Source organism: Columba livia, chromosome 9 (assembly GCF_036013475.1).
Source record: "Columba livia isolate bColLiv1 breed racing homer chromosome 9, bColLiv1.pat.W.v2, whole genome shotgun sequence".
NCBI classification, from domain to species: Eukaryota; Metazoa; Chordata; class Aves; order Columbiformes; family Columbidae; genus Columba; species Columba livia.
Genome location: NC_088610.1, coordinates 420,334 through 698,429, shown reverse-complemented (window position 1 = coordinate 698,429; position 278,096 = coordinate 420,334). Strand labels below are relative to the sequence as shown.

The 278,096-nt window shown below is 53.4% G+C and overlaps 18 protein-coding genes and 5 long non-coding RNA genes across 57 annotated transcripts in view; 13 read left to right on the top strand and 10 right to left on the bottom strand.

The window, feature by feature from the left end:
* Positions 1 to 73,176, bottom strand: part of MBNL1 (muscleblind like splicing regulator 1) — a 77,221-nt gene extending 4,045 nt beyond the window's left edge. Inside the window, exons 1-10 of one of the 21 annotated variants that reach the window (XM_065073318.1) lie at positions 72,800 to 73,156; positions 48,823 to 49,761; positions 21,502 to 21,672; positions 17,970 to 18,170; positions 11,408 to 11,665; positions 10,548 to 10,601; positions 9,545 to 9,698; positions 4,232 to 4,267; positions 3,446 to 3,540; positions 303 to 377 (exon numbers count right to left, since the gene is read on the bottom strand). In XM_065073318.1, coding sequence (XP_064929390.1) covers positions 321 to 377; positions 3,446 to 3,540; positions 4,232 to 4,267; positions 9,545 to 9,698; positions 10,548 to 10,601; positions 11,408 to 11,665; positions 17,970 to 18,170; positions 21,502 to 21,672; positions 48,823 to 48,996 — 1,200 coding nt within the window. In that variant the 5' untranslated portion in view covers positions 48,997 to 49,761; positions 72,800 to 73,156 and the 3' untranslated portion in view covers positions 303 to 320. Of the gene's footprint in view, positions 1 to 302; positions 378 to 3,445; positions 3,541 to 4,231; positions 4,268 to 9,544; positions 9,699 to 10,547; positions 10,602 to 11,407; positions 11,666 to 17,969; positions 18,171 to 21,501; positions 21,673 to 48,822; positions 50,120 to 65,155; positions 65,291 to 65,682; positions 65,847 to 65,942; positions 66,114 to 72,799 lie in introns of those variants that run through there. The other 20 variants (XM_065073316.1, XM_065073315.1, XM_065073319.1 and 17 more) reach the window with 20 other exon arrangements.
* LOC135580215 (uncharacterized) lies at positions 36,386 to 38,229 on the top strand. The gene is made up of 2 exons (XR_010474545.1): positions 36,386 to 36,555; positions 37,055 to 38,229. It is a non-coding gene; the product is annotated as an uncharacterized LOC135580215 (long non-coding RNA).
* On the top strand, positions 67,241 to 68,268 carry LOC135580214 (uncharacterized). The gene is made up of 2 exons (XR_010474544.1): positions 67,241 to 67,479; positions 67,836 to 68,268. It is a non-coding gene; the product is annotated as an uncharacterized LOC135580214 (long non-coding RNA).
* A 19,526-nt stretch (positions 73,177 to 92,702) lies between the features above and the next one.
* On the bottom strand, positions 92,703 to 97,113 carry SUCNR1 (succinate receptor 1). 3 transcript variants are annotated; one of them, XM_065073337.1, is made up of 2 exons: positions 94,845 to 97,113; positions 92,703 to 94,740 (listed from the first exon to the last, which is right to left on the bottom strand). In XM_065073337.1, the coding sequence occupies exon 2, from the start codon at positions 94,708 to 94,710 to the stop codon at positions 93,790 to 93,792; it is 921 nt and encodes a 306-aa protein (XP_064929409.1). In that variant the 5' UTR covers positions 94,711 to 94,740; positions 94,845 to 97,113; the 3' UTR covers positions 92,703 to 93,789. The 3 variants fall into 3 exon arrangements, with proteins under 3 accessions (XP_064929409.1, XP_005507225.1, XP_005507224.2); XM_005507168.3 differs by having other exon boundaries at positions 95,138 to 97,113; XM_005507167.3 differs by having other exon boundaries at positions 96,618 to 97,113.
* Positions 97,114 to 97,278: 165 nt separating this feature from the next.
* Positions 97,279 to 132,726, bottom strand: AADAC (arylacetamide deacetylase). 3 transcript variants are annotated; one of them, XM_065073312.1, is made up of 7 exons: positions 132,587 to 132,726; positions 130,917 to 131,083; positions 129,404 to 129,806; positions 100,606 to 100,828; positions 100,328 to 100,397; positions 99,807 to 99,978; positions 97,279 to 98,689 (listed from the first exon to the last, which is right to left on the bottom strand). In XM_065073312.1, the coding sequence occupies exons 4-7, from the start codon at positions 100,799 to 100,801 to the stop codon at positions 98,081 to 98,083; spliced, it is 1,047 nt and encodes a 348-aa protein (XP_064929384.1). In that variant the 5' UTR covers positions 100,802 to 100,828; positions 129,404 to 129,806; positions 130,917 to 131,083; positions 132,587 to 132,726; the 3' UTR covers positions 97,279 to 98,080. The 3 variants fall into 3 exon arrangements, with proteins under 3 accessions (XP_064929384.1, XP_064929385.1, XP_005507223.3); XM_065073313.1 differs by lacking the exons at positions 129,404 to 129,806; positions 130,917 to 131,083; positions 132,587 to 132,726 and adding an exon at positions 120,736 to 120,972; XM_005507166.4 differs by lacking the exons at positions 129,404 to 129,806; positions 130,917 to 131,083; positions 132,587 to 132,726 and adding an exon at positions 104,427 to 104,796.
* Positions 127,562 to 144,917, top strand: IGSF10 (immunoglobulin superfamily member 10). Of its 3 annotated transcripts, none has more exons than XM_065073297.1 (7): positions 127,562 to 127,932; positions 128,624 to 128,866; positions 129,982 to 130,111; positions 130,596 to 130,986; positions 131,623 to 136,689; positions 137,294 to 138,191; positions 139,060 to 144,917. In XM_065073297.1, exons 2-7 carry the CDS (start codon positions 128,673 to 128,675, stop codon positions 140,963 to 140,965), a joined length of 8,586 nt encoding a protein of 2,861 aa, XP_064929369.1. In that variant the 5' UTR covers positions 127,562 to 127,932; positions 128,624 to 128,672; the 3' UTR covers positions 140,966 to 144,917. The 3 variants fall into 3 exon arrangements, with proteins under 3 accessions (XP_064929369.1, XP_064929370.1, XP_064929371.1); XM_065073298.1 differs by having other exon boundaries at positions 127,562 to 127,941; XM_065073299.1 differs by lacking the exon at positions 127,562 to 127,932 and adding an exon at positions 128,167 to 128,499.
* Positions 144,918 to 145,892: 975 nt separating this feature from the next.
* Positions 145,893 to 209,093, bottom strand: LOC135580217 (uncharacterized). Of its 2 annotated transcripts, none has more exons than XR_010474549.1 (3): positions 208,671 to 209,093; positions 146,390 to 146,465; positions 145,893 to 146,028 (listed from the first exon to the last, which is right to left on the bottom strand). It is a non-coding gene; the product is annotated as an uncharacterized LOC135580217 (long non-coding RNA). The 2 variants fall into 2 exon arrangements; XR_010474548.1 differs by lacking the exon at positions 208,671 to 209,093 and adding an exon at positions 153,767 to 153,978.
* P2RY12 (purinergic receptor P2Y12) lies at positions 158,330 to 160,037 on the top strand. Of its 2 annotated transcripts, XM_065073339.1 has the most exons (2): positions 158,330 to 158,462; positions 158,600 to 160,037. In XM_065073339.1, exons 1-2 carry the CDS (start codon positions 158,389 to 158,391, stop codon positions 159,372 to 159,374), a joined length of 849 nt encoding a protein of 282 aa, XP_064929411.1. In that variant the 5' UTR covers positions 158,330 to 158,388; the 3' UTR covers positions 159,375 to 160,037. The 2 variants fall into 2 exon arrangements, with proteins under 2 accessions (XP_064929411.1, XP_021139091.1); XM_021283416.2 differs by having other exon boundaries at positions 158,355 to 160,037.
* Positions 161,119 to 163,693, top strand: P2RY13 (purinergic receptor P2Y13). The gene is made up of 2 exons (XM_065073340.1): positions 161,119 to 162,172; positions 162,552 to 163,693. Exon 2 carries the CDS (start codon positions 162,565 to 162,567, stop codon positions 163,579 to 163,581), a length of 1,017 nt encoding a protein of 338 aa, XP_064929412.1. The 5' UTR covers positions 161,119 to 162,172; positions 162,552 to 162,564; the 3' UTR covers positions 163,582 to 163,693.
* Positions 165,343 to 167,015, bottom strand: LOC135580216 (uncharacterized). The gene is made up of 2 exons (XR_010474546.1): positions 166,490 to 167,015; positions 165,343 to 165,771 (listed from the first exon to the last, which is right to left on the bottom strand). It is a non-coding gene; the product is annotated as an uncharacterized LOC135580216 (long non-coding RNA).
* Positions 167,307 to 178,713, top strand: GPR87 (G protein-coupled receptor 87). The gene is made up of 3 exons (XM_065073338.1): positions 167,307 to 167,542; positions 176,583 to 176,712; positions 177,597 to 178,713. The coding sequence occupies exons 2-3, from the start codon at positions 176,679 to 176,681 to the stop codon at positions 178,631 to 178,633; spliced, it is 1,071 nt and encodes a 356-aa protein (XP_064929410.1). The 5' UTR covers positions 167,307 to 167,542; positions 176,583 to 176,678; the 3' UTR covers positions 178,634 to 178,713.
* P2RY14 (purinergic receptor P2Y14) lies at positions 185,821 to 192,512 on the top strand. The gene is made up of 2 exons (XM_013371595.3): positions 185,821 to 185,958; positions 190,242 to 192,512. Exon 2 carries the CDS (start codon positions 190,260 to 190,262, stop codon positions 191,271 to 191,273), a length of 1,014 nt encoding a protein of 337 aa, XP_013227049.1. The 5' UTR covers positions 185,821 to 185,958; positions 190,242 to 190,259; the 3' UTR covers positions 191,274 to 192,512.
* Positions 185,821 to 199,213, top strand: GPR171 (G protein-coupled receptor 171). The gene is made up of 3 exons (XM_005515509.4): positions 185,821 to 185,958; positions 196,176 to 196,374; positions 197,606 to 199,213. The coding sequence occupies exon 3, from the start codon at positions 197,652 to 197,654 to the stop codon at positions 198,624 to 198,626; it is 975 nt and encodes a 324-aa protein (XP_005515566.1). The 5' UTR covers positions 185,821 to 185,958; positions 196,176 to 196,374; positions 197,606 to 197,651; the 3' UTR covers positions 198,627 to 199,213.
* Positions 209,094 to 210,296: 1,203 nt separating the features above from the next.
* CLRN1 (clarin 1) lies at positions 210,297 to 217,953 on the top strand. 2 transcript variants are annotated; one of them, XR_010474543.1, is made up of 4 exons: positions 210,297 to 210,799; positions 214,307 to 214,486; positions 215,480 to 217,161; positions 217,631 to 217,918. XR_010474543.1 is itself a non-coding variant. In XM_005515510.3 (3 exons), exons 1-3 carry the CDS (start codon positions 210,547 to 210,549, stop codon positions 215,743 to 215,745), a joined length of 699 nt encoding a protein of 232 aa, XP_005515567.2. In that variant the 5' UTR covers positions 210,301 to 210,546; the 3' UTR covers positions 215,746 to 217,953. The 2 variants fall into 2 exon arrangements, 1 of the variants encoding a protein (XP_005515567.2); XM_005515510.3 differs by having other exon boundaries at positions 210,301 to 210,799; positions 215,480 to 217,953.
* A 143-nt stretch (positions 217,954 to 218,096) lies between these two features.
* Positions 218,097 to 228,249, top strand: MINDY4B (MINDY family member 4B). Its single transcript, XM_065073224.1, has 10 exons — positions 218,097 to 219,289; positions 221,319 to 221,438; positions 221,672 to 221,763; positions 222,398 to 222,563; positions 222,988 to 223,053; positions 223,572 to 223,642; positions 224,825 to 224,897; positions 225,361 to 225,525; positions 225,623 to 225,870; positions 227,033 to 228,249. Exons 1-10 carry the CDS (start codon positions 219,107 to 219,109, stop codon positions 227,712 to 227,714), a joined length of 1,866 nt encoding a protein of 621 aa, XP_064929296.1. The 5' UTR covers positions 218,097 to 219,106; the 3' UTR covers positions 227,715 to 228,249.
* A 2,134-nt stretch (positions 228,250 to 230,383) lies between these two features.
* On the top strand, positions 230,384 to 241,800 carry SIAH2 (siah E3 ubiquitin protein ligase 2). The gene is made up of 2 exons (XM_005515516.3): positions 230,384 to 230,806; positions 240,352 to 241,800. The coding sequence occupies exons 1-2, from the start codon at positions 230,450 to 230,452 to the stop codon at positions 240,907 to 240,909; spliced, it is 915 nt and encodes a 304-aa protein (XP_005515573.2). The 5' UTR covers positions 230,384 to 230,449; the 3' UTR covers positions 240,910 to 241,800.
* LOC135580211 (protein NYNRIN-like) lies at positions 233,607 to 244,104 on the bottom strand. 2 transcript variants are annotated; one of them, XM_065073300.1, is made up of 4 exons: positions 243,920 to 244,104; positions 243,000 to 243,167; positions 239,528 to 239,590; positions 233,607 to 238,005 (listed from the first exon to the last, which is right to left on the bottom strand). In XM_065073300.1, exon 4 carries the CDS (start codon positions 237,841 to 237,843, stop codon positions 234,154 to 234,156), a length of 3,690 nt encoding a protein of 1,229 aa, XP_064929372.1. In that variant the 5' UTR covers positions 237,844 to 238,005; positions 239,528 to 239,590; positions 243,000 to 243,167; positions 243,920 to 244,104; the 3' UTR covers positions 233,607 to 234,153. The 2 variants fall into 2 exon arrangements, with proteins under 2 accessions (XP_064929372.1, XP_064929373.1); XM_065073301.1 differs by having other exon boundaries at positions 233,607 to 239,590.
* Positions 244,105 to 244,439: 335 nt separating this feature from the next.
* ERICH6 (glutamate rich 6) lies at positions 244,440 to 256,024 on the top strand. 5 transcript variants are annotated; one of them, XM_065073308.1, is made up of 12 exons: positions 244,554 to 245,053; positions 245,172 to 245,287; positions 245,913 to 245,959; positions 246,062 to 246,178; positions 247,194 to 247,295; positions 247,365 to 247,555; positions 248,493 to 248,563; positions 249,329 to 249,486; positions 249,732 to 249,817; positions 250,913 to 251,065; positions 251,343 to 251,574; positions 252,011 to 256,024. In XM_065073308.1, the coding sequence occupies exons 1-12, from the start codon at positions 244,989 to 244,991 to the stop codon at positions 252,272 to 252,274; spliced, it is 1,602 nt and encodes a 533-aa protein (XP_064929380.1). In that variant the 5' UTR covers positions 244,554 to 244,988; the 3' UTR covers positions 252,275 to 256,024. The 5 variants fall into 5 exon arrangements, with proteins under 5 accessions (XP_064929379.1, XP_064929378.1, XP_064929380.1 ...); XM_065073307.1 differs by lacking the exon at positions 244,554 to 245,053 and adding an exon at positions 244,440 to 244,516 and having other exon boundaries at positions 247,194 to 247,555; XM_065073306.1 differs by having other exon boundaries at positions 244,553 to 245,053; positions 247,194 to 247,555.
* Positions 250,395 to 250,891, bottom strand: LOC135580218 (uncharacterized). The gene is made up of 3 exons (XR_010474550.1): positions 250,700 to 250,891; positions 250,564 to 250,660; positions 250,395 to 250,487 (listed from the first exon to the last, which is right to left on the bottom strand). It is a non-coding gene; the product is annotated as an uncharacterized LOC135580218 (long non-coding RNA).
* On the bottom strand, positions 253,088 to 254,049 carry LOC102093719 (glucose-dependent insulinotropic receptor). Its single transcript, XM_005515517.3, has one exon. It carries the CDS (start codon positions 254,047 to 254,049, stop codon positions 253,099 to 253,101), a length of 951 nt encoding a protein of 316 aa, XP_005515574.1. The 3' UTR covers positions 253,088 to 253,098.
* Positions 255,766 to 263,320, bottom strand: SELENOT (selenoprotein T). The gene is made up of 6 exons (XM_065073354.1): positions 263,105 to 263,320; positions 261,377 to 261,487; positions 260,187 to 260,313; positions 258,773 to 258,860; positions 257,207 to 257,358; positions 255,766 to 256,486 (listed from the first exon to the last, which is right to left on the bottom strand). Exons 1-5 carry the CDS (start codon positions 263,236 to 263,238, stop codon positions 257,234 to 257,236), a joined length of 585 nt encoding a protein of 194 aa, XP_064929426.1. The 5' UTR covers positions 263,239 to 263,320; the 3' UTR covers positions 255,766 to 256,486; positions 257,207 to 257,233.
* A 587-nt stretch (positions 263,321 to 263,907) lies between these two features.
* EIF2A (eukaryotic translation initiation factor 2A) lies at positions 263,908 to 275,546 on the bottom strand. Its single transcript, XM_065073304.1, has 14 exons — positions 275,410 to 275,546; positions 274,700 to 274,769; positions 274,318 to 274,392; positions 272,874 to 272,992; positions 271,311 to 271,410; positions 270,883 to 270,965; positions 269,950 to 270,023; positions 269,669 to 269,813; positions 268,683 to 268,799; positions 266,752 to 267,323; positions 265,441 to 265,554; positions 264,495 to 264,620; positions 264,156 to 264,221; positions 263,908 to 264,070 (listed from the first exon to the last, which is right to left on the bottom strand). Exons 1-14 carry the CDS (start codon positions 275,435 to 275,437, stop codon positions 264,005 to 264,007), a joined length of 1,755 nt encoding a protein of 584 aa, XP_064929376.1. The 5' UTR covers positions 275,438 to 275,546; the 3' UTR covers positions 263,908 to 264,004.
* A 33-nt stretch (positions 275,547 to 275,579) lies between these two features.
* On the top strand, positions 275,580 to 277,540 carry SERP1 (stress associated endoplasmic reticulum protein 1). Its single transcript, XM_065073357.1, has 3 exons — positions 275,580 to 275,817; positions 275,892 to 275,967; positions 276,106 to 277,540. The coding sequence occupies exons 1-3, from the start codon at positions 275,734 to 275,736 to the stop codon at positions 276,144 to 276,146; spliced, it is 201 nt and encodes a 66-aa protein (XP_064929429.1). The 5' UTR covers positions 275,580 to 275,733; the 3' UTR covers positions 276,147 to 277,540.
* The last annotated feature ends 556 nt before the right edge of the window (positions 277,541 to 278,096 follow it).

Genomic DNA, 278,096 nt, shown 5'->3' with positions numbered 1-278,096 from the left:
GTGAAGCGGGCTCACATCAGTGCTGGGGCCATCATCCTTCACAAACAAAACCTAAACCCCTAATGTTAGCCTCTCTGACTTTGCTCTCCAGCAGTTTATCCATACGTGTAATACGTTCCTTCTGTCTGTACAAACTAACAGGGACCCTGGTCCAACACGCGGGCTGCGGGATCCCTGGTCAGGGGGTCGGAGCCCCCCCAGCTCATCAGTTTGCTTAGAAAATAACATTCAGTCCCCGCAAAAGACAAATCTGCACACATACAGGTAAGAAAGCCGCAAGCAACAACACGTTGGGAACTTACTGTTTGATGACAAAATGTCTACATCTGTGTAACATACTTGTGGCTAGTCAGATGTTCGGCAGATATTATGGGTATCTATAGGTAAGAAATGTAAACAATGAATAACACGTGCAATGAGCCGACCCAGAGACACAGCATTTTGCTACAGAACACCAGTTTGGAATAGTGAGGATGAGCTGTGAGTTGGTGGATTTTATATTGTAACTATAAGTTAAAGTCAACTGAAGTGCTACAACAGCAATTTAAAACTGGGAAACATTGTATTAAGTACTACCCAACAAATATAAATAAGTATTACTGGTTGTTTAGGAAGTAAGAGAAGTTAAAATCTACAAAAGTCATGCAGTGCAGTAATTGAAAATAGCCCTTTTTGTTGGCCTACACAAAATTCTGTGCTTTCAGCGTATCATTTAAAATGCTACAACTCTACGGCGGCCTCGTTTCAGTCTGCTGCGGTGAAGCGTTCACTGCTCTCGCTGCCCTGGTTTTAAAATGCCAAACCTAAGGTGCCCTGAGCTCGGCTTTCAGGGCTGGTGAAACCTGCGGTGGAGCTGCGCTGAGCTGAGCCGAGTCGAGCCGAGCCAGGCTTAGCTGAGCCGAGCCGAGCCAGGTTTAGCCAAGCTGAGCAGAGCCTCCTGCTTTCTCCCCGGCCCCTGCGGGGATCGCGGTTGTCATTTCACCACTCAGACTCCCCAGGGCAGTAGAACAGTGGAACAGTCCTCAAATGTTCACCTGCCCAAACAGAATTTCCTCCGGGGTTCTCTCAGTGTGCCCCATCAACTCCATTTCCCATTGGAAAAAGACTAAAAGCAGAGTATCTGAGCAGCGGCACAAGTGACAAAGTGCTGTCCTTCCCCTAGCGTGGGTGCGTCTGCCCTCGAGGGACAGCGCTGGGGACAGCAGGTGTTGGGGGAACCACGAGGGACCTTGTGCTACAGACAGGACCACAAGTCCAGCTGGAGGGAGCAAAGAGATGCGCCCACGTACAGGGACACCCGACACAAAGCCACTTTGTACCACCACGAACGGGTGTTGCACTTGCAAAGCCTGGGGTTCCTGACAGGTCCTGAGGCTGGGCTGCCCTGGCGGTGTGCAGAGAGGGGACGGGGAGGGCTCTTCTGAACTAAGTCCCTTACAGGTGCTGGTGTCGGTTCTTCCACCCTCGTGCCCTCTCCTCCCCCGGCAGCTCCACACAGCTACAGCATCGCCAGCTGGCACAGAAAGGGGCTCCAAGCAGAACGAAGCTCTCGTACCATGTTCTGCAGGACAGGCTGCTGCACCCGCCGCGGGGACGCGTCAGGGACCTTCAGCACCAGTGAGGATGAGGGGCCAGGTCTCCAGACTTCGGCCATGCACACACATTGCATCATGTGGCACTGAATAATTCCAGCATTGCTCACATAGTATATACATATATTTGCAATATATGTATATATTAAGGTTTGGCTGCAGTACTTTACTGCGTTATGAGGCTCCAGGGAGGATATGCATGAAATGATCAGATTCTACAACAGAAAGTTTCCCTGTAAACTATTTGGGAAAGTGCAAGGTCATTTAGACAGAGACGACTTTAAAGAATAATGATGCTTCCTGTGGCTTGTTCTCACAACTCTCTGGACTTATAGAGGATACAGAGACAGTATAATTAACTATATGGTGCAATAAATGACAATATTAAGACAGTTTGGGCACAGGGCTGGTTGCTGGCTTAGGTGACACATATGCAGAGGCAGTCCTAGCTTTCCAAAAGATAAAGTAGTTCTCACACTAGTTTAAATCTGCGAGTGACATGGTCATTAGGCAAACACTTACCAAGAGCAGAAAGTGCTACTTGCTAAGTAGACTAACTTGCCTATTTTTTGGAATGGTAAAATATCCAGGTCACTTTTGAGACCCAGGATGCGCACGCCTGTCTATCACTGCAACAGTGTCATTTTTGGGATACTTTTGAGAGAAGGGTGAGCAGACAGGTTAACTACGAAGGCACGGCTGGGCGCAGCACAACAGGCAGAGGTGCGCGGGCTGGGAGCCGGAGCCCCGGGAGCAGCGGCACGGCGGCACCACGGCACCGCGGGCGCCGGCTCCACCGCCGCCTGCCTGCACCCCCGGCAGCGGAGCAGGGCCTCGGAAACGGCTTCGGGAGCCGACTGTGTCCGGCCAGCCTCAAAACTGACGTTCATCCCCAGAACACGTCTGGTTCTCTGCTCTAAAAGGCACGTGTGCTTCCCACTGAGCTGAGAATAACACCTGTGGTCTTGCACCACAACCGGCAGTTTCACGACTCAGGCAATTTTAACTTCCTAGGAAATCTAATTTTTAAATTTTCTCTTTTTAATAAGAACAAGAAGGTATTTAGGAAGTTTTTGTTTGTTGCATTTTCAACCAGACACACTATGGAAATCAGCGTTTTTGAGAACCCAGCAGGATCAAAAGGCCGCGTCCTGGGCGCGCTCCAGCTGTGCGTGCGGCTCTGCGGCGCTCGGCTGCACAGCACCGCCTCGCCTTTTCTGGGGGGGCTTTTTAATCATTTACTAGCAAAGCATTACCCTTTCCTTCTTGTGATACATCCAAAGGTGGCAACAATGAGGGCAGCTATTTAGAAACAGGGTCTAATGGACATTTTCTTAAGTCTGTCAACCGCGGCAAGTAATGAGCCCCTTCCTAGCGAACCACAACCTGAAACAAAGCTTTAAAAGAATTTCAGAGTGGCTGGTTTTTGTTCTGCTCTTGGAAGAGGCGTCGGAACATGTTCAGACTGTTAAATTCTGCTCCTGCAGCCCCTCCGCACAAGGTTTTTCTGCCTTTCACCGCAGTTCTGCACTAAAAGAACCGTCGGCTTCACAGGAATAGAAATAAAAAATGGGCTCTGTGTATTATCCCTTTCTCTGTACATCTCTGAGAGCAGAAATAAGCAGCACGGCCCATAAATGCTAAGACTGAATCAGAAACGCTATTACTAACTATTTTTAGCACCAGAAATGGAACTGCAGCACCTTTTGAGCACGGATAAAGGCTTGTTAAGCTGTGCTGCCGGTCCTGGAGAGAATGTGTAGGCCAACAAGAGGTAAAATCAAAACCCCCATGCTCATTAAAAGCACCAATTTCAAGTTGTCTGTAAGGAACAAAGCTGTAAATTAGCAAACCTGGTTGGCTGTGGCTGTTGCAGCGAAGGGAACACTTGTGGCAGATGTTGTTGCTGCAGACACAGTGGCTGGCGTAGCACCGTGCACCATGGGAACTTTTGGAAGGAAAATCATATAAGCGAACATACGGAAGAGTGGAGCAGTATGGGAACCAGAGCGAGACGTGGCAGGATCACCGAGCATGGTATTGACCGCAGCAAGAAGCCCGAGACACCATTGCCAGCGCGTGACATGCAACCACAGTGCAAAGCGGGACAACATTCCGGGAGAAAGGGGGAGCGGAGGAGAAAAAAACAGGAAAATGCTTGTTACCATCAATCAAGAAAATCGACACAAACAAGCTTAACCATTTCAATACAAAAACCAACAGAAGAATCTTTAAATGCCCTTATATTTACAAAGTTTTGCCTTTAAAAAATTCAACCCAAATATTTACTGCAAACAGAAATTAACGTTGTTGAAGGACACTATACGTCTACGTGGCTATAGTAAGATACAGTCTTTATTTAACAACAAGATAGTTTCTACACACTGGAACTCATAGTCCAATCAAAATCCACCAAGGAGCAATGTGCAATTCAAACGACTGCTATACAAAATTAACAACGTCTATGTGTCCTTGTCAATTAAATCAAACGGCTGCATTTAATTGACAGGTGTTAGTGCAGGAGGCTGAGGGAGATGGATTGGCACGAGAGCTATACGTTAAAATCTAGCAGTGGATTTTGAGGGTCCGTGAGCTGCACCACAGGTTTAAGATAATCAAGAAACAAAGCTGGCACCTACCAACACTTGTAGCGGGTGTCATGCACAATATTGAGCCTGCCCATCATGCATTGCAACAGGAAGGTGGATTTGGAGAGGGAAAAGAATTAAAACAACCCATCACACGTGTCATTAGAAATTTCATTTGAACAAAGAAGAAAAATAGTTATTACGGGAACAGTGGCATGTAACTGTCAGCACAATCAAACCACACAATAGCACAGTGATCCATGAGAACCAGTGGGAGTGCAGGGGAAGAGCTGAGAACGGTGTGCTGCGCTACAGCGTGTGCTGTGTGCACCAGGAAAAGCCTCCTGAGCTCTGCTTTCCCACTCCCGACGCTCACACCTTCCTGCCTTTTGACACGAGCTTTGTCACGGTCCTTACCCTGGTTTAGAGCTGCACCTGCCTACAGGTACCTGAGGTCCAGCCCTGCTCCGACACGGGGACACAGGGCACGGCAGAGGGACCAGCACATGGGGACAGGGGATGACAAGGGACCAGCTGGGCTCCCTCTCCAGCCAGAGCTGCCTCCTCACCCGGGGCCTTCCCCGACGGCTCGATGGACACTGGTTCACTAGCCGCATCTGGCTGCTCCAAGGTGTAGGTAATACACAGGCAACCCCCCGGGGAATTTGGCATGTGGTTCTTTTGTCATATCTGCAACCCCTGTGAGCTACTGGTGAAGTGACGGTGACCTGCCTGTGCCTGGTAAGGTGACGGTGACCTGCCTGTCCCTGGTAAGGTGGTGGTGACCTGCCTGTGCCTGGTGAGGTGACGGTGACCTGCCTGTCCCTGGTGAAGTGACGGTGACCTGCCTGTCCCTGGTAAGGTGGTGGTGACCTGCCTGTCCCTGCTGAGGTGACGGTGACCTGCCTGTGCCTGGTGAGGTGACGGTGACCTGCCTGTCCCTGGTAAGGTGGTGGTGACCTGCCTGTCCCTGCTGAGGTGACGGTGACCTGCCTGTCCCTGGTGAAGTGACGGTGACCTGCCTGTCCCTGGTAAGGTGGTGGTGACCTGCCTGTCCCTGGTGAGGTGACGGTGACCTGCCTGTGCCTGGTGAGGTGGTGGTGACCTGCCTGTCCCTGCTGAGGTGACGGTGACCTGCCTGTCCCTGGTGAAGTGACGGTGACCTGCCGGTGCCTGCTGAGGTGACGGTGACCTGCCTGTCCCTGGTGAGGTGGTGGTGACCTGCCTGTCCCCGGTGAGGTGACGGTGACCTGCCCGTCCTCTGGGCTGTTTGCTGAACGCGCACGTCAGGGGAGTGACTGAGCAGCTCAGGGCAGCACCCAGCACCATTGTTCAGCATCTTTCTCCATTATGGGATGTACTGTAAGCCGCTGGTGTCTGGCCTCACAACCTGCAACTCTCTTTAGGCTGCACAAGAACAACTGAAGCGACAGCAGCTGGTGAATCCTGCCCTGCAGCTGGCGAGCACGCAGCAGCCGCGTGTTCTCAGCAACGTTTCAGTGTCATTTTCTGAATATCACTAAGCTGGTAACTATATTTACTTTACATAGCAAAATGCCTTCCACCAGACTGAACTCAGGATCTTCCGCTTTTGCTTCCCATATGATGAAGACACACTGATATTTCAGAATATCCACTTTAAATAAACAATTTACTTTTTAATTTAACCAGTGACATTTATCAATGTCACTAATTATGCCTGACACAGCAGAAACAACACTGAACTCAAGTGTGGGGACAGAGACTGCGGCGGGAATGGAAAGGGTTCGGCGGCCGGGCACTGTGGCCGCGGCAATGCCGGTGCCACGACCGCACCGGGGGACGGGAACGGCTCCCGCTGCCCCGCACCCAGCGCCCTGCGCCCTCCCACAGCGCTTAATTAAGCAGGGAAAAAGTCAGCCGGTATAATTACTGCTGGGGACAAGGTTATTCTCTGTCATCTCTGTATCTGTAAGGCTACAAAGGAAAGGGCATAATCATGTTTCCTAATTACTCTTCTATTTCTGTGCCATGGAAGAGACTGAAAACATTCACCAAGAAAGGTTAACAGAAGGGTGGCTCTTCCGACTTCCCCACGCACAAATCGATGGGACCACTTGCAAGACTAAAAAATGGAGCAAAATTTGGCTATAAAGTGCAAACATCGGTAAAACTGCTTTCTCGGTTCCTCTCAGGACATCTCTGTGGTGCTAATGAGGTTACAGAGAAGGACCTTTGAGTTCTGTCTGTGCAGAAGGGCCCTATTTGTAAGGCTACAGACACTTCATTAGATCTGGAATATTACGTCATTCCATGCATAAATAGGCCTACATGCTAAAGACCAGTTACATCTTCATAATGACTCTGAAATGTCACTGTAAAGCTTTTCAGCTCAAAATCTGAGTCTGAGTTATCATCGTCAACATTAGACCCAGCACACACAGTTTTGAAAGGGAATCGAAGCAAATGAACATAAGGCAGAAATGAAAACACTAGCTAGGGTGCAATAACTTGCAAACACGAAGATGTAATGCTGTATGACCCTCTTACCAGCCATAAAAATCATTTTTGCTATGACCTTAATATGCATCTTGACTTAGAAGCTCTGGCTGGCTAATGGGAATGCATGAATAATAAACGTGCCGTTCCAAATGTCCTCTAGCTTTCGGCACGAGGCAGAATTGCAATTCAAGGATGTGCTCGGTTAACTGATCATAACTTCACAACCAGATTATCTCTGGTTGTGGAATAAAGTGGAATAAAGCTATTTTTATTAATGTTCTAAGTTTACTGGTGTTCTAAGCATTTGTTTCTCTTCTCTCCCTTGTATTATTCCCCTCAGTCTATTTAACCTCTCCAATCCACTAATCCTAATCAGAAACACGACGCAGCCAGCACAAGCGCTCTGTGGAGGTGAGCGGGTGTGCCTGATGTCTCCTCCCTCCCGTCTGGGGGGCAGTGATGCGCGGAGCCAGCCGCCGCAGGGAGGAAGGTGCTCACGCAGGGGGTGCGGTGGGAGCGGATCTGCACCACCGCGTCCCAGCACCAGCAGGGAGCTCCCTGGCGTCCCTGCGCCTCGCGGCTGCCGCAGCACAGCAGCTCCTGGCAGTGTCCTGTACCCCTGAGCCTGTGTTCCGCAGGACTGTGCTTCTCCAAGAGCGCCCGGTGCCCCGGCTGACACACAGAACAGCTGTTCCGGCACAGCCCAGGGCCGGCGAGCTGAGGCACGGTTCGGGAATGAGCACCAGGGCAGGAAGCGCACCTGGCTGGACGGAGGAGCTCTTCATCTGCCCGGACAAACCCCACCGGGCAGCTCACGGCTCCTGGGGACAGGAGGCTGAGAGAAGGGGGGAGCGGCAGGAGCTGCTGCTCTGCCAGCCCACAGCCCCACGCTCGCCCCCGTGTCTGCCCAGCCAGGACCAGAGCCCCGCCTCGCTGGAACAGCTGCTAGGACCTGCAGAGCCCCCTCGGTCGGCAGACTAACTCCACCTGTTCCAAGCAGCCAACACCACAGGTGTTCCCAGCTCTTCCCTGTGGCGCCCCTCGGACTCCCCGTGGGTGTGGGGACAGCTGCCAGCACCAAGGGGTGCGGGAGGGCTCGCGAGAGGAGCTGTGCACAGAGGGAGCTCTGCTTGAGAGTGCTGAGCTGAGTCTCTAACTGCAATTCATCACTCCATGTGCGCTGGAGTGCCAGTGTCCATCCCCTGCTGTGGACCATCACTTTATTTGTTTCCATGTGCCCTGGCAGACAGGCAACCACAATAAAGCCTTATGGTTTAGAAGAGGTATCTGGGTTTGTCTGGAACAGCAGTGGAAAACTCTCCAGGGCGAAGTTCCCTGCAGAGAGGAGGGTCCTGCCGAGATCCTCCACCTGGACCTGTAGGTTCTGCGGGTGCCCTGCCCTCCTGACCTGCTGCATCGTCACCAATGCAAGTGTCTGGACCTGACAAGTGTCACTTTAATTCAGACCCCCTGAACGAGCGTGCCTCTGCTCGCAGCGGTGGCGCTGAGGGCACCCGGGCTCTGCGCTCTCCCATCAGTTCTTGGGACTGACAGATAAACTCTATTTACAGATGACTGTGCACACAGGACTGGTGCTGGTTCATTTTAAGTGGGGAACTAAGAAAGGCACGGTGGCAAATAACATTTTAAAACTTTTGGAAACGTACTGGACTACTGGAAAGCCCAAACTGCTGCTATCTGAAAAATACAAAAAGATAACTTATAGTAGCTCATGCTAAAAAATCCTTTACTCTTCTTGTTTAAAATACACTAAACCTCACTGCTCAAGATCAAAGGAAGCATCAAGAACCTCCACACAGGCTCCTGTGGGTCTCGGTATGGATGTGCCAGAGGAGGAGCAGCGGGGGGTTGTGTGGAGGTGCCGATGCGAAGGATGCGCTCAGGGATGCAGAACACCCTTGCTGATTAATGGGTTTAACTGTGTGCTTTACTAACTACATTAGTTATACTTTGCCAAAACAAATCTGTGAAGCTGTTTAATACCTACAGGAAGGACTGAGATTGCACAAGCATTTTTATATGAATTTTAGCATGTAGACTAAGCTTACTCAATCAGAGTCTTTCTGTTGACTCCAACAAGCTTTTCAACAAGATTTTACTAATATATTTTTAGTGGTTGCAGTGCATTTTTTGGAACCTAAATCAGTTATTACAACGTACTCCATCAAGCAACTGATTTTTGTGCCACTTAAATGACGTATGTTGGTTGCATGCCAGATTGTATTATGTAAATAGTACAGGCATCAACTCTTCTGCAATTCCGCTTGGGTAAGTGTAGCTTTGGTCACTTGTGAATAAAAGCAAGTGCACCTTGGTTCTGCTTAGACCAAAATCAGCTCTGAGGCTTTAGTGGTGGAGGCCGAATGCTGCTTTCTTATTCATGATTAGCCTGCCTGTGCCTTTATGATCACTGCACCCTAATTAAAATCAAAACCTTCAGGTGTGTGACTCGGAACAACCGTCACTAAGCACACAAAGGCAAAGGGTCTTACAGCACAGAGAAACAAATACAAGAGCTGAAGAGATGTGTAACGAAGAGAAGCTAATCGAGGGAAAGAGGAACAAGACAGAGGATTTAGATTTCTGATTTGGGATGACAGGGCATGACGCTGATTTTTATGTTAGGCTGGAAAACACCCACCCAGCTTCCAGGAGCAGCAGAGGGAAGGCAGCGCTCCCGCAGCAGCACGGCTGTGCCGCGGCCGGGCACCGCGGCGTCCCCGGCACACACCGCGGGCACCGCGGCGTCCCCGGCACACACCGCGGGCACTGGGCAGCAGGAACCAACGGCTGAACACAGGGCAGCTCTGCCGTGGTTCCCCCTGCTCCCTCCCACGACAAAGGCGAATGAGCAGCACTTACCTGGTGGGAGAAAGGCTGTATGCTGCTGTAACTGCATGTTGGCAAGAGCCTGCTGGTACTGGAAAATACCAGTGTTAAAGACTGCGGTGGCACCATTGGTTTTTTCAAGCGCAGGCCTCTTTGGTAAAGGGGGAAGTACAGCTTGAGGAATTCCCTGAATGGTGGGTGGGCATAAAAATAAAGTCCAGTAAAAAAAAGAAAAAACAAAACAAAACAAACCAAACAAAAAAAAGGGGGTGGGGGTGGAGGGGGATGGGAGGTGGGGGGAGGGAGAAGAAAAAGAGAGAGAAAGGAAAAAAAGAAAAATCAGTAGAAGGCAAACCAACCAGGCAGCACCATGTTTATCCATGAGCAAGCAAGCAGCGTAGCAGACTTAACTACCAAATAAAAGGCGAGGTAAAAGCTTTACAGGGGAGCACTACTTTAGCCTACCATTACAGCGCACAGGGCACGCGTGGAGCCGTACGTTATAGGGACCGGCGTCAACATTACGCTACGGTAAAGCTGGAGGGTTTGGATCAGGAGCGAGGCCCTCGGGGAGGGGGAAGCAGCACTGCTGGCTCCACGAGGACCAACACGTAGCAGCGGTGTTAATAGTCACCGTCCGGAGCGGATGGCGGGGCCGCTGGCGCCAACCCTCTCCCCGGCCCCAGCGCTGCCCGGCATGCAGAGCGCGCCCATGCCGGCACCCCGGCCGCTCCGCGCCACAAAGCCATGCCAACGCACCCTGCGCCGCGGCCGCCCTGCGCCGCGCTCCCGGGGAGGGACGGGGATGGGACGGGGTCAGGGGGAGGGATGGGACGGGACAGGACAGGACGGGACAGGACGGGACGGGACGGGGCCAGCGGGGTCCTGCTCTGAGCCCTGCTCTGAGCCTGGCCCAGCCGCCCCGCGCCGGGGGATGAGCTGCGGGAACCGGGATATTCCATCGCTCCACATTAACCCCAAACTCGACTCTACCATACAGCTACATGCCAAGCTAAAAGGTGAAAGGTCATAGTACCAGGTCAAAGGTTGCCTCGAGGGGTCGCTTCAGTGATTTGACAGCCGACTGAGTCTTAATTAGCAGGCAGCGAGCACATGATGGCAATGGCCAGTGGGGTCAAGCGCATTAACATAAACAGCAAGCAGAGGTGCATCATGGGGGCAGCAGTGCATTGGGTAGGTGAGAAAAAACAAATAAAAACAAATCACCGGATGCCGTGTACAACGGTAACAAGACTGTGCATGCACGGGGGCCGGCGGGCAGGGCAGACGCGGGGTGCGGGAGTGGGAACGGGGCTCCCGCCACCTGCCGCTGGCCACCAGCTCCCCGCCCGCGCCGGCCCCGTGCCGCCGGCCGCCCCGCTGGCCTGGCCCCGCTGTCCTGGCCCCGCGGCTCCTCCGCCCACAGCCCCCGGGTCAGGACAACGTGGCGGCGCACCCTCGGCGGGGCTGCCCTCCCCTGGCCGTACAGCCGCCGGGTTTGCTCAGCGCCCGGCCAGGGCTGCGCCGGCCTCACTGGGCACGGGCAGGTGGCTGCGAGTAGCGTCACCACAGCCAGATCGACTTCAACTGAGTGTCTACAAACATGGACTTACGGGAACTGAAATACAGGTTTATCTATCTGTGAAACTAGATAGATACACATCTACCCACACACAAACATACAATAAACTATTTATACATATATGCACACACACACACACATATGCACACGTATATGTACATATAGATACTCTGTACCTATACTCTGGCACCACATGCTGAGAGAGCTCATGTAGCAACCGGGATCCCTGAGCACACCCTCCCCCAGCAAGAACAGTTAACACACCCGTTATTTCCTCAACACACTTGTGTTCCAGAGGTGGCTTCCCAACTCACCATGGCAGCTGCAGTCGCTGCTGCCTGGGCAGCTGCAGCTTGGTTAACCTGGTACTGGGCAGCCTTGATCTTGGCTTGCAGGTGTGCAGGAGGGTGAAAATATTTGCACTTTTCCCGTGAGCATCTCCCTTTGATGTAATCCATGCAGACGGTGACCGTGTTGTCGTTGGTGTCGATCATGGCGCTGTCGGCGGGGTGAGCGAACCGGCAGTCGTTCTCTCCCCTGTTGCAGTTGCCACGCTGGTACTCTCGACATACCTGTGACACCAGGAAAAGAGAATCGCTCAGTTTGGGGGACGGGTGTTGCAGACACGGCTCAGAACAGTCGGGATTTCTGTGGCACTGCAGGACGGGCGCCCGGCCCCAGGAGGAGCAGAGCGGCGGTGGGACGGTGGCTCCACCCCCTGGCAGCGGGGACCTGGCTCCTCTAAAGCCACAGCTGATGTCAAAGAACATCAAACCCCAGCAGCATCAGGAGCCAAGAGCACAGCAGGTTTCATTTTGGCTCCTGCTCAGCCACCCACAAGGCTTTTTCTGCTTTCTGAACAAAGTTGCTGTGGCTGGCTCTCCGAGACCACACCGAGCGCCGCGGGGCCTGGACACACTCGTGCTGCGCTGTGACCCGGCTGCCCCAGCCAGCCCCGGCGGCTGCGCTGAGCGGCACGATGGCCTGAGCAGCCACGCTGGCCGGCGCCCTGCGCCCGTGCCAGGGAGCGCGCCGCACCCGTGGGCTGTGCCGTGCTGCACTGGGTGCCACAATCCAGGCTCTGCCACGAGAGGGCAATCCATGACCCGCAGCGGCGGCACCTCCTTCCCGGGACTGCCCGGATCGCCCTGCGCGTCTGCGGAACGTGGGCTGCCTCGGGTGAGGGGGAACTGCAGCCAGAGCTGGCACCAGTCCCACTGTCATGCCACCACACAACATCACCGGTCCCACTGCGACACCACCGGTCCCATGGCCATGCCACCGCCACGCAATGTCACCGGTCCCACTGCCACACCACTGCCACACAACGGCAGCCAAAGGAAGCTGGAGGAATGAGAAGCCGCCGGCACGGTCCCCGCAGCACCCCCGCAGCACCCCCGCAGCCGGTGCGCGGCTCCCGCCCGGCACAGCCCACGGACCGGCACCGACACCAGCAGCAGCGCCACAAGCATCGGCTCCCTCCCCACACACCTGCAAACCCCACATGTAAAACTGACATGCGTTCTTTTCATGGGCAGCTCTTCAGAAGCTCCAAACGAAAATGCATTCTGTCATTTTAGTTTTCCAAAGGCTACAGGAACCAGAAAGGGACAAAAGCAATCAAGTTTGTACAAAAATAAAACCACTTTAGTAGCCAGAATTTCCTTTTAAAGGTGGGTGCCGGTGAGCTTGGATCATCAGTACTTCCTCAAGGACCTTGGCTCTGATCCCTGCAACAAACCAAATTAGGCTGTTGCTTGGTTCCACCCATGCTAGTGCTCTGGCTGCCTTTTAACCCCTGTGCTGCTCCAAGTTCCAACTGCTCATCATCTAAGACCTAAGAAGTGTCATCTCCAAGGACGAGAGCAAGGCAGGAAATGTCCATTTGTCCACCATGATCTGATTTAGAGTCTTTTCCAGGGGGGGACAAAGACTCTGGAGGCACGTTTGCAGCAGAGCCGAGCGAGCCGCTGCTCTGCTCGCGCCTGTGCCGCCCTGCCCACGGTGCGGAGCCTGCAGAACTGTTCCTGCAGCACACCTGAACAGACTGGGCAAGCCCCTCAGCTGGCCATGCGGGTAATCCCCTCCGCTGGGCCATCCCCACACAGTGACAGGGCTCCCAAACAGGCAGAAATGGGTCATTTCCTTTGATTACTTGTCTGCAGTCTAGAAGTGAACCGCATTCTTCTGCTCTGAATATAAAGAAAAGGATGCAACTACTGTCAGCTGTCTGTGCTCTCTGTCTTGTGTTGATGCTCCACAAAACCGTTCCACATGTAAGCGAGAACTATTCTATTAGTAACATAAAGATGAGATACACAAATCCCTGGATAAGTGTGTATATACATTAAAGTATTTGTAAAGACAGAGAAAGAAAAAGCATCCACAGATAAGCTAATTTTGTCACAGTTAAAATCCAGAAGAGAATGACTGGGAAACGGACATAGCTGGGCAGAGAGAGAGAACGTTTGGCGTGGCCGGAGCAAGTTCCCAGGGCTGTGGTGCGGCGGCTGCGATGAGGCACGGCCGGCTCCCGGTCCTTCCCAGGCCTCCAAACGATGGTCACCGCAGGCAAACCTTCACAGCGCCAGTCCGTCCAAAAACGCCACCAGCAACGGCTTCCCAACCACCGCCACGGCAGCCAAGAACGCTTCCAATCCTCCTTTATGTAAAAACAAGCATTGAAAACGGCAGTAATACATCACTCACCTGCCTGAGTAAAGAGAGACACAGAAGCATGATACATTGCCTGGTCTTTCCAATCTGGAGACCTTTTATTTAGTTATTTATTACTAGCCCTGTGATTAGTATCATAATTTTCAGCTCAGTGTGTAAGAACCATAAATGCAAGAGGCACCTATCCACCTGTCCATTTCTGCCTGGGTGCAGAAACGCCGAGTTAGTGCTGCGATACTACTGACTGGCTGTCATCCACTTAACTTGTCCTGACTCTGGGCCGGGTTCGCTCCGACTGCCCGGCTGGGGTCCCGGCTGCCCAGCCCGGCCGGGGACACGGGCAGCACAGCCAGGTCCCCGTTCACCCCGCGTCCTCGACGCAGAGACCTGATCCAAGCGGGCACTGTGTTACCAGGACACTCTGAGCATTCAAACAGCACTGCCAGCTCACATTTCCTCATAACCCAACATCTCAAAATCTCCAAAACCTTGTAAGCTGCTTCTTTCTGGCAAAAAGGGTCTATATGAAGCAAGCAGGAAACAGCCGCTTGGTTGCGGTCATTCTTGATTCTTGAATACTTCGAATAGAAAATGATGGCATTCAAACGGAAACACACGCGTTTTAAATAAAACAGTTGGGCAATTCCTTTCTCTCTCACTTCCCTGCCCATCTCTCTTGTAGTTCACTCAACAGCCACACTTTTGTTCGAGATATTTCTGGCAGGAGAGGAGCCTGAAAGAAGCTGCAGGAAAAGCCTCAACCTGTGAAATTTCCAGCCCGAGATCCAGATTCCCTGTGGGAGCGGCCGAAGCAGACACCCAAACGCCTGCACGCTATCCGTACGGGTGACACGGCCCAGATGTGGACAGAATCAATCCCACTGCTGGTTACAGTCACCAACTTGACGTTCTGAGGATTCATCTGAATTCGGGAGCCCGGGCACACAGCCTGACGGGTCTGCGATCCCTGCCCGCTCCCCTGGACACCCCAGGCAGATGTGCTGAGAGCTTTCAGTTGTGGAACCGTCTGATGCAGGAGCCAAGAACACGAGTCCTAACTTAATCAACGCCAGAGCACATCATTCCTGAAATAAGTATTTAAAATTCTAAGTAGAACAAATCATATCCCAAGATTAGATGCTAACATCATAGCAGTTATTTTTCCCAAGGACAGTTCATTCCAAGGGAGAGTGAGCTCAGCCATATAAAGCTCTCGAATCATGTCCTAACAAATGACAATACCGACAGCAATTAGCTTGCTTAAAGAGCAGGCAGATGCATGTCAGCTTCTCTGAGAGGTAACAACCAGACCGTGCGAAATCCTTCCAATCAGTTCTGCACTGCTGTAGTCTATAAAGTACATTAAAATGTTTTGCTGTTCATATGCTTATTTGGAATTTGCATACTAAATTTGGATACTGCAGATTAAATGACCAATACACTGGGAAACACTGGCAAATTTTCTTCTCACCTACTTATTTCACTATTTAAACTGTATTTGCTGAAGGGAAAAAGGAGGAGGAAAAGACACCCCCCACCAGACTAATTTTGTAAGACAGCAGAGTGGGCAGGTCAACCTGGATGTGCTCCTGATCCCAGAGAGCTCAGAGAGCGCAAAGGGCGGCAGCAGCTGGATGTGTTCCAGCGGTGCCCGCGGTGCCACAGCCGCAGCGGAGCCAGGAAGGCCTGGGGGACACGGACACGTCGGAGCGCGGGGCCCGGGGGCAGCGCAGTGACCGCTCACGGACACGTTGGAGCGCGGGGCCCGGGGGCAGCGCAGGGACCGCTCACGGACACGTTGGAGCACGGGGCCCGGGGGCAGCACAGGGACCGCTCACGGACACGTTGGAGCACGGGGCCCGGGGGCAGCGCAGGGACCGCTCATGGACACGTTGGAGCACGGGGCCCGGGGGCAGCGCAGGGACCGCTCACGGACACGTTGGAGCGCGGGGCCCGGGGGCAGCGCAGTGACCGCTCATGGACACGTTGGAGCGCGGGGCCCGGGGGCAGCGCAGGGACCGCTGCTGGGACACCGGCTGCTGGGACACCAGCCGCTGGGGACTTGGCTCCTGCTCCGGGAGGATCCCGCGCGGAGCCCCCGCCCCAGGAACAGGGCCAGCAGAGCCGCTCCTCTGAGCCTCCGCACTCATTTTCAGGAGTTCCCAACTTGGCCACCATCTTCCTTTCCACTCCAGTATGACACTAAACCACTTGGCCTTTTAAAAACATTTTACTGATTTCGGATATTCTTTTCTGGCTTTTCCTGATTGACAAAAACGTTTTTTACTGCAGAGTGTGCCCCTGGGTGTTTTGTGAGATTAACATTCTTGCAACTCCCCTCTTGTGCGGAGGAGTTTGGCTCAGCAGCGTAGCACTTCTCTAAATAGCTATGTAAAGAGAACACAAGCATCCAGAGGACCAAATCCTGCACACTGCCATCCCATATTCCACCTGCTGCCGTGCGCTTTGCTCCCAGCCCTCTGGCCAGCACCAGCTCAGCGCTGGAGGCTCCGCAGCCCCCTCGGGCTCCCCCAGCCACAGGCAGAGCTGGAACTTGGGGACCCCAGGTACATCCTCCTCCTGCTCTGAGCAGCAGCCTCTGAGCCCTCATGTCCCCACCGCCACTGAGCAGCGCCGGCGGAAGCACCATCAACACAGCAACCGACCTGGCGCTGTGACCCAAAGGGCTCCCCGCCATCCGCATCCTCCTCTCAGTACTCATTTCTGAATCTAACATGATTTATTTATGAATTTATCTAACAGCATTTTGCCTTTACTCCACATCTGGCAGATTTCCACCATGAAACAGAGTCCTCAAAGCAAAAACACCCCTTGATGATTCCAAACAGCCGCCCATGTGCCAGCTCTCAGCTCGGCTGCCTCTCCTGTAACCTGACCGTGCCGGGGGAACGCTCTCCTCAGAGAAAACATCTCTAAAAAGGGAAACGATGTGATCCTGCAGAAGGGGAACCTGTGGTGACGCCAGCTCTGAGAATAGTGACAGCGGCAGCGGGAAACACTCGCGCCAGCTGACCCTGCGTACCCCTCCGGCTCGCAGTGTGCTGAGCGGCAGCTCCTCGGGCAGAGATGCAACCAAGAGCAAGGAATTAATACTCCTTGTCAGGAGAGTTAATCCCTGCTAATGCAGATGCACGGAAAGAAAAACGTTACAATTACGACTGGCTGCATTTTAAGAGAGAGATCCTTCTTGCTCCTCCCATCGTGCCCCGAGTTCAGGGACTGTATTTGCAGCCCTGAGCCCCTGACACCAAGGGGATGCTGCAGGACCACGATCCCCGCAACCTGCGGCTGCGCTGAGCCTGCACACACCGGGCTGGGGCTGCAGGGACAGTGACGGCACAGCTCGGCTGTCCCCAGGCTGGTCCCAGCTGCCGCGGGCTGCTGCGCGGTGCCGGGGGAGCACAACAGCCGTGCCGCAGGGAGAGCCGGTTGTGCCCTAACACTGCCACACACAAAAGGGGTGACAGCGGGTCACTCATCCTCTCCCATCGCCGCCTTTTGATCAGCAGGCGTGAGCGGGGCTGCTGAGCGCCGGCATGCAGGCTGTGCTCCCTGCCTGTGCTCCCCGGCTGTGCTCCCCGGCTCAGCGCCGCCGGCGGCACGTCGCTGGCTCACCGCCTGCGCTGCTGCCGCGCCGATAAGGTGCCAAAAACACTGTCAGGCCTTTCAGATAAGAAAGATTCAGGGCAAGGCAGAGGCGCAGCTAGACAGCAGCAACACTTGTCAGGGTTGTAGCGGGGATGATAAGGGTGCGGGAGGCCGGCGGGGGAGTGCCGGCAGCAGCTGGGACAGGGAAAGGACGAGAGCAGCGGAGCCAGAGACAGCCAGGGAGCTGGAGCTGCCCCAACACCCGTCCCTGGTGCCTGGTACCCGTGCCTGTGCCACCCTCATGCCAGCACCTTCTGGGCACACACGGTCCAGCTCTGGGGTGCTCTGGTGCTGCCACGGTCATTCCTAAAGGGCTCAATATTTCCATCACCTTCTGCAACGGAGGGTCAGAAGCAGAACCACAAGCATGAACTCACTGTGTGATCGCTCAGCCACTCCCCATCCTTACCTGTCACCATCACACAACACGATCAGCTGAAGTGAAACCTGCATTATTTTCTTTCACAAAAAGATTATTTTCTATCTAGGAGAGATAACAAATGAGAGCGAGTTGCACATATCGGCTCCTACCTCCAGCCTGTCCGTCCTCATGAGCTTCTGGGCAGCAGCGGCGGCGGCGGCAGGAACGGGGACGCCGGGGTTCCCCGTCACCAGCATGGGGGCGGTGGGCAGGATCTCCGCCGGGACCAGGCCGGGGGACACGGGCCCCAGGTAGGGGTTGAAGGCAGCCGAGGCGTTGGTGGCTAAGCTCGGTGCGACGGAAAACATCGGCTGCAACCACACAAGAGAACAGGAACAACACTTCAAATATTTATACTTGCCACGCCGCCAGCGTCATGACTTTTTGGCTATCATCTGGAGCACGATGTCAGGGAATTTCTGTTACTAACGGGAAAAGGCATTTGGCATATTGGTTTTTCATTTGTTTGCTTGCTTGTTCCAAAGCAAGAGGCAGATGCCCTTGTAGGCTCCACATGTGGTGGAGATAATTTGATCTGGAAGACCAAACAACACTGTGAGACCAAATGCGAAGCTGCTACACTGCAGTAAGGATTCAATAACTCTCCTGCCCCCTGAAAGCCAAGGCACTGTGTTACCCATGTCATTGCCAAATAAAATCAGTCTGGAGTGCTTCTCTTTAGTATCTAAATAAAGTAGCTACTCAAGGCCTTTCGATTTTTCTTGCAAACTAAATTTTAGAGTGAAAACCAAGCAGAGTTAACGCAACACTTTTGCTCTGTTCCGTGTCTGGTGAAGCCAGACAGCGTATAACAGCACATGTTTTTGTATTTCTGAGGAAATGACGGCAGAGTCTGGCAGCAGGAGCGATCCATCTGAAACGCTGGGCAAAGCACGCCGAGGATGCTGGAAAAAAGACTTAAAGTGGTGTAAATGGGAATAATTTCTTCAGCGTCTCTGGTTGTTCACGCATGTGAATGAAAAACAAACAGGCAAATTTTACAGGAAATAAAGTATTACTTCTAACTACACTATTAATTAACTGCACTTTTTGTTACTGGGTGATTAGCTATGTACTAATGAACACCGAAAATAAAACTATGACCCAGTCTGTTAATGTGTAACTGAAGAGATACCAATGTTTGATTTCTGCCCAGTATACTCACTATACAGTAAATAAAAGACTGTCCCATTTATTTTCTACTGAGATTGCTTAATACTAACTACGGAACCCCAGAGTGTCAGGGGTTGGAGGGCCCTGGAAAGCTCATCCAGTGCAATCCCCCCATGGAGCAGGAACTCCCAGATGAGGTTACACAGGAATATCGATATTTAAAATATAAATATCCTGTGGACTTCAGACCACTGCAAAATACCAGCATATCTGAGCAGAGCTACTGCATGTTACCCCGAAAGCGGCAGTGTTGTGCGATGTACAGTGCCAGGGAGTGCCCCAGGCTGGGGCAGCACTGCGCTGGCCCTGCTCCGCTGCAGCGTGCAAACAGCTCAACAACCAAAAAGAGCAAAGAGCAGCTCGTGTAGGTCTGCAGAGAGAACGGAGCTGAAGGAGGACACAGGCTGGGCTCGTTCAATGCAACTTTAACAGCCACACAGCGAGCACCGGCCACGCCAAGGACAGTGCAGGCAGGTACCACGTGCGCCAAGAGAAACACCCGCACGTGCGGCTCCTGCGAACAACAGACACCCAGGAAGGGCCGGGACCCACAGACGAGACCCCAGCCTGGGCTGCCAGGCACAGCTCCGCTCCTCTGCTCCCACACCCGCGCCGTCCTGCTGCTGGGCTGCGGTTTCACACCAAACACAGCCCCCTGCACCGGGAAAGGCAAATGCAGAGCCTGACAGTGCTGCTGCAGAGCCTGACAGTGCTGCTGCAGAGCGGCACCGCTCCGCCCGCTGCTGCTCTGGTACCCAGTGATGCGCCAGCACCCAGCAATGTGCTGGTACCAACCGACGCTGTGTACCAATCCATACTGTGCTACCAATCCATACTGTGTACCAATCCATACTGTGCTACCAATCCATACTGTGTACCAATCCATTCTGTGCTACCAATCCATACTGTGCTATCAATCCATACTGTGTACCAATCCATACTGTGGTACCAATCCATACTGTGTACCAATCCATACTGTGTACCAATCCATACTGTGTGCCAATCCATACTGTGCTACCAATCCACACTGTGCTACCAATCCATACTGTGGTACCAATCCATACTGTGGTAGCAAAGCCCAGCTCTAGCTGAGCCCAGCTCCCCCAAGCCAGTCCCAGCAGCAGAGCTCCTCCCCGCTGGCGGAGCGCGCAGCCAGCAGCACGCACGACCCGCGCTCACCGGCCGAAATCCCCTCCACAACACTGATAAAGGAGTGAACTGAAAAAGAAAGATGAGGGGAATCCACAGACACTACGTGCAACTAAGATAATTAAACCCTTTATCAAACAGAAATATGCGTGGAAGGACTCTACTGCTTTGCTTACCAAATTAGAGTTTCTCATTAAGTGAGTTCACTTACTTTTATTAAAGCATATGGTATTGATTTCTGTAAACCAAAACAAACCGTCTGAAGCATGGTTAGATGGGATGATATAAATCACTTCCCACAACACTCTAGCTAATACCTGCTTCAACTGTGCTGAAAAAAATAAAGTAATTTTAAGGCCAAGTTACCAGGACGGCATCCGTTTGCAAGCTCTGTTACTGGGACAGCCACTGGGACAGCTGCGAATCCTCATATTGAATGAGACTAAATTCTGAACATTCCAGCTCCATAACGTCTGAACTCGGGCGACGTACAGAGAAATCACCAGGAACGGGTGGAGCACGAGCTCTGCGGGGCAATAACAGCTCTATGAACTGAGGCCAATGAGCTACAATCCACTGACTGGTGTTCCGTAGACCCAGAAAACCTGGCGCCAAATAACCATCTGGCACAAGTCTGAGAGCCCTCTCTGCCGAGACGCTCTTTCCTGAGGATCTAGCTATATTTTCAGGAGCATTAGTTGTCACTATGGTTTTGGAAATGGAAGTTGAAGAACTCATCTAAGAGTGAACACAGGTTTCCTAAGGGCAGGTATCTAGAGGTAAGTTAAATTCCCTGAATTCTACCTTTGCCAGCACAAAAAGAATAAAGGAACTGTCAGAGAAGTGCTAATGTGGATATATTTATTTTATATATATTTTTCAATTTATGTTTTCCTTCGCTGCCATTTCACGCGTTTTAAGAGAGAGCTTCAGCCAGGGGAGCACTGGTTGCTTTCTGTGTTGAATATACCAGTGAATGGAAAACACCCAGTGGGAAGCAGCTCAAACCCAGGAATCCCCTAGAGCACACAGAACTGCAACAGAACCGCCTGTTTACAAAAACCCCATGCAGATCACTCTCTTCATTTTAAGAAATAAGTTGCAAAAAAATGATGAAATTAACAATGTTAGTTAAATTCATAACACTACTTCGAGCAAGGGAGAATACCCAGTACAAAGACATCCAGGGCAGCTTTTTGCCCTGTTTGAGTTCTCCACGGGTTACTGGCGTTTGCGGGGTTTTCCAGCCTGCAGGACAGCCGGTACCCAGTGCGGCTGCACCTCGCGCTACTCGGGATGGGAGGCGACACATGCACGTACCACAGGCTGCAAGGGGGCTCCAGGCATCATGGCATTGGCGAGCTGCATCTGCTGGGCCAGCATGGCCATGTTCTTCTGCTGGATCAGGTTATTGCGCCCATTGATCTCCAGCTGCGTTTTTAAGTGCGGTGGCGGATGAAGATATTTGCAGTTTTCCCTCGAGCATCGACCCTGAAGAAGAGAATTGACACGACTGGGTTAGAAGCTATGGGTGTATCTTTGTTCCTTATGGCATCAGCTAAAGCAAACCCCAAAGCCGCTGCAGACAGGAGGGAAGCCCTGGTACTTCCCTGGGCTACCCCGCACTGACCAGAGCAACCCGACAACTCCACTACCCCCTGCTTGCTGTGTCTGCCCAAACCGCGCATCTCTGCAGAGCAGCTCCAACAAACGCTCCAAAGGTGCTGGAGGCCCAGGCAGCAGGTTTGCAGGCACAGCGTGTCCCTCCTCTCTGGGCACAGGTTTTGGCCCCAGGGAGCACCGAGCACGTAGCAAGAGGGGTGGGAAAACCGCCTTATTACCAGGAGAACAGCACCCAGCCCGTGTCCGCGCTGCCCCCGGCCCTGGCAGGACGCGCAGGGTCCCCAGGCCCCGGCGTGGGGCCGTCACTGCACTCACACCCCCGTGTCGGGTCCCACGGGGTTCACCCCACGGACCGAGGGGTGACACGCGGAAGGGACGCTGAGGTCACTTGTGAGAAAACCTCCCCAAAAACACAGATCCAAGTGCTGGAAAGGGACAAAGACGGGCGCCAGACAATGCACAAAAGCTGAAAGCACAACATCGATACCACAGATAAGACGGGCAAAAAAACATGTGCAGGCTGAGAAAAATATTATTACAGGGGGAATGGAGTTTCCTACTGCAAACAAGGACTGGGGTACTACAGTAACAAACACGAACGATTCCTAAGCAGAAAGGACAAACCGACGGCGGCAACAGGAATCGGCGTTTGCGGAGTGTGAGTTTCACGGGTGTGCATGAACACAGATGTACGTGCCATACGCGCACCTGCCGCTGCTGTTCCCCGTGGGGCCTCCTGGGACACACACTGACTGACAACACGCTCAGCACAATAAACCAGCCCCACTTCAGCGCCCCAAAGCCTTTCCCAGCTGGATGAAACGGCAGGCAAAGGGCAAGCACGGCGCAACAGCTTTGCTCATGGCCATTATTCTCCCGACCCTAAAACCCATGTTAATTGTTGCTACCACTAAGTAACATGGGGCAAAATTCCACATTCACTAGCTGCCTGGAAGACGACACTTTACATTAGCAGAGTGTAAAAATCAGACTTAATTACTGCTAAATGAGTAACATGAAACTCTAACATGTTGCTGGAACTGGAGGTGAGCAGTTAACAAACCTGATTGCGACCTGCGAATGCAGCTCGGTGTCTGCTCCAGTGCTGGGGCCGAGCCTGGACGGGCCATACATCACAACCACAATGCGCTTCACACCCTCAGAGCTCTAAAGCCCGAGGAACCCATTCCAGTGACCTAACGCTGTGCCCTCCGGCTCCTGGGAAACAGGGACCCCCGGTGTTACCCTGGCAATGCCGTTGTTTCTCTTCGTTCAGCAGCTGATCTTTCAGGGAGGCAGTTTACTCCAAGCTAGAGACTACAAGAACACAGCACTTCCCGGTGCCCTGTGCTCACGCTCAGCTACCACCTGTGGCTCTCGCCTGCACGATGCCTTGGAGCCCCGTGCAGCACTTCTCTTTAACCTGGCTGAATTTTCAGATCGCAGCAAATCTTCCAAAAGAAGTGCAGACTTCTCTGTCTGAGAAACAGCCCTCTTGTCCTACTTATATTCCATGGACCTTCAGAAATGGTCCAGAGAGTGCCCGGGAATCAGAAAACACAGGCTGACAACCACTGTCAGAAATCTCCACCAAGAGCACTGGCTGCACTGATCTCCTTCATGCTGTGAGCAAGTAGTTTCCTAATTACTTTTCCACTAGATTCTGGTAACCTCAGTCAACAGAGCTTAAGGCAAGTTTTTTGTCTCTCTGAACCTTTTCTGAACCCTTTGCTGTTTTTTCCAACCATTACAAAATGAATACTATAAGCAAATAAATGCAGAGAAGCAGAAGCTGAGCGACTGGCGGTGACCCGGCACGCTGTCCCAGCACACTGCGGGGTTCCAGCAGAAAAACGCTGGGCTAACACTTCTTAAACGCGCTGCCGAGGCTCCCGAGCCGCCGCCAGCCGGGCGGAATGGCGGGTGGGCGGCCGGGCCGCGCTCACATGATGTTTTTCTCCAGCCCTCGCATCCCCGGTGGCAGGGAGCCCGCGGCACCGGCGCAGAGCCCTGCCTGCTGGATTTTAAGCTGCCTGGCCTTGGCAAGGGCGGGTGACGGGGACAGGGTCAGGGCAGAGCTGGTGGCACTCACCAGGTGTGGGTCTGGCATTAGCCACTGGCAGGGCAGGGACAGCCAGTGTCACTGCGCTGGGACTCCTGCTAGCACTCCACATGGCCACCAAGCGGGTCCTGGCTGCAGGGACGCACTGCACCGAGCCCCAAAAACACCCACGGGTCCCCATCTGCCACTGCTCCCCGTGCCCACCATGCTGGCAGAGCCGCCACAGGATCCGTGGCACCGGCACCGCCCCGGGGACACCACGTTTGCATCCGGGCCAGAACAGCCACCTAAGGGAGAAAAGCCCAAGCAGGAGCCACTGCGGAGGGGACGTGCGGAGGGGACGCGAGGAGGGGACGGCGCTTGAGGGAATATTTAGTTCCTTGAGGGAATATTTAATGGCAATATCAGCAGTCAGTACCTATTAATAGGGATGATCTGAGCTGAGTGCGCTGCCCGCGGGGTCCCCGGCACGCTGCGGTGCGTGGGAACCCCCACTCACGTTCGCACAATATCTGCACTGAGATATGAAAAGCAGGTCCCTGACGTTGAGTAGTTTCTACGAGGCCTTCAGAGCTGTTTTGAGAACATGCAAACATCCAGGGCTTTCAGTAACCACGTTATTCAAAAGAACTGCTCTCCAGCACCTCTGCCTAGAAGCACCATCCCGTCACCAGAGGAAGAACAACCGACTCATGCCCGTCGTGGAGTTGGCTCCAGCCTAAAACTTCCTTGGGAAGCACAGCCCGGTGACGCAATAAATAAGGTCTAATTAGCAAACTGCTCTCTGAAGGTCATTAATCCTCCAGGCACAACCCGTCCAGACACGCCAGCGGGAGGACCTGCAGGACCCCGAGCGGTCCCCACGCAGAGGCACTGCCAAGCCCAGACGCCCTGTCCTCAGAAACTCTGACCCGATGGGTTCTGGGCTGTGACAGACACGCAGCCATGGGGACAGCGCTTGGCACTGCGGCTGCCACCAAACCCGCGTGACCGGGGACAGCGCAGAGAGGTGACAGTGCCCCTGCGTTCATACTGGCAGCGCTCCTGGCGATCAGAGCGCTGGGCACGGCAGCTCTGGAGAGGGGCCGTCCTGTCCTGTGCACAACTGGCTGGTCGGAGGGATCAGCAAACACCAGACTGGGCACGGCCAAAGCAGAAGAACTGTGCATGGCCAGGGACTAAATAAAGCTCCCACTTGGTAAACACCGGCGCGAGCATGCTGAGCACAGCCAGCCGGCCGTGGCTGTGTACGGCTGCCCCTCTGCAACTCTCTAAACCAGAGAAGGCAAGCAGAGCCACAGCCGGTGTGTGCCACGGGCTCTGCAGCTGCCCAGCCCTGCACCGAGCTCTGCTCCAGCTTCGAACACCCACCGCCTTCCGTGTACCTCAGCTAAATACATCTGTACGGACAAGTTTCATAAATGCAGCTGGTCTGGGAAACTCTTAACACCGAGCTGCACCAGCCTGCTGGGTCTGTTTATTTGTGCTATTTTTATACCACTGCGGTAGCACAACCCGAGTTACCGAGCACTCGCTACACTGCTCTGCATGTGTTTATACAAGAACTACTGCTCACAAAAGCAAGCGGTAAAGCTTCTTGTTTTTCATCAGTCCATCAACACTTTGCCACTAAAATATCACCATAGAAGTCCAGGGGCAGAGGAGAACTGAGAGCACCAATGTGCTACTCGCTGCGTGTTCAGATGTCCCTGGAATAAAACCCTGGCTCTCCCCAGAGGTCCCTGGAATAAACCCTGGCTCTACCCTGAGGTCCCTGGAGTAAACCCTGCACCTCCCAGCGGTCCCAGTGCCAGCGCCGGCGCTGCAGACCGTGCCATGACACCCCCCGTTGCGGTGCAAGGAGGAGTGCTGAGCCCTGCGTGTCACGGCGTGACGGGGACACCGCCAGCTGCAGCTGCTGGGCCAGCCTGCTGGTCCCAATGGTGGGCCAGATGCTCGCTTCAGAGCCAAGATGTTCACCTGCATCCCCGCAGCACGGCCCCACCAGGACCACGGCCCCCTCACGCCCCCCTCAGCTCACAAAATAATAAGAATAAAAACGGGACTGTTGCCTATAGGCACAGCATAAGTACAAGACTGATGAAACAATCTTTCAGTTGAAATTTTTAGCATGAATTGCTGCTTGGGATGTCCTGGAGCCAAATTAATTCTCCCACTAAAAAGTGTTGCTTAGCAACGGGGTTTGACATGCAGGAGAGAAAAGCGGGGTGCTGGTGACGGGCACGGGCGGGCGCGAGGGCCAGACCCACCTCGATGCAGGTGTCTGGGGGCAAACAGCCCTCCCGAGCGCAGCAGAAAGGGGCTGCGGCCAAACTGCGCTCCTGCTCTTGCAGAACAACACGCGAGTGAAGGGAACGCCAGCCAGGGGGCTGTTTTGGGCAAACATTGTTTCCTCAGGTGGTTTTTGAAGTTACAGTTGAATGGATCACCCTGCCTGCAGCGCTCCTGCCGTTGTTGCCACCACTAAATCAGTGAGACAACCTCCCTGCCACAGGATGTGCAGAACTCGGCTTTTAAACATAAAAGTGCCTGCCAGAAACAGGCTTTAATCTCTGCCGACGGCCTTCGGCAGCTGCCGTGGCATTGAACCACCTGCAATGTTACGATGGACTCCCCAAAGCATTCCTGTGCCATTAAAGTTACCAAGTCCTGCTTTGCAAGATCAGACATAAAACCCTCTGATACTTAACAGGCTATCTCCCAAAACAAACCAAAAAGCTTCCTGTGGCCAGCAGACACTCCTGTGACCACTGCACACCCCATCTGCACTGTGTGAGCATCTACCACCCCATCACTATTTAACCATTATTAGTGACTGAGGATCAAACCAATCAATCACTTCCGCTGGGGATACCTGATCTATTTGCATCTGGGCGACCCTGAGCTGGCAAACCAGCGGCCACGCCGGACGGCTCAGCTGTGACAGGTTAAGAGTTTTTGATCCCATACAAACACACAAACAGCCCCCTCCTTCAGGGAGTATGAATTCCTTCCGACAGCAGCACGCTCAGAGCGTTAAAACCCAAGCAGGAAGACGGCTGTTACGTAAAATCTGAATATTGCCTGTAAATGGTAAAACTATTTATACCAATGCCCACGTGTTTTACTGGAAAACATTCAACGACACATAAGCTATGGTTTGCTTTTTAAAGATAAACTGTTTCCACCTGCTTTGTTGTAGTAGCTGGCCCATCAAGCATATACTCAGATAAACTCCTTAAATATTAAAGGAGCTATTTTCCTGACTGGAAGTGCAACCAGCAGCCACACTCCCGCTGCCAGGACGGGCGGTGATGGGGCAGGACCGCGATGGGGCAGGACCACGATGGGGGCAGGAAAACGATGGGGTAGGACCGCGATGGGGGCAGGACCGCGATGGGGGCAGGACCCCGATGGGACAGGACCGAGATGGGGGCAGGACCGCGATGGGGGCAGGACAACGATGGGGGCAGAACCGCGATGGGGGCAGGACAACGATGAGGCAGGACAACGATGGGGCAGGACCGCCATGGGGGCAGGACAACGATGGGGCAGGACCGCACAGCACCGAGGTATGGCCCGTTCCCACCATCGCCTGCCTCCGACAAACACGGGGAGCATCGGGGAGACAAGCGTCCCCCCTTTCCCTGCAGGCGGCCGGCGCAGTGCCCGGGCCGGCAGCGGGACGCGGCAGCTCAGGTCTGCCCCTCGCCAGCCGCTCCAGCGGCCCTTCCGACCACATCTGCTTCCCCAGTCACCCCGCCAGGCCCTGATCCGCCCCAGCACACGTCTCTGCTCGAGAAACCCATCCCGAACTGCCCCGCTGAGGGACAGACGAGTTCCACCTCCCCCCAGTCCCTCCTCCTGCTTCCAGCGGCTGCGGAGGCGAGCGGCGGCAGCGGCCCCGGTTCGCAATACCAGCCTCGACATAACCACAGAAACTTCTGAGTACGGCACAATCCTCCCTAAGGAGCAAAGCGCAGGCTGGGGGTCAGTAAAGCCCCCCCACGGTGGCGGGACAGCGCAGGCTGGGGGCCAGTAAAGCCCCCCTGGCTGGCGGGACGGCAGCGCGGCCATGGCGGGCCGGGCACAAGGACAGCGCGGCACAGCGCCTGCTCGCCGGGGAGCGCCGCGGCCAGCGCGATAAGCGTTGGTTAATCAGCAGCGCGGGAGAATAAATATTGACATCAACCGCTGAATGTCTATTAAACAAAGGATTTAACATAAACTCGCACCGGGCAGCCCCAGCTGAACGTTCGCGTCCCAGCACAGCGAGGGCTCCCTGCACGGCCACGGCAGCGGGTGACAGCAGGAGCGGCGCCGTGTCCCCCACACGCCTGCTGGGTGAGTGGGGCGCACAGCCAGCACCCCCCACGGTACAGCCGGAACGCCGGGGTCCAACCACATCTCACCAGCCAAAATCACTGACATCGGTCACTGAAGAATTTAGATTGCTTAAGTTAATCACAGGCACCCTGGAAGGTGCCACTCACAGCCCTGCTCTCCTTCCCAATTAACTGCAGCATTTTTGCTTCATTAATATTCCTACAAACTTCAATTTCTTTTTACACCTGCATTATGTATCCAATTAGTTTACATGTCACCACTGAATAATAAACAGGATAATGAGTTCCTTAGCATTTGGATAAATCACCTCTTCAAAATAGCACCACATTAGGGACCACGCTGCTCCTTCCAGCTCCACAGCTTATCACGGCCCAGGGACCGCTCCACTCCGGCTCCGAGAAGCCCAGCTGCAATGTGTGTGCTGTGCTGCAGCTATCGCAGAGCATTGTTTTCATTTATTCAGCTAAATTAAGTCATCAGTGCCTAAGCAGAATTATTTGCAAATACCTTGCACTGATTTGTGTCTTTATCATGTATTTCTTTCTATGGTTTGGTGGCTATTACTGCAGAAAGGAGGAAAAAAAAAAACAAGAGGAGGCCTTTTTCAGTGATTCCTGGTCACTTTGGGAGTTCTTTGCCAAAACCTGCACTACCAGAGTAGGTACAAACCAAGTGTTTCCCAGCTCAGCCCCACAGACAGAGACAGGAGCTGCCGGGAGATGGTGGCCGGGATGCGTCCAATGTCCCGTGTCCCGCTCAGAGCTGGTGGCCGGGCTGCAGCAGTGCCCCTGGAGCTGGGGACATGTCCCATGTCCCGTGTCCTGCTCAGAGCCGGTGGCCGGGCTGCAGCAGTGCCCCTGGAGCTGGGGACATGTCCCATGTCCCGTGTCCTGCTCAGAGCTGGTGGCCAGGCTGCAGCAGTGCCCCTGGAGCTGGGGACATGTCCCATGTCCCGTGTCCTGCTCAGAGCTGGTGGCCAGGCTGCAGCAGTGCCCCTGGAGCTGGGGACATGTCCCATGTCCCGTGTCCTGCTCAGAGCTGGTGGCCGGGCTGCAGCAGTGCCCCTGGAGCTGGGGACATGTCCCATGTCCCGTGTCCTGCTCAGAGCCGGTGGCCGGGCTGCAGCAGTGCCCCTGGAGCTGGGGACATGTCCCATGTCTTGCCCAGCTGCCCCGTGCTGTCCCCTCCCCGCTGTCCCTGGCCTCCTGCAGGCACCTGCTCTGCCCTTACAAAAGGAGAAATCACACTCACTTGAACTTGCTAAGATGCTCTGTCTCACTTTTTTGGCAAGACGTGATCTTGGTTATAATAATTAAATTGATTTGGCTACAGGTTTTATCCTTTTTAATTATCTTTGTGCATCTTTTCATGTCCAGTGCAGCCATAAAACACACTGAAGTGACCACTTAATGACGTCTTTACGTGTCTACCTTGTAGATAAAAGTCTCAAAGCCTTTCATTTATCACTTTTGCTTATACTGCTAATGGCACTTGTACAGGAGGAAACACAGAGGAGCCATCTAATTGCCATGAAATTCAACAGGTTTAGAAAAAACAAAGAAAGAAGAGAACAGAGTAAGTGGACTCCTGGCATGACCACAGGAGTAAAGAACACAGTGCAGGGGTGAACCCAGCCCCGCGGCCTCTGCTCTCAGCGCTCCAGCAGCCCGCACGAGGGACCGGGGCAGGGACCGGCACCAGGGCTCGCCGGGCCTCTCGCCACCCAGCAGCGTGGGACAGACGCACCGCTGCTCTGGTCCGGCCCTTGTCCTGTCAGCACCAGCGATTCAAACTGCACAGCCCCGAGCAGGGACGGGAGAAACGAGGGGAAGCGCAGAATGATCCCCAGCTCCAGGAACCCGGGACAGGGATGCTCACGCCTGCCCCACTTTGTTTGTACCCTCCTCCTGCTGTGCAGCACCCAAACGGGGTCACCAAAGCCTGTGTCCAGCTCAAGTCAGCCTGTCCCCCACGGGAGACTCCACCAACCCCCAGATCCCTGCTTCCCAACAGCCCTCGGCAAATGCATCAGTAACTTACGGAAATACAAATATGTTTCTCATCCTTTAACACGATTTGGTATTGTTATTCATGTTATTACAAATATTTGCATATCCACGTGTCTGTATATACACATTACATGTCAATTTATCAGTATTTATGTTTCCAGCAGTCCCAAGCTCTGCAGACTGGCACAGATGACCCCGGATTTCTGCCCCGGTCACCCCGCCAGCCAGGGCCCAGTGCGGGGACAGCGGGAGTCACGTCTTTCCAGCCCTGCGCAGGAAAACCAAACAGCCCCAAGAGGCGGTTATTCCCAGGGCCACACGTGGATAACAACAGCATTAGAATCCACAAGACACTTCTAGCACGGACTTCAGACACTGCGCTCTCCAAACTCCTAAAGCCATAAAATCCTGTTAGAGCAATCTCCAGTAATCCGCATGATCCTTACTCGAGCACATAATAGCTAACATTTTAAGAGCAAAATGAATTACTTTATGTCAAGATCAAGTGTAACACACGCGAGATTTAGTCTATTTATCACTCCGGCTTCCCGCGGTGCCCAGCAGCAGGCGCGGGAGCAGCGGCACGGCACAGAGCCCCGGCAGCCGCGGGTACCGGCGTCGCTGCCACCGGCGTCGCTGCCACGGCTCCTGCCCCTGCCGTCACCTCCTGTGTGAGAACAGCCCCTTCGCCGGCGGCCGCTGCTCCTCACATCCCAGCGCTGCCAAGGGAACGGAGAACGTGAGCGGTGAGCTCAACATCCAGCAGGTGCCACTGCAACTATTAATGGATTTACTGCAGCATATTTAATATTTAATAATATTTTCAGGCTTCCGATTTGTTTTGGTGTGGTACGACAGAAAACAGGCAGGCTGTCAAACCTGCCTCCAAACTGGGGAGCAAAGAAAAAGGACACAGCCTTGGCTCAGCAGAGCCGCTGAAACAGGCTGATGCTCTTTACTGCACGTTTAAAAGGGAATGCCGCAAGAGGGATGACACTGTGTGTGTCATATACTCTTCACATAGGTGATGTATTTCAAGATAGTTTAGAAGGCGGCCCCGGCCGTCTGCGGGGGTGTTCCCAGCACCTCAGCCCCGCTCCAGCACCGCTTGCCCCGCTGATTCAAGCAGAGTTTTCGTATCAGAAATCAAATGTAACTCTAATGTAGCTATACGCATGTGTAAAAAATATGTAATAAGAAAACAAACAAAAAAGCCCCAGAACCACAGATGTAACTATTTTCATTTGCTTTTGCAGAGCACTGGCATTTTCAGTCTCTTCTACCTGGTGGGAAAGGGGAGGTGGTTGGCATGGTGATCTAAATGGGATAATTAGTGTCCTCATCCAAGTGTAAACAGGCAGGAGAATTCTCCATTACAGTTGCTATATTTAAAACTGAATTGCTGGAGTTTAAAAATAAAATCTGGCTTTTGTGATTTCAAGCAAGAGAAATTGCCGTCACCTGTTGCTGGTGTCTGCAGAGGGAGCGAGGTCAACCGCGGGAGCCGGGGCCACGACCTGCGGCTGGAGCTCCGCTCTGGGGATGTGTGCACAGCCCCGTCCCAAACAGCGCTCCTGTACCGCCCCGTCCCAAACACCGCTCCTGTACCGCCCTGTCCCAAACAGCGCTCCTGTACCGCCCTGTCCCAAACACCGCTCCTGTACCGCCCCGTCCCAAACAGTGTTCCTGTACTGCCCTGTCCCAAACAGCGCTCCTGTACAGCCCTGTCCCAAACAGCGCTCCTGTACCGCCCTGACCTAAACACCGCTCCTGTACCGCCCCGTCCCAAACACCGCTCCTGTACCGCCCTGTCCTAAACACCGCTCCTGTACAGCCCTGTCCTAAACACCGCTCCTGTACAGCCCTGTCCCAAACACCGCTCCTGTACCACCCTGTCCTAAACACCGCTCCTGTACAGCCCTGTCCTAAACACCGCTCCTGTACAGCCCTGTCCCAAACACCGCTCCGGGGCTGTGTGTGTACAGCCCTGTCCCAGACACCACACAGGGTGTACACAGCCTGTGTCGCAAACACAGACACAGCCCCGTCCCGACCTGCACAGAGCAACACGGAGCACGACTGTGGCACCTTTGTCACAAACCAACCCGGACACACAAGCAACAAGCGGCACGAGAGGGGCCGAGGACATCGCTGAGCGGAGCCTGGGACGAGCCTGGCGGGGCACCCGCGGCCGGAGGGACCCCAGCTCAGCGCCCTCTGCTTCTGAATCACTTTCTTTGGAAAGGGGAGATGCACTTTTCCCTGCTCCAAGCTCCGCCGAGGCTCTATGGCAGCACCACACCATCACATTGCAGTTATGGTGTCAGAGACGTGAGCGATGGTAACAGACTACAGCTGCAAACTGCTGTGCTGCTTTCTAAACAGGAGTGATTTGATAACCAATTCACAATATACCCACTGCGAAACCAAAAATATCCTTTAAAAAAGATATAAAATATTTTCAGACAATTCAACGTTAATTATACATCTGATTAATTTCCCTCTTGAAGCTCTGCATGTCATTTCCAGCACGTTGCTCCGCCAGCTTTGCACGGCGCTGGAGCTGCAGCCACAGCTGCGCCCGCCGGCTCCTCCACCGCCCCGGCGCAGCGCCCGCCTGGGTTCAGTAGCCATGCCCGGGATTCCAAGGCAGCCCCCACACCTGCGGGAAACAGCAGCAGCCGCCGTGACCCCACGGCAGCGCAGAGCCGGGAGCTGCCCGCACCCCAGCCCAGCACCGCTCCCCGGCCGAGCCCCGGCTGCCACGGCACAAAACTGGCAGAGCGCTGTACAACCGTGGGACTAATCCAAAACCAAAGCTAAATCTGAGAGCTGGTAACGGCAGCTACAACACGCAAACACACTGTGGAGATGCGCGAGGAAAGGGACCATGAAGACAATGCCAAGGAGAGCTGGGCTGAGCCAGTCAGTGATGTTCCCCAGCCTCACTGTCCCGAGTTGAAGCAATCTCACCAGTTTTGTTTGCACATCCTAAATCTTCATTGCTATAAAGCTCTTCTGCAACATCCTACAGCCACCAGGCTTATTCTGAAAGCTCAGTCTGTATTTACTCCACCAAGAGCAGTGACTCCTACAAACTTGCCAGCAGCATTACCCGCTACGACACACACTACTTTTGCTAGGGTACTTTTGCAGCGCTGCTGTTTAATCTACTCGCGCTGCACCCCTTATGTTAAGCAAGCTGGCCCAGCGTATGCGCAGGCAGTGAAAGCGGGAGCTGTCTGCTCTGCCCCCAGCCCAGGCGAACCGAGGACGCGGCCGTGACGCTCTGCGCCGCCCACGGTCAGAGGTGCGGCCACTGCTGAACAACACAAAAATCAACGTCAGATCAATAACTGGTTCCCTGCTCCCCAGCAGTGCGCCAGCCGCCCTCCTCAGCCAGCTGAAGGTCAACCGCTGCCGTTATTTTTGGTCTGGATTTTCATCGAAGAGACGATGATTTAAAAGCACAGGTGAAAACTGCAGCCCCACACCATCGACACTGGAAATCACTGCCGGGATCCTAACCTGAAAATGCCAACGTGTGGACATATTTGGGGCTTTTATTGACATGGTTTACATAACCATTATATATTTTTCTATTTTTTTGCCTTGCAGATGGAGTTTCAGGCCTTGCTATCCCTTTCACAGTGTTTTTCCTTGTTCTTAGCAAATATGGTATTTCAAGACAAGGAATGGGATCTCTGATTTGCAGAACTCACGCTGCACTTGACACCAACACACAGACTCGCACAACCAGGCGCAGCACTAAGCACTTTTCCTCCCAAGGTTACAAAGGATAATAATTGAGAATTACCGGCATGAGAAACAATCCAGAATCTCTTTCAGTAAAGCTGCACTGGAATCTGGGCCGAGCAGCAAGCTCTGCTGCTCCGGGCAGCTCTGTACGAGCTGGCCGGCACCTCTAGTCAGACAGACAAGTTAAATCCAGCGCATTTCGCCTGCGGGGACACCCCACGACCTGCGCGGCCCTCGGCGGTGCTGCGCGCCGGCACGGGCTGTGCCCCGATCCTCAGCAACGCAAACAGCGCCGCTCCCTGTCCCCCCACGCCGAGACACTTCACGATACAGCAAACTTTCTTAGATGGAAACATATTGCTCCAATAACATCCAAACCTTTCTACTTAATTACTGCACATACCCATTCTGCCAAAATAAACGGAGAGCAGCAGCCATGGGGAGGAAGTGGGGGAGATGTCATTGCAACAGGTTTTCCTGGGCTTTTCAGCACGCAACAGCACTTCTGTGGCTGTGGGGACACCTGCACAGCGGCTCCGTGGGCAGAGGGGGGATGGCACAGACGGGGGGTGGCACAGACGGGGTGACAGCTGCCAAAGGTCCAGCCAATGCCAGCGCCAGGCCCGAGACAGCGTCCAGCAAGTCAGTGCAGGACAATGAAACAGCACCAGGGAGACTTCACTTACACAGATGTTTAAAGGGAGGCACAAAGAGAAAAGAAAAACTTCCCAATACACAGAAAAGGAAGGAAAGATGCTTAGAGCTTCCAGTAACGAGACACGTCAGGCCAGCGCACATCCCTCTCCCCGCCCGCAGCTGCTGCGAGCGAGAGGACAGAGCCACAAGCGTACCTGAGTGAAGAACAAATACTTGCGCTGTTCAACAATCACCTCGGGAGCTACGGAAAGCTGAAGCATCTGTGCCCTGGCACCCCGTGCAGCCGGCAGCCCCAGGGGCCGCGCGGCGGTGGCAGGTACGCCTCCCCGCGAGAAAACACGGCTTTCGTTTACTGCATTCCTGAGACGGGAGCACGAAAAATGAACAGTTGGTCTGCATACCCAACCAAGCCAAGAAGTGTCAGCATCTGATTCTTATTTATTGCACCGATGGAGCCGGAGCTGTCAGAAGCTGCTGTAAGCACAAGTACACCAAAGCAAGCGGTAATTAACGGGCAATCAGGCACCAGTGCGGTCCAAGGCCAGCTGTCCGAGGGTCAGTGTGAAACACAGCTCCTCATCGCATCCCTGCGCACTGCCCGGGCTGCAATTACACAACGACAAAGCCTCCTGGAGCTCCACACTGTTACACTGATCAAGTTATCAATGGCAATGAGATTTTGCAGGACTTCATCAGTGGCTGAGCAGGAATTAAGGCCCGCGGCAGCACGCACCCGTGAGCAGGGGCACAGCGGGGACCTCGAGCCTGAGAGCGGCCAGAGCCCAGCAGCTCCTGGTGAGGAGCAGTCCCTGCAACGCAGGGGAGCAGGGGAGGGGGCGCAGCCAGGCCCCCGCTTCGCAAACAGCGTCTCGTCCTTCCCTTCAGCTGCACCAGCAGCACGCCAAATATTACTGGTTAAAGAACTTAGGCATAAATTTCAAAGTTTTTATAAACTGGCTGATTTTCAGGCAGGCTGAGTGTTTTGTGTCCCTTGTAGTTTGCTGAAACACCAGTGTAATTAATAGTACCCGGGCAGTGTAATTAATGGTACCCAGGACACAAATGCCCCCAGAAGCAGCGGCAGCTCCGGCAGGACGAGCCCATGTTGCTGCAGCTCCTCCAGACCTGCCCCCGGGGCACCAACACCCCCGGGGCACCAACACCCCGTGCCCCACAGGCCCCCGGCCCCTTCCCAAAACCAGGGGAAACGCCTCGAGTTGTTTCTAAGTGCTCGGGATGCCCGAGTAAGCCCTGGGTGGCACAGCAAGGCGAGGCCCTGAGTCACTTACGCATGGCCACCCCTACTGCACTAAAATAACTTGTTTGTTCCTCCTGCTGTGTTATTTTTACACGCGCACCCCGGGTAGCCGTGCCGGTTCGCTGCCACTGGTCCCAGCAAAAGCAGGTGGTGGGGGCCGGGCGCGGGGTTCACATGGGACACGGGATCGGGAATGTCCCTGTCTGTCTCGCCCCAGCGCAGACTGGGCTACAGGGCGGGGAGAGGCACCTGCACCTGGGGGGTGCGAGAAACACCTTCCCACACCTTCGTCCAGCGCCCGCCCTGTGAGCCGTGCTGTCCTCCTCCTTCCTGGCACCTCTGCCGAGGCGCAAGCAGCTCCCCATACACACGAGCGGCACTCACAGCTCGGCACAGCGTTGGAGAACCGGCGGTGCCCACCCTGTCCGCACCCCCACATCGCTCAAAGGGACAACCAAAGCACATCTCTCCCTTCCGCAGACGGGACGCTGCTGTCTCCCGGACGCTGCCTCGCACTTCACAGCGCCCTCCTGGAGCAACCTGATAAAGCTCTTTTGGGGTTGACTTCTCTTTTTAAATACTGGTTTTGGTGCATGCAAGTCCAGCTGAGTGAACACAAAAATCCATCAGGCTGCTATAAGGAAGCGTGGCTGTGACAGGTACGTGGGAGGACAACGGCGCCGGAGCGGGACAGAGGCAGAGGAAGCTGCTGGCAAACAAATATTGCTCAACATGACACCAGTATTGGGGAAAAACTGACAGTGTGGAATAACAGGAAGCTTAGTCACTTCTGGACAAAAAAAGCAAAGCGTGTGAGAGCAAGGCCGGGCTGTGCCGTGGGGCCGTGCCGTGGGGCCGGGCTGTGCCGCGGGGCCGGGCTGTGCCATGGGGCCATGCCATGGGGCCGGGCTGTGCCATGGGGCCGTGCCGTGGGGCCGGGCTGTGCCGTGGGGCCGGGCTGTGCCATGGGGCCGTGCCGTGGGGCCGGGCTGTGCCATGGGGCCGTGCTGTGCTGCGGGGCTGGGCTGTGCCATGGGGCCGTGCCGTGGGGCTGGGCTGTGCCACGGGGCCGGGCCTGCTGGACAGCAGGTCCACGGGGACCCGTGGGGGTCACGCAGGGTGCCGGGCAGCCCGCCACAGCAAACCCTCCCCACACAGCACAACCTGCTGCACAGGCTCCTCTCATCCCTCACGACCCCGGCTTGTGACTTGTGCTAATGAGTGAAGTTACACTCCGACCTGACCACACCACATGGCAGCTGCTCCTCCGCCGGCCTGCGCACGCAGCACCGCAGCCGAGCAGAGCACGCGAGGGAGGCCTGGAACACAGCGGTCACAACCAGAGGCTGTACTTCATTTCGAACAATCACCACTGTCACTCCAACCTACAGCAGAACAGCTCGAGGAGGTGAGTCCGGTGTGACGGGAGCAGCCCCTGCACAGACAGGGATCTCCTGCTCCCATGGGTGGCTGCAGGGAGCGTGTGAACGGCCGAGGAACACGGACATCGCACCCACGTTTTAAAAAACCCAAGCAGACCCAGCCCTGAGGTACAACAGCTCCCAGGGCCAACGCGAGGCCCTGCGGGGTGCAGGTGAGGACGCAGGGATGCAGCGGGACGGCCGAGCGCTGCATGTGCCAGCCCCGCTGCCTCTGCCCAGCTCCCGAGGGCCGGCACACGCCACGAGGTGAGCTTGGCTTCATTTCTCCTTTATGGCAGCCAGCTGTGGCTTGCCTTCACCACAGCGTAACGAAACAACCCCCGGGGCACGCGCTCAGCCCCGTGTCCCGTCACCACAGACAGGTCAGCGTCCGGCTCCACCGGCACACCGAGACACTAGCCATCGCCAGCACCGGGACACCGAAACACTGGCAAAAATAGCAAGTTTCAAGCCACATCGATGAAGAATTTCTAGCTCAGAGCTCTGTACCGTGCTGCCTGAAGCAGAGGGAACGGCAGGACGCTGCCGACCCAGCAGCTAAGCTGGACCCAGCAGCTAAGCTGGACCCAGCAGCTAAGCTGGATCGGTCACAGAGCTTTTTTTCACAGAGCTTGAGAATGACTTCCTGCACTAAGTGCTTTCAAGGCCTCATAACACTGATATTGTAGATCAATATTTTACAAAGACAAAGCTGCATGACGGATGTATGTGCTAATTAAGCCGTATCTAACACGCAGTGCTGCTGTAATCACACTCTGTAACCCTTTTAGCTTTTACAGCGGAGGGCTGACCTTGCTCACTTTCTCCATAAACTAAAATGACAATAAAACAACAGAACAAAAGATCCACTGTAAGTCACCATGTGCAAATAAAGATAGGATCTACCTTGTTCAGACCAGTGCAGTGCAAATATAATTAAGGCTACGAGAAAACATCACTTGCTCACCGGAGCTCTCTGCCTTCTCTCCCTTAAAAGCCCTGTATAGGCTTTACTTTACAAACTGTAACTCTTTGTTAGAGCGAATACATACATCGTTTTTATTCCATGCACAGATGTGTGCATGTGCTCAGAAATGTGGCTGCAGGATGAACACTCAGTATCAAAGCCCTGGAAAGCTGAACTCTGTTCAGGTCACGTACTGGGGAAAAAAAAGGCAATGATAGCTCAGAAAAGCTTACGAAATATGTGACAAGGACATTAGAGGAGCAGAAAGCACAAAGGAACAGCAGAAACTGTTTTTCAGCATCTGTAAGGTCTCACAGAGCATCTGGGCTCTGAAGGAATGAGGAGGTGAAGGTTGCTCTGCCCTGCCTGTTTCACTCCAGTTGTTGAACAGAGAAGGTCAATGGACATGAATGAGTGGGAAACACAAGGTTTGTTTTTGTAAAGCTAAATAATCACGGAATGTGCCAAAACACCGCGTTGTGGTCAGGATTCCCTTTAATTGTTTATTTTACCACGGGCACTGACAATTGGAATGGCCTGTCACACCCCCAGGCTGTGCGGCCGGAGCAGCAGCTCGGCTCCCAGCGCTGGCTGCCGTCTGTCCCCGCGTCCCCAGCGCCGGACGGACGGACAAAACCCCCACGCAACGGGGAGGGCCGGACAAAACCTCCCTGCAATAAAACAAGCCCTGTCACAGACACAGGGGGAGCCTGGGGAGGCAGAGGGAGGAGAGGGGGGACAGAAGCCCAGATGAGGAGGAGGGAGGAAGGAGTCAGGAGGCAGAGCCGGCACTGCTGCGCGTGGTCGCTCCATCCTCCTCGGGCTCTGCGACAACCAGCGGAGCAGAGAGCACGGAGCAGCTCTGACACGCTGCTTAAACACAGTTAAGGGGCAGAGCTGAGCTATTTGTCGGGTGATCAAAACAGAGCTCAAGCAGTCAGTAACTACTGGTCATCTAAACAGAATGGAGAGGAAAGGATAACGCAGCTCTGGAGGGTGCTGGACAAGTGACCTTTTGCTGCACTCCAGACAGCAACAAAACCCAGCAGTGCTTTCCAAATTTTAAAAATTAAATATGGGTGTATTTTTAGCAACTGCTATTTTCAATTTGTTTAAGCACAAAGCAGTTCCTTAAGGCCTTTTCAGCTGCTCAAGGTTCCTTTCTACATACAAAACCAAAGTCGATGCACAAAACACAACAGTGTGAAAGGAACATGGAGGAGCCACCTGGCACCAGTCGCTGCCATTGCTGGAATAATCCAGAGCAAGGCCAATGACTCCAGAGAAACGGGACGAAACTGCCGGTGTCCAAGGATGCCGCCCAGGGATCCACGGCCACTTTATCTCCCTGCGACAGGCAGGGTCGCAGGGTGTATCGCGGTGATAACAACTCTCTGCCTCCCAAAGTGCTGAGTCCAGCCCCAGGGGAGTCCCCATGGGCGTCCCCAGGAGAGCAGCAGCCTGTCCCCGCCTGCCCAAGGCCACGCGGAGCAGCGACACGTCCCCCAATGGAGCAGTGACAGGTCCCCCCATGGAGAGGTGACATGTCCCCCCAGGCAGTGTTTCGGAGGCCACAGGCAGCCCTCCCCACCTCACCCCTCTGCTTCAGGTTCCTGTGCACTAGTCAACCAACACCAAAGAGAAAGCAAGTGCAACAGAACATTGAAAACCAGCCTGCCTTAAAAACCTATACATGAGATGGATAGATAGATATAGATAGATATAAAGCCAGAAGAAAGCAATGCATGAGCATATGTGTATACACAAATAGTATACAGTGTGTATATATACATATATGGATAGCACAGAGTAAAACACTCAGTTGAAAGCTTTGTAACAAGTAACTTCAAACTTCCACTGCAGCCACTTTTTTAGTGTCTAACCACCTGGGTACTTACACATCTAAAATCACCAGATACATCAAAACGATAAAGGTGTGACAAACACCATGTGAAAACATATACATTGTTACAGACATGGCAAATCTCCTCAGCTCATGGTCTGAGCATTACGAGCTGGCCTCTGCTTCCCTTCCTATTTTCAGTGCCTTACTTGATTAACCCAAACGATTCCAAGAAGGCAAAATTAGGTGCACTTTCTTCCATGTTAAAAAAAATCCACCAACATGCGTTAGTTTTCTCTTCAGATATGTTTAAAATCACTCCAGACATCACACTTGGAACTGGGTACAAAAACTGCCTTTCAAAGAGGTGGCAGAAGCGGAGAATAAATGCATTTTCTCAAGGCATTGAGGAGCCCCCCGGACGCTGCATCCAGCTCACGCATTGCCTGAAGAGCCGGGTTCTCCACATCCCGTGCCTTCCTCCCTCTCCCCCTTCCACTTGCTCACACTTCTAAAACCGGTCATTTCTCCTTCAGAATCTCACATCCCATCCATCACCTGCATGTCCTGTGCAAGGGGAACATCTTACTCAGCTCCATAAAACACCAGGTGCAGCCTCGGTGTTCAATGAACAACATAATAAATACAAAAACCTGACTGCTCTGTTTCCTCCAAGGAGCATTAGTTTGGGTGTGAAATCTTTAATCACTCAGTTTACCCAGCCCCGGCTTTCCCGAACCTTCCTGCATTTCTATTCAGCTGCAATCACCGCACAAACCCGAGCCATCCCTCAACGCAGCTCATTGCAGGTTCCACCAGGGCACTGGACAAGCAAGATATGCTAATGCCAGTGACCTTTTGAACATGCCCGATGAGCAAAAAGCTGAATTCCAGACACCATGTCCATGGGAAGCTGGCTCCGGGCTCCGGCTGCGCTGCAGAAGGTGGGTGAGGGAGCAGTGGCACAGCTCGTGCTGCCCCAGCGCTGCCTGCTGCTCTCTGCCCCAGCGCTGCCTGCTGCTCTCTGCCCCAGCGCTGCCTGCTGCTCTCTGCACCAGTGCTGCCCCAGTGCTGCCTGCTGCCCCAGCGCTGCCTGCTGCTCTCTGCCCCAGTGCTGCCTGCTGCTCTCTGCACCAGTGCTGCCCCAGTGCTGCCTGCTGCTCTCTGCCCCAGTGCTGCCTGCTGCCCTCTGCCCCAGCGCTGCCTGCTGCCTTAGCGCTGCCTGCTGCCCCAGTGCTGCCTGCTGCCTTAGCGCTGCCTGCTGCCCCAGCGCTGCCTGCTGCCTTAGCGCTGCCTGCTGCCCTCTGCCCCAGCGCTGCCTGCTGCCCTCTGCCCCAGCGCTGCCTGCTGCCCCAGCGCTGCCTGCTGCCCCAGTGCTGCCTGCTGCCTTAGCGCTGCCTGCTGCCCCAGCGCTGCCTGCTGCTCTCTGCCCCAGCGCTGCCTGCTGCTCTCTGCCCCAGCGCTGCCTGCTGCCCTCTGCCCCAGTGCTGCCTGCTGCTCTCTGCCCCAGCGCTGCCTGCTGCCTTAGCGCTGCCTGCTGCCCTCTGCCCCAGTGCTGCCTGCTGCCCCAGTGCTGCCTGCTGCCCTCTGCCCCAGCGCTGCCTGCTGCCCCAGTGCTGCCTGCTGCCCTCTGCCCCAGTGCTGCCTGCTGCCTCAGTGCTGCCTTCTGCCCTCTGCCCCAGCGCTGCCTGCTGCCCTCTGCCCCAGCGCTGCCTGCTGCCCCAGCGCTGCCTGCTGCCCTCTGCCCCAGCGCTGCCTGCTGCTCTCTGCCCCAGCGCTGCCTGCTGCCCCAGCGCTGCCTGCTGCCCTCTGCCCCAGCGCTGCCTGCTGCCCTCTGCCCCAGCGCTGCCTGCTGCCCCGAACGCACGACCACACGTACACTGGGGTTCTGTCCAACTATTCGCTTCACTGATGCCAATTTATAGCGAGACCCAAGGTCCCAGAAAACATTTCATTCTGTCTGCTTTTTTTCAAAAGACTTTGGTTAAACGTGCAAACTCTTTTTTACCCTTTATTAACAAAGCAAAAACGTGCTAGCTACTACCCACAGCTAGAACCTGCCAGGCTGGGTGCAGGGGAAACCTCCCCATGGACCAGGCAAGGCTGGGAAGAGCTCTCTCCCAAAAAACCACGCAGCCTCCCACTGGCCCAGTATGAAAGAGCAGCACCAAAGTCACACAGGATTTTCGACTGAATCCCATCAGGATGAAGAAGCATACCAGGGTACCAAATGCTGCTGAGTTCGGCACTTTTATCAACTGCGAAGTTTATGCAGTGGCTGGGATATAAAGAAACACAATGTGAGGAAACGGATCCCGTCTGTCACACCAGTATCTCTGCCACACCCAGGGATGCCTCTCCCGCTCCAAAGCAGGGACTGCACCTCTCGGGCAGCGCCAGGAACGCAGCTCTGCTCTCTGTAACAGCTGTCAACGTGGTCCTCTATTTGATCCAAACGCTGCGGTTGCTTCAGGTTACCTCAGCGGGTATTCCATATGAGTTAAATAATTAGATGTTCCCTAATGAAGGGGATAAGCCACAAGTACTGAAAGAAATTCAAACATGAACCCAAAAAAGGTTTTCTTATTTGCATAATCCCGTGTTTCAGTACCTGACAATTCAGTGCTTACTTAAATCCTGTCTCAATAGCAGTAATCCTTCCAGCGGCACCCTACAGATGAAGGAGAAAGACAGGACTCTGGATCAGAACAAAAGCATCTCTTTTGGTGTTCTGTACGGGAATGACTTTCAGCGGTGCTGCGCAGCCCTGGATGAAGGAATGAAAAGCCGGGATCCCCGGCACGGCGCGGGGCGAGCAGGGACCAGCTGCCACCGCGCTGCTCGCCTGCAGCCTCACCGGTGCAAGCCCAGTCCCTCGCAATTAAGGCTGCCAGCAAGCACTCCAATTAGCACAGTGACACAGAGGCTCGCTGAGTTGGCTTCACAGCCTTTAAAGACTAGAAAGATCACCCTCTTATTTCCCCCAGGCATCGTAACACACGGCCAGTGGGAGGAAACAGATGGCCAGGCAACTGGTGGACAAAAATCAGTGGCAAAGGCGCCCCAGCCGCGCCGGCTGCGCGTCCCCCCTCGGCTCCCTTCACGAGGAGCAGAGACAGGGATGCACAGCGGCACTCGCACCTGCCCTCGCCAAAGCCTCCCGGGCCCGCGGGCTGTGCTGCAGCGCGGGCACCGCCGCCCCGGCCCCCGAGCGCGGAGCCGCTGCTCCCGCGGACACCCGACCCCGCCAAGAAACACCCATGCTGCTATACAGCAAAAACCAGATGCGCTCATTCCGTCCTGAACACAACTCCTTGCCTCCAACGAATTCTAGAGTGAGCCTTGGCAACAAGGCACCTTGCTGGGAAAAACAGAGCAAGGGAGCCCTGGGGTCAGCGGGGACACGGAGCCGCAGCGGCTGCTCCGAGGAGTCGGGACAAATCACTGAGGATTCTTGATGTGAGGTTTTCACATTTTATGCCTCTTTAGATTTTCCCCCCAGATTAGTTCAGAACTACACTGATTTTGGCTGCACGCAGCAGAGCTCCTGACCCGTGTTGGTTTCTATTATGCGCAGCCTCTGAAAGAACAAGAGTGCAAACGCTGCAGTTCAATGTTTTAATTTGTTTTCAATTTCTTCCTGCAGCTGTAGAGCTGAAACTGTAACACGAACTCTGAGCACTGTAGTGAGCCACAACTCTTTCGTCTGAATGTGCGATAAGATTTAAAAATGCCATTTACGTTCCCACAGAGGAACACCCATGGTTTGGATTGATTGGGGTTTTTTAATGGACTATTTGCCGCTCAGCCCAACAACGGCACCACTCTCACAACACCTGCCACTCTCCTTTGCGTCCCCTCGGGAGCTCAGCCCGCTGGCAGGAAAAGGGCACATCAGATCTTAGGAACTGGAGCACTGTGTGTGTTTTCCTCTTTTCCATGGGTCACTGCTCCGTGGAGTCAGGGGGTGTCCGCGTGCCCCCCCGCGGGACCTCAGCTCTGCACCGCGATGCCGTTACTGCCTCGCGCCCCCGTCACGCCAACACCCCAGAACCAGAATGAGCCACCTGCTCAAGTGTTCCATAACTATGCTTCCGCATTATTTTCTTCTGCCTTAATCTAAGCAAATGATCTGCCATTCTCATGCTATTAGTGAAACACACTTACCATGGTTTTCTTTTCTTAGTATTAAAATAAAGAAGGTCCTTATCAAGCGCCCTTAGGTAAGTGTAACACGATGGGGAATGACAAGTCAAAACCAAATTGTTTTGAAGCAGCAACAAAGGGCAGAGATTTGAACACTTAACTATTCCACTTCTGAAGGGGCTCACCAAGATCATTAGAAGTAATAATAGTAATAACGCATTTATCTATTTTAAGACCCCTCACTAAAAAGTGACACGTTGCTATTACAGAGTGCAAGAGTTTCATTTTCAAAAAGTAAGTACTTGTACAACAGCGAATCAAACACCGACCCCCCGCGTACTGGTGGATACCAGACACGGCACCAGAGCTGCCGACCCAGCCGCCAGCAGTGCCAGCACCGGGACCTCTAGTCTCTGGCTTTTTCCTACAATTTCAAAAAAGCAGAGAAAAATGAACATTCGAGACTTTTCAGCTGCGGCAGGAAGGGCAGGAAAAGCTCTCACACTTCCCCTGGACACTCAACCGCAGCGTGAAGCAGCTGCCTCGGCAGGAGCAGCAAAGGTGTTCTCAAGTTGCAGTGCTCAGTGAGCACCAGCTCCAAGGGTAACGGCGATTTCTACCTAAATCCCGCCCTGTTCTCCGAGCCCAGTGAGCCCAGGGGAGGATGGAGACCAGGTGGAACGGGCGCTTTGGGAACCACAACCCCTCACGCCCACAGAAAACCACCGACGGCAGCGCTGCAGAACGGCGGCCTGAGCCCACACGGCCCTTTCCCCGCGGGTTTGTCTGCTGCCCAAGGTACAGGGCAGCCCAGGCCGTGGGGCACACAGGCTGGGGGTGTCCCCAGAGCCCCCCAGACCCAACCCCACACCGGCTCCCCACTGGTGAAACTGCCTATCTCCGCCTCATGGAACGGCCCGTGACTCACCCATCAGAACACCTGAAGTTAACCTGCCTTCAAAACCGATCCTACTCCCCATGGGAACACCTGAAGTTAACCTGCCTTCAAAACTGATCCTACTCCCCATGGGAACACCTGAAGTTAACCTGCCTTCAAAACTGATCCTACTCCCCATGGGAACACCTGAAGTTAACCTGCCTTCAAAACTGATCCTACTCAGGCATAGTTTTCCAAGAAAAAAAAAAGAGGAAGAATGTTTCAAAATTATGCTAAAAATCCAATTTCTGTTGCAAACTGGTTTTCTGATTTAGGAACTCAAGATCTTATTTTTGCTGTAGACAGTTTAACAGGCTTTTAGGCACCCAAATTTAGGAAAAACAAATCCTACGGCACTTAAATAACACAGAGCCAGCGCTGGAGCTGATTCAGCCACTCAAGCACACAATTTGAATACACGACATAATTGTTCTTGTTTTAAAGTTATCCTCCTGATATCTAAGGGGCAGACTGGGGCACACGCGTTTACCTGGATCGACGCTCTGCCCTGCGGTGGCACCGGGGCTGGGGACCAGCCGGGTGCTGGGGGTGACAGAACTGCGTCCCCTCACCTTGGTCCCTCGTACCCCGCGTGTTTTCCAACACGCTCACACTCATTCGTGGGAGCACGGGCAGCGAGAGATGCATTCACAGTCCATAAAGAAGAATTCAGTGACTAAACACCCGTCTTGGCAGCTGGTTAGGCAGTACTAATTTTACACACGTTTATAAGAAATCAAGTATTTTAATAAAAAGGTCAATTTTTAGGTGTACTGCTGGTTTACTGTAGAGCAAGGACACCGCATCCACACTGAGTTATGGCAATATTAAACATAATACATTAATGTCCTGATCAAAAATCTAGTTTTTTTCTTTAGTAGACTATTAACTGACCTTACAGGGTCAAGGCAAAAATGGTGTAACATCCCTAAATCGCTTTTGCATAACATCTGAAGTTTATTATATTGCAGAAAAAGTAACAAAGTAACTAGTGCTTGTTTAGCTTAGTACACCCCAAATTTACAAACAGCTGAAACAAAACCAAAACTGAGCAACTGCACTTCTGCTGGGTGGCGTGGCCAGGGAATTCGGGGAAGGGGCACATTCCATCTTCTGTTTATCAATGGTATTTTCATGCATTCTAGAAGCCATTTAACTAGGAAAAAATAAAGAAGTGCCCAGGAGCGAGCAGCTGTCCTTGTTCTGCTCCCGGCCCGTGGGACGGGGATCCCCTGGGTCCCGGGGAGCCCCCAGCACTGGGGAGGGACCTGAGCCCCCGGGACTCCCCAGCACCTCACCTGAGCACCTCAGCCCCTGGGACACCCCAGCACCTCACCTGAGCCCCCGGGACTCCCCAGCACCTCACCTGAGTACCTGAGCACCTCATCTGAGCCCCAGGGACACCCCAGCACCTCACCTGAGCACCTCAGCCCCTGGGACACCCCAGCACCGCACCTGAACACCTCAGCCCTTGGGACACCCCAGCACCTCACCTTAGCACCTGAGCCCCAGGAACACCCCAGCACCTCACCTGAACACCTGAGCCCCACAGACATCCCAGCACCCCACCTGAGCACCCGAGCCACCAGATCCCTGCCCAGCGCAGCACTGGGCTCCGGCGCTGGCTCCACATGGACACCAGCAGACTCTGCACAGAGCATCTGGAGCAATGTCAGAATGCTGTAACGCTACCTACGGTTATTGGCCAAGGACCTTGCAGCTCTTTACAAAGGTGGTAATTATCTCCTTCACCAAAAAAAGCAAACAGCAGAGCCAGCCGCATGCCGGGGACACCTGGCCAGTGCCCGGCGTGTCCCGCAGCAGACACAGCCCTCGCTGCTGCCCCAGCGCCCGTTTTACAGCCCTTCCAGTGACCACGGACAACAGAGGATGCTGATCCCCAGCAAACTCAGGTGGTGCCTCCTGCAGCACAGGAGATTCACACCCAGTTCCCTCTGGCCTCTTGTTCCAACCTTTTGGTTGATCCTCGCTCAGAAGCGCAAGGCCAGCGGGTACAACCGCGGCACCGCAGTGTGCCTGAGCACCACGTCAGTGCAGATCAACCGGGGACCCCGCGGGTGCTGGTTTACCAGGCAGTACCTCTTTGCTCTCGCACCTTCTCACACAGAGGCAGGCCTCAGTCTCCAAGGCCAGGCCCGTGTTTCCGTCAGGCGTGACAACAACACACTGGCAGGATGGCCACAGGGACACCCGTGGTGCAGCGTCCTTGCAGTGGCGGCTGGCCTGTGCCGTGCCACAACGCGCCGTGCCACAATGCGCCGTGCCACACGGCATTGCACCATGCCAGGGAAGCACCAGGCGGGCTCGCCGCTGCCCAGGGCAGTGGCCACTCGGGTCTGGGACTCCCCATTGGTGTTGGTGGCTCTGGCACTGCTCCCAACTCCAATGCTTTTTTAATGCATACAAACATTTTATTTCCACATTCTACGATGAACTCCCCATCCATGCATTATAATTACTACAAGTTCAAAATAAACACAATGACAAAAATATTTCAATATCCATAAGTTGAAGCACGGCTGGGGGTGATGGGGTTGGGTATTTCAGGCCTGAAGGTTCAGCCTCTACCCTGATCTAAGAGAAGACACATTTTAAACTCAGGGTTTATGTGAAACCGCCGCAGCCCACGTCCCGTGCGGCTGCACAGGCGACCTGCTGCAGCTCCAGCTCCCTCCCGCAGCTCGGCCGTGCCACCGGCCCGCCCCACGCTCCGCTCCCTGCCCAGGACTCGGCCCCAAGGAGAGAAAATCACACTGTAGAAAACCTGACAGATTTCCATTTCCCAGCTTTTGATTTCTTTTTAACTCTACTGAGTTAATTCTGTACTATTTGTGGGATGAGTATTTTAAATGTTAAGACTATTTAATTCATAAAAAGTGAAGGGAAGGTGCTGAGATCTACACGTTTAACACCTATTACTGCAAGTACTGCTACAGTAAGAGAGCAGCTACACACTTACAGTGCCTTACTTGGATATAGCTCCTAAAAGCCCCAGTGAGGCCATGTGCGAGAGCCCTGCCTCGTGGCCAGAGCACCGGGCCGCTGCTCGCGCTGCCCATTTGTCAAAGCGACAGGATCACCCCCGCAGTCCCAACACAGAAACCCAAGCAGGCTGCTCACAGACACCCAAATAACCCAGGGAGGAAAACACTCTTCTAGGATTCACCATCAGCTGTCCAGAGACACCAACAGCCCGCTGCTCGTTATGAGATGGAAACTAATCATCATATTGCTTACGTGGTCGGTGCTATTAAAAACAAAGAATCCTTACAGTGACTTTGCTGTTTCTACGAGAAGTGCCCTTCATGCCAGCTACAGGCAGAGAATAATTTAGAGGCAAAGAACGAGTCACTGTAGCCATACCGGAGGATCTGAGCCCTGCCAAGCTTATTTTCCCTTCATTTCCCCTGTCCTTCCCCTTCCCCTGAGGAAAACAGCAACACAAATCAACAAGCATCAATAAAACACAAGCAGCAAAACATCCCACCGCAGGCAGCCAGCACTCGCTCCCTTTCGGATCCCAGGGTCTCTGGCTACAGCTGCGTCTTTCATTAACTGTATATCCTTGAAAATAATATAACATTTACTCACTTTCAATGAATCAAAGCAGGCGATTACGCGTCCATTCTCAACTTGGCAGCTTTTCGATGGGTGTGCAAATTTACATTCCGTGTCTGGTCGTGAGCAAGTCCCCCTTTGGAATTCCCTACACACTTCCAGCGTTAGCCATTTTGTGTCCCGAATCGGCGTGACACTAACAGCCATCTTTAGATTTTACAGGTAGTTAAAATTTCCAATAAAACGGACAAATAAGTAGCTGAACTGATAAACTGGAAATGATGGAAGTGCCACCTCCAGAATACTTCTTTTCCCCCACTCCCTATTTTAAAAGTACGTGTAAAACTGGGTGGCTGCAACCCCAAGGAAAAGATGTGCCAGCCTGAGTTCAGAGTGTGACACTGTTAATCGACAGAGGTCTCGTACTTAGAGCACGGCCAGGGTTACCAGTAAGGTGAACGTTACCGGTGTGGCCCGGACTAGCCTCGTGGGCTCAGCAACCCATCCTGAGCGCCCGCCAGAGCCCACAACGCAACCATGAAAACGTGGCAGACCCTCTGACACGGGATTTCCGAGCTGCTTTCTGTAAAGTTGTTTGAAAGGTAATCTCCAGGCAGCTGAATTTGCAACGGGGTTTTGTGGTGCAATCGGTATCGATTAGTTTGGCATAGACAGATGCAGCAGTTTAGAGCAACAATCGAGACTGGATTTTTTTTTCCTCCTCTCCTTGATTTTCGGGCAGCAGATATCTGACCTTCTCAGCACACTTTTATTTGTACAGTAAAGCAGGCTACGCGAGGCCGGCAGCGCCCTTCTCCCGGTGTGGGTGCAGCGGGGGTGTCTGGCTAGAGGTGGCGGCGGATGCGCTGTCGTCGCAGTCTAGCTGGCAGCAAGCAAGGCAAAAAGCAGCGGCTGCTCTAGAAGCGGTCCCAAGCAGCAGAGACGTCAGGAAAGGCACTTCTGAGTACCAACCTGCAGAGAGAAGAGACACGTTACAATGGAGCGGGCGGCCCGGGGAGCCCCGCGGAGCCGCCGCCGCGCCGGGCACTCACGCCAGCCGCCGCCGGGCTGCGGGGAGAGGGGCCGCGGCCCCGTGCCGAGCCAGCATGATCGGGAGCGAGCCAATCGCAGGGAGCCTTGCAGCGATACTCCGGGCAGCAAGCCAATGGCGGGGGCCGTCTTATGAAAGGTCGCGCCTGTCAGCCGCTGGCTGCGCTGCCCCGAGCGCCCGGCGGGGCTGGCACGGCCGCCGCAGGACCGGCGTGTGGGCCCGGCCGCTGCCCGGCATGCGGCGGGGGGGACGGGCCATGGCGGCGCCGGAGCGCCCACGCGGGGAATGGTACCGTCCGCTGACCCGCCCGCTCGCCTGCGCGCCGCCGCCGCCCCGCCCCGCCAACCCCCCCGGTCCGGGCTCCCCGCACGGAAGCGGAACGCAGGGGTCCCCGGTCCGGGCTCCCCGCACGGAAGCGGAACGCGGGGGTCCCCGGTCCGGGCTCCCCGCACGGAAGCGGAACGCGGGGGTCCCCGGTCCGGGCTCCCCGCACGGAAGCGGAACGCGGGGGTCCCCGGTCCGGGCTCCCCGCACGGAAGCGGAACGCCGCCCCGCCGGGAGCGCGTTCCAGCGCTGCGGCTGTTCCCGGCCGGGTCAGGCAGCGGCACGGCCGGGACCGGCCCCGCTCCCCGGGACCTGCCCACGGACAGACCACAACAGCGGTTACTCGCCGGACCGGCCAGCGGCCGTGCACAGCCCGTCACTCACGCACACACACGCACACACAACCGGTCACCCGCACACACACACACACACAGCCGGTCACCCACACACACACAGAGCCGGTCACCCGCACACACACAGAGCCGTCGCGGGCACTGCGAACCTGCCCTGCTCTGCTCCCAGCCAGGACCGCAGGAGATCACACCCCTGCACACGGGTGACAGCCCTGCCAGGCGACCACGATCCCCCAGAACTGTGTGTTCCCTCCCTGTGACACACTGCAGGTGAGCCACAAGCTCCGTGATAAACACCATTCACTTTAAAAAACCCACACAGACATTCAACATCTAGAACCGAGCGGGTAAACCTTGCCCCTCAGATGCCGAGGTGAACGAGCGCTTCTTGGAGACAAGTTCCAGATGGCCGACTTTGCCATGTGTAAATATAACTGTACTACACAGTAATTCGTGTCCCAGGCTGGAGATGTGGGAAGAGCAGCCTGGAGCAGAGGGCACCCACCACCGCGCCACATGCTGCAGGACAACACCGGAGCCTGGGCTAACACCAGCCGTGTGAACTGCCAGCACCGCAACCCCGGCACCGCCCTGCCCACCTGCCTTTAGGGAGAAGGTTGTTCCCAGCACATCTTTCTCAAGACACTGCTCCATAATCTTTGTATGTCCCACCACCACCCCCCAGAGCAGCATCACTGCCGCTGTCAGCAGAAACACATCTTGCAAAGTGGTGCTGGTCAGCACGGATGTAGAGCAACAGACAAGGAAAATCTACAAGGCGTCTTTTTCCAGGGACTAAGTGATCAGAACAGCAAACTACAGAAGTAAAGTACACCTAATACAGCTAATAAGATTATAACAGGTATCAGGGGTTGTTTGCCAGGACGCTTCTAATCTCTTCCAGCAGGAGATAAACAACTGGGCATAATCACTTGCAAGCACAAGTTCACACCTAGGTAGGTGTCTTCTCAGAAAACACAGGTGTTCACAGGCTTCAACTACCGCACACTCAGAAGTCGGGGTCGTCCCGTGCCAGCAGTCACTACTGGTCAGCACCTGAGCACACAGCAGATACCTGCATCTGGAAAACCTGTTCTGTAAGGGAAGAAGCCAGCCCGGCTCTCCCTGCCACGCCACCAGCCGTGCGGGTGAGCGCCCAGAGAGTGCAGAACAGGACACAGGAGCCCAAGGTGCCACCTGCCACCCCTTCACCTCAGAGAGCCTGGGGCAGCCTAAGCCATCACCCGGCCTCCAGCCAAGGTGTGCCGGGACTCACCCTGTCCCCCAGACACCTCACGCGGTCCCGCTGCCGCCCGCCATCGCTCCTGCACAAAACAACGCCTGCCGAGTGTTATTCTGTTGTGAACGTCCATTCCCGGTGTGCCCCCGGACAGGGGGATGCCCATGCAGGCAGTGAGAGCTCTCGACAACGAAGCTGTGGAACAGGGATTTTCTCCTGTTCATCAGCTGGGTATACAATCCATACCAAACATTGATTTTTCCAAACACCAAGAAGAGTTAGAGCAGTGATACATTTTATGTGCTGAAGCCAAAGCAAGTTAAAGGCCACATTTTCAAAACAAGATATTTAATTTCACCTTCATTACAAGAGTAGTCACCCCTAACGAGGAAAGAAAGATAGCGTGAAGGCAACATGCAAGCTGAAAAGAGATGACAGCTGTCTTCTGTGCTCACATGTAGTGAAAGGAGTCATCCTGCTGGTAGAACTCACAAAACTACGTTTTATTCCCAGTGTTGTAATAGGTTTTCTGTTTAGAGTCGGACCAGCCACCTCCCTGCAGTGAAATCCCGCTCGTGCCGAGGCCAGTGCCGTGTCTGCTGCCGCACTAACCGGGCTGCGTTTCACCCGCCGTTCCAAGGGCTGCTGGCTGCGGAAAGCAGCAGTGAGCAGCTATGATGTCTGAACGTGAAGACGTGCTGGATGTAGAGATGTACGTTTTGTCTGCACAGCCACTTGAAGAAAAATTGTTTTGTCAGAACGTGTTATCTACCTGAAAACAGAGCCAGAAATGTCAGCTTTAAAAATAGCCTTCTAGCAAAAATAAAGCCTGACTTCAGAGCAGAGGTCTATCTTCAATATCTCCACTAAATAAAGGAAGATGTTGGCACAGAATTACATTTTAGCTGCATAAACTATTCTCCTCTCACTTTCAAATTCTCTTGTGATTCCCTAAGTCACCGAGGAGTCCCCAGTAAGTCTCAAACACTGAAGGGCCTCCCTGGCTGCAAAAATCCCCAGCAGGTGCAGTGATGTCTGATAAGCCAGGAAAGACTGCAACAAATGCAGACAGAGGAACCACAGGGAGAGGACAGAAAGGATGGGGGTGATTTTCTTTTCAAGTTCAATTACAATGTATTGGGGGCTGGCAGTTTTCAGGCTCTACCCAGTAGGCCGCTCAGTACTAAGGGCTGTTCTTAATCCACAGCTGGTTTTTGAAGTTAACCTTTTGAAATTTGCAAGTATTTGCTGCTTGTTTTGGAACGTTGCAACATAGGTTTCGCAAATTCATAACCTTGACTTCACTGATTAGTGGGAATAGGAGGGAAATGAAGCTAAAATATTGAAAACAAATTAAAAAATCATTATCAAAAAAGACAAAAGAGAGAAATAACACTGAGAAGTCATTCCTTAAGAGGGTAAGATGACTCAGGTGTCTGCTGAGCTGGGCCAATGAAAGCAATGAAGAAGCGGCTTCCCAGAGGAGTGGGACGGCTGCAGCACCTGGAGGAGCCCGAGGGCTGTGGCCGGAGCGCGGCCGTCCCTGCCCCGGCCGGCGCGCCGCTCACGCGCGTCTCCTCGAACCAGAGATGCGCGAAGCCGGACAGGCATAAAGCACAACGCCAAAGAAGAACGTGGCAGCGCAGAACGCTATTTGTATGCTCAGAGAAAGGAGAAGCTGAAAAAAATAGTCTCGGTGACATGAGAACTGTCAGCGAGACCAGATAATTACACAACGCGAATTCATCCTCATGACAATGACTCTAATGAGACAGGAAATGGAATAAAATCAATATTCTATTTACACTGACAGTACAGTCTCAAAGTTCGAAATTGCCAAACGCCTGTCTTGTAAATAAAGAAATATAGAAATGACTGACTGCCTTACAGGATTGTCAAACACCTCTGCCAAATTCTAAGTTTACCAATAACATAGCTCAACACAAAATTTGGAAAAGACACGGCAATTACTTCATGGCACAATTGAGGGATATAATTAGAGCGCTGTCACAAAATTAAGCAGAAACAATGAGCTAATTAACATCTTGGCCACATAACAGTGAAGGATTGATTAAAGAAAAACATTCTTTAGTAAACTACTGCCAAACAAACCAAATTGCTCTTCTACTCTAGCTCTGCAGGAATTGTACCCACTGCACCCGTACGACAGCACGGCAAGCAGAGCCCCCTCCCAATCTGTACATCTGCTGGGGAAAGCAGCACAAAGGCAGCGGCACGGAGCGGCCCCCTCTAAACGGGAACACCGGACCCTGCGCCACGGAGGGGTGTCACAGCCCCGGCTGGGTACCAGGGACACCCACACGGGAACACCGGACCCCGCACCATGGAGGGGGTGTCACAGCCCCACCTGGGTACCAGGGACACCCACACGGGAACACCGGACCCTGCGCCACGGAGGGGTGTCACAGCCCCACCTGGGTACCAGGGACACCCACACAGGAACACCGGACCCCGCACCATGGAGGGGGTGTCACAGCCCCACCTGGGTACCAGGGACACCCACACGGGAACACCGGACCCCGCACCATGGAGGGGTGTCACAGCCCCAGCCCCGCAGCTGGGACACCCGCACGGCACGGCAGCACTTCCAGCACCGAACCGAGCACGTCCCACACCACGTTTATAAAAACCTGCCAACGCTACTTCTGTGACCCAAATATTTTGCATAATACACATAGTTCTAGTAGCAGTAGTACCACTGGCTGTGCTTTAAAGGGCACTCCCACTGACGCAGTGGGCTTCCCAGGCAGGTCCGCATCAGACACAGCTTTATCTACAGTGTATTTCACAGTTTCTGAAACCGTTTAGCAGAAACACCGAACTGTGACATTACAGCTGAATTTAACACAGCCAAGTGCACTCGCTTCACAAAAACTGGAGAAATAATGAAAAAAGAGGCAACAAGTCATAAAGTGCGTGCCCCCAACCGCGCACATGTTCCCACACTGTGCAGAAACGAGATCTCCTTGGGATCAGCTCTGCAAATGTATGTCCCTGAGCAAACCGCGTCCCAACAGCAGTGTCACAGCGCTGCCGCCCAGACCCCACGGCCCGATCCTGTCCTCCTGTACCTTAGAGTAACGCTGTTCGCAACTCAGAAACTTATACTGCAAAATCCACAACCCTCTCTCCTTTAAAGGGCAGTTACAAAGTAACCACCATTACCGTAATTAAAAAAAAACCTTGAAAAATCAAGAAAAATGTCTGTTGACATTTTTGGGTTTTATAGCGTATGGTATGTATCAGTCTCCTTTACAAAATCTGGGACTGCACAGCCGTGCAGGATCCGCATGATCTGACGGCATCAGCTGGCTGTGTATTTATAACCAAGGCAGGGAAAGGTCAGTGTGTGCCTGCCGAGGAAATGCGTGGCCTGGCCACTGCTCTGCCCCTGCAAGCAGCGCGGCACGGGGACAGCGCGGCACGGGGACAGCGCGGCACGGGGACCGCTCTGCGTCCCACCGCTCTGCGTCCCACCGTCCTGCCCTTCATTTACACACCACAAAGCATTCACACATCCATCCTCACCACTGAAGTGGCAAGTATTGTTTCTGGCACCAAAAACATATCCATCCCATAATACATTTACCATAACGCTTACATAATATATTTTAGAACTAGAAGTTCTATATTATCCTGGCATAAGGGAATTTCAACCGTAAAAGAAGTGACATTTCCCATGCATCTAAAAAGAAGTTGCTTATCTCTAAAAATAACAATAATCTAGTGATCTAACTTAAACCTCCAAGAACTGGGTTTGTTTTTTTAAAAAAAAAAAACAAACAACTGAATCAAAACAACTAAAAGCTCTGTAAGTATAATCAGTCTTATATGTCTGTTACAATTAATATTAACTTTAAACATTGGATTTCTATACAAAGACATTAAAGAGCCCATAACAAAATAACTACGCGCTCTTCCAAAGAGTAAAAAGCTATTTATTATTCAGACTCTTGCGCATTAAGGACACGCTGTGTGATGAACTGCAAACACAGGCAGCCCAAGCAATGCAGGAGCGGTGCGAGGTGACCCCCGCAGTGGCACCGCACCAGGGCCACCCACCGGCCCCTCGAACCGCCCGCCCCCCGCTGGCCCTGTCACCAGAGAAGCACATTTCACATGGAAAACGCTTCCTCCTGTCCCCTGCACCATGCACGCCTGTGACTTTCTAGGATGGGCTACTGCTTGTGTCGGTGGGAGCAGGCTGGGTGCTGCTTGTGTGCAGCAGCTTCTGGGTGGCCTCCTCAAGGACACGGCCACACGCCAAACCTCAGGGCACGTCCCACAGCTGAGACTCCAAACCGGGAGGTACGTGTACCAGTGGCAAAAAGGAGAGTACACATCACTGAAAAACACTCCTGTGCTGGCAGGGGGTTTCTAACTGTGCGTGTGTATATACATAACATGTTAGATATATATATATATATCAACATATAAGACGTGACAACAAGAACAGCAACTACTACAGGAAGAAGCGCTGTCCGTGACTCAGCAGGGAAGCACCAGCTCCCCTCTGACATGGAGCGCAGCTGACGCCACGGGCTCGGGGAGGAGCGGTGACCGGGGAGGAGCGGTGACCGGGAGGAGCGGTGACCGGGAGGAGCGGTGACCGGGAGCGCTGGGCTCGGGGAGGAGCGGTGACCGGGGAGGAGCGGTGACCGGGAGCTCCCTTTCACTCCCTGCAGCAGCCGCAGCCTCACTCCTGCAGCTCGGCTGCCCCAGCATCTGCTGCACAGCCAGGGAAAACACACCCGCACCTCAGTCCTGCATGTTACCTCTAGAAAGGCTCCCGCTTTTTACAGTCAGCTCTATCGCCTTTCACTTCCCCTCCCAAAGCACTGGCCCCGTGGCCGTGGTTGCACAGGGTGGCTTTTTCCTTCCTCCAACTGGGTCCCAGCCGTGGGTAACACGAGGCTTGTGAGAGCACTCTGGTGAGCACCCGATGGATGCCGGCACATACACAGTCAGTACTAACATTATCCATTTATTACTAATAGCACTTGCTCCTGCTAACAAGCTCCTCCACTCAGCTTTGCTGACCTGCCCCAGGCTGGGCTGCCCCATCACCAAAATACCTTTCCAAGTTCTTGCCCGTTCGCATGATGGTCACTTTATTATGTGAATAATGATGAATTAGGAGCCTGCATATCCTTGCACACTTAAAATTAATCACCGAGATTAAATCTGAACTTAACTACAAGAACCACAACAGGCTGTTGATGCCGGGTGCTCCGGAGCGGTGCGCTGTCCCACCCGCAGAGCACCGGTCACCACCGGAGACCGGCCGGGGGACGCGGCGGCTGCAGCAACGTTCAGCGAGGGACACCTCACCACGAGCCGCCTGCGCACACACGGGCCTGCTCATCCCGCATCTGAGTCGAGGGCAAACAAAAAGGGACACAAACACACATCATGAGGAGCACGTTACACAGAGTTCTGCTTTCAGCAGCAACTCAGAACTTGGGTTTCAATGGCCTGGTCACTTCAGCTCAGTCATAGCGAGCTGTGGCAATGCTGTGACAATCACATGCTGCTCTCCAAGGATGAGAAAATTATGTGGGAATGGGTGAAAAGGGGGTGGCCGATGTGGTAGGGACTGAAGGAGGGCAGCACACTCTGGACAGGCCCACAGCAGCGCCGAGATGGCACCGGCACCGCGGAGCAGCGCCCAGGACAGCACCTCCACAATGCCCCCGGTCCCATGAACCACGGCAGCACCGCGCTGGGACACCCCGAGCAGAGCAGCCGGGCACCACTCGCACCGCCAGCTCTGCGGAGCAGCGCCCAGGACAGCACCTCCACAATCCCCCCAGCAGCACCGCGCTGGGACACCCCGAGCAGAGCAGTGAGGCACCGCCAGCATCGCCGGCTCCGCACAGGGACGACAGCCCCACTCCTGCTGGCCTGAAGGGCAAGGCAGCCACAGGGCTGCAAAACTGCTCCAGCATCTGCTGCAAGAGAGGAGACAAAGTCACCTGTGCTCCAGTTCAAAGCTTTCTGTTTCTCAAAGAATCCAAAACCCAAAGTACAGTATTTTCTGTGTTTTAATACATTCTGGCCTTATATTTAGTTCATACTTATAAGTTGTATCCTTCTAGGACAGTAAAAACTTTTATGACTTTTAAAAAAATACAATGAATTTAAAATAATTTATTTTTATTACTTATGTAAGAATCTAACTCCTGAAGAACGGGGTTTTTCACTCGCTCTGCTCCGTCACCTCCTGAGGTACCAGAGGTAACTGTTACGCACTAACGCAAGAGAGAAATAATTCTTCTGATGACAGCAAAACCAACTGAGTCCGGGAGCCCATCGCCGGCTTTACCGCTTCCCAAAGGGTCTCCCACGGGGAGGGTCCTCTCCATCCTCGAGTTCTCCTCCACGCGCCCCCTCTTCCACTAACGTCCCTGTGCAACCCACCCGAGTGGAACAAGACAGCGAAGGAATCTGGGAAAGGCTCAAGAGATTACAGTTTTACTTGTAGTCGCACTCTTACCTCTAAAAGCCATTTAAAAATACCTAATAGGGAAGTTTAACTGTCTAGTCTTATACAAAAACATGGACCATTTGGAAAAGAATTTCTGAAAAGATTTAAGCAAAAGCAGTTTTTATAAAAATGGTGAGTAAAGACAGGATGCTTAGAGGTTGTAGAAAACAAACCAACCAAACGCAAAGCAATCCTTTTGTCAGTCATGCAGAAGAATGAGTGAAACAAGTTCAAATTTGTGTATTTTAGTTCCCACCATCAGCTGTGTTTAATTAGAAGAATTGACCAGAGCTGTGTCTACTTTCACCAAAAAAAAATCACATCATTAAACATTTACTTATGGAGTATATTTCCACATAAATCCAGGAGCTCCATAGAACGCTGATAAGCAGCAAGATATTTTCCCGGGACTCTCTTCTAAGCAGCTTTCAAAGCTCAGTCATAGCAGTAAGTGCCTGCACTCCCCCAACACTTTTAACTATTATACATCAAAAAGCTGGAAAGCACATAATTACATTAGCGCTTCCACGGACTCGCTACCTTTGATTTTGCACTGCTTCTCAAAGAAGTATCAAAGGCAGTCCAAGTTTTGCCTACGTATCGAGCACCGCAGGATTCCCGTATAACATCACACATGGAAAGGATGCCACTGACAACCAAAGGTGACCACATGAAGTCGGAACTGCTGCCCAAGCTCTAACAAAGTCTTCCCAACACTGGAAGAAACATTTTCTGTTCGGCACTTTTTTATTCCCCAGCCGCAGAGCGTCAGAGAACAAACAGTAGGGTTTATTTCTCACAAGTAAATCATGCTGTGTTTATCAGTCTGTGCAGCCGGCACGACCTTTCTGCCATGGAAACCAAATGGCACAAGCAACACCAAAATAGCCGGTGTCAGCTGGGACAGTGAGCACTGACCCCGGGGACGGGCGAGGAGGAGGAGGAAGGGCCGGCGGTTCCGCACAGCTCGTCCCAGCCGCCGTCCCGCCTGCGCCTCCCCCAGCAGAACGGGGCAGATGTCGGCGCGGCGGCCCCGGGCGCCTGCGCACACGGACACACGTGCTGGCCACGGCGAACCCAGGCCCGGCCACCGCTGCCGCCAGCCTGGCAACCTGCTCGGAAAACCTGACACGCGCGTGGCTGAGCGAGCTCCCGAGCCGCACGCTCTGCCCCGGGAGCGCTGCGCTCAAAGCCTCCAGGCTTCGGGTTTAGCCAGACCAAATCAACACAGCAAACTCCACCTTCTTCTACAGCAATTTACTTACATGTGAAAGAAAAGCTTATCTCCGAGAACACCGGGTAGGTGTCACCGCAACGCAACGGCAGAGGCGCAGTTAAAGGACTCCCGAGAGGAGCACCGAGGGCCTGGCAGAACCCAGCTGACCAGCTCTGCCCGCTCTCCCTTTTTTAGAAGGAAAAATTCCCATTAAGTTCTCTGGAAGCAGGATTGGGCCCAGCGCCCAAGCATGCTCCGGGTTCCCGAGCCCTTACTCACCGCTGGCGGTCGGTCCAGCGGCGCAGCAGGAACGTGCGGAGCTGCTCCCCGCTCCTGCCCCGCTGCCGTCGGCACCCCGGCCACCCCAGCCCCACACCACAACCCTACAGATCCTGTCTCTACCAGCGGGCACGTACAAAGGGCGAACGCGGATGCTGTCAAGCAAGCCTCCCATGCAGGCTTCTTCAAGTAAACTTGAACTTCCAGCCACCCAAGTCAGGACACGTTATTTATAATACTTTTGACATTTTACTTTTCTCTCCAAATAATAGCTGCTCCAAGTTCGAGCCCAAGGCATATTTTGCCTTGCCAGATGATCTGCGACTGTCTCATGACTTATTACATTGTTATCATCACTAAGCTTAGCAAACAGGGCTGCTAAGTCTATTAATCTTCTGAAACACGAAGTCTGAAACCGTAGAAACAAAACAACTCACTACAAGATACATAAAATGTGGTATACGGAGATAAGGGGAAAATTCGGTGCATGCTCTGTTAACTTTTTTCTGTGCCACTGCAAGCAAGACTGACGCACGTTTGTAAGGACCAGCCTTGAATGTGACATTAATGACAAGAATGTTAAGCAAAAGCCTCCTTTTCCGCCAGCAGCCCCCCCGGGGCAGGCAGCAAGGTTCGCTTCCAGTAGCAGAGCCCAGACTATACGCAGGAGTTTAAACTGTCACCTGTAAACTCCAACAAAGAACTGATAAAATGAGTCAAACACAGCCGGGCGGGCGCTGCATGATCACAGTGATTACTCCAAGTGTCAAATGACTGGAGATACTTTAACCCACCCAGCACTTCCTTCTTCTCATTGTGCTGAAATTCACTCCAACTGAGCCACCGACATACAGCTTGCATGTTTACGTCCCAAAATAATTTTCTGTGAAAACGAGTATTTGGCGTATTTGCCAGAAGCACAAGTTGCAAAGAGCAAGGCAGGCAGTTGCACAGCTCTACTAGTGCTCAAACAGGGCTGGAAGTTGTTTCTGTCCCAGAATTCTCACCAGCAGTGAGCGGCAGGCAGCTCCCGGGGCTGCAGAAGGACAGACGGATGTGGGGCTGCAGAAGGACGGACGGACGCGGGGCTGCAGAAGGACAGACGGACGCGGGGCTGAGCAGCAGCGGGGCCAGCACTGCCCATGCCCCTGCCCTGGGCTAACGCTGGTTATGCACTTGGCTCATGGAAACGATCACCTGGCTACACAAAGTCACAGCCAGTCGTGGTTCACGCAGTCCTGGCTTCCTGCCTTTTCCTTTGCAAGCTGTAGATTCAATCGAAACCGAACTCCAGGCACAATATTTAACATCCTCGTGACAGTTTACCTTATAAGCTGCTGCTGATATTTCTAATTACTACCAAATAGCAATTATCCCATTAAAAATTCAAGCTGCACTTAGTGAGAATTTAAGTTAGACTTTAGGGAGGGCTAACGGATTATATCTACTGCACACTTGGACCTTTTTTGTTATGATACATTCAAAACCAAGTTCTCTCAGCTACCTCAAATAAAAATATTTTGGATAAAAATATTCTTTTATAACAGTGCAGCATATGTACATAATTTGAAACAGGGGCTATTTCACCTGCCAGTTGCAGACATTTTAAAAAAGCACTGATTGCAGAGGAAAAGCTCTTCTCTGACACTGGGTGCCATCCTGAGCCCAGCACAACCAACCCCCACCCCACCATCAGCAGCTCAGCACCGTGGCCACCGCACCCCTGCTGCACCCACGGGCGCCGGGAGGAACTCCACATCAGCCTCCGAGCAGAGCACACAACGTGTCACCAGCTGTATTCTCCAAATGGACACTCCCCCGCACAGGCTGCTGAAGGCACAACGGGAAGGGTGACACAGGCTGCTCGCTGGGACAGCCCCGCCAGGAACCGCGCTCCGTTACACAGCGCCGCGCGCAAAGCCTTCACCTCCCAGCTTTTCATATTAACGTGTGCTTTGTATCTTGTGATGTATTCAAGTTTCATCACAACTGTGATACCGTTTTAATGGTCCCTTCTCTTTCCTGGTTAATTGCTGCGAACTCTCATTGACACTAATGGGAATTACAATTGCACATGCTCATGGCAGAACAGACTCCAAATGTCACCGAGGACAGCAATAAAAAACCACTCGTTCATCCTTTCGGTAAATAATTAGGGGGTAGTAGGAAGGAAATGTTGTTTACTTTGCTGCATCACTTGGGAAACTAAGTTCACAATCTATAATTGTTAATAAAATAAAAAAGTAATAATCATAGGCAACCCTCTGGCTCCGCACAGCACCCAGCCCTGTCCCCTGTCCCCGCACAGCACCCAGCCCTGTCCCCGCACAGCACCCAGCCCTGTCCCTGCTCCAACACATCCTCATTTTGTATATAAAAATATACCAAATAAAACCACACTAGAATTCCTTCTGGACAGAAGCAGCTGCAGGAATTCAGGTTACAGAAGTCATCCTCAGCACGGACAAAAATCATAAAACTATTACAACAGAAGGGAATAGAACTTTTTTCACAGTTTTATCTTAATGAGCTGATCTTTGTTAACAGCAAAATCACCCCTTCACAGCATTTGCATTTAAAATGTGTATAAAGCAAAGGAAAACACATACTAAGCCTTTAAGGATACTGAATAGTTACTGCAAAGAGCCTTTTATAATCCAACACGTGTTAGACAAATGATGTCCAATCACTTCTGGACATGAGAGTTGCTAAGGCTCGTCCTCCTAATTACAGCCATTGCTGGGTCGTTACCACCTCTGCATTAAACCTGAAGCAGCAGAATAAAACACACACTTAAAGGAAACAAAAACAGAGAGGAAAGTGCCGTCTTCAGTAGCATCTTCCCTGCCCATGACACTGTGGACAGCAGCGCTTGCAGTGCTCCTGAGACACGCAAACTGGACGAGCACCAGAAACCTCCACGCAAACAGGTTTTAGAGGAAAGCAGCAGCACCTTCTACTTTCAAATGCTCGTCAGTGTGTGGTATTTGTCATGGAGGTGTCTATAAACGTCAGCTTCTTCAATCCTCGGCATTGCTATGGGAAGCAGAATACAGATAAACTGTGTAATTCTTACCTATTAGCACTAAAAAATTATGAACAGCACTTGAGTCTTAGTGAAGCACCAAAGTAGTAGAATTCAAGAGGTGGAGTAATGCAAAAGAAAATTAACCTTTCTCCAAAACTGAAAATGAATGGCTACACTTAAGGCTTGAAGCAGCTTGATTCACACTTACTTATTCCTGATTATATTTTTGAACTTCCCAAAGCAGAATGAACTGACAGCATTTCAAGTCTAAAGTAAAATCAGCAAAAGCCTCTGACACTTTCAAGTGCCCCCACACCCCACACCCCTCGCCGAGCGCAGCCGGCGCGGACTGCACCCGCAGCGCAGCCTTCCCAAGGGCTCGCACTGCGCTGCTGTACGCCAGGCTCTCCGGACCCCTTCCGCACCCACCGAACCCCCGCGCCCGGGTCTCGCTCAGGATTACGCTTCTGCCATCCCCACAGTCCCACCAGGATGAACTGGGCTGGGAACCCCAACACCACCCAACAGCGACTGCAGCGAGTCAGCGAGAGCAACTGCTCAGCCCTCACTGCCTACAGACAAACCTGCGAGCAAAGCCTATGAATTATGCTAACTTCCGCAATTACATAATAACATAGCAGAGAAATTTTAAATGAAAATTATCTGCTTCCAGTAATTAAACTGTTTTGTTGATACTCCTCAATACACAAACTATCTATTACCTTGTTAATCTACCAGATCTCAAACTCTAAGATCATCTGCCTGGAGGGTGAGGGACACAGGTGAGACACCTGCCCAGGGGGGTCGGAGCTGCACGTGGAGCTGGTGACTTCCCGAGCTGGCGGTACAGCTTTGAGCCCAGAGCCAGCGAAGCTCGTGTGGATCTGGCACGTGGCACAGCTGCGCTTCACACCGCTTCTGACCCAGGATTTTGTGGGGAAATGAAAAGAAATCACAAAGCCGGGCTGTTCCCAGCGCAGGGAACGCGGGCGCTGTGCCGTGGATGTATGGAAACCATACACGCCGCTGCAGCCGAGGGGAGTTCCCACACGACAGCTCTGACGCTGCTTCCTAACTCAAGTGAATTACAAATTGCTCACACAATGCCCCAGTTTTGCCCACTGATTCAACAGCTTCATACACAACGAAGCATCCCTGGACTCGGATCCTGGCCTGCCTTTAAAAATAAACTGAATCCCCTGATGGCTTTAAGGAAAGGAGACAATAAATACGCTGTCACTTTCAGAGGCCAGACTAAGAAATCTGTTGCCGTGCATCTTTCCGCAGTAGCCCCAGCAAATAACAGCTGCACAATCCTGTACCTTCAGGTGTTACTCCACAATTACTGTTAATTCATATATACAACACAGAGGGTAATACATTTTCAAACTTTTCTCGAGTCTGGAGACTAACTGGTCGTAAAACCCAGAATGTCCAGTCATCACCATCGCTCTTCTATTTCAACATCTAGTTTCAAATCAGCCTGAAGAACTTGTGTAGCTCAGAAGCCTGGACTTTAAATCCAGAGCAGTCCAACTCGATTTTACACTGTTCTCGTCCACCCCTGACCCAACGCCAGCTGAGGAAAGCAGAGTGACACGGGCCTCACAAAATGCACATGGCAAAAGCGGGTGCTGGAAGCACAGAGCCCAGCTCAGCGTCACCCAGCGCCCTGGCCGGTCCCGCACCCCCAGCCACCTTCCCTCCTCCGCTCTCTGGTTAGCTCACCGCGGTGCCGGTGCTGGTGCGTGTCAGCACCGGGAGGCTCGGCCCGGCAGGAGCCTGCGCTCCACCGCAGCTCCCAACCGCCAACAGCCCGCGCTCACCCTCAAACCTCCCCTGCAGTAAAGCATCACCAGTTAATTATACATTATGCAAACTACTTCCTGTGTCACTTTAGAACGCGTTGTCATTTCATGAGAACCTTTTTCCCGTGGTGCTAAAGACATGGTCCAGTTATGTATTCAATGCTGTTATTCGCTATTTACCCCTCTCCCTCCTGTGCTCACACCTCTCTGGAGAACCTGCTCTCGTGCAGTTTCACTGTCTCTACTCTGTCACCCGTGTCCTTCTGCTACTGCCATGTTTTGCAGTGTATATTCTGTTCCTCAAAAAAAAAATCATCAAAAGAAAGAATTCTAAAAAAAATAATGATATATTTTTCTAAACCAAGCATTTAATACAGATGACATCCCTGCATTTTTCTCTCCCATTATGCTAACATCTTAACAAACTGATTTGTTTACAGTAAAGAGATGCAAAACAAAGTTCTGAATTCAATAACTTTCACCAAAAGAAGCAAAAAAACCAACCAAACAAACAAAAACCAACCAAAACCCCATAACCAAACGCAAGCCCCGTTCGCACCCAGTCCGTGCAGCAGCTCCCGACGGGCCAGGCGGTCAGCGCGTCCGCAGACGGGATTCCGCCCCGCCGCGCCGCGCACACGCCGCACCGCTGACGTCCCTCCCGAGCCACCGTCTGCTTTACAAACCTGCCCCACAACCGGGCTCTCGGAGCAGCCGCAGTGCCCGGCCCAGCACAGGCCCGGCCCGGCCCTCCCGCCCGCGGGGCTGCCCCGCCCGCGGCCCCGGGCCGCGCCGCTCGCCCCCGCACCTGCCCCGCACGGCTCCCGGGGCTCCCGCCTGGCGAGTTCCCGCCGCCGGGCTGGGCCCCCCCGGCCCCGCCGCCTGCACCGGGACACGGGCAGGCGGGGCCGCGCCCGCCCCGCCGCGCACGGCGGCTCCCGCGGCCCGCGTCCCCGCCGAGCGCAGCCCCCCGCTCCCCGGCCCCGCCAGGCCGCCGCCCGCGGGCCCCGCCGCGCCGGGGAGGCCGCTGGGCCGAGCGGGCGGTCGCGGCGGCCCGGGCACCTGCAGCGCCCCGCCGGCACTCACCTCGGGCATGCTGGCGGGCGCGGCCCTGCCCGGGCGCGGCGGTGCGGGCGCGGCGGCCCGGCCCAGTCAGGGGCACATGCTGACAGCGCCGCCGGCGCGGCGGGCGGGAGCGGCGGCAGCGGCCCGGGCTCCCCGCGCCGGCCCCGGCCCCGGCTTCCGCCGCCGCCCCCGCCCCACCCGGAAGCGCCCCGGCCTCGGCCCCGCGGGCCGCCCCGGGCCCGCCACGGCCCCGCGGGGAGCCCCGGCCCAGCCCCGCTCACCTAAGCCCGGCGCAGGCTCCGGGATCCGGGCGACACGAGCCCGAGGACAAGGTGACGAGCGGAGGCGTCGCGGGCTGCCCTCCCCCGGGGACTCGCCGCCTTCATCCTCCCCGCGGCGGCGCGGCCCGGCGCCTCATGAGTCACGGTGCCCGGGCCCCAGCACACGTGCCCGGCCCCGCCGCCGCCTCCGGCTTCGGAGGAAAGGCGAAAAAAAAGAGGCGGGGGGAGGGAAGCGAGTGGAAAATGTCTCCGCACCGGCGCCCGGCCTGCGGGCCTCCAGCCGCGCCACCCGGCAGAGCGCCCTTCCTTCCACAGCCCCGAAGTGCTTGTCCTCTAGCGCGGCCATGGGACCCGTCTTCTTCCTAGAGCAGGCAAAACACCCGTGCGTTTGTGCCGTTTCCCGCTCTTCCTTCATCTTCAGCAGATCAAGCCCATTGCAGACTGGTGATTTTTGCACATGTGGCCCCAGCGAGAGGAGCCTGGAGGTGACGCTGATGTGGGGTCTGCAGGGCTGCACCGGCCAGCAGGGTGATCCCCAGGGGCTCCCCGTGGGCACCCCATGGTGCCCAGGGTGATCCCACCCTTGTGGGCCCTGGGGTGACGCCCATGGCACCCAGGGTGATCCCCATGGGCTCCGTGTGGGCCCCAGGGTGATCCCTATGGCCCCCAGGACAACCTGGGCACACTGGTTGGAGCAGATGGCCGGTGCCACCACGACAGCCAAGCACTGCCCTGAGCTCCCGTGCTCCAGAGAGACCTCCGAGAGCAGCACCCCCTCACCGAGGCACCGGTTGTGCTCCGGCCAGTGTCACAGGGCAGGGGTCAGGCCTGCCACGCCAGTGACGCTGATGGGACCAGCGCAGAAAAAGGAGCTACAATAATACAGATCAGTCACAACGTAAATGTGTCCCATGCCAGATCGCCCACGTCGAGGGCCACGCGTGAAGGAGTCTCAACAAAACAACGAGGCACTGACCTAAGGGACAGAAAAAGAGAAGAGTGTACACCTGAACAGGCGGAGAGGCAGGCAGGCTGCTGGGGGTGTGTGCCAGGGCATCGGGGGCTGTTCCCACCCATGTCAGCCCACGGGGATGTGGGACAGGACCTCTGGAGAGGGTGCTGGGGACAAAACGATGGAAAGAAGTGGAAACAGCCTGGCAGTGGCAAGACCCGGGGAAGCACTGCAATGATCTTCCAAGATTTAAGGACACTGTAAAGAGCAGGGAACAATCTTGTCTCTGTATTTATGGTGGTGAGGACAAGAAGATGGGCTTGAACTGCAGGGAGAGAGATTCAGGCTGGACTTAGAGGGAAAAAAAGGCCTGACAAGGGTACAGAATCAGGGTTAGACACTCATCTGGAGGAGCGATTTAGGTCCACTCCACCCTGCCTGGGGCGAGGGAATGGATTTAGTGACCTTTTGTGGCCCCTCTTCCAGCTCCGTCCTCTGCCCCTGCCGAGGTTTACTCCTTTTGATCTACACTTCCCGTGCACAGTCTGTTCCACCCCCGGGGCTCACAATATACCTCTTTTATGGGTAATTAATTTTCTTTTTTTCTGTTGGCCATAGAAGAGTCCCATGCCTTTGAAAACTAGAGTTTTCAGTTTTCTATATTTTGCCATTTTAGTAAAATCAGTGGCAGCATTCTCTGACTTTGACTTTTGATATCAAGGCAGCAGTCATGTGTCTGAGCCAAACCCACACCCTACAAATATTTGCACTGATTCCAGGAGACATCTTGCTCAGTATTTTTTTCCAATTATTATATCATATGAAGCAACTGTTTACTGCTAAGGCTGACTGCATTTCAATGCATATACACATAGGGTTTTTTTAAAAAGCCCAATTATTCCCTTTTCCATTAAACTTTTAATTTCTGTTTCCTCCCATAGGGAACGTTCCAGAGAACCGTTACCTCATGGCGAGCGCTCCAGCAGTTTCTGTTCCTCCGGGTGCCTGTTGCTCAATGTAACGGTAGCCAATTAGTCAAGACAAGGAAATCCCCTGTCCCCCGGGCAGGCTCTGCCCCAGCAGCTCTGGCGCCGCAGCCCAGGCCATGCCCGGCCCCAGCCACAGCCCGTGGGCACCTCGGCGTGGCTCACGGTGACCAGCGCGGCCGCCCACGGTACCGGTACCGCGCTCCCGCCTCTCAGCATGGATGAGAGTTACTGCAGGGAGCTTCTGCAGAGGCTTTAACCACCCTTAGGTTTGGAAAGCGTTATAAAACGGATGTGTCAAACTACTGCAGCTCCACCTCCATAGAGCTTTCTCTTTGCTTTGGTTGTGAAAATTAAGAGCTATCGAATAAACGTGTGTTCACGGAGACTAAGAGTGTGAATCCTGTAAACAAGTTCTGCTGCCAGCATAATCTACGCTGTGCCAAAAAGACATCGTAATGTCTATAAGGAGTCAATTTTTTTCTGAAGTCTCACAGTTGTGATGCGTCAGTGCTTCAGTGGCGGGGTCCGCAGCACAGGGACATGCACGGTGACAGCATGGCACAGCCAGGCCACTGCAAGGAGCTGGGTACCGCACACTTCAGAAGTTAAAACTCAAAGAACTATAGGAGGCTTTTCCATGGTTAAGTTTTCACATTTGGTCTGACCTCCCTTCTGTCTCTCTGAGGGCTCAGGCCAGTGCCCCAGCCCAGCACAGGCACCTCAGCAAGGGGCTGGTTTGGTGCTCCCGTGCACGTGCTGCCCAGGCTGTCCTGCACCCCACAGCTCTCCTGCTCACCCCCCGGGTGTGCAAACAGCAGATACTCCTGCTCACCCCCTTGGTGTGCAAACAGCAGATACTCCTGCTCACCCCCCCGGGTGTGCAAACAGCAGATACTCCTGCTCACCCCCTTGGTGTGCAAACAGCAGATACTCCTGCTCACCCCCCTGGTGTGCAAACAGCGGATACCCCTGCTCACCCCCCTGGTGTGCAAACAGCAGATACTCCTGCTCACCCCCTTGGTGTGCAAACAGCAGATACTCCTGCTCACCCCCTTGGTGTGCAAACAGCGGATACTCCTGCTCACCCCCCTGGTGTGCAAACAGCAGATACTCCTGCTCACCCCCTTGGTGTGCAAACAGCGGATACTCCTGCTCACCCCCCTGGTGTGCAAACAGCAGATAGTCCTGCTCACCCCCTTGGTGTGCAAACAGCAGATACCCCTGCTCACCCCCCTGGTGTGCAAACAGCGGATACTCCTGCTCACCCCCCTGGTGTGCAAACAGCGGATACTCCTGCTCACCCCCTTGGTGTGCAAACAGCAGATACTCCTGCTCACCCCCCTGGTGTGCAAACAGCAGATACTCCTGCTCACCCCCCTGGTGTGCAAACAGCAGATACTCCAAACACCTCTGTCCTTTACACCTGATGCTTCTTGCTGACTCTATTCTGAATCCCAACACCTCGGCTCTTTGCTGTGTTCGGCATCACTCCCGCAGCAGTGCTCCCGCCTGGCAGTACTCTGGGGACGCTGTGACAAGCTGTGGCTGCGCCTGGTGCCCTGTGGCTGGAAAACAAACACAGGGACACAGGACCCCCACATACAGGGTCCCCTTGTTGGACGTGCTCTAATTTCAGCCGCTCTGTGTTTCCACAGCCTGGGACTCCCATGCCGTGTATTTTTTCAGACCGTGAGGCTGGTGTTCATCCCACCAACACCAATAACAGGCTACAAGGAAACGACCAGGCACACAGACATCACAGAAGATGAGGAAAAAACCAGAGAGTTTATCTCCAGTATCAGAAGCGTAGCTCGCTGGTGTTAAACATCTCTGTCAACACAGACACCTTGTTCCAACTTCAGTTTTCCACCAAACACACTGGGTTTGTATTTCTGCTAGATTTCTGCTAGTCTTGCCATCTTCTCCCTCTCTTGCTTGTCTTTTACCCCCAAACCCTGTAACTTGTGTTTGTAATTCTCAGCATCACTTGCTACCTGTGCCCAGTTGTTCCAGAATGCATTTATTTTTACCGTACAAATGAAGAAGATCAGCACTAAAGTGGCATCTCCACTGCAATTGAATGCTACCTTTATTCATTTATAGATAATGAGCTTCTGTTGGCTTCTGATATTTCAAGTGATTGCTCAGAATTACATCCTCCACGTCCTTCAATCCATAACAGAATAAGACAAAACACTTTGCTGTTTGCTTTGAAATGCATTAGGCTTGCAGAATAGAAGAAATTTGCCTTAAAAATTGCCTTTTTTCTTGATCTGTACTCAGGGCTGAACTAAGCAAAGAGTTTATGTTTTGTGAAATTAGGTGATAATGTGCTTTTCAGCTTTAATAATTTTCTGTTTGGTTTTTTTGGCTTTATTATAGAAACTGAAGACTGAAAAGGTATAAAGAAACATTCATTTTTCTTTCAATAGAACATGCCGTGGATTTCCATTTTTGTTTCAAAGAAGTTTAATCCAGATCAGTAAAAAGTTCACGACAATGGGTATCCCGTGGTATTTTATATTTGCCTGAGTCGCAGGACTTTGCCTGTGGTTACACAAAGCAGCAGCGGCACAGATGCACTGCTCAGATAACGGCGGCGCTGGGCGCACATGCCTCGGGAGTCCCCGGGAACAAATACTGTAATGGATCATTTGCTGCTCTTCCTGTTCCTGTTCTCTCACAAAGAACGACGCGAGGCCGTTTCCTCTCTGCACGCTGACATCAGTACGCTGGGCATTTCTGTGCCGCTCACAAAGTTTTCCCTACAAGCTCCTCACCGCCCAGGTTGCTCTTCAATAGCCTCAGTAGGCCGGTGTCTGCACAAGCGATCTTTTCTGCACTTAGAGCTCTCTTTACAAAATAAGCGCAGGCTAAACCGGGCCTCCCGCTGCCCCGGGATGCAGGCACCGAGGTGCCCACAGCTGCACAGCCGGGATGTTCATGCCCTGTTCGTCTGGGATGCCCTTTCTCCCTATAGCCTATACAGTGAACACATTCCATTTCATGTGGTCCTGTCGGTCTCGGGGCTTTAGGCACAGATGCCGAGTGCAAGCTCTGCACTAACAAGGTGTCCAGGCAGGGCACGGTAAAGAGAGAACCGCGAGGAAGCTGCGGATCCAGCGATCTTCCAGACTGTCATCTGATAATGATCAACTGGGATCCCAAACAAAACAATGGACTAATCATCTTCCGGCAGAGAAAGATAAAGAAATATATCATTGTACACTTAGCTTCGTATGTCGTTTAAACATAAAAGGCATCAATTGGGAGACAAGGGAAAAGAGAAACACGTATACAGAGAAAGTATTTTGAGAGACATTTTATGGTTTAGAGTCGCTCCGCACCATTACAGCTGGAGCACGGAAAGAGGAACCCTCTAACGCAGCTCCGGCCCAAGTGAAGCAAGAGTCCGGCCCCAGAAAATTGAGCAAGGTTTCCTGCCCTTCCTCCAGCCCGGCGAGCCCGGGCAAACCCAGCGAGCTTGACATAGGTCCTGTGGCCTCGTCGCATCATTCTGAATAGCCGGAATACAACAGGCACAAACCAAACCTCATACTCTAACTTCTCCTTCTGTTTGTTTCCCTGGCCTTTATTTAAAGGCAAGTACACAAGCTACTGTAAACACCGACTAAACACAATTACGATCCTGAAGAAGCCGTTTGCTTCTTTAGGCTGTTATTTGTTCGACACTCATGAAACTCGAGTTCCGTGGAAAGGCCCGACATTAGAGTTCAGTGTCTCCGATAAAGAAAGCAATCGTTACATCTCTCCTAGCGCAGCGCAACCGGTGCAGTAACGAACTTCCGCTGGCAGCGACACGCAGCCACCGCTGTCACGCCGCCGTGCTGAAAGCCCCTTTTTCTGCTGGAATGATATTATCTACGTGTGCGCTTTAGTGAAGATAATGTACAAATTTCAGACTCTGCCCTCTGAGTGGACTGTTCTTTCATTTTAAAGTCTCCTGCAACTATTAAGTGACAATATTTTTGTTAAAAGTAATAAAGTATTTTAAATCTCTACTAGTCTACAAGCAAATAAATGAGCAAAATCCACACTGACAGTTTCACAGCGAATTATTACAACATGTGCTACATTCTTGTGTTCTCTGTAACGATGGTTGCGGCTGGAGCCCGGCCGGCAGTGCCGGCTCCACTTCAGCTCTGTGGGAGCACCACGGGTGCTGGGGACGGGTGGACCCTGCTCGTGATCCCACATCGCATGGAACCACGGAAACTGGTGGGACGTTCACCAGTGTGTCACGGTGGGAAGCCAAGCGTTCACTCATAGGGGATTCATGTCATTTTAATTTCTCATGGGCTTTACCGATAAGCACAAGTATGGTGGTGTGGCCTCAGCACAGGAGCCCTGTCCCATCCTGTCCCCCTCACCAGCAGCGCGGAACAAACTGCTGAACCACCTCCTGGGGCTCTGAAAGCGCGCGAAAAGATCTTTCTCCCAACTTTTCCTGCAGAGCAAACACCCCAGGAGACCAACAGACAGAACGACAGCAAAACCAGAAGAAACGAGCAGGATGTACCCACAGTTTGTCCCCGTGGCCCTGGGATCGGGTCGGTGCTTCCAGACCGTGGGGGTCCCCCCGCACCCCCAGCTTTGGGATCTGGCTGCTGCCTTTGATACTCTTCTGAACTGCAGGGGTTTGTTACTTAAACTTCGCATGACAAAGTTGTATGTTTAGTGCTAATTTCTTTAACATATCACTTAAATCTTCCCTAACTTCTCTCAGGACAGCCAGAACTACATGCCGAAGTAGGTGCAATGAAATGCAGATGCAATAAAATGATCTAGCTTGCTGAACAACTTACCGTAACCCACTAAACAACCGTACGCTACTCTGCTGCAGATTTGCACAGCCGGCAAGGGCCACAAAGTGGGGTAAAAAGCAGAATTCTTACCTGGGGACGTCCTGCAGGGGAGCGTGGAGCGCGCTGCAGCCCTGCCAGCGGCCACCGCCTCCTCCGCCCGCGCGCGGAGAATTACAACGTGTGCTCTTTGCAACCGCGGGACGGTGGCCCCGGGTGGGGGAAACAGTGAAAGGCCACAAGAACCACGCTTTCCAAACTCTACAGGTCTAAGGATGTGAAATCAGCTACTTGCAGCAGCACACAGCAGTAACCATGGCGATGCGCTGGGGTTTGCATATATATTTTCTTAAAGAAGCAAAAATTACTTTAAGCTAATAAAAAAAAAAAAAAAAATGCAAGGGGAAGTGCTTTTGCATCGCAGCTGCACCCCGAGCGGCGGCGGGGCGGGCTGCTGGCGAAGCTCACGTCTTGGGCGCAGACGCGCGGTTTGAAATGCACTGGTTGGAGACGCCGCCATTGTGACCCGTTAATCTGCCCATCGGCATCTGGCAGGGCCGGGCTCAGGCGGCCCGACCAGGCCGTGCCCGCGGTGCCCGGCAGTGGGGTGATGGTGGGGTGGCGCCCCTGGGGCTCCCTGCCTGCTGCGAGCCGCAGATAACGGTTGCGGGGCCAGTCTCAGCGGCCAGAGACACTTAGACCCGCTTTTGTTATTTCTGCTGCAACCGCCGCCATCTCGGGCTTCCTGCGCAAGCAGCGGCCCTTCCGCCCCGAGCCCTGCAGCGCGAGAGCTTGCTGCGTGGGGCACGGCTTGCTACAAATGTCCCTTGCTCAACCTGGGAGAGAAATGCTGTCCCGTGGCTCCACTGGGCACTGCCAGCCCTGTTGAACCACAGCTGAGTGGCCCTGGCCGGGCAGCACCGGGACAGGAGCCGCTGCTGGGGCAGGGTGCGTGGGCGGCAGCCGGGAGCAGCAGCACGGGCACCGCGGCAGAGGAAACGCCATCGGCTTCCTCTGCCTGTTGAAGCTGCTTTCTGCACAGCACACGGGAGCTAAGCATGCACAAGAGCTGAGCGTGCACAAGAGCTGAGCGTGCACGGGAGCTGAGCGTGCACGGGAGCTGAGCGTGCACGGGAGCTGAGCGTGCACGGGAGCCGCAGCCCCCAGCTGCACTGCCGGCAGGGGCTGGGGTGCAACTGCACTGCAAACCAGTGCAGGGAGACGCTGCAGGCAACGCCAGCAGGAATTACAGACAGGATTTCTTGTTGTTTCTTTCCCTCCCGTAACAGTGCCTCCCTCTGCTGCTGTGGTGCTGTCAGAAAGCTGGTGTCAAGCACAGAGGTTCAGTTCACCATCTCTTCACACTGGGTGTTGCACAAGTTACCAGAACAGTTTCACTGGAGACGCTCAGCCCATCTCATGGCACGGCCTGTTTGACCCCGAGCGGTGCTGGCAGAGCCCCGGCCAGCCCACGGCTCGGCCGCAGCACCTGCAGCAAAGGCGGCTGCACCGGGGCTGGGGCAGGAGTGTCCATCAGTACAGTGCCCTCGCCGCGGCTGCTGCCAGAGCTGCCCGTTGGTGACACGGAGTCTCTGCAGACCTGGGTGCGTATCGGCACCACCGAAGCGCGAGGTGGGGTGGGAAGGCAAATGCCAGCAGTGCTGGCGCTGGGGCACGGCCTGTCCGGCACACGGGGGAAGGAGAGGTCACGCCGGCAGCAGGGCTCCCTGCTGTCGCCGCGGGCACACCTCGCTCTGAAGGCCGTGGGAAGGGGTCTCACCGGGAGCCGCGCGGACCCTCCCGCCTGGCCCCGGCAGCAGCGCCAAGCCGAGGGGTGTCCAGCTCTGACTGCTGGCTGGACTGTCCCCAAGGACAGAGCATCGCACCCAGCACCTGCTGCTGGGAAATAACAGGAACAGGTACAGCGCTTAGCACAATAGAAATACTGTACTATCCTTACATTCAGTTTGCAGGCAGAAGGACTTAACAACTAATTCCTACAGGATGAAGCACCAAAAGCTGTTTTTTAAGGAGCAGGATACTCCAAGTTTGATACTTTGGCACCTTATATAACATCTAGTTCCACCTTTATGCGTGGCAATTAGGACCTGATTAACAAAGCAGGCTTTTTCCATGTTAAAAGCCCAAACTGGTAATGAAATATGCCTTCAAGAGAACAACCCTGGGAAAAGGTTTTTAACGACTTACAGAGAGGTGCTTTGCAAGCAGCTGTGGCTCAGCAGCGTGTCCAGGAGCGACGTCCTGGACGCTCATCATCCTCCTCCTGGGCAGGGCATAAACGTCCGCCCGTGAAGACAAGCTCTCCTGCTCTTGAAAAGTGATGTAACTAAGTAGGCAAAGCCCTGTGTGGACACCACTACACTGTGTCAGGGTTGTTTAAGCAGAGGCAGACAACTGGACCAGATCAGATGCCGCTGTCATCATGTGCGAGTCCTTAATCCACAGCAGCGGGGATGGGGAACACATTTAATCTTAGTCAATTGTTCTTTTCTATATAGCACATTAAAATGCACTACCCATGTAGCATAAGAGTATATTCTGTGTTACTATGTGTCTTGCAATTAACGCAGTAGACAGAGCAGGAAAAATGTATTTACCTTCTCCAGCAAAAAGTACTTCTCTTCTTTTGGTAACCAGCAACCTGTCCCAAACAGCCTTCAAATGTAAAGCAAGTTCCAGGACACCGCAAAGACTCCAAATCTTGAGTCTTCATTTCGGTTCCTGATAAATAACAAAATACACATAAGTTGCAGGATGTAAATGACGAGCTGATTTGCTTTTACTAAGATTTTGGAGCAGTCATCGAAGAATATCTATTCCTGGTATAGAACTTGGTGCATTTGTGCAAGGGAGCTCCACTTTTCCCACCCAGAAGCCTTTTTGCAGGCAGAACACAGGCAGCTGGTCACTTGCCAGGGCTTCCAGAGGTTCAGCAGCCTGGCCAGACTAAAACCTGCGGTGGCAGTGGCAGGTGCTCCGAAAGTGCAGCCGCAGCGGTTTGGCACAGCCAGTCCCCGGGTGCCGGCCCGCGCGCAGGAGCCCAGCGTGCCCCCGGGCTGGGCAGGAGGGGCAGCCCCCGGGATGGGTCCTGTTCTCGTCTGAACATCATGGCTAAAGTGACACAGAGATGTTTCTCATTTGTCACGCAATTCTTGCACCGCTGGGCACAGCCTGTCAGCGAACATCAGCCGTTCTTAACTCTTCGGGTAATTCGCTTTAATGTGATATTCATACATGAGCTGGTAAATGTTCAGAAGAGGGCGGCTGTGCTGTCCCTGCAGTGCCAGATATGCAGAAGTCTTCACGCTCTGATGAATGAGAAAAACTGTTCATTAATTACTGATTAAAGACAAACTTGTTGGCACATTTTTGCTCAGTGTCGTTCGCTGTGCTGTGTTTCTTTTGCGTGGAGCTGAAGTGTCGTCAGCACCAGGCTGCTGGGAGATTAATGGTGGCGGGTCAGATGACGACACTCCGTCTAGCTTTTTCCTTTTCTGTTGTTATTGCTTCTACAAAGTTGTCCAAAGCCTGAGATCTTTCACAGGCCTTATTCCTTTGGAAGGGCTTTCTCCTCTCCTGAGCCGGATTTGCTTCCCGCAGGAGCTGGGCGGCAGGGCGGCCGTGGTCCCAGCCGGTGTCACCGTCTGCCCCGCGCTGAGCAGCATCTCGGCTGCTCCTCGGCACGTTCCACGCGCTCCCCGCTGAACCCGCAGCCCTACATGGGACCGGTCGCTGTGGCGATGCGGCATCACCAACACGGGAACACAATGCCGGAGAGCAAACCATGAGGCACCGGCAGAAGAGCTCAGCCAAACACTTTCTTCCCCTGCAAATGTGATTAGCAGCAGCGAAGCCTGGAGAGGAGGGATCTCCAGAGCAGACCGTGTGTGTGTCTGAGGGATCTCCAGAGCAGACCAGCGGGGCTGTAAAAGACCCCCTTGTAACCCAAACAACATCGATACAACATTGATAGCTACTAAAGGCCTTTCTGCTGCTTTTTTTTTCATTAAATGTAAGCAGGTGTAAAATAAGAGTTGGAAGGCAGGTGCATTGGAGAGCAGGCTGACCGGCCCTCCAAGCAGCTCCTTCCGATCTGTTCCTGCTCAAACCACTTTGCAGCTTGGGCGGCCGCCCGTGGTGTTTCCAGCGGGATCCAGCGCGCTCCGTGCGTCCTGCCGAACCCCGCCAGAGAAACGCTCCGGTTTGCCTTCAAACTCATGAATCTGGAACCACAAAAACTCTCATTTCATAGCAGGAGCAATATACAGTGCTCCGTTAATGCTGAGTTATGGGCTGGTAATGACACCTGTTCATCCCCTACCCAACCTTCTGTTTGCTGAAATACCTTTTCTTTTCTCCAGTGTCACATTCTGCCATAGGAGCTCTGACACGGTTAATTGTCACTAACAGCTTCTGCTTTCTGATGTTACTTCCAAAATCTCATTCCACGCCATGGGAATAATGAAGATCTTCAGTCTGAGCACGTTACAGCCCTTCCAAACGCATTCACAACTCATTCCATTTCTCCTAAATCCCGAGGACCCCAAGGCATGGATCACCAGGCTGAAGTGTTTATTATTTCCTGAGGAATGTGGGTTTGTTGCTGCAACCATTCCGCCAAAGCCAACCTCTCAGAGGACAGACTTCTTGACAATAACGTGGTTGAAGCCTCATTCACACGAGGCAGATGCAAATGCCTCATACAGCAGAGGCCTAGCTTTTTAGGAATTAAAAAGGTTTCTCTTCATTTGCTAGAAGGAGGCACGTGCTGTCCCGTTGGTGTTTTCAGAGCCCCGAGCAGCCTCACCAGCAGGTCCCAGCGCGCCGTGTCCCTCCCTCTCCTTTCCCGGCTGCCCTCCCGCCGTGCGGCACACACCACGGGTCCTCTCTGCACGTTCCCAGCATAGTGCTTTATTTCATTTGCTTTTGCAGCTCTACCTGTTCCCGCCCCTGTGCCCGGCAAACAGCAAGCACAACTCCTTCCCTGCTCTTCGCATTCCTGCCCGTACCAACTCAGCCAAATCAAATAGTAACTCCTGGAAACATTCCTCATTTCTCTCGCTTATCTTCTGGGTGAGGCCCCCTGGGCTCTGGGGTTTGCTGGTACCGTGGTGCCGGCGACGCTGACGGCACATCCCCGGCACTGCGCAGCATCTGGCCAGAGGAAGGTTCTCCCCTCCCAGCACAGGGGTGCAGACAGGGACACCAGAGCATCCTCAGCTGTGTCACACACAGATACCCAACGGCGGAGCATCCTCGGCTGTGTCACACATGGATACCCAACCCCGGAGCATCCTCGGCTGTGTCACACACAGATACCCGACCCCAGAGCATCCTCAGCTGTGTCATACATCCATACCCAACCCCAGAGCATCCTCGGCTGTGTCACACATGGATACCCAACCCCAGAGCATCCTCGGCTGTGTCATATGTCCATACCCAACCCCAAAGCATCCTTGGCTGTGTCACACATGGATACCTGACCCCGGATCATCCTCGGCTGTGTCACACATCCGTAGCCCACTCCGGAGCATCCTTGGCTGTGTCACACATCCGTACCCAATCCCAGAGCATCTTCAGCTGTGTCACACATCCATACCCAACCCCGGAGCATCCTCGGCTGTGTCACACATGGATACCCAACCCCAGAGCATCCTCGGCTGTGTCACACATCCATACCCAACCCCAGAGCATCCTCGGCTGTGTCACACATGGATACCCAACCCCAGAGCATCCTCGGCTGTGTCACACATCCATACCCAACCCCAGAGCATCCTCGGCTGTGTCACACATCCATACCCAACCCCAGAGCATCCTCAGCTAACTCTTCAATACCATTTTATAAGGCACGTTATCAAAAGTTCTGTCAGTGCATAAAGGTAACTTCACCAGAAATCCTCGCTGGATACAAGTTCCACCAAGAGGCTCATTGTCTCTTGCTTCACTTGTTTCTTGCCTTACTTTAGCAGGGAGGCTAGAGCTGAATTTACTCCAGAAGGACATGATTCTTCTCCTCCGAGGCGGTAAATCCAGCCCTGCATTAAGGCTTTGGGGAGCGACCAAAACCACCACTAAAGTTTTCGCAAGTCACTCTTCCTTACACTGAGCTCCACATCATTTGGCCAGAGGTTTCACATAGATTCTCTATTGCGCTTCTTCAGCATCAGAAGCTTGTTTGGGGAGGTGTTACGTGCACACGAGACTGGTTTTCCAATTAAACCCAAGCGTAAAGCAGAGAGTCATTAGTGTGCTATACGTATGAGAGCTTTTTAATCCTCCTAATCCCATACGGCTGTACTGATCCAGCCCAGGTCCCACCAGCACCGCGCTCAAGGGTTTCCACTGATCCACCCCGGGTCCCGCCAGCACCGCGCTCAAGGGTTTCCACTGATCCACCCCGGGTCCCGCCAGCACCGCGCTCAAGGGTTTCCACTGATCCAGCCCAGGTCCCGCCAGCACCGCGCTCAAGGGTTTCCACTGATCCACCCCGGGTCCCGCCAGCACCGCGCTCAAGGGTTTCCACTGATCCAGCCCAGGTCCCACCAGCACCGCGCTCAAGGGTTTCCACTGATCCAGCCCAGGTCCAACCAGCACCGTGCTCAAGGGTTTCCACTGATCCACCCCGGGTCCCACCAGCACCGTGCTCAAGGGTTTCCACTGATCCAGCCCAGGTCCAACCAGCACCGCGCTCAAGGGTTTCCACTGATCCACCCCGGGTCCCGCCAGCACCGCGCTCAAGGGTTTCCACTGATCCAGCCCAGGTCCCACCAGCACCGCGCTCAAGGGTTTCCACTGATCCAGCCCAGGTCCAACCAGCACCGTGCTCAAGGGTTTCCACTGATCCACCCCGGGTCCCACCAGCACCGTGCTCAAGGGTTTCCACTGATCCAGCCCAGGTCCCGCCAGCACCGCGCTCAAGGGTTTCCACTGATCCAGCCCAGGTCCCGCCAGCACCGCGCTCAAGGGTTTCCACTGATCCAGCCCAGGTCCCGCCAGCACCGCGCTCAAGGGTTTCCACTGATCCAGCCCAGGGCCCGCCAGCACCGCGCTCAAGGGTTTCCACCAGCTCCTGCAGCTTTGGGCAAACTTCAAACATCTTATCCACCCTCCTCAAGAACACTTTAATACTCTTGAATTTTAAATCTTAATTCCTAACAGAACTGGCTATGACAGTCCCTAAAAAGCACCTTACAGCAGCATAAATAACACAGTTTCTAAACTGCTCTCAAATCTGTAACTGGTTTACGCGTTTACAGGCATTAGTAATACTTGGTGTTAGAAGACAACCAGAAGCAACTCCGATACCTCTGTCTAAGAGAGAAATATCCTCAAAAAGAAAGAAACTGACTAATTGTTGATCTTTTTAAATACTGGTGCCCATTAATCTAACTTTACATGTCATGATCCCATACTGTCAGACGAAACATAGATTCCCAGGGCCTAGTGTAAATGATGCTTTTGACAGCACTGAACATCTCCTGTATGTCTCATTGAAAAGGGAAAAGCCCAGCAAATATCACAAACATTTCTGTACTTACCTGTGACCAGCTGTCATTTCTCTGTGCTGAACTCATCCCCCCAGTACTCTGAATTGGCTCTCACGGCCCAAACCCCAGCACCCTTCCTTTTTGACTAAATACGAAGTATTACATTTGAATGCCATTTCTCAGTTGGAGGCCCACAGGACCTGCACAAGCGGCCAACAGTAGAAACCTGGTATTTTATCGCAGAAGCATTCCCTTCACCCTTATTTCCCCCGTCACAAACAGCCCAAGTGCCCAGTTCATATATTAGGAGCACACAACAGTATTTGTTGTAACAGCAGGAAATGTCCCGTACCTTATTTAACAAAGAAAAAATAGGCTTTGGGAACCAGTAGCTGTAAGAAATCCGCTCTGTGGCAGCCTTGGGAAGCCGTGCTGGAGGAGGTCTGCCCCGCGCCCCCGCAGCGCTCGGCACCATCGCCCTGAGCCCACACATCCCAGGTCAGTCTGGGGACAGCCCCCCACGTCCCGGGTCAATTCGGGGATCCCCCACACACATCCCGGGTCAATTCAGGGATGGCCCCCCACGTCCCGGGTCAATTCGGGGATCCCCCACACACGTCCCGGGTCAATTCAGGGATCCCCAACACACATCCCAGGTCAATTCAGGGGTCGCCCCGCACATCCTGGGGTCAATTCGGGGGTCACCCCGCATGTCCCGGGTCAATTCGGGGACGGCCCCGTTGCTCTGGCTGCCCCACCTGGGCACAGCCACTCCTCTGGCCACTCCCAGAGGTCTTTCCCTTTTTTTTTCTCCCCAGGAAAACCACTATTTATGCCAAAATATTATAACAATGCATCAGCTTCCGTTTCTTATTTGTCTGAAGTATTCAATGACCCAGCTTGCTTGTTTGAAATGAAGACCGAGCTCAGCAGAGACCTCGCAGGAATCTGGAGGCAGCCGGGCAGGGTTGGTCTGCGTTTCACCCCTGCCCAAACGCGGTCCAGCAGAGCAGCCCCAGCTGGACCAGCGCACCTGCGCGACGGCCCTGCCGCCCTCCGCCATTAGTTGTGAAACAAGCAAGATGCCGCTGTATGCTGCGCGATTAAACGACATTTTGAACTGCAGCCCAAGTAGAGGCCTCAAACAGCTTACCAGCCACACTGAGAAACGAGGAAATTCTTGACGGAAGGACACTGTGGCCAACTCCTTATTAGTTGCTCTTACCATTTAACTAGAAGTATGTGCGCTGCTGTGCTGACAGAGGCAGTGAACTCTGATCTGTTTGAGAGCTCTGGCATTTTGGCTTTTTATCAAAGTATTTCCTTTGCTTTGCCAGAGAGTTTTCTGTATCTATGATCCCAAGCCGTTTAATTTTCAAAGCATTTTGTTGCAAAATTGTCAATTGCACAAGTGGAATTACACAGCAACTCTACAGAAAACGCAGCGATTTCAGAAACAGACAGGTTTCTGAAGGATCGCAGCAAGCAATCGGAAGGACAACTATATTTCTTTCTCTGATGTTGGTTACAGCAACACCAGCTGATGAACGTGGGCTGGTCAGAGTGCTCCCGGCTGGATCCACCACGGCACTGCTGGGATCTGGTAATACTGTCGGCTCACTTCACTGGCATGGGGACCAGATGGCTCCCACATAACACCCGGCCTGGCCCCAGCGGTCCCGGTGCTCACACGGTCCTGCGTGACGGGGACAGCGAGCACAGACCCTCCTGCCAGCGAGGGACACCGAAGTGACACTGCAAAGTCAGATTTCATTTGGGCGTGAACACAAAGAGTTATTGAAGGTTACCCTGCACGGACACCTAAATGACTGCATGAGAATGAGCACAGCACACGTGGCTTTCTGTGCCCCGCGTATTTGGAGCCAAATAAAGAGAATGCTATTTTTTTAGCACGGGAGCTCAGAGCTTTGGTGACAGCGGTGCCCAGCCCCAGCCCCGGACCTCGTGAGCGTGACTTAGACATTCTTGTACACTGCGGTTTACTCTCACACCTCCTGTGCCAGCTCTGGCCGGGCTGAGGGCTGTTTCACTCCCGCTTTCGGGTGCCAGCACCGCACGCCAAGAAGGGATGCTGCTCCGGGCCTTTTAAGGCTGCAGCACGCTGCTGTGCAAAGCTGAGCCCTGCCTGCAGCCCTGCCTGCAGCCCACAGCCCTGCCTGCACCCCACAGCCCTGCCTGCAGCCCTGCCTGCAGCCCCACAGCCCTGCCTGCACCCCACAGCCCTGCCTGCAGGCCCACAGCCCTGCCTGCAACCCACAGCCCTGCCTGCAGCCCCACAGCCCTGCCTGCAACCCTGCCTGCAGCCCCACAGCCCTGCCTGCACCCCACAGCCCTGCCTGCAGCCCCACAGCCCTGCCTGCAGCCCCACAGCCCTGCCTGCAGCCCTGCCTGCAGCCCCACAGCCCTGCCTGCACCCCACAGCCCTGCCTGCAGCCCTGCCTGCAACCCCACAGCCCTGCCTGCAGCCCTGCCTGCAGCCCACAGCCCTCCTGCAGCCCTGCCTGCACCCCACAGTCCTGCCTGCAGCCCTGTCTGCAACCCCACAGCCCTGCCTGCAGCCCCAAAGCCCTGCATGCAGCCCCACAGCCCTCCTGCAACCCTGCCTGCACCCCACAGCCCTGCCTGCAGCCCACAGCCCTGCCTGCAGCCCTGCCTGCAGCCCCACAGCCCTGCCTGCAGCCCCACAGCCCTGCCTGCACCCCACAGCCCTGCCTGCACCCCACAGCCCTGCCTGCACCCCACAGCCCTGCCTGCAGCCCCACAGCCCTGCCTGCACCCCACAGCCCTGCCTGCAGCCCTGCCTGCACCCCACAGCCCTGCCTGCAGCCCTGTCTGCAACCCCACAGCCCTGCCTGCAGCCCACAGCCCTGCCTGCAGCCCTGCCTGCACCCCACAGCCCTGCCTGCACCCCACAGCCCTGCCTGCAGCCCCACAGCCCTGCCTGCAGCCCTGCCTGCAGCCCCACAGCCCTGCCTGCAGCCCACAGCCCTGCCTGCAGCCCTGCCTGCACCCCACAGCCCTGCCTGCACCCCACAGCCCTGCCTGCAGCCCTGTCTGCAACCCCACAGCCCTGCCTGCAACCCTGTCTGCAGCCCCACAGCCCTCCTACAGCCCTGCCTGCAGCCCCACAGCCCTCCTGCAACCCTGCCTGCACCCCACAGCCCTACCTGCACCCCACAGCCCTGCCTGCAGCCCTGCCTGCAGCCCCACAGCCCTGCCTGAACCCCACAGCCCTGCCTGCAGCCCTGCCTGCACCCCACAGCCCTGCCTGTACCCCACAGCCCTGCCTGCAACCCTGCCTGCAGCCCCACAGCCCTGCCTGCACCCCACAGCCCTGCCTGCACCCCACAGCCCTGCCTGCAGCCCCACAGCCCTGCCTGCAACCCTGCCTGCAGCCCCACAGCCCTGCCTGCACCCCACAGCCCTCCTGCAACCCTGCCTGCAGCCCCACAGCCCTGCCTGCAGCCCCATAGCCCTGCCTGCAGCCCTGCATGCAGCCCCACAGCCCTGCCTGTACTTACTTCTGGCTTCCTCTCACCTGGGATCTGAGTCCACCAACATAAAAGCAAAGACCAAAAGGACCAAGAGAGACCCCAGCCCCGCTGGACTCACTGGGGAGCACTCGCTGGGGAGCACTCACGCACTGGAGCTGCTGACTGCAGATGTTGGCAATGGAAGGTGCAGCAAAAGAATGTCCAATTCAAGAGCTGCTTTTGAAGATCACTTTCACTGAGAAGTCTTGCTTGGAAAATGCCACACCTGGGGTCAGCTGAATCGCAGTAATGCTGGGGAGCCCGCTGCTGAGGGCGGGGGCACAGAGCGCCGGGGGCAGGGTGGAGAGCGGGGCTGCAGCCCTTGTCCCCGGGACACGGCAGCCCTGCTCCCTCTGGTGACACTGCTGTCACCCTGGGCTCGCTGGGCACAGAGCTCCTTGTACCTAATCCACCAGCTGTCAGGTGCTTCTTCCTACCACAGTGGCCACGGTGGGTTTGAAGTGGATTTTCCAATCTGTTTCCAAGGTTAGAAATGACACAGAGGTAGAAACTCTGACTTAAAGAAGGGAAACAAACCAACAAGAAATCCATACAGACTTCTCACAGTCACCTCATGTTTTCAAGTAGCAGAAGCAGCGGTATTTCTTCCAGTTGTGAATTCCCATTTCAAAAGTGCTGCTAAGCTGCCGTGCCAGCCGTTGCCAGATGGGCAGTTGGTGTCTGCACGCCAGCTCTGCTTGCACAGGGAATTATTCCCTGCTCACTTTACATTCCCGTTCAAAAGCCCCATGGAACTGGAGACACCTTTAAGCTTTCTTCATGCAAATTTCAGTAAAGTCACCCAAAACATCTTTGGGACTAACACGCCTGCCATAGTCAGCAGAGAACGTGGCCACTGCATGGTAATTAAACATCATACATAAGCTTTTTTAAATTCAGGTCCTCGTAGAAATGCCCTATAACAGGACAGTGTTTGTTTTTGCTGGCTGCTGCTCACCCGGCAGAAATCAGGACCATTGTGCTCCTTCAGAGGAGGATTTCCGCTAGTGAACCTGCCGGTGGAGAACAATCAGGCATCCCGATAACTCTGTTTGGTTAGAAGAATGGTAAACTCATAAAGTGCCATGAGCTATTCCATAGAAAAAGATTAGATGTCAGCAGCCCCAGGTTCAGCGATCAAAGAAATGTCAGTTTGAAACCCTCCATTAGCTGATCAGAGGGAATCAGACGCAGGGGCCGATTGGTTTTTAGCTTAAGGAAAAGAGAGAAAGCCCACTTCCTTTTTTAAGCCAGCTCGCATCAGGAGCTGCGAGCTTCTGCGGCTGTTTGAGAGCTCTGGCATTCTGGCTTTTTATCAAAGTATTTCTGAAGGATCGCAGCAAGCAATCGGAAGGACAACTATATTTCTTTCTCTGACGTTAGTTACAGCAACATCAGCTGATGAACGTGGGCTGGTCAAAGCGCTCCCGGCTGGATCCACCACGGCACTGCTGGGATCTGGTAACACTGTCGGCTCACTTCACTGGCATGGGGACCAGATGGCTCCCACATAACACCCGGCCTGGCCCCCGTGGTCCCGGTGCTCACACGGTCCTGCGTGACGGGGACAGCGAGCACAGACCCTACTCTTCCTACCTCCATTTACACCAGGTGCCCCGAGGACTTTGCCTTGGAAAGCAGCTCCATGAACAGCATTTTCGCATGTTACCTCCGCTTTGCTGCAGCTGCAGACGCGTGCGCTCTGAGGAAAGTGGGACCTCGCCAAGTTATCGATCTGCACACACCCTGCGGCCACACCAGGGACCGGCTGCTGGAGAGGCAGAAGGAAGGCATGTACCATATCCAAGCACTCTTATTTCCAATTTCACACTAAATTTAATACCAGCATGCTTATTAAGCAGTATTTTCTGCTGCAAGACTTATAACACATAATTTTGTACCAAAAAATCCTAAGCTTCTCTAAAAAGCCCCTAAGAGCTTCCCGCACTGTGGAGTGATGCTCTGACTGTCCTGTAATGCTCCGAAACAAAGCTCTGAGCCCCCAGCTGCATTCCAGTGCATGACATGCATATTTTCCTTGTCCCACGCCATTCCCTTGCCATCTGCTCAGGGGTCTGCTCTGTCGCTGTCATGTTTTCTAAGTCACAAGGTGGTGTTGATGAAAGGTGCAAAGAGCATACAGTGACCATCAGAGCCCACCAACAGCCTGTGACAGCCTCAGCTGCTCACACCAGCAGGAATATTGCTCACACTCCTATGGTCACCAGTGCACGTTCGGTCAGGGGGTTCTAGCCCGAGAACACAGTAAGATTCCCCTTATTCTGCACACGCTGTGTAACGGACGGGCTCTCAGGACGCCTCTGGCCTCGGGAGATGTGCCGCGGTCAGCAAAGCCAGCGGTTTAATGACACACCACGAAAAAGGAAAGAACATCAGTAGCCAAGGATGTTCTTAATCAACGTCAGATAATAAATCATGGAAGAGCCAATACACTAATAGATCAATGCTTAATTCACTGATTTTGGCATGTAAGTTCCATTTTAAGCATTTGAGCTCAGTTTTCCAGCAGAGACTTGCACCCTGTACACAAACCCCGCGTCCGTGCCGGCTGCACCTGGGCACCCTTTTGCCAAGGACTCCTCTGACAGCGGCCGCTGTGACACCCGGACAGCCAGCCAGCCAGCCTGCCAGAGGAGCGGCGTTAGCTTTCCTCTGCCATTTGCCTCTTGGAAGGAATAAAGCTCAAAACTCTTAGTTTATATTAAACACTACAGTAAAATGCTATAGAAAGAAATTTCAAATTTCAGCATCTTATTTTGTATGAGGGAAAAAAGCCCCAACTCTTAAATGAGTACTCAACTCTAACATTCTTTTCTTCCTAAACTGAGGGTGGAGAAATCCATACCGAACAAAAACTTACAATTTTAAGTCATCCTTACCCCTATTATAAAGGGTTATTATTTTCAAAGAAAAATTGTACTTCAGGTCCCCTTTCAGCATGACTCAATACTGCGTCTTTTACACCCCAAAAGCTGCCCTGTGCAGCCACTTCAGCTCCTCTGCACCCCAGAAGCAGCCAAGGAATCAGCACATAATCGATCTCTCTGCTGAACCTCAGTAGTGTTTTATTGGCAGCCCCTAGAACTCCAGCGCGGTTCCCAAGAACTGTGTCACAGTCTCAGCAGGGACCAGGTGTCCCTCACGTTGGTGCAAGAACGCGGAATATATTGCACACTTCCATTGCTGGACACACCAAACTAGGTCACCTCGCTTCTCTGCAGTAACTGCTGGTTCACCCCACAGCCCAGCTCTGCACAGAACGCCCTGGAGCTCCGTCCCTCCGGCAGATCGCCCAGCAAGCCTGTCCCACGAAATGCCACGGTCAGCAGCATTTCCTGCTGCGGTTCATCATTCAGTAGGAAAAAGACAACTGAGAAGTGTGATCTCCTCCTTACCTTGGCAGCTGGCTTTTTCTCCCTTGCACATGCCAGGTGCTGCCCCCCACAGCTGGTGGGCGGCGTGGGGCCAGGGTCCCCATGCCACCCATTTAACCCCCCAGCCACCGCCCAGGCGGGTGGGAGCCCCCGGTGCCGGGGCAGTGGGATCCGTCCCCTTGTCACTCCCGCTGGTGGGTGTCCCTGGTCCCCGGGCCCCCTCATCCCCTGGGCAAGAGCTGCTTGGCAAGCTGGGCTGTGCAGGTACCACCCTCGTCATCCCATCCCAGAGCTGTGGGTGGGACGTGCCGGCAGCTGCTCCACAGCACCCACCAAAACCACGCAGGTCTCTAGGAAAGAAAAGGATTCGTCAGACCAACCTCGCAGTAGCTGAGGGTGCAGAATTTATTTCCAAAGCCAGCTTCAAGCTGATTAATTGCTTTTGTTTATCCAGTGACTTAATTATTTCAACTGGGAGGTTACTCACGAGAGTTTCCAACCTGTGGTTCTTAGGTGGCTATGTCAGGAAGTGAAGTAAGAAATGGAATGGACAACATGGATCAAAAGGAGTGGTTAAATGTTTGGCTTCATTTCTGTGGATCTGGATCAAGATAAGACATGGAAAAATAAAGATAATTAAGAGAAGTCCAACAGCCACCTTACCTGTGACATCGAACACCTGAGCTGTCCTGTCCTCGGGGTGTTCATGTGTTCGGGCAGAGCCCTGTCCTGCTGATCACTCGCTATAAAGCTGCTTTGAACAAATATGTAAAAATGTAGGCATTTCAGTACGTTTCACCGCACCCTCCCGATGGTGTCCAGAGGCACCGGGGTACTGCCGAGGCGATAGCATTTAAACAAACAAACGGCTGTGTTGGGCTGGCTCACAGACTCCTACAGAATTAAGGTTCTCCTGGGTTTTAGGAAGATTATTTAGCTTAAATAATTTTAGAAAGTGGAAACCAAACTGCAAACAAGCAAAAGTCAGTGGAATTAATGTCTCTGTCACTACCACTGTCAGTATTTAAACAGCTGGAGCTGGCCAGCTGTACCAGTCCGCTGCTGGGAGCCACGGGTGGGACCGTCCCCGCAGGAGGTGCCGTGTGCCGCGGAGGAACCACAGCCGAGGCCGGCAGAGCTCGCTGCAGGGGCCGGCAGCGGCTTCCATGGCACAGCACCAGCCCACAGCCCCTGCGCGACCCTCCTCCTCTGGAAAGGTGTTCTCATGGATCATTGCTGAAACGCTGCAGGGCAGAAGCTGCTGTGGAGGGGGCAATGATGGGGAGTGCAGCGGGTCCGGTCCCAACGCAGGTCCGGCCCCGGTGCAGGTCCCGTCCCAAGGCAGGTCCTGTCCCAGTGCAGGTCCCGTCCCAGGGCAGGTCCTGTCCCAAGGCAGGTCCTGTCCCAGGGCAGGTCCTGTCCCAGGGCAGGTCCCATCCCAGTGCAGGTCCCGTCCCAGGGCAGGTCCCGTCCCAGGGCAGGTCCCGTCCCGGGGCAGGCTGCCGGGAGCGGCACTGCTGGGCACTGGCAGGGCCAGAGGCAACAGGCACAAAAGGAAAAGCTGGAAATTCCTGTGGGATGTAAGAAAACAAAAAACTGTAGGACATTTGCCACTTTCCGAGCTGCAGAGCAGCTGAGGTTTGCTTGGCTTTTGAACGAAAGACACCGTACATCTTTCAGCCTGCTGCTCTGGGTGAGTTCGGAGCCGAGCTCTGATTTCCCTCAAAAGGCGGCTCCTGCTCCGGCAGCTCCGGCTGCTACAACCAGGCGGCTCCTGGAAAGCAGCTCACCCTTTGACAGACACCCCGGGCACCTCCGGACAGGGACGGAACGTCCCGGCACCCGCCACGGTGCTGCACCCGGGCAGCGCTGCTCCGCCGCCTCCGCACCGGGCCGGCCGCGGTGCCGGTGCCGGGACACGCCCCTCGCCGTGCCCGGCAGCGCTCAGCGCAAGGAACAGTTATTTTTAGATCACTTACCGCCACTGAAACATTCTTGGCCTGTTTTCGGGCTGACTCACAACTGAATTCCTGTTCTTCTGGAGGCCGAGTTTGCTGTCCCCACCCAAAGCCAGGGAACACAAACCAAAATGAAACTAACGATCCCCGGCTGGACCCCAACTGCAGCCCAGGCCTCGTTCCCAGCTGGTGCTGGTGCTTAATATTTAGAATTCATTGTTTTCTTCCCTTCTGAACAGATTGGTTCTAAAACTTAACGACATAAGTAATATGGATTTGTATTTTGTGTGTATATCTTTATATCAGTTTTCTATCTAATTCTTCTCGCAGAGTGAAACCCGACTTGCCGTTGGGTTCCTGTGGATGTTCTGGTCTGGGCTCGCAGCTGCCGGCTGTGAGCAGGAGGTGGGGTGGGATGTCTCCTGCGGTCCCTTCCACCCTGACTTATCCTGTGATCCTACATATTTTCATATTACTGAATAGAAAGCATTTCCTGGGATTAAACAACAGGTGGCCTTAGAAAAAATGGTCAATAAAATCTAAGTTTGTCTTCCTGCATCTTATGTGGCCCAGAAGCCCAACCGCTGGAGTACAGCACCTGCAGTGAAGACATTGAAAAGAAAGAAATATCAAAAATGAAAATACAAGACATATATCATGTGCCACGATATGATCAGTGCACATAGCAGAAAACTAATAGCATCACTACTATAAAAAATAGTTGCAATAATAGATGGGAGTTCTATTAAGCAGTGCTGGGCTCTCCAATGCACAGGCACCAGTTTAACTTTGCACCTTTTTAATGATGGGTATTTGGCATGTATTACCAGAAGGAGCACGTATTAGGAGATGATGACCACTTACCGGGCACCCAGCTGATAGGGAACAGCCGCGTGGGTAACTGTGGCACCTGTGTGTACACAGAGAGGTTTCCGTGGTGACTCCGTGCACTTAAGGAGCAGATGCCCCTGCTCACCTCAATGGACACAGCAAAACAAATAAATGAACGCTTTCATCCAGAAGAACTGTCACTACATGTTGTTTATGAAGAAAAATCACCTCCTGGCCATCGATCACCCGGACATGGGATGCCACGTGCTGTGCAGATGTGTCTCTGGGGGGAGATGGCAGTGACATCCAGCGTGGCCGTGGCTCCAGCCCTGTCACGGGGCTTGGACTGGCCTGTCCCAGCCTGGGCAGCATGGGGAGCTGGACCCTGGCCAGACCTGGGCAGTGACAGCTGGATGGTGTTGGGCTGGCAGTACCTCTTCTTCCAGCAAACCCAGCTTGAGGAAAACATCTTAACCCTGACCTGCCATGTGTCAGCACAATCTGAGCTTCTGCACACCTGTTTTCTGTGCTAAAAAAACCCAAAGCAAAACCATAAGTTTCTTCCTGATTTGTATGAAGAGCCCAGAGTCACCTCCTTGTCAGTAATAGAATTGGTGCTGATGTGGGCTGACGGGAAAACCAGCCCTTGCCTTGGCAACGCTGGGATGGAACCTTGTCCTTGTGCCTTGGCTGTGGTGGCTGTGCCTGCCTTGGAGCATCCCGTGTGTGTGCTTTGGACCATCCCATAGCTGTGCCTGCCTTGGAGCATCCCGTGTGTGTGCTTTGGACCATCCCATAGCTGTGCCTGCCTTGGAGCATCCCGTGTGTGTGCTTTGGACCATCCCATAGCTGTGCCTGCCTTGGAGCATCCCTAGCCCACCCTCGGGGAGGAACGAGCCGGGGTGAGCATCAGGCAGGGCCAGCTGCACTCCCCCAACAAGCCTTGCCATCCCACGTGCTCTCTGAAGGGGCAGAGATGTGTTATCATAAGAAGCAGGCTGCAGTTTACCATTTCAGGTTCACACAGGCCTAATTAGATCCACTCACACTGCCAGTGCGGATACCCCAGCGCTCCCCGTGTTCCTCTGCCCCCTGCACAGCCGGCTGTGGGGGAGCCGAGCTGCCAGCACCACATGAGCCGAGTGTTGCACAAGCCGTTTGCTGGAAGCGGCTGGCAGGCAGAGGTTCATTTCTCTTCTCCCTTCTCCTTCTTTCCTTCCTGCCCTCAGCCCAGGGCCGAGCGAGCACCCAGCAGCCCTTTCGCTCCCCGTTTGCAGCGAGATGCGGATGCTAAATGAGCTGCGGATGCTGAACCGGCGCTTGCACAACCGGGGGTTGCTGCATCTCACCTCCCACATGTACAGCCGTCATGTGGGGGAAACAGGGCTGGCTGGGGTCAGGAAACTGCCCCGTGACACCAAAAGGTGGAGGAAGCTGCTTGCCTACCCTGTGACGATGATGGCAATCACCGGATGAGAAACGCTGCTACCGAGGAGGGTGGGCACGTGGCGAACTGCCCGTGACGGCATCGCCTCGAGGGCTGGGGCAGTGGGGCCACCGAGCCCCTTACCCGGGAGCCACCCCCGGGAGCCCGGCACGCTGCAGGGATTGCAGACTGACCCCGCGGCACGGCGGCATTAACGGCAATCAGCGCCTCGCTGCACTGACCCGAGCACAGCCCCGCTCTCCGCGGCGAGCGGCGACCAGGACGCGCCATCAGCTGCATTGGGTTCGGCAGATTCCTACCTGGGACATACGCAAGAAATCAGGCTGAACAGAAAGCAGGGGTGTTCTGAAAAATGCAAGATTTCTCTCTTCTTATTCTCCCTCAAGTGCAAGATAGATGGCAGCAGTGAAAGCAAATACGGAAACTCAGATGTAGGAGCTGGCCACCACAAATCTCTAATGCAGGAGAACAATTACATACAAACAGCACATCCAGATAGATTGTACATGGCCTTGCCAGTCCTGCTATTAGATTATGTACATATTAATAAAAGCAAAACACAAACACACATACACACACACAAAAAAAAACCCAAACCCAGCTCCTCTTGTGCCCCACATAAACCCATTCACAAGAAGCCACTGAACTGATACAGGAAAGACCCAAATCGCTACAGTTTTAGAAAACAAACATTTCTTTGAAAATTCCTGTTCTGTCCACTGCAAAGAGCAGAGCTGAGTCTACTGAAGGTGTTTCAGCCTAATACTTATTGCTGAACGGTGCTTTACCCAGAAGAAAATTTCTCTTTAATGTGCTAAGACTCCAACTTTAAAAAGGGAATATTCACCTGGCACGTCACAGCCAGCTGAACTACTGCCTCTTGGTGCCACGTGCAATGGTCCTTACCAAACCAGGAGGGACTGAGAATGGAGACTCAAGTGCAGCCTTATCTGCCCCAGGCCACACTGCCACAACCCGTGATGGATCTGTTTTCCACCACCACCAGAGTGCTTTAGCGATTTATGGGTAAAGATTAGTTACAAAGCAAACAGAAGGAAGAAAATAAGGGTTTACGCACATTTTGCTGGGGGTGCAGGACCAGCCCCCCGGGAGCCGTAGGGGACACTCACGGAGGTGACAGCAGAGTGCCCTGCAGCCCGGCTTCACCCTCAAACTGAGTCCAGTGCCAACTTCTGCTCACGGACTCCTAGGGCCCGACTGGTAACAGGGAAAATATTCAATAGCATCTAAAACCAAACATTCAACAAAAAAGGAGGTTTAAAAAAAACCCAAAACCCACACAAACAAGGATGCACAGTTTATTATAAGGCACGTATCAGCAAAACAGCAAACTTATTGCAGCTGAACAGCAGAACAGAGCAGAACTGAAGCCCTCCCCTCACCCTGCCTGCAAGGATGTTAGGCAGAGAACCGGCTCCTCGTTAGCTCCTCTTTCATTACCAGAACTCTTAATGAAGGTCTAACCGTGAGGCCCAAATCCTGCTTCAAGCTACACATTCTGCTTACGCTTACAGATTAAATCCATCCTCTGCAAAGTGACTGTGGAAACACCAGTACAAGCTTGTGCAGCTGTCCCGGGGATGTACAAAGGCAAATCTCAGCGAAGAACTAAACCGATAGTTTTTCTTGTTTTTACTTCTGCAAGCTGAATCCAGCTTTGCTATCAAAGTGTGAGACCTCGTGTGCTCGCACCCACACACCTTGCCCGGCTCAGGGCTTCCACGAAACACCTGTAGAGCAGCCAAACATCGCAGCTCTCCGCACCGCTCGCACTCCGGCACACAGCCCCGGCCCCAGCAATGCCGACAGCCCCGCCGGCCGCACGCCCTCCTGTGCCGCAGCCCGGGCGCCAGCCTCGCCAAAGCAGCTGGGAACGTCACTTGTCCCAGTCATTCACTGTGAAAACCAAACCTCCCGGGAGACACAGGCTGCAAACGCTCCTACAAAGACAACTCAGCCTCCATCCCCAGACTGCGCTGACCACGCGAATTAGCGCCCCTGGCACACTGATGCCAGCCCAGGCCCAGTCCAGGGTCAAGTTCAGGCTCACGAAGAAGAGCAGCACATTTTCCCTTTAAGAACTACCATGACGACCCTGTATTTACAAGGTGAAGAGGCTGCAGCATATCCTGCCACGAGAGCAGCGTTTCCTGCTGCACGGCGTGAGCAGCGCTGCTGGGGTGCTGGAGCCAGATTAGCAGGAGGCTTCCTGTGCAATAAGGGAAGCGCATTTAGAGGAACACAATCGGCTCACACACATGCTATAGCATAAGTAAGGTTATTTAAAAAATGGCACTGCACATGGGTGAGCGCTCTCCCCGAGGGAGTTTCCTCCCCCCATCTCCACTACGAGAGGTCTCCTCGCTCCTTCACTCGCTGGTGGTCGTCACCCTGCTCCAGAGCTGCCTTACTTTTGCCATCAGCATCTCCCTGAAGTGGTCGCCCATTAAGAAATAAAAAACAGGGTTAATGGCACTATTGAGGAAGGCGATGGGTCTCGTGACGATGTAGACGGCGCTGATGACGTCCTGCGTGCACCCAGACACGTTCAGGGCTGGCACTCGGGAAGCGAGCCGCACGTTGCGCATGACGTGGTAGGGGGTGAAGAGCAAGGAGAAGATCACCACGGTGAGGACGACTAAAGTCAGAGGCTTTTCGAGCGTCAGGAGGGAACTGAGCTGCTCACTCCTGTTTTTAAGAAAAAGAACCATCTTCACGTAGAAGCAGCACATGATCACAAGAGGGATGAGGAACCCAAAGACCGTCAGAAACATGCTATAGATGAGGCTTTTTGTGGGGTCTCCAGAGCTTGCGTAATCAAGGCACTTGTAGTTATTGGCAGGTGTTTTAGGCTCCAGGAAAAACACCAAGGGCAGGAGCTCCAGAATCACCCCAACCCATATGGCAGCAGACGCGATAAGGGCCGATTTCCTCTTCTGTAGGACGTGTTCTCTGAAAGGGTATTTGATGAGCATGTATCGGTCAATGCTGATGGCGGTGAGAAAAAGGATGCTGCTGTACAGGTTCGCATGCAGCAGGAACCTGTTGCTGTAACACCAGGTGCTCTCTTTCGCCCATTGTTCTCTGGAGTAGCTGTTCACGAGTATTGGAAGAGTACACAGAAATAATAAATCTGATAATGATAAATTGAACAGGTAGATATTGCCACTTTTCCAGTTTTTCAGGCAGAAGATATAGCCAAACACAACAATGGTGTTCCCAATGAAGCCTAAAATGAACTCAAGGCTGTACATGGTGGAAAGATAATACTTCTCTAGGGCTCTGATCATGAGCGAACAGCCGCCTGTCTCATTCGCAGCCTGGAAAGTAAACAACACGAACACCAGAAATTAGTAAAAGATCATTGCACGGCTGCTTCTATATCATTGCTGTAATAGGTCAATATAGCATCCTGTTTCCTTACAGCTTCTATGGTAAGTGGAGACCTGAACTTGCAGAACGTCCCTTACGCACACGAGATTTCTACTTTCAGCTGCTGACCAGAGCTACGGAGCAGGATGAAAACTCGCACGAGCAAAAGCCCGTGTGAGGAGCTGGAAGTGAGAACGTCACCTGCAGGCACCTGCCCCAGCGTGCCCGCTGTGCCCCCGGCAGCGCCGGCTGGGACAGCGAAACCGCCTGTCACCGCCTCGCCACAGCCCTGGCTGGAGCCACCACCGCCCCGTCACCCAAGCCACCCCGTGCTCCCCCACTCACCGCGAACGCAGAAGTCCCTGTCTGGACTGATAACGGATGAACTCATGAGCAGCAATACGGTCACGCTGTGACAGCGTTACTCAGAATTCATCGTGAGGCCGGGAGATAAGGCATTTATTAACTTAACCGAAGCTCATCATGCGCTTTGTGTGGTTTTTCTGGTAAGCCGTTACCAGAACTGCAGGGGAAGCACCACGAGGATGAAGCACACATGGGGCATTCCTGCTCCTGGGCTCCTGCAACGTCAGCTTCCTACAAAAAGCCCTTTAAGAAAGGAAGGTTCAGCTACGACTGACTAGTCCTCCTTGATATGAAAGTGGCTGTAGTTAAGGGGACACACAGTCAAGTTCAAGATAAAACACCTTTGAAGCCAAATGCTCAAACTTTAAGTCACTTTTCAGTTGCTGTGAAGTGGGACCCCTGTGTGATTTACTCACAGAGCGGGGACAACTCGGGGCTGTTTGCAGCCGGGAGAGCTGCCGGCACCACCGCCACCCTCCTGCTCCGCTCTTGCCTTTGCTTTTGGCTCCAAAGACCTGCTTTTGGCTTGGAAGTAAGTAGCACAACCACTATTCCTAAAGGAGCAAAGCTTTCTAGCAAGCTGCACCGAGTGTGAGCTTGCCCGAGGACAAATTCTTGCTTGCTTTCTAAAGGCGGGATAACAAAAAATTGCTTTCATGTTACAGGGGAAGAAACAGGGAAGGATGTCAAGTGTTCCCTCCTGTCCCTCCTCAGGCAAACACACACAGACCCACCTGCGGGGGAACCCAACGGAGAGCAGCTCTCAGCAAGAGCCGTTGGGTAAAACAGCAGCAGAACAATCAAAAAGCAGGGAAAAAGAAAACGTTAGAAAAATGGGACATGGATTAAAGCTGAAATCAAGCTAAATCTAAGCTCTGAAAGAGCAGCAACACGACGGCCACAAAATCTACAGAAAACAGTCTTTGCAAATCATGTAATTGTTGTCAGTATTTTCAGAGTTGTTCTGGTGACTAGAATTCGTCAAAAGGTCTCTGCTCTCTAAGAACTGCATTTTGTTTTAAAGGTAGATCACGAGGCAGAATAAAGTACCGCATATACCAAACTCTCTCCAGCTACATCCAGCAAATATCTGCACTGACACCGCGTCCTGCAGGAAACATTACACAGCAGGGAATGGTCACCTGGCCAGAATAACCTCCCATGCAGCACCCAACCCTGGCTGTCCAGGAGAACTCAACGCTCCTCCACTGAGACTTTAATTCTAGAAAACATTGCACTAACATTAGACCTTTAAATACGAATAATAATTGAAAAATTACTGTCCTGGCAGATACATTGATTTAGGCAGCTGTTAGAAGAAGACTGAGTAATGAATTTTAAAGCAAGCAGCAAGGGTAAAACAACATTCAGCAATGGTCTCACTAGAGGAAGAGTGGAGTGTCCTCGAGCAGTGGGGTCTGACAGCGGCTCTCGGGGGACAGGGACGGGGACACCTTACCATGGCCAGGGCCACATGCTGCTGCTCCATCACACCACTGGACCTCGCCGTGGGGACAGTGCAGGGACCCCGGTGAGCAGCACCACGTCCCCGTGTCGCCTCGTTTGCATATGATTCAATCATTAACGAGTTGTTTGGCTGAGCAGGACTCGGGGGCAGTTTCCAAGGAGGAAGGTGCTGCAGAACGTGTGCTCAGCCGGGGGGAGAAGCAAACAACCACTTCCCCTTTGCAGGAACCCGCCCCGCAGGATGGACGGACAGACAGGCTGCAGCTCTGCAGGACCCACAGCCGCCTCTGATGAGGGATTTTCCCCAAAATGCTCCTCTCTGGAGTTGTGTCTGTCCCGGCGAGCCCCAGGACGGTCCCCGCTCCCTGGCCTGGGCAGCGCCGTGCAAGGCGCTCACAGAGGTCAGAGCTCTCCAGAGCACCGAGCACAACTCCTACAAGAGCGTCAGTAGGACGAAGGCGCTTTTGGAACAGATGGATCTCCCGTGCACGTCCCAAAGGAGCCCGGGGTGAGCGGCCGGGCGCTCGGCCACACAGGGCTGCGGGACAGCCGCGTCCTGGGGAACCGCAGAGCCCCAACGGACCTCACCGGTGGTTCTAGTTTTAAAAATTCACATGTAAAACTGCTACACAACTTTAGGGATAATTAGAACATATGATACATAACTTATTTAATGAGTAGAGCATAAAACGTACAGCAGTACCATTGTAAGGCTAGGACCTTCACAGCTGTGTGTTATCTGATCAATATCCAGTGCTGTTTTGTTACACTATTTCCTTCTAATACAGAGATTAAAGAAAGTGATTACCAAGTAAAACAGAAACCAAACCACACAGACACAAACAAAGCCAAACAAACCAACCACCAAAAAACCCACAACAACAAAACAACGTTTGCACTGTGTTGCAGCATCCCATTTGGTTTTCAAGCGCTTCCCTCCAACCGTGCTCGAGAAACAACAGCCCAAGCCCAGCAGCCGATCAAAGTGTCGCACAAGTCGCCTTTTGCTTCACGAGCGTGGGTCCCTGTGCCCCCGCGCCCCCACGGCAGCGGTGGGGCCGTGCCAGTGTGTTCTGTGGGACAGGGAGCGCACCAAGGGGCACCGGGAGCGAGTGCCACCGAGCATGTGACAGCGACAGTGCTGCCCGTTTGCACAAGACAGTGAGAGGACATTGCAACAGGGAGAAACATGAAGTGACACCGGACGTGGGGTCCCACGGGCTGTGCCAGCGGGGGCTCGGGGGGCCAGGGCAGCCCTGGTGGGGTTCCCAGCTCAGAGGACAGCACTGGAGGATTAGTTAGAGTCAGCCTGATTTTCCTGCCAGAGAAGAGGAGAAACGCTGCGATCCAGACACTGCAGAGCAGCACAATGAAGACAGCAATCACATACAGCTCACGCAGCTCCTGCGCCCCCAACCCGGGGAGCACGAGCCCGGCTGGAGCAACATCCTCAGCTCACAGGTTCTCATCTAACCACTGGATGTAGCTGTTCATCAGCCGGTGCCCTACAGCTAACTCGGCAAAACCCGAGACAAACATCATGGACCCGTGGAAGGCGTCCCGGGCGTGATAGTGCGTGACGGGCACGCCGGCAGCCCGCAGGCGCCCCACGTACATGAGCCCGTCGTCCCGCAGGACGTCGTGCTGGCAGGTGAGGACGTAGGTGTGGGGCAGGCGGCGCAGCCGCGCGTCAGGGACCAGCAGCGGGGCCGCCCGCGCGTCCAGGAACCCCGGGAAGCGCCGCGCCAGCTCCGGGCTGCCCGCGCGGGGCCCCGTGTACATGTGGCCGCGCCGCATCTCCTCGGGCAGCAGGCTGCTCCAGTTCACCAGCTGGAACAAGTGGCCGGACTCGGGCGGGACGTGCCTGTTGGAGGCCATCGCCTCCCGCAGCGCCGGGTCTGACGTGAAGTACTCGCTCCAGAACCTGACCATCAGCGACTTGGGCAGGATGGGCTTCTCGGCGTTGTCTCGGTAAGACGGCAAATCCAGGTCGAGGGTTTGAAGAGCCGGGTAAATCAGTGCCTGAGCTTTGAGTTTAGTTTCGACTTCAGGGTCCTCTAACAGCTGCAACAGAAAATATAAATAATTACAAGAAGTAACTTAAAACGTGTTGGTTCTCTCGCACTGACAGAAGATCTTAAACGTAAGGAATTAACACACACAGTTTTACAACATAAGCAAAATAAGATTATCAGTAAACCAGGACAGGTTAATTTAAAGAAATTCTAAAATTCATACGCAGGTCACCTAAAACAGTACGTTGTGTTAAAAATTCTCAAACATCAAATATAAGCTAATGTTATTTCTTATACTGAAGAATAAAAATGTTTGGGAAATATTCTTTTTGAAGCATCAGCGCTTTCCAAAGTAGTGAAAATGCTTTTCTGTAACTATAGAAAACTTCTGTCCTTATAGCTTCAAAATTGCAGGTTTCTGAGGCTGCTTTAGTATTTCCCACAATTTAAAGCTTACCAGTCTGTTTAGTTTTTCTAACCTTGAAGTGTTAGAACTCAAACAACTACAATTCTGTGCATTTTAGACACGTGAAAAACAAAACATGATGAGCTGAACAGCAGTGTCTCCTGTAAGTCGTCCTTTTTCCCTCTTCACTACTGAATTTCCACCTTCTCCCTCGTGTTCTGCCCTCAGCGTCCACAGCAAGTTCACACCCTGTCCAAGTGACCTTCATTGCCACCCCAATAGCTCCTCGAGAGAGCAACGTCGCACTGACTTCATTTAATAAAGCTGGGAAGTGCCAAAGGCACCGAAACCGTGTGTGAGCAAATGACACTGGAGCACTTAACCTTGTTGGTTTTTTTCTCTCTTCTAGTTACATTATATGAGTCAAATTGCTAAAATTCCATTTTCAAACAACACAACCTTAACCAGTCAAAATGTGCTTAAGGACAGAGTGATAAATGCCCTAATTACAGGGCAGAGAGCCTCTTTTTAGGGTGTAAAGGTTTGGAGGACATCGCAGCAAAGCAGCTCTGATGCCACCAAATGGCTCAAGTGAACGATTTCCCTGGGAACCCTGTGGACGTCCCTCCTGCACCAGCAGAACTGGAAGATGTATTGCTTTGAGCAGAGGTTTTTGTTCGTCTTTTGTAACTGCCCAAGAAACGACAACTTTTTTCTTGAGCTAGAAAACCAGCTTTTTTCTTGTTTTCCATTTCCTTACCTGTTGCGCCACGGCTGCAGCCAGGTTGCCACCCGCGCTGTCTCCCGCAACGCAGACCCGCGCGGGGTCCACCCCGTACTGGGACAGGACGCGGCTCTGCAGGAAGAACTTGGTCACTGAATACACATCTTCAAACTGAACAGGAAAACGGTATTTGGGTGCCAACCTGTAACTGTTAGAGCAGGCAGAAGCGTGTTACTTCTTGCTGTCAATAAAGAGAAAGGTTTGCTAACATCTGCCCTGGTTGGTGAATGTTTGTAATTTTCTGTGCCCAGAGAAATGGGAATTATCTATCCTGGAGGATCAAATATTTTACTATAATATCCACCCAACTTCATAAAGCAATTTCCGAAATAACCACCAACCACAATTCCCCACTGCAACCTTGACAGCTGTTGTTTACTAATACCGAGAGCCAGCAGGAAAGCACATAATAAAAAAATGATGTTTCAAAATCAGGTTAATTGAAATAGATTAATCTATTCCAAACCCTCGTCCCGTCTAGAAGGAGAATCTCTTACTTGACTGACACCACGACAGCATTTAACACGGTGGAAGTCCACCTTGCCAGATGGTCATAGGGTTTCATGCCTGAAACGAGATGAGTCGCTCAGAACACGCTCAGGTGCATTTGAGAACAGAGATGTGTGCAGCAGCACGTTCCTCTTTGAAGAAGCTTCCAGGTGACATCCCAAAAGCCTCCCCCAGTTTGAACCGGTGAAACACCAGTTCCCGGACCCTCCCCGCCGCAGCTCCCAGGAACACGAGGCAGCGCCGACCCGGGGCGGTGAGACCTCACCTGCCTGGCCCAGGCACCATCCTCCCCCGTGGAAGAAAACCACCGCCCTCCGCAGCCCCTCCGGCGCCCTCCTGGGCAGGTACAGACGGACGGACACGTTGCTGAACTCTGTGTCCATCACAGTGACGTTCTCATCGGACGTGGGTTCGACGTAGTTGGAAACTGTCATCAGCATCATGGCATCCATGAAGTGCATCAGCCCCAGCCAGTCGGCGACCTCCACCTACAGCCAGCGACATGGAGAGCAGCCTTTACACACAGCCCGACCCACCGACAGAGACCACACTGCCAACTAACGGAGCCGTTACACGTAAACCTGGAGAAATTAAACAGAGCCGGACTGTGGTAAAGTAGCAAAAAGATACTTCTGCCTTTTTAATGTCTCAAAGTAAAGAAAATGGTTCCTTTTGATAATGTAAGCGTGCTCATCTCTAAACGATGCTCTGGCTACTAGGGTGCAACTGATGATCAAACACTATTGTGCAGCTGGAAGTCAAACTGCTATGTTCTTGTCTTTGTGTCACTGGTGTCCTTGGCATCCTGAAAGTACTCACTGTGTTTGCTTCTGGAGCTCCAACCCTGCTCCCTTTGCTTTTTGTATCTTTTTTTTTTTTTAAGTCGGCTATCCAATCATCTTCTACATATAGTGTATTTTTCCAGCAGTTAGAAGAGAATACAGCTGAGGCCTTTCTGACAACACTGGGTAGTGGTTGCCACCGTGTGTCAGAGGCAGCTCTGCCAGGCTCGGCCCCAGCGGTGCCGGGAGCCCTGCCCGGCGCTGTGGTTTGCAATGGAGACAAACAGGCAGTAACTGGCAACACTGCGCAGAAGGAACACTCAGGTCCTTGTCATATTCCATAAAGACAAATACGTACACAAGCCAAAACTGCGTATTTTTATCCCCAGTGATTATGCAGTTTACATAAATGTTTCTCAGCTGTTGTGTTTTCCCTGAGGATTAGCGTCTTGAAAAAATAAATATATAGGTCAAAGTGAGTCCTGCTGTAATTCCACTGAGCTTGTGCAAGTCCCCCGTGCTGGGAGGAGTTCCCTCAGCTCCAGCACTGAGGCTTTTCAATGCTCCCAGAGCTGGTTTGTCCACTCTGCAGTGGAAAACCACTGCTGCTGCCTGCGGTTTCAAGGCCATTATCATATGAAACCAAAAGAAAACCAAACTCTCATCTGAAAAGTCTCATTGTCCCCCAACTGAGATAATTGCGTGTTACAGGATAAGACGCACACGCCGCTTGTGAGCAGGGACATAAGGGCTCAAATCCTTGGGGCAGGGACGGGGGACGCTTTGGGAGGATTTCACAGAACTGCAGCCAGGGATACACCCAGCTAGGAAGAAATGTTGTATTGCATTTTATACTTTCTTCCTGCATTTTACCTTGGACTTTGCATATGGTACTTCCTGAAAACACACGCGGAATTTTGTGCTTAAGCACTGCAGAAACTGGCCTGTTTATTTTTCTAGCTGGGGCTGTTCTCCAGCTACACAGCATATAGACTGGAGATGCCGTAACACAAACAGTGAATGGAGACATTCCCGCCCCGCCTCTGCACGGCGCTGGGTACGCCGGGCTCCAGCACGGCCCAGCCGGACCGGGACCACCGCACCCCTGGCTAATCGGGGCCAGACCCGACCTCCGCGGGCCTCCAGAGCCCCTCAGCACAGACCTGAGAACAGCCTGGGACCAGCACAGGCTTTGTTCAAACCATTTACTCATCCGGGCCAGGAAACCCCAAACGAGAGGAAATCTGGCACCACGCAGCTCAGAACCTGGAGAGCTCCCCAGGAGCTACTGAAGCGAAGGTGCTGGAGGAGGATGGAGATCTGCCATTTCATGGCTTGCTTTCATGTTGCTCTGGGAGCTTGAAGAGAAGACCCTCCTGGCCAGGAGTGTCTGGCGGGGACTGTATTATTGCCTCTTTTTCAAACCAACCTCAGGGAGTCAGAAAGACTAAAATAAGGTCCCCTCTGCACATTCAGACCTACTATTAAGCAATTAGAGTTGTTGCCCAACAACCAGATGGCTGTCCAAAATGTATTGAGGACACTTTAGAACCAGGTCAAGTGTCATTTGCAGCCATGCAGGTCCCGGGAGGCTGTCTGCACCAGAGTCCCCGAGGATCTCTGTTCTGCAGGAGTCACAAACACACTCACCCGGCGCTTGGGCCGAGTCAGCCAGAGCCACCGCTCCACGCAGAACGAGAACACGCCACCCTCCAGCTCGGAAACAAAACGCTCCTGCTTGCTGGAGGCTGTGGGTCTGACCGAGTGAGCAGACACGAGGTGCTCGTGGGCCACGGGCGGTGGACACGTCCCTCCCGGCAGGCTGCCCCGAAGGAGGCTGACGGGAGCAGCGAGGCAGCGGGTCAGCAGCACAACTACACTCGCTATCTCACCACTTCCTCAGCTCCCACCATTCAGACCTCAAGCCACAAGATCAAAACAAACAAGGAAGTGGCAAAAGGTCTGTGAGTAAGTGCACACGCTCCCCAAAACATCACCCCCTCCTGACTGCTGCACAGACCGCACAGGAGCTCTGCACCACAGACAGGCTGGCTGACCCGGCTGACCCACAGCAGCTTCTAGATACCATTCAGAAAGGGGATGCTTAGGAGACATCCCAAGAGAGCATGCACCCTTGCCTCTGCCAGAAAAATTATAAAAAGGTGGCTCTTGCAGACTTCTGAAAATCATACTCATCACACTAACTGAAACGATAGAAAGGGCAAAATCCCAAGTTCATGCACTCGGGAGCAAACAGCCCGAGTGTTCGCGCCTGCAGCAGACAAAGCCTTTCAGCAGCATCCCTCGATCAAAGCCAGAAACCTCTCTCCTGGCTTAGACCCTCCTTTATGCTGGGAAAAGAAAAGGCAGTCCCAAAATGTTTGTAGCACCCAGAAAGACGCCCGCACCACCCAGTCCCTTCCTCCCCCAGACCTTCCTCTCCGACCTTGTTTCTGGATTGTGGTTACGCAGCTGCAGCCACCACTGCAAAGCACAGGCTGGATTTAAATGAGCTCCCAGTTTAATGTACGTAAGAGGTAGGAACTACAGCACCGTCGCTTACGCATGGTGTGCAGCCCCGCAGATTCTTTACATATGTTTGAAATGGCTGTATAACATGACTGAAGTGGAGCAGAAGCTGGGAATGTAGTATATACAAAAATAGCATGGAAAGACATAAGGACGTGTTGTCAGTAAATATTGCCACAGAACTGCAGACAGGCTATAATAGCCCTGCCTCTCCAGACTGCAACATACGGCTCTGTGCTGCTTCGCAAGATTACAGTGGTATTAAGAAGCCAAGTTATACATATATATAGCTTAATTTCTACATGTCCTAGCATTATCACCCTCTAATTAGTTCTCTGTAGTTTTTAGGCTCATTCTGTCAGTAGATTTCTATGAAACCACAAAAATCAACAATATTTAAACAGTGCTCCAGACTTCTCTGAGAGCCAATACAACACTTCTAAGGAAGAGACTGAGACCCATGTTCCGAGAAACAGAAAGAACTGAAGGAGCGGAGCTTCAGCTGCAAAGGATCACAAAGCAAAACCAACTTGTTTGCACTTATCTATCCACATTCACACTGCACAGCCCATTTCCAGTCATTCTGCATGTGTTTTTTCTAAGGTTGCACAATTAAATATTTTCCAAGTATTTTTATAGCCGTAGTTACATAGTTATGTAGTTACAAGTTTAATGCTTCGTTTCAGATGCTGGCTCTTCCTGAGTCTATCACCCCATACATAAAGCAGGTACGTGTGGCGGCGCCCGCGCTCGGCAGCCCCGCGGCCCCACTCACCACGCGCAGGCCGGCTCTGGAGGCGGCCGAGAGCAGCATCACCCTCCAGGGCTGGTCGAAGTCGGGGGGCATGGGGGTGTAGGCGCTGTAGGCCAGCAGGGCCGCGGCCAGGCACAGGCACAGCAGCCGCGTCCCCATCGCGCCGCTCCGCGCCAGGCGCTCGCCGATCTGAGCGGCCACACTCCAGCACGCACGGGGCAAAGTTAATCCCCGGTTGCGTTTGGGTCCCGTCCAGGAGATAATTTCTCATCGGATCAGCCGGGGCAGAGGTTACTCTGGCGTGGAGCTCCCCAGAAAACATGCTGCTTCAGCAGGAGCTGAGCGAGCTGACACCTCGACCGCAGAGCAAACACCCAGGCTGCCGCACCCCCGCACCCGGAGGGCTCGGGAGGAAAGAGGCGGCTGAGAAATAAAGAACAGAACGTGAGCCGTGACCCGAGGGCTGCCACAAGGTGCCACTCAAATGCAAGAAGATGATTCTGAGTATCCAGGAGCTGTTAGATGCTCCGTCATAACGCAGCCGTTCAAACGCAGCCCAGCTCAGAGACACCCAAGGGGATCAGGAAACAGCGGCGCAACACCCACTGTCATTCTCGGGCACCTCCTGCTACGTGAAAAGTGAACCCTTTGTCTTTTACCAACCGGCCAAACCTGTTGTGCAATAACGGCTTTGACAGAAAGGTTAATAATCCTTTAGCGGGCTTCTGGTTAATATTTGAAAGATCAGGTTTAATTCCACTGTTCTCAGGATTAAGAGGTTTCTATGCAACTCCCAGAGACGACTGCTTCTGCACAGGGTGGACTCAGAAATGGGCGATAACAAGTCCACATAGGAAACACCACAAGCACACACACACACGGAGAGGGAGGGGTGAAAAGAACCCCAGCACCAAGAGCCCTGCTCTAGACAAAAACTGAAAAGGTAAAAAGCTCTATTAAAGTTTTAATTCTTTCTTTTGCTGAAGTCTTATGAAGTGCAAAGCAGCACCACACTGGTCCTCTGACACTGAGCAGCCCCTGGGGACAGAGCACCCTTTGGGGACAGAGCACCCTTTGGGGACCAGAGAGCACCCAGCATCACAGAAGACGAAATGCTGAACTGTGTCACCAGCCCCAGCGCAGAGGAACAGGCGCTTTTAGTCAGCCTATCAAAAATTCTCTTCACTTAAGTTCTGGGCATCTCCAAACTGTTCAGGTGTTTTAAAAATCCAGCTGTGCTAGTCCTCCTCAGCCTGGGATGGGACACCCTGTTCTCCCACAGCAGCACAACAGCAGCACAACAGCAGCACAACAGCAGCACAACAGCAGCACAACAGCAGCACAACAGCAGCACAACAGCAGCACAACAGCAGCACAACAGCAGCACAACAGCAGCAAGCATTTGCAAAGCTGTCCAGCAAGAAAAGTATTGTCTAGCCTAAATGGGAAATAATTGACTATAAACTGGTTGAGACTCAGCCCTAAGTCCAAAAATATAAGACCTAAACAAATGATGGATCAAAGACCGTAGAGCTGGGCACTGGCTGTGCTGGGGGTTCTCCCGGTGCGGACGGCACCCCAGGTGGCCCCGCTGTTAAAGATCGATGTTAATTTGATCCTGTGATGACCACAGTGTTTTTATACATTTGAGAAGGGTCACGTCTTCCCCAGGGTACGGAGCAACAGTTCACCAAAATAGCAGCCGAGGGCTGGAAATGGCACCTGGGCTCCACGTCTGAGCAGGTCCCTCACGTCCCCGCCACCCACCTGGGTGGCAAGGGGGGGGTCAGGGGACACCGTCACCCCGCACCCGCTGGGAACAGACATGCTGGGTTAGAGATAGACACGTCGGGTTGGGGACAGACACATCGGGTTGGGGACAGCCAGCTGCCAGTGTCCAACACACCCGGGCAGGGCTCTGGGGCCAGAAGGATGGAAACACGGGTGTTGAAAAGGGACACAGGGACACAGGCCTGGGGACAGGTGGTGGCTGGGCAGAAACGTGTCCCCAGCCCCAGCGGGAGGAGGACAGCTGTCCCGGCACCGCCGCCAGCCCCTGCTCGGGGCTATGGCACCGGGAGCGAGGAGCCGCAGAAACACTCCTGTGAGCCGCGCTGGACGCCAAAGGGACGCTGGCACTCTAGTGGCACTTTGGGAAAGAGACAGAAAAGCCAGCGGGAGGCAGCACCACCCTGCCAGAGCTCCCACCAAACAGGGACCAGGGCGCTCAAACCCAGCCAGAAACAATGTCTGCAAGTGACCGGCAGCCGGACGCTCCCATGACACAGGAAGGGACACAAAGCAGCACTGCAGCCGCTAAACACCCATGGCAGTCCCCGGTGAAACAAGCACAGCCTTGTGGAAAGCAGCAAAACTCCTTGAACAGCTCTGGTGGACACACACTGAGCTGTGGGACGCTCAGCAGCACCCCACAGAACACGAAAGCACTAGGGACAAAGCTGGAGGCCAAAGCATTCACTGAGGAAAGTGGAATGGCTGCCTGAGAGACCACAAACATGGAAAGGAACCATTTGGAAATGCTTTCAGCAAATGACCATTCAGTTCTGTTTACTCAAACATACCTTTGTATTCGTGAACATACACATTACACATGTATGCATGCAGAAACACATTCAAGGCTGAACTCTGAAATCAGTAACGCTTTGGGATTGCAGAGTCAATAGCCGTGCTGAGCACGATGAACGGGAGGGATCATTCAAACCAGAGCTCTGTACGCTTTTCCTGTTGAGTTGCAATGGCATTTTAGGGGATTAAACTGCTGTTAAAGTCACAGAGTGGCTCTGAAATGTCATTTCTACAGCAGATAAGAAAAAACCAACATTATGAAAAGCAGGATGTAGTTACTTCTGCTGTTTATCTTTCAAAATGAGCACTTTGAGATGTTTTTGAAGAGTATATACAAGACAATATAGAGTTCCCATTTGCTCTGGGTGCAGGGCACCGACTCTCCCCTGCTGCTCCCGATGCCCAGCAAGACCCTGGATGTGGGGCAGCCCCGTTACCCTGAGCTGTGCACGGGCTCAGATCAAGGAGTGCGGGGTCTTTCCTGGTGTTATAACCTACAGATTCAGAGATTCATGGTAATCCCAGCCCACACTGATCCAAGGGGTCAGAAGAGCTCTCAAGCCAAACAAAACGGATCACCGGAGTGGGACTGCAGAACGCCGTGGCCACAGCATCCCTCCCGTGCTGCCGGGACCCTCCAGCGCTGCCGGGACCCTCCCGCTCCTCTCCAAAGCCACTGCTCTCACTGCCCACACTCCCTTTCTACAAAATTAGGAGAAGAGTTTGGAAAACAAGGATGGGGATCTCCATGTGCTGGAGAGACTCTCCGATGCTGCTATTAAGCAGCTAAAGCCGCAGTGAACAGGACTATTGGAAAGTAGCCATCTACATTGGATCTAATATTTACTAAAACAAATGTGCAGCAGTATCAGGAATGTCACTGACAAGGAAATAAGAAATGGTATGAAACTCTTCATGGCTCGCTTGTGCAGATACAGCCCAGGCAATCTTTGGTCAGCAGAAAGAGCTCCCAGTTGTTTCTCTAGCAGATCTGGTTGTGTCGACCCCTCCTAGAACGTGGCCAGCCTTTACAAGGCAGACTGCAGCACTCAGAAATGAATGGCCTGAAATAAAGCAACCGCTGAAGTGTGTTCACAAACACCCCTACAAATCCATGTGCTTTTGACTCTGCAAATGAAACGAGGCAGGAAGGCGTCCGCAGGAACAGCGCCGGCTCCGTTTGCGCGGAGCTCTGAGCTCCGTCACTGGCTCCGCCGGGCATCTCAGTGCGATGGAGACGGTGGCTTCTGTGCCAGCTCTCCTGTCAGTGCAACTGCTCATGACCTGCTCTGAAAATCTATACTACAGACAGACTACAGAAACACAAACCTGCTGCGTTGTGCTGCTCTCTGCAAGCCCTGGGAGCAGGGAGAGCGGCGGGAGCCTGCCTGGGGGTACCTGAGCCCCATGGACGTGCTGGGGATGTTCATCATGGCACAAACACCCTGCATGGCATTGGTACCCGAGCAAATCATCACCTGTGTGAGTGCAGACGCTGCTGCCAGCGCGCGCAGACACGGCTGGTAACCGCTGCCGGGACGCGGCTCCGCGTCAGTGCTCGTCTTTGAAATTAACAGTTCTCAAAGGAAGGGAGCTGCTCTTGGCCAAAACCAGAAAGGGAGCGGAACATGAGAACTTCCCAACAAAACAGCCTTGCTGTGGTGGAGCCAAGACTGTCACCACGGATTAAACTGATCAAGGCATCACTACCTTCCTTCCTGGGGTCTGTAAAATAAAGACAGTACGCAGCCACAGTGCCAAAGGAAAAAACCTTCAACTCAACTCGTTTCTCTGTATCACATGAAGCATCTACAGAAGGATACACGAAATACAGCGCAAGCTGTCTGTGTAACAGCGCAGCATTCTTACAGTGTGCAGCGACAGTCCATGAAGCCTGCTCAGCGCGAACAGCAGCCTGTGCAGTGGTAGCAGAGCCGTGCGGAGCTCCACGTCCCCCGGGTCCCCTCAGGACTTCTGATGGTGAAAGGTGTCACCAGGTGAGCAGCCACCAGCCCGGTCCCCCTGCTTGGCGGCGCTCGGAGAACGCGTTGTGCATTGCACACTTACACCACCCGGCTAGCAGCTGGCAAAGGAGAAACACATCCTGCCACTCGCTCCCGAGATTTACACTTCACACAATTAACTTTTGACAGGTACAAAATCAATGTACAGCCCATTTTAAACAAACGGCATTGTTGTATTCAGCCCGGTGTGCGCTGCCAGCCGTCCCAGCGGGGCCAGACCCCCCAGCAGGGCCCACAAGCAGCAGCGTCCCCCCGTCACCTCCTGCTGCCCAGCTTCTGGTTCTTACAGCCAATTGTGTTAAACCCGCGGGGCTGCCAGCTGGGGTTGGGGCACGCGAAGCCAAAATCCCTCCTCCTCTTCTTTTTCTTTTCCAGAAAGGAAAGAAATACATTGATTTTCCTGTCCTGCAATGCATCTTTAACCTCTTTTTAAAAAGTAGGTTTCTCACAAGTCTCCGAGATGACCGTTACTGAGCCATAACCACACTAGTAAACCCTACCTATGTGCCTCTGAACAGTCATTTTAGCACTAGAGCTCCACATATGCCATGGCTAAAAGACAGAACAGCGCAGGATATTTTGCATTATAAAATTCAGCATCAAACTGCATCTACACGTGCAAGTGCAAGGCAACAGTGCAGCCACTGCAGCTCCGGGTACCTTCTTGCTTTCTGCCAGCCTATTCACAACCACCGAGCGCTTCAGGGATGTGTGAGCTAAAACCTGCCCTGAAAGGCAGCCTGGACAGGCCCAGGGCCACAGGTAACAGCAGGAAAACGCTGGCTTTTCATGTAGTGGTTGTTTTGCCATTGCTGTCATTTCAATGGCAGCTTGTGACCCACAGCAGTTTCCCACAGACGAAGCACGAGGCTTCCTTCAAGCCCCTCCTTCACATTCGAGTACTGTCAGCGCTGCAAAGATGGTAACTGGATGTAATGACAAGAATGGTCACTACAAAACCAATACACTCAGTAGGAACTTTAGCTCTGCTGTAGAGTTTGAAAAAATAAAGGAAGATAGACATTCCCTCTGTAAATCCTTGTAAATGGGAATTTTGTTCTTAGCCTTTATTCCTATTTAAGTGCTGACTGAACAGAAGGAATTTGAAGAGTCACAGCATGCATTAATTTGATGGCCCGTTTGTGGCCAACCTGCCTTTTCCAAGGACAACCAGGAGTATCTGTGGTACTTTTGGAGTCCATCTGCTCGCCAGACAAGAGCCAGAGTAATGCAGCTACTTTCAGTGGGAAGCATTATTCATTCTCAGTAAGTTATTGCTTAGAATGAATACACACAGGGTTCAGCCTCAGAATAATTCTGAGAAATGTCACAATATCAAATAACTTTAATAAGCATTAAGGACGTGGATTTGCGATCATATTGTTTATTAACTGAAGGTTAATGACAGAGACATTTATTATGCTTTATCATGCCGACAGCACCCAGCTGGCTGCAGAATTCCTGAAGAGTCTCCAGCAAGACACTCAGGATTCTCAAGCCAAAGATGAAGCAACTTCATTGTATTTGCAACCGCAATAACACAATGGAGGCCACGAGGCTCATTGTCCCTGCGGCTCAGGTTTCCCTGCTACGACCGAGCCGGTCCCCACACTTCTCACTGGTGCTTTGAAATTAAAACCATCTACAACTATTATTCGCCAAAACCTTTAAAAATCATTTCTGACTCTAATAATAGTAGTGCAAACTAAGCAAATAGCTCTCAAACCGCATGTCTACATGTTAAATAGGTTCCAAGGCTCTACGCTCTGCCTGTGGGAAACCGGAGCAGGAATGCGAAGGGACTCGTTTCTCTGCACGGACCGAGCGCAAACGGCAGACCCCAGTGCCGGTGCCTGCTGACCTCCGGGAGTTTCCGGTGCCACGGCTCGGCTTCGTGCCCCCATCAGCCACAAAAGCACGTCAGAGAATTCTCGTGTGCAAAAACATCAAACAAGCTGCAGGAGAATCCAGAGCCACTGACGATAATTAACCCAGCTGAGTAAAACACTCGGAATGTTGACACGACGGAAAACGCTGCTGGGATCTGACCAGGGACTGGCCAAGAACTACAAAGAAATAGTCTCAGAATGTGAATGGTATCAAAGATTAATGAACCACAACCCTTACTTTTTAAATAATCCCAGTGGTTAGAAACCAGCTCATGGCAGGCTGGCATCCTTGGGCAAGCTCCTCGTGACACCGGCATTAAGCCGTGACATGTCGTGATCACCAAACGCTGCATCCTGGCGCTGCCGGGGTGCGCGGGAGCGGGGGCTGCACCCGCACAGCCGGGGCTGCTCCAGAGGGGCACGGGCACGAGAGCCCCCCCGAGAGGCGCTGGGTGGCCTGGGGATCCATCCAGCTTCCACGGGACGTGTCCCTGGGGTGACCCACCGGCCTGTGACACCGCTCACACATTGCAAGAGGGTTTGTCACCCTCGCTAAGCAACACACAACTCCCGGGGATTTCATACAGAGTGATTCTGAGCGACACAGATAATACACCTAATTTAGAAATAAAAATATTTGTCTGCAGTTCTGCTGACTCCAATAAAATGCAATTTTACAAGAAAAAGGTATTTTTTAGAATTCTAAACTGCATTATGGAAGACTTGGCTGCTACAAAAGCAAACAGAAAGATCAGCTCCAGAAGGAGCCTTCCTCCAAGCCACAAAGAGGCAAACATGAAATTACCAGTCTGTGTTTCAGTGGAAACTCTGAGGTCCTGCGAAACTCCATCCCTTCTGTAACCCCGGCACGAACAGGAACCCTCACTGCCATCCCTGCTGCAACCCTGCCATGAACAGGAACCCTCACTGTCATCATTCTGCAACCCCGGCACGAACAGGAACCCTCACTGCCATCCCTTCTGTAACCCCAGCACGAACAGGAACCCTCACTGCCATCCCTTCTGTAACCCCAGCACGAACAGGAACCCTCACTGCCATCCCTTCTGTAACCCTGCCATGAACAGGAACCCTCACTGTCATCATTCTGCAACCCCGGCACGAACAGGAACCCTCACTGCCATCCCTGCTGCAACCCCGGCACGAACAGGAACCCTCACTGCCATCCCTGCTGCAACCCTGCCATGAACAGGAACCCTCACTGCCATCCCTGCTGCAACCCCGGCACAACCAGAACCTTCTGCTGGTTCTCCATAGACTGGATTCTTTCTGGCTAGAAACAAATCCTGGCTTCAGCTCCTTGAGCAAGCTCATCCTAGAGACGATCGCGAGCCCAGCGAGCAGCACCGAGCTGGCTGGTGACAGAACACGGCTCCGTGGCCACCAGGCTGGGGACCAACCTGCCACAGCCCTTCGCGGGCCTGCGGGACCCAGCGCTTCAGCAAGATCAGCACTCGCTTTTGCTGCATTTTCAGAAAAAATGAGAACTAGACCCCAGTCAACCATCAAAGCCAATAAAACAACTGTTCTGGGAACAAGCTGGTATGTTAGGCGTGATACTCAGACTGCCTGCCTTGTCTTGCTCTTCTAATAGAAGTTATTTAAAAAACTATATGCTGTTATTGTAAGGAAATATTAACAGTATTCTGAGTTTTAACCCCTGTTTTTAGCTACTGGGAAGCTGATGATGATCAAAGGACCAGTAATACTTTTCACATGAAATCACTCCCAGGCTTATCTGTCAATGACTTCAAACACTTGTGGCAATTCTCCGTCACTGGGACGCCCGTGCTGGCCCCTGGTTCCCAGCCCTGAGGCTTGTGCGGACCCATTGCCGGTGGATTCGTCCCCTGGAGCTCCTGCTCGGGCAGCGCTGCCCGGGGTGGTCCCTTCGAGGGCAGCAGCTGCTGCAGATGTTTGCTCTTTAGCCCTTATAAACTTTCTGTCCTTTAGGGATCCCCAGCAGCTCCTTCAGGGGCTCCATAGGAAGAGCACTAAGCCAGAGCTTGGTAAAATGCCAACGCTCCCCCCACCCTTGATTAATGTTAAGAGAAAACGCCAGCCATGTTTACAGCCAAAGTAAACATTTCTGTGTGCTGTTGCTACATCTAGCATCTGAAGAGCCCATACACGGACACAAACATACAATGCTGAAAAACAGGAGGCCAGATAGATGCTTCGTAAGCCATGCTACTAACTAACTTTTTAAATGTTGATAGAACTCCATGACCCAACTTTAAAGGATTACTTCTACCCCTCTCAATAATCCAAAGCACCCCCCCAGAAGAGAGCAGTGCGGACTGGGAAGGGCTCACAGACAAACACAAGCTAAAGGGCCCTCCCAGCCCACCCACCTTGTGCTGCTGCACACCACGGTGTTGCACCAAGAGGCACACCATCTTCTGAGGAACAAAAATATAGAGATATATACACATCCTACCCGCTAAAATTGAGCCAAAGTGCCAGGAACTCTGAACTCTGGTTCAGCGAGACACAATTCCCATGAACACTCATGTTTCTCACCATCTTCAAGTTATTAGTTCCTCAAAATCATCCATGGCAATTATTTCAGAAATGGCAGATGTCCTTAAATACCAAGGCGATGGGATTCTCTGTGTGGGCAACGGCAGATACTGCAAAACACCTGGAACGGTTTTTTAAACAGCCATTAAAAAGGCTTGAAAAGGCTTTCAAGTGCTACGAAGGTCTGTGCTGGCTGTGGGGCAATCATAGGGAAAGCCTGGGAGAGGGGGGCACGGACCCGAGGAGCTGTGGGGAACCGGGGCAAGTCCTCCCACTGCCTCAGCGCCCCCGCTCTGCCCTCGTGTCAGCACCATCCGGCACACGTAGAGAGAAACGGCTTTTCAAGCATGTAACATTTGTCACATTAAACCATTTTCCAATGAAAACAAGTACTTTCTAGCAATGCTACAACTCAGAGGTCCGAGTGCTGCATTGCCAACAGTAACCTCGAGCAAAAGAAACACAACGCAGCCGTTTCCAACTGAGTGCCAACCAAACAGGCAAAGGTTTCCTTAAGCCTAGACACACAGAGCAAGAAGCACGATAAGAAATACAGTTGACAGTTATCTATTTTGCTTTGCCTGAGCCCAACGGCCACAGCTGCTGCATCCGAGGCAGTGACCACAGAACTACAGTGAAAACACATGAAACTACAGGAAAACCAGCACAGAATTGTGTTCGGTGCCCAGGAAAGCAGAGGGAGGAAGAGAGGAGTCTTAAGCTTCTCAGCGCAACAGCTTAACAAGTAAGTTACACTCAGCATTCCTGAATTCCCTGCTGACTTGCTTCTGTGCAGTATTTCGGTTTTAACACAGAACTACAGCTCGTGGCACTGGTGAATACTGAGGAACAGTGTGTACATCCAGAGACAGTGGAAATTTCCACGTCCCCTTGTCAAGCCAGTTCGGAAGGGAAATGAAGCTAAAATGTTGCCTCCGCACAGGCATCCCACAGGCCTCCCAGTGCTACCGAACACACACGATCTGAAGGAACGCATGTACCAAACTTTCAGTTCAAAATCTTCGTCTTTGCACATCCCATTCAGGACACTGTTCTCGCGGTTGCACACGAAATCGGACATTTGCACATTCAAACAGTTCCTTGCCAACTGTTCTCAGACTCCTCAGCTCCACATATCACCCGTGTGGCTCCTACTCGAGCAACACAAAGTGTAAGGGAACGAGGTTTTGAAAGAAAGCTGAATGCGATTCTACCCGATGAACTGATTTGTTGAGCAGGGCTGGAGGAACCCAGCAGCTCTGCTGAGCGGGTTGAACGTGTCACCACCTCTCTGCACCGCACAGAACACTAAGAACTCAAGCTGCGGGAAGGCTGAGCTTAACTGGAACTCAGCCCATGACATTTGCATGGCAAATCTGGATCCATCCTGCAGAGCAGGGATTCTTAAGCAGAAAAAACACGTAATCCTCAAAGGAAGCTCAAAACAGTCCTGAAGCCAGATCTTTTTAAAATGCTGAATTCCTAACTCTAATAAAACTTATTTCACCTATTTATAACTCTGTTGCTAATAACAGTGATGTGATTTTAAATCGTGACCCGGTGGGTTGTTCACAACCCCACGTGTGCTCCAACGGCGGTTCCTCGCGTGTCGCCCCACGCACACCCGGTGCCGGGTTCTTCCCAGCGCCGCTCGCTCTGGACTCCCCTGCCACAGACCCACACACCCAGTGCTGGGTCCTTCCCAGCACCGCTCGCTCTGGACTCAGCCACAGACCCCGCACACCTGGTGCCAGGTCCTTCCCAGCACCACTTGCTCTGGACTCAGCCACAGAGCCCGCACACCTGGTGCCAGGTCCTTCCCAGCACCACTTGCTCTGGACTCAGCCACAGACCCCGCACACCCGGTGCCGGGTCCTTCCCAGCGCCGCTCGCTCTGGACTCCCCAGCCAGAGACCTGGCCCATGTGGGCTTGTTCAGCCGAGCCGATACATCCCCCCGCGCCAGCCCCCGCTGCGCTCCTGTCTGCACTGATTTATTACAGTGAAGCCGCTTTACGTGTGTTTTTCAGGAAGGTCTCTCTCTTTTTTGATTAGTCTGAAGTTTCTGAAGCAAATACTTGAAGGAGCCATTGTCTTGCTCACATTTTCCTTTGTCTAATTTCTAGGGCCACTAAATTGACAGGTTTTGCGACATGCCCTGCGAAATCAACGCCAGGATTCTGCAAGCACACAATTTATATCTGGCATGGCAAGTGACACACACTGAGCCGCAGCACCTCCCCGGGACCAGACACCACAGGCTCCTTGGCACCTAATAAGCAAAAACATCATGTGTTTATGTTTTTCCACCTCGTGTCACCCCGTACTCCAGCTGCCGAGAGCAAGTCCTCCTGAGGCTGCTGTTCCTCTTAGAACCGTAAGGATGTGTTTTACCGGCTTTTGAATACATGGACTAGAACTGTAAAGGTTGTTGCACACACACTGCTTATGTCAATATGCAGACAAATAACACTAGAAATGGGGGTATGGGAGCTTTATGAGGCTCCTCCAGCCAACTGGAGTCGATGGTGTTTGCTAGATACATTTAATTTCACTTAGACCCTCAAATACATCCAGATACTTCCAGTGTGTCAAGGCAGAGAACACCCACATAAATATCTAAACCAGAAAAAGAAACGGAGTGCTGGCTGAAAATAAGCCAAATGTGTTCATCAGAGACACTTGGATTTGCAAAATCAAGTCCTCTACGGCCAATTCTGAATCCTCGGAAACCAGTGGGAGTTCACCTATGTCATCACTGGATCAGAATTTGGTCCTTCATCCTTACTATGACCTAGAAATTAAATCCAGCTCATACACAGCCAAGCAGCTATTTTCAATGCACACCCACAGGAGAAAAGTCTCCGGGAAGAGCAGGGGAAGCAGCATGGCACACCGGTTTAGAACACTTCACCCACAACTATGAGGGGAAAGGGAAAATCCAGCAACAGACCATCCATAAAAGTGTCCGGTGGCGCAGTCTCAGTGCAAGGGGAAGTGTCCTGTGTGTCAGCAAAGAAAACATAAGCTCCATGTTTTTACACCACTTTCCAAAGCATCTGCATTTAAAAGATTTGATCTGCTTGGCCTCTCTGCCAGGTGGTTCTTATTGTCCTCACAGCAGAGATGGGCGAGAACGAGCAGAGCGCGTCCCTCGGGTCAGACGGCCTGCGGAGCAGCGACCGGGTTCCCCCTGTTCCCCTCGGGGGAGTGACCGGGTCCTTCCCTACCCCCCAGGGGAGCGACCGGGTCCCCCCACGCCCCTCGGAGGAGCAACTGGGTCCCCCCGCGCCCCTCGGAGGCCACTGCAGCCCCACAGGGCTCGGCACAAACGCTGTCAGCTGTGGATTATTGCACTTCTCCTTGAGTGTCAATACGTGAGAGTACAAGAAGTTTTGGGTTGGGCTGAGCAAACAATTGCGTTCAACTCCAAGTGCTTTGTTTTAAACCAAGCAAATTTCTAACTGTTTTCCAGTGAAGCCATTAAAGTTTATATGAATTTGAGAATGGTTTCTGTGAAATAATCCAACTAATCCACAAAAGTTTTGATAAAAATGGTGCCATGCTGATGCGTTGGCAGCAGAGTCTTCCTGCCAAAACCGGGTGAGCACCCCACCTGCTGCGGAGTCAGATCCCATGAGAGGTGTCACCAAAGCAGCCCGCGGTGACCAGGACGCGCACCTGGGCAGGCGGGTCCCCGTGCCGGGAACCACAGCAGCCCTGCTCTCAGCATTTTGGGAACACACTCCCGCCCGTGAAAGCCTTGCTCCCTCCAGAAGCGCTCATTAACTTGGGGTTCACACATCTGGAAGGTAACTATCAACATTTTGCTTGTGAGCGAGATGTTGTGGTGCGGCAATGAAACCCTTTAGAAGTCAACGCAGCTTCAGGAACATCAAAGCAAGCCGAGCTCAGAGCTGTGACAGACGGGAAGCGCTGATGTGCGCAGAGACAGTAAGACTTTCCGCCTCCTCCTCCACAAGCATTTAACCCCCTCTCCCAGCTGACACTTCCACACGTTGAACTTGCTTTTCAAGCTGTCTGAATGTTCTCTTCAGTTTTTGTTTAAAAAGAAAGGCGGCTGCTGCCCTTCCAGGCTTAGAACTTCCCTCTCCTCGCCCCACCTAAACAAAAACCCACTGGAAAAAGGAAAAAAGGGGAGAAGAAGAGGGGAGGAAGAGAAGGAGGAGGGGGAGGAAGAGAGGGAGGAGGGGGAGGAAGGGAGGGAGGAGGGGGAGGAAGGGAGGGAGGAGGGGGAGGAAGGGAGGGAGGAGGGGGAGGAAGAGAGGGAGGAGGGGGAGGAAGAGAGGGAGGAGGGGGAGGAAGAGAGGAAAAACCCCACCAACTGTCCTCCCAGACCGGGCCCACGGAACCGCTGAGCGGTGGCGCAGGGACAGCCCACGGCTCCTTCCTCCTGGGACCCAGCGTGACACCCGATAGCGCAGCCCCAGCAGATCACCTCACACAGGCTCAGCTCCACTCTGGGATCGGCACAACAACCAGATCACAATGAAATGTTCTTTTAACTACGCTCCATGCCGTCACAGGATGAATGGGCACGGAAGGCTCCGGTGCTGCCCAACGTGCACCATTTGGCTCTCACAACTGCCTAATATCCCTCTAGTGAAGTCACCTCGGACTTCACGCTCTAAACAAAACCACAAGAAAGCCAGAGGTTATCTGCTGAACACCGGCACACGAAACCAGCTGGAAGCCAAGAGCATGCGAATTCACAGCTAAGTACTTCCAGACAGTGACTCTGCTCTTGGCTAATCTCAAGGCACAAAACGCTTTTCCAGGATGGGGTATATATATATTTTTCTTTTGGAAGGATTCAGAAATGAACTGAGTCTTTTTTTTTTTTCTCCTCTTTTTCATTCTTTCATTTCAACAAAAAGAAGATTTCTGAAAGCACTTTCAACAAGACGACAGACGGCTTTGGTCCAAACAGTGCAAATGGATGGATGTCAATGGCCAGGGGCAGCCCCGGGCTGTTCCACCAACACCGAGCTCAGCGCTGCGGGGGTAACTCACCTCCCCGGCTGCTCCTCTCTCACAAAACAAAGGAAAAACACGTGCAAAACATTCACAAATTAAGAGGAAAATCCCCCATGACTAAGTGTAATATTTACTCTTAGTAAGTCTGATATTGACAGATGTGTATTTTCAAGTCCTTTGATCCCAAACAAGGCTTTACAAACATGCAGAGAGACATTTAAGCTCCGGCCAGAGACGGGTGCTGTGTGTCTGGCCAGAGATGGGTGCTGTGTGTCCGGCCAGAGACGGGTGCTGTGTGTCCGGCCAGAGACGGGTGCTGTGTGTGTCGGGAGCCAGCGCTGGCTTTGGGCGGGCACAGGAGAGCTCGGTGTGACATCTGGGCCTTCGGATGAGCAGCAGCCCATTGCAACAGGTTTCCAGCTCATAACTGCGATACAAGCCCATGTGATATCACGTTACAGAGAGCTAAGCTTGCTTTGGAAATCATTTGTTCATGTATATTACATTATCCGAGTACCAACGGCTCTAAGACAGCACTGAGAAAAAAAAACATCTTCTTCAAACCAAGAAAAATACTGGAAAGCAGGAAAATGAGAGAAACGAGAGGCGAATGTTGTTGCAGAAGTAAGGAAAACAGTGCTCGGGTTTCCAGACAGAGCTGTTGAGCATGTGGCTTTGGAACTGCTGAAAGAATTAAGGGCACATTCCTTTCAGCTTGATTCAACAATTTTCTCCGTGCAAAAGTGACAGTGTTAAGCTCGCTGTTGTGGAAACAGAACACACCGGGACCCCGGTGCCTCCAGGGGCTTTCGGAGCAGACCCTGCACGTACAACCCACACCGCGTGTGCACGTTAACTGATCTTACCGCCTCTGCTGCTCAGGGCTGAGGATCGTGCACCACTACCCAGGGCAGAGGGGAACAGAATCCTTAGAAAGTGAGTAGATTTTTAAACCTGGATCCTCGCAAACAGCATTTTAAAGCCTTCGCAAGCGGCTGCAATGTGAACGCGGATGTCTGCTGGAGCTAAACCCGCATTACAAAGGCACAACAGGGTGCATTTGCTGGTGGCAGAACCAAACCCGGTGAACGTGCCCCGGTCCTGTCCACCCTCCCCACCTGTCACCGGCCCCGGGAACCAGACCTGGGACACCCGCTCCTCCACTCCTGGGACACACAGAATAGACATGGAACAGGGAAACAAACTACCCAGTATCTGCGCAGCAACCCTATAGGCTGCACTCAAATTAACACAAGCCTTTTAAAACCGCCAAACACATCATCTGGAATTTGTCTGTGTCAGGTTAGTAAATACAATTTAGCTACTGGCTGAATGACAGGCTTTTTAATTTTTTTCAGTAAAAAAAAAGTAAATGCACATATACTTAGACTGCTCTGATCCATATACAGTGTTAAATATACCCAGCCTCTCTAATCATTCTTTTTTCTAGTGCAACAAAGAAAAGGAAGTCGTCTTTTTGCTTTTGAACTCTATTCAATTAAAGACTTAGTAAGACAGACAAAGTTTTGGATTCTTAATGCATTACAATTTAATTTCTGAACGCCAGCCAAGGAATAAACAGAAAAGAACGTTTCTTTAGTGGCTGTCCAGTTGCTTCCAAACACTCTCTCTGTTCCACAGCCCTAACAGACAACGAGTAAATAAAGCCAGATCATGCTGGGCCCAACACGAGGGATCCCAGAGCCGGACTCCTCACCGCAGGATCCCGCGGCACCCCCTGCCCCTGGAAAGGCCACACGCTGCGGTGTCCCCAGGCTGGGCAGGGGGCCAGCACAGCTGTGCTGCCACCGCTGCCCCCGCAGCCACGGGGATGGGCACTCGAAACCAGGAGACAAGAAATGGGGGTGAGCGTAGGGTGAATAAATTCAGGTTTAGTGCATTTTCCTCTCTATGAAAGCATCAGATTTCTTGTCTTTTAGCACAGCAGTCTGATGTTCTATACGGTTTTTGTGGAAGAAATCTGCGCTTTGGGATAGTTTGCAACATCTGTCCTTGGAGAGCGTCACATTCAGCCAAGGAAAGGTCACTCAACCCACTGGCGGTTCTGACACCAGCACTCCCGGCACTCGGCCCAGAGCCCTCGCCGTCACTTTGCTGTTAGAGCTGTAGCCGAAAACCCTTCTAACGCAGGTTAGACCGACACAGGAAAGCACACTTTGTGCCGCCCACCCTGGCGAGCTCAGCAAGTGGAAGAACGTGTATTAGCTAAAAGCGTGACTGCTGCCCATACCGTGAACAAGCACGTTCCAGCTGAGCGCTGGGGCTTTCTTACCTGTAGGCATCTTCTCTTCCCTCCTCCCCATAGCGCAACTCAGAAAACCTCTAATTCTCCAGGATCAACCCTGACTTTGGAGGAACCCCCAGCCCTGAAAGAGCTCTCCTGCCCCGCTGCGCTTCAACCACGAGCCCCAAAACTGCTCTCCTGCCCAGCACAGCACCAGGACCTGCCAAACAGGAGCTCAGCACCTGCACCTGCCTTACACAGTCCCTGCAGGATCGGGTGCACAGCAGCACAGCACCTCGCCCTTCTAACAGCTGAAGCTCATGCAGTTCTCTGGGTAATTAACCACGCTGAGGAACTGACAGCAAAGCCTGGGCTGTGCGGGGGATGGGCCGCAGCTGTGACCTGGAAGCCGGCGTACATGGCTTTGAAGCATTCCGCTTTTAAAATGTTCATTGAATTCTAACTGGGAAATAAATCATAATCTAATTCAGAAGCAGACTCTCATCTGCAGCTTGGAAATAAACAACCAGGTCTTGTTTCCTTTACCCACACTGCCCTTTGGACTCATTTGGGTTTACGTAAGACGCTGGCTAATTTGAACTAGCCATTGTCGAATGGTTGAAGACGGTATCAGCTGTTAAACAAACACGCTACCCCAATTCCCACTGATACGTTACCTCATTAAAGATAATCTATGTAGCCATATATATTTTTTCACGCTATTTTTGCATCAGCGGAACTGTGACCACCTGATCTTACAAGGTGATGAGGTGCAGCTTTACCCAGAGCTTTATGATAGATAAAACAAAGAAAGGATGGTGTTTTCAGAGCCGGTTTGAAGGCTCCCGGCTGCGCTGGCTGGGCCCGCGCTGAGCCTGGGACTAACGGCGCCAGCCCAAGTACGCAAGCGCACCCCAAAGTGCGCAGAGGATGATACAGACACCCCAGCAAACTGTTTGCAAAGACGTGTTTTAAACCAGAGGTCACACTCGGCAGGAAACAAACCAAAAGGAAGCTGCTGGCCAGTCCGTGTGTTCGGGGAAAACAGGCGGAGCTTCCCAAATTAAACTCAAACCTCAGCCGTGCTTTCTGCACCTCGCACGCTAATCAAAGCTATTGGCTCGTGCAAAGGTGCACGTTGGGTATGGGGAGATACATGGGGTTGTTGTTTAATATATGAACTGCTCATATCAAAGCAAGGGCAGTTAACTCCCTTATTTACAGGCACCTGGTTGTAATTTCATGGAGATGCACAAACAGAAAAGTTTTGCATATTCTTAGCATAACTTTTAAAAAACGAAACAAAAACCAAACCAAACCAACCAACCAACACTCCAAAGCCCGCACATGCAGGGCTCTTCTGATACATTTCTCTGCCACAGATCAAATAATACCATGGGAGAAATCACGAGTCACTTAGATCAATCAAAGCTGGTTCTAAGAGTTTCTGACCCATGTGGTTATTTTATAAGCACAGTAGTAAGACTGGCATTTGGGATTAATCAGGTTGGCTCAGATCCCGACAACTTAGCACATCTTCAGTTTCAAGGTCAGTTTTTACAGCTAAGGGGGGAGGAAATGGAACATTTACAAGGCCTCAGGACTTACAAAACGCCAGAGAATCAGAGCTGGTAGTTCAGCCTGCGGTACATTCCCTGAATCTGGGTAAAACCTTCCCATGTCGCCACTGCATCCTCCCCGTCCACAGCGAGGGCCCGGGCTTCAATCTTGCGTTCATCCTGGTAGCTCGTTACACTGCCAGCTGCTAAAATATCCTTTTGAGAGCACGTAAACAAGATATTACAGCTGCCTCTTCAAGTTTAAATTAAATTAAAACAGTTCAGTCATCCTCATGCCTTTAATAACACAAGTAACCAGAAAACTTGCTGCTACGTGTGTAAATTCATAATGCACAATGGCCATCAAGAACAACATGCTGGATGAAGTATCCTCACAACGTACCTAGAGAGCCACACAGAGACCCTCCAAATGTGATTTCAGGACTGTTTCTGAAAGGAAGACGTGAAACGCAGCTCTGGCCGGTGTGCGGGGTGAGCGCTGGGCACGGGGCTGTGGGGCTGCACCGCGGGGCGGCCGAGCGGAGACCACAGCTCCCAGCGCGTCGCAGAGCTACCGCGGGACCTGTCACATCAAACCTGCTGTCACCGCCCTGGGGAGATGCTCCGGTAATGAGGAGAGCAGACTGTCCCCTGGCACACCGGGGTTTAAACGAGCTTTTCCTCTAAACCCCCGAGCCAGATGATCCCCCTCACATGCCCACCTCTAATCAGAGAAAGGTGCTGCAGCTTCCCGCCAGGCGAGACGAGAGACCTTCCGCAGCTCCGCGGGTCATCAGCTGCCCGCCTGCGCCAGACGCGCCCAGCGGGAGCTTTTGATGTGGCTGCCAATGCTGCGGGTGATTGATCGGCCCCGTGTCACGGCGATCCGGGGCGGTGGAGCCCCCGGCTGCCCCCAGCCCCGCCGCCCCGCACCGCCTCCGAGCGCACCGCGGGGGCTCACCGCACGGGGACCAACGGCCCCGCCGAGCATCGGACGGAGAAAGCAACCGCCAGGGCAACGCTTTACAGTAATTGTAGTTTCATGTTAATTTTCTAGCCATGATCTTTGGAGCAGCACTGTGAGTTAAAGCACCTGAGTCCGGTAGCATCATCTACACAATTTTAATTTCACTACTATATTAAAAGCACAATCCCGCTGCCCTTCCCCAGGGCACAAAGCTCTTCTCCCGCAGCCGGGGGAGCGGTTCTTTGGGACCCAGGAGCCGGTGTCGGCGCACGGGGGCTGGACAGGCTTTTGGGGAACACTGTACTTCATTCCCACCTGGGCGGCTCACGTGTCTGTCTGCTCCCCGCGCCCGTCTGTCCTGCTGCCAACCAGAACAGCAGCCGTGCCCTATGGACGGGGGGCGCCGCTGGAGCTGCAGACGTGCTGCTTGAAAAAGAAGACTATTCCCGTTTTCCATGAAAAAGAGGTGAGGAATCGTTCCTTCCACACCTCGTTTGCTCTCCACGACTTCGTTCCCTAAAGTTTGAGTCACTGTGCACTGACTTACTCATGTTGAGGAAGAGGAAAACAAAAATGCTCATTAAAAAAGTAGATAAAAAACTTGAAAAGCAAAATGAGAGCACCAAACGCTGAGCTGTAATACAGGGAGGATTAGAGCGTGTACTTGAAAAGCCTGTGCGTATTTGACTTCACGGGCCTGGCTTTCTTCAAGGATGCAGAGCTGTAAGTGATGTTGAAATACGTTATAAACTAAGCGGAGTTCAGTTCCAGAGCTCAGACCTCTGCTTGATTTGAGAGGCGTTTTTCCCCAAATGAAGATCCTGATAGCAAAGGCTGGAATGATGAGTTTTACACCAACACGCTAAACTAAGGCTCAGGTTGGCGGCTTTGATCCCTCGCGCTACCGCAGATATTTCTGTACTTTGTGCCGTCACCCACTGCTCACCCAGCACGTGTCCTTGTCCCCCTTGACCCTCTGCTCCCCGGTGTGACAACCATCCCCGCGCTGTGAGACACGGCCCTGGGGCACACCCTGCTCCGGTACCCCATTCCCATACCCTGCTCCCATCCCCACTGCAGTACCCCATTCCTGTACCCCATTCCCACACCCTGCTCCCATCCCCACTCCAGTACCCCATTCCCATACCCTGCTCCCATCCCCACTCCAGTACCCCATTCCTGTACCCCATTCCCACACCCTGCTCCCATCCCCACTCCAGTACCCCATTCCCATACCCCATTCCCATACCTGCTCCCATCCCCGCACCAGTACCCCATTCCTGTACCCCATTCCCATCCCTGCTCCCGTACCCCATTCCCATACTCCACTCCTGTCCGTGCTCCAGTACCCCTCTCCAGTACCCCATTCCCGTACCCACTCTGGTACCTCACTCCCATACCCCACTCCTGTCCCTGCTCCGGCACCCCACTCCAGTACCCCACTCTGGTACCCCATTCCCATACCCCATTCCCATACCCCACTCCGGTACCCCATTCCCATACCCCACTCCCATACCCCACTCCCGTACCTGGTGCCAGCAAACACAAGCACGGCGCTGAGGAGCACGACCTGCCTGCTGGAGCTGCGCTTCACAAGGCGCAGAGGATGGAGCGGGTTGCAGAGCAACGCCACCGCTCCTCGCTGCCTGTCCAGGTCACAGCACACAAACGTACACTGGCAACTGAACTGCTAAAGGAAACCAAAACCCTGTTCCATTCCTGGTGTGTATAAATCGCTGTGAAGACCCAGTTTGAAAGTGCTTTCTTCATTCAGCTTTCCTCGGAAAAACCACTGAGTTTACCCTCGACCGCACATTCTTTCCCAAATACAGTTTCACTCAGCAGAAAGCTCCCTCGATTGCCCCCATGGTGACTTCCATCCAAAGCAACGTCTTTTCATATCAGACATGGACCAGAATCTGCCAGCGCCCCAGAGAGACCAGCACGGATTGGTGCAGCCATTGTATTTTCCATGAGCCGGCCCCATTAAGCCACAACCGCATTATAATGTAAAATATTCCACATGTTCTTCAGGAACCTTCTGGACGGGGAACTTTGTATTTTCTGTAATTTAATACTCTGTTTCCCAGAAGCACAGTAAGAGCTGGGTATTAATGACAACACACAGTGCGTCCCTGGATGAATATCCTTTTCTTAAATCTTTGACAAGGCACATTGTACATTTAAACTGTTTCTTTATTTTCATGCAGATTTTCAAGTATGTGTTTTTGGGAAACGCTGCCAGCAGAAACTTCAGCCCCTTTTCCACCACAAGCTGTGGACACTGGTACAAATCACTAAAAATGTCTTTTACCTATGTTTACAGCCACCAAGAACCCAACGACACACCGGAATGTGTCGCTTCACAAGCCCCGACCTCAGTAATCTGTGGAAAAACATCGTTACTTATGAAAGCAATTAATCCTTTGCCCTTCAGACTGCAATTAAGCTTTGGAAAACAGCTCGGCTGGGTTGAGATCACCTCCCTGTTTGATTTCAAATGCGTCTGAACAATTTTAGAGCCATTACGGCTCCAATTCTATGTTCGCTGTTTACAAAAACACTGCATTATTTGTGTCATCAAATCAGTCCAAGAAATAATACACAGGTTTACTCATCAGTCACCTATTGCAGTAATATACCCATGTCTGAAAAGAAAAACATAAAGTAATTTTGAGTTCATCTAAGAGAATTCACTAAATTTGTCACGTTTTGCTTCTTATCATGTCTTTCCTTTTTAATCCTAAGAAAAGCTGCCAGTGACCCCAACCAGCCCAAACAACCCCCCGCTGCCCGCCCCGTCTGCCATACCCGGCTCCCACAGTCACCTCTGCTCCACTGTTCCGAGGTTCAGTCAATGCTGAAAAATATTGGAAAGTGCAAAATCTCAGGAGAAAAACCCATTAGTCGTGGTCACTTCCTCCTGGACGACCTTACGCACCCAAAGCAGGAGCCCGCGTCCCTTACGGAAGGTGGCCCAGCGGCGTCCCCTGCTTCGCTCGGTGCCTCCACGCCGAGCTGCTGCTCATCTCCAACACGGACAGCAGACAATACACAAAACAGCACCAAGAAACTATCAGCAACTCCTTAGGGAGATTTATTTATGACTGGCACAATGGCTTGAACATTTACCCATAAATAAGCAGCAACAGGTTATCATCTGTCCAAACCCACCAGCTTCGCTCTGTATTTGGCACAGCTGGTTTTTATATAGTTTTTGGTGGAAAACGTTTAGCAACTATATCGGATCTGATCATCAATGATTCCTGAGGCATCACGTCTGAGATAAACAGGAGTATTTCTGCAAAAGAACATGGGGTTTATGTGATGCTGCTAAGGAGCTTGTTTCCTGAAACAATACTAATTGGGAGCACAGAGGTGGAGTCACAAACAGGTAAGACAAGCAGAACCGCCCTAAACCAAGTGACAGCGGAATAATCTGCGTGTCCCACCCAACGTGTCTCAACTCAGCGGCTCTTTGCTCTGCACAGATAGAAAGAACTTTGTGGCTGGACCACAAACATGAACACAACTACTACTGTGCTGCGTTGTTCAACCACCTCATCGCTGAGGAACATAAACCTGAAGAGAATCAGAGACGAGGACTGCCAGATGTGTTTGGGCCTCAGTGGGGAAAACCCAGCTGCTGGACAAAAACATGTGATGTTGGTACACGTGGTGGTTTTGGTGGATAATAATTTCGAAGAAGGGGCAGAAAGGGGAGTAAGAAGCTACGGGGCTTCTTTGGGAGATGGATTTAGAACCACAGAATCGCAGATGGTTTGGGCTGAAGGGACCTCCCCAGTGCCCCCCCTGCCATGACAGGGACACCTTCACCAGCTCAGGGTGCTCGGAGCCCCGTCCAGCCTGGCCTGGGATGTCTCCAGGGTTTCTTCAAAGTCCCTGAAGTTTAACTTTGTGCAAGCAGCGATGTACTAGAAATTTCCTGTGGCTTAGAAGGTTCATGTTTAACTTCTAATCCTGAGTGCATAAAGACACAACAATTTGGCATTAATTAAAGCATCTATCAAAATACAACTGTAAAGTTCAGCAGCTCAAGAGCTATCAGAAAGCTGTGTTGAAGTATCTACTAACCTTTTCTAACGGACTTTCAGCAGAAACATCCTGTCAGCCAAGTTCATCAATGTTACAAACACCATTTAGCAAAACATGAGGAGCTGAAGTATTGGTGGACTTGATCTAAAAATGAAGATAAAACACGCCCCACAAACCAAACCTGGCAGTAAAGTGCCATCAGCCGCTTTTGTGGAGGGATCAGCAGAACTCGCCCCGGTGGGAGCTGCTCGCTGCTCGGTTCCTCCCTGCCAAGGACCGGCTGCTCTGCAATTCGCTCTCGCTGCGGCACCGCAGACCCCGGGGGGGCCGGGGCCGGGCGGCGGGGCCGGGGCCGGGGCCGCAGCTTCCCCGAGTGCGGCTCCGTCTGCCCCGGGGGCTCCGCCGCCCCCCGAGCCCCGCCGAGCCGAGCCGTGCCCAACCGAGCCCAAGCGACCCGAGCCGAGCCCAGGCGGCTGCGGGGCTCACGGCCGGGCAGCACATCGGGCGGCCCCTCCCGCGCCCCCACCAGCGCGGCGCAGCTCCCGGGAGGAGGAGCCGGCGGCAGCGGGACCCTCCGGGCCGGCTGGCGTTCCCCGAGGGAGCGGCCCCGCCGGGGACAGCGGCCGCCAGCGCGGCCCGGCGGGAGCTGCCCGGCGTGCGCAGGTACCGCAGGTACCGCAGGTTGGGGCGGGCGGGCGAGGCCGCTGCCCCGGGCACCCCCGGCCAGGTGCCGGCGCGGCCGCGGCCCCGCTCCGGGTGCGGGTGGGGACGGGCGGGCGGCAGCCGGTGCCGCCCGGGGCCGGGGAAGCGCTGCGGGGGGTCCAGGGAGCGCACGGGGGTGCAGCGGGACCCGGGGAGCGCTGCGGGGAGCCCGGGGAAGCGCTGCGGGTCCCGGCGCCGCTCCCGCCGCACGGCGGCTCAGCGCTCGGCCTTTGAAATTAGTTAATTTTGCTTGGAATAATTACTGGCAAGAAAGGAGCTGACGTGTTCCTTCCCGAGGATAAATTACAAGCAGATTTATACACGCTCTGCATAAATGGAGTCGTGATGTAACGATAGCCAAATGCTGCATTTTCCCCCTTTGCTTCCTGCAAAATTAAAACTTTACCTGTAAGCAAGAATTCAAGGGGCACACTGCACTAAGAGGAAGAAATTGTGAAGCTGTTTCTTTAAAACGACAAACATTTTAGATCATCGCACATCTCTAAAAACTGGGAAGAAAAACAACAGGTTTGGGTCTGTTTTCTGGGTCTTCTTTTTTTTTCCAAGTTAATTCTTCTTGTGCTTGTAGCCTAAAACTGAACATCTCAACAGGGATGCCACTCTCAATGCCTGTGTTGTGTTCTCCCTGCAGGACCTACTGCCCGTCGCCGCGCGGATGGCAGCGTAGCCGTCCCTGCAGGATGACGGGGACACGCGGGGGCCCAGCGCGCTGCCTGGGGACCCTGCTGGCCCTCTGCCTGGCTGCCCCCCCCGCTGCCACCGCCTGTCCCCGGCTCTGCGCCTGCTACGTCCCCACCGAGGTGCACTGCACGTTCCGGTACTTCACCGCTGTCCCACCGCACATCCCTCCAGACGTGGAGCGCATCAATCTGGGGTATGTTCAGCAGCGAGATTTTAAACCTTCTGACCGGTTACCTTTCAACACTTTACAAAGCCATAATTAAGAGTTTCCAGATTTAGGGCTAAAAATTAACCCAAGCAATAAGTAAATCTTAAGAGCTTAATGTTCTTCAGTATTCAAAAGTGGCTGCAATCACAGCTAGCAAAGCCTTAGGCTGCCAGCACCAAGGGGAGATTTAGGGGATGTATCACTGGGCATGTAAGAACTTCAAGAAGTTCTGAACTTCAATGAATTCTTGTATATTACCCAAACGTTTTGCATCTGTAACATGAAACTCGGCAGGAGTCTGAAATAGAATTCTTTTTGGGAAAAGATAGTTTAGAGCTCAGACTGTGCTGGAAAGCTAGTGTGTGTATTAAAATCCTCAGAGACTTGGCTGTGACTTTAAAAGGTCACACAATGCCAGTATCTGTGCTTTTATCTGTCGAGTTTATGGGAGTGCACATAAAATTCAAGATGCACAGCTGGACAGGGCAGACATGGAGCAGAGCGAGACACCGCAGAACCCACCTGCACCACAGCCACGGGCAGCCATTGTCACCGGGTCCTGCGGGGATGTCACAGCCAGTGCCGGTCACCAGGTCCTGGGGGAACGTCACAGCCAGTGCCGGTCACCAGCTCCTGGGGGAAGGTCACAACTGATGCCGGTCACCAGCTCCTGGGGGAAGGTCACAACTGGTGCCAGTCACCAGCTCCTGGGGGAAGGTCACCACCGGTGCCCACAGGTCTCAGCAGAGCAGGGCAGCTCTGGCGTCGGCCGTGCCGGGAGCCCTCGCTGCAGGGAGCCACTCGTACTGCCAGCCGCTGCCATCGCAAGCTCCTGCTCTTTGTGCTGAGCCCCAAACCAGCATTCTTGTCCACACGTTTGCCATTATTTTCCATGTCCACTCGGAATAGTCTTCAGAAAACTGCCCTGCAAAAGTAACCAGATGTGCTGACATGAAGGAGTGACTTAAAATGTCACGGTAGCAACCAGCAGTGCTGCCTCCCTTTCTGCATCCCCCGAGCTGCTCTTTTGCTGTGGTGCGCTGGCTGTTCTGGGCGCGGGCGCGGTGCAGCCTGACCAGCGCGGCGGGTGTCTGCTCCAGGTACAACCGACTGCTGCAGCTCACGGAAACGGATTTTTCTGGCCTGGAGAAACTGGAGCTACTGATGCTGCACAGCAACGAGATAAATACAATCCCTGATAGAGTGTTCAGCGATTTATATTCCTTACAGGTAAGAATTAAATGACTTAATTTTTCTTATAACTTTAAACAATCTGCAGTAATACTGAAAATGGAAGCAGACCAGTGGTCTGCAGCACTTTGTTTTCCTGTTCCTTATTGTATCCATATGAAAGACGAGGGCTACCACTGTTTAGGGTCAGGTTCTGCTTACCCTTTCCTGAGTGTGGTTTATTTGGGATTTGTTGAATGAGATCTAAGCATTGCTTTATTTTTTTGACCACTGCATCACATAAGTGTGACGGCAGAAGTGTCACCCCGAGGACTGCTGGAACCAGAAAGCATCCTGGTGGTCCTGCAGCTAACGTTACACTTAGAGATAATTCCTCCCACTAAGGTTTTTCCCCATCAGTCACACTACTGGTCTGGTGAAGCACCTTCACTTCACAGGGTAACCATCAGTCAAAATCTGTGAGGAGCCTTAGAACAGTATAACACAGGTTAATATTATGCACTTCTTACTTTTTCATCAACAGGTGTTAAAAATGAGTTATAACAAGGTCAGAGTACTTCAGCAGGATGTTTTTTATGGTCTGAAGAGCTTGGTACGATTGCACATGGACCACAATAAAATTGAATTTGTAAATCCCAACGTTTTCTATGGACTCACATCACTGAGGCTGGTCCACCTGGAAGGAAATCTACTCAAGCAGCTTCATCCAGATACTTTTGTCACCTTGCGCTACAGCCAGATATTTAAAATATCCCTCATGAAGCACATCTATTTGTCTGACAACGTGCTGACCTCCCTGCCACACGAGATGTTTTCCTACCTGCCGGAGCTGGAGAGCATTTACCTGCACGGGAACCCCTGGTCCTGCGACTGCCGCCTCCAGCGCTTTGCGCAATGGGCTCAACACAGAGCAGGTCAGCTGAAGGTTTGGTTTGTGCTTTTCAGTCCCGTTACAGCACCTTGTTCTTTCTGGTAAAGGTAATTGCCCTTTCTTTCTTCTCCCAGGAACAACTGGAAGACAGGATTTTTGTAGGTGCATGCAATCAGGATAAATAGATCAGTATTATTCAGTTTCCCAGATTAAACGAGTCTCCTGGTCTTAACCCATTCCCGAGTGCAGCTTTCCTTAACGGAGCTTTTTCCTTGGCCAGCGCAAAGCTCCTGTGCACCAGGAGAACCCAGAGAGGATATGACACTAATTCTTACGTAACTGGCAAGAGCGAAGGCCACACTGTCCTCAGTTCTTCCAAAAAGAAATACGCAGGACCCACAGAGGTTCCGTGTCGCGCCCTGGGCAGAGGTCGCAGACCATGGGCGGTGGTGCCGCGGCTGTGACAGCCTGTCCCTGGGTGGGAGAGCCCTGCGTGCCCCCGGGACAGCAGGACACGGCGCCGCAGAGGCGGCTTCAGTGGGAAATCTCACAGCTTGCCTTAGGTTAATTCAGGATAAACTTTGTTAATATTCAAGAGAATAACTTGCTGGTAGCTGTATATCTTTATTAATACCAAAAACTCTATCACAAAAGTTTACTGCATTTTTCTTCCCTTCAGATGTTATAAAGTGCAAAAAAGACAGAAGTTCTGGTGCTCAGCAGTGCCCAGTTTGTGCCAGTCCCAAAAATCAGAAGGGAAGGAGCTTGGCGGCTGTTCCCGCGGCGAGTCTGGCCTGCGGGAAGCCAGCCATACACGGCTCCCTCAAATCCAGGAACCTCACCCTGCCTGCCGACGGGGATGCCAGTTCCGTATCCCCCAAGGACTTCGTGGCCCCGCTGGGATCCGTGGTTTTGAACATGACCGACCAAGCAGGAAGCCGAGGGAACTTGGTTTGCGACATCCAAAGACCTAAAGAACTGTCTCCCATCTCACTGGACAGAGACGGCAACAGCACAGTGCTCAGAACATCATTCTCAGCGTCTCTTGTGTGCGGCATTGATTACGAACAGATCCAGCAGCTCTGGGGCATCCTGGCACTGTACAGTAGTTCTCCCTTAAAGCTGGAAAGGAATGTCCTGGCACATAACATGCCTTCTTACAAATACAAACAAATCCACTCCGAAAAAGATGAACTTTTTACCAATATAGAGGCTGAACTGAGAGCTGAACCATCTTGGTTAATGCAGAGCCAAGTGGCATTACAGCTGGACAGGACAGCAACCACGCTCAGCACTTTGCACATCCAGTACTTCACGGATGCTCAGATTATTTTGCCCAGTGCCGACAAAAAACAGGCAAGAAATAACTGGACCATCATCTCCAGGGACAACCAAACACAAACGGAGCACACGGTTTTAGTCGGGGGGACTGTCCAACTGGAGTGCCAAGCAACTGGAGACCCGGCTCCTGCAGTCGAGTGGATATTGGCTGATGGAAGCAAAGTCAGAGCTCCTCACATCAGCGAGGATGGAAGAATCATGGTAGTTGAGACTGGAACGCTCACGTTACGGATGGCTGACACTTTTGACACGGGGCTTTATCACTGCATAGGCACAAACGGCAATGACGCAGATGCTCTCACCTTCAGAATTACTGTGGTTGATCCTGATGTGGAACACAGCAGCGTCAATGGAGCCCACGTTTCTGCGTCTGTTGGCAGCACACTCGACCTTCCCTGCACATCCACCGCTGTTCCTGACGCGGCCGTTAGCTGGGTTTTACCTGAGCATGAGATTCTCCATCATTCTGTAAGAAACAAACATGTTTTTGACAATGGTACTCTGAGAATTCAAGGGGTGACAGAGCGAGACAGTGGCTACTACACATGCGTGGCAGCCAACCAGTACGGTGTCGATCTCCTGGTTCTGCAAGTGCTGGTTCGAGAGGATGAAACCACTCTGCAGACAAAGCACGTGGCTGCGGGAGAAGGGGACGAGGGCGACGGCTCTGGTGACGCGGTGCTGGCCCCTGCTGTGACACAGAACCACCCTGCGGCTGCTCCGGAGGCCTCGGCAGCTCGCGAGGAATCTGCTGCCGCATCCAGGGGCCGGGTGGCACCGAGCGCGCAGCAAAGGAACAGCTACGGGAGAACGGCTTACCGGCTCTACCGGGACAGAAGCGGCCGGCGGTTCAGAGGCCACAGAAGACAGTTCGGTTCCTCAGCCAGGAGAGTCGATCCGCAGCGCTGGGCAGCATTTCTGGAAAAAACAAAGAGGAACCCGATTTTGGTAGAAAAACGAGGAGAAGTTGCAACGAAGCCACCTGTTGAAGTCCGTAAGCTCTCGGAAGCACCTGGGGATGAGGAGGAAGCATCTGGTGATGTCCTGTCTCCAGAAGAAGAATTCATGATCCTGGTATCAGCGAGAGCCACCAAACCTGCCGCAGGGGGGGCGACAGGACGCGTGGCAGCCGGGCTGAGCACGGGCAGCACCCCTGCCAGGAAAACCTCCCCCCTGGGGACAGGGACGGTGACTTTCCTGCCCTCGCCTTCCCCACTGCCCGAGCCAGCTGACAGCAGAGGGCCACAAACACACCTCAACCCCGCGCTTACAAACCCATGGGAAAGATCTGATTTAAGTCCAATATCAGCAAATGGTATAGAACAATCCACTGTACCAAATGGAGCAAGCAGAACATCTACGCTCCTCCCTGCTGCACAAAGCTTGGTGTATTCTGAGGAAAGTAATAACCGGCCCTTAAAATCTGTATCTACGGCACCTGAGACAGACATCACGGACACCAGCAAGTCTGTGTTTTCCCAGAGCACAGTGGACGAGCTACGTGGTTTTACTGAGTCTGTTGGTAAGACTTCCACCAAAACAGATGAGAAATCTGTAGTGAGTGTCAGTGAACCAAGTCTGGGATTTGGTCGCGGTTATGTCCACAGTGCTCAGAAACGAGTAACTCCTGAGCCACCCTTGGCCTCAACTGTCATTACTCATCAGCAACTTCCGAATACGCAGGATGTCACAACTCGTACACCCCAGACCCACCAGCAACACGGAAAACGAAGGAAAATGTCTGGTAGGAGACGACTTGTTAGACCAGGACGTATCCCAGGTATGAAAGAGCACAAATACAGTTTTGGGAGGCCAGGATCTGTGAGAGGAAATACAGCTGTGGCTGCAGATGTTCAACTGAATATGAAATATGTATCAAGTTTCCCAACCTTAGATAATATAAGCAGCTCCGTCCACCAGTTTGGCCCAGAGGCACCTCTGTCCTCCCCCTCTGCCCTGGACGTGCCCTTGGAGCAGCCACCAGGTGCTCGTCACCACACGGCATCACCCAGGGGAGAGGAAAGGGAACCCGGGGCAAGGCAAACAGCCCCCGCGCCCGTCGTGCCTCTGGTGACAGAGGACACCCGAGACGCTCCGCAGGGGAAGTCGGAGCCCAGTGCTCCATTTCAGACAAATACTGGTAGAGTCCCACCTTTCAGCATCAGCCTGCCAACCACGGCAATCCACACAGCTCATGTTGCTATGGAAACGCCCCAGACCATACGCACTACAGCATCTTCTGCCCCTCTATCAGTCTCAGCCAGCATTAAACCTAGAACCTCACAAAAAAATTCCCCAAGAGGAAAAATGACTTGGGAGCATCGCTTTGGAAATGGTGCACAACAAAAGGTTACAAAGCTACCAAAATCATGGACAGATGTGTTTCCATCAACAGAGGTTCCGGCCGTGCTTCCCAAAACTATGGCAGCGTCTTCTATGTCCAGAACATCTCCTTTGCACTTGGTGCCTGTTTCGACAGGTGTGAACCACAGCAGTGCGCATTATGGCAATGGTAAGTCAGAAGATCTTCCCACTGCAAAGCCGCAGTCTTACTCTAGTCCTGCGACTACTGCAGCCAAAGACATGGCTGTAATGAATTTGAAGCCAGCAGTTGCACCTATTATTGCTCCTCAAACTGACACCAAAATCACCAAAAGTAAAGTGTTCCGAGTGGGAAGAAAAAGAGGTCAGAGGAGGAAGAGGCCTCCAAAAACACCTGCTCTGCCAAGCGTGCCTGGCGGCCAGAGCGCTGCCATGGTACCCGTTGTGCCCACAGCCACGGCTGTCACCACAGCAGCTGCACCACGGACTGTGGCCACAGCCACGGTCACCACAGCAGCCGCACCACGGACTGTGCCCACAGCCACGGTCACCACAGCAGCTGCACCACGGACTGTGCCCACAGCCACGGTCACCACAGCAGCTGCACCACGGACTGTGGCCACAGCCACGGTCACCACAGCAGCCGCACCACGGACTGTGCCCACAGCCACGGTCACCACAGCAGCTGCACCACGGACTGTGCCCACAGCCACGGTCACCACAGCAGCTGTACCATGGACTGTGGCCACAGCCACGGTCACCACAGCAGCCGCACCACGGACTGTGCCCACAGCCACGGTCACCACAGCAGCTGCACCACGGACTGTGCCCACAGCCACGGTCACCACAGCAGCCGCACCACGGACTGTGCCCACAGCCACGGTCACCGCAGCAGCTGTACCATGGACTGTGGCCACAGCCACGGTCACCACAGCAGCCGCACCACGGACTGTGGCCACAGCCACGGTCACCACAGCAGCCACACCACGGACTGTGGCCACAGCCACGGTCACCACAGCAGCTGTACCACGGACTGTGCCCACAGCCATGGTCACCATAAAAGCTGTACCACAGACTGTGGCCACAGCCACGGTCACCACAGCAGCTGCACCACAGACTGTGGCTACAGCCACGGTCACCACAGCAGCCATACCACGGACTGTGGCCACCAGCCCCATGGCTGCACAACCTCCCCCAGGGAGCATAACCACCACCTCAGGGACAGCAACACCAGCACTGAGGGTCCCCAACACCCCTGCGGCTCCTGAGCCCCTGCCCACAGCAGCCACGAGGACATCGGCCACCCCGGTCACACGGAGGGACACCCACGTCACCACCCAACCCTCAGCCGTGTCACCGCCTGACAGCCATGTCACTCAGAGCCCCCCCGGCGCAACCCAACCCCCCCCGCTGCGTTCAGAGCCTCCAGGGACCATGAGCACAGGGCCCACCCTGCTCTGGGTGGCGTCTGGGTCAGACCCTGCTCGGCACAGCACAGCCACCGCAGCCACAGGTGACACGTCACACCGGAAAACGGCACAGAGGGTTCTCCAAGACCACCACATCACAGAGCCCACGTTCCCAGCAGGAACCCAGTCGGGTACCAGAGCTCCTGCGGCATCCAGGGACATCCTCCCTCCCCATGGCCAGCGTCTCCCCCCACTGCCAGCCCTGGTGGCACCAGGGCCACCTGCACCTGCTGCCAGAGCCACCTTGCCTCTGGGGGGCAAAACCCCATTCTGGCAGGAGCCCTCCGCCAAAGTCACAGGGAGGGGTGACACGCCAGCTGTCACACCAACCGTGCTGAAGCCACCGCAGATCACAACCCCGCATGCTGCATGGGGAAGGGACAGGGACAGCGACGGTTCTGTCAAGGGCTGGGCTGGAAAGAGCCGAGATCAAGGAGCGACCACCAGCAATCCCGCAGGCTGGGACTCTTCCAGCAGGAATCGTCCTGCAAAGCCCAGAATCGCTGGAGGACGGTTAGCCGCCTTCACCGTGCTCGCTGATTCCGATGCTTTTCTTCCCTGTGAAGCTACCGGTAACCCCCGGCCAACAATCCGGTGGACCAAGATACCGTCAGGTAAGCTCGATCAGCCTCTCCGGAATTTACCTTCTGTTCTAGTCTGGGAATTTGGCAGATGGTTTTTGTGCCAAGCTCAAGTGTTGCTCCATTTAAGAGTGCCAAGAAGCATGAGAATTAATCAGAAAAGATGAACTTTGAAACAGTGAAAAAGGAAGATATCCCAGCACATCTGCTGGAGTGTCTTACTACTAATTATGAAACAATTCTTTAGGGAAAAAATAAAAAATAAATACATCTATACATGTGTATTTAACTATCATTCTGTGCTTACTGTGAGAAGATTTCAATGTTTATTGTATGTTACCTGCTATTTCAGAACAGTAAGGCACAAGGAAAATCGTCTGTGTTTACAGACCATCAAATCTAGTTAAAGCTACACCAAAATGTTTTTGAATATGCAAAGCCCCATCTGCTTTATCCAAACTTGGTCACTACTGAGGACCAAGTTTTGTTCTTATTTTAAAACTGTGTCACTGTATATGCAAACACTGTTATGTTTGTAATCGCTGGTGTCTTGGTAAGCGGGCGAGGTAGCGCGGGACAGGGCGGGAGCTTCAGGGTGAGCAGAGGCCGGTTCTGACGTGCTGCGCTGTGCCCGCAGGGACGGACGCTGCGGGGAGCCGCGGCGAGGGCCGCTGGACCGTGTTTGCCAACGGCACGCTGGCCATCGCCCGGGCGGGCCTGGGCGACCGCGGGCAGTACCTGTGCACGGCGGGCAGCCCGCTGGGCACGGCGCGGCTGCTGGCCACGCTGGCCGTGCTGGCCTACCCGCCACGCATCGCCGGCGCCCGGCAGCTCCTCACCGCGCGGCCCGGCCAGCGCCTGGCCCTGCGCTGCCCGGCGGAGGGCAGGCCCCCCCCCAGCATCTCCTGGCTGCTGGCAAATCAAACCCACCTCTCCGGCTCCTCCCCGGGAGACAGCAAAGTGCACATGGAACCAGATGGCACGTTGGTTATCGAGGAGGTCACTGTTTACGACAGGGGCCTCTACACGTGCACGGCGAAGAACCCGGCGGGCACCGACACGCTGGCTGTGAAGCTGCAGGTCGTTGCGGCACCTCCCGCTATTCTGGAAGAGAAGAGACAACGAGTTGAAGGGGCAATGGGGGAAAACCTGAAACTCCCCTGCAGCGTGCAAGGGACCCCACAGCCCACGGTGCACTGGGTGCTCTCTGACGGCACGGTGGTGAAGCCCCTGCAGTTAGTGAAGGCCAGGCTGTTCCTGTTCGCCAACGGGACCCTCCACATCAGCAACGTGGGTCCGGCTGACAGCGGGAATTACGAGTGCATCGCCACGAGCTCCACCGGCTCGGAGAGGAGGGTGGTGAACCTCGTGGTGGAACACAGGGACACGCTGCCAAAAATAGCCACTGCCTCGCAGGAAGTGACCCAGCTGAACTTTGGGGATAAGCTGCTCCTGAACTGCACGGCAACCGGGGAGCCCAGGCCCAGGATCATCTGGCGGCTGCCCTCCAAGGCCCTGGTGGACCAGTTCCACAGGTACCAGTCTTTTTTTATCCCCACCTCCTTGAAACTTCAGATGCTGTTTTCTCTGGTGCTCATGTTACATCACTGAAACAATACGTTGTGAACTACATTCACTTTTAAACATTTAACAGTGGTGAAACATCTGTGGTGACAGCTCGTTATTATACATCTAATGACAGACCACATCAGTTGTCATAAGCGGGTGAGGTCTTTCCAAAATAGATACAAGTCTTATCTGAATTAGGGAAATTGACGTTAATCGTACATTGGCTTAATTTTGGTCATTTTATAGGAGGAAAAGCTACTTACCAGAGATTTGTGAAGCAGGACGTGGGAGGAAGAGGCTTCTGTGGCCTCTGCCGAGCCCCAGTAACAGGTCACCTTTGCGCAGGGAGCGTCAGCCCAGCTCGGCTGCTCCCCGCAGGCTGGTGAGAGCGGCCGGCGGGGCTGGGGGACACGCAGGTCCCTGCCTGGTGCCGGCTGGTGCCGGCGGCCTTGGGGACAGCATGGCCAGCCACCTGCCGGGGCAATGGCACGGGTGTCTGCCAGAGAAGCACGGGCCGAGCAGCGGAGGGACGAGGGACGCGAGGTTCGACAGGCTCTGTTGTTCACAGACCAGCTTTCGGGTGGCAGAGGCGGCACCGTGCAGCTTCGGCACCCCCAGGCAGCCAGGGAGCACCTGCACACCCGCGTAGCAGCAAAACCAGCCACCGCACTGGGTTATAACCCGCTGGGCTGATGGGTGATGCGGACACGGCGCCCTTGGGGAGAAAAAGACGCTTTCTGTGTCGTGCCGTGAATCCTGTCAGTCACCTTCAGTGCTCAGCATTCACCTCCAGCATTTTCTTCCCTAATTCTCTTCCTCTTTCTCCCATGACAGAATGGGAAGTCGAATCCGTGTCTACCCCAATGGATCCTTGGTTATCGAGGCGGTCACTGAAAAGGATGCAGGGGACTATTTGTGTGTCGCAAGAAACAAAATTGGAGATGATCTGATACTGATGAAGGTCAGCATCACCATGAAGCCAGCCAAGATTGACCAGAAACAGTATTTCAGGAAACTGGTGCCATACGGAAAAGATTTCCAAGTGGACTGCAAGGCCTCTGGGTCGCCCGCACCAGAGATATCCTGGAGCCTGCCGGACGGGACGGTGATCAACAACGCGATGCTGGCAGACGACAGCGGACACAGGTCTCGCAGATACATCCTCTTTGACAATGGAACGCTGTATCTCAACAAAGCTGGAGTAGCAGAAGGAGGAGATTACACCTGCTACGCTCAAAACACTCTGGGAAGAGATGAAATGAAGGTACACATCACCATCATCATAGCAGCCCCCCGGATAAAGCACAATTACAAGACGTACATTAAAGCAAAAGCTGGAGATACGGCACTGCTGGACTGTGAGGCTGTTGGGGAACCCAAGCCAAAAATATTCTGGTTGCTGCCTTCCAGTGACATGATCTCCTCGTCAAGAGCCAGACACATCCTGCACGGCAACGGTTCTCTGTCAGTCGGCCGCGTCACGCCGCTGGATGCCGGGGAGTACATGTGTGTCGCTCGAAATCCTGGAGGGGATGATACAAAATTGTATAAGCTGGACGTTGTTGCTAAACCACCTGTCATAAATGGTTTACACATGAACAAAACGATCATGAAGGTGACGGCAGTGAGACATGCAAAGAAACACATTGACTGCAGGGCAGAAGGGACACCCCCCCCTCAGATTACGTGGATCATGCCCGATAATATTTTCCTGACAGCTCCATATTACGGGAGCAGGATTGCAGTGCACAAAAACGGGACGCTGGAGATTCGGAACATCAGGCCCTCCGACACAGCAGAGTTTATCTGTGTGGCACGTAATGATGCGGGAGAAAGTGTGCTGGTGGTGCAGCTGGAGGTATTAGAAATGCTAAGGCGACCGATGTTTAAAAATCCATTCAACGAAAAAATAATAGCAACACCTGGGAAAACCACCACATTGAATTGTTCTGTGGATGGAAACCCCCCGCCCGACATCAGCTGGATGTTGCCTAACGGGACATGGTTTGCCAGGGGCATCAGGACCCCCCAGTTCCTGACTGGCAGCACTGGTACCCTCACCATCTCCAGCCCCGACCGAGACACGGCCGGGAGGTATCGCTGCGCTGCCAGGAACAAGGTTGGTTACATCGAGAAGCTGATCGTCCTGGAGCTTGGCCAGAAGCCCACTATTGTCGCTGGCCCAGAGGGGCCGGTGACGGGCGTTAGCGGGCAGACGCTGTCCCTTCACTGCCTGGCCGACGGGCGTCCCAAGCCCAGCACCGCGTGGACTCTGCCGGGGGGACGCGTGCTGGATCGGCCGCAGATCAGCGGCAGGTACACGCTGCTGGAGAACGGCACCTTGCTCGTACGAGAAGCCACCGTGCACGACAGAGGGAATTACGTGTGCGAGGCCCACAACAGCGCCGGGGTCGACTCCGTGACCGTTCCCGTGGCGGTCGTGGCCTCTCCCCCACGCATCACGCGCCGGCCCCCGCGCACGGTGCGCACGCTGCCGGGGGCCGCGGTTCAGCTCCGCTGCGCGGCGCTGGGGACCCCCACCCCACACATCTCCTGGGAGCTGCCCGACCGCTCCGTGCTCTCCACAGGGCACCCGGGCACGGCCCCGGGGCACACGCTGCTGCCCCCGGGGACGCTGCTCATCCCCAGCCCCCGGCCCCATGATTCTGGCGCCTACATGTGCACAGCAAAGAACCAGCTCGGCAGCGATTTCGCAGTAACGTACCTTCACGTCGTCTGAAATTAGTACAGCACAAATGATCGGTAACGAAGGCCACAGCTGCATTGAGTTCATCCTTGGAACCAGCTTAGTCAAAGGCAGCCACAGGCATGTAAGTGCCTAAAACACGCACAGCGTTCAGTCTGCAGTGATCCTGCAAAAAAACAGAGCAAGGACTTGGGACCAGTAGATCAAGCAGTATTCAACCACCTAGCCGAGGTTCTGTCAGTGATGAAGGAGGTTTAAATTAGAACAAACTTAGGGCACTTCTGCTCTGCCAGCAAACACTGAATATCAAGTAGAATTACTTTTTGGAAATGTACCTAGAGATCGTCAGTGAAGGATAGACCTTTGCATATTAGTTTAACATTCTCCACTTTGTACGAGTATCGTCAGCATGGATCACATAAGCAAGAGTATCTGAGAACCAAAGAGCAGATTTTTGTGATGCAGATTACCTTCTCAGTGTTTGAATATTTAGTATTTTTTTAATAAATATTAAATGGCGAAACAAGTAGTGAAGCATTTTCAATAACGCAGCTCTGTTTCACAGCCTGGTTTGCAGAACGTTGGGATGAAACACACAGAACAACAACGCTCTGTGTCAATAAGCTCAGGCAGCCCGTGCTCCAGCACCGCTGGGTGCCGTTCACAAACAGCGTACAGACCGCGTGCAGGAACACTCCGGCTCGGTATCATGTTCCTATTGTCACAAAAGCTGTTTGTAAAGATTTCTCACTAGAAAACAATTGCATCGGTTGGCATATACATTTAGAATTCTGCTTTCTCAATTCAGTAGTTGGGTCTAAGAAGCAACCGTCTGTACCTGGGGGACGAGTATCTTCACAGCGGTAGGAAATGGTTACCTACACATTTTACACTAATCAATCACGGACTGGACTGCTCAAATAAATCCTTAGAAGATTAAGACATTAACTAAAGCTCAGAGCTCCTTATTTTCTTCCTAAGAGAGAGGTTAATATCAGACACCCAGCAGCGAGAGGCATTCGAGCACCAAGAGCTTTTTCTAGTTAACCTCAGCTACCTCAAATATGTCTGAATAAACCAGCCAAATACAGGAAACAAGCACAATGACACTGGGAATTCAGTGGCTGTGTCCATAAAACTTACTTGGTAGTGACAGTGATTTGGTAAGCACCGAGCCACAAAAGGCATAAAGGAACGTCTTAAAACCAGTTCTGTTGGTACGGTTGTCCTCATGCAGCTCCGTTTTATGACTAACCATTTGATTTTGAAGGATTATCAAAGATAAAGCCGATTTTCCCCAGCGTGTTAGCAGCACGCCCTGCCAGTCGAAGGGCTGAGGTGCCCAGCGGTGGCTGGTGACGCGGCGGGGACGGGGGGTGGCGGAGCTGGCAGCACCGCAGCCGACGGCACGGGAGCCATGAGGGATGACATACACACTGATACGATAGAACACTGCAGGGGGTCCCGCATGCACGCGGAAACTGAAAGAGGGGTGAGAAGGATAGTGATGGAGCTGTAACAAGACAGAGACAGCGTGGAAGAAATGATGGGGGTATTTGCTGAAAATTCTGACCATTTTATGCAAAGATGACATACATCATAGAGTCTGGAGGCAAGACAGCCTAAGAGCAATATCGTATATACTGCGGTGAGGGTAATGATGGGTACGGAAGGACTTTAAAATAAAGGTGAAAAGTTATTGGTTTTACCACCGGCTACTGTACAGAGGCTGCTGGTTGTTGGTTTTACCACTGGCTGCTGTACAGAGACTGCTGGTTATTGGTTTTACCACCAGCTACTGTACAGAGGCTGCTGGTTATTGGTTTTACCACCGGCTACTGTACAGAGGCTGCTGGTTATTGGTTTTACCACCAGCTACTGTACAGAGGCTGCTGGTTATTGGTTTTACCACTGGCTGCTGTACAGAGACTGCTGGTTATTGGTTTTACCACCAGCTACTGTACAGAGGCTGCTGGTTATTGGTTTCACCACCAGCTACTGTACAGAGACCGCTGGTTATCTGCAATCCCAAACCCATTTTCTGTTCTCACGCCATTGACTCCAGAGCAGCCCGTCTGGAGCCACGTGCTGGAAATGCACTGGCACAACAGCCGTGTGCAGTTTGGCACAGCAGCCGTGCTCTGCAGAGATGTCACCAGAAGAAACATCAGCTGTTTCCAGAGAACACGGGTGTATGTGTGCACACACGAGTGGAAACGCTCCTGCCAGTCCTCCTGGGGTTTTAGTTGTGAACGGCATTGCTGGGCCTCTGCTGCTCACTGGGATCTCGGTGGTGCTCAGCTCCGTCAGCTCCACCAGCTCCCTTGGCTCAGCGCCGCAGGAACGGTGATGAACTGATCTCTGGGAAGGCACGCGGTGAATGGGGTGAAACCAGACTACTGGCCTGAAAAATTAAAGGGGCAAAGTAACTTTGAAGATGATCACGTGTAAACGAGAACAAGAAGTAAAACCACTATGGGCTGCTGCATGTTCTGTGTCCCATAAAACGTCTGACTACTACTGCTGAAGAAAAGTTGCACATCACATCAAAAGCATGATATTAACAGCTTATTATGTGAAGCCAATTTTATAACAAGATGGCAATAATTCATGCACTCTATGCTATTTGGTAAAAATCATGTATCTATTATTATATGCCAGACTTACAAAGGTAATCTTAACCATTTATTTTTAAAAATCAACATTTCCTTAAACTTTATAGCCTCTGTGCAGCACATTGTGAAGACTTTTACACACTTAAAATACAGATCTAGTTGTACTTAGAGCTTCAGAAAGAATATTTAACATTTATAACTGGAACCAAACTTCTAAACTTCTGCACAAAAGAGGAGTTCTCAAAACATCATGAACTGCTGCCCCCTAGAGCAAGTAAAGACCTGTGCCAGGCTGCGGCACCTTCACTGGAGAAACAAAACAGACCTGCAAAATGTTGAGCACGTACCACAAATGCTGAACAATGTGAACCAATGGGTTTATGTATTCCACCTCGCAGATGTTAAATTGGCCACCACGGTCCTTGGTATGAAGTAAAAGTACCCAAGGGTCATTTGTTCCTTTTAATCATGCCTCCCTTACTTCTCTCCTCAGCGAGCTCCTGGCACCTTTCCTGTACTGTCACCCCAGCAGGTCATTTTTGCTTATCTGCTAAACAACCTTAATAGCTTAACAGAGACAGACCTGCGACCGCTACCAAGAGGTGATCAACATTAACGACTTCACACACACAGCATCCGCTTTTACCTTACTAGCAAGTATTTCTGCAGGTGCTAATTAGGCATAGCACAAGGACAGCTCACTGTATCTGTATATAAATAACAGGAAGAACCTATCTGAAACAACAGAAAGACCAGAAAGTGATCTTAAAATTAGAGCTACTTAGAACGCAACAGGCGGCCAGAGGAGGTGGCCAGGATGGGCTGTCCCGGCTCAGCAGCACGAGCAGGATGTGACCGTGCCGCACACGGCACCAGAACCTGCGCCAGACGCCTTTCCAAGTCAAATGTAACGTCCTTTCTGGCAACCTTTGTGGAGTTGTCAGATACCAGCGAAGACCCCGTATCGCAAAAGTGAGCAAGCGCATGTCGCTGCTCATCACATCAGCGGTTTCAAACCGACTGTGTGCTCTGGGCATTCGACAAGGGTGCACAGCAAACGACGGCTGAATTCGGAACAACTCAGAAAGGGAACGGCTCCCCACACTCTCCTGTGTGTACACGTGGCACAAAACTGTTCTCACTACAGAAGCACATGGAGCTAAAGCTCAGAGGCTCTGCAGGCACTGGAGACACCAGGGAGGGGAGGCTGGAACCAGGGGCTGCTGGTGCCAGGGCCCAGCACAGCGGGTGACAGAGCCCTGGTTTGGGGACAACAGTCCCAGGGACAGCAGGTGACAGAGCCCTGGTCTGGGGACACGTCCCAGCACACCAGCTGGGGTCTGGCAGCTCCCAGTTTCACACCCTGCCTGAGAATTTTCACACAGAAAAGGACTGTGCAAGAATACGTGGAACGGAAACACACTCCGAACCAAGCAGCCGTCTGCCATTGGCAACCACTTGTACAGGGGCCGTGGAACGAGCCCCGTGCTCCGCACCCGGCACCACTGCCCACAGGAGCCTCGGACCGCAAGGCCGAGCCACGGCGAGTGCTGAGCACACACCACAGCACCGTACGGCAGCATGAGAGCGGGGCTTTTGTGGCACTGGATACCAATGCACATGCTGTACAAGCTGTACCTGTTCGCTTGAACTTCCCACACTTCAAAAATCACAGAAACCTGAGATGAACACAAATGTTTACTCTTGCCTGTTTCTGATCAATGGAGCCAAACCCTGCGGTTTTGTTCCCCTGGTGTCGATCGAGCCCCCCGGCTCACCGGTGACCATCACCTCGTGGGCCGGCTCTGGCGCAGGGAGCGCTGGCCAACCCTGCGGGTGCTTCCCGAGCGCTTGTCCGCCAGCGCCTCTGGATCCACCAGAGGGAGGAACAAGAGGAAGATTGCGCTGCTTTCACTATTAGAAATTGTCCCGTTCCTGGGTGAATCATTTCCTTGTGCTTTTACTAAATTTAAACAAGTGCCTTTGCAAGGGGTTTTTTTTCTTTTTTTTCCTTTTTTTTTAAGAATGTAAGCTATCTGTTAATCTCTTGTTTAAACAGAACATAGAAATTACATAATACAAACCTAGTGTCTCACACACGAATAAAAGCAATGGTCTTGCAGAATCCTTAATTTTAACTTACTATGAAGAACATATTAGAAATCTGTTTTCCCAGACCCACATTTCTCTGTTTGTTTCTTCTTTTTCTCCCCGTTATCACCAGCGCTCTTTTGGTCTCTCCCGTTTTTCCAGGAGTCTTCCGAGAATGAGAAATGATGGGATGAAAGGCTGAGCATACAATGCAATTCAAAAGAAATGCTGACAATGACAAGATGTAACACTTACTTTTAATTTTTTCACTGAATTGGTGTAGGCCCTTCTGTTTTCCCCAGGCGCCCCGTGGGGAGCGTCTGACGAGTCCCAGGCGAGTGTCCCGTTGTGAGGCCGCCCAGCGCGTCGAGCTCGGGTGCGAACAGTTCCCTGGGAGCAGAGACAAGAACGACCAGGGGATGGGGATGGGGACAGACAAAGGCCACACGCACATCCCTGCGGCCCGTTCTGTGCACACACCTCAGCTCACACACGTGACCCCCTGGTCGCCCTTTGAAGTATTTCTGATCATTATCGATAAGGAATCATAAAAGATTATTAACCTCCTTACCCTCACGCCTGTTTAAGGTTTAGAGCAGATTAAGCAAACTAGCAGGGGAAAAAAAATAACTTGTAAAGAGCTGATAATCTACTATCGATTATGTGACTAGATCTTCCTGATGTAGCAAAAAGAAAGTAAGCAGTTTCATTATGTATTTATTAAAAATGCTGTTTCAAACAGCCTACTTACCAGTTCGCCACATGTAAGTATAATAACGGGGTCTCTTGCACTGGATGCAGGTTCCCAGCAGGACCTGGCACGATCTCTGGAGGAGAAACAGCCAGAACATTAGGGAACCCCGAGCAGCTGCATTTTGGGGGAGAAGCCACACAGCAAAAGCAAAGCCCGGGTAGCAGGAACAACAGGGGTAACAATATCAAAGGGATGAGTCTGACTAGGATGTGAAGCTGCACCACAGCCGGGGTCGAGCTGAGGGGAACATGAGGAAATAACGGCCCCACAGGTACCAGCTGTCGCTGGCGCAGTAACCAAGAGAAAGCAGAGACAGAAGAAGGGAAAGGAGAGGCGCCTCCACAGCCCCGGCACTCGTACACCCATGTCCAAGGAGTCCCAGGAGCGGCGACGGCTCCAGCAGGAGCCAGGTAGCTCTGCAGCAGGACCCGCAGAGACCCAAAGGAGCCGCAGCCAAGGGCCGCTTTGGGACCAGCAATATGGGGGCTTAAAATAGGAAAAACTCCTAATCTCTACCAACTGGAGAAGATGAAGGGTTTTCCTAAAGCAGGAAAGAATTAAACTTATGAAAACTTCCCATGATCAAACTAGAGACTGAGAAGATTGTCTCTCTCAGGATAAACATCTTTTACTGGTTTTCCTGGAAGGAACTGAAATCAGACTCAAGCTCATTATCTTTCTCGGTAACAAGTTTAGAAAAAAGGATGCAGTCACTCTCAGAAAGGCACAAACACCTCCCGTTCTCCCCTCCGTGGCCTGTTCCTTTTGGCACAGCACCGCACTGCAGTTTTCCTGGTGTTACAGCATCGCACACACACAAAACTGATGACACACAAAGCACCTAACGAAGGGTGCTCATGGTCCTGTGCTTGTTTTACCTGATTAACTTGATTCTGCGGGGATGTCAGAAGCCCTTTGCGTTGCTCATCCTGTCCCTTGAGGCAGGTGAGCACCAAGGACAGGAAAGGCTGCTGACTCAGCAGGGACATGCTTTGAGAGGCAAACACAGGCAGCTGGTGAAGTCATTTTGATCCCTCCCGTCCTCGCTCCCTTCCTTGCTTGGTGTGCCTGTTTTCCTGGAAGTGGCACTGCCCCCATCTGTGTCTGTTCCTGGTTTTGTTAATTAAAGCCTTGCCAGAGCAATTGGAAGCACACGCGTCCCCGCAGGCGGAGCAGCCAGGGCCAGCACACCCGGGTCACCCCTGGGTGACCAGGAACCGCAGGACGCGCGGCAGCCTGGCCCACAAACACAACGTGCTGCTTCAGGACGACCCGGGTTAACCAGGGACATAATTGCAGTGCAGACGAGGCAGCTGAAGCGTCCAATCGACGTTAGTGCAGCCCAGGAGGTTCCCCTATGTGCACCGGTGACAGTCACCACCGCCCAAGCCACCACCCACCCGCAGCGCGGTGCAGCCGGCGCTGGCTGCGGGACACGCGCCGTGACGACAGCGGCGCTTTCACAGTTCTTGACTTTTTTAGATTAATATGTATTCATTATAAACATTAAATTAAGACAGACTGAAATAAATACACAAAGATAAATTTGGAGGTACGACGTGATGTGGAAATTAGAAATGTCAGCGAAGGGATCTGAGTTACAGCTCGTGCAATGGCTTTTGCAGTTATAGGTATAGAAACTCCTAGAATATTACAGGCATCCGTAAACACAACAGAAATACACATCCACACATACATGTGTGTATCTATTACAAGCATTCATTTCCACAGGGGTTTTTAACTTGGCATTAAACATGACTTCAGCAATTTAGCTGACAATCAGTATAAAGGGATGGCAAAATCCCAAGGTCCCATGAAAGGAGCAAAATAGAAAGTCTGCGTTTTCAAAAGTCACATTAAAGGCCGATTTCTCAGACTTTAGGAACAACGTGGTAGGAGCCTCTCAATTTTCCCATTCATTTCAAGCCAGTTGCTCCAGCAGCTGCGAGCCCTGCTACACAGAGCACAGTCTACAAGAAGAAAGACGTCTTCTAGGTAAGATTTCCTGCTTTCCCGGAGCATCGTGGCTCTTGTTACTCACAGAGCAGTGAAGTTCATTTTCTATCATGAAGAGATGCAAAAGCGTCAAAAAGCGCTCAAGGAAGTAATTTACTGTCATAACCAGGATAACTTTGTAGATGCTTTTAGTTCTGTGCGTGGGAACCACAGCGGGGGAAGGCTGGGCAGCTTCTACAGGCAAACGAGACGACACCTGGACCTTGTCTGGGCTTTGGAACTTGCAACTACACATAATTAAGCATCACATTGGCTAAAATAATTTAAAAGGTGCTACAAAAAATACCTTAGGAATGTCTTTTTACCGTTCTGTCTTGTATTACTGATGTCAGCATTTCCAACAGCGTTCAGATGAAGAGGCCTACACCGGAGTCAGAAGAGCTATTGTTCCGATCAGCAGATTGTGGGAACACGGCTATTGTCGCCTTTGCAATATCATCCAACGAGCTGCTCATTTCAGGCACAGACCCAGAGCCCTACAGTGAAACATCAGTAAACCAGCACATTCGTGGTGTGTTTGCTCATGGACTACGTTAAAATTTAACATACTTTTTTGCATTAAATATTTAGATTAGAAAGGCTGCAAACAATCACCCACAGGCTCCTTCATGCTCCTGTTTGACCATGAGCTGCAGCTCCAGCCGAGACTGCCCGAGAGCCCCGTTTCCTTTTCCCACAGAAATAGCCTTGTCATCAAATTTGCTGAAATACTCGTAAGTCAAAACACAGGTTTGTTTCCTTTCCACTGCTAGGTGCCCGTTCCTTGCCCTTTTCCTTCCTCTTTTGGTCCGCGGCAAACACACACAGGTCAGACCACTGAATATTCTAATTGAAAAGGAAACAAAACTGCATTAATACATTCTGAGAACGTGTTTCGTCTTGGTTCTTCTGTTGGGCTAGATGCTCTGTTATACCTATCTTAAATCACATTTCATTTCAATCTGCCTGCAGGGCTGCCAGCCTGCATGATGTGTATCTTGTTAGCTTCTCCATCTCTGTGCAACGACATGAAAGCTGAAGCCATCCGAACCCATCTGGGTCCACTTTGTGACCCAAGAGGAGCACGCGGCAGCACTTACCCGCTCCCTGGTGACAGAGGCAGCCCCGGGGTCTGGAATTGGTGCAGGAGCAGCCAACAGGTCACTCTGGCCCGGGCTCGGCGTCCGGATCTCCACAGCCTGGCAGAGCGGCCCGGGGACATGAGGCCTCTGCCCAGGACCTCGCAGGTCCCGGGGGCAGGCTGGGACGTGCTACCTCACAGACCCATTTTAAACGGGAACACAATAATTCAATCAACAGGACCAGCAGGGGACGGCACTCAGACCCCACAGCTCCTGCCACGCGTGGGGACGGCACCGTCAGACCCCGCAGCTCCTGCCACGCGTGGGGACGGCACCGTCAGACCCCACAGCTCCTGCCACGCGTGGGGACGGCGCCGTCAGACCCCGCAGCTCCTGCCACACGTGGGCTCTCTGATCAGCCTGGAGCTGCAGGACATGCACTGCAGGACATGGCGGGCGGCACGCCACACAGCGCCACTCTGCACACCGCGGGCACCACCAGCACGGAGCTCCTGACACACCTGAACGTTTTATTTGAGTTCTTCTCCTGGTATTTTCTTACCAGCCGCAAGAAGAGAAGGCAGCGCAACATGACGCACCGCATCTCCCAGAGAAGAGCGCTGCCGGGCAATCGGGATGGCAATGGAAGTGGCCAGGGAATCGTGGAACGACTCACCTGGGAGAAAAACACACTGCAGGGCCTGACGGAACAGCGCACACCACTGCCACGAGTATTCTGGAACGAACTATAAACAGTACCATGTTTACACATAAGCATTCATCTCTACATTGTAATGCATTTCCCAAACATTTTATTCCAGCTACCAAGAGCCCCCTTAGCAAACACCTATTTCAAACACCACAAATTCTGACATAAAAAACATTAGTCTTACAAAGACTTGGGAAAATTTTATCATTCTATAAGAACTGATAACATCAATAATCATTCCTTAGCTTCAGGACAATACATCCTCAAAGTACACAGCTTCAATCTGTTCCTAAAGGCATATGTAATCAAACTATAGATAACTATATTGAATCAGACACTGGATAACATCGGTCACCACAATCCTGCTGACTTTAACAGGACGGGAGTAACTCACACCGGGTGAGTAAGGAGCAGCGGGGTGTACCACGCCTTGTACAGCCTGAGCCAACACCAGAACAGGGGCTTTAAAACAGAGTTACTGGCACATCTGTCAGCGTTTCAGAGATGCACACGGCCATGGCTGCTCCTTTCCGAGAGCACCGCCCATCCTGCCCATCATCCCGTAACAAAGAACAAACACTGTCCAAATTCTACATTAAACCTGAAGATGCAGGAAAGAATAAAAACCAATCACAAATCTCATTAAAAGCTCTGAAAACTCAAGCGGATACAAGACCACCCTTGTGCTCAGCATTTCGTACAGAGCTGAAACCTTCCTGTGCCGCTAAGTAAATAGGTTTACCAGGTACTTCAGAGAGCCTGAACTCACACCCCGGCTGCAGAGCAGATCATTGACAGCCCAGACGTGATCCGAAGAGCAGCAAAGCGCTGTGAGACGGCCGGCCACGCGGAGCTCAGCACCGTGCCGCACGCCGCCAGCTCCGCGCACCCGCGGCCACGGCACCGATCCTGGCAAAGAGGGGAAAACTCCGACAGAAGCCAGGGAAGTTGCAAACAATAAATATGTAGGTGATGAACTGGTGTTTCCTTCCTTAAGGCGAGGGTTACGTCCAGGTGTGATTGTGCCACTGCACATGTAACCCAGCGCTATTCAGCTGCGGACAACCGCAGCATCTCAGAAAAAACAGAGTACGTACCCCATAACCTCATCCACCCGAGCCACACCAGCGCGGGGCCTTTTCTCTGTGTACACCCGACCCGGCACACCCGTGTGAGCGGCGCAGAGCAGGGACCAGCACCCAAACCGCTGCCCCGCGACCAGGCCGTGTCCCCTCTGCGGGGACACCCGCAGTGCCGCACGCACGGCCGCCCCGCAGGCCAGCACCGCTGCCCGGGGAGCAGAGTCACAAAACCCGCGGGCATTCATGCATTCTACACCGTGTAACGTGTGATCCGGTGTGTGATTCACAGGTTATGCAATATTCTACAAAACAGAGCAGAGTTGACTCATCCCAGGGCAAGTTATTTTAACTCTGTTCCACAGCGAAACCCGTTTGGCCACATTTAGCTGTTCCCCTTTGCTGCTCTTACAAAACTGCTTCCCCTCGGCCGCCCTGCTCTGCCAAGGATGCCCACGCTTCGTAGAATCCCAGAGCTGTTCCAGCCCCTGCAGCATCCTGTGGCTCCTCTGGACCCACTCTGGACGTTCCAGAGGTGGCTTCATAGTGGGCACAGGGAGAAGGACACGGGAACTGCAAACGCGGGGACAGGAGTCAATCGGAAAATTAAAAAATCCAGTTTCCTTGAGTTTTGTGATCGGTCAGCAACGGAGAAAAGACTGTCAGCTACTGCTGCACCCAGGCCTAACTGTCAAACCAAGAATTTCTTAATGAAAATCTGAACAAAATCAAGTTCTGGTGGTTTTGGTTGTGTAGGAGGAATGAAGGTGCTGGGGGCAGAGGCTGGATCCAAAAATGAGTCCGTGTCCCCTGCAGCGCAGGCTCTGCAGAACGGAACCCCAGGGTACACCAGCTCCAACACTGCACGCTGCGTTTGCACGAGGGTGAGTTTATACGTTTACACACGGGAAGGAGGAAGCGACTGAGAGAAGCACATCTGAATTACAGCAGAAAGCAGTGTCAGTGTAAAACCCTGGCCCTGGTGGTGTTTTACTGCAAGGGTTCCTCTCTGCACTTCTTGTCAGTCACCTAAAACGATGTGAACAGGCGTGAGGCCCAGCCGCATCGTGCTGGGCGGACCAAAGCTCCAGGTGAGCGTGACGAGCACTGGACACGAGGGTGCAGAGCTCATCCCGAGCCCCCGTCACCGCAGACGGGCCCGGGCCGTGCAGCGGGGGCACGGCTGCTCCCCGAACACCCCCAGCCGCCAAAGCTGCACCAGCTCCCATCCCATAAAACTCTTAACAGGAAAAAAATACATTTTGGGAAAATCTGCTTATTACCTATGAAGATGAATTCCATAATGAATAAATGACACATTTAATAAATTAAACACTGATTGCATCAGGAGAAGGAAATGAGCTAATACAGAACCCTCCCTCGTTTACCGGCTTCTGATGAGCAAAGTGGTGCTGAGCTGTTCTGCCCAAAACGGCACAGCAGCAGACACACAAAGCTCACTGGTTGTCTCGCACCTTCTGCTCGATACTCCCCTCCATTAAATCGTGCAGACTGACTTAATGCAACAACTCAGAGGAAACTTCTTAAGCTTTCAGCAAGCAGAAAGAGTAACGAATGAAAACAATTGCAAAGAAAGACACGAAGCGAGAAGGCGGCAGGACACCGCGCCGTCCCGCGCGAGCTTGCCCAGCGCCGAGTGGCTGGTGCTGCGAGCAGAGGGATTCTCGAGGAAACCCAGCACGAGCGCGGGGTCCCACAGCAAACAGGAGTTCGGAGGCTGAATGTTGCTGTGTATTGCCTGTTTCACCCTAGAACAGGCACTACTGAGGATCAGAAAGTTGCCAAAAAAGGGTTTTGCAGAAATACTGTTGGACACACCATGTGGGATCAGAGATCCCTTGTTTGATTACCATCCTGTACACATTTTCAAACTCATTTTTGATGAGAAGCACCTAATTGAAAATGAGGCCGATACCTCAGTTTCATTCAAGTTTTCCTGCAAATAAACGCTCGAGTTTCCAAATCGCTTTAGGGCATTTCTGGGACCGGAACGGTGAGCACCGCACACCCAGCCCTCCCGAGCAACGACCTCCGGCAGCACCAGCACCTCTGCGGTGACCGGCGGCACCTCCGAGCTCTGCCCCGCGAGCGCAGCCGCGCAAGGAGGAGAGACTGAGGGAAAATGGAAACAAACGACCTAAATTATAGACTCTCCATTTGGTAACAACGTGACAAAACAGACAACTTTTTGAATTATTAAATCAGTAAATGGAGAAAGATACTTAAAAGGTTATATTTTGACATTAACAATTCTAACGAAAGGTCTAGAAAGGTTCCAGGCTGGGAAGGGGAGGAGAAGGTGTCAGCAGGACTGTGGGTGTCACACACAGCGTTCTGAGAGGCGTCTGTCCCCGGCGGGGACTTCAGCAGCTCCCACGCGCCTTGCACCAGCGGCAACGCCGGGGAGTGGTCACAAGGTTTGAAAAAAGTAGAAAAAGTGAAGGAATGACTCAAAAAAAGGAAGTTTAGCGAACACAACTAAACATACCAGGCGTACTGAAGCAGACCATGCGGCTCGCTGAACAGAGCCCACCATGAGGAACGCAGCAGACGGGCCGGGAGCCGCCACCAGCACCGCGGGACACGGGAGGTGAGTCTCTAACGCCGGTCACGGCACCGCGGGACACGGGAGGACACGGGAGGTGAGTCTCTAACGCCGGTCACGGCACCGCGGGACACGGGAGGACACGGGAGGTGAGTCTCTAACGCCGGTCACGGCACCGCGGGACACGGGAGGTGAGTCTCTAACGCCGGTCACGGCACCGCGGGACACGGGAGGTGAGTCTCTAACGCCGGTCACGGCACCGCGGGACACGGGAGGTGAGTCTCTAACGCCGGTCACTGCACCGTGGGACACGGGAGGTGAGTCTGTAGCGCCGGTCACTGCTCCTCAGTGCCGCTTCCAGCCGACTTGGGACCAGGAACAGCCACACTCACACCTGCTAAAAACAGCTGGAAAAGCTGCTGCGCACAGACAACGGCTTTAGGGTTGTTTTCAGTTGTAGGAAGGAAACCAAGAAGAAAATGAGTGTATCGCTATTACCTTACATGCAGCCGTTTAAAAAACGTATATATGCATTTTATTACTGGTTTTCAGACAGCTCCTAACTCCACTTGTCTGAAAAAGGGGCTTCAAATCAAGTGATGTATATCACATATTTAATATATTACTTACCACCTTAAATATTTTTAAATTACTAGACAATATTTTGATTTGCTAATGGAGATTAGTATCAATTGTTATATTTTATTGTGCTACTGAAGTTCAGGTTTGAAGCAGAGAAGTGAACACACAGCTAAGACACTTCTGTAGTTCTTCTATATTTCAGATTTCTTTTTCCTGGAGTTTCTCATATTAAATGCTACTGTTCCCACGTGTTTGTAAACCTACTAACATATTAAGATTATAACTGAGAACTCCTTTCCTGCTCCCTATGAAGTGAAAACCACAAATCTGAAATATGCAAACCAAAGCCGGGTATATAAACCAGGATGGAAACAGTAACTGAAGTGGTTTGTAAATCTCACAAGATGGGTGTTTGCATATGAAAGGTTCCCACTCTCCTTTTAAAAGGTAAAAGCCCAAAACACAGCACACGGGCACCTAAAATATTTTTTTTAATTTAAAAATCGAGGAACTGAAGATTCGAGCATAAAACTTCACAAACCCCAACATGTTTGCGCCTCTCCCACATCAAGGGAATGCTTAACAGAATACTGCAGCTGCGCCAGCTGAGACCGGGTGATCTTTCCGTCCCACGCCATGTGCCGCGGCCAAGCAGCACACGGCGGTGCCGCAGCGCAGGACCTGGCCATGGGCACTGCGCGCGGTGAACGGCACCAGGAGGCACAGCAGCACGGGCAGAGCGCGGTGCCCACGGGCACAGCCACGGGCACCGCGGGCCGGCAGCGGGCAACGCCGCGTCACCCGCCTCCACAGCTCCCAGACTCGCTTCTCAGGTGACTGCAGGACATGCGCAGATGGTGGAGATAAGCCAGGATACACCATTCCAGGGAGAGCACACGGGGGAATTCACCACGTGCTTCACCACCCCGCACAGCCTGCAAAGCAAAACCACTCTGAGCTCGTCCCAACACACCTTAGAAAAGCATCTCACGCTGTTACACGTGGTATAAACCTCACTGTTAGCTGGCAACGTGACGGCAGACCTCGCGGCTACAGGCTGGCGGGCGCACATGGGGTTTGGTGTCACCCGTGCCCTCGCCTGGGCCCAGAGAGCACAGGACAAAGAGGGACAAAACGTAACCCTGCACGATGAATTCCGTACGTGTCTCTGAGGACAGAGGCAGGAGACGCACAGGGACAACCCTCCCGACTGCCCCTGCATGGATATCCCATGGCGAACGAGCCAACAGAGGATGAGATGTCTAGAAACTGTGTGCCACCTCTTACTGTCTATAAGCCCATCGAAAGAAGATGCAGCACAACTCCTAAAATTCTGTTTTGCACATCCAAAAGAAAATGAAATACGTACAGTTTATTTAAATTGTAACTGGTTATATTTAGTCTTCTAATAGAATGTATCATATAATGTTGATGCACTGTATAAAACTTAAAAGCTTGCAGAACTGCTCCGCAAGTCATATAAGGCATAAATACTTTGTTCTGTACCATACTTAAGTTCTGCAACCTAACTGGCTGCTACCTCTGCTGCCTCCTTCAACTGAAACTGCTTTAGAAGTTTACAAAAAATAAAGCTGCATACGAAATACAGAATCACAAGGCCAAAAGCCAGCAGCAGGGAGCACAAAAGCTGCTCAGTCTTACAAAATGCACGCTCCCTTTCAAAAATAGTCGCTCTGTCAGCAGGTCAAAAGCGGGAAGTAAACCGCTAATTCTTTTTAAAGATTCTGTTTCTCTGTCTCTTCTAGAGGAAACAGAAGCAGAAGCGCTGAGCGTCACCTGGAACCTGCAGCTGCCCGCACTGAGACAGCCGCTCCGAGCCGAGGACGGGCTGAGCGCGGCCCGCGGATGCGGAGCTGCTGCGGCCCCTGCTCGCGGCGTGGGACCCGCACACCGAGCTGAACCCGCAGAGCTGCTGCGGCCCCTGCTCGCGGCACGGGACCTGCACACCGAGCTGAACCCGCAGAGCTGCTGCGGCCCCTGCTCGCGGCACGGGACCTGCACACCGAGCTGAACCCGCAGAGCTGCTGCGGCCCCTGCTCGCGGCACGGGACCTGCACACCGAGCTGAGCCCGCGGAGCCGCTGCGGCCCCTGCTCGCGGCACGGGACCCGCACACCGAGCTGAACCCGCGGAGCCGCAGCCACCCCGGCAGCACAGGTGCCAGCCGGCGTCCCACCACACAGTACCCGCGGTGAGCTCCTCCTTCAGCCGGGGGTGCTGATTCTGCATGGCTAGGGAACGCTTGCTCCATGGGGATTAGACCTGGCAGCTGAACGTGTTATGTGCTTCAAAGCACAACCCAATTCATTTCTGCCTTATAGATAGAAATGAAAGGTTGCAGCTCTGTGAGGAAGATGTCAGGGAGGTCTGAGCGCTGCCAGACAGTGTCAGCCCCCAGAGGGCTGTATTTTGCAGAGGCAGGGATCCCACAGAATTCGGCCATTTGCACAAAGGCATCGCTGCACACCGAGGTTACTCCTGGACAGCAGCCCTGGCTGACTCCACAGCCCTGCCCGGCTGCCCCAGGCAACCGGCTGGGACAGTCCCGACCTGGCCAGGGGCTTCGGACTAAGAGGAACAGTTTTCAGCCCAGGGCGCACGATAGTTCTGTGGATGGGGCCAGTGTGCTGGATGGCCGGCTCTCGGTGTCACAGTGCAGGGCTCTCGGTGCTGGTGGATGGCCGGTGCTCAGTGCCGGTGTGACCACCTCTCGGTGTCACAGTGCAGGGCTCTCGGTGCTGGTGGATGGCCGGTGCTCAGTGCCGGTGTGACCACCTCTCGGTGTCACAGTGCAGGGCTCTCCGTGCCAGTGGTGACTGGCTCTCGGTGCCGATGGTGACCGGCTCTCGGTGTTGCAGCATGGGGCTCTTGGTGTCAATGCTGACCGGCTCTTGGTGTCAATGCTGACCGGCTCTCGGTGCTGCAGCATAGGGCTCTTGGTGCCACAGCATAGGGCTCTTGGTGCCAGTGGTGACCAGCTCTCAGTGCCACAGTGCGGGGCTCTCCGTGTCAATGGTGACTGGCTCTCAGTGCTGCAGCGCGGGGCTCTCAGTGTCAATGGTGACCAGATCTCGGTGCTGGTGGTGACCGTCTCTCGGTGTCGATGGTGACCGGCTCTTGGTGCTGCAGCGCGGGGCTCTCGGTGCCGCAGCGCGGGGCTCTCGGTGATGGTGGTGACCAGTTCTCGGTGCCGCAGCACGGGGCTCTCAGTGCTGGTGGTGACCAGTTCTCGGTGCCGCAGCGCAGGGCTCTCAGTGCTGGTGGTGACCGGCTCTCGGTGCCGCAGCGCGGGGCTCTCAGTGATGGTGGTGACCGGCTCTCGGTGCCGCAGCGCGGGGCTCTCAGTGCTGGTGGTGACCGGCTCTCGGTGCCACAGCGCGGGGCTCTCAGTGCTGGTGGTGACCGGCTCTCGGTGCCGCAGCGCGGGGCTCTCGGCAGCAGAGCCCGGGGGTGCAGCTCCTGCACGCTCGCTCAGGCAGTGAAGCTCTAAACTGATTTGCAGCACAGCACTGGTAAAGCAACTGATTTAGGAAAATGACAGGGAAACCGTCCAACTAGAAAGAAAGGTGTATGGAAACACCTACATCAATAAAGCTGCAAACAGCTTCAGATTTTTCTGGTGAACGTGTGACGGCCGAAGCAGCAGTGCCAGCACGCGGGGTGGAACGGCGGGTGCTCCCCCCTCTTCCCCTGGAAGCACCAAACAGGGGCCCTGTGGGTGCCACTTCAGCCCGAGCAGCCGGGTGACACGGTGCTGGCCTGCGAGCGGCATCAGGCTCGGGGACAACCGAAATAACACAGCTTACGGCAGACAAACCCCCAAAGAAATGTTCCCAACACAGAAACTAAAAGTAGACTAAAATGGCTTACGACAGACCTAATTCACAGTATCTTTTTTCTTACAGGAAAGGGCTGAAGACAAAGTGCAAATGAAAGCCACAACCAACTTCAGCTACTCCAGAAATGACAGCAACTGCACCAGCACCAACAATCTCAGCCAAGTCATTTTTCCTCTGCTTTACACAATTCTGTTCCTGGTGGGTATCACCATGAACGGCCTGGCAATGTGGGTCTTCTTTAAAATACCCAGTAAATCTAATTTCATCATCTTCCTCAAGAACACTGTCATTTCTGACCTCCTCATGATCCTGACTTTTCCATTTAAAATCCTTAGCGATGCGAAGCTGGTGTCATGGGTGCTGAGAGGGTTCGTGTGCCAGGTCACCCAGGTCGTGTTCTACTTCACCATGTACATCAGCATTTTGTTCCTCGGTCTCATCACTATCGATCGCTATCAGAAAGCCACTTCGCCCTTCAGAACATCCACGTCGAGGAGCCTTTTGGGTGCCAAGATCCTGTCCACAGCAATCTGGGTATCAATGTTTGCTCTCTCGTTACCCAACATGATTCTAACGAACAAGAAGAAAACACCTAAGAACGTGAAGAAGTGTGCTCTCTTGAAATCTGAGTTTGGCTTGGTCTGGCACGAAATTGTAAACTACATCTGTCAGCTTATCTTCTGGGTTAATTTAGCAGTCATAGTTGTATGCTACATACTCATAAGCAAAGAACTGTACAAATCCTATAAAAGGACAAGATGCACAGGAAAAGCATCCAAAAAGACTGTAAACCTGAAGGTTTTCATCATTATCGCAGTGTTCTTTATCTGCTTTGTGCCGTTCCACTTCACCAGGATCCCCTACACGCTGAGCCAAACACGCGCGGTCTTCGAGTGCGCGGCCCAGGCCACGCTGTTCCACGTGAAGGAGAGCACGCTGTGGCTGACGTCGCTCAATGCCTGCCTGGACCCCTTCATCTACTTCTTCCTCTGTAAGTCATTCCGCAGGTCCTTGCTGGCCACGCTGCGCGAGCGCGCGGCGTCCGCAGAGCTGCGGGCGCGCATGCGGGAGCAGAACGACGCGGACGACACGGACGAGACGCCGCTCTAGAGCCAACCGCCAGCCGGAGCCCTCCGCAGCCTCGGCCGCCTGCTGCTGGGGGAAAGCGGCACACATCCTGCAAAGAACACCGAGAATTCCACCAGGTTCTTTAGAAATCGTCCCACAGATGAAGCACAAGCGCCCCGCGATCAACGTCCCCAGCTGCACAAACGGTGCAACCAGAAAGCTGGAGTAGGACGAGAGCCCCAGCTGATCAGCGCCCCCGCCGGCAGGACTGCTGGGAGGGTCGGAACCAGAGCTGTAAGGAAAAGCTCAGTCATCAAGCGCTACAGATGAGACAACAACCTGGGAAGCTTTTGCAGAAATAGCTTAACTTGGGCCAGAGTAAAGTCCATGGCAGCACGAGACCTGGGAAACACAAAATCCACACTAAAAGTGATTCTTGAATACAGGGACTTGTCACCTTAAACGCAACCGGTAGATGAACAGAAATATAGGATATATATAGAAAAGCTATTTATCTGTGTAGATTTTCGGTAACAGAATAACACTCTGCTTATCTCATCATACGCTTGCAATTCTTAATCCATTGACCAATAATTAACTGTTGTGTGTCAGAGGAAATAATTTCATAACCAGGTTTATCTTGATGTGAGTTAAATCTTCAAATGCTTGACCTTACTATATGAATAAACAAAAATGTATACTTTTCTAGAGAACAATATGTTGTATTAGAAAACATACAAAGACTCTATTTACAGAATACTTAGGGCAAGACTCATGGTAAAATCTTCCCTGGTTATTAAGGGCAGCTATTTTGCACTATGCCAAAAATTTAACTGCTTCTCCTTTTTCATTTGGCAAAGTTGAAAGACAAAACAGGGAAGTATTTTCAGGTACACAGCATGGTCAGGTATCATAACAACCACACGTGGAAAAGATCCACGGCTACTGCAATAAGTGACAGTTCATTTATCGTCACTGCACACCAGTTCAGAACCGTCTCGCCATCGTGCCAGAGCCGCGTCCCCGCAGAGCCGCTGCCTGTCTGCCCGTCTCTGGCACTGGTCTGTGCCCGGCCGGCACCGCGCGACTTCACAACCCATACCCACGTTCCTAAAAAGCCAAACGACAGCTCACTTACTGTAGCACCCAGCCTTGGAGTTTATGGATTCTTATCGCCTGCCTGGGTGAATCAAATATTTTACAAAGCCTTTTGTGCACTGCTTATGCTGGTACACGCACCAGGACCGACCGCAATCGGTAGCTGGTTACATCACAGAGAACAGAGCCCTGGCCTTTCCCGGCACAGCGCGGCCGGTGCTCCCCGCCAGCCCCAGGACCCCCCTGCTGCCGCGGTGCCCGGTGGGGACACGCGGGGTCCCGCTCCCCCGCCAGGCCCGGGACCCCCCGCTGCCACGGTGCCCGGCGGGAACACACGGGGTCCCGCTCCCCCAGCACTCGTCCCCGCCAGCACCGTCCCCACACGTGCAGCCGCTCTCCTGAGGGCACACGCGGTGACCTGTGGGGCAGCTGCGGCAGCACACACAGGGACACGTCCTACTGGCCTCTAGGGCTGGAACAGCGTCAGGGCCAGCACCGCAGCAAACGTGGCAGATGGACCGCGGCCATCGGTCCTGGGCACTGCACGGGCTGTCCCCGTCGTACAGCCCATCGTGAATGAGCGGGAGTTGGGTCAGGCAGCTGGGATGCTGATGATGATGGCGAGGGTGACACTCATCCTGGTCATCCTCAAGGGTCTCTGCTCTCTGACAGCCATTCAACACCAACATCAGCACGTACCGACACTAAGGCGCACACGTGCTGCGAGCGCAGCTGCAGCCTGTGTCCCTGCGCACAGTGAGCCGGGCACAGCTGGCAGGGTCACCAGACAAGCCACACAGCTCAGGCAAACACACACAAGAAGTTCTGTTTGCAGGGAAATGCGCCGATTCCAGCCTCACGCAGAACACACACTTGATGAATACAAGCACACCGTGCAGCAGCTGCTGCCAGAACCAGAAAGCGGCTGTAACCAGCGCACTGCATCACCTGGCCACACCAACGCCAAAATAAACCAGAAATCCCTCTCTGGAGATCCCGTCAAGCTCAGGTTCATGTGTCGATATAGCACCGGGGTACAGAGGGAGGGCACGGTTTCTGAAGATGTCGGGGCACGCGGGGTTGTAGCCACCCCATGGTAAGGGTGACTCTGAGCAGACTTTCTGGTCACACATTTGCTGACAACTGGTGCTGTCCAGAACAGGGGGATGCACGCACACAGATCAGAACTACATGAGAACCCTACAGCTGAGCATTCTCCTGGAACACTGTCAGGAACCACCCTGGGTTTGTTTGTCCCACGTCTTGAAAGCAGCCAAATTGTAACGGCACAGCTGAAGTGTCCACACAAACAAAATGTACCTGTCTGGATGGATGTCGTTGTTTTTTGTCCATTAGAGCAGCAGACGGCAGTGTACCTTCTGACACAGAGCAAAAGCGAGAGAGAAAAGCAACAGCCAAAGTGATTGACTAACTGGCAACACATGAGAATGAGGAAGGAAACACCACACTAACAGAAAAAGTCTCATCTTTCTACACATTTCCCCATTCCTGCGCTGGAGGCTTCTGCGCGAGAGGAGCCGCCGATGGAGCGGAGGCAGCCGGGGACCCGCGCCTGACAGCTCCCGCCAGCTCCGCGCAGGTACCGGCACGCTCACCGCTCACCGCGGTGACGGGCTGGGGCACCGGGGTTCCCCCTCCGGACACCGCCAGCCTGCGCTGCGCCTCTGTCTCTGAAGTGTTATCTGGATCCGTGCTGAGAAAGGAAAAATCGCGCCTGCTTGGTAAGAAACAGCAGAATTTGCTTGCCCAGACGCACCTTGCTTTTGGGCCACAGCTGTAACATTTCTGCTCAAAGTTAAAATACATTTCCATGTAAAGATCAATAGCCCTCTGGGCAATCTGCTGTTATACCTTGCTATTATCTTATCTTAGGCTTCCATAATGAATATATTCCATTTTAACCTTTCATTAGACATCAGTTTACAAACAACTTAAACTTCGGCAAATATTTAGATTTTCTAAGAAGCAGAAGAGAAATCAGCCAGCCTGCTTACTGCATCTTCGGCTTCTGCATTTATAAACCTGCCAGTCACTGTAAGGAACACATCATTCTAATACAGAATGCTATGTTTTGTGTGTTCTCCCTCCGTTCCACCCCAGCCTGTTTCAAACGATGGGAGACTTTGCAAACGCGAGCACGGGCGGTAACGGCAGCGGCACCGCCAGCGCCGCGTGTCCCCGGGACACCGCGCTCACCCGCCTGCTCTTCCCCGCGCTCTACACGCTCGTGTTCCTGCTGGGGCTCGTGCTGAACAGCCTGGCCTGCTGGGCCTTCTTCCGCATCCCGAGCACATCGACCTTCATCGTCTACCTGAAAAATATCTTAGTTTCTGATTCTATAATGACCCTGATGCTTCCTCTGAAAATCCTGGCGGACTCTGGCCTGGGACCGTGGCAGCTCAAGGCCTTCGTGTGCCGCTTCTCGGCCGTGGTGTTTTACGACACCATGTACATCAGCATCGTGCTGCTGGGGCTCATTGCGTTCGACAGATTCCTCAAGATCGTGAGACCGTTCGGCAAGTTCTGGGTGCAAAACCTGCTCTCAGCAAAGATCCTCGCGGGCCTGGTCTGGCTCTTCTTCCTTGTCCTCTCCCTGCCTAACGTGATCTTATCGAACAAGACAGCGACACCCGCGTTGGTGAAGAAGTGCGCCTCGCTGAAGAACCGCTTCGGACTCAAATGGCATGAAGCCGTCAATTACATCTGTCAGTTCATCTTCTGGACTGTTCTCATCCTCATGCTTCTATTTTACACAATTATTGCCAAAAAGGTATATGAGTCTTACAGGAAAACGCAGAAGAAAGACAACAAAAGCGAACGGAGGGTCAAGGGGAAAGTATTCATCATTTTTACTGTGTTTTTCTTGTGCTTCGCCCCGTTCCATTTCAGCAGAGTTCCCTACACGCTGAGCCAGACGCGCAGCTGGATGGACTGCCGGCTGCAGAACTGGCTCTTCGTGGCCAAGGAGAGCACGTTGTGGCTGGCGGCCACCAACGTCTGCATGGACCCCCTCATCTACCTGCTCCTGTGCAAGCCCTTCCTAGAAAGGGTGCTGTGCGGGAGGGTAAAGACGGCTCACACAAACACAAAAGCCGAACTGGACACACGAACGTCTCCTAATGAACTCTGATCCTACAGTCTCTGCATATTCATAGAGAAGTTAAAAATACCTTGTGCTCCTTCTGCTGTAGAAAATGGAAGGGCAGTTGTACAGGAATATTAATACTTAATAAAAATGGCAAAATGGATGTCCCTCTTTGTGCTCGCTGCTCAGTCTTGCCAGGCCGAACGCTGTGCGACCCGCGGTGGAGCAGGGTGCTGGCCCCGCTGTCACCGCCCGCGGCTGTGCTCGGCCACACCGGAGACTGGCACCGAGACACCCCGGGGCGCACAGCCCGACCACAGCGCCCCGAGCGCACCCAGTGCCGGGGACACACAAAACCAGCAGCTCAGTTGTTGTCCTTGTGTTGCCAACAAGAACAGACGCGTTTCTCACTGGGTCACTAGATCACATCCACCTCGCAGAATGCAGACCAACCATAGCCTGTGAATTAAAACACCTTTATATAACTTACGACAATCTACAGAATAATTCTAGCTGCTTTAAACAAAAAACCTTACTTGTTAACACTTAGGCAGCCTACTGACTATGGCTGTTTTTTAGGACAAACTAGCTTTATTAGGGATTAAAACCCAGAGCCGTAGACTCCGTAAGTCAGTAATTTTTGCGGTGGGTGCCAGCTCGGCTGGCACAGGGCAGGGATGGGGAGGCACCGCACTGACAGAGGGAGGGAGGACACAGTCCCTCCCCAGCTCTCACACACATTTCAGGTTTCACGTCCCTCCTTTCCGTCCCGGCGGGGACTCCGGTGGGGACCCAGCGCAGCCCCACGTGTCCGCAGGGCACGCTCCTCCCCAGCCGCAGCAGGCCTGGGGCTGCACCCCGCAGCCACGTTCACCCCACCCCAGAAACGCCCCCTGGGGTGGCACGTTCAGCCCTCCCCGTCCCAGCGCCGGGCAGAGGCGGCAGCAAGGACACGGCCCGACCCCCATCCAGAACACCCGTCCCAGCTCCCGCGGCACCGGCACAGCTCTCCCTTCACCATCCCAAAGGGAGCCCACGCGGACTGTGCTGAAAGAGAACCTGGGATTTATTTCACTCTTTTAACATGAAAGAGATACCAACCATCTATTAACTCCAACTCTACACAGTATATTGAGAAACCTGTTCAACTCACCTCAGCCCCAGCAATGCTGCCTTGCTCCTCAATAACAAACTCCCACTGCCACTTGTCCCTGACATGCCGAGGACCAGCAGGACCAAAACGGAGCCTTGTTTTACCCCAGAGATGAGGAAGGCGTCAGCCCAGACCGCAGGTCGAGAGTACCAGCAGCATCCCACCGAACGCTGCTCTTCGGGGCTCTCCGGATTCCTTTAGCACGGGCAGGGAATTTATTCAATTTGGTGGAGTTTACCGGCATGTTCAATACAATAGTCACCATTTTTCCAAACCTGATTTTGCCCCCAGCTGACAGTGAAGAGGCCGTTCCTGCTGCCCGGAGCGGCTGGGGAAGCCCAGCGGCACTTCCAGCAGCCCGTGCCGCGGCACCGCCGGGCTCTGCCCTCCCACGGCCACAGGCGCTCGCCGGGCTCCTCTGCGCTCCGGGCGAGAAGCAGCAGACAGCCTGGAACTGGGAAACTGGCAGCAGGCCGTCAGCTGATTCAGACAAATGAGCCTTACTCCAGGCTCCTGTGCTCCAGGATTCACAGAAAAACTACTGACGCTTATGCTAAGCATCGTTACAGGTTGTTGGGTTCCCAAAAGGGGAACTATAGGGCACTAGACGGTCAGGTTGTGTAGGAAATCAATCTTATTTCGGTACACGAAGGTTTACGTATATCTCTTTGTATTTTTTATTTTACTTGTGTTTGAGGAAAAGGAAATATACAATACCTTAGCCTTCCAGACTTCGTATCACGCTGCCTCTCCTCAGAGGGACAGCCACTTATCCCCTGAACGCCCCAAGACAAACTCTGCGCTTCACCCACGTCCCGACGGCCCGGCACAGTGACACCCACCCCTCCACCGGCGTCCTGCCGCTCCGAGCGCTGAGAGCGCTCCCAGAACATCCAGCAGTACTCCAGTTAATGAGACGTGCTAACCAACAATGTGTGTCGCAGCTGGGAAGCCAGGCCGAGCACCAGGACACCACGCGGCCAGGACACCAAGCACAGGAGCCGCGGGCTGCGGGAAACCCGCAGACACCCCAACAGAGCTGGGTCTGCGGGACCGTGAGCCACCAACAGCATGCGAGGAGCCTGAGGACAGAGGGAAAAGAGAAATGAGCTCTGTAACGTCAGTTCTTCATTAGCCCCTTTCCTCCGTCCTTCCCTTGTAGCGACAGCTGCCGACCGGCGGTTGCAGCAAACCACGGGGGGAAGGGGACGTGCCCGCTCTGCCAGGACACTGCAGTGACAACGGCACCTGCGCCTGGCACTGAACGTCTCACGCTGGAGGAACCTCCCAGCACCACATGCTCTGATCCTGCCGCTGCTTTTCTCTGTTTAAAACCAAGAACAAGCCAGTCTCCTGTTTTATCCAGGTGGCTAGCCTGCTTTAGAAATAACCCTGGAGTTCATATTGCTAAATATGATAGTAAAGGAGTTTTAGAATGAAGCAACACAATAATTGTTGTAATAACATTGTTCAGGCACTTATGAAATCTGAGAATTGCTCTCTAATCACCAGAATACAAAAAGGGACATCCAACCTTTAAGTAATGCAAACAATAGTAAAGTTATAGGTTAGCTTTCAGCTTTTCTTTACATCAGAGCTTCCCATTGCTTCCGCGCTGTTTTTACGACCCGCTCCGCAGCGTTTCCTTCTCAGGCGGCGGCTCGCCCTGACTTGCTCCGGCCTGGGAACGGCCCGACAGCATGTCTGAACCGAAAGCCTGTCAGGAGATGCTATGTGGTTTCTAACCCACCAAGTTTTACCAATACACCCAAGTAAAGTTCAAAAAACAAAGCAACAAACCACTCTCAAAGATTTTCATTCCTCCGCCCCGGTGATGTGACACACACCTCCCGCACGTGTGTGCAACTGGGACCACCGCACCGTCAGAACGCCCGGCTCCCCAGGCCAGCCTGGGAGTGTCACAGCCGAGCACACTCGACAGGAGCGCAGCACGCGCGCCGCTGGTCTCCGCTCTGCCTTGCAAAGCCGAGCCGAGCCAGCAGGCTGCAGCCAGCAGGGACCGGCCCTCTCCCCGAGGACCCTTCCAGCCCCGGCCATTCTGGCAGTCTGGGATGCTCTGACACGACACAAAACTTTGTCCTGATTCAACCACTGCCATGATTGTTTAAATGCTCTGAAGCCACTAATTTATCTTGCTCCAAATGCGCACACAGCCCGGACGGCGGACCGCAGGCTCACAGTCTGTAAGAACAGCGTGACAGCAGAAGTGTGCAGTAAACAGTCTAGTCACTGCAGCTGGAATATTTAGTTACTGATTTAACATTTTGCTTTCATCCTACACACTATTTAGGAGAGAGGATCTGTTCAAAGCACTACATTAAAGATGTCTAAATATAGTCAAATGAATAATTGACACGATCATCTGGATTAGCAGACATTTGCATCTCTCCAGCACAAGATTTTTCAGTATCACATTAAATTCGCATTCCCCCTGCAGACAGAACTGCATTAAGCGAAAGGCGCGGGCAGGGCTGCAGGGGCTGCGGTGAACCCGGCGCTTCGCAGCGTCTCCTGCGTTCGGCAGCGCGAACCCACCCGGTGAATCAGCGTCTGTCCCGGCAGGCGCGAGCGGGAGCGCGCACCTTCCCGAGTGAGTCATCCCGGGAATGAGAGCGCCAGCCGCTCCTGACCAGCCAAATCCTCACTCTCCGACCGGGTATCGCAAAAAAAGCCATCGGAAGCAGAAATCTTACTTCCAGATATGGTTTGTTCAACTACTTCACCGCAAGAAGCGCTCCCGTGCCTGCTGTAGTTTCACGGCGTGTTTTGGAGCAGTCTAAGGCACCTTCGAGATGCAGCTCAGGGACAAGTGGAAGACGACAGTGGTGACAGGTAAGTGATCTCTGACCACCCAAAAAGCGTTTGATAAGCTGTGCTGTGAATCTTCTTGCTCTTAATCACCCCCAAGGGAAAGTAAAACAGAAATTAAGATACAGCTGCTGAAAACCAGACTTGGAATCATAAATCAAATATCAGATCAGTTGTGAAAAGTGTGAAAAGTTCTCGAAATAGCAAGACTTTACTAACATTTTATTCATTCAACATTAAATGTTATTATCTTTTTTCCAATGGCAAAAAGTGGCTTTCTCCCAATCATTCCTTCTAAGATACAAATCAAAGTGCAGGAGGGGTCATGGCTTCAAGAACTTCCTGACAGAGCTTAATTCATGTCAAGATTCAGTAACTGTAACGACTGAATTTGGTATAAAAGGTTTGTACCTGTATTCTTTCTCAACTCTTTCAGCACAGAAGAGCAAACTTGAATTCGCTTAATTATATTATACAGAATTAAGGCTCTCTTCCTTCATACTTCACTCAGGTCGTGTTAAAACTTGTCAGGTTCACTGGAAAAACCACATAGCTCTGAACAAGCAACTTACAAACTAAAGGTCTGATGAGTCTCAGAGCCTGGGAAATATATAAGGCACTTTCAAAAACGTATGTTGTTTACGGAGTGTTTTTGATGGCAAAGGTTGTTCTGAGTTATAAAGTAGCAGTGCAATTGAAGGTTTCGTATGTTTCGTGCGTTATCGGGACTGTTCACACCTGCCTTCTCGTTAGGGGTGCTGGAACTCTGGTAGCGTTTCACGCTTTTTTCCATCATTTTAAAGAAGATTCTGCGATCTTCTTTTAAAAAGCAAAAAACTCGGGCAAGCATTTGGCCGCTGCCGCCGCTCACTCCTCACTCCCCATGGTGCGGCCCCGGACCCCACAGAAGCCGCTGGCGCTTCCCTGGTTCTCTGGCGGGCACCCGCTCTCTGGGCAGCCCCGCCAGACCCTCTGCTCCCTGCCGCCAGGGGACAGGGACGGGCACCCCAGGGACACCCCGCTGGGGGGACGGGGCTGCCCTGGCCGCAGGGAGAGACGTGCAGGGCAGCAGGAGGGGTAGGGACCTCGCAAACAGAGAGAACCCGTGTGCTCGGGGGTCTGAGACACAGAGCAGAACGTTCAGCAGCACCAGCACCGGCTGCGGCCCAGCCGGCTGTGTCACCCGCTGCGGCCTGTCCCAGCCCAGCTGGCTGTGTCACCCGCTGCCTCCACAGCCGCTCTGGCCTGTCCCGGCCCAGCCGGCTGTGTCACCCGCTCCAGCCTGTCCCGGCCCAGCCGGCTGTGTCACCCGCTCCAGCCTGTCCCGGCCCAGCCGGCTGTGTCACCCGCTGCCCACAGCGCTGCCCCGGGGCAGGGCGGGAGCGGGCAGACCAGCTCTCCCGGCCGCTGCACCCACAGCCCAGCCAGAGCCACCGGCCATGACCCGCAGCACAGCCCGGGTGGGGGAGCCAGCAGGGCCCCGCACGGCGGGTGTCTGTCCAGCACGGCGGGTGTCCGTCCAGCACTGCCGCAGCCATGAGCAGAGATGCTCCTTCTTGGAGCCAGGAATGCCGGGAAGCCTACGCCACTCGCTGCACGTAGCCAAGACCAGGTGCACCAGGAGCAACGGAAGGGGAAGCTCCTTCTCTCTCCACAAGTCCCTCGCGCGCCATGGCGCAGCACAGCTCAGCCAGACCGCCCCTGTGACCGAGCGAGCGCTGGGGAAAGCGCCCACGACACCCCCAGGGAGACTGGGCCATTAACCTTGATGTGCGCAATAATTATTAACACTTTGGAACAGAGAACATGCCTGATGTAAAGCAAGTGCTGAAGACCCAGCACACTGCTGCCGGGACAGCAGTGACACCGACCAGCGCTGCCCAGGCAGCACCAGAGGCGTCACCGATATCCATGCCCACATTTTGGTGGCCGTAACCCTGCCCAACATAAAAAATGACAACACCATCTTAAAAACAAAACCAAAAAAATCACATCCTCAGCTATCAAAATTTGGTTTCTACATCTGACCAACCTTGCATGAGATGCTACAATAACCACTGCTGCTTGTTTTTCCCCAGCAAAGTGTCTGTGGCGTGCCAAAGTGACAACTGACGATGAGCACTATAAATCGGGCTTTTATCCCCAGAACAGTGCGGCTGGGCCGGAAAGAGCAGCAGATCCTGCGGCTGTACCCGGGACCGGCATCTGCCCGCGGCCGAGAGGGACGGACAGACGGACACTGCGGGTTGCACCAGGCTGAACTTCTCCCAGCCATACCCCGAAATCCCCGTGTCCTTTCCCTTCCTCTTTGCAATAGTGGCATTGCTGCATGTAGCCAGCACGGGCAGTTGTGTCACAGCACAGAAAAACCCAGCTGACAACAGCAGATGAGGATTTTTTGTCTTTTTTTAATATGAATTAGAATTACATACAAAAGAAAAATCAATAGAAATTGTTTCAATGCAAAGCAGAACACCTAAAAGTGAGACTGGAATTACTTCAAAGTTTAAATGGCACCGTCCACATGCATGTACCAATAACATTTGGTTTTCCTCATGAGATATTTTTTCACAGTATCCCCTGCAGCATTAAGAGACGTGACACACGCACAACAGCGAGAGCTACAATGGGTGAAGGTGTAATGCGATCAGTCTCATACCTTTGTTTTTCTGTGTGACCCAGCCATCCTGGCTGTTTCTAAAGTTCTACTTCAAGCTTTTTAACTTATCGTTTTTCATTGCGAAATACCAGTGATCAAACGTAAAAGCCAACGTTTTGAGCCCAGGAGGCTGTGCCGCAGGCGTGCGGAGGGGACCCCGGGGTCCCTGCGCCAGGTGACGGGCTGCGCGGCACCCGCGGCAGCTGCTGCGCGGCACCCGCTCAGGACCACCCAAGCACCACACGTTCAAACTTCTTCACCCGCTTCTGCTTCTTGCCCAAAGTCTTGTAACATTTTAAATCTAAAAGACTACGGCTTCGGGCTAATTAAGCACACCGGACAAGTCAGGAACGGCCTATGGAATTGAGGGGTGATTGTTTGACAATGATTTCCTTGCTGCCAAGAACAGAGCCCATGAAAACACAAGCAGAACGGGAGCGGAAGGGCTGGGAGAGAAGCTTGTGAAGAGATAAAAAGAGGGAAATGCTGAAGCTATTCTGGAGAAACGCTGCAGGGTGCTCAAGGCCTGGAACAGGCTTCCCAGCGAGGCGGTGGAGCCGCCATCCTCGGGGCCACGCACCACCCGCTGCCACGGTCCCGAGCAGCACCCGCTGACGCCAACGCCAGCAAAGAGCGGCGAGCAGCCGTGCCGGGAGCAGCGGGGCCGCCGCTCAGAGCCCGGGCACCGCGCCTGTGCCCAGCCCACGGCTGCGGGAAGCTGCGCCTCGCACCGCGGCGCTTCATGCGGGGTGAAGAAAGCAGCTCTGCAGGGTCGCGATGCAGCTCCCCCTGCAAGCAGGCTTCGCACAGCCAGACACCAACAGCAGCTGCTTCTAGAAAGAAGCAAAGGAAACATTCCAAAGTTAATCCTTTCCTCCTGTCTAATTAGAGGCTGCCATACTGAGAAGACCTTAATTATCCCAACTCTGCCAACCATTGCACTGTGCTCTTTTTTTTAAAAAATAATAAAAAACAGGCAAGCAGTTGCAACACAGCTCGTCTTCCACCAGCAGCCATTTACCTGCTGCCAGTTCCCTCCTGCCTCCTCATGTAAAAGCAACTGCAGCCCAAGGGAGCTGTACTTCAGCCCCACACTGCACCGCACTGCACCACACACTGCCCCGGACATGCCCGGCGAGGCGCCGCCACCTGCTGCAGCCAAGAGCCGCTATCCCGCACACCAGGAGCCGCTGTCAGACACCAGGAGCCGCTGTCCCGCACACCAGGAGCTGCTGCCCCGCACACCAGGAGCCGCTGCCCCCACACCAGGAGCCGCTGCCACCTGCACAGAGCAGAGCTCAGCACCCAGCCCAGGACCCGCCATAAGCCCGGCAGCTCCTGCTGCTTGGTTCTGAACAAGGCACACGCTTGTCACTAATGCAGCAAAGGGCTGGGAAGTATTTCTTCAACATCACTCCCGAACTACAACAAATAGTCAAATAGAATTCATGTATCTTTAGGTTCTGCAAATTAGTTTAAAAAATAAACAGTCTTGCAGTAATGATTAACAATATCTACCAGATTTTGTAACCTCTGCACAGAAAATCTTATTTGAAGTAATATTAATGCACAGAGTTTTAATGAGGAACAGTTTAAAAGACAGAAAAGATAAAGAACTTGATAGTTGAGGCAGCATCCCACAAAAGCCTCACATCAGAGCCATCCCACATAGAGGAAAATAAGGGCTCATAATCATTCACTTGAAACGAGGGGAAAATTAATGGTTACATTTAGACTAAGTATTCAAAAAATGACTTTGAGAAAATTAGATATGTCCGAATATATTTTTTTAAGTGAGGAAATCATGTTATTCTAAGGGCATATTCCTCCCAAACTGAGAATCTTGCATATTAGACAGTGTTATTTAATGCTCGCTGCAGCATTCCGCTGCACCCAGTCCAGGCTCTCCTGCAGCCGGGAATGCCCGACTTGGAGGTGCAGACTGACTGCGGGATTCCGGGCGGTCCCGCAGTAAACAGGGGCAGAGGCTGATGCACCAAGGGGACACGAGCACGTGTAGCAGCTACTGGGATGCAGAGCAGACCCCAGATGGGCACTGGACACGAGTATGGTGCTTTAGTGCTCACAAAGGACCAAGATGGACCAAATCCCAAGGGTCAGGCAGCTCTGCACTTACAGAGCAGCGCGTGGATCACAGAGCAGCGCGTGGATCACTTTGTGGAGCTGCCGGGGAAGGAAGTCCCCGCTGGCAGCATGTCACCGCAGATGTGCAGGGGCTGCTTGTCCCCCACACACCCCCAGAGGTGCCAGCTCCCCAACCACCCAACGCAGGCTCTGCCGAGGACAAGGGGCAGGCCAGGGCAGGCCAGCGTGCCGACAGCAGGTGCTCCGGCGGTGGGTCCGACAGCAGCCGCACACCGCAGCGTGCCCGCGGCCAGGACACTGGGCAGAGATGCGTGAGAGAAAAGTTTGGGCTGGAACTGAGGGGGAAGTTCAAGGAGGAACCTGCAAACCAAGAAGGGTGTTTTTTGCTAGACACCAAGGCAGACGAGAAGCGCTCAGAGCAGCGGCAGCGGTTCCTGTTTCTGGATGTGACTAAGCGACAAGCGCCGTAAGCCACAGCGGGGGACAGTTACAGCCCAGCTCTTGGCTTTCAGCCCCTCCACAACTCCATCAGTTGAGCATGGCAGCATCACCGTGTCACAGCGACCCGGCACACGCTGCCTGCGCGTCCCTCTGCCACCCCAGTGCCAGCACGGCAGGACCGCAGCCAGGGTCACGGAGCCTATGAGGGCCATTGCCACCCCCGCCCCAGCCACCCGGCGCTAGAGCAGCTCCAGTCTGAAGCGGCCAACCCGCGCCAGCTGGCTGAGGCACACGTGGGGTGGGGACACACCGAGCCCTCGGCAGGCTGAAGAGCAGGTCCCGGGGACCCCCTCACTGGGGCACCCCTGACTGAGGCACCCCGAGCCCCCCACCCACCCCACTGCTCGCACAGCTGCCACCGGCATCTCCGGCACCGCCGGTACAGCCGCACAGCTCCAAGGATGGGGATATGACAGTGAGAAACATGCAAACGCTACAGACGCCTGCAAAGCACAGGAGAGTGAGGCGCACACTGATTTCGCTGTAGGGGCAGACTCCAACAGGAATTTCAGGTTATTCTGCAACGCATTAACAGTACATTAACATACACTTTTACCAAAAGGAGACAGACAAATTTTAACAGAGGCCTCCGAGGCAGGAGAAGGTGGTAGTGTCCGGTTACTGGGGCTGGGCTCCCTTCCAGGGAGCAAGGAAGGGTGCTAGGGAGGGTGCCAGCAGGGCTCACCGAGCGCAGGTTGGCCAGGGTGATGGGGCTGAAGGCTCCGGGCGCTGCTGCAGCCCCGTGCGCCCACGCCGACCCGCAGCCTGCAGCCCCGTGCGCCCACGCCGACCCGCAGCCTGCAGCCCCGTGCGCCCACGCCGACCCGCAGCCTGCAGCCCCGCGCGCCCACGCCGACCCGCAGCCTGCAGCCCCGTGCGCCCACGCCGACCCGCAGCCTGCAGCTCCGTGCCCACGCCGACCCGCAGCCTGCAGCCCCGTGCGCCCACGCCGACCCGCAGCCTGCAGCTCTGCGCGCCCACGCCGACCCGCAGCCTGCAGCCCCGTGCGCCCACGCCGACCCGCAGCCTGCAGCCCCGTGCGCCCACGCCGACCCGCAGCCTGCAGCTCTGTGCCCACGCCGACCCGCAGCCTGCAGCCCCGCGCGCCCACGCCGACCCGCAGCCTGCAGCCCCGCGCGCCCACGCCGACCCGCAGCCTGCAGCCCCGCGCGCCCACGCCGACCCGCAGCCTGCAGCTCCGCGCCCACGCCGACCCGCAGCCTGCAGCAATGCTGTCTGCCCCTCCGTCTCCGCAACTAAAATAGAGATTCAGTTCTGACGGGCAACAGACAACAACTTAATTGCAGCCAGCCCACAGCAGATTTATTAAACTGTCTGGCATTTCTATTTACACTAACTCTGTCATTTACCAAACTTCACGGTGATGAGTGCTGACTGCCTGGCAGGAGGCCACACATCAAAAAGTTATATGCTCAAAAAACCCCAGGCAAATAAAAAACAAACAAACAAACCAACCCTTCAAACTCTGCAGCCCTATGACCTAGAATATCTAATGTAGGTCACAAAGATGATTTTCTGATTTTTAAGAAGTTTCAAATAAGACAAACAGAGCGATTAGATTTGAGGATGTAGGATTTCTTTAAACAGTGAGGCAACGTAAAGCCTGAGTCATTAGGAAAACTACACAGCCATCCCCCGCCCGTGCGACACCGAAGTCTGCCGCGCAGCCACTATCCAGGTTTCCACCTGCGGTTCTGCCAGCCAGGCACACAAACCAGTCTGCCGGCAGCGGCAGCAGCAGATTACCGCATGTGAAATGGCATGTACGCAGCTCGTGTCTAACGCAGCTGTCAGCCTTTAGGGGAACGGCAGGAAAAGACAATCAAGAACAAAACCCAAACACAACCGAGTGCATGAACTACAAGAAGTAACAAGTATTCTGGCTTAAAAAGCTACTTGAGTAAAGGAGCAGCTTCTAGTGCCTCTTCAACACCACCCAAGCAGAGTATTTTTATACAGAAGAATGAGACAGCTCGTTAGGATACGGCTGATCAGAAGTATCCAGGGAACTGGACAAGGAGTGGAAAACTAACCTTGCCCTGCACACAAACATTCAAACGAGTAAAAAAGCCACTATCAGAGCATGTAATCAATGAGCAATTGCCAAATATCTTAAAACAGTCTTTAAAAGAGAAGGCAGTCTTCATCTCCTGTTCCAAGAACACGCATGGAAGAAGCGAATTCTCCACACATGGTAACTTTCTTCCTGCACCTAGTGGTCTTTATCTGAAGAAAATGAGCTTCTGGAGTACAGGGACCCACCAGATTTGTCTCCAGGGAGCCTTGCTCACCCACCCCGGACTCTACGGCTTCCTGCGGTGCCTGCGCCCAGGCCCTGCTGAGCCCGGCTCTGCTGAGCCCGGCTCTGCCAGGCGGGACACACGCTGCTCCCGGGTCACATCAGCAAGGAGCTGGCTGCTTTCTGCTACCTGCTGTCAGACTCCTACAGCCTTAGTGCCAACACCCACTTGAAGGGATGGATGCAGAGGTGGGAAAAGGAAGGAGCCTTTTTGGAGAGGATTTCAAGCAAATCCCTTTGGCACACAAGACACTACACAGAGTTCCACCTATGGCGGATCCCGCCCCAGCTCCACCTATGGCGGATCCCGCCCCAGCTCCACCTATGGCGGATCCCGCCCCAGCTCCATCAAACGCCGAATGTTCCCCGGGGTTCCAGCGTCCTGCAGCCCCCACCTGCAGAGCCGGGACCCCACGGCTTCCAGGGACTGGGAGCTGCACAGACCTAAAAGAGAAGCAGGGAAACAAGCATCTTATTTGCCTGAGAACATTAGACATGCATCTTGTTCTTAAAACTACATATTCGTTTGATCTTGGTGCCTCCTGGGCAAAAACGGATAGCTGCAAACGATAAACAACGGCAAAAAACCAACAGGCCACCGCTTCTCAGACCAAGAGAAAACAAATATCTAAAATAGTTCTGACAACCTCACAATGGACCCCAGTCATGATCAGAGCAAACAATGGCAGACAAGAAACCAAACCGATAAAAAGCTTAGAATATCAGAACAAAAACTTTTACTGATGCTTTAAAATGCAGTCATTTGCTTCGCTGCCATCTAGTGACAATTCCACGCAGTTCACAGCACAGTGACAATGACATAAAACAAGTTTAGCTCTGTGGAAGTGCTTCAGTGATTGTATCATGCATTCATTCCATTTGAGAGGCAGTCAGCTGGGGTGTTTCGGGTGACAAGGAACCATCCACCAGCAAACACGCTTTTCTTGGAGCTCCTCTGTAAGACGACACGCAGGATTTGCCAGGGAGGCCCGAGGCAGGTTATCCCGTGGCGCAGCGCAGGGCTGGCGTCACACGTGTGACGGGGACAGAAGGGCCCAGGCTGCTGCGGCACAGTGACGGAGGTCCTGGTAGGGGAAGAAACACACTCAGAGGGCTGACTGATGACAGACAGAGAGCTTTAAGTTAAAGGCACTGATCCAAGAATATATGACCATATATATTCATTGTATGTACGGTCACAGAGACAGTCAGGCTGGCAATCAGAACAACGTGGCTAACAGTGACAGCAGCCAGGCCGCGGCACAGCCGCGTTCGTGAGGTGGAGAGAGGGAACAAACAGTTCTGGCAGGGGTGACGGGCAGGGGCCACCTCAATGGAACAGCCGCGCGGTGCCCACAGGTCAGCCCGTCACTGGGGATTCAGAGGATGCTCATCCCACAACGTTCCTCTCCCCGCTGGAGACGGGAAGGTGTGGACTTGTTTGCGTTGGGTGTAATTCCCCTTTGTTCTCCCCAAAGGTAGCGCTGGCACAGCCCATGCCGCATCCTGGACCTCCGGCTGCCAGCGGGACTCCTGAACGGCACCTCAGCTGAGAACCGACAGCAACGCCAACGATGGGGTACAACCTGTCCTATGGAAAACTGCCAGGTAAAGCCACCTTGGAAATCTAAGTGACTGGGAACTGTTTGTTGTATTACTATCAGTTCCTACCAACACTTTGAAGACAGAAGTCACTTCAGAAAAGTCTGAATGCTGCCAGGTGCTGGCCCTGGGGTGTCTGTCCCGGTTTGCCGCACCAGCCAAGCTCAGAGTATAAACAATGGGAAATACAATGTGCTATAGTTTTATGAGGGAAGCTGTAAGTCTGAAGTTTTTCCAAAAACATTTACACATTAAATCTTAAAACCTCCAGAGACTATTTTTAAACACATTTAAGTAAGCTAAACTTTAAAACAGTGTTTTGATAGGCCCAGAGAGTCTCTCCAGAGTCCTTTCTTGATAAACAGACCATCTCAGCTCATAAATTGCGTTCTGTCAAGACAGCCAAGAGCTGCCGCCCTGTAATTCGGATCAACGGCTCATTGCCAGCAGGCCGGTTGCAGCTGCACTCGGTGCAGCCCTGCGCTCTGGAGAACCAGTCCTGCTCACCGCCACCAGAGGCCCCGCTCTCCCCGCACAGGGTGCCTGGGCTCTTTGTCTTCTCCAAACACCGCCCAGATGTTTCCTTGCACAAGCCGCCCTGGGGGAACCTCGGAACACGCGCCCTCACACCGCGCGTGTTTGTGCTGCCGTTGGATCTCGGCAGGAGGCACAGACACCGTGCTGAGGCCAACAAGCCACGGGCACATTTATTTTGACACGTGCAATACTTAGAAGCACTGCTTTAAACTCGTGTTTTCCAGGCTGGTTAATCTGAGCAGCTCCTGGAATTGCCCAGAGAGGATGGTGCCTAGAGGACCGTTCTAAAACGGCCCCATTTGTAAAACACTAGAAATGTACTCTAAACCTGTTGTTTTCCCCCATTCTGGCAGATGATCGTCTGAGCCCGGACAACAGCAGCGTGCCCAACGCCACGGCCGGCTCGCTCGGGAGCGCCGCGCACAACGAGTTCACCACCATCGTCCTGCCCGTGCTGTACCTCATCATCTTCCTGGCCAGCATCCTGCTCAACGGCCTCGCAGTCTGGATTTTTTTCCACATCAGGAATAAAACAAGTTTTATATTTTACCTCAAGAACATTGTGGTCGCAGACCTCCTCATGACACTGACGTTCCCGTTCAAGATAATCCAGGACTCGCAGCTGGGGCCGTGGCACTTCAACTCCTTCCTGTGCCGCTACACCACGGTGCTGTTCTACGCCAACATGTACACCACCATCGTGTTCCTGGGGCTCATCAGCATCGACCGCTACCTGAAAGTCGTGAAGCCCTTTGGGGACTCGCGGATGTACAGCATCACCTTCACCAAGGTCCTGTCCGCCTGCGTGTGGGTGGTGATGGCGTTCCTGGCGCTGCCCAACCTGATCCTGACCAACGGCTACCCCACGCGCAGGAACATCGACGACTGCCTCAAGCTCAAGTCCCCCCTGGGGGTGCAGTGGCACACGGCTGTCATCTACATCAACACCTGCACCTTCGTGGTGGTGCTGATAGTGCTCATAGGATGCTACATCGCCATATCCAGGTACATCTACAAGTCGAGCAAACAATTTATTAGCTCGTCGAGCAGAAAGCGGAAGCACAATCAAAGTATCAGGGTGGTTGTGGCTGTGTTTTTCACTTGCTTTCTGCCGTATCATTTGTGCAGAATGCCCTTCACTTTTAGCCACCTAGACAAAATTTTAGACGACTCTGCACATAAAATCCTGTATTATTGTAAGGAAATGACTCTGTTCCTGTCCGCGTGCAACGTCTGTTTGGACCCAATCATTTACTTCTTCATGTGTAGATCATTCTCGCGAAGGCTGTTCAGAAAATCCAATATGAGAACCAGGAGTGAGAGTATTCGATCGCTTCAGAGCGTGAGAAGATCAGAAGTGCGCATATACCACGAATACACCGACGTCTGAACTCACCTGTGCAGAGACTTTCGCTCATTTGCGAGAACGTTTGTATATCGTGTAAATAAAACGTACCTTTGAGTATCTGACCACGGCATTTCATTGATGTGCTGACTCGCACAGCTTTTCCGTTCCAGCTTACCGAGACCTGTCTCAAACTTCAAACGCTCAAGCCCACACAGAGGTCGGGTTCTCTCCGAAGGGGCTCCGGGGGCTGGTGGTGGATTGGTTGGTTTTTAGGGCCAACAGCAGCTGAGGACGCTGCGGCTCGGGCGCTGGAAGGGGCTTCGCTGTGGTGCTGGCAGCGCCGCCTCGTCCACAGACAAAGCCACCCAAGTGCTTTCAAAACACCAAACATAAAAAATTCAAACACAACCCTGGTTCAATTCTCTTCTCAACAAAGAGTCCTGTTAAAAAGGCTTTTCAGTCCCATTTAATCTCATTCTAAATGAAGACACAGCAAAAATGTCCCTTGACAGACTCACATGTAATATGACTGAGCAATCAACATCAAGCTGAAAATTTACTTTCGCAGCACTCTCTATTCCTGCTTTATACAACAGGAATAAGACCTAAAGCACTAGGAATTTTTTTGTTCAAAATTATTTAGAACTTCAGCTGCTTTCACCTCTTGGAAACAATAATTGTGTGCGATAAGCGGGTGAAATTCAGTTTTGGAGAGCAGTTCAGTGAACACCTTCAGGGTCTCACCTGACACTGCAGCACCCCAGGCAGAGCAGCCAGCACCAAGGTGAGCAGACGGCAACGACGAGACCAGCGCAGCAGCTGCTGCTGGGGAAGCACTGACCAACGATACGTCATTCACAAGAGCAAGGCAAGGCCTGGGCAGCGCCCAGCAGAGCCGTGCTGACCCGGACACCCCGGCCCAAAGCCCAGAGCACAGCGAGGACGCGCTGGAACTGCATCCTGGAAACGGAACAACACCCACACCAACCGTTCTGTCCGTGCTCCACCGGGATTAGGTCGGATTTGTTCAGATTGTTTTGCTTGTGCAAAAAATAAACAGGCAACTTAAAACTCCCAGATTGTAAAGAGCTGACGTGTGCTCTGAGCAATTAGTTCGTACAGGGATCTTACGCAATGTAGTGCAACTGAACAAGCAGAAGAGGGCATCAGTCCCTCAGCAAGTGCCTGATTCCTGCAAGGGCTTCTGATACAGAAAAAAAAGGTTTCATAAAATAATTCTGAAAATGCAGCATTCGAATAACCAGATGAAATACTGCAGAACACCTTTGAGGGAGTTTCCTACTGAAACAAGGAGCCCTCTTTTTCTAAAAAACACCATTAGTTCAGTTTTAGATTCCATTTTATGCACAATGAAAAAGCTGAAGTGTAAGCACTATAATATTTGGATTATATATTCAGATTAATGCAAGTGTTCCAAAACTATTTACATTGCTCAGGGGAGACCATTTGTGGAAAGGGAGACAAGAACCACAGAATACAGGGTGGAAGGGACCACAAGGGCCATCTGGTCCAGCCTTCCTTGGCAAGGATATCTGTGGTATTTATCCTGCTTTAAATAACAATATTTTAAATGGCTAAAATACCACAGAATAAAGCCTGTTTTCCAACCTGTACAGAACTATGTCCACACACAACCTCCAAGACCGGTCTGCAATCACATTTGCCATCTTGGATTCTTAGGGGTCTGTGCAGGTACAAAACCGCACAGAGAGCCACTCTGGGGACTGGGTTGCACAGTCCAGTTCTCATGGACACCGAGTGAAGGGAAACGGCGCGCCGGCCTGGCCTTGTCAAATGTGATGTTTAGGACTGGGGGATGAGTTATGTACACAGAGATATGAATAAACAACGACTCTTGCGAGGTCTTATATGGTTAAAGAAAACCAAGACCAAGCGCTTCTGGTCTCCCTTTTACAATGCAAGTGATGGTAAATCACAGGAGGGTTTATGGCTCGTTAAACTGCTCGATAATGACTGTGTTATATCCATACCCACAGCACAGCCCGGTCTCTGATTGCAGCCGTTCACCCCCTTCCAGCTCCCCCTGCCCGGGGCAGCCTGCTCAGCGCCCAACAGCCCCTTGGGGACAGAACTGTTCCAACACCGTCCCGCACGGCACACACGCACACACACCCCACGCTTTCTCACCACACACTTGTTGTTCAACTCAAGGCTGCACTTACACAGGATTTCCTCCCAGGAGAAAGAGTGCTGCTGTTCCATAGGAAGAATTTCTTACCCAAAAACATGTTACCTGAAGCAGGTGCCCCGGGCGATGCCCGTCACAGACCGGCTGGAGAGCCCGTTCCCGGGGCACCAGGAGACGCAGCGGGGACCGCAGGGGTCCCGGGCAGCGGGGCGGCCGTGCCCCCACCCGGTGACTGTGATCACACCACTCTGCACACAGCCACCCCAAAATAACCTTATCTTGTCCGGATGTCTCTGATAAGCCTTTCTCGCTGGCTGATGCACGCGCTTACATACACAACAGCTCTTCGAGGATGCTGTTTGTGAAATATTTTCCCAGGGCTAAAAACGAGTTACAAAAGAATATCCCAGTCCCCAAATACCAGATAACTACATCTAATTTGTTTGAATTTGACATGGAATTTTGCTCCTTAGAAGTTCTCCTCGAAAGAAAAAGGTACAAGCAAGTTCACAGGAGGAATCTGAGGTGCTGATCTGCCGCCGTTTCAGAGCAGCACGCCAGGCCTGAGGCTGCCACCAAGGCTGCGGAGCTGCCACCAAGGCTGCGGAGCTGCCACTCGCCGGGCTCGTCCGTCCCCAGGCACTGGAGCACCCGGTCACCAGGTCACTCATACACCAGCCGTTTCACCTGTCTCTGCCAACCTGTGTTCTCCGGGTCTGACACACAGCTCCATCAGCAGGACCGTTAACAAGGTTTCCTCTCATAGGCACTGAGCTCAGACAAAAAGTTCATATTACTTTCTTAATAAAACAACGGTTAGACCAGCAGAAGTGAATTTTGGATTTTGGGGGAAAGACAACACCTATACGGCTAAAGGTAAAACACATTATCAGCCTGTTTTTAAGCCACCGAAGGATACGATGTACAGCAGGGGTCTTCTCACAATCGCGCTCACTGCCGGCTTTCTAACCCTTTGCAAACAGCAGCCAAATCTTTAGATCCTTAAATACTAAAGTTGGCTGGCATTTTGGAAAAATATCCATGTTTTCATAACAAAGTGACCCTTCAGTTTGCCCTGCTGTCCAGAGCCATTCCAACGGGGTGAAACTGTACACAGAGCTGAGACAGCCCACCCACCCCTTAAGCTCTTAATCCTCTGCCCGGACAACCACTCACTTCTCTGAAGCGCACAGAAAATCTGTGTGCAACGTTTAGCCCATCACACAACAGCCCTTACGCTTGGAACCTTGAGAGCTGCACACCCCAGTGTTGTACCAGCAGCACTGTGACTTGTGTTCTTGGTTCTAGCTTACCAATTCTAAATAAGTTTTAACCAAGAATGACATTTCAAACCCAAAAGCACAGCCGTGTTGTTAGGCAGTCCTGCGATGACATCATTTCAGAATATAAAGTATGAAAAAGACATCCCCAAATTTGCTCACCATTGGATTCTGTTATCTTTCAGCATATTACCATTTTTGAGATGATTTCGTACCGACGACTATGAAGCTTGAACTTTCTGCTCCATCACGAGACCTGCACAACTTCTGAGAGGGAACCCCCGCGGCACCCGCACGTTTGAGGAGTTCAGCTCGTGCTGGGGTGACTCTGGCTGCCCAGAACTGAGTTCCCGGCCCAGCCCGCGCCGGCTCCCGTGACCCCTGGAGGGGACGGCAGCGATACGGGGCTCTGGGCCCTGACCAGCCGTGTTCTGCTGCTCCTGCTCAACATCTCGGTGGCAGCCAGAGCTGCCGCACTGCCCAGAGCAGAGTGGGGACTGTGGCCAGCACAGCCTGGTGGGGACCACAGCCTGGTGGGGACCACAGCCTGGTGGGGACCGTAGCCAGCACCGTGGCTGGCACAGCCTGGTTGGGACCACAGCCTGGTCGGGACCGTAGCCAGCACCGTGGCTGGCACAGCCTGGTTGGGACCACAGCCTGGTCGAGACCGTAGCCAGCACCGTGGCCGGCACAGCCTGGTCGGGACCGTAGCCAGCACTGTGGCCGGCACAGCCTGGTCGGGACCGTAGCCAGCACTGTGGCCGGCACAGCCTGGTCGGGACCACAGCCTGGTCAGGACCATAGCCAGCACTGTGGCCGGCACAGCCTGGTTGGGACCACAGCCTGGCCAGGACCGTAGCCGGCACTGCGGCTGGCACAGCCTGGTTGGGACCACAGCCTGGTCAGGACCATAGCCAGCACTGCGGCTGGCACAGCCTGGTTGGGACCACAGCCTGGTCAAGACCGTAGCCGGCACTGCGGCTGGCACAGCCTGGTTGGGACCACAGCCTGGTCAGGACCGTAGCCGGCACTGCGGCTGGCACAGCCTCCAGCCTGGTCGGGACCACCTGGTCAGGAAAAATGAACATGCAATCGAAACTGTCCCAGGACTGGCCTCCCCTGGGGATGAGCCGCAGCTCTCCACCTCGGCCCTGCCATCAGTGCGCACCACGGTCACACTCTGCCCACGGGCTTCCAATAGAGCCAAAGTATCTAAAACACACATTCTGCCCCCTGACAAGGAACACCTTGTGACTGATGACAACATCCGTCACTGCAGATGAGACCTGCCAAGACTCAGCGCTTCAGGACACGCGGAACCAGCAAATCGTTCAGCAGTTCCTACGGACAGCCTCGGCCCCAGAGCCCGGTCATGACGGGAGTGCCCGGATTCCACGGGCACCCACGTGTCCACCCACCGCAACGCCAGAGACTGAGCACGCGGCCAAACCAGGCAGCGTCTCCGTGAAGAAACACCGCTCTGGGCAGAGCAGGACGCATACACAGCACGGGGGGTTCCGGTCCTGAGCAGCCCCAGAGCCTCCCAGGATGGGTTACCCAGTGCAGGGCAGGTGGTGGGAGGTGACACTGCGCGGCCGAGATGTCTGCCAGATGTGACATTGCCAGGAAGCCTCTCGTTAGTAAAGAAAAATGAAGTGTAAACCTTACAGGCGAATCCTCTGATGGCGCAAGATAGTTAATGCGCAGCAATCCTGAGTGCCAACTGACAGTTTGTGGACTTTCCAGTTAAGATGCTGCAGAGCACATTGTGTGGGTCTGTAGATTTTATGACTCTATAAAAGGAAATTTGCAGGCAAGGCAGAAGTTCACTGTTCTTATTTTTAATAAAAGGACAAGAGAATCCCATGACTGAAAGTTTCCATAGCTATTCCCATCGAAAAGGACAGTACATAACTACACACACAACTGCAACGTGTGTGTTTTCTGATGGTGACTGGGTTATTACCTTGAGGAGCGCTCGCTCGCCCAGAGTAAACCGAAATCTTCTCTCGTTTGTACTCAGATGAAGACGTAAGCGTGACGCATTTCTCCCTCTGACGAGAGCAGCTGGACCGTGCAGAAATCCTGACAGCACGAGGGGTGACACACAGCGTCCATGGGACGTGAATCCTAAACCTGCAGCCGCCAGCCCACGGGGCAGATGCAGGGCCGGGGAAGTGGGTTGGCACCGAACCAGGGGGCTGGCACCGAACCAGGGGGCTGGCACCGAACCAGGGGGCTGGCACCAGCAGGATCACCGCAGCAGCTGCCACCTGAAGAGGAAGGAGCCCTGTGAGGAGGAAGGACCCGGTGCCAGGCAGCTGAGAGGGGACCAGAGCAAGTCCCTGCCTCAGACACCCGAGAAACTAACTGAACCCCAGTTCACATCACAGTCCCTGCCCAGCACCCCCGAGAGCTCGGAGGCAGGTTCTCAGAAGGCTGAACACTCACACCGCTGCAGAAATGGGATATAAGGCAAGTTTAAAACTGTCTATGAAACAAACACCCAAGCTCACTACCCAAAAGCAATGAACAATTGGTCATTATGGCTCTGATCTGGGAGTCTCGGAAATAACAGAGGAGCCAGAGCACTTGCAATAGCACAAAGACAATTCTGTCTCTGAAGACACCCCCTTGTTTCCCCGGGGTCTGGGGAGGGCAGGGGCTGCGGGCCCGGCTGTGAGCGCAGGATGCACGCTCACAGCGGTGCAGCGGCTGACGGAACAGTCGCCTCCCACGCCTTGCACACCGTGCACACCTTGCAGCCCTGCCTTGTACTGGGAGAAACACAGACGGAAAGTCCAGGAGGCAACCGTGTATTTAACAGAGGGTTTGGGCTACGCACTGTAAAGCGGAGCTCAAGTCATGTACTAAATATTTATTAACAGTAATATACACAGCTTACATATTTCACTTTTTAAAAAAGTAAACATATATACTTCAATTTCTCTCCCCAAACCTGAGATCTCTCTCTGAACATACCGCTTTGCCAGCTTCACAACAAAGATATTACCTTTGCCATTGCCATACATCGCCACCAATTTTGTGCTTGATTTCAAAGCCTCCCAGTAAACGTATGGAAAGAACAGGAAGGGAGGAAGACAGACAAGTAATAAAGGTTCAAAGAAAAGGAACAACTAAAAAGCAAGGAGCCATGGAGCAGAGATGCAGCGCGTGTCCCCGGAGCGCGGCTCAGCCCTGCGCTGCGCTCCAGCACCAGCAGCCGCTCTGACGGCCACTCGGCTCCACACACAACGTCACAGCCGGGCCTGGGAACGGCTGAGGAAAAGCAAACACCGGCGCCAAACTCGGGAGCGCCGGCTGCTTTGCCAACTGCACAAACGCGGCTTTCCTGAACGCAGTTCAACGCTGCTCCGCGTGGACGAAAATAGCCCGACCATCTGCAGCCCGAGCTCAGCCCAGCAGCTGCTCCGCTGCACCACGAGCCACCGCTGATCAGGAGATAACTGTCACTGCAGAGCGCGCTGGCGGCACCGCCGGTGCCCTGTGCAGCGCATGGGGACAGCGGAGCCAGCCGGGAGCGACTGACCGGCTGCGGGGACACGGCTGCGGGACTCGCTCTGCACACCTGCCTGCGGGACGGGCTCCTTCTGCACACCTGCCTGCGGCTGAGGAGGGACACGTGTCATTTGATGCTTCCTTCCAGGTGAAAGACTCCGCCTTTGCATCACGTTTCTGTACCATACCAATGCCCTCAAACGGTCTCTTTCGACTTTAAAATAGCTACCACTGTAATTCAGTTTGGTAACTGACTAATAGGCTGAACGGGAAATCATCCAGGCGCTACGCAAAACACAAACAGATCACCGGGACTGAGCAGCCACAACACTAAATGAACACGGAAAAGCGGGACAGACAGACGCCCAGGACGCCCCGGCGCTGCGCCACAGAGCCAGGTAAGGGCCGCGCCGCACCGGGCATCTGGCAAGAGAATCTTCCTAAGCAACTACTGCTGTTTTAATTTGCAACTAGGGAAACATAATTACGTAAATCTCATAGCTTAAAACACCAGAAAATAGAATATAAAAATCCTATATTTAAATGGCGAATGTTACTGTTACAATAGAATACTAAAGGGAACTATTTCTTTATTTGAGACACATTTTCTGCCTTTTAAATACCCAGTTTCAGGAGAATAAAACTAATCATTAAAATGCTTTATTGACACACTTCCAGCTGGAACAAATCCAATTTTGACAGGACAGTCATTTCTAAAAGCTGATCTGTTTAATCCTCTAATATCAAATCATAAACTGACCATTCCCAATACTCTGGTCCTAACTTCTCTTACATCCACCACTCCCTAACTGGGACATCGTTACTAATGGGGGGTCACAAGGATCTCGGTGGAGTTTTTTGGAGGCTTAATAAGAAAAAATTGAGTATTTGGATTAGACCAGAAACAGACTCTACATGCAAACAGCTCAAAGCATCGCCCAGGTTTCAGTGCGAGTATTGGGGTTTGCACAGATACTTCACAAGCTCTAGTCTTTTAATGTTAAAAGACCGCAGTTTTAGAATCATTCACACCCTTGTCTAAAAATCAGAAATAAAAAGAGAATGAAAACTTCAACTTTCGGGAAAATGAGGCTGTTAATTTCAGTTTTCGAAAGTGCCAGGGGCTCCTGGGCAAGAAGAAGAAATGAAACAATCCCTGGTGAGTCTTGCAAGACAGAAATGAAATTCCGCCCTTGAGGTGTCCCCACGCCGCAGCCACGGGTGCCTGCGCCGCCCTTCACACGGCCCTTGAACGGAACAAACAGCCTTATCTACAGCTGCTCCTGTCGCCTCTCCCCGCTCACCTTGTCCTTCGGAACACCGGACATTACCGCACACAGCGGGCAAACGTCCCGCACCACCAGTTGTGGCCCCTCAGTTCCAGCAGGACAGGGAACTGCTGGAGAGAGTCCAGCGCAGCCACCAAGATGCTGGAGGGAGTGGAGCATCTCCCGTGTGAGGAAAGGCTGAGGGAGCTGGGGCTCTGGAGCTGGACAAGAGGACACTGAGGGGGGACTCATTCATGGGGATCAATATGGAAAGGGGGAGTGTCAGGAGGATGGAGCCAGGCTCTTCTGGTGACAACCAGTGACAGGACAAGGGGCAATGGGTGCAAACTGGAATACAAAAGGTTCCACTTAAATTTGAGAAGAAACTTTTTTGGGGTGAGGGTGGCAGAGCCTGGCCCAGGCTGCCCAGGGGGGTTGTGGAGTCTCCTTCTGTGCAGACATTCCAACCCGCCTGGACACCTTCCTGTGTAACCTCATCTGGGTGTTCCTGCTCCATGGGGGGATTGCACTGGATGAGCTTTCCAGGGCCCTTCAACCCCTGACATTCTGGGATTCTGTGTGTGGCGCCTTCAGAGGGCGGCCTGTCACACACAGCCGGCACTGCCACGGTGACAGCGGCCTGTCACACACAGCCGGCACTGCAGATGCCTGCACTCACCAGTGCCAGCCCGGTGGCCACGGTGACAGCGGCAGGTGCTCCGCGCCAGCCATGCCCTGGGCTGGCAGAAGAACAAGCGAGATGCTGGAAGGGTGGCTGCGGGGGGGTCTGGGGGTCCCACGTCCCCGCTCCCCCAGCGCCGGGCTGTGCGCCACGCTGCTCCATCAACCTGGGCACAAAAACACCCGTTTTCTCATCCCTGCATTGCCTGAAAACATCGGCTTGCAACGTGTACTTTTGCTAGAGGGTGAGCAGCTGGGGAGGAGAGGAGGGAAGGGGGAGCACGCGGAGCACAGCGAGGAGCGCAGACCCCCAAGACAACGCTGCACCCTTTGTGGAGCCCGTCCCACGGCACCGCGCTCAGCACTGCGGACGATGGTATCGCAGCTCCTCGTGACTTCCTGAAACAGCAACGCGATTGTCATCATTGGCACCCTAGTGCAACTGCTCAGCACTGCACTCTACGCATCCATGACAAACCACCACCCGACACCTCGTTTTAAAGAGCTGAAATATACATGGTATATTTTGCATACTTTTATTCTCTGGAGTATGGAGATGCAGACATTGCCTTGTGCCAGATGTTCTAATAAGAACAGGAAAATCAAGAAATCTTAGTCTCCTGGCAAACTTGCAAGAGGTCAAACGTCCTGACGCATCAGAAGGAACGCGTTAGAGAAACGCTCCTCTCTCGGCACAGCTGGGCAGGAGCGGCAGCTCCGTGCGCTGGGCACCGCGCGTCCTGCAGAGCTCTGACACCAGAGACCACGTGTGGCCCCATCTCCGTCCCCATGCACCGCAGGGCACACGGCCCCGAGGACAGTGACCGCTGCCAGCAGCCGACCCCGTTACTCACCAAGCAGCTGCAGCGCTTCTCATAAACAGCTAAAATGCGCGCTCAGTGCTACACAACTTCATTATATTCAGAACTTGTAAATATTATTCTTATGTTCAGTAAAGCAGCCACGAACTTTTTCTTCTGTAACTTAGCTGTCAGATTTCAAAGTGCCTTGGCGATACTAGAAGGGTTATAAACGACAGTGTTAAGAGCCTGAATACAGAAGGAACTAAGCATTTTTCATGGTTGATGCAACTTTCCTTTTGTGTTTTGCCAAGACAACGTGATTTGCAAACTAAGAAAGCTCAAAACTTTTCTATATTTTACCAAAACAATCTTGTTAATTGGTGAACCAAGTCTGCTGCTTTTGCACAACTAGTTGATACTATTTACATAGAATAAATAGACTTTATGCTGGACCAGGCATTTGAACACAAAATGCTGCTCAAGTATGAAAGGTCATTGCCACCTACATATCACAAATCGCCGGGTGCCAACATGTACCCTCCAACACACCAGCAAACAGCAGCAGCTACGCAGCAGCAAAATAAACAGCAGCGTTGGAAGAATTGGGTAGAAGGGGGAAAAAATAATCCTTAGGTTTAGTCACCGCCTCAAGCAGCATCTGGACACAAAGCTCCCAAACTGACCCACCGGTGCACGCCAACGAGGAGCGGTCACGGTGTCCAGACGAACCTGACGCGGTTACCACATTCATGTGGTAACTCTAGTGCGACACCTGCCCTCAATGCCGTCTTGCTCCTTTAAAAACCCAGCCAAACGATAACGAACGCCCCATGACTGGAGCCGACACGCCGAGACGGGAGCGCAGGTCCGACGGAGCAGCACCAGGACCCGCGGGCGCCGGGGGGCACAGGGCAGCACCCGCTCCCTGCTCCGGCCGCTCCAGAACAGCGCCGCGCCGCTCAGCCGCGCTCGGCTGCAGAACACACGAGACAACGTACCAAAGGAAGCCACTTTTACCTCTTTAAAAGCAAATTCCCATGTCTAGTTATTGAAAGGTTGTATTCAGGTTCCAATCTGCTATACAGAGGCATCAGCTACAGCTCTGATTGTGGCAATAAGGAAATTCTTTATTTTCTAAAAGACAGGGTGGCTTTCTTTTCCCAGCTCCACGGCACATGTTTTCTAGTTGCCTAGGTTTTCATTTGCCAAATACAACAGCATTGTGTCTATATCTGTTCTGCCCTCCCTGCAGAGGATAATCCGCCCCCATAAACATCCTGCCAAAGAAAAGCTCACAGCAGATGTGATTTCTTCTCAGCGATCCTCTAAAATCTGGATCTGAATGACTCGAGAGGACAAGCCTGGCTTCTACATTACGCTACCACGCAGACACGTGCTGCTCAAAGCACACGCTTACCGCAAGCTGTGCTGGCGGCACACGCGGCTGTCTTTGAAGTGAGCATTAGAGAATATTGGCAAACACGAGATATTTCCAGGCCTGACTAACAGAAGAGCATTCTCCGTGCCTGGATACAAACCAGAACACTTGTACAAAGAATATTCATATCCCTTGTGTGCTTCCCGGTAAACCAGGGCTAAAAATACTCTCTGGTCCTCAGGGATAAAGAGATGTGCTGGGGTCACATCCCTGTGCGTCGGTGCCCCCCCGGTCTGCAGTGCAGAGACTGATACCCGCAGAAAAGGGCAGCACAGGGCTTCAAGACAACGGATCGAAACCAAATGCAGAAGCAAATGGATTCTCTGTCCAAAACAGCAGTAAACCCTTGAACATCATCAAGAAGTGAGATGGCACCACTTGGAAAATACTTACTATGGAAATGATAACGTAGCAATTCCTGAGGAATGTGCCAGGTTTATTGTGAAATAAGAGCAGAACTCTTGTACTAATTAGTCTTTCTCTGCCTCCAGGAACAAGGACATGGTAGGATGCTCAACTCCAGCAGCAACTCGTCGGGCAGCGGCTGCGGCCACAGCACAGTGATAACCAGGACGGTGCTTCCCCTGCTCTACTGCCTCATCTTCCTGGCGGGGCTGGCGCTGAACGCCGTGGCCGCCTGGCTCTTCCTGCACGTGCCCAGCAAAAAGAGCTTCATTGTCTATCTCAAGAACATCGTGGTTGCCGACCTCCTCATGAGCCTGACGTTTCCTTTCAAGATCCTCGCCGACTCGGAAATCGCGCCTCCGCAGCTCAATGCGTTCGTGTGCAGATACTCCGCTGTTGTTTTCTACACAAACATGTACATCGGGATAGCGTTCTTTGGCCTCATCGGTTTTGACAGATACTACAAGATTGTAAAGCCTTTGTTCACCTCCTTTGTTCACACTGTCAACTGCAGCAAGGTGGTCTCTATAATTGTATGGTTATTGTTAATGGTTATATCATTTCCAAATATGATCTTAACTACTGAAATCACTAAAGAAAATTATTCCATAAAATGTATAGGTCTTAAAAGTGAGCTGGGCAGACAGTGGCACAAGGCATCCAGTTACATTTGCACAGGAATATTCTGGGTTGTTTTTCTTCTGCTAATCATTGTTTACACTTCTATATCCAAAAAAATATACAGCTCTTACAAAAGGTTCAGAAGGAGCTCAGAAGCGACCAAGAGGAAAACCAACCGCAACATATTCAGTGTCATGTTCGTGTTTGTGGTTTGCTTCGTCCCCTATCACCTCTGCAGGATCCCGTACACGCTCAGCCAGACGAGCTCGCACTTCAGCTGCCGGGCGAGAGCAGCCCTGTTCTACGCCAAGGAGTTCACGCTGGTGCTGTCCGCTGCCAACGTCTGCCTCGACCCCATCATTTACTTCTTCCTCTGCGTTCCCTTCCGAGAAAAGCTGTATCAAAAACTGCAGCTCAAGCTGAAAACTTCAAGCGAGGCTGAAATTTCTAAATCCAAAAGATCCAATACGCTCGGGGAAAGTATAAACATAATGTAGGTTCAGGGCTGCAAAATAACGCACGTTTCGGAAAGTGACTCAAGTATTCAGGCCTCAAAGAAACCAAACAGATGAGAACCAGCAGTAACAGAAAAAGCTTTCAGCATAAAGATACCAAGTGGAGTTTCTCTGTATAATCACTTTATTGCGTGTTGCCAATATATTTACTACGTGCTATTGCAGCTGATGCTGTGGGTGCATTATGGTGGGATACGACCTGTCTGGATCTCAAAACAGAGAGAGGAACAACTGGAACAAAACCCCCAGTGCCCCAGCCAGGGACTGTCTGACAGCCATCCCCAAAGCCACGCGCCGCGGTTCCCGGGAGCCGCGCGACACGATGACAGCACCAGCCAGCCCAGGGACCAGGACCACAGGCAGTGACGTGGCCCAGACCCCACGTCCCACAGCCCACGGACAGGAGCGGGACCGCAGGCAGGGACGTGGCCCAGACCCCACGTTCCACAGCCCATGGACAGGACCAGGACCACAGGCAGAGACGTGGCCCAGACCCCACGTTCCACAGCCCACGGACAGGACCAGGACCACAGGCAGAGACGTGGCCCAGAGCCCACATCCCACAGCCCATGGACAGGACCGGGACCCTGGGCAGCTCCCGGCTGCTCCAGCTCCCGGAGCAACGCGCCGAGGCAGTGCGCAGCGGCGGGAAGGGCTATCGCAACAGCCACGGAGAAAACGTGAACCAAAAATACAGATGAAATCCTCAAAGATCTGCACAGAGCCTATATATATATATATATATATATATATATATATACACATATATATATATATATATATATATGTATAGGATTTCTTAGGGGAAACACTCTATAAACTTAGGCATTAAGCATGATTGTCACCCTTAGGCACCAAATGTAAGAGTACTTCTGTAAAACGCGATGCTCAAGACAAGCATCTAAGGAGGATCCTTCTATAAACCAACACAGTTACACTGCACCATACTCCTCAGGGCTTCTCTGCAGTAACACGGTGTACACCAAAGATGTTCACACCAAACTGAGATCTCAGTAACTCCTGTTGTTGCAAAAGACGGTAAGAACACTTAAAGACCCAAAGAGTCTAGAAACTCTGGGGTATATTTGAATCCAGCAAGAAGAATGTTTTGGGTTTTCCTGTGCTTTTGGGACGATGATAAACCATTTCTCTTTGTACAAAGACAGTAGCTGAAAGCCACTAACCTTCTATATATAAACACAATATCCTTTTTTAACTGTATTTTCCAGTGCAGCCTTTTTATTTTTTCTTTATTATTTTTACCATTGCACAGGGAAAACACACTGCTGCATAAAGCGCCCACAGAAGCTTTCAGGCAATGGCTCTGGAAGCTGAATGTTTTCAGTTTACTTTGCAAAGATGATAGAGGAACAGAAATATCATGTGCTTCACCTTTCTGCCACTGTGCTTCATCCCAGTCCTAGCAGACACTGCCTCGGGGTGAGAGGTTTATAAACGCAGGGGCTGTGAGCCTTCTGGGCTGTGGGAAACTGCTGGTGCAAGAGCCCCACGTACCGCCCCGCGGCTCCGCCGGCACGCGTGCATTGAACCTGAGGGACCGAGGGTCTGCACACACTGGGGGTTCACCCCATCCTGTCCCTCTGCACACACTGGGGGTTCACCCCTTCCCTTCCCCTGCGCACTCTGCACACACTGGGGGTTCACACCGTCTCTTCCCCTGCACACTCTGCACACACTGGGGGTTCACCCCAACCTGCCCCACTGCACGCTCTGCACACACTGGGGGTTCACCCCATCCTGTCCCACTGCACACTCTGCACACACTGGGGGTTCACCCCATCCTGTCCCTCTGCACACACTGGGGGTTCACCCCATCCTGTCCCCCTGCGCACTCTGCACACACTGGGGGTTCACCCCATCCTGTCCCTCTGCACACACTGGGGGTTCACCCCATCCTGTCCCCCTGCGCACTCTGCACACACTGGGGGTTCACCCCGTCCCGTCCCCTGCACACTCTGCACACACTGGGGGTTCACCCCAGCCCTTCCCCTGCGCACTCTGCACACACTGGGGGTTCACCCCAGCCCTTCCCCTGCGCACTCTGCACACACTGATGGTTCACCCCATCCCGTCCCCCTGCGCACTTTGCACACACTGGGGGTTCACCCCGTCCCTTCCCCTGCACACTCTGCACACACTGGGGGTTCACACCGTCCCGTCCCCTGCGCACTCTGCACACACTGGGGGTTCACCCCTTCCCTTCCCCTGCACACTCTGCACACACTGATGGTTCACCCCGGCCCTTCCCCTGTGCACTCTGCACACACTGGGGGTTCACCCCATCCTGTCCCCCTGTGCACTCTGCACACACTGGGGGTTCACCCCGTCCTGTCCCCCTGCGGAGCCCCCACACCCCAAGCCCACCCCACAGCCCCTCCCGCAGCCCGGGGTCTGTAGGAGAAAGCTGCGTTTGGTTCTGTTCTTTCAAGAGAATACATTAGAGATTATTTATCTGTTTTTTTCAGAGCTCCCCGGCTTGTCCAACTGAAACCTCGCAGGCTCTTCCCTCCCAGGAAGGGACACTGCCTGTGGGGAAGGGAATCTGCTGCTTGAGGGAGAGGTTTTTGTCATTTATGGCAAAAACATTTAGTTCCTTACATGGCAGGGCTTGGTATTTGCCCACGTAAATCTAAATAACTGTGGCTGTGAAAGCACAGTGGCACACAGAGATGAAAACGCTTCCACAATATATGCTTGTCTAACTTTTTAATTACTTTGCAAGCTTTGAAAAAAAGGAGGCAGACCTTTGAGTGGGGCCTGTTGTGATAGGACAAGGGTGACGGGTTAAACTAAAGGAGTGAGATTCGAGCTGGACACAAGGAAGGAATTGTTTGTGCTGAGGGTGGTGAGAGCCTGGCCCAGGTTCCCAGAGAGGTGGTGGATGAACCATCCCTGGAGACACCCCAGGCCAGGCTGGACGGGGCTCTGAGCACCCTGAGCTGGTACAGATGTCCCTGTCATGGCAGGGGACTGGGGGAGCTGGGAAGGTCCTTCAACCCAACTGATCTGTGAGTCTGTGATTCCAACTGCACACGCAAAATGTGAAGAGGTAGCAGAACTGATCCTGGGACCACCCACATCCATCTTTGGTGAGTCCAGTTCAAAACGCAACTCTCCCGATGCTCTTAGAAAGGTCACTGGATTTAGGTTTGGTTTTTTTACGGTTTAGATGTTCTTTTCCCCAGCTTTGTTCTCAGAAGGGATTTAATCGTTCTGGCTGAGCTCCCAGCACCCCTTCCCTTCTCGCACCCCCAGCCCGGGCAGCCGTGCGCCATGGAAAACCTCTAACGTCAAAAATTCAGCAACGTTTAAACCACCAAAAATAGGGGTTTATGATGAGAAGCAACTTTAACTACAGCAAAACCTACCATCTGCATCTGTGATTTACAAGCAAAAAGGGCCTTTTAAGTGAGGCATATAGACAGGGGAGGAGGATGACACTGACCCACAATCAAAACTGAATCATAACTCAGAGCACTCACGTTCTCACGTTCCTTCTCCTCCCAAAACGCCTCTGTATAAAGTGTAAATCACCTTCCAGTAAAGGTTTACCCAGCCATCACATTGGGGGTTAGCCCTGGAAGAGTTGTCTAAGCTGTAAACTGACCCTACAGAAAAGGGGAGGCACAAACACACACAAAACTGACTGAATGCTGCATTTCGAGTTTAAAAAAGAAAAATACAAGCACGCAAAGACAGGGTTTGCATCACGATCGTAACACCACAAACCCAGCCCGTGTTTGCTCAAAACCAAACATGGGATCTTTGCGGATAATGAAGCTTTGCAAACATTTCGACAAATATGGTCTGAACTTTAAGCTTATGACTAAACTTCAAACCAGACATTCTTCACTTGTTTCCTCCCAAAGCTCTGGTGCGTGATTTGTAAATTCCTGTGGATTTTCAGCTGTGACACAGCGCTAACACGGGGGTTTTGGTAGCGCTGTCAGTACCTCGGCTCCTGGCCTCCTGTTGGACCTGTTCTCCTGTTTGTTTGTTTTAAAAAGCTTACTTATAAACATTTCCCTCACATCCCTGAAGTGTCATTATTATTTTTAATAGTGCTTGGCAAGTGGCCAAAGGTGTAGAGATGTAATTGTTCTTGGTAGAATCCGTGTGCCTTTAAATCTGCAAAACAGGTTACAGCTCTAGAAAAGAGATGTCATGCAGGGATATGAAAGTGAAAGAGGCCAACTGCAGACAGAACCCGGTTCCACACCGATCTTTACACGTAAGACATATGGGGCGTGGGGGGAGTTTCAGATTTGTGAAGCCCAAAGCACAGAACCCGCGGTTGCTGCCACACGTCTCCAGCGCCAGCCAAGAACCTGGGATCCCTGAGGTTTTGGGGACCACACACGAGTCCCCACGCGGGGCTGACGCAGCGCGCACATCCCATCACCCTTGCACACGTGGTGATCGTTTGAACTCAGCGTTCACCCTGCGGCCGGGAGGAGTGGGACCCGCACGGCCCAGGGCCCGCTCTGCCCCACCGGCACCGCGGCGCTCCGGGGACAGCCGGCACCTCAGCGCCTCCCTCTGCAAAACCGAGCTCCGAGGCGCAACGACCACGACAGCCCGCGCTCCTGCCCACAGCACCCTGCCTAACCCGGCTCTTCCTCAGCCTTCTTCCTCCCTGCCGCTCAGTTCCATCCTGCGGAGCACTGAGTGCCGCAGGATCGGCTCACGGCCAGGCCACGCAGAGCCCTGTCTTTGGCACGTCCAGCCCTGTCCTTGGCGTGGGGGACGCCGGCCTCGGCGTGCCCGACACAGTCCTCGGCGTGCCCCTGCCCCAGGAAGCAGGAAAAGGGTCTCTCTGGGCTCTGCCGTGAGCACTGACATTTTCCGTCACCTCTCTTTTAGGTAACTTCCACGTGGTTCAGTTATTTGAACGCCAGTTTGAACTGCGTCAGTCGGCACAGTTAGAAACCACAGAGGCGTTCCAACACCAGCCGTTGCGGCAGAGGAAGAGGCTGACGCGCTCCCGGGCTGCGGAGCAGCTGCCCAGCCACGCCGAACCCTCGCAGGGCGATGCTCGAGGAGCCCCGAGACGCTGAGACAGGTATGTGCTTTGGTCTTTATTCCAGCCCGTCTAGAGTACGTGAAAATAGAGCTTGAACACAGGCTGTGCTGAGCACAGGGAAAGCCAGGCCCAAGTGAGCTGAGCTCTGGTCCTGGCCGGTGTCCCCCGGCAGCTCCGGTTCAGCCATACCTTGGGGCTGGGTTTGCCAGGACTCCCACCGGCAGCTCCTCGGCCCAGCACAGACCCAGGCTTAACAACCGCCTTCTGTATTAGGGCACCCCGAAAGCCAACCGAGAACAAACCGCTTCTCCCTTCTTTTAAATCACCGGAGGATCTGCAGTCACTTTGGTTTACAAATTACGCACATTATCATACAAGACATGTATCCCATGTCTTACAGCAGAAAACAGGTGTCTGAATGCAGTTCTCTCATATTATATATAAAAATTAGGAACAATAGGATAAAATAAGAACCTGTTGCAGCCTGATGCTATTGCAGACATAGATGTGTTGGTTTTGAGTCCTCCTTGCCCGCAGCATTCTGTGCAGCAGCCTGGCAGCACAGCGAGCCGGCACAAGACCCTGGCGGGCATGGAGCAGCACGTTTAATTCAAATAAGATCAACACTTTCCTTTTTTCTACCCTGTGATTTCTTAGTGAAGTGTAAAAGGGGAGTGAGCAAAAATATTTAATAGTGGCTTCTTTCAGAACTTGCTTTTTTCCAAAGGCTTCAGAAAAACATGAGGTTAATTTCTCCTCTGTTCAAGTAGGAACAGAGAGCAGTTTGTGAAACTGACTACAACTGTTTGCTCATCCGATGTATCTGCCTCTGACACGTTTTTATAGAACAAGACGCTACAAATATTACGCTTCTTTACGGAATAGCTTCAATTGCTCAAAAGTTATGAAGCCCTAGTATGACCATTATTAACCAGATGCTTAATCTTGAAGAAATTCAACCCTTTTTCTTCGGTGTTTTGGTTGGTTGGAGGGGGTTTTGAACCAAACACACACCCAGAAGGACTGTGCTCGTGGAAAAGCTGCTCTGAAGTCTACATGCTTTCTAGAACCAGTTCTTATGCATCTCCATATGTTCCTGATACAAGAACAAAGCCCTCTTGGATGCCTGTGAAGCAGCATGGGGAGAGAGACAGCCACTTCTTCCCAACTGTGTTTTTTCCCCGAAACTAACCCAACACGACTCTCCGAGCACACCTGCTGTGCTCGGCGAACGCTGGTGTCCCTGATGTCTCCTTGGCTCTTTCTGTAGGTTCCTGATCTGCCGGCAGCAAACCAGCCTGCACGAGAAGCTCACCATGGCCAGCAATGCCTCGCAGTGCCTCGTCTGGGAGGAGATGGAACCTTTCACCTACTTTTACTACTTGATTTTTCTAATGGGATTTATTGGAAGTTGTTTCGCACTGTGGGCATTCACACAAAAAGATCAGAAGCAGAAGCCTATGAGCATCTACTTAATTAACCTCTTAACAGCGGACTTTTTGTTGACTTTGGCGTTGCCAGTGAAGATCATTGTTGACCTAGGAGTCGCATCCTGGAAACTGAGGATATTCCACTGTCAGGTCACAGCCTGTTTCATCTACCTGAACATGTACTTATCGATTATATTTTTGGGGTTTGTGAGCATGGATCGTTGCCTTCAGCTAATGCACAGTTGTAAGATCTACCGCATCCAGGAGCCTGGCTTCGCCAAGATGTTGTCTGCAGTCGTGTGGACAATGGTTCTCCTCATCACGGTGCCCAACATGGCGATCCCGATAAAAACCATTGAAGAGAGACCCGGGGCAGGATGCATCGATTTCAAATCGAAATTCGGAAGGGACTGGCACGTGTTAACTAATTTCATATGCACAGCGATATTCCTGAACTTTTCAGCTGTGATACTGATCTCCAATTTCCTCGTCATCCGACAGCTCTACCGCAACAAAGACAGCGAGGGCTACGGCAGCGCAAGGAAAGCCCTGCTCAGCATCCTGCTGGTGAGCGCGGGGTACGTGCTGTGCTTCGTGCCCTACCACGTGGTGCGCATCCCCTACACGCTCAGCCAGAGCGACGCCATCGCCAGCTGCCCGCTGAAGCGCGCCCTCTTCATAGCCAAAGAGTCCACGCTGCTGTTCGCCGTGTCCAGCCTCTGCTTCGACCCCATCCTCTACTACCACCTCTCCAAATCCTTCCGGCTGAAATTCACCGAGGCGTTTGCGGCACCCCCGCAGGAGAAGGCTTTCACGGCCGCGGGGGTGCGGCAGAGCGGGGAGCAGAACCCAACGTGCTGACCCTAAAGCCTGTTGGAAGGGTGTGCGAGCCCATGGCTGCCGCGGCCAACGGCACCGCCGCGGAGCCTGCCCACGCATGAGAAACCCAGCAAGCCCACGGCCTGCGACACGCGCACGGCGCAGGCCGGGACCCGCGGAACGTGCCGTGACACCTCCAGACCCGGCTCACGCCGCGGTGACCCCGCGCGGAGCAGCGGCGCTGCAGGACACAGCGCGGTCACGCAGCCTGCACCCGCAAAACCACCTCAGCCGTCTTTATGGCAGCCACCGGAACTCACCTTTCTGAGTTAAGTATTGTGTACTTACTATATTAAATGACTTGGTGCAACGAGGTGAGGAGATTATTTAATAGCGGTTCATAAGCTGCGAAGTTTTGACAGATACCATTAACGCAAAAGCATTTTAGAGGGCATTTATTACACCAGAACGTCATTAAGCTGCACTGACTGTTGTATCTGCTTCCATCGCACTTGCAGTCTTTACAAATAAACTCTTGTCCGTGCCAAGTTCCATTGCCTCTCCCTGCGCTGCCTCCGTGAACACGACAAACACTGACGTTACCACAGACAATTCCAGGAAAATTTAAAATTAATATAAAGAATAAGTACAAATATCCAGTGTGTTCTCTTTGCTGGTTTTATCTACAAGAATTTATAAAACAGCAATGTTATTAATATTATCATTTACAATTACTTAAAAAAATCATGCCTATGTAGAATAATCAATAATCAAAATTTTAAAAGTCTGTTTGCATGGGCAAAATGCAGCTACCTCGGTTGGCTCCAGCTGTGAGTCAAACACTTCAGGAACACAACCAAATCATGTTGGCCTTTTTCTAGTCCTTCGAATGGACAAAATACCAATGGAGCTTTAAGCAACACTCAAAACTGTCCTGAGCAGAAACAGCCCACTGGGTGTTCTCATAACAACGCACCCGCAATGAATCAGAACCCAAAACTGAGGAGTAAAAAACGTAACCAAAGAAAATTGTGGTTATCACATCATACTCTCGCATGACACTCCCTGTGTTGATAAGACTGTTTAAAAGTTATCATTCTTTAAAAGAACAGAAACAAATTACTGAGCAGACATGTTCTCATCCAAGACTTGCTTAGTATTGGGGCCCTTTTTCCAGCCCAGCAGAACACAAAAAGCCACCTGAACAAGTGCCCAGGGTCTGGGACGTTACTCACGGGCTCTCTGGAGCACATGAGCCCCCAGACAAGCACAGCAGCGCTCTGAGAGCACAGGGCGGGCACAGGGCACGGGAGGGACAGGGGGGCCGGGAGCATGCGAGGACAGCGCGGGGCACGGGAGGCACGGAGCTGCCGGCCACGGGGGGGACACGCGGGGCAGCAGCAAGGAGCTGCCGGCCACGGGGGGGACACGCGGGGCAGCAGCAAGGAGCTGCCGGCCACGGGGGGGACACGCGGGGCAGCAGCGAGGAGCTGCCGGCCACGGGGGGGACACGCGGGGCAGCAGCGAGGAGCTGCCGGCCACGGGGGGGACACGCGGGGCAGCAGCGAGGAGCTGCCGGCCACGGGGGGGACACGCGGGGCAGCAGCGAGGAGCTGCCGGCCACGGGGGGGACACGCGGGGCAGCAGCAAGGAGCTGCCGGCCACGGGGGGGACACGCGGGGCAGCAGCGAGGAGCTGCCGGCCACGGGGGGGACACGCGGGGCAGCAGCAAGGAGCTGCCGGCCACGGGGGGGACACGCGGGGCAGCAGCGAGGAGCTGCCGGCCACGGGGGGGACACGCGGGGCAGCAGCGAGGAGCTGCCGGCCACGGGGGGGACACGCGGGGCAGCAGCGAGGAGCAGAGGCATGCAGAAAATCTAAAGTTAGACCTACTGGAAATTGAACTAAAATCTGCCTTCAAGTCACTCTTGTCTACATGATCAAAAATACCAGTGGTTCCTGACTCCATGCCCATATGTTCCGTAACGCTACGATCCTGACAACTGCCGGAGAGAAAAAACAAACATCAGTCATGTTTTACTGAAAACCCGTTTCACTGAGCACAGTAAACCAAAGCATTCCACCTATCTAAACATTAACAAAAAGTATTGATGGAAAGGGGTTTTCAGATACTGACTTTTAAGTCTTGATGCTAAGCCTTGATTCACAAAAGTATTTCTCAAGCCTAAATCTACACAAACACGGAAAAGGGCAGTAGGCAAGGGGGGAAACAAAACTTCACAGTATATCCCTGTCAGCAGCTCTGCTCCAGAGACACCTCCAGAACAGGAAGCGACTCTCCTACCTTCGCAGGTTTTATTTCCTACTTTGCTGTACCATGAAAGGCAACTTGCAGAGACCCTCTGTATTCCAGGGCAAATTTGGCCATGAGACCGACATGAGAGATATACAAATAATTGAAAAAGAAACACAAGAGGATGCTCTGGCTGCCCACAGGCTCCCATGGACCGTGCAGCAGAACAGGCTGCAACGCATCCCATGGGCGCTGGCGCGGCCCACGGTGTGGAATTTAAACCTGCCCTGGTTTCAGAACACGCCACGGGCTGCTGCTCTGCCGGAGGAGCTGGACTCCCCCGCACTGCGCACACGAGCCGCCGGGCTTGGCCGTGCCGCGCGGGGACCCCCGTCCCTGCCAGGGGACAAGGACGTTCCTCGTGCAAAGAAAAACTGAAGCTGAACCTTCAGATTACAACGGACCAACAGCTGTCCTTTCCTCCCAAATTATATTACTATAGTAAATGCTACTGTCTTATCTACAGGACTTTTGCATTCATAAGAGAAAACCTTTTAAAACATTTTCAAACTACTCCAGATGTCCACACACCAGGCCTCCAAGATGGAACAGCAATATTTTATGAAAGCTTGACAGTGTAGTGCTTTGTATCTAATAAACACGCTCACACACATCAGGAAGAAGTTTATTAAAATAAATGTGTGTTATTTGCCAGTGCCAAAGCAAAGCCTGAGAAACACAGCACGTCCCGTGCTGTTACCCATGTTTCCACGCCGGGCGCCGCGCGGGGCAGCGCCGGAGAGCAGCCGAGCGGGGACCTGCCCTCCCCCGGCCACGCGGCCACGGCTGGGGACAGACCCAGGCACCGCAAAACAGCACAACGCCACAAAACGTGCCCAGCGCTCCCAAACCCCACAGAACGCCGTGAGCCAGGCAATGGCAGCTGCTCCCCCCGCCCCTCGCACGGCGACCCAGCGGGGACGGCACCGCACCCGGAAACACGACCCTAAATAACACACATAGCTGGGATGGTTTGTTAAAACCACCGTCACCACTGGCACGAAAATGAAGTGCTGCCCATACCTCAGAGTCTGTAACAAATTTTTTTAAGAAGTTTCTCCTTTTTCGGGTGTTCAGAGTTTTTAGTACCGTGTCTCAAACCACTCAAAATCCCCTTTAAAGGCACCAGGAAAAAAAAATGCCCTAACTAGAAGTGCTTAGATGCCAGAAACATGAGCTACAACATCAGGCAGTTTTATTAGACCAAGACATTTGACAGAGGAAAGTACGATGAACAAAGATCCTCTCTCATTCCTCCTATGGGGCAGCTCGCAGCTTTCACCTCCAGCATTTGTGTGTCATTTCCAGTTCAGTCGCTTGCAATGCGGACGTGTCAAAAAGAGCCAAGTGTTCGATGTCAAATATGCACAGAGTGCAAGTAACTTCCCCAAATCTCCTACAGCTTAAACAGAAATAAACACAGTTTCTGCCAATTTTCATTTTGTGAAAAGAAATAAAAATCACAGAGAGATCCTATAGCAAGGCGAGAGATTTCAAAACACCTGTGCTTGTGAACATGCAGCGGGTGATCACAGAAACTCAGCAACACCCAATACACAGAAACAGCAACCTGAGCTGCCAGACAGCAAACCCGTTGTTTCTGACCCGCTCTGGAACATAAACTAGTTCATACTCACATAATGAGGGAGCTCGTGTACCTAAAGGACTGGAACCTGTCAGGGCGGCTGAAGACAGAGATTCCTCTCCATCTGGGACCTCAGGTTCTGCGCTCCCTGCACCGAGAACAACTAAAAACCGCGTCTGCACACGATTGCACAGGATATTCCCCCAGTCTGCACCTGCAAACATCGGTGTGATGGTTCCCTGGCTCTTCACAGAACCCAGACCTGCTCTAGAACAACGGGTTTTCCCCAGTACCTTGCTGGGTTATTTCTGAGGTGTTTGTTTAATCACTGTGGATTGCTTATTGAAAGCGAATATGTGAGACATGCACTATCATCTGCAATGACACTTACATATAAAAGATAAATTTAAGATAAAGAACTCCCAGGACCAATGTGAATACAACAGGTAACTCCTCGTTTGTGTAAATGACACTAAATATTATAATAACCAGGGCAAACATTTCTGCTTTGCCTGGATTTTGGTGCGAGGCAGAAACAACCCAGTGAGCGCCCTGGGTTCGTGCTGGGAGCGGACGAAGAGACGCTTTGGAAAGTGAAACATCTGTTTGCAGGGACGCGTGCTCACCCGTCCGCCCCCGGCCGGGGCGCAGCAGACGTCACACAGCGCCCTGCCGGGGACCCTTTTTCTAGGAAAACAGCCGCCTGAGCGGAGCAGCAGCGGGTGGGAGCTGCCTGTGGGCTGCGCGGCGGCGGCTGAGGCAGCAGCAATGGTGCGGTGCAGAGCGGTGCTGCGCTGCGGTGCAGAGCGGTACATGCTCCTGCAGACCCACTCCCCACCGCTCAGGGACTCCGGTGACAACCCTTTATTTGGCCAGCAGTACACCACCTCAAACAGACCAGATCAGCTATTGCAGCCCATCTGAGTCAGCGTGCAATTTCTTACTCCGAATAGAAGGTTTTTTCATTTCAAATTATCTAGAATTTAAACTGTGATTTGATTACAAAAGTCCCCAATGCTCCAAATGCCACTGAGCTTACATGTTGGATAATGAGTAGAGAGTAAAGTGATGTCTCCTAAGAAATATCTTACTTTGTAAGCATTCTGCTCACACTGTTCTAGAAGCAGAACTAACTTCTGCTTCCATTCCAGCCTGCCCCTTCCCCAGGAGCTTGCTCACAGCCCTGGCCTGTGCCTCCCGGAGCCCCCGCGGCTCACGGGCCACCCGCACGGCAGCGTCACCACGGCATCGTGAGAACAACACGTCACCCACGCAGCCACGGGCTGTTCCGAGCAAACCGCCCGCGGCAGCCAGGCCTGCGGATCAACACCAAAGCTGGGGTTTGCCCTTTGGTACGGACAGACACACACGTTTGCTTCATTCATGGTGTTTTCAAATGAAATACAACCGGGAAGCCAAAGAGGGACATCTCAAGTTTTCACACTGCGGGGACTCCAATCAAAATTTCCCTTTATCGTGATGCTGCTTCACAAACATTGAAAAGGGCGATGTGCTCTATGAGCAAGACAAACAGGAAAAGCGCATCAGACACAGCCTCTAACACGCCTAACCACACGAGTTACACTTTCCTCACGTTAATTCTTCCAAACCTCTGTCTGTTTCCAGACCATCACTTGCACCCCACTGACACATTAAAAACAAAACAAAACCAACCCCCCCAACCTCTAAAGGTGCATCCAAGGTCAAAAAACTCCCCAAAAGCTCCACTTATTTCTGACTTAACACAGACATCTGTACACATCTTTAGAAAAGCCGTATGTACAGAACAGAATGAGATATGGTATGGTCATACCATGGAGTGCTCATCCAGTCTGGTTCCACTGAGCACCCAAATTTTGGAAGTACATTTTTCTCATGTGTTACTGAGCACCCTCGCTCCTGCCCGCGCTGCCATCTCCAAACACTTATGCATAAGACCAACCTGTAAACGAAGCAGACGTGACTTTTCTCCTCTTCCCAAGGTCAGTGGGAACTACACTTCCACAAGAAAGGGCTCGCGTCAAGCACGGCCCCCGAGAAAGAGAATCCTTTCTTCCTTTCTTCAGAGTCAGCAAGGACATTCCTGCTTCAAATTCATCCCGACCGTCCTCCTCAAAACCACCAAACCCAAGAGCACTCAAGCAGGGCTGGTGGACGTGCACACACATCGCACGGGGAAGCTTTCTGTCAATACGCTGCACCAGGCAAGAGATACTGAATGACACACGGTGGAGGGAAGAGGGGAAAAATCTTTTAAGTGCCTCAAACCAGCGAATTTGGTTCTCAGGAACATGCAGCAACTACCAAAGGTTGATCTGAGCGCAGGTAAGTGTGACCCCCCTGCCGCAGGCTTTGGCTGGGCAGGCTGGCATCACCAGAGCCGCTCCGACACACGGGCCCTGCAGCAGCTCGGGAACCCAAAGTGTCCAAACGTTACACACTTGGTTTTGCTTTGGACTGAAAATAACAAATGTGTTTGAAATCTGCATCAAGTCCCTGCAGTACAAACTGTCCCGACGGCTGCAGTAAGTTCATCCCAACAGCAGCCCATGGGCAGCGGGGGATTGTGCTGCCAACGCACAGATCATTCCAGAGCCGCAAACTGGAAAACGCGGCAGTCCAGCGCTGGGTTTGCTCCGCGGCCAGCGGCCCGTGCCGAGCGGCTCTCGCTCCGCGGCCAGCGGCCCGTGCCGAGCGGTTTGAATGCGTTTTATTTTCCCCATCTTGTCTCTCGTGCCCCTCGCGCATCCCAGCGCACCCAGATTCGGGTCCCTCAGGCAGTATCGAACTGTTCAAACCGTAGCTGACTAAGCAGGAAGGCACCAGCAGAGCTCCTTTCCCACAGACACAGCGGGGCTGTCCTTGTTTGTTTGCTTGTGTAATTTCCAGCACAATGATCTCAGAAAGACAAATACTAACTCTCTGCATTAGTAACAAGCCCTGTTCATGAGAACCAAGTTCAAAACCAGGACTTTTTCACTCTAAAATGAAAAACATCTCTTGGCATCATAAGAATTCAGCTGGACTTCAAAGACAGCGTGAGAAGCAAGACCTAAACACGAGTTCAGAGACCTAAGCTTTAAAAGCAATCTGAGTGCACAAATATCCATGAGGTTTCAGGATTCTACTGGTGATCTCAGGAAGCAGCATCACCCCCCAGAAGTCAAGTGTGCTCCTTCTCCTCCACGTCCTGTTGCGCTGGCCGGGAGATGCTGCGGGAAGGTCTGTTCACCGGGTGTCCCCCCACTGCTCGGCTGCATTTCAACACAGGAGACTCACAAGTGAAAGCCTAACCAACCATTCTAAACCAAACCAAAAGTCCTTTCTCAGTTCCCTTCCTTAGCTGTACCTGTGAAAGACTGTGGCAGATAGTTAAACACAGGCAGATGAAAAGTGAGGTGAGAGTCAAATGGCTTTTGGCCACAGGAAGGCGACAGGTGACCTCACAGAGGAGAAGCTGCTATCGCATCCTCTGGCTCGCTCTCCACTGCTGCACACACTGACTCAGCCGCCAGAGAGACCTTCCAGAGGGGCTGAGAGGAACTGCAGGTGTTCCAAGTCTGGATGAGCGCAACGCAGTTTGACTCTCATTTCAAACTGTACCAACACAAACTGTTGACTGGGCTTATGCTCCTCAACAACCACCACACTGACCACCATTCTGGAGCTGTGCACTACAGATGTTCTGAGTCAAAGAAACGTCACATGGAAAATACCTGTGGCTGAATAAGGTCAGTAGTTTTCTATGCAATACCATCTCAAATGAGTGCACTGCTTTATGCCATAGCATTTCAAATCCTCATACCCAGCTGACTCTACTGAGAAACTACACAAGTCAGTGAAGCAGCATTCGAAATCAAAGGTCCTTTGTATCACCCACCATGTGTGTGGTCATACTCACAAGGCAGCGTCATCCTCACCGTATTAATTGTGGTACTAATAACACATTTGCGCTGGCTGTGAGACCTTCACACCAGGAGGATTCAGCAATGGTTCTTTGGGATAAAATCCGAGCCCCCGCGAGGCGTGGGACACGCTGCGTGTGGGGCTCACAGCGAGCCAGCCGTCCTGCAGAGGGCACTGGCTTTACACAGGGATGGCAGGGGGCGGGTACCCTGCTGATGGACATCTTGTGTACAGAACGCTCTTTTCTGCTTGTATAATGCAAAGACACTAAAACACCGATGGACAGTTATCATGCCATATTTTGGTGCAACAGAGCATCTTGAATTATGACCATCAATCGCTGAGAACACAGTCATGAAGAAAACCCATGTGCATTCAAAGAACAAGCCATTTTGCATAAAAGTTTTTAGAACATTAATATAAGCAGCTATGGCAGATTCACTAATATTTTCCACTTTAAAATTGTGCTTCAATGGGGTAATGTTAAAGCTGGCTATTCCATCTTTCCCCAAACACATTCCAAGGAAACTCCAGGAGTTTGACATTATCCATAGGTGACATATCAACTACACTGCACAAAAAAAACCCAAAAAATGTAAAATGTTAAGGACTTCTGATGAAGATTTGCAGTACCAGGCTGCAGAACAGCCGTTCCACCTGGAGCACCTGCCCAGCAGAATGCTTCGTGACCACCTAAACCCATGGAACCTGGTTCATCTTAGACGTGCATGTTTGAGACTGCTGGATTACTCGATGGGAAGCTCCCCCAGTGCAGCTCCGGATTGCAAAGCAGCAGTTTAGCAAAGCCCTTGCCTGGGGAAATGCTGCTCTGAGCCCCTGTGTGTATCCTGGCCGTGCTGCGGGCCCGCCTGGGGGCACGAGAAATGGGGAGAAACAGGAGCAGAGAAACAGACGCATCCCGAGGAGCACAGAAAGAGCAGAACAAGCAGCCGTGCAGCTGCTGGAGCAGCTGTGAAGCTGCCGGAGCACACGAGGCAGACCAGCAGCCCCCACGGGGACAAACACTGACGTTCCCATGGCAGATCCGTCCCCGGGAGGGAAAACCCGCAGAACGCTGGGAGTCAGATGGACTCCAACTTCCCAACTCACGCCCTCGGCAGCAGGAGGGATGCGGATACCGTCCCACATCATGTCCTCGGACCACAGGCTCCCGCAGCGGGATGCCGGCAGCACGGCACAGCGCTCTGCCACCGCGGGGCGGCCCCACCGAAACAGCTGCCCAGCCACGGCGAGAGGTGAAACGTCCCGCTGGACACAGTGCTGGGGAACCTGCTGGAGCTGACCCCACCTGGGGGGGTGACGTGGTCTGCGAGGTCCCTGCCAACCTCAGCCGTGCTGGGACTCTACGATCCCACCAGCGCAGGAGGGACTCCAGGCTGCGAGTGACAAATTCACCAGGACAGAAGACAGCCAGGAACAGCAGAACAGGAGAGGACATACCAGACAAAGCACCCGAGAGGTGTGTATCTGGTGCACACAGCTTTGTGCACAAGTCACAACCCCGCACGCATGGCTGGAGACACCGTTAACATTGCTGGGGACATCCCAGTCACAAAACCCAGCCAGAGGCTCCTGCCACCCACCTCTGGAGTACCCATGGCCCAGAAGCAAGAGCAGGAGGCCTGGCCAGGAGAGCCTACGACCAGCCCTGTGGCTTTGCTGGACGTGCCAGCCGTGTCACAGCACCTGCCTGAGCCCGGCACCGACCCACAGTGAGTCCCATGGGCTCGGCTATGGAACTGGGGAGCAGGACGCTCACAGCCTGGCACAGGAGTACGAGCTACAGCCCCGCTCACCTCGTCCCTGCGATTTCAGATACATCTCCCGACCCCCAAAACCTTCCGTTCCTCCACACACGGGTCCCTGCGGTCACGGCAGAACACGGGTGGGCAGCTCAGCAGGCACACGCTCGCCCCACCTCTCAACCTCTGGGCAGCCAGTGCCCCGCACAGCCTGGTGTACCTGCACATCCAGGGGAGCCGCACAGCCTGGTGTACCCGCACGACCGGGGTACCCGCACAGCCGGCGGCTGTGCCCCGCACAGGCCCGTGCCCCGCACTGCCGGGGCCCCGCAGGGCCAGCCCGGGTGCTGAGCGGACGCGCCCCCGCCTCGCCGCAGAAAACGCCACTTAGCGGGCGGCTCCGCGACCGCCCGGCGCCGCTCTAAAGTTTCGGGGGAGGTGCCGGGCCGGACACGAGGTCGGCGGCCGCCGAGGGCGGGGGGCGGGCGGCCGGGCCCCGGTGCCGCTGCCGGTCTCACCTCGTGGCGCGGGTCCTGCGGGCAGACGCTTGAGCGGTCTGTGCTCACGGCTGAGGAGCCCGAAGGCGGCCACGGTCGCTCACGTTCGCCGGCGCGGCGGGCGCTGGACGGGCTCCGAGCGGCACGGAGCAGCACCCGGCTCAGCCTCAGCCCCGCTCTGCCGCGGGCGGGCTGCTGCCGCGGGGGCGGTGCGGCCCGGCACACCCGCTCTGCCCGCGGCAGGTGCCGCCCGAGCCCCCCGCCGCGGGCACGGCCCCCGCGCTCCCCCCGGACCGCACCGCAGCGGGGGGCAGCAGCCGGGCAGCCCCTTCCTACCTGTTATTTGTGCCAGATCCTCTCCTTGTGCCACATCCCTGTGCCACCCCGGGCACGGCCGAGCCGCGGCAGAGCCGGTGCCAGCGGCTCCTGTGCCACCGTGGGCACAGCCAAGCCACGGTAGAGCCGGTGCCAGCGGCTCCTGTGCCACCACCCCCTGTGCATGCATCCCAGAACACCATAGCTCCTTCAGAAAGCTACAGAACTTTCCATGGCATAAAATAGTGCCCCAAGTGAAAGACTGTCAGAAAGCTGACTCTTGAAAAAAGTAGCCACCAAAACAGGTAAGTGCAATTTCCTTTCCTGCATCAAGTTCTTCTCACATGGTCACTTTTATATGCATATGTTCAAGTCTGTTCCTTTCACTGCTATTGTGCTGGAGATAATCATACTAAAATGTTACAGTCCCCCTTCAGGGAACAATAAATGCACTCAAGTAAAGTGTTCAGAACCATCTTCAAATATAAACATTTCCCAAAGCTGTGTGTACTTGGCATGGTGCACAGCGTGAGCCCAGCGGTAACGAATCCGGTGATCAGCAGTGTGCCATCTTTTGGTTACGTATGATCACAGCACAAGCCACGGCTTTGTTTAAACATTAGCTTAGAAAAATCTTGTCTGTACACAGCCTTGCTTCATTTCAATTCTAAGTTTGTCTTAAAACCTACATAGTTAAACCAGACTCAGTCTTTAAGCTTGACTGATATACTCTTAAGCCACCTGAAGAGTATTTCTGCAATGGATTTGCCCCTAGTTAACAAACCACTTTCTAAATTGATCTGGTCAGGAAAAAACCCCGAACTCCATGTTCACTGAAGACAGGGAGTTTTGTAAAGAAGAGGAAATATATTTGTGTCCACTTGAAACCTGAACTGAACCGTTTGTCTGATCACCCTACACACTGCAGCCAACACACGCGATGTATAACACACACGCTGCCCTTGCCAGGAAAAAGCAAGTGCTCAAATGCAACCAGGTACTGCAGAGGCTACTGAGGCTCCTGCCTCAGCGGGGCACTGTGTGTTACCCAGACCATTGCACTAGGAACAACACCAGCACAAAACACACCAGAAACCCCACACGGCAACACACACACGCTACAACACACAAGCGGAGCAGCCCAGCCTTGCCAGCTCTAGAGGAAAACCCAGGAAAAAACAAAACCCTCTGCAAACATCCTTTTTGGGGAGCAGATAATCGGCTGTGCAGCCAGGCCTGTCTCTGGCCCCCCTCAGCCAGTCAGACAGGGCAGCCGAGCAGAGCACTCATCGCGTTACAGAGGTTCCGTCTGTCATCCTAAACCTTGCTATCGAGTGACAGAGCGCGCACTGGATGCTGCACAGTGCTCTGTCTCCAGCTGGTTTGAACACAGCCGTGTGCGAGCCAGAGCGGCGCAGGAGGAGCTGCGGAACAAAAGCCTGTAGGCACATCTCCCAGGAGGCTGTTCCTGGCGGGGGTGGCCAGTGGGGCCCCAGGGGGTTCCCTGAGCCGGGGCTCTGCCGCCATGGAGCCGGTGCGGCTGCCCCGCTGAGCGCTGCCCTGGGGCGCTCTGCTCACCACCATGCCAGCCCAGCAGAAGAAAATCATCTTCTGCGTCGCGGGGGTGCTGAGCTTCGCCTGCGCGCTGGGGACGGCGGCGGCCGTGGGGACGCAGCTCTGGGTGACGGGGACCATCCTGTGCCAGACGGGAGCTCTGCTGGTCAACGCCACTGGCCAGGAGCTGGACAAGTTCATCGGCAGGATCCAGTACGGGCTGCTCTCCGGCGAGCGCGTGAGGCAGTGCGGGCTCGGGGGGAGACCTCTCCAGTTCTCATGTGAGTAGCAACAGCATTCGCATTGTTTAACAACACCCAGACAATGGCTGGGGAGCCCGGGGACAGCTGCCAGGTCCCCTCGCTCCGACACAGCCCAGCGAGCATGAAACCTGCTGAAGCAAATGCTGCCTGTGCAGTGTTCTGATCTTCGGGTTCAAATAACTTATTTTCTAATCCAAGTAAAGCCACATTAACATTTTCAACAATCGATATTTCAGTTACAGATGTCTACATTTCAAACTGTCTGTACTATTACTTTAAAAAAAGAATACTTTTGTTTTTCAACGAATCTCCATCATGTTCCTCTGTGTGCACGTGCGAGCGGCACATCCTCTGTGCACCACCAGAGGATGAACAGCCCTAGCAGAAAGCTCCTGGAAGAGCTGGGGCACAGAGGCTTTTAGGTGCTGGTGAGCAACAAAGCAGCCAAAAAGTGAGCGATGTGCTGAGGTAACGGGAAGGACGGCTGGTGCCTCCTGGTCTGCAGGGTTTCTATCTGACACAGAGGATTTTGTCAAAGGCTGTTAGCAATCGTTTTGCTTTACATGTAATATTCATAACCTATTTATATCTTCAGGGATAAGAAGATCAATAAGATGATCAAGTGAACACACAGTTTGTATATAGCAGCACGTTAAACAGCCAGTAACAAACAGCCAATTATTGTATGTATAAGATGCCAGCTGAAGCTGTTACAAAACCCAGTTCAGAATCATTCTGCTAAAACAGAACTGGGAAAGTGCTTGCATGAGTCCTTGAAGGCAAGGTAAGGGTACCAGGCCAGGTATCAGAAATTATTTGCTATGTAATATTTTTCCAAAGTAGTAGACAAAATTAATGTAATATACCATTAAGATTTGCTATCTCTAATTGAATTCCATCACTGGTCTATCTATACATCTGAAGTTCTCCCCTGGACTGCTCTGTTTGCCATCACAGCATGAAGATATCCCACCGGCCGGTTACAGGCTGGGGTGGTTTCCAGAGGGATCCACTAGATCCCAAGGAACTATTTATCTGCTGGAGCCAACGCTTCATGAACCACAGCTCCCATTTCTGCAGTTCACATATTCCTCACTTTGATACTCCTAAGCCATTTCATCCGTGTACCTTGCACTGGGGCCCCCACCTGTACATGGCACCTGGTTATGGCTGAAATACTTTAAATTACTTCAAATTATAGTGCTAGTGCCACTGTAGCGGTGGTTTGGAAAGAGTTTTAATTTTGTGGGCAATGTGAATGAATGTTGCAGTTCTGAGAGATCATACAAACGTGCAGCTTGTTTGTGACAATTTAACAATATCAATCATCACCTCTATTTTCAATATCTTGCAATGCTACATAGAGGTGTGCTCTGGATGGTGCGAGTACTGCAGAGCATTTCCAGCCCCAGGCACTCCAGGGTTAGAGGGGTTTGCTCTCACTGTGGCCATACGCTTTCTATGCGCACTCTCAGGAACCGCCTGCGACCAAGCTTTCCTACCCAAAAGCGATTGGGTGCTTTGCAAAATCTGCTTCTGCTAGAACTGTTCACTTCAGAGCCCAAGTAACACCAGCAGCCAGTTCCCATTGCCCAGGGCTGCGGCAGCCCCGTCCCACCCCGTCCAGGCTCTCGGCGCCCCCTGGGAGGACAACATACACATCCATAGGTTAATGCACCAAGCTGCACTTCAGCATGTCTGGAAAAGGCACTGAAAACAGGCTAGATGATTTAGTTCTGTGTTTGTTCCCATTAAATGCTCCCCTCTGACCCCCATCTCTCTTCTAATTGTAAATGAAGCTGCTCCGCCAGCGGGGCCGGGAAAGCCTTCTGCTCCATTTGCTCCTGCTGCTTCCCATCGGCTGCTGGGTCAGCCGCTCATTTTCTAAAGGTCGTTGGCGTGCATACATGACACAGTTTCATTCATTACAGTGAAGGAATGTTTTCCTTTCAACACAACATAGCTGCTGGAATTAATTGTTCCTAACATGTCACATATAAAATTATAACGGCATAAACCCCTATCAATGCAGGTGCCAAGGGAAAGACTATACAACGCAGTAACGTGCCTTTCTTAAAATGAACAGTCTAACGCTGTATTATTGACTACACAGCTCCATAGCTCTGGCAGATGGGGTAGCGGTGCAGAACCGGTGCTGTTCCCTGCAGAATTCCCGGAGGGGACGGACCCCTCAGCTTTTTCCTTGGCTGCCCTGAACGGTGCAACAGTACAATTGTACCTTATACCCCACTGACAGTACGACTCCTTCTGATGCTTGGAAATCCATTAAATATGTCATATGGAGTCAAATAAACACAAGGCCTAGTTTCTACAACATGCTTTGTCTTTTAGTATGATGACATAAGGAACGTCAGCATCAGTGGCACAACGGGACAAGGGCAGCCAGCAGCACAAGTCACCTTTCCCACGGGTGAACTGTTCCGTTCGGGAAACGGGTGAATTCAGCAAACCGGCAGTTTTGCTGCAGGCAGCACCTGCACACACCAAGCCCTGGAGCAGCTGTGTTCCCAGCCCAGGGCTCTGCGTGTCCCCCGTGCGGGTCCCTGGGCCGCTGTCCTTGCGGGCACCGTGCGCCCATCTCTGCTCCCAGCCGGCCACCAGCAACGCCGGGGGAGATTTCTTTAACACAGCATCAAGAATAGCTTGCAAACACTTGCTTCATTAATTTCCCTTCCATTTAGTCAGGGAGATAAATGGACTTGATGACGCATTACCTGCTCCTTGGTGTTTACTACATGGAAAGCTGCAGACCTCCTTTGCAGACAGATGTTTTACAAGGTAGAGTCATTTGTGTGAGGCTTTTTTACTCTCCACACACTACAGCTGCAAGGAGGCAGCACCAACGCATTATTACCCCCACTTTAGTTGTGCCCCTGCGGATCAGGAGCAGTTGAGTGCATTTGATGGCTCCTTCTAAAATACCCGTTGTTGCCAAACAAACACGAATGATTAAAAATTGTTCTCTCCTACCAGGTCTGCGTGACTATCCCCTCAGGCCCTGGCTAAGCAGGGTCACAGTTTGAAATAGTGGCTAAAAAGTTACATAAAGATACTTAAAGTATTCCTAAATTTTTGCACACGTAGCCAGACTGGTGTTCCACAGTGGAGCTCGGCAGAGCCATGGGCAGAGCCGCGGCCAGCGCCATGCCTGGCAGCAGCACCGGCTCCAAGCGCATCGGGCTGTGTGTCCCGCGGCCACAGCCCCGACTGGGGCAGCTCGTGTGGCAGCAAATGCAGCCGATGTGAAAGTTTCCAGCTTAATAATATATAGTGCACAGTGAAAGGACAAATAGCAGCTTGGCAAAGGGTGGGCACGTTACCCTCCACCTCACATCCATGTGGTCCAGTGTCTGGGGAACAAACGACCCCAAAACCCAGCGCTGCCCTGCACAGTGCCCACGAGTGGGGAGTTTGTTCTGCCCACAGCACAAATCACAGATGGCCTGACTTCTAAAACAACTTTGCCTAATGTCTCTAATAATGTTTTGTTGGTTTTGTTTTCAGTTTTTCCAGATTTGCTCAAAATTATCCCTGTGAGTATCCATGTCAGTGTCATTCTCTTCTGCACGGTCCTGATCGTCTTTGCTCTGGTGGGAGCAGGTTTCTTCATGTTCAACGCCTTTGGCAGCCCTTACGAGACCCTGCACGGCCCCGTCGGGTTGTACCTCTGGAGCTTCATCTCCTGTGAGTTCCTGTCCTGGTTTTGTGTGGTGACGGTGCTGCTGCACTGGGACGGCACCCGGCGTGTCTGCTGCGTGCCGTGACCGAGTTATGGGTGTAGGAGGCTGTGCTACAGGCTGCGGCTGCATTGGCTTTATTTTGCTAGTTTGGAGTCAGGCAGGAAGGCAGATGATTTTGCTGTATCAAAACATGTTATTTCCAAATTGCAGTTAAGAGATAAAAAGCCAAAAACCTGGGTGAGCACAGGCGGTGGGATGGGCACGGGCGCAGCAACGGCACCTCCAGCCCTTCGGCCAGAAAGAGGTCCCAGGACCTGAAGCTGGGGCCATAGCACATGGTGAGAACGGGAATGGCACTAGAGAGGGGAAATAGCTAGAAGTCAGTGCTGCGGCTGCTGGCATTCACCAGGATGGGAGGTTTCCAGCCGCGTAAGCGAGAGCCCCACGCACACCAGCGAGGCTTTCTCAAGGGAGGAACTGAGAAGCAGAGGGGGACAGACTGACAACATGCTGTAAAGTAGTCTCTGAAAAGCCACGGCCAATGGGGACAAGGGGCCACCCCTGCCCCTCTGCCACGTACAGAGCAGGCAGACCCATTCTCTGTCACTGGCTTGGCTGACGCAAAGGTTTACTATTACTTTAGAAGGCATTATGAATTACTATCATAATAAAGGACTTAAGCGCATGTTTCTCTTTAAACATGCAGACAGTTCGGTTATGTTTAATGGGACAATGAGCAGCTTAAAGCTGAAAAAGAACACAGATACTTTGCTGGATCAGGGCACTAAAGCAGCCATACTAAACATTACGGGTCCTAAGCCAAATTCGATTTAAAAAGCTTCAGTAACTGTTGGCTTGGATTCTAAAAATAATCCCTGCTAAAGGTAAGTTCCAGTGGCCATAACAGCACCATGACACGGGGTTTGCTTGTGGCGCAGCGGCCTCGTGGCAGGGACTGCGGGGACAATGACATCTCTCCCTCCTCCCTCCCTCCCAGGCTGCTGCGGCTGCCTCATCATGATCCTCTTCTCTTCGGAGGTGAAGATCCATCGCCTTTCCGAGAAAATCGCCAACTTCAAAGAGGGAAGTTTTACGTTCAAGACTCACAGTGAGCAGTTTGCAAACTCTTTCTGGGTCGTCCTGGTGTGCTCGCTGGTGCAGTTCCTGAACGCCGTGCTGATACGGTTTGCGGGGTTTGAATTTCCCTTCTCAAAAGCAAAAGACTCGGGGACAACCACTGGAGCGGTTGACCTGATGTATTAGGGTTACATCATTTCAGAAGGTTTCAAGCAGAGAGGCTCATCGCTACTACATTCAAGAAACACCAGATGTACCAATTTGTAAACTATTAGCTCTAAATAGTTTTTAAAAAAAAAAAAACGAAGGTTTCAAATAAATGTCAATATGGCATATGCAGTAAATAAAAGACAACATGCTGTTTGGTAAGGTCAAAATACCCTCTCCTCCTTGGGGCAAGGCCTTATGAAGACATTTGCCTTTTATTTCTAGCAGGTTATTTGGCAAGTAGCTTGCACGAAGAAAACTGGTAACACTGACAGCATTGAATTGGTTCCGGAAAGTAAAATGACTGGGTTGCAATTGTGGCACACACAGTCACCAGCAGCTCTGCCCCGCAGCCCTTGTGAAGGCGAGGGTGCAATGGTTACCGCACCAGGGCAGCGGAGAACACGGTACCCAGCAAATCTACAGACAGCAGAGGAGAACAGAAGCGGCACAGGCTTCGCTCCGGACACACGCCGGGCTCCATCCCAGAGGCACAGTGCTCAGAACAGGCACAGGGCCACATGGACCGCGAGCGGGACAAAACCCAGACACGCCACTGACAACCGAACCCGGTGCCACGCGCCTGGCAACGCCATTGTTTCTGTCCATGCTGCTCTTTTAGGCTTCTAGTTTTAACGAGCCAGCCTGTAACTCTGTAACTCTGGAGTCCCCTCGTTTCCCTGTGTGATCACCGCGGCTTGGTGCTCGTGGGTAGGAAGCTGCCCACGGCAAACAGGATGCCAGGGAGATGGGACACGCTCCTACACACCCGAGGGAGGAGCTGGGCTGCAGGGTGCTGGACAAACCTTCTGCAGCACAGCCCGGCAATGAGCACTCCCCACAGAGACAGGGTGAGAGCAGGCACCTGCACGGGCACCGCACCCGCCCAAAGGCTTCCCCCACGGTCACAGGCACACAGAACCCTGCCCAGAAAACCACCTTGCAAACTCTCACCCATCAAACAATCCAAATAACAAAGCCCAAACCTTCAGCAAAGGGTGACAGCGGAACAAGTACTGCAGCCAGCACGCTGCAGCTCAGCAGAGCCTGGCAAGGAGGTTCTCCAGCTCAGGGCAGGCAGGAGGCCAGAGCAGACAAACACACCATCCCTTGCACCCTTGAGCTTCTGCAAGTCGGGTAAATCCAGCAGAGGGCTCACCCAGGCACCGCTGAGCCAGCCCCTGATTTACAGAGGCCAAACCAGCATTTTCCACCAAACACCATCTCCCCGGGTTACCTGGGTACCCTGGATGTGAGCTGCTGCTTGCAGGACGTGGAGATAGCACTGGGAGCACACAGGAGAGGAGGTGGAGGAGAGGGCAGCCTCTGCCTGGCCGCCCATTTATCTGTGGGGCCGCAGGTGAGGAGCGACCCCACCCAGGGCCATCAGCCCCTGTGCCCAGGGCCAGCCTCGGCTGCTGGGTCGCACCTGAGAGCCGACCTCCCTGATTTCTGTGCTGTCTTGTTACACTTTTACTGCGAATGGCAAAACATTGCTGGGGTTTTTGTAAAAGGTTCATCAACTGTACCCCTAGTCCACAAACTCTTTCCCAAAGCATCTCTGTCTCCACGTGCTGCACTGCTGGCCCTGGATCTTAACCATGTGTAGGAGCTCCTGCAAGTTGCCACAACTCATTACTTCTTTCATTATTTTCTTCTTAATTAATATGTATATTGTTCTTAATGCATAACTTGTATTACATCTCATGGTATTGTTCACTACACAGTGAAAAATGAGGAGCAGTGTTGCATCCTCCTTGCTCCTGGTGTTTCATGACTCTGCTCCGCAGCTCTGTGCCGGCTCTGGCAGTCGGCGGCGTACAGGACCGGACACCCCGCATCCCGCCGCGCTCACCAGCACGAGGCTGGCCCTTCTTTTCGTTTATATCCAGCTCCTGAGGTATACATAACAACTTCTTGCTAACAAAACAGAACTGAGACAATATTTGTGTCTGACCAGCTGAAAGTAACAGAGCCAGCACGAGCTGCTCAGCTCCGCTGCTGGGTGAGCACAGCGCGGACCTGTCACCGCTGTAACCCATGAGCATCAGCTAAACAAGTGTCACCCTGTTTCATTTCCAGTGTATTTCATTCTTTAAAAAACAAGAACATTTGTATGGTGAGGAGAAATATATAAGTACATTTTGAAGTTTCTTGAAAATAATAAGTTTTTTCGTACCCCATAAAGAGCTGGTGTGCACGTGTGTCCATGCGTGTGCAGTGAGCCCAGGGCACTCCTGGGGCTCGCGCTGGCCCCCAGGAACCTGCCCCTCGGAGCTTGTGCAACGGCAAAGCGTCCCCGACACTCAGCTGCTCGGGAACCTGGTGGGTGCTCTGCCCTTTCTATAAGGAACCGCAGGGCGGGGGAGGGATTTTATGTCAGTTTTTAGGAAGCTGGAAGACTGGAGCCCCTGTAGCACCACTAAAGAGAGCAGCTTTTTTGCCGATGAAGCTGTGGCTCCTGTGGCGGGAAGGCAGACGCAGGCGTTTGATGCCCTGTGCACAGGCTGGCCCCCATGGTGTCCGTTTGCATAGCCAGTTTGAGCCACGCTGTTCGAACCACCCTGCGGAGAATGCGAAGCCATCGGAGCTGAGGTGTCCAGCTGCCCCCGACAGAGCCCGAGCAGCCCCGGTGAGTGAGCGGAGCCGGGCTCAGCTCCAGCACCTCAGCCAACCTTATCTTTTCCACCAAATCTCAGGCAGATACCGCAGTCCTCACAGACCGACAGAGAAGGAGGAAACCTGTCTGTCTGGTGTCTGTGGCGCCAGCAGCACGAGGTCGGTGAGTTCCCCAGATCGGCTGCACGGTGCCTGACCCATGTCCCCGACACAGCCGGTGGCAGCTGTCACAGGAACAGCACCGTGCGCATTCTGCCTTTTCCAGCTCATCCCCCCGCTGAATCGGCTTCACAGACATCTGCTCAGTCTGCATTTTCTTTCCCTTGGGCTACCACATCCCGCTCAGCGCTCGCAGCCCGGGCTCCATCCCGCCTGCCATCGCCCCGCGCGGAGGAGCTGCCCCCGCCGGAGATGTCCCGCTGCAGCGCCGAGCCCCGGCCAGCCCCGCGGAGCCCTGCCCGCACCTGACGTTACACCAGCACGCTGCTCCCAGCCCCGCGGAGCCCTGCCCGCACCTGACGTTACACCAGCACGCTGCTCCCAGCCCCGCGGAGCCCTGCCCGCACCTGACGTTACACCAGCACGCTGCTCCCAGCCCCGCGGAGCCCTGCCCGCACCTGACGTTACACCAGCACGCTGCTCCCCCGCGCAGACACACGGCTGTGACCAGCGCTAATGAAAGATTAATCACGGTGTGACGGTGGGAGCTGCCATCGGGCAGATGGGACGCGGGCACCTCGAGAGCCACCACTGCCAGCAGCCCCGGTCCCGCAGCCCCAGCATCGCCCGGGAGCCCATGGGGGACCGAGGGGCCGAGCCGGCCGCGCCGCGGACGGAGCTGGAGGAGATCACCAGCAAAATTTCAGACCTAAACAAATGGAGAGAAATTTTTAATTTCCATGGGTAAGATTTTTATTCTGCTTCATTATCATGCTTTTAGTTCCAGGTAGTTTTTAATATAATTTTTTAAAGTTACGCTTTATTACAATACTTCTGAGACCATTGAAAATGGTCTTTGTGTACCCAGTAATGCAAATAACTACAGCTTTTCCTTTCCTTTGGGGTTATTTTCTGGCTGGTGTCCTGTTTCTTCACATATCAGCAACGCCTTTGTAGTTTGTGGGGTTTTTAATCTGCATTTTGTTTTCCTCTTTCAGTTTGGAAATCAGTAACACAACCCATCAGGTAACTGTTTCTCTGAAAGGTACCGTTTTGTGTTTGTCCAGCGCTTTTGCGACTGTTCACCAGGTTAGCACATCGAGGACATCACACCTGCATGTGCAGCACAGCAAACAGTTCCATGGGGATTTATTTCTTATGCTCCTCCATTAAGAAACATGCATTTTCTTCAGATATTTTAGAGGAATGTCTTCCTGATCTAAAAGTGGTGGAGCAGTCCAACATGAATTAACCTTTCTGTCTAAAAGTAATGGTTTCATTCTCAATTTTAGAACATAGGGTAAAAAAAAACAATAATCAAACAAACAAAAACCCAACACATAACAAATCAAGACTTCTGAAGTATTTGGGAAACCTGCAAGGCATCAGCGTTGGCCACTGACCGTCTGCTCCTCTCCCTGCCCAGGGCAGCGCTGGCCAGGGAGCCCCTGGAGCCCCCGGAGCCCCTGGAGCCCCTGGAGCCCCTGGAGCCCGGGACACCCCACACAGCCCATCCGCCGGCCCCCATCCCCTCCTGCTCCCTGTGGCCACGGGCGGCCGCCCCATCTCCTCGGCCATGGACGCGGTGAGCAGTGCCATGGGTACACATGAGCAGTGCCATGGGTACACGAGTGGTGCCATGGGTGTACACGAGCGGTGCCATGGGTACACATGAGCGGTGCCATGGGTACACGAGTGGTGCCATGGGTGTACACGAGCGGTGCCATGGGTACACATGAGCGGTGCCATGGGTACACGAGTGGTGCCATGGGTGTACACGAGCGGTGCCATGGGTACACATGAGCGGTGCCATGGGTACACATGAGCAGTGCCATGGGTACACATGAGCAGTGCCACGAGTGAACATGAGCAGTGCCACAAGTGAACGTGAGCAGTGCCACGAGTGAACATGAGCGGTGCCACGGGTACACATGAGCAGTGCCACGAGTACACATGAGCGGTGCCATGGGTACACATGAGCGGAGCCATGGGTACACATGAGCGGTGCCATGGGTACACATGAGCCGTAATCTGATCTCACTAAAAGAACGAACCTGGGAAACCTTACCGGGCGCTACGGCACACTGCTGGGCTGCAGCCTGTCGGCTGGACCAGAGGTATAGAGTTGTCGTGAGTTATTGATGAGGCTTTTAAAGAACATAGTTGCAATGTAACCTTAAACCAAGATGCTATAATTCTCATTAGAGAATAGCTCAAATACCAAAGTGTAACGTTTCCCTGTTCTTTGCTGCTTTCCCAGCGAACAGCCTCAGAACAGAGGCAGAATTTCAGATCAGTGAGATATTTCTGCTCTGACCCCAGTACCTAGTTTGGGGGGCACTGGTGACAGGAGCCGTCACTAGCAGCTCGGGGACTCTGGGGGTGATGGCAAAGGGTCCCCAGCACCAGCGTCACCGCCCGTGCCCTCCCACACCAGACCAGTCCCCAGCCACCTGGGCACGACCTTAGTGAGAAGCTCAGGGGCTTCATGCCTGAGGGGGGGCCGTGGGCTGGGCTGCGGTACCAAGCACGCGTCTGAGAAACGTCCCGTCCCGGTGAGCGGCACCCAGAGCTCTGTGCTGGTGCCGAAAGTGCTGGTTGATGAAACCCAGCGATACAGCCAGAGATGGCAAGCAGATCTGGTTTAGCTGGGAGCCACTTGGTTGTTTGATCACACGCACTGAACCTGCATCCCAGGGCCCCGCTGGTGTTACAGATCCACAACACGGCATGTGCAGCGAGCTGACCCCAGCCCGTCTCTCTCCTCCTCCAAGGGGCTGCGGCAGCTGCTGTTTGGAAACGTGTCCCACCGCTTCAGCTGCGAATGGACACAAGCATGCTTCAGGTTCCGCGAGCCGTACTCCGACCTGGCCTACGCTTTGGAGGCAGAAGAGGTAAATGTGTTGGTGCAGTGACCGGCACTGTCTCCCCAGCAACTCAGCCACTCACAGCAGGGAGTGCTCTGCACGCCTGCGACCCACACCTGTACCCTACACGCTGCACCCCTGCAGCCCCTGCCTGCACCCCACACCTGCACCCCTGCACCCCACACTCTGCACCACTGCACCCCACACTCTGCACGCCTGCACCCCTTGCCTGCACCTCACACCTGTACCCCTGTTTCTAGAGGGGAACAAGAGCTGTTTTGATGGCTGTACAAGCACACATCATTAAATACCTGCTCTTCGTAAGAAACACGGAGTATACTCACCTGGAAAGGTAGGAAGCTGAGCCTCTCCTCTCTTTCCTTGCATTATTCGGACTAAGTCAGACTAGCACCAGCCTCTGGGTTTAGCCAAACCATACTCCAGTTCAGGTTTGCAGCTACAGACGGGGATTTTCACCTGGGGGAAAAGCCGTGTCTGACTCCCAAGCAAGGCCTTTTCCCACCAAAACACTTGGTTTTGTCGCAGTGGCACTGGGTTCCTCGTCCCACCCCCGGCACCGCGGCCGCAGCTGGGGCAGCGCTCGGGCAGCACCGGTGCGGCACAGCTGTGCACCGGGCTCAGCCCTCGGTGCCGGGACACTCAGGACAGCCCGGCCGGGGTGGGAGCCCCACGGCAGAGAGGTCGCTCCCAGCGCGTGGGGAGCACGTCACAGCAGCAGTGACAGCACCGAGTGAAGAGTGGAAATCTCCAGGCAGACGGGCACAGCTGGATGCGCAGCTGCCTGCTGCACGAACCCCTCGGCTCCTGTGCTCCCACTTGTCAGGGCTGCCCGTTCCCCGTCACCGGGTACTGCGGCGGGGCAGCACCCTGGGCTCCCACCAGCCCTTGCTGGAATGGGGCTCAGCTGCAGGGGGGCTCTCAGCAGCCCTAGGGGGGCTCTGCCACAGACCCCCCTCCCTGGCCAGGCTGTGCAGGATAAGCCGCCGGGAGCAGGGGACGGCGCTGGCCGCGGCCCTGGCGGACACGCTGTGGGCAGCGGGAGGAGGAAGGATGGCCATCATCTGCCTCATCACCACCGCCGTCCACACTGCGCCGAGCAGGGACCACAGAGCTGACAGCTTCACGGAAAGGGTGAGTGTGAAACCACCTTCTGCAAACAGCAGTTTCTCTAAAGATACGTGTGGCCTGAAATTCTTAAAGACAAGAAAGGTAAAATCTCATAAAGCTCTTCGCTAGTTTGGGGGGCACCATTAGCTGTGGGTGCGTCACCCCACGTGCCGGTGCCGCCTGAGACACTCGTGTCCCTGGCAGCGGCTCCTCCCAGCCCGGAGCCGCCGGTTCCGCTGAGCTGCCCTCCCCGCGACCAGGACGAACCAGCCACGGCTGCTCCAGCTCCTGCGCGGAGCTGAGCTCCTCAGCTCAGGAGGGGGCAGTAAACTCCTCTCCTGCGTTAGTCCTTCATTTGTCTAAAGGAAGCTCTGCATTAAAAACTTCGGCTTTCTGGTATAATTAACGTCTCCTTTACAACATCCTTCCCTGCGCTCATGCCCAACAGGTCCAGCTCTTCGAGTTTGGTGAGAAAGCAGCAGCTCAGGAGTTCATCTTTGACCATATAAACTGTGTAAGTAAGGGATATTTGCTTTATTCTGATTTATTTTGTTGCTAGCTTACATCTTATTTCCCATTCGAAAGCGAAGCTGATGGAGATGGATGGTTTCACGTTCAGCAGACGTTCAGACATTCACTACAGTCAGTTCGTGGGTCGTTTCCAGCCTTTCCTGTTCCCACTAAATTCCCCGGGACTTTACCACCAGTGTCAGCACTGCAGTCCACAAACGCCGGGTGAACGGGGCAGCACCCTGTACATTGCTCAAATATAAAATACTGGTCCTTGCATCTTCAGCAGAAATCTGGGAAAAAGTGTATAAAAACAGTTTAGTCAATAACTGGAAGTTTCTTCTTTCTTTTTTTTACCCGATTCTGTCCAACAGAATTCGTTACAAAATCTTCCCGGAATAACACCTTGTTCATTTGGCTCCACATGCTCACCAGAGGTTGCATTTAAGCAGAGGAATTGTTCTAATTAACCATATTACGTGCCATAGCTCCTTCCCAGTGATTACCTATTTCTTTTTCCAGTTCAGGGGTGAAGGAAGTCATGGAGTGATCCTGTATTTATACAGCTTGCTTTTCTCTAGGACACTGGAAAGGTACATTTCATTTGTTTCTGTAGTTTAGTTACATCTTCCGCTCTTTTCCCTGTCTTACTGAATGTCCACTTTCAGTGGAAGGCGGGGAAGATGCTGTCCCAGGGGCGGGTGCCGACTGCACGCTGCGTTTGGTGGGTATGGGTGTCATACACCAAAAATATAATAACCCGCACGCTGCGTTTGGTGGGTACGGGTGTCACACACCAAAAATACAACAACGTGCTGCATGGAAACAGGAGTTCCCCAGTAACACCACAGTCACTGTCACAGTTTATTTAAACACAGAAGAATTCTGCCAGGGTGACTGTGCTGGAAGGGATCACTGGTCTTTCTAAACCCCATGTAATTAGATTCGGGAAAAGATGCTTTGGAAAGGCAGATTTATACCGATATGAAACGTGATTCACACCAACATGACACTACGATAGCTATTTAGCAAAAAAACGCCCTGTTGCCTCCACCAGCTGTATCCGGGCGCACCGGGCGCTGCCGAGGCCTTTCACAGGAATGGCGCCCGCGGGACCCCCAGCGTGTCCGGGGTTGATCTGACCCTGAATTTGCACCTTAATGGGAAAGCCCTGAAGGCAAGAGCACCAGCTGAGCACCCAGTGCTGGTGGGGCCAGCGCTGCTCTGCCAGGCAGCACCAAGGGGTCAGGGCAGCACCGAGGGGTCGGGGCAGCACCGAGGGGTCAGGGCAGCACCGAGGGGTCGGGGCAGCACCGAGGGGTCGGGGCAGCACCGAGGGGTCGGGGCAGCACCGAGGGGTCAGGGCAGCACCGAGGGGTCGGGGCAGCACCGAGGGGTCGGGGCAGCACCGAGGGGTCGGGGCAGCACCGAGGGGTCAGGGCAGCACCGAGTGGTCGGGGCAGCACCGAGGGGTCGGGGCAGCACCGAGGGGTCAGGGCAGCACCGAGGGGTCGGGGCAGCACCGAGGGGTCGGGGCAGCACCGAGGGGTCGGGGCAGCACCGAGGGGTCAGGGCAGCACCGAGGGGTCGGGGCAGCACCGAGGGGTCAGGGCAGCACCGAGTGGTCAGGGCAGCACCGAGGGGTCGGGGCAGCACTGAGGGGTCGGGGCAGCCCAGCGAATCCGGGAGTCCATGCAATTTCTCCCTGTTTCCTGTCGATCAGTCATGACAATGACCGCCTCTGATGCTGTTGTAACTCCTTGTGCTTGCTCCAGGCTCCAGGAAGATTTAGGCTGCACAGCAACTCCTCTGTTGAAATCCAGTTCCGGAAACATCACCTGTACAGAGGTAAGATTGGCCTCATTCCTCATATTTTTTTATTATTCCCACACTTTATTTAGGAAAAAATTCTCACTTGTTAATCCAATGAAAAAGAAAGCACAAGGCCATGGAAAAATACTTTGCAAATGTTAATAATGACTGTCTATTTAAAAAATGGATGATGAAGACGATGACAATAAAAATAAATTATTATTATTATTATTATTATTATTATTATTATTATTAATAACTAATATTATTATTTTTAATATTATTATTATTATTATTTTTATTAAGCCACGGGTAGTTGGGCTTTCCTCTGCTGATCATGGGCACAACAGAATTGGGCACGGGACACCAGCTGCCATTTTGCACAGGGCCTTGGCTCTGTGCCTCATGGCGTTCCCACGGCCGTGTCCCCACGGCTGCGTCCCCTGCGTCCCCATGGCTGTGTCCCCGTGACTGTGTCCCCATGGCCGTGCCCCCACAGGCCCTGCTCAGCCTCCTCCTCAGGGGCCGAGCAATCCCATGCGAGCTGGACGTTGGCCACGAGCCGTGGCGCGGCGGTGTCGGTGGTGGCGATGGTGGGGCCAAGGCGTGCCGGCGCAGCCCAGTGGGATACCTGCGCAGGGACCGGGCACCAGCGGAGCCACAGGTGAGCTGGCACAGCCCCGCAGCTGTACCCCACGTCCCCACAGCGGACAGCAGGCTCTGGGGACAGGGACTGCCGTGACCCCGCTCTGTCCCCCCAGGTGTGCCGTGGGCTGCGCACGCCGCGGCTGCCCGTCTGGCTGTGCGGCACAGCCGGCAGGCACGGAGTCCTGTTCAGCACTGACATGCAGCTGCTCCGCGACTGGCGTGTGGAGAGACGCTTCCCCCTGCTCCTGTGCAGCGGGCGGCAGGCGCAGAGCACCACGGCACGGCTGACCGTCGGTACGGACCCGCACACGGGGCACATGGGGTGGCTGGCACACACCGACCACGTATGGCCGGCATACAGGCACAGCTGGGTGTGCCAAGTTACACAGGTCGACAGTCCGCATTTAACATATACACACCCACACTGTATGTAGTAGTGTCCTTTCACAGAGGAGCCTACTCCAAACAACAGCATGAAAACACACAAACACGGCTTTGACAGGACTGTGGCCATGTCAGGAGAGGTGATGCTCTCAAGCAGGCAGCCCATTGCTGGGAATAGCTGCAGGGTCTTTTCTATAGGGTGTTTCCTACAGCAGCACCAGCTGCCCTGGCCCGCGCACCCCCAGCCGCTCCCCGGCACGGCAGACGCTGTGCAGGGGGTGCAGCGAGGCCGTGATGTTGCGTCGGGGCGAGCGGGGCTCCGGAGCCCACCCCAGCTGCGGGCATGCAGCAGTGACCACCAACCAGGCACAGCTCACCGTCTCATCCGAGCACAGCGCCACGCGGGACTTCACCGTTATGTCCCCTATTCTCACACAAGGGCAAAGAGTTTCTATTGGAGAAGTGGCAGGTTTTCAGGATACGAGATGCAACTATCGCTCCTGTGTTAAGTACTCACTACAGACATATTGTTTAACAACATGTTTCACCTTCTGTTGCTGCGAAGCCCCCTCAGCCCCACAGGAACGCCCTGCTGAGTGTGGCGAAGCCCCCACACACCCGCCCCTGCCACGGGACAACCCCAGGAGACAGCGTTCCTGGAGGCACAAAGTACAACAGGAACAAGAACCGTTTCATGATTCATTCAAAACTTTGAATAAACCTATTTCTAATGCAGCACTGCCAACGTGCAGGAGGGGTTAACAGCCCGTTTTCAGCAGCTACCTTAGACTTAAGTTTGTATGTTCCTGCCCAGTAGCAGGTGCCACTGTGGCCCTCGTGTGCCACCTCCGGTTCACAGCAGGAGGAGTGAACTGCTCCTTGCAGCTTCCAATGGGTTGTGAACCAGGCTGCATGCTCAGGGTGCGAGGTTCTCGGTTTTCTGTGCCACTGGGCACCATTTGCCTTCACTTTCTGAGCACCCAGCGCCTTTTCCTCACTCTCCTTGCACTGTGACATTTACAGTAAAACACTTGAAAGCACCACACTAAAGTCAGCATCTGCAGGAAAGAAGGGTGACTGGAGACTCACGGTTATGATTCACAGCGTGACTGCAGATAAGGATGTGCGCATCTGCTCAGAAAACAGCACACAAGCATGCCCTGCGAGGAGCCAGAGCTGGGGTCACAGCACCCGAGTTCCCCCCGGCGGGGCAGCCCCGGCTCTGCAGCACACACACACCATCCAGCGCCTTCTGCTTCGCACCTCAAAGTGTTTTTACAAGGGCTGGGGTTTTTAGACCTTTTTTTAACTGTGTTTCCTCTTCAGACACTCACTCACACCCCTGGGAAGAGGACCGAAGTGAAGACCCGGGGAAGAGGCGTCCGTCCCTGGAGATGGCCGTCAGGAGCAAGTGGGCAGGGGCGACCATCACCTGGAATGGGACTGACCCCTTCTTCTGAGGATCCAACGGGACAGACCCCTTCTTCTGAGGATCCAACGGGACTGACCCCTTCTTCTCAGGATCCAATGGGACTGACCCCTTCTTCTGAGGATCCAACGGGACAGACCTCTTCTTCTCAAGATCCAATGGGACTGACCCCTTCTTCTGAGGATCCAACGGGACAGACCCCTTCTTCTGAGGATCCAATGGGACTGACCCCTTCTTCTCAGGATCCAATGGGACTGACCCCTTCTTCTGAGGATCCAACGGGACAGACCCCTTCTTCTCAGGATCCAACGGGACAGACCCCTTCTTCTCAGGATCCAACGGGACAGACCCCTTCATCTGAGAGGCCCAATGGGACTGACATCTTCTTCTGAGAGGTCCAAGGAGACAGACCACTTCTTCCGAGGATCCAACGGGACAGACCCCTTCATCTGAGGGGTCCAATGGGACTGACATCCTCTTCTGAGGGGTCCAAGGAGACAGACCCCTTCTTCTGAGCAGTCCCTGCATCTCCCACTCACTCCAGTTTCATCAGCAAAACAGCGTCTGGTGCGCCGAGGGCCGTGCTGCTCGGAGGCGCTGCTCGCACTGGGAAGCCCGCGCCGGGGAGGAGCAGCTGCTGCCTCGCTGCACAGCTTCCCAGCTGGCAGGACGCAGGTTCTGCTGTCCCAGGACAGCCGGCAGAAAAGGGGGCAGCAATTTGCTTTCCTCCCCTGCCAGTGGAGATGCTAAAGAAATCCAGGTGTCTCTTAAGAGTGCAGTGGAAGTGAAATCAACATTAAGAGCTGACAATACTGCATGCGCCTCATTTATTTAATCCAGTGTGTGCAACTGCTGCAGAGGAGTGGTGTGCACCTCACTCAAAAGAGAGAAGCAGCAAAATGTTTTATCGAGGTAAAATAATAATTTGACTGAGTTTAATTAATTAGATAGAATTAAACAATTAAACATGGTTTGACAAGGTTCAACTAGTTTGATGGCAAGAGTCACCTTATTAATTACTGCATGGAGGAAATATACAGAGGAAAATCAAGCATGGGCAGGCACATCGCTGTTCACTCACATTAACCACTTTCCACTTCCTTTTTTACAGACACCACCCAAAAAAGACCTGTTAGTCATACCAAAATGTGTGTTGCTAACGACAACTGTACTGAGAACAATAAACCTTTCTGCAAACGATCCATAACTCTGCTTTAAATGATTTGAATTAAGCAACAACAACAAAAAAAAAAGTGGTCGCAAGCAGCCTGAGATTCAACCCAGCTGGGACAAGGAGCCTGGGGTCAGCAAGTTAACATGGGGGCTGCACTGGTCATTGTCCCCCTTCTTCAGCTTCTGCTCAATCCAGAGCTGAGGGTCAGCTGCAGCACTGCAGTCCCTGAGTGCCTGCAGCCCTGGTGGCACCGTGACAGGTGTGTCCCCGCTGCCCAGGCACCACACAGGAGGTGGGGCTGCGCTGCGAGCACCCAAAACCAGGGGACATTGGCGAGACAGCAGCCCCAGTGCCAGCCGTGGCAGAGCCAGAGGGTGCTGGCAGGTGCAGGGGGCACCCTGTGTCCCCCCAGAACCTGCTGCCAGACCGGGGAGGCCACGCTGCCCACCAGAGCAGCCGGGGCTGCCCGCGCCTCGGAGCCGGGACAAGGCGGGGGAGAAGAGCCCACGCTAAGGTAGGGGCCTTGCAACGAGACACGGCAAGGCAGCGCTCGTTTGAACTGGGAAATACCAGCACATGCTTATGCAAATAATGAATTAATAATGAATGCACGAAACTGTGCAGGAAGTGCTAACAAAGCTTGGTCACCCGGCGTGACGCGGTACTTTGCGAGGTTACGTGTGCCATGTAATAGCTGAAGGGCTTCCTATGGAGATAAAAGGGTGCAAAAACTGGCCTTCTAGCGCTGTTTTCCACGGCGAGGTGCCAGCGCAGAGAGGGGCCCCAGGATCGCCTGGTCCGTGCCACCCTTCACCTGCCAAGACTGCACCAGCCACTGTGGCCACCAGCACAGGTGGGGGAACGGGGTTCAGGAACGGGGTCCCCAGTCCCTGCAGCCACACCATGGCCCCCAGAGCTCCATCTGACACCCCTGCTCACCCACACCCACTGCTCCCCATCCCACTCACAGATCCGGGTTCAGGAAATGCCGGTCTGACTGCTAAAGACAGAAAAAAGAAGAGAAACCACGCTGCCCCAGCCGCAGGATCACCCACCCATGGGCGTTCCTCCTTCTGCCCCCACATCCTCACGCCTTTTCACAACCTCCTTGCAGCACGGGGCTAAATTGAAACTGTTAAATTCCTTCGATGAGAACTAAGCCCTTGCTCATTTCTGCAAGGTAACATCACGCTTCTGGATGCTTGAAAAATAAGAAGCAACAGTGACACAATCTGGCCATCTGTCAGACTTGTCTGAAACCCCCCCAGCTCCCGCACCCCAGAAAGCTCTGCCCCCGTTACAGCATCAATAGCTGCGGATTTTCACTTCTGCTCCGGAAAACTCTGCAGAAGACAAATGAACCTTGCAAGACCTCACGCATCCCACAGAGATGCGAGGCTGCTGTCATTCCCTGAAATCACAGAATCACGGGATGGTCTGAGCTGAAGGGACCTTCCCAGCTCCCCCAGTGCCACCCCTGCCATGAGCAGGGACGTATTCACCCAGACCAGGCTGCTCAGAGCCCCGACCAGCCTGGCCTGGGGTGTCTCCGTTCAAACACCGGGTTCAGCCCCGCCGGTCACCGCTGTCACTGCCCGCGGAGGCGACACGGAGCCCCGGGAACGGGGCGGCGCACGGCAGGACAACCCCGCGCTCCGCCGGCGCGTCCCTGTCGCTTGAGGGATCTGGGGACAGGACGACGCGGGCTGAACCAACCCCTGCCGGCAGCGCCGGGGCTGCATCGATCCCCGCTCAGATCGCCGGCTGCCGACCTGCCGCCCCGGCGCTGGCTGCCGGTGCCCCGCGCCCCGCACGGCCCACCCCGCTCCGCGCCCCCGCCGCGGCACCGCCCCCCGGAGCATGCCGGGAGCGGGGCGGAGGCCGCGCGCAGCCGCCGCCGGGCCGGTGCCGCCTCCCGGTCCGCCCCGATGGTGCTGTCGGCGGCGCGGCGCGATGAGCCGCCCGTCTTCCGCCGGCCCCGGCGCTAGCAAGCCCTGCGGCAAACAGCCGCACGCCGCCTCCCCGGCCGTGCCCGCCGCCGTCCTGCCGGGCCCCGGCGGGGCGTCCCCGCCTCCCCCGCCGCCGCCGCCGCCGCAGCAGCAGCACCACGAACTGACCTCGCTGTTCGAGTGCCCCGTGTGCTTCGACTATGTGCTGCCGCCCATCCTGCAGTGCCAGGCCGGGCACCTGGTCTGCAAACATTGCCGGCAGAAGCTGAGCCTGTGCCCGACCTGCCGGGGCTCCCTCACCCCCAGCATCCGCAACCTGGCCATGGAGAAGGTGGCCTCGGGCGTGCTCTTCCCCTGCAAGGTAAGGCGCTTCTCCGGGGGGGTAGCCGTGGCAGGGAATACCGGGCCACCCCCATCGCCATCCCCCTGCTCTGTCTTCTGCATAGGTACACCGGTGCATTCTCAGTGCTGTGATTAATTCAACCTCACAGTAAGTTTCACTTGTAATACAGGAAATTACTTTTGTAGTTATTACATACATTAAAAAAAATAATCTAAGTACACAGGGCTCGGTTTTTCAGGGGCTTGAAAGCCCTTTCTCACCTGCTGTCCCAGGAGCGGTGATGGTCCTGGGAGCCAAGACAGGGACCTCGCGTGAAGGGTCTTCCAGGATCGTTTAACGGCCTTCTCTAACTGGGGACACTGCCGCGTCTCTGAGTTCCCGGGGGCTTCTGGTGCTTTGGAAGAAAAGCGAAACCAGTAAATGCATTGTGCTGTACTCACACTGTGCTTTGCAGAAAACAATGAAAGTCTCTCTGCACCTCACAACCAACACATGGAAGTTAAGAAGCAGAAATCATAGTGAGACTGTACCTAAACTGAGAAGTCTTAAAGAATACCAAATAATGGCTTGCTTTAATTTTTTTAGACAGGCGGTAGGAGGCAGGCAGAGCCCCCCGTGTCCTCAGAGCGCTGCTGCTGCGCCCCATCGGTCCAGGGGAAACCATGAGGGGCTGGAGGGATCTTAGCAGCACAGACAGAGATGTTCCAAAGTGCTGGAGGAGGCAGGAGCCCGAGGGTCGCTGGCGATTGCGGACACGTACAGGAGCAGGCAGCCTGGTCCCTGCTCTGCTCCTCATTTCCCTTGTGGCCTCACACAAGCTACTGTAGCCCTGTGTCCCTGCCTTTGTTTACAGGCTTGGTTATACCAGCCTGCCTCTGCTCAGTACTTCAAGCTTAACCGATGTTTTCCATATGCTTTGGGACACTCAGAAAGCTGTCCTGTCAAAGTGAGTTCAGAGCAGCACATGCAAAGTGACATATGTGGCAAAAATATGGCATGCTAAGTGATGTATGTGGCGATGAGTTCCGATCTGACCCTTTCCTCTGAGGAAAGAGAACACAGTGCTGAACAAGCGACTGTGAACATAATCCTTCCCAGCATGGAATACTAGTAATAACGAGAAGGGCAATGAAAAAGCAGAAAACAGTCCTGGCAGGCAGGAGTTTCGGGCCTTCACCGTTAACGCCGTTTGCTGCCCTGGCTCCCCGTCCCAGGGCACAAGTGCACAAGGTGCACAGGCCAAGTAGCTCCAAGGCCCCGTAAAGCCTGTGTGCAGGGGGAGCTGAAGCGGCTTCTGGGGGCACGGCGAAGGTCAGTGACGTTTGCCATGAAGACGGCAAGTCAGCTTTTGCTGTTCACGGTCTCCCGCCGCTGGTAGGGCCGCTCAGCGAAGGAAACCTGCAGCCGTGCGTCTGGGAGGGCACAAAAGCAGGTGCTTCTCGCAGCGAAGGGCAGAGCCACCACTATTCACTTCTCTTGTTCTTATGCTCTCACTTCCGTAGCCACCACTGGTGGCTGTCACGCAGGCAGCTGGTTTCGCCCAACCAGCAGCCTGTATATCCTTCCTAATTTTGTGAGTGAGGTTAGACTGTGAGTGATGGAGGCGTTAGCGGGGGTGTGAAGGTGGGAAAGCCCCCGGGGTAAAGCGCACGCGGACCCGGGTCACTGCCCGGCACAGCGGCTCCTTTGCCAGGAGGTGCTTGTTCCACGGCAGCACCTGCAATAAAGCATTAGCAGAGGATTAAGCAGCAGGGACGGACACAGTAAGTGATGGCTCACGTTAACTCCTTACAGCTTATAAAACAAGCTTCTCTGGAAGCAGGAGGTCGAGTTTCTGTCCCAGCATTCCTCGTGTTTGTGGCATGGGTGATTTGCATCTTGGGCATTTAACCCTTGGAGCTGAAACTTCTTGCACACATATTAGCCCAGAAATAATAATTTATACCTTGGTTGTATCCGTCCTCAAGGACCTGGTGTCACAGTGTCCGTGAGCAGCCACGCAGGCACGGTGGAACCCGCGTGATGGTGTTAGTGGTGCCGGTATCTCCCATGGGTTGAGCCCAGTCTCCACCTTTGTTTCGCAATCCAGGCTTAACTGCGTGGGCTCAAAGAATCTCCGCTTTGCCTGCCAGAGCCCGTCCGTGCCTGCGTGGCCTCGCGTTCGGGGGTCTCTTTCTGGTCCGCTGGGTGACCTCAAGACCCTCGGCGAGCCTCTGCACATGCTCTTCTTCATTGGCCTTAGTACCAGGGAGGAGGTGGAGGGCAAGTTTGGCTGGAGCAGCAGGTGCAAATCCATCTTCTGGACAGCAGGTTGGACAGACCCGTGTAACACAATCCCTCCAGGAGGCGGGGGCACGTTTGGCTGAGGCGGCAGGCAAAGTCCACGCAGCAGCCATTGTCGCCGGTAGCCCCCGGGTTGGAGGGACCTGTGCAACACAATTCTTCTCCTCAGGCCGCTCTCCAGGTCATTGTCCATCTATTCTTGGTGGCGATGTTCAGGCAGATGCTGTTCTCCTACAGATGGTAATAAGGTGCATCTATTAAAAATACTTCACTCTAGTAGCTGTTTGCTGAAACAAGAATCCTTTGTTCTTTTTAAAGAAAAGAAAAATCCAAACCAGGACCACTTCAGCTGATCTGGACCAATCAGATCTAGCTACAACAGCAGATCTAACTACAACAGCAGATCTAACTACAACAGAGCCTTACAGTCCATTTTATCTAAGTGCTCACATTAGAAAATCACCAACCACAAAAGACAAGAATTGAAAAAAAAGGTCGTAGGTAGGCGCTGGGTAGAGACTCGAACTCTTGTGGGTTACTCTGAGCAGTATTTATTGTAGAAGATTCACAGGAACAGCAGCGTTGGGTCACCTCTTCAGAGAGTGACAATCATACAGCAGTATAACTAGTCATTATATAGGGTTCTAACAGGTATTATGCAACTAAACAAAATCTATCACTGTCTATCACTGTCGATATCTATCACTGTCGATATCCTCAGGTTCCTTCCGTTCCAGTGGTCTGCAGGTTCCACTTCTTCTTTCTTGGCAAGTACAGAACGACAGGTCATCAGTCGCAGGGCTGGCTTCTTTTGAAGTTCCACCTGTCTCATTTGTTATCCATAGTTCACCAGTCTAGCATAGAAATCAGCAACCCTAAGAATAGTATTTATCAATGTCTTAACTAAAGGTACAAAGCAAGCATAAGGTAACCACGCTCGTGGTTCTGGGTAAGGACTGTACAGGGGACAAGCTGAGACTTTCAGCCATAGCAGCACAGCTTATAACACTGATATAGGCCTAAAATCCTAATTTCCTATTTTCCTACAACAGTCCCCCATTTTCTCTTTAAAATTTCCCAATTTACTGATAACGATAATAAAGCTTCTGTTGATTCAAGAGATTACAGCAACAATTACAAAACATTGACATACAATGAATCAAAACAAAAATGATCACAAAGACAATTACAATGACAATGACAATCATCAAAATCTTCTTCACTAACGTTCCGAGATCAGGAAACCAGGAAGTCATCCATTGCCACAGGTCTGCGACACCCCAGTTAGCGTCATCTCGTTGAATTTGCTGCATAACATGACTAACTTTCCAGATTTTATCCACTTCAGTTATCAATTGCTTACTCTGATCGATATACATACAGCAACTGGAGTTTAGCATGGTACAGACACCTCCTTGCGAAGCTAACAGGATGTCTAAAGCCATTTGATTCTGTAAAACAATCTGAGATAGGTTACGCAATTCTTGAATTTCTGGTGTCACTCCTTGATACCAATGCATATGATTTCTGATCTGAGTAAAACTGTTTTGCAGATAGAGCAAGTACTGTGTTACTGCCTCGTCCCCTTCCAGGAGGGCAGTTTTGGCAGACATAAAGGTAAACGGAACTGCCAAAACTCGCCCGAACAAAACTTCAGCGGGGCTGAGTTTAGTAGTAGCATGAGGAGTTGTACGAAGATCCCATAAAACAAGCGGTAATGCTTCAGGCCATTTGAGACCTGTGTCTGCAGTGACTTTTGCCAAACGATCTTTAATAGTGCGATTCATCCGCTCTACCTGACCAGAAGATTGTGGATGGTAGGGCGTGTGAAAGGCAGCCTGTATATCAAGAGCAACATAAACTTGCATTAGAACAGCAGCAGTAAAGTGCGGTCCCCTATCAGAATCAATAATTTCAGGGATACCGTACCTCGGAATGATATCACGAAGCAGGGTCTTAACCACAATTTTCGAATCGTTCTTGCGAGTAGGAAAGGCTTCCACCCAGTGCGAAAGTTGATCAACAATAACAAGAATGTACTTATATCCCATAGAAGGGGGGAGTTCTGCGAAATCAATTTGCAGTTTCTGGAAAGGAAAGTAAGCAGGCGGCCGCTTGCCAGGGACTGTTGTGACCTTTGTGACCCCATATTTCTTGCAAAGAGTACAAGAGTCAGTCAGGCGTTTTGCAGCACTGTAAACTCCAGGCGCTGCCCACAACTGTTGGATTTTAGAAGCTACAGCTTCAGGCCCCCCATGAGTATGATCGTGAATCCAGCGAGTTAGAGGAAGGACATACCTCATAGGCAATAAAGGTTTATCACCTAGTTTCCAGATGCTGTCCTGTTGTGTTGCTTCCCAGCGTTTCCATTTGTTGAGCTCTTCTTCATCCAGTTCATCATAAAGGGCAGGACCAACGGGAAAAGGAAGAAGGGTAGCAACCACAGTCGTAGCAGGAGATGCATCGTGGACTGCTGCCGCTCTCGCCGCGGAGTCGGCCAAGGCGTTGCCATGAGCGAAAGAATCAAGGCGTTTAGTATGAGCAGGAATGTAAATAACAGCAATTTCTCGTGGTTCCTGGATAGCGAGCAGCAAATCATGAATTAATTGTCCATGAGCAATAGTATGACCGGCGGAGGTCAAAAAAACGCGTTCTTTCCAAAGTGCGCCAACAGAATGACAAATGCCAAAAGCGTACTTAGAGTCTGTATAGATATTAACTCGGAGACCTTTAGCAAACGTTGCAGCACGAGTCAAGGCAATTAGTTCTGCGGCTTGTGCTCCAAGTGCTGGAGAGAGAGGTTCAGCAAAAAGTACGCGATTTTCAGTGGCAACAGCAAAACCAGTAAAACGCTTACCATGCAGATAGTAACTTGATCCGTCTGTGAACAGGTTAAGGTCCGGGTGGGCGAGAGGAACATCTTGCAAATCTTCTCTGGTTTTAGAATAAGTGGTGACGAATTGCACACAGTCGTGTGGGTCATTGGAAAGGTGCACCTCAGGTAGAAGGGTAGATGGGTTCAAGGGTTTTGACCGTTTTAAAGAGATATTATCAGTCAGTAGCAGGATGGCTTCGTATCGATGTGTGCGCTGCGGTGAGAGAGACTTGGTAGCATATCGGGTTAGTAAAAGTTCAACTTCATGAGGCACGGCAACAATCAATTTGTGACCCAGAACAAGTGGGCGAACTTTTTCCACTAATTCCACAGCTGCTGCTACTGATCTAAGGCAATGTGGCGACCCTTTGATAACTGGGTCAAGAGCAACTGAATAATAACCCACAGGTCTTTCATAGGGTCCATGAGGTTGTACTAGGACCCCCTTTGCAATGCCACCCTTCTCGGTAGCATACAAAGTGAAAGGTTTAGAGTAATTTGGCAGGCCTAAAGCTGGGGCTGTGACTAAGGCTTGCTTCAAAGATGCAAAGGCATCGGACAATTCTGGCGTCCAGACAATTGGCTCTGGAGCTTTGTCCTTTGTAGTTTCAATAAGTGGTCTAGCTAGTTCGCTAAACCCTAAAATCCATGGTCGACAGAACCCAGCTTGGCCAAGGAAAGCTCTCATTTGTTTTTTAGTAACAGGTGGTGTAATTTGAAGAATAGCGTTGATTCTGTCGGGATCAATCTTTCGAACTCCTCCTGCTAAAACAAAGCCCAAATATTTTACCTCTGGTTCACAGAATTGTAACTTAGCTAATGAGGCACGATGACCCTTATGATATAGTCGAATGCAAAGGTGCTCTGTATCAATTGCACAGGCCTCCCGAGTTCGGCTAGCAACAAGCAAATCATCAACATATTGAATCAGTGCAGATTTGTTTGGCAATTCAATATCTTGGAGATCATATTTGAGAATTTGCGAAAACAAGGTAGGGGAAGCAGTAAAGCCTTGAGGGAGCCGAGTCCAAGTCAATTGGCGACCTTCCCAAGTGAAGGCAAACAAAGGATGGCTTTCTTCTGCTACAGGTATGCTAAAGAAAGCTCCTGTCAGATCTAAAACAGTGTACCAGTGCGCCCAAGATGGAATTTCGGTTAAAATTAAACTTGGATCTGGTACAACTGGGTGCGGAGCTTCAACATAATCGTTGATAGCCCGTAAATCTTGTACAAAACGGTACTCAGGATCTCCATCCTCATCTAGTCGATTTTTACTAACTGGAAGAATTGGGGTATTAAATGGACTCATAATAGGTTTTAGAATCCCTTCATCGAGAAAGGTTTGAATTTGTTTTCGCAAACTCGGTAATGCAACAGCTGGTATTGGATATTGCTTAATAGCAGGAGGGTGACCACCTTTAGTTTTAATAACAACCGGCAGCGCAGACTTCAAAAGACCAATATCTTTAGTTGTACGACTCCAAAGTCCAGAAGGGACATTCCGCAATTCCCAGGGAATGGCCACTTCTTTCTTCGGAGTATGATCTAGAGTGAAAACACTTCCAATAAAAATCAATTTGGCTTTACCTTTACCATAGGTCAATTGAGTACCAAACTCTTGTAAGAGATCTTGTCCCAGCAAAGAAGTCGGTGCCCCCGGTGCAACAATAAAGCGAGCCCATGTAACTTTATCGCCTAAAGTAACAGGGAGTGGTTTAGAGAGAGCATGGTTAAGCACAGAGCCTGTAACACCCTTGATAGCAATCATTTCCTGCGATGTTTGTGGCACATCAAAGTTGAGAAGCGAGAGTGTAGCCCCAGTATCTACTAAGAAAGAGACTGATTTTCCATTAACATCAGCTAAGACATGGCCTGTAGAGGAAATTTCTAAGGTCATTATGCAATGCTTACTGAGAGTAGCTACGACGATATGGAGGCGGCGGAGCAGAAGGGGCGTCAGTAATACCACCAAGTTGACTACCAGCAGTGGCAGCAGGTGCAGGTAGAGTAGCTCCTGGTTGATATTGGGGTCGCAACGGGCATTCACGTTGCATGTGTCCTAAATTACCACACCAAAAACAGGTTAATTGCATTGCGTCATTCGTAGGGTTGGTAACAGCAGGGTTTGTAACAGGGAAAGAACCCCCCATGGGTGGAAAGGAACTTCCCATCCTGATTCCTCTGCCGAGGAGTCCCTGGCCCCGAGGGAAGCGAGCTCGGAATACCCCTCGGACTCCTCGGGGATACCCACGTCCCCGAGTTGCGGAAACCCCCTGAGCTATGGCTACAGCTAGTAAGTTCATATCTTCCTGTCTATCTCTCCGATACCGTCTTCGTTCGGCCTCACGTTCTTTCTCCTGCCGAAGGCGCTCAGCCTCCCTTTCTAATTGTAGCTTACGTTGTTGCTCTTCTGTACGGCCATTATACACAAAATTAGCAACAGAGAGAACTTTTTGTAAATTCTCTGCTTGCCAGCCAGGCATATGTTTTTGAAAATGTTTTCGAATATCAGGGGCTGACTGATTGACAAAAATGCTAATAGCCAATGGTTCCTGAAAATTATCTTCGGTCATTCCTCCATACTGTATTAAAGCTTTTCTCAAGCGGTGCCAAAAGTCTCCCGGGTGTTCATCAGGAGCCTGTTGGCACTCTGTAACTTTTGACCAATTAGTCACTTTTTCATCACACTTTCGAATTGCTTCAATCAGATTATCAATTGCAACTAAATAGGTAGCTTTTTGGTCCTCCTCATGTAAGTTCCAATTTGGATCTTGTTCTGGCCAGGGATTACGTCCCTGTATCTGTTCAGCCAATTCTTTATCTTTGGCCAGGATCTTTTGTTTCTCCTCATGTGTAAATAATTCGGACAAAAGTGTTTGCATATCATTCCAGCTGGGAGAGTAATCTCGGGCAATGGTTCGAATTATTTTAGAGCATCGCTCCGCGTCATCACGGAGTCGCGGCATTTTATCATGCCAGAGTAAAAGATCACCTGGTTTCCAGGGGTAATGTGTAGTTACCCTGAGAAGCGGTGGCTGGTTGCCAGCGTTACTACGACCAGCTCTGGGATTAGCCACATAGGATAAAGTCATAGGGAAAATACCTGCAGGTGAATCAGTTTTGGGCTTAGAATTGTCACTTATTTCATCATCCAGATAAGCAAGTAGTTGGTGTTTATTCATGCTCTTCTGCAGTTGTTTTCGTTTTCGTATATCAGCATAGTCAAACCACAAATACAAATAGTCCATTTGTTGGGGCTGGCGGTCCTCCAGGATTTTACGGAGAGACTGCAATTTAGTTTCTTCAAATGAGCCATAAATCGGCCACCGATCATCAAGGGAAGCCCCAGCCACTCTGCTTATAAAAGGCCAATCATCTTGGCAGAGGGCAATTAATCTTTTTATGTGCAACCCTGCGGTTCCTGACAATCTTCCCCAATTTGAAATCATTTCAGCCAAAGGCGTATTTTTAGGAACTGAGGGTCCAGCCCCCATCCTTGTAAATATATTTAGAGACTTGAACTCTAATAAAAATATAAAGAAAAGAAACAAATCGGGAGAACAGGAGAGACTCGAACTCACCTGTCCCTGGCCAGGTCCCGTTGTTTCAGTTTATGCTGCAGAGTCCCATCTGTGGGGTGCCAACTGAAAAAAAAGGTCGTAGGTAGGCACTGGGTAGAGACTCGAACTCTTGTGGGTTACTCTGAGCAGTATTTATTGTAGAAGATTCACAGGAACAGCAGCGTTGGGTCACCTCCTCAGAGAGTGACAATCATACAGCAGTATAACTAGTCATTATATAGGGTTCTAACAGGTATTATGCAACTAAACAAAATCTATCACTGTCTATCACTGTCGATATCTATCACTGTCGATATCCTCAGGTTCCTTCCGTTCCAGTGGTCTGCAGGTTCCACTTCTTCTTTCTTGGCAAGTACAGAACGACAGGTCATCAGTCGCAGGGCTGGCTTCTTTTGAAGTTCCACCTGTCTCATTTGTTATCCATAGTTCACCAGTCTAGCATAGAAATCAGCAACCCTAAGAATAGTATTTATCAATGTCTTAACTAAAGGTACAAAGCAAGCATAAGGTAACCACGCTCGTGGTTCTGGGTAAGGACTGTACAGGGGACAAGCTGAGACTTTCAGCCTTAGCAGCACAGCTTATAACACTGATATAGGCCTAAAATCCTAATTTCCTATTTTCCTACAACAAGAATCATCCATTTTTAAGTGGAAGCACAGATAAATAAAGCTCAGCTCTGGATCCAGGGCTAAATCACAGTATCTAATGTAAACTGTGCGATGAGAACAGGCGTTCTGAGCACCAGTGCTCCCAGCTGGCAGGTGGGAGCAGCGACGGCTCACGCTGGCGCTTTGCTGACGGCTTTCTTTGGTGTTTTGCAGTACGCCATGACGGGCTGCTCGCTGACGCTCCACCACACGGAAAAGCCAGGGCACGAAAACATCTGCAAGTACCGTCCCTACTCCTGCCCCTGCCCGGGCGCCTCCTGTAAGTGGCAGGGGTCCCTGGAGGCCGTGATGCCCCACCTGATGCATGCCCACAAGAGCATCACCACGCTGCAGGGAGAGGACATCGTCTTTCTGGCCACAGACATTAACCTCCCGGGCGCGGTGGACTGGGTGATGATGCAGTCGTGCTTTGGTCACCACTTCATGCTGGTGCTGGAGAAACAGGAGAAGTACGAAGGTCTCCGGCAGTTTTTTGCCGTCGTGCTGCTCATTGGCACCCGCAAGCAAGCGGAGAACTTTGTGTACAGGCTGGAGCTGAACGGCAACCGGCGCCGGCTGACGTGGGAGGCCACGCCGCGCTCCATCCACGACGGCGTGAACGCGGCCATTCGCAACAGCGACTGCCTCATCTTCGACACGGCCATCGCGCACCTCTTCGCTGACAACGGGAACCTCGGCATTAACGTGACTATTTCTACGTGCTGTCCGTGATGCGTCTGCATAGCTTGCGAGGCCTAGGCTGTCTGGACATAGCGCTTTACACTCACCAAGGGTCTTCTTTTTGTTCTGTTTCTTTGTTTTTTAACGATATTCAACTATGTCATCATGCATGCTAAGGTTCCTAACTGGCCAGCATCTCTGACTTTGGAGAGAAGAGGAACGAGAGTGCCCTGTCAGTAGTACGAGTGGGAAAAGGTCTTTTTAAATTCTCGGGTGCCTTAGAAAGATTCCACACACTCAGTCACCTTTTTTAATTTAATTCTATTTTATTTAAAGAGTGCTTCCATTAGACATGTGGCTTAAGAGACTTGAACGACTGCATTCCCGTTTGGACCGCACCTAAAAGCCCTTTGCAGCAGGGACACAGCCTGGCTCGCTTTGCTGAGCTTTAGTAACAGTTTAGTGGGCAGGAGAGGAAAGAAAGCCAAGCAGCCTCCCACAAGAGGAGTTGTGGCTCATAGGCAAACAATAGGTATTTCATTGTTAATACTCCATTTCCTGCTACCTTATTAAAAAGGGATGGGCATTGAATCACTTTGCTGTGTATTTAAAGTAAGAAAGGCAGGAGGGGCCGGGGCGCTGGGATCGCCGGCTCCTGTGCGCTCTGGGGCCGGTGAGCCCGGCACACGGCACAACCACCGGCCGCGGGTGCGGGTGAGAGCAGGAGGCACACAAACACACATCCGACTATCCCAAACAGCCAGAGCCCATCGCAGAAACAGCCTCCAGCTGTCTGTGCGCAGCTTCCCCTGGAGACATACTTGACTATTGTAAGAGACTAATAATATAGCAAGAGCTTTATGGCCAATGTCGTGTCATTTGCTATTTAAGTTTTGTTGCCATATTTACTTTTATTTTGTAATAAATATTTTGCAAAAACTACAGTGCATAGCGTGCTGTGCTACCATGCGTGTGCGTGGCAACAGCTGCTGTTTCCTGGTGACTGTGCGCTCTGCCGGGCTGGTCCCGGTGATCAGCCGGAGGGGGTGCTGGTCCCTGCTGTCCCCACTGTCCCCCAGCCCTGCTGCCACCCCGCAGCACAAGCAGGAGAAGCGTGTGGGGATGCGAGTCCCGGGCAGCAGTGACAGCCTGATGCGCATACACCGAAATCATGGTCTTGTCACTAAGGCTGAACCTGCCTGCGGCTCCCCCACTGCGACCAGAACCTTCTGTCTGAATCACTCCAGAGAAATACCAGCTCCACATACAGCTTTGCTGAATATTAAGCTGTTTGCCATTTGGAAGAGGCAATGAGTTGTGAGGTGATACAGTCTGCTAAGTTATTCAGTGGTGGGAAGCCTCACAATAGTGGAAAACGACATGTACAGTGACAGATGCAGCTTGGTGTGAGCAAATACGCTACAGAGAGAAACAGCAGCCCTCACCGCATCCCTCCGGGGAGGAGCTCTTTGGCGTTGGGGCAGTCCTGTGCAAACCGCACGCAGCGCCTGGCAGCAGGGCCCAGGAAAGCGCGCAGCAGGGTGACAAGGACCGCGGCAGTGAAGGGAAGCTTGTCCTGCCCTGAGAATTTGGAGGTAACCATGGGAAAAATCCTCCCGAGGAATTACTCTAATCCTTTTGTATCCAATTCCCATAAAGACGCCACATTTGATCTCACGTAGGTTGTGCTGGCAGAACTCGGCAGCATCAGCCGATGCTCAGGCAGGATCGGAGTCGCGCTCTGGCTCCGGCAGGCGTTAAAGCCCGTGCTTTCCGCAGAGCTCGGGAGGCAAGCACTCCTAAAGATTTCAGTCATTTTCCTGTATTTCAGCAACATTTCTAGCGGAAGATAATTTTTCTTTCTGACAGTTGGGACATAAGAACTTTTGTGTGTAAACAAAACTCTGAAGTGTGTCTTTGATCAGAGCAAGATTAATGTAATTAATTACTCCAATGCTGCTTATAAACCACATTAGATAAGTTAACACTTATTATTTCATTTCCGCACCATTCAGTTCTGAAGGAATAGCAAACTTTTGTTGTATCTCACAGCAAAACAAAACCAAACAAACCAAACCAAACCAACCAACCAAAACCCAAACCACCTGATGTCTTCTGACTGAAACAATTTAAGATAATACCTCAGCTGGTACTGCCACAAGTGACATGTTTCCTCTTCAGATCGGTGAGTGAACAGGTGATGTTCGTTCCGGCGCTGGATCAAAGCGTTCCAGGTTCTGTTCCCAGCACGGCTGGTACAACTTCCCAGGGCGACGTCCACGGGCGCGAGAGGCTGCGGGTACCGGCACCTTGCAGGGGAGGGGCAGCGCGTCAGAAGTGAATGGAAGCTCCTCAAAATATTGAGAACAAAAGTTATTGAGGCCAGCCCGGTTTCCCCAACCAAACTCCTGACCACCAGCAAAGCGAGCTGACTGTGAGGTGAGGGGAGGGGACGCGCTGCCTGGGGGCAGAGCGAGCGCGGAACAGAACCCGCTGCCAACAGGCGCTGCCCCACGCACACCGCGCTGCAGAGCGGCCCCTCGGCCGGGCCCACACCGCGCTGGCTGCAGGAGCGGGTACGAGTAACCACGAGTTCTCCCTATAAACAATTTCCACTTCAAACACAAGGAACTTGTAGGGGCTGATGAGTTTATCACAAAGTACAGTACAACTTGGGTGGCTGCCTGCGGCTGCGCCAGCGTCCAGCTGTGCAGCTGGGACAGACAGACACCTCCACCCGTGCCACAGCACTGTGCCGCAGCCAGTGGCATGCCTGCAACGCAGACACTGCTCAGCCGGGGCTGAACCAGGTGAGTGGGGCGGTGACACCCCGGAGCTGTGCAATACCACAATCTGCCCCATTTGGCCATGGAAATGACACCCAGCACTGCGCTGACACACGCTCCTTCCCCTTTAAAAAGGAGTCAGACTCACTGATTTGTTGTAGAACTCATGTGCTTGTAATACAGCTGCAAATTCTTACTCGAAGTCCAGATAATGTAGCACATACACATTGTCCTAAGGTGAATCTTAAGCCTGTGTTTGTTCATACACCACGTACCTGCAGAAAACTGCTTCTTTTGCTCTCCAAGCTGTGGGTGCATGTTCCCTGGAGGGATTCACCCTCTCCGGGTCCTACGGGAGACACCGAGACGTGTAACGGGGACGGGACACGGGTGTCGGGGCTCCGCACGGCAGGCGGTCCAGGCGCAGCCCACGGCGGAGCGGGTGAGTCAGCGGCGTTTGTCACCAGTGTCACCCCAGCACAGCCCCCGCTTCCCGCCGCAGGTCAGCCCGGCTGGAGCGCGGACCGCGGGGACGGACAGCCAGCGGGCTCGGCGGGTCCAGAGGCTCCGTTACCGGGCGCTGCAGCTCCGGGCACCTTCCGCTCCCGCCCCGGCCCGGGCTTCCCCCCGCAGCCGCCGCCCTGCCGCACACAAAGCGGGCACGCAAGGAGCCGCGTTGTCCCGCAGCCCGGCCATGCGCAGTGCCTGCGGGGCAGGCGGACCCGGCCCTGCGCTCCTCCCGCCGGCCCCGAGCAGCCGCTCTCCGCCCGGCCCCGCCCCGCCCGCCCGCCCCCGCCGCGTTGCCTCGGAGACGACGCGCACCAGCGGCACGGCCGGGCCGGGCCGGACCGAGCCATGGACGCGCCGGAGCGGTGGGGCCGGAGCGGGGCCGTGCGGCTGCCGGCGCCCGCGGGGACGGGGACGGGGACGGGGGCAGGAGGGGCCGGGCCGGGCGGGACAGCGCGGTTACCCCCGCACCTCTCCCCGCGCTGCCGCTCCGGGACTCCGGACGGGGCGGAAGCGGCGGCTGCAGGGAGACACGGGATGAGATCCCCCGGATGAGGGAGATCCCCGGGATGAGGAGACCCCGGGATGAGGAGACCCCGGGATGGGGAGATCCCCGGGATGAGGAGACCACCGGGATGAGGGAGACCCCCAGCATGAAGGACATCCCGGGATGAGGGAGACCCCCAGAATGAGGGAGATCCGGCAGCAGCTCCACTCTGGGCATCAGACGTCCCGACCCAGCTCCCCAAAATCACGGGAGGGAAAGGGGGGGGTGACCTAGGGTGAGGGCTGCGGCTGCCCGATCCAAAGGCACCTTTTCCAGCATCAGACAGGGGGATGCAGCGGGACCTTCAGCCACGGCAGCACAACTGCCGTCAAGCCCCACCTACTGTACATAAAGGGTTTGCATTTTTAATTTAATATACTTTGAAAAGTCTCCTTTATTAGTATAACTGTCAAGGGCAGCTGCTCTGAGGTCATTGCATATGACTAATGGGTGGGTTTGTGTCTTAAATGAAGGGAAATGGACACACTGGGCAGCGCAGAGCCCACAGCGATGCAGGAGCTGCCCGGAGTTTCGGTGTCAATGCAGACAGAAGCGAGCTGGCTTCGGGAACACGCCTGCGGAATATCATGTAAGAAACAGCTTTGGTCGAGGAAGAGCTTGCTCACTTGTATTGTCTTTCACTCAGGCTGCCTTGTACCCCCTTCCTAGCACATACATGAGTTTGCAATTTCCCAGAGAGGCTTTTGCAGCCCCTAGAGCCCCCACCACCCTCGTTAACCTCTCTGCACAACCACTTCTAAACAAACCTCTGGGTCCTGTCACCCCAAAGGCCAAAACAGCCCTTGCTTGCACTCACACAGCATGGACTGCACTTGGCAATGCGAAAAAACTCCCATCGTCTCAACAGCTCTTTCTTCATAGGACGAGAGGCTGGAAATGCCTTTGAGGATAATGCAGGATCAGATTAGTGCTGCGAGTCACTGTCCCCAAGCAATAAGCCGCCTCCGTGACTTCAGGGGCCCGGTTTTGTAAAGCCCCGACCCAGCGACAGCGCCCAGTTCCCGTCCCATGGGCGCTGGGAAGGCTCCGTGCGGACCCAGCGCCGCCTCCTGAGCGCGAGGGGTCTGGCCAGGGGGTCTCGGGCAGCCATGGGCTCGGTGAGGAAAGGCTGCTGTGCTGGAAAACAAAGAGAAAGTGTGTCCGAGAACACAGCACTGCTGTTCAGTAATTCTCGTTATTGCTGTCACTCGCAGCCCTGTCAGAAGAGTTCAGCAGCTTAGATGTTCTGTGTGCGATGGAGGTAAGGGCTCACCCACATTGCACATACACATTTGATGCTTAACGGCTTTACTCCTGAGTAAAGATACGACTCCACGTTGCTTTTGGTGTTTTCCACTTGGAGTTCAAAGAAGAGTTTGTGACGCTGTTCAAGAAGTCGCTGCGCACGCTCCCGTCCGTCGGGCTCCCGACCCTCCTGGCCTACAGACCCGAGTCGTTGCGGGGCAGCGTACGGACTGAGGTCAGTCAGTGCTGGGTCTTCCAGCCTATGTGGTCCTAAAAGTCATTTTTATTCCTGTGATTGCCATGTAGGAAAAACAGAAATACTGCCCTTTGCCAGGCTGGTGCAGGAGTTCCTTCACAAAGGGGTTGTTCCTTCACAAAGGGGTTGTTCCTTCGCAAAGGGGTTTTTCCTTCTGTGGGGCTGTTGAAACGACGTTTGTCGTGCACACCTGAACAGTAAGAGGCCATGCAGCTCCTCTCCCCACCGCTGCCTCCCATGGGCAGAATTTCCTACAAGATTTTGCCCTTTGGCTAGAACAGAGATACCACATTTCTATAAATATTGGGTATACAATCAAAGAACATAAGCAGCACACAGAATTCCCCAGAACCCTGCACAGAATAAAGTCATCAGAGTTAGTCTGGGGCGTGAGGTGGGGAGCAAGGGTGTTTCCAGGAGCCACACGCAGAGAAGCCAACCGTCTCCAATCAGTCTGTTCAGCCAAGGATCTGGAGGCAAGCGCTAAGCACACAGTAAATGAGGGGCGGGCGCAGGGCAGCAGCCACGGACCCCACAGCCCTCGCTGCTGCTCTGCTCAAACGTGCCCAGCTCTTCTTCAACAGATCTGCTGCTTCCTCACGGAATCCCCTGCAGATTTCTCCCATCATCAACAGTGCAACGATCCGGGGGCTTTTTCTCTCCAAAGCCCCAAGGAACGTATGTGAAAGGGTTAACGCATCCGTGTACTCAACTATGGCATTCTGCATGCCACAAAGCTTTCCCTTGGAAGCAATGCCTCTCACAAATACTACATTCTATTTCTCTCAGGTTTCTATTGATTATTTCCTATGCATCAACTTTTCTTCTTGGTTTCCTGAACCTAACGTTTTGAGCTGAGTCCTTCCAAGATATCACAGCCCCAGACCTGGTTTAAAAGCTCTTCGACGCTTTCTAACATTGCATTTTGAGCAGAGCCCTGTTTCGCCAAGAGACGCCGTGTTCCCATCCTGCCCGTGCTGTCTCCCGTCCCCAGGCAGAGGAGGACGCTGCCCCGCGGTGCGAGTTCTGCGGCAGCCCGCTGAGGCCGTTCCCCCCGTTCGAAGACGTCTTCCCGCCGCCGCAGGACCGGGCATGGGTGAGCCGGGTGGGCCTGGCGGGCTTGCCGGGGGGGCTGCGCCCGCGGCACCGCTCTCCTGCCTTCCAGACCTTCTGCTGCGAGCGCAGCCGGGACCTCTACGAGTTCATTGTGGTGGAGCGGAGGAGCGGCGAGCGCGCCCGCAGCGTCCCCAGCGCCACCGGCGCCCCCGACGCCGCCGCCCCCGACGCTGTCACCCCCCACGAGCCCCACGGCACCGAGGCCGACAGGCGGCTGTCGAAGGACAGGGCGTACCAGAGGTGACGGGACACCGGGACCGCGGGGGTTGGGCTGCTGGGAGGGAAAAGAAGCGTTAAGAACAGGAAAGTGCAGCGAGATGGAATGAAAAGAAGAAAAAAACTTGCTTTAGGCAACACAAGTTGAGGTTCGCCTGGACCCTCTGGGCTCTTCCCTTGCCAGCTGTACAGATGCGGCCAGGTGTGTGCTGAGCAAAGCACCAGTGCCGCTGCTCACAGTCACAGCCAGGGACAGGCAGAGCCAATTCACCGCTGCAGCTGCGGGGGGGATAGTGTTTGGTTTGGCTTTCACCTCAGGTGCTGGAGCAAAGCTTGAATTTGTCTTTCTCTATTTTGCTGCATAAACTGTGACACGCATTTGGATTCCAGTTTCCAGAGCCACGAGAACTCTGTGAGTTCGGCTGCTGCTGGGCTGGTCAGCAGGAGGCCCAAAGCTCGTCTAGTACAAGTATCTGAGCCTACGGCACAGGCCTGAGGACGATAAATCAGCACAGGAAGCAAACCGTTAGTTTCCTTGGGGATCCTTTGCAGTCCGATGCTGCGAGTACCTCATATTCCGTACAGAGCACAAACCAAAGCCACTGTCAGACAGCTCACAGAACCCAGATAAGAGCAGAGATCAGCTGTTTCCTTGGTCTGTGGGCAGCAATCCTTCTCTTCTACATAAAATCTTGATCCAAAATCCATTACCCCCTTTAGCTCTGCTGCCGGCAGAGCTGATGCTGTTGCAACCGCAGAGTCTGTTCACTGAAATCTCTGCATGGGAGCAACTCGTTTTTGCTGAGGTATTGTTATCTTGGTGGTATTCTGTCGCCTTTAACTGTTGCGATTATACGAGTGGAGAGAAATGCGGGTTCAGAAAGGTGTGTTGCTCCGGCACGCTCTGCAGCGCTCGGGCTTCCCAAGACGTGGGGTGACTCAGAAGGCTCCGGCTTTGCAGGCAGCAGGAGCGGCGCATGGCCAGGCAGCTGGCGGCGCGGGCGGCGGGGCCCGGCAGGAGCCGGCCCGAGGGTGAGTTTGCCTTTCCTCCTCTGCTTCTCTGTCTGCTTCTTACAAGTAATGCAATGGAATTGCCTGTATCTAATGCTCCCTAATTGAACAGGAGGATTTAAACAGCAACGTGTTAGTTCATTGTCAAGCGTGCAGTCCCATTAGATACTGCTACGTTAAATAATCCCTCACATGAAGAAACAAACACATTCCCATTGCATGGAGAGGACCTGCTTGCTCTGGCTTCCAGTATTTATGGCTGAACGTTTCAGCTGGGATGCACGGAAATTAACCCCAGAGAAAGCAAACTGGCAAAGTCTTGGAAGGCAGAACTGCCAGAACAAGGGTGATCAACATTTTGCCTCACCAGGTGCATCCTCCACTAATTCCTGGCCAGGCAGCGGGCGACTGAGCAGCCCCTTGGATCCAGCTATAAAACCAAAGGCATGTTGACTAAGAACGGAGGAATAAGAGGCACATAACGGGAGCGTTTTAGGGGTTGGCAGGGCACTGACGCTCCTGCAGCACCAGGGACCTCAGCTCCTCAGTCCTGCAGAGCGTGGAGCCGCGAGTGGGTCCCCAAAAGTAAACACAGTTGTGTTTATAGACATAACTGAAAAAACTGCATCTTCTCTCCTAATCCTGTTCCCTTAGACAGCTGACAGCTTTGGACTGTCCTTGTTAAACAGAAAATACCCGACACAGACTCCAGGACAGAGCATTTTGGGCAGGAATTCCCTTCCCGGGTCGCAGCCCCATCCCAGCTCAGAGCCCTTTGCTCCGCAGGTCCGGGCCCGGCTGGCACCATCTCCTACCTGCTGTCCCAGGAGCCGCCGGCGCCGCGGGGCTGGACGCTGCTGCCCGGCGACGGAGCCGCCGAGCCCGCGCAGGAGCTGCAGCCCGACAGCGTCACCTGCTGCGACTTCAGCCTCGTGGGAGGGAAGGCGAGTCTGCATGTCCCTGCGCAGGGTGTCCCTGTGTGGGATGTCCCTGCGTGGAATGTCCCTGCGCGGGGTGTCCCTGCCACGGGATGTCCCTGTGTGGGATGTCCCTGCCACGGGATGTCCCTGTGTGGGATGTCCCTGCCGCAGGACAGTGACCAGTGATGTCCCCGCGCTCCAGAGCAGCCGCGCAGTGCGGCTGGTGCAGGCTGCTCTCATCCCTGTCATTGTCTCCTGTCCAATCTTAGGTGGTGAAGAACGAACTGTTGGAAAAATACTACAAACATGGAGGGAAATTCCTCACCGTGCTTCCCGATGGAACAGCGCAGCTGTTGTATCCTTCACGGGGCTCATTTGCCTGCACTAGTCAGGGCTGTAACTGATTTTCGGTGTGTCCTCATCTGCTTCATCACCAAATAACCTGGTCCAGCACTCATACTGGCTTTCAGCCCGAAAAAAAGCAGCAGTGGAACTGCTCACAGGGCTCTTGGTCTGAAATGTCTCAGACCAGCCAGCAGCTTTGATAAAGGATGGACACTTGTCTCTTTAATACCCAGCCTAAGTGCGCCAGCCCAGTGTTAGACCCACTCTGGAGCTCTGGCCGCCCATGGAAAAGTGCTGCCGGCCCGGTGGGCTCCAAAAGCGCCCAGCCCTGTCCTTCTTGGGGACAAACCACCAGCCCGGGGCTGGGGACTCTGTCCCGCGGGCAGGAGCACGTCACCGGTGTCCCCGCTCCCTCTGCTGTCACCCAGCCTGAGTAGTTTGATCGCTTCGCTTTGCTGGGCTTGTCCTTTCCATCGTAAGCATTGTCCAAGAACGCATCTCTAAAATAAACCTCCCAAGCAGCTCCGCCTCGCTTACCGGTTACAAACAACACAACCGCACTCTGGACGTCCCGCTGCCCTTTGCCAGCGCACACGGAACACTGCGGCGCAGGGGACGAGCGCCGGCAGCGCACCCGTTCCGCCTCTAACACCCCATTCACCTTTAACACCCCCATTCACCTTTAACACCCCCCATTCTCCTTTAACACCCCATTCTCCTTTAACACCCCCCATTTTCCTTTAGCACCCCATTCACCTTTAACACCCCCCATTCTCCTTTAACACCCTATTCACCTTTAACACCCCCATTCACCTTTAACACCCCCCATGCCACCTGTAACACCCCCATTCACCTTTAACACCCCCATTCCTCCTTTAACACCCCCATTCACCTTTAACTCCCCCCATTCCACCTTGAACAGCCCCATTCACCTTTAACTCCCCTCATTCACCTTTAACACCCCTATTCCACATTTAACACCCCCACTCCACATTTAACACAGCCATCCGACACCACTTTTATATTCCAAGGTAGCACTTTGAAATATTTAGTCTGTAGTAACAGAGCAGCCAGAGGAGGGGTTGAACACCTTACCCGAGGGCAGCTATCCATCTGGGAACCTGGCCATCATCGTCGTGCGAGAGAAAAACCAGCTTATTTGCATAGTACAGGAAGACAAGCCGAGTAACGGTGAAATACAAGCGGTGTTCAGCTCCAGCGGCAGAAGTACCTGCTACCACCCGAACGGATCCGTGTGGTACGGTCACGCTGCTCAGAGCAGCTCTGCTCTCCACTGAGCATTTGCAATTTCTGAGGTCAAAAAGGGTATTTTGAATAGTAGCATTCACAACGTAAGAGACAAACACAGCAGCTCGTGGGCCCTGCCCGGGGGGCCCGGCACAGGAGCAAGAACACTCAGCTGTGTCTGGGGGGGCTGGACCCTGGCCCGCTGTGCTGAGCCCCGTCCCTCGGGGCAGCCAGGGACACGGGTCCTGGAGCCGCCGGGTCAGAGCTTTGGTTCCCCTCTCTTCCAGGGTTAACACGAGCGTGCAGGGGGGGCAGCACTTGGACCGAACAGGCGGCAGGGTGAGACGGTGGATGTGGCCACACAGCGTCACGTCCCCAGGACCCCAGGTCCCGCTGAGCCCCACCTTCCTCTCCCTGAACCGGCACGTGGGCGTCCGGATCCTGGGCCAGGACAAGATCACCGTGTCCTTCCTCGCCATGGGCCAACAAGCAAAATTCAATGTGGGAACCAGAGTGCAGGTATTTCTCAAGCACACAGGCAGCTCCACGCCGTGGGGCGGCCGGGAAGCTCGCATCGTGGGGACGCACACTCTTCCCGCTGTGGGAGCTCCCCACGTCACCCCACGGTGCTGCCCCCCAGAACAGCCAGCGGCAGGGGTGTACCTCGCTCAGTGCCACGCAGACGGGCGCTCATCCGCCCCGGCAGCACTGCTGCTCTGCAAGGGGCTGCGGAGTGCGGGGAGCACTCCCGGGCAGGTCCCGGTGTCCCCAGCTGTGCCCCGAGGGTCACCCCGGCTCTGCTGCAGGGAGGAGAGCTGCAGTCCCCGTGGGCAGGGTGCGCAGCAGCCCCTTCCCCCACGGGCTCCTGCCACGGGGCAGGTTTGTCTGCTGGGCAGAGACCAAAGCCCCATCCCACGCTGTGGTTCTGCTGACACCGGTCACCTCCGCCCCCCAGGTTGGCGACGGGGGCCGGCCGCCTCCCCCGGCCCAGCTGGGCGAAGACGAGCTCCTGCTGCTGGCCTTCAGGGTGAGGATCCTGCGGCTCTTCGACAGGCTGCGGGGGTGCTTAAGCTTTCCTTCTAACGAGCAATGGGACAAAATCAAGCCTCCAGCCTACCTTATCACACAGACCTTAAAGATCTTACAGCTTTGCACAACTTCGGATGTAAGCGATGAGCTGCGCAGCTCGGTCAGGGCGATAGTAAATGCTCAAGTCTGACCAGCGCGTTTGTGTGAAGCAAAATGCGGCAGAGATGCTGCAACACCGCAGCACCCGCGTACACCGCGCACAGAGCAAGCGCAGCCCGTGGCCGATCCGCGCGGCCCCTCTCCTGCCGCCCGTCCCAGGGGGTCTCGCTCAGCAGGAGCGCGTGGTGGGGCAGGGAGCACCAGGCCACCCTCGTCGTCAGCCCACGCTGGAGCACGTCTCGGCCACAGCAGCACCGAGAGGGACTTTGCTCGGGGCAGAGTAAATCCGTGCCTGATGTCAGCACATCGCTCCTAAGCAACCTCCCTCCCATCTCCCGGCAGAAACTGGCCCAGCTCAGCGGCTGTTTCAGCCCGCGGATGTGGCACAAAGACAAACAGAGCGCAGCTAAGGCACAGCCTGTGACAGGCACACGGGCAGGGGGTGTTTGCTCAGCAGCCGCCCGCTCGGGCACCGCTCTGCACAGCCGGCGCGGCTGCAGGGACGCGGCCCCAGCGGGACGCCCAGGCTGCCCTGGCGCGAGCGCCGGACGGCAGCTCAGCCTCCGCAGGTACGAGACGCAGCCGTTCCCCTCGCAGAGAGAGGGACAGAGCCCAGTTTGTCCGAACCAGTGAAAGGCCACTGTCTTGGCGACGTCAGTGTGGGTGCCGGCGCCAGGCGGTTGTTAACGCGCACGGCACAGCACGGACCAGCCGCAGCCTCTGGGCAGCAGCTGCGGAACAGCTGACGGTGGGACAGCTCTGCTGCACCGGGCTCCCCGTGCCTCCCTCCCGTGAGCTCGGCGGCTGCGGGAGCAGCGTGGGCAGTGTGGACAGAGGTGCTGGGGCACAGACCCCTCAGGAACTGGAGGCTTCAGTCTGGCTCCGACCCCAGCTCCCAACAGTTCGCACGTTCGAGGCTGGAGGCTTCACCTGGCCCTGGGTCCTGCACCCCAGCAGCTTTGCGAGGTGGCTCCGGATGTCTCTGCAGTGCAGGGCGTAGATGAGGGGGTTGATGAGGGAGTTGGTCTCGCCCAGCAAGAACAAAGCGTCCTCGAGCGGGCCGGACAGGTTGCAGGAGCTGCAGGCGGCCTGCACGGTGCCTCCCACCAGGTAGGGGCCCCAGGAGAGGCTGAAGCCCATGAGGACGATGAGCACAGTGCGCAGGGCCTTGCAGCGGCGCAGGCGGGGGGGCCGTGCCCGGGCGCCGCCGTGCCAGAGCCGCCTGTGCTGCAGGGAGGCAATGCTGCCCACCCAGACGTGCAGGCAGAGCAGCGCCAGCAGGGACGGGCCAAAGATGCCAAAGCAGATCACGTAGAGGTACTCGCTCTTGGCCACGTACAGGAGCCCACAATAACCCGTGTAGTTGCCACGCTGGAGAGAGGGCAGGATCAGAGGCAAGTGCCCAAAAAAGAAGGAGAGCGTCCAGAGGGCAACGAGGGAGAGGACCACGGGTGTTTTCTTCAGGAGGGTGGGGTAGGAGAGAGGCAGCATCACCGCCAGGTACCTGTCCAGGGAGATGAGGAGCAGGGTCAGGATGGAGCCGATGCAAGGCGTCATGCTCACGGCCACGCGCAGGAGGCAGAGCAACTCGCTCTGGTCAAAACTGTGGAGGACGTCGCCCAGCGCCTCGGTGAAGCACGTCACGCCCACCAGCAGGTCGGCGGTGGCCAGGTTGAGGATGTAGACGTAGCTGGGGCCCGGCTGCTTCCTCAGCAGCTGGCAGACCGCCACCATCACCAGCAGGTTGGCCGGGGGGATGAGGCAGCTCAGGAGGGAGCGCAGCACCACGTACAGGAGGTTCACCATCTTCCCTGGCGAGGAGGGTTGAAAGAGATGCCCAGAAAAACAGCTCCAGCGCAGAAAAACCTCACCAGGAGGAGACGTGGCTGAGCTGGAGCGGTGGGACAGAAGTGCCTCAGACCCTCCAGCTGCAGCCTGAGGCCAGGAGCACCTCAGCACCTTCGAGGGACACTTCGTCCATCCCAGGAGACCTCCAGGCCCTTCCCAGCTGCCACAAGTCTCCGGTGTTTTTTTCAAGGCTCTTGGCCTCTCTCTGACCCATCTGGTTTTGCTGCCCACCCGCAGGCTGCTCGGGACGCGGGAGAGCCCGAGTCCTGGGCTGCGCTCGGCAGCGCGGCAGCTCAGCGCGGCAGCTCAGCCCGGCGCTGGCCGGCCGGCGGCTCCCAGCACCTGTGACGCACGGCGACGCGGGGCAGCTTGGCCAAACAAAGCCGGGAGGAGCAGCCAGCCGGGATGGGAACGCGGGTGGCCTGCGCTCCTCCCAGCTCCCAGCACCAGCCCTCCCGGCACAGCGCCCGCAGGCAACGCACCGCTGCCCTGGGGGTGTCCCCGGTGACAGGGGACATCGGGGACAGCAGCGGGGCAATGCTGGGGACGTCGGGGACACCAGCGGCGTGGGGCGATGCTCAAAGGGTTCATCACTGTCCCACCTTTCATCTGGTTTTCCAGGCCACAGGTCAGCAAACACATCCCAAATGAGCTTCTAGTCGGCACAGCCACAAGTGCAACACCAGTAGGAAGCTGCACAGTAGACAAAGGCAAAAACATCAATCCAACAGACAGCAAATTAGGCTCTGGATAAACGTACCATAAAGTTGTGCAGGAGGGGAGACCAAAAAGCTGCGATTGTACACCAGGACAACACGTGGGTGTCTGTGCTCCCGCTGCCCCGGCGATGCCGCCGCACCCCTCTCCACAAAAGAAAGACATTAAATCAGGAGAAAGCTCCTGGGAGCCCCGACCCCACACGCAGCCCCGGCTGCTCTGGTGCCCAGAGCCGAGTGGCGAGCGGCACACGGGCCCGACCCTGGCACTGCCGGAGGTCTGCGGGCCAAACCCGCCCAGCTGGGCTGCAGCCCGAGCTTCGCAAGCACCGGATCCAGAGCAGAACAAGTTCTGGTTAAAGCACCACAGATACTGACTCATCAGCTGGTGTTTGGCAACCGGTTTATAGCCAGGCCGGCAGGTATTGCTGCCTTTAACGAGCACCAAGGCTCTTTATTTCTATTTTATTGTTCCATTTTTCCACTTGGAACTGCTCCATGACTGGTGATCGCTTGCTCCAGCCCATTAAAACCAAGCCTGCTCCACGCACCCCACAGCCCAGAGCAACTGCAGACACGGCCAAACGCCGCACAGCGCTGGCTCTGCAACGGGAGAAGCCGCTGGCACACGAGCGAAGGCTCTCGCGTACCCAGCTCCAACACACCCGTTAACTCCCGCTCCAAGGGACACGGAGGGACCCGGGGCCGCGAGCAGCGGCTCCCAGCCATGGGGACAACCCCCGGCCCCGCCAGAACACGCAGCCTGGCCCCGCTGGGCTCCCCGGCACAGCTGCACCTGAACCACGGGGACGTGCCACAGCTCTGGGTGCTCCTGCGGGACACGGAGCTTGTCGGGCTCACTCAACACAAACAACACCAGCGACTTTGCAAAGTAGGATTTTATGCATTTCTTCAATTGCAGTTTTAAGAATATCCATCAGTGACTCAAACAAGGTACTTCACGCAGTCATGACAACTCTTTATTTCAATTAACCTCCTCGTTTCTGTGTAGGACAGTCGAAGGCCCAGCTTTTCATCCCTTCCCAATGGTCACGGAAAAACCTCTTGAGCTGGCAAAGACAATTTAGAGAGCAGCTCGTCTTAGTTCTCACTGCAGTCACAAAATGATGTAACTACTCTGCATATAGTTTTGTTTATATAATTTAGTATATAATGCACTGTTCAACTCTGCCATATATTCTGAAAAATATACAAACCTGCTTAACCACATTAGCGATATTTGATAGACAGCTGTCAATTACTCAACAGTTTAGGACAACATCAGACACTCCTATAACTCCATTTTAAACTACAAAAAGAACATAAATTCATATAAAATAGAACAGATTAAACAAACTTTTTCCCAAGGAAAAATCAGGTATCAACTCAATCTGCCATTGTGTGAAACATGAATATAAAATAAGTTACAATTAGTAATGCCTGCATTGTCGAGCTATGACCTGGTCGAATGGAATCTTAAAAAAACTATACAGTATTATTGCACTCCGTGAATGTGCAGTATCTGGAAACAGCCAGCACTGGAAGAGTCTTGCATTGAGTTTCTGTCGGGAGGCACGACGCGGCTGCGAGAGCAGCATCCGGTCTGCACCAACAGCGCGCTGTCTTCAGTGCAGGCCTTCATGGGTCGAGCCGCGCTGCCCGGAACCACCGCTTAACGCCTGTAAGGAGACACGAGCGTCAGGGACGCGGCGGCGCGGCCCGCACCGCGGCACGGCCCGCACCGCCGCCTCCGCACCGCGGCACGGCCCGCACCGCCGCCTCCGCACCGCCGCCTCCGCACCGCGGCACGGCCCGCACCGCCGCCTCCGCACCGCCGCCTCCGCACCGCCGCCTCCGCACTGCGGCACGGCCCGCACCGCCGCCTCTGCACCGCGGCACAGCCCACACCGCGGCACGGCCCGCACCGCGGCCTCCGCACCGCGGCACGGCCCGCACCGCCGCCTCTGCACCGCGGCACGGCCCACACCGCCGCCTCCGCACCGCGGCACGGCCCGCACCGCTGCCTCCGCACCGCGGCCTCCGCACCGTGGCACGGCCCACACCGCGGCACGGCCCACACCGCCACCTCCACACCGCCGCCTCCGCACCGGGCTGCAGGCACCGCGCGTGCTGCGGACGATGACCCCAAATCAGAGCCCGGTCTGCCGGAGTCACACCGCACAGCCAGGGTACTGTCACCAATCCTGACACGGGCAGAACCAACCCCAAGCACAACCCTCCCACCAAAACAGCTCCTGTCAATCATACACGTCAGTCTACTTGAAGCCACTAGCGCTTGTTCTCCAGTAACACACTTTTAAGTGAACAAATATACAATCACAGAGCTCGGTCTACGACCTCCGCGCCAACACGCAGCTGGTGACGGGGAGAAGACTTACAAGACGTTTCAGTGCTGCCGGATGGGGCTATGATCGATGATGGGGCATTGACTCCATGTGCACGTTGAGCTTCATTTCGTTATCGAGAATTTGTACAAGCTGCTGCATGGAAGGAAGGTGGCCGGACTCCAGCTTAGACCACACCGGAACATCTACCACAAACACACGGAGGGGAGAAAAGCGCCGTCACATTGACAAGGTCAGAAAACACACAGGGCTTTCTAAACATCAAATTTAAAAGATCTAGGAAGTTACGCAAGTTGCAACTACTTTCCATTGAAGAAAATACCTGCATCGACAAAGCTTAATGCCTCTGGCTACACTAAAATCCAGTCCAGCTACAACAAAGAGTCTAACGCTTCCACTTAGAACCACATCATGAGGATTTGGAGGTTCAAAATATCCATGGACAGAATTGTCTAAAAACAGATTAGCGAGTGGCGCAATAGCATACAGAGTTTTTAAACCACGGTTACATCTTTGAACCTTGTGGGTCTCATTAGTCTTCATCTCACCCTGCCTAACATCTAAGGCTGCCCCTCAAGTCCTGCTTACCAAGACCTGGCCTGGAAGGTTCTGCTCAGCGCAGCTGCAACCACTATTTCCTGCTCCAGGAAGCAGGAAAGGCAGCGCACGCCACAAACACTCCAGGCAAACACAACATTCATTTCTGCTGTTGAGAAATGCTTACTCCTAAAAACATCTCTCACTGCTGAAAAATGCAATTGCTGTCACCTCCACAAAACAAGTGCCGGACTGGAACCGCACTGTCCCAAAGGCAAACGGGGCACCGGCAGAGGCGCAGGCGTGACCGTCCATCCCGGGCAGGCTCTGCTGCCGGCTCTACTGAGACCGGGCCCCACGCGCACCGAGCTCCGCTGCTCTGGTGCTGTACAGCCAGTCTCTAAACGGTTCTGTGCTGGATGATGTGCCTTAGAAACTACTACACTGACACACATCCTGCACAATCAGAAACTGCGATTGCAAAGCACAGAGCTCGACTGCACCCGTGTACCTAGAGCTCGAAAAACTCTGTACTCCAAGCTTACATAATCTTTAAAACCATAAAATGATTTGAAGACAGAAGGTCCACAGACTCGTAATCTGAACTATCAGTATTGCTGTCCACTGGAACCAAAAATCCAGGAATAGCAATGGATCCAAAAGGATTCCAAGGCTAGACCACGTTACAAAACAGGATAGAGAAAGCACCTAATTAACCAGAGAGCATGCTTCCCTATTGGATCACTTCTTACTTAACACACATCACATGCAAAGGAAGAACATAACACAGTTACTTCAAGTAACCAGGCATTCTTTTAGTAAGCTTTTATATAGCTATTTGAAAATATAGTAACTGACATCTGCATAAACTGCCTTATAAGACTTCTATGATTTTCAACATTCGCTGTGATGTGTAACATCTGAGGTTTCAAAAGGGATGCCAGTTACCGCACACCACGTCTCGTACCATCGTCCCCCATTGTCCCGACACAACAGCTCTCCCAAGCGCGCGTACACACGCGACACAACGTGATTCCCTGCAACAGAAAGTGCGCAGCTCACCGTTCAAAGTGATTTCAAATGCACCCGTGGACATACACTGGTTCTCAATCATGTTGCTCAGGAAGAAGACCATCATACAAGCATAAACCTAGGAGAGAACAGAGAGAAGCCCAGACACTTCAGCCATGCCAGACACAGCCCGTTTTATTCACTCCTAATAAGCACCCGACATTTACAGGCATCTTCAAATTCCCCTCGGCAATTCATCAAGTGACCTTTCAATGGCACAGACACCTCCCTTTCCTCCTCTTTTTGGAAAGACTGTGCACGCTGCCCTCCCCAGACCGGTGCCAGCACAGCTCCGGAAGCCCGGCTGCAGCCGGCGGCTCCCGCAGGCCGCGCCGGCCCTCGCACAGCACGAGGCTGCACACGGGAGCGGGAGGAACGGCTGCTCCTGCATCTCGCCCGTCTCCGCGGAGCGAGGCTGCGGATCCACGCCCCGCAGGCGGAGCACGGCGAACGGCAGCGCACAGCGACCGCCAGCCCTCCAGCATTTACTCCAACTAACCGCAGGGATTCTTCTGTGCGCTGGTGCCTCAGGATGAAATGATGCAACGTTCAGCAACACAGCATCACCCTCCACCACCAGCACCACCGTAATTCCCTTTTTGTGCACGAGGGCGCATTCACACGGCTTACTGCCGTACCGAGGAACGAGCATGGGATGCAGACGGTTGTCTGCAACACCACGAGCGCACCACAGCCAGCCCAGCCCACCGGTGGATTTGGCCAGTTTAACTAAACAGGCGACGCTACAGCTGCTGTACATCCAGACTGGCCACACAGACCCACTGCACTGGGAATGAAGCCGGAAAGAGGTTACCATAAATCCGAGTACAACAGCATTAATCTGGTAGCATCATCAGTACTGACTCACAGGGGTATTTATCCACGAGGCAGAGTCTGTCGTGCCCAAGTATGTTCTGCAGAAACACCCCCAAAATTTCAACTTGATTTTTCTAACCACCACCTAATGGCATGCCGAACCCACTAAAAGTCTGATGAGAGCAACAACCGCAGAACAGTTACGAGACAACGGAAAAGGGAAGATAAAATTTTAACACTAATGATACCAGCTTGAAACTCCACTCTTGGGCTCTAAAACATGAAAAAAAGATCTTTTCTCATCTTTGTCGGTAACATTAACCTCAGACGTCCCTCTACAGCATCGGCAGCTTGGAAACACATGCTGAGAACCAAAGCTGGGTCTGTCGAAAACATGAAGCACTACTATTAAGAATAGTTATGCTACCATAAAATTCTCAAGTATACTTCGTTATAGAAGCCTAAAGGTTCTGTTAAGGATGCAGCGTATGAAAGGTAAGCCAGTGAGAGCTGTGCAGTACTCCCAGTGCACTCTCAAGTCATTCTAAAACTGCTCTGTCAAAGGAAAAGCAGAAAGTATGCCGCTCACCTTATTTTCTTGGCCCCACTGCCAGATGCTCGGAGCTTGCATGCCGAAGAAAGCAAAGGGATCCTTGCCAACGATTATTAAGCCTATTAATACTAGTTTGAAGACAGACAGGAAGGACGCTATGTGCCTGCCGAAAGACAACACACAAAGTGACTCAGGAGGGTCAGTTACCGCTTCACCGCTGCAGAGCTGCAATTAGAAGAATTTTGATAGTGTACCGTTAAGCGTTTGGGAGGAAATACAAAGCTTTTCAAGTAAGTTCATCCTGCTGTAAAACAAAAACTCGAACCAACAACAAACCAACCAAAAACCCAACAGGCGTTCACAAACACGCGCATCCTCAGACGATACCATCCTTGTGCACCGTGACCACATAGTTCTGTCCCTAAGCAGACCTCAAACTGAAATCTGACTTCAACTTACACGCCTAACCTGAATAATACACTCAGATTTTTAAAGAAGTTGTTCCATGTTATAGACACATTTAATTGACACACACTTCCTTGTAAAGCATCTTCCAAGCAGATGCAGAAAACCCACAGTTTTTTTCTAAGAATTAAATCTATAGCCAGAGAGCAATTTAGTTCTGAAGTATGCAGTTCTGTAGCATCCTTACCATTGAATTATTACAGCAGTTAGGTGAAGAAGTGGTTCAGAAGCCACCACAGTAGCTATGGCATCGCTCTCCAGCAGGTACACAGCGGTTTAAGTAACAGGAAGAACGCTGTTTTTGCTTTATCTGGTGTCACATTTCTCTGCCCGCCCCCCGCAGTCCAGGCCCCCCAGGCGGTCCCACTGCCGCGGTCAGCTCTGCCCCACTTACCTCTTACAACAAACTCTTCCCCCTCCGCAACACCAGCCTATCACAGGAACCTGTCACTAAGTGCATAAGCCTGAGCAACAACTGAATTGATGTCTAGATACATCACGAAGCTGAAAAAACTCACTGTGAAAAAAGAATTATATAATTTACTTTAGACTGGAACCCAACAGGCCTCATCACGCAGATATTCAGGTGGTAGTATTTGTGTGGCTGTCTGGAAGGGAGAAGATAACCCAGCCTGTAAGCAGTCATAATGGGAAAAACCCCTGAAGTTCTCATTGTCAACATCACATCAGTGTAAACGCGTGTGTTCACTCAGCCTACAGACTGGAAAGAAGACAATGAGTACTGCTGGCCATTTGCTTACCTATATATAGGTTGAGGAAGGTAGTTCTCCCCTTCGATTCGGATGTCTGGGTACCGCTGGCTAATGACCCGCATGTACTCCTCAAACACCCGCCTGTAGCCTCAGGAGACACTAAACGCAGAGAGGGATCGTCAGTGAAACCGCAGCGCTGCACGGCAAAGCCGCTGCCGAACGGCCAGCACCAGCACCGCACTGCCTGTGCTCCTAACCCCTTCGGTTTGCAGCAAAACTAAAATTATTCACGCCAAAGAGGACACCTGACGTGCAGCTAAGTCACACACCAGAAATCCTGCCAGCAGGCTGGGCGCTTGTTTCTGCGCCCATCTGTGTCCATGTACTAGCACAGACACAACGCTCGGCTAAAGTCCACTGAGCAGGAATCACTTGTTTCCCCACTAAAACAGCTGTTGAGTTACAGGGTCAGCGTAAGTATCACCTTGCTCTGTGTCCCAAAGAAAAATGTTTCACACAACACAGATTTTAACTCCTCACTAATTAAATTTAACCCCTTCTGGGACTGCCCACAGCCAGGTAACATTGCTCTTGATGACTTCTGTATAAGGACAACCAGATTAACTACAGAAAAGTTAAACATTACAGAGCCGTACTTTGGCTCACGTTTCTACCAGCTGCCTCTGTAATAGCTGAAATAAAGATTACCTGGCGCCAGCTTGCCGCAAGAGAAATCAAAAAGAGTACTTTCTACTGAGCGCCTTCTGCGGTGCTCCACAGCCTGGCGGACGCCACCTGGGCCGCACTCTGCTCCAGGACCACAGCCAGTGCTCCCCCTGGGGCGGTGGTGGGTCCGTTCCCGGGGCAGGGGCCGCGGGTCCGTTCACCCGGGGCAGGGGCCGCGGGTCCGTTCACCCGGGGCAGGGGCCGCGGGTCCGTTCACCCGGGGCAGGGGCCGCGGGTCCGTTCACCCGGGGCAGGGGCCGCGGGTCCGTTCACCCGGGGCAGGGGCCGCGGGTCCGTTCCCCGGGGCAGGGGCCGCGGGTCCGTTCACCCGGGGCAGGGGCCGCGGGTCCGTTCACCCGGGGCAGGGGCCGCGGGTCCGTTCACCGGGGCAGGGGCCGCGGGTCCGTTCCCGGGGCAGGGGCCGCGGCTCTGCCACCCTCAGTGACAGGTGCTGGAGGCCACCTGTGCTCCAGCTCCTCCAGCGCTTCCTCCTCCCGCTCAGGTTTGCTCTGAGCAGCTGAACCACCAACGGTGTTCTCAGCACGACTCAAGGCTCCTGCTGCTACCACCGCGGCCGTTACAAAGCCCCGAACACCTTCGTTAGTCTTTGCTTACAGATGAGCTCCTCCCAAACGCAACCCGAGGTAAGCAAACCGCCACATCCCACGTTAAAAGGGCCTGAAAGAGCCGCTTTCACCGCGGGCCGCCATTTTCCGAGGCCTTTTCTCCCGCGCTGCCCGCCGGCCCGGCCGGGCCCCGGCGCGAAGGGACCCCGGGGCCAGGCCCGCGGGCCGGGGCCGCCGCTCTCGCTCCCCCTCCCCCTCCCCATCGCGCCACCACCGCAGCCGGGCCGGCCCCTGCGCCCCCCACGCCCCAGCCGGGCCCGCGCGGCCGCGCCGCTCCCGGCAGCAGGGCGGCCAGAGCAGCGAGCGAAGCCCAGCCCATCCTGTCCCAGCCCGGCCCGGCGCGGCCGCCGCGCTGAGGGGAGGACGGGGAGGGAGCGGGAGGCGCAGGCCCGGCCGGCGCCGCCATCTTGCCGAGCGGCCTCACCAGATCTGGAACTTGAGCAGCGGCCCGGTGGCGTAGGCCATGCGCAGCCGCTTGGCCGGCTGCCCGCCCAGCTCGGCCGAGCCGCCGCCCGCGGCCGCCAGCGCCAGCAGCAGCAGCAGCCGCAGCGCCCGCATCTCGCCCGCAAGGTCGCGCCAGCAACGCCCGCACCGCGCAGGCGCCGCCGACACGTGACGCCGCCGACACGTGACGCCGCCAGGCTCCGCCCCCGGCGCGCGCCCCCGCCCCTCCCCGCTAAACGGACGCGGGTTGAGGCCGAACGCGGTATTGCAAAAACTACAAAAACGACCCCAAAAAGGCACCGCACACCGAAGAGCCGCGGCCGCGCAGCGCGGCAGCCCGCCACTGCCCACGGCGAGCACGTGGCCCCAACAGGCGCCCTCGAGACGGAACAACAAAGCGCTTCTGTTATTCGATGCTCTTTATTTTTATCTACAACCCATTACTGCATAAGGATCACATCTTTTTAAATATAATAAAGCTATCAAAGGGGCAAAACTCATCGCCTTCCCTCCTCACACCCAAACACGGAAAAGATAAACTGAGAGGGGGCTGCTGTGGCTTTTCCAGCATCCCCTGGGACACACTCGCACACATGCACACTCACATGTGCACACTCACACACTCACAAGCGCACACACACACGTGCACACACTCACACACACTCACACTCGCATGGGAACAGCAGCAGAACCGGCCGACGCGACCCTCAGTACTTGCTGACAGCTTCACACGTGCAAAATCCTTAGGAAAGCTTTCTAAGATGCAAGTGTGCAGCACAGCTGTGGAGTTTCGCATCCTCATTTTATTGTGTTCAAGTTAGTACAAATTAGTATCTTCCAGGAGCTTTGTGTTGACACCGCACTGGATTTCCACGACGTTTTAAAGACCCAGCTCCAGGTCCTCCAGCTCCTGAAGAAGAGCAGTTTCCTTCTGAATCTTCTCCAACTAGAACAAAGGAAGCACAGGGTGTCACAGCTGTACCTCACCATGGGAACAGAACCTGAGTAAACTGCTTACATCGGAACAGTACCTGGTTTTTCTCCAGCTGTTTGCCAGCAGCTGCTTGTTCTTTCAGTTGCTCAATTGCCTTTAGTTTCTGTAAACAAACAAACAAACAAACTACACTAACAGAAAACTATTTGTGAACGGAGAACAGAAGCAACAGCCTCAGCCCGACAGACCTTCCGTCCCGGCAAGCAGCCTCCACTGCTCTACAGGCTGGAAAAGCACAGGACGCTCCTTTACAGCCTCAGGAAATTACCTTCTATTAAACGTCATCCTACACAGCTCGAGTCACTGTAGCATCAGACTGGATCTTGCAGTCAGCTCTTTGGGAAATCTGCTGTGCATAGGGTAAAAAAGCCCTCACCTTTCTTAAATTCTTGATCTTCTTGTCAACCTCGGGGTCTCCCGAGGTGACGGCCGGCGCGGCATTGCGCGGCGCGTCCTGCGGCACCGACGGCGCTGGTTCCTGGTTCGCATCGGCTTTGGCCTCCTGCAAATAAACGAAATACACTCGTTATCTAGAAAACACCTTGGATTACAAAGGAGCTGCAAAGTGTCTTCAATAATTTCAAGGCATCCATTTATGTGTTTCTTCTTTCTCTAGTTTGCTGGTGTTCTCCAACATTTGTAGGTTATTTGCTTGGATTAACTGTATTACCTGTGTATGCGTTCTCCATGAGAAAAGGGTTATCTACATGCTGTTTAACTCCTGCTTTCTCAAGCCATGGCCGTACGTAGCGTAGGGAAACGTTAGCAAGGGTGACATGACAACCACAAGTACTGCATTAACAGACTGGTGGGCCATTGTCTCTGAAATAAAAGACAGGACCCAAAACCAGTGTAAGAAATTCAAAAAATCTTATGGAAAGAAGTGATTGCTTTGGAAGTTTGGAGAAGTTGGACGGCTGGTGTTTATGTACCCAGCCAGAGATGACCCAGGACAGGCTCTCTCTGCTCTGCCCTGATAGGGCGGCTCAGCCCGGCCCCGCTGAGCAGACAGAGCAGAGTGAGTCCGTTCTCACCCCCCAACGCTGGACAAACCGGGAGACCGGGACAGGGGACGGGCAGTTACTGATCCGAGCGCCGACGTCAGCCAGCACCCACGGCAGCTCATCACAGGCGCTGTTGTCAAGTCATCCCCTTGCACCTGCTTTAGTCTGATTAAAGAGCCTCCCACCCTCCCCAAGACTCAGCACTCGCAAAACATGTGGAGGGCTCTTGGCGCACCCAACGGCCACGGCTCCGAGACCCATCGGGGCATCTGTGAAAACTCAGGAGTGTTATCCTTGACAGAAACACTTCTGCAGTACCTGCTTAGCAGCTTTCTTCGCTTCATGTTTCCTTTGATTCTTGAGAGCCGTTTTGGAGAGTGGCTTATCGCTGCTTCCCAGCTGCTTCATGTTCTGCGGCGGCTCATCCTCATGCTGCAGGGTGTGCAAAGGTAACAGTCAGGAAAGCATGCTCATGATGGAAAGAAGAAAAACGAAGGACGTGCCCTTTCTCTTTGGAGTAGCAGAAGACAGCGTGAAAAGGGTTTCTAACGCATCCATTCGCAACTTTGGACGGAACTACCCTGCATGTCCCGAAGGTTTAACGATTTCTGATAAAATAACAACATCGTAATGTTTTCTGTCTTGGGGAAAATCAAAGAGGAATGAAACAGTACAAAATGACTGAAACTTGGTGTTTTGCTTTCTAGCTCAGACTCCTAGTGGCAAGAAAGGAAAGAGGGTTGCTGGGAGGGGAGATGAGGTGGGGTTTCTCAGGGGTGGGGGCATTTAGCAGGGCTGACAGGGGGCACTCTTTAGTCTTTTTTTTTTTAAGATAACGGTTAACTGAGGAGGTGGATTGGTTTAATGGATTGATTTAATGCACATGACAAGATTTCTTGCCCATATAAGTAACCAGAACGATTTTATTTATGAATCTTTTCTCTACTACTTCAGCTTGTTGCTCATTTGCCAAACCAGACGTTAGGATGATTAACAGACTCCTCGCCAGCTGCCTTTCCTTCAAAAGCACGAGACTCAAAGCTCCCCAAGACTCACACATCAAGGGTGCAATTGTTAAATGTGACTACCTGCTGCTCAGCCTACTTTGAAAACTGATCAGACCAACAGGCCGCCACGCTGACACCCGTTCAAACCGCAGCTGCCTTGCTAACAGTGCGACCACCTCCTGGCCAGTTAACTCACCTAAAAAAGGGCAGCGTTGGGAGGACAGTCAACCCCGTCTCGCTGGGTTAGACTGGTCAGTTGGGTCACCCAAATCAGAGGCTTCCAGTGAACTGGAGTACCCAGTGTCACTATAAACCCAGGCTGCAGTTTATCCTTCCAGTGCATGTTGTAGAGAGTGGTTTTTAAGTTTGCAAACGGCTTTGCAAAAGGAGAGTATGTGGACCCAAGACATTTCGGTTTTCTATCACACATTCTTGCCCACGGCAAGTGAAGTGCCAAAGAGAATTATCCAGAAAACCTCTCAAGACCCCGCTGTGTTACTGTCAGCCTGCCCACTCTCGTAACGTCTCTCATTAACCGCACAGGTATTTGAGGCCGAGCTCCCCAGGCAGGCAGAGCCGCGAGACGGAGCAGCGGAGCGCGCGCTCTGGGCTGCGTACTCACGAGCTTGGAGCTGGCGGCGGGTCTGTTCCTCAGGGCCGGAGGTCTGTAGGCCTGGGCGGGCCTGGGCTCGGCGCTGGGCAGCTCGCCGGGCACCGCCTGGTACTTCACGGCCTGCGCCGGGAAGGCGCCGTCGGGGCAGGGCTGCCAGCACACGTGCCACAGCTCCTCGCCGGGCGGCACCGCGTGGCTGTGCAGCACGGGGCCCGTGTAGTGCCAGACCTTGTAGCCGTTGCTGACGCGCAGCCGCGGCGCACACGTGGCCGTCACGATGTGCTCCCCGTCGGGGCACCACGCGAAGTACGTGGAGTCCGAGGCCACCGGCTTGGAAATGAGTTTGTAGCTTTTGACGTCCCACACTTCCATCTGTCCCCTGAGGTTCCCGAATCCCGCCAGCACCAGGACGTGGCCCTGGGGGCTGTAGTAGGCAGCGTTGCGAGGACCGGTTCCAAAATCAAACACAGGGTCACATTTCAGATTAAAAACGGTCGCTTTGGCAGGCATAAAACCATACACAGCACAGAACTCGACAGAATTGGGGTTCCACACAACATCATAAATAGGGCCATTTTTTGCTAAAGGAAAAGGAAAATATGCAGCTGTTGTTAGGAGACTGTATCTTTCCAGTACAAGCAAAAATAATAGATATTCTTAACTTTACGCTTTGCTAAAATGCTGCAATCTAATTATTGACAGCGAAAATGAATTCTGCTAACAATAGAGGTAGAAACAGCATTTCATCTCCTGGTAAGTGTAGTTAACAACAATAACTGCAGCCGTTCTGAATTACCTCTGCAGGGTCAGCATCAGCACTTTAACAGTAAGCATATTTTTTTCATGTAAAAACAATCCTGTATTATTTTTCCTCGTTATTCAAGTATGATCTCTCAGGACCTTTTCAAACTGCCCCACTGGAAACCTGCAAAAACAGGAGTTTTATACCAGCTGGATACTAGATCCCCTTTCGTTTTAATCTAAGAAATATGACATAGCTCGGTGAAATACTGATCTAAATTATCTTTGGACTGTGGTCCCACACGGTATGGGGAATGACCTATTAGAGAGCAGCGTAGGGGAAAGGGACCTGGGGGTCCTGGGGACAGCAGGGTGACCATGAGCCAGCACTGGGCCCTTGTGGCCAGGAAGCCAATGGTACCTGGGGTGGGTTGGAAGGGGGTGGTCAGTAGGTCAGAGAGGTTCTCCTGCCCCTCTGCTCTGCCCTGGGGAGACCACACCTGGAATCTTGTGTCCAGTTGTGGCCCCTCAGTTCCAGCAGGACAGGGAACTGCTGCAGAGAGTCCAGCGCAGCCACCAAGATGCTGGAGGGAGTGGAGCATCTCCCGTGTGAGGAAAGGCTGAGGGAGCTGGGGCTCTGGAGCTGGACAAGAGGAGACTGAGGGGGGACTCATTCATGGGGATCAATATGGAAAGGGGGAGTGTCAGGAGGATGGAGCCAGGCTCTTCTGGTGACAACCAGTGACAGGACAAGGGGCAATGGGTGCAAACTGGAACACAGGAGGTTCCACTTAAATTTGAGAAGAAACTTGTTGGGGGTGAGGGTGGCAGAGCCCGGCCCAGGCTGCCCAGGGGGTTGTGGAGTCTCCTTCTGTGCAGACATTCCAACCCGCCTGGACACCTTCCTGTGTAACCTCATCTGGGTGTTCCTGCTCCATGGGGGGATTGCACTGGATGAGCTTTCCAGGGCCCTTCAACCCCTGACATTCTGGGATTCTGTGAAAACCCCACACACCTTACTCCAGATTAAAAAAAAAAATTCTGGTGAAGGATTATTTGCTAAGAGCGCCTCATTTTTTTTCAAGATTACTTCATTACACTACCAAACAAAACCCCTTGTACATGAACCAAAAGCTGGAACAGCAATTCCCACTATCGAGAGCTACAAGACGAGGAAAAACAACCCGAGAGCTACTCACGCAATTGTACGACGGCGCTCTCTCCGTTGGTGGCGATGTAGTGCAGGGTCTGCTCTCCGTAGTACGAGGCGCCTGTTTTATCGACGTCCGTACTCGCTATCACCAGCACAGCAGTGGCTAATGGAACAGACGTACAGGCGTTTCAGTACAACTATTTCCCAGACTGCCACAAACAAAGCCAAATCGGTTTGGTTATGAATTCCGCTAGTTGCTGGCATAGCCGTGCTGGTCACGTTCTCTTCTGGATTTAATTTTTTCATAAGTGGAACCAATATCTTCCTTTCTCAGATGAAAAGCGCAAGTCAAGTTTATTCATTCCTCGTTCAATTATGAGAAAGTGAACATACTTTTGCAGCCATTAAATAGATATTCACCCAAGACAAGAACAAGTACCTGATCAGCCTTTGAATAGAGTGTTTCATCAGCAGCTCTTGCACGTGCATCTATTTTATCCAAAACTGTGCCCACGTGTGGTTTCTACAGGTATTTAATACCTCCTCTGTATTCCACTCAACGTGGGCTGAAGTAAAATGGCTTTTACAAAATTACTCTGAAAGAGGTCATTGCTAACAAGCAGTGAAGGCCACCGAGGATGGAGCAAGTCGTCCCCACGGTGATATGTCTGTGCATATATACTACAATTCTACAGGCTAGGAACAGTTTATGCTCTGGTATAATTTTATGCTTACAGTCAAAATGCATTATCATCACAGAACGCAAAATTCAGTTTGAATTTGCTATTCAACTGCAAAATTTACCGACACATAGAACACTCTCAGTTACAATACACAAACCCACGGGTCACCACAGGCAAGTTCTGAGCGTTCGGGGAGCTCAGAGCCGCAGCGTTCACGCTGCCGTGGCACTAACGATACCTGCAGGACGGATCTGCACCTGCAAATTAACTGCAAGCCCCCCCACAGCAAACAAAGCCCTTACATCCCCCCAGGGTGGAATATACAAGCTGAAATACCCAGCTGTTGTACCTTTCTTGTTCCAGAGCATTGTCACCTTGTCCGCTTTGAAGAAACTCTTGTTGGCCAGTGCGGACTGGGGGCCGCCGAAGTTGGGGTACTGGTACAGCCTGACGAAGGACGGCGCCCCTTTGCTGCCCGGAACATACACAGCAACCTGCAACACAGCACGGACCTGGCTGCGGGTGGCGCTCTGGGAGCGCAGGCTCTATTCCATACTAGTACAGTGCACTGAAAGTACAGCCATTTTCTCAGAAAACCAAGAGAAAAACTGGAAACAGCATCAGAAGTACCTTCGTTGGCTGCGCTCCTGGAGATAACACAAAATCATTCACCTTTTGCAAATGCAGTTTGTTTGCAATAGTATCTGAAAAAAGAGAAAAAGTCAGAGATGCGATGAGGTTAACGACAAACCACGCTCGCCCAGATTATTTAACTGAGCCTCTTCATGGGTCTGGATCACAGACAACTAACAGCACACATCAGCACAAAGCGCTGCTTTCAGTGCACAAACAACCATCATCTTCCCACCTCATCCCACGTTTTTATGTACAAAACCAACCTGAACTGCGCCTGGGTCTGAAGCCCAGCACGTAGTCCTCGTGGGCTGCGGCGGCGAGGCAGCCGGGCGGCACGGCGCTCCGGCAAGCGTCCGCCACCAAACCGACCCACACACCCCTGCTGCCCGGCAGGTCTCTTTTATCCCTTTGCATTTCTGCTCTAATTCATCTTCATCTTCCTGCTTTTTTCTTCCCCTTTCCGACCTCTGTTGACTCTGAATGTTCTACCACTAGTAATAAGTTTCCTTGAAGGAAAATGCTCCAGCTTCACAACTTCATTTTTGCCATCAGTATAAATCTTCTAACGAGGCGTTTTTAACAGCTCATTGACGGAATACGCACAGCCCAAAGAAGCAATCACAGATCGCGTTCTCTACTGACAGTTTTCTGGATCTCATTACACGAGCAATAATATAAAATCAGGCCTCTTAAACTGAAAATTAGGTACATTTCATACTAGATAAGTCACTGAAAGGACAAAGAAGAAAGCGAAAACGTACTTAGTTAAAACATAACAATTCTGAATTCCAAATGCAAATAGAATTCAGGCAATATTTCAAATAAAAAAGGAAGCAAAGAAGAAATGAGGAAAAAAATTGAAAGTGAAAAAAAACCACCCAAAAGAAGATGCCCAAATGGAAGCATCCCATAGAAACACTTGCGTACTGAAGCTGTTGTTTTCGAAGAAGTGCACTTCGTTGTTCACGTTCCTGGCACAAACGCTCTCGTCATCTGCCCAGCAAGGACACCTGTGTCAGCAGGAATGAAACAACACTGAGCGCTGCTCGTCTTTAGCAGTTTCCTTCCTACATTTTGAAATGCAAGCAGGTTCAAACACGACACGTTTCAAATGGACACATGACACCTGCACAGTAATAAATATACAACCAGACTTCTCTGTGGTGCAGAATGCTGATTTATGTGAAGAAATGAACAACTGTAACTATGTACAAAGATACCTCCAAGCACAGACAGCACACAGCCGGGAGCAGGCAGCGTTCTGGAAGCCAACACCACACCACAAGCTCTATTTAGTGGATCAGACTTTGGAAACATTTATCTGCAAACAATGAGCATCGGGAAAACTTATTTACCAGTTCTGCATCTTCTTCTGGATGAAAGATTTCAGACATTTTCCAGTTTTCACATCATGAAGCTGCAGGTTGGGCACCCCCGCGGTGCCGTCTTTAGCAGCTGCAAAAGAAACATGGGACACAGTGGGGATGAATCTGCTTCACCACGATGAGGTTCCATCTCAGCGTTCCACCAGCAACCAAACAGGTGTAAACTTCTAACGAGCCACATCCCACCCCCTGGGGACTAAACCCCGCGCTGCTGATCGCTTTAGCTTTTCACAGAAGCCTTCCAGCCTATACAAAGAACTAACATTTGATGTGTTGGGTTTCTGCGCCCATTACAAGGACCACGGCCAGGAGGACAGCCTTTTTAATGCGTGCTTCTTAATCAAAATCCAAAGGTTGGCAAGCGCCGTAGCTATGTTCTGTGCTCCCACATTTTGCTCTCATAAGAACGCGATGCATTTTGTCTCGCACGCTGCAGTCAGAGTGCTGTCTGCAGTCCCTGCAGAGCGGTTCTGCTGGGTCTGAGCTCTGGACACCACAGCCCGTCCAGCACCACCAGCTCTCCAACAGCCCTGCTGGTCCTGTCACTCGTGCTGCTGTGTCCCAGCCGCCCCATCCCGGACCGTCCCACTCACACAGCTCGTGTCCCAGCGCCCCGTCCCGGACCGTCCCACTCACACAGCTCGTGTCCCAACACAGCCCGTGTCCCAGCGCCCTGTCCCAGACCGTCCCACTCACACAGCTCGTGTCCCAGCGCCCCGTCCCGGACCGTCCCACTCACACAGCTCGTGTCCCAGCGCCCCGTCCTGGACCGTCCCACTCACACAGCTCGTGTCCCAACACAGCCCGTGTCCCAGCACCCTGTCCCAGACCGTCCCACTCACACAGCCCGTGTCCCAGCGCCCTGTCCCGGACCGTCCCACTCACACAGCTCGTGTCCCAGCGCCCCGTCCCAGACCGTCCCACTCACACAGCTCGTGTCCCAACACAGCCCGTGTCCCAGCGCCCTGTCCCAGACCGTCCCACTCACACAGCTCGTGTCCCAGCGCCCCGTCCCGGACCGTCCCACTCGTGCCACCCTGTCTGTCTGAGCAAGCATTTCCACCTGCGGCTTCAGAGACACGTCTCCACTGTCCCATCAGGAACGTCGGCCCCGCAAAGCACAGCACACTGCCTCTGCTGATGGGGAGCGCTCCGCGTGGCCATGCCGGTGTGGACACAACCGCTCAGACAGCCCACAGTTTTCCTTGTCCATAAACTGCTCGAACAGCACATTATCCAAACACCCTGTCTGCACTAACATCAGTTGGCCACTTTTAGAAACATGTGATTTACTCAGTAGAGTAACCGCTAGTTCGTGCTCTCCGATCCAGCGTTTGTGAGAGCGGCTGGCAGCAGACGCTTTCAGGAGCTCCGTCCCTCCCTCCTCGCTGGACACCCGGCTACCCCGTGACCTTGCTGCACTGCTCACCCAGCTGGCAGAGGCCGCAGTGCCGAGTCGGGTAACGGGAAGCCTGCAAACCCAGTTCAGGTGTGAGTTACCCCAGGCAGGTCTGCAGCCGGTAGAGCACTCACTTGTGTAGGGCTGCCATGTGGCCAGGACCGTGTTCTTTGGCGAGAACTCAAGGCAAACTGTCTTTGGGAGATCAAAGGAACGCAGCAGCTCAGCACTGGTGACATTAACGACGTTTACTCTGGAACCAAGAGATGCCGTTTCAATCAAACATGCTTACAGTAGTTACCTAATAGCCAAGGTAGCTTTTCATGTCTTTGACTCTTCTAGAACTGTTCCAAATTTGGCCAGTGTAACAAAATCAGGAGAGCTTTTTCACGCCTCTTGCTTTCACTAAATGTTTGCAATGACGCCCTTTAAAACCAGACACCCAAGCACAACAGAAACTATGCACATGCTCAAAGCATATCCCATATTTTTATCTGCAGCGTATGAACTCTGAGGCAGAAACGAGTACAGTCTATCTGCAGAGTCCATCCACACTTCCGCAGTGCTGGAGTTGAGCAACGGCCGACAGAAAGATTCTAACCAAACTAAAACACACATTTTGGCCACGTATTTTTAAAGGTCTTTGATGTATAAGTATATGACAATTAAGAGCTGGGCTCTGGAGGCTGGGAGCTGGACACCAACAAGCCAAGCTCAGCCAGCTCACGGACAGGCCAGCGCGGCTCTGCGCCCCGCGCGGGACCCACACGCACCAGGGGTCACGTCCCAAACTGCTCCCCAGTGACGGTGCAAAGACCCAAAGCAGAGCGGTGCGGCAGGGCTGGAACGACCTGCCATTGGAACAGCCTCATTTAGAGCCGGGCGTCTGGATATACCGCCCCACTGTCTTCCCCACAAACATTTTCCAGAAATGGACCTTTCCAATCGACAAAATGAAGTTTTTGAAAAAAAATGAAGAGTCCAGACATTTTTGAGAACCAGAAACAATAGTGAAATTAATGAGTCCTATGTCTAAGCTGCCTGCTCTAAAACAAACGGCTACATGGTGTCAGTACGTACTTTGGCAGGGTTCTCAACCTGCTAGTAAGAACAGCGACATTCCAGAGGCGGCTTTATCACCTGCCCACAGCACCGCCCGTGACGCCCGCCCGTGACGGGCCGTCGCCAGTGGACGCCACAGCGCGCCTGCTACTCAGGAAAGAAACCGCGGGATGTTTGTGCACGAGGTGCACAGGCTCTTCATCTTCTGCAAACTCTGCTAAGAGATGAATCCAGAAAACCAGGAACTTCCACACTGGGAACTATGGAGAAACAAAACCAAACCCCAGCACATGCAGATTCCACGGGAAGGGACACATTATATAGGTGAGAAAAACAGTAAGTGCTCAGGAAACAAGCCACTCCTGCAAATAATGCAACAATAAACTGCATTTAAAGCATGTATGCAAACACTGTCACGAACAGCGACAGCCTTTACACAGACAGGAGTAAATGGGGCATCGTTGACCCAGTTTATCTAATACAAACTAAACTATTCATATCATAAAAGGTACCAACTTTTCTCCATTGCACCAGGCAAAGAGGGAACCGTCCTTGCTAAAAGCAACAGCTTTGCAGTTTTTTCCAGCGTCCCTAAGGAAACAAGAAACGCATGTGAGCACTCAGATCACCGCACACCTCAAGGTACTTTCAGCAGGAACAAAAGGGCACAGACGGGTTTCGCCGCTGTGCCCCGCAGCAGCACTTCGTGCGCCCCGCTCTGCAACCGCTCAGCGATTCCCGCCCGGGCACCCGCACAACCTCCAAAAACACCCGTTTTCTGGTTACTGACACTGCGAAAAACATCACTTGTACGTTTTTCAATCCTGGGGTCTACTTTTCCTTTTTAGACAACTACTGCTCTGGTGCCAAAGGTCAAAATCGGTGTTAAGCTCAGTACCTTGGAAAGGCGGTGCTCTCTGCGAAACTGGGTGGCCCGTTCACCATATAAAGCCCTTCGGATCCTCTCACTGCAAGAACCAACAAGCAAATCCAGAAAGTCGCCCAAAGCAAAAGCTTCACCTGTTCTGTGAATCTCGAGACCTGCGTGCACCTCCCCCCTCGCGTTTCAGAATAAACGAGAAGGTTGTAAAGAAAATTGAGAATGTAAATTGCGGTGAGACACCCGGGGCAGCACCGGGAGGGACACGCGGGGCAGCGGCAGCGCCGAGGGGGGACCCGGGGGCGGGGGAACACACGAGCCCAGGGACGGGGGGGCCCGCGGCCTCCCTGGCAGCCCCGCAGTGAAACCGTTTCTGTGACGTCTAAACGCTGTTTCCCGGATTTTCCCGACAGAAAAGCACATCGAGCACGCCGGGCGCCTGCCGCGGCGGCCCCGGGGAGGCCCGGCCGGGGCAGGGGCTGAGCGTGACCGCGGGGCAGCGGCGCGGCCGGCAGAGCCCTGCCCGGGCAGAGCAGCGGGCACCGGGACCCGGCCCGGCCACGCCGCTGCGGCGCGTCCCGGGGAGGAGAGCAGCGGAGGGCGCCGGAGGGCACCGTGCCGCCTCAGCCCGGCCCGGCGCGGCGCCGCCCGCCCCTCGTGCCGCAGCCGCAGCCCCACCGGCCCCGGTCCGGTCCCGGTCCCGTCCGCACCGCGCGGGCCCCGCGCACCTGCCAGCAGCGGCGCGGGCGGCGCCATCTTGGCGCGGAGGCTTCGACTTCCGCTTCCGGTTGAGCGACGGCGCGGCCGCCCCAGAGACGTCCACGTCGCGCGCCGCGGGGGCGGGCGGGGCGGCGGGGCGCGGGCACGTGACGCGGGGCGGCCGCTTCCGCCCGCCGCGGCGCGCGCCGCTCCGGAAGCCCCGCCGGCGGGCGCGCGGGTTGGCGGCGGGCGGCGGCCCCGCCCCGCGGCGGCGCGTGTTTCCGGCGGGCGGCGCCGCGCGGTGCTGACGCTGGCAGCGGCGGAGCCGGAGCAGGCGCGGGCCCGGCCGCACCATGGTGGCCAAGCAGCGCATCCGCATGGCCAACGAGAAGCACAGCAAGAACATCACCCAGCGCGGGAACGTCGCCAAGACCTCGGTGCGCGGGGGCCCGGGCGGGGCGGGGCGGGCCGGGCGGGGCGGGCCGGGGTGACGGCGGTGCTGTGCCCGCAGAGGACGGCCCCGGAGGAGAAGGCGTCGGTCGGGCCATGGCTGCTGGCGCTCTTCATCTTCGTGGTTTGCGGATCAGGTAAGCGGGCGGGGCGGCGCGGGCGGGCGGGAGCGCTGGGGGACGCCCCCGGGACGGCCTGCGGGGACAGCCCCCGGGACGCCCCCCGCCGCGTCCCGCGGGCGCCGCTCGGCCATCCCACCTCCCGCTCTCTTGCAGCCATCTTCCAGATCATCCAGAGCATCCGCATGGGCATGTGAGCGGCGCGCCGTGGGCAGCGGCCGCCCCGGCCCCGCCGCACGGACTGTCCCGGCGCCGCCAGCCCCGGGTCCCCGCGGAGCCGCGCCCGGCGCCGCCCGCCGCGCATTCCAGGCCCTTCACGAGTCATTCCGAGTTTTCTAGCCGTGCCACAGTGCCTTGACCAGCACCACATGTACAAAGCAATAAAAGTCTGTTGTTGACCTGCGGTCCTGGACCCACTTATTCAGCGCAGCGTGCGGACCCGCCACGCTGTACGCCATGTAGATACTTAGGAGCCGGCATCTGCTGTAAACGCCGCTTTCGGGATCTGTTTGAGCCTCTGTATAGCTGGAAATGGTTTTATTTAAGTCAGAAGCCGGGGCTTTTATAGTCGCTGGAGCGCGGAGCATGTTCATAGCGAAGCGGTTGGCTGTGGCTTACCAAAGTGCGTCGTCCCCTCTGTACGCGTAGTCTCACTGCAGCATGCAGCAGTGCGTTAGCGCTCCAACGCTTACTGCAAAGGAAACCCGCATCCTGTGCCTCTTGTGCTAATGCGTACAAAATGCTTGTTTGTATCGGGTCAGCGGGTGTTGCTCAGGCAGGAGCCGGCAGGACCGAGCAGACGCTGTTTGCGACGCGACCCGACGCCGGAGCCTCGGGGCACCGCGCGCCTCCCGCCGTGACCGTGACCGTGACCGTGACCGCCCGCTGAACGCTCCGGGGACAGCGCTCGACAAGCGCGACGGTGGCAACGTGACGGCGCTGCGTGGGAACCCCCTCCTGCCCACAGTCCTGCTTCTCCGTGCAGCCTCTGCGGCGTGTGGTATGTCTTGCGATACGTATTTAATCCTATTTAAGGTAAATCCTGCTTTCAACTCAATTTCATCTAGTGGTGGATCCAGTTCCTAACTGCTTCCCTATGGATGGCCACAGCTCCTCCTTAGTGATTACTGAAGAAATAAAGAAAATACCCCCTCCTCGCACCCATGACGAGATCACAGTGGCAGCTGCTAAGGACGGCCGTATCCCATGGCCGGTGGCCCGGGCCTGGCGCTGGCCGCTGCCTGCGGTGGGGCCCGGCCGGTCTGACGCTGAGCTGTGTGCGCAGCTGCTACAGGAAGATTCCTTCTCTTTTTTCAGCTTTCTTAGCAGAAGACAAATTTAAAATCTGGTTGTGTTACAAGTGATAGGAAGAGGTTTCTGTAGAGGTTAATTACATGCCTGTTAGCCGTGAAGGAGCTGATCTTTTGTATGAGTTGTCATATTTCATATAAATCACCGGGGCTGGAGTGCAGCAGCGGGCCCAGCCCCGAGCTGACGGGCGTTCCTGTGCTTGGACGAGCTTATTTTGTAAGTGGTGATGGGGGAAGCGTGTGTGATCTCTCATTTTAAATAAAGCTCTTTTCAAATGCGAGTTGTGTTTGTTTTGGAGTTGGAAAAATGGTGCCTTAGGCCACTTTGTCCTGCACGGAGCTTAACTCGCTTTTTCCTGAGACGAGTTGCTTTGTGGCCGGAGCCCCCGTGTTGTTCCGGGCTGGGGGTGAGCGGGTGCAGCTCCGTGTCCCCCGGGACCAGCCTGTCCCATGCGGGCTCAGCGCTGCTCCCGCGGCTCTGGTCTGGGTTCTGGGGGCTGCACCGCAGACACCGACCCTCGCTTTGCCCACGTGTAACGCGGCAGCTTCCGGCACCGCCGGCAGCCCGGGGCTCGGGCTCCTGTGAGCACGGGGTGCGTGCGAGGCGACCGCTGAGGGACGGGGGTGCCCCCGGTTATTCCTCCTGGGCAGTGGGTCTTTATTTTGCAGCAGCTTCACATTAGGCAGGACAAGTGACTTCCCTGCGCACATGAAACTCGCATACGGTCTCCTGTGACCACTGGTCTCCTGTGACCACTGGTCTCCTGTGACCACCGGTCTCCTGTGACCAGCGCTCTCCGTGCTCAGCGCGTCCAGCCGTGTGTGACACCGCGGCTT

Excerpts from the sequence above, each read along its gene's own strand:
- SUCNR1 (XM_005507167.3), bottom strand. The coding sequence starts at position 96,740 with ATGATTGAATCATATGCAAACGAGGCGACACGGGGACGTGGTGCTGCT. Across the intron at positions 94,741-96,617 it reads AGCATGTGGCCCTGGCCATG|GCTGCGAATGAGACAGGCGG; the intron begins GTAAGGTGTCCC and ends TTTACTTTCCAG.
- AADAC (XM_005507166.4), bottom strand. The coding sequence starts at position 104,564 with ATGGGGACGCGGCTGCTGTGCCTGTGCCTGGCCGCGGCCCTGCTGGCC. Across the intron at positions 100,829-104,426 it reads CCAGAGCCGGCCTGCGCGTG|GTGGAGGTCGCCGACTGGCT; the intron begins GTGAGTGGGGCC and ends CGCTGGCTGTAG. Across the intron at positions 98,690-99,806 it reads CTGCAGCCGTGGCGCAACAG|CTGTTAGAGGACCCTGAAGT; the intron begins GTAAGGAAATGG and ends TTTCTGTTGCAG.
- IGSF10 (XM_065073297.1), top strand. The coding sequence starts at position 128,673 with ATGACGGGGACACGCGGGGGCCCAGCGCGCTGCCTGGGGACCCTGCTG. Across the intron at positions 128,867-129,981 it reads GTGGAGCGCATCAATCTGGG|GTACAACCGACTGCTGCAGC; the intron begins GTATGTTCAGCA and ends TGTCTGCTCCAG. Across the intron at positions 130,112-130,595 it reads GCGATTTATATTCCTTACAG|GTGTTAAAAATGAGTTATAA; the intron begins GTAAGAATTAAA and ends TTTCATCAACAG.
- P2RY12 (XM_021283416.2), top strand. The coding sequence starts at position 158,355 with ATGAAAGCCACAACCAACTTCAGCTACTCCAGAAATGACAGCAACTGC.
- P2RY13 (XM_065073340.1), top strand. The coding sequence starts at position 162,565 with ATGGGAGACTTTGCAAACGCGAGCACGGGCGGTAACGGCAGCGGCACC.
- GPR87 (XM_065073338.1), top strand. The coding sequence starts at position 176,679 with ATGGGGTACAACCTGTCCTATGGAAAACTGCCAG. Across the intron at positions 176,713-177,596 it reads GTCCTATGGAAAACTGCCAG|ATGATCGTCTGAGCCCGGAC; the intron begins GTAAAGCCACCT and ends CCATTCTGGCAG.
- P2RY14 (XM_013371595.3), top strand. The coding sequence starts at position 190,260 with ATGCTCAACTCCAGCAGCAACTCGTCGGGCAGCGGCTGCGGCCACAGC.
- GPR171 (XM_005515509.4), top strand. The coding sequence starts at position 197,652 with ATGGCCAGCAATGCCTCGCAGTGCCTCGTCTGGGAGGAGATGGAACCT.
- CLRN1 (XM_005515510.3), top strand. The coding sequence starts at position 210,547 with ATGCCAGCCCAGCAGAAGAAAATCATCTTCTGCGTCGCGGGGGTGCTG. Across the intron at positions 210,800-214,306 it reads GAGACCTCTCCAGTTCTCAT|TTTTTCCAGATTTGCTCAAA; the intron begins GTGAGTAGCAAC and ends TTTTGTTTTCAG. Across the intron at positions 214,487-215,479 it reads CCTCTGGAGCTTCATCTCCT|GCTGCTGCGGCTGCCTCATC; the intron begins GTGAGTTCCTGT and ends CCTCCCTCCCAG.
- MINDY4B (XM_065073224.1), top strand. The coding sequence starts at position 219,107 with ATGGGACGCGGGCACCTCGAGAGCCACCACTGCCAGCAGCCCCGGTCC. Across the intron at positions 222,564-222,987 it reads CTGACAGCTTCACGGAAAGG|GTCCAGCTCTTCGAGTTTGG; the intron begins GTGAGTGTGAAA and ends CATGCCCAACAG. Across the intron at positions 223,054-223,571 it reads TCTTTGACCATATAAACTGT|TTCAGGGGTGAAGGAAGTCA; the intron begins GTAAGTAAGGGA and ends TTCTTTTTCCAG.
- SIAH2 (XM_005515516.3), top strand. The coding sequence starts at position 230,450 with ATGAGCCGCCCGTCTTCCGCCGGCCCCGGCGCTAGCAAGCCCTGCGGC. Across the intron at positions 230,807-240,351 it reads GCGTGCTCTTCCCCTGCAAG|TACGCCATGACGGGCTGCTC; the intron begins GTAAGGCGCTTC and ends GGTGTTTTGCAG.
- LOC135580211 (XM_065073300.1), bottom strand. The coding sequence starts at position 237,843 with ATGACCTTAGAAATTTCCTCTACAGGCCATGTCTTAGCTGATGTTAAT.
- ERICH6 (XM_065073306.1), top strand. The coding sequence starts at position 244,989 with ATGCAGCGGGACCTTCAGCCACGGCAGCACAACTGCCGTCAAGCCCCA. Across the intron at positions 247,556-248,492 it reads AAGGACAGGGCGTACCAGAG|GCAGCAGGAGCGGCGCATGG; the intron begins GTGACGGGACAC and ends CCGGCTTTGCAG. Across the intron at positions 249,818-250,912 it reads GATGGAACAGCGCAGCTGTT|CTATCCATCTGGGAACCTGG; the intron begins GTATCCTTCACG and ends ACCCGAGGGCAG.
- LOC102093719 (XM_005515517.3), bottom strand. The coding sequence starts at position 254,049 with ATGGTGAACCTCCTGTACGTGGTGCTGCGCTCCCTCCTGAGCTGCCTC.
- EIF2A (XM_065073304.1), bottom strand. The coding sequence starts at position 275,437 with ATGGCGCCGCCCGCGCCGCTGCTGGCAG. Across the intron at positions 274,770-275,409 it reads GCCCGCGCCGCTGCTGGCAG|TGAGAGGATCCGAAGGGCTT; the intron begins GTGCGCGGGGCC and ends TGGTTCTTGCAG. Across the intron at positions 271,411-272,873 it reads CACATGGCAGCCCTACACAA|CTGCTAAAGACGGCACCGCG; the intron begins GTGAGTGCTCTA and ends TTTCTTTTGCAG.
- SERP1 (XM_065073357.1), top strand. The coding sequence starts at position 275,734 with ATGGTGGCCAAGCAGCGCATCCGCATGGCCAACGAGAAGCACAGCAAG. Across the intron at positions 275,818-275,891 it reads GGAACGTCGCCAAGACCTCG|AGGACGGCCCCGGAGGAGAA; the intron begins GTGCGCGGGGGC and ends CTGTGCCCGCAG. Across the intron at positions 275,968-276,105 it reads CTTCGTGGTTTGCGGATCAG|CCATCTTCCAGATCATCCAG; the intron begins GTAAGCGGGCGG and ends GCTCTCTTGCAG.